Source organism: Parambassis ranga, chromosome 17, assembly GCF_900634625.1.
Source record: "Parambassis ranga chromosome 17, fParRan2.1, whole genome shotgun sequence".
NCBI classification, from domain to species: Eukaryota; Metazoa; Chordata; class Actinopteri; family Ambassidae; genus Parambassis; species Parambassis ranga.
This window is the reverse complement of record NC_041037.1, coordinates 16,336,073-16,558,316: the sequence shown is the minus strand read 5'-3', so window position 1 is coordinate 16,558,316 and position 222,244 is coordinate 16,336,073. Positions and strand designations below refer to the sequence as shown.

The 222,244-nt window shown below is 42.4% G+C and overlaps 16 protein-coding genes and 6 non-coding genes across 51 annotated transcripts; 10 read left to right on the top strand and 12 right to left on the bottom strand.

Moving 5' to 3' along the window:
- Positions 1 to 2,082: 2,082 nt before the first annotated feature.
- Positions 2,083 to 14,020, bottom strand: LOC114449631 (polypyrimidine tract-binding protein 2-like). Of its 3 annotated transcripts, XM_028427442.1 has the most exons (17): positions 13,910 to 14,020; positions 12,864 to 12,885; positions 12,645 to 12,696; positions 12,398 to 12,561; positions 12,137 to 12,208; positions 11,980 to 12,051; positions 11,734 to 11,892; positions 11,463 to 11,573; positions 11,211 to 11,379; positions 9,487 to 9,564; positions 8,370 to 8,482; positions 6,583 to 6,616; positions 5,003 to 5,095; positions 4,775 to 4,891; positions 3,299 to 3,398; positions 3,149 to 3,226; positions 2,083 to 3,036 (listed from the first exon to the last, which is right to left on the bottom strand). In XM_028427442.1, the coding sequence occupies exons 1-17, from the start codon at positions 13,915 to 13,917 to the stop codon at positions 2,907 to 2,909; spliced, it is 1,572 nt and encodes a 523-aa protein (XP_028283243.1). In that variant the 5' UTR covers positions 13,918 to 14,020; the 3' UTR covers positions 2,083 to 2,906. The 3 variants fall into 3 exon arrangements, with proteins under 3 accessions (XP_028283243.1, XP_028283242.1, XP_028283244.1); XM_028427441.1 differs by having other exon boundaries at positions 11,734 to 12,051; XM_028427443.1 differs by lacking the exons at positions 2,083 to 3,036; positions 3,149 to 3,226; positions 3,299 to 3,398; ... (1 more) ...; positions 5,003 to 5,095; positions 6,583 to 6,616 and adding an exon at positions 6,623 to 7,847 and having other exon boundaries at positions 11,734 to 12,051.
- Positions 14,021 to 16,845: 2,825 nt separating this feature from the next.
- dpydb (dihydropyrimidine dehydrogenase b) lies at positions 16,846 to 25,933 on the bottom strand. The gene is made up of 25 exons (XM_028428313.1): positions 25,600 to 25,933; positions 23,618 to 23,728; positions 23,450 to 23,532; positions 23,081 to 23,168; positions 22,837 to 22,998; positions 22,554 to 22,750; positions 22,393 to 22,474; positions 22,228 to 22,315; positions 22,036 to 22,143; positions 21,080 to 21,249; positions 20,798 to 21,008; positions 20,458 to 20,642; positions 20,169 to 20,384; positions 19,917 to 20,081; positions 19,743 to 19,811; positions 19,582 to 19,665; positions 19,321 to 19,441; positions 19,089 to 19,208; positions 18,699 to 18,841; positions 18,459 to 18,513; positions 18,258 to 18,379; positions 17,987 to 18,136; positions 17,808 to 17,870; positions 17,463 to 17,540; positions 16,846 to 17,377 (listed from the first exon to the last, which is right to left on the bottom strand). Exons 1-25 carry the CDS (start codon positions 25,627 to 25,629, stop codon positions 17,213 to 17,215), a joined length of 3,066 nt encoding a protein of 1,021 aa, XP_028284114.1. The 5' UTR covers positions 25,630 to 25,933; the 3' UTR covers positions 16,846 to 17,212.
- Positions 25,934 to 26,503: 570 nt separating this feature from the next.
- odr4 (odr-4 GPCR localization factor homolog) lies at positions 26,504 to 31,958 on the bottom strand. The gene is made up of 14 exons (XM_028427719.1): positions 31,878 to 31,958; positions 31,447 to 31,550; positions 31,241 to 31,357; positions 30,938 to 31,030; positions 29,190 to 29,296; positions 29,072 to 29,108; positions 28,581 to 28,724; positions 28,416 to 28,511; positions 28,036 to 28,083; positions 27,793 to 27,912; positions 27,602 to 27,713; positions 27,039 to 27,239; positions 26,831 to 26,887; positions 26,504 to 26,608 (listed from the first exon to the last, which is right to left on the bottom strand). Exons 2-14 carry the CDS (start codon positions 31,543 to 31,545, stop codon positions 26,538 to 26,540), a joined length of 1,302 nt encoding a protein of 433 aa, XP_028283520.1. The 5' UTR covers positions 31,546 to 31,550; positions 31,878 to 31,958; the 3' UTR covers positions 26,504 to 26,537.
- Positions 31,959 to 32,362: 404 nt separating this feature from the next.
- Positions 32,363 to 47,849, top strand: LOC114449426 (nucleoprotein TPR-like). 5 transcript variants are annotated; one of them, XM_028427097.1, is made up of 55 exons: positions 32,363 to 32,625; positions 32,945 to 33,049; positions 33,211 to 33,275; positions 33,417 to 33,507; positions 33,610 to 33,713; positions 33,821 to 33,985; positions 34,101 to 34,193; positions 34,643 to 34,723; positions 34,844 to 34,931; positions 35,127 to 35,264; positions 35,362 to 35,456; positions 35,612 to 35,809; positions 35,884 to 35,991; positions 36,072 to 36,295; positions 36,397 to 36,560; positions 36,645 to 36,769; positions 36,856 to 37,004; positions 37,128 to 37,290; positions 37,620 to 37,754; positions 37,876 to 38,016; positions 38,116 to 38,317; positions 38,434 to 38,630; positions 38,714 to 38,854; positions 38,940 to 39,056; positions 39,146 to 39,349; positions 39,464 to 39,645; positions 39,772 to 39,919; positions 40,017 to 40,154; positions 40,581 to 40,712; positions 40,818 to 40,948; positions 41,044 to 41,254; positions 41,338 to 41,487; positions 41,633 to 41,725; positions 41,813 to 41,917; positions 42,051 to 42,263; positions 42,607 to 42,645; positions 42,765 to 42,950; positions 43,039 to 43,150; positions 43,345 to 43,538; positions 43,632 to 43,902; positions 43,986 to 44,177; positions 44,297 to 44,412; positions 44,881 to 44,955; positions 45,045 to 45,105; positions 45,187 to 45,260; positions 45,341 to 45,536; positions 45,617 to 45,819; positions 45,919 to 45,999; positions 46,109 to 46,200; positions 46,335 to 46,447; positions 46,531 to 46,629; positions 46,713 to 46,854; positions 46,968 to 47,065; positions 47,355 to 47,462; positions 47,658 to 47,849. In XM_028427097.1, exons 1-55 carry the CDS (start codon positions 32,475 to 32,477, stop codon positions 47,711 to 47,713), a joined length of 7,455 nt encoding a protein of 2,484 aa, XP_028282898.1. In that variant the 5' UTR covers positions 32,363 to 32,474; the 3' UTR covers positions 47,714 to 47,849. The 5 variants fall into 5 exon arrangements, with proteins under 5 accessions (XP_028282898.1, XP_028282895.1, XP_028282897.1 ...); XM_028427094.1 differs by having other exon boundaries at positions 44,300 to 44,412; positions 45,045 to 45,260; XM_028427096.1 differs by having other exon boundaries at positions 45,045 to 45,260; positions 45,919 to 45,990; positions 46,112 to 46,200.
- Positions 47,850 to 48,053: 204 nt separating this feature from the next.
- Positions 48,054 to 51,879, bottom strand: prg4a (proteoglycan 4a). Its single transcript, XM_028427534.1, has 13 exons — positions 51,822 to 51,879; positions 51,603 to 51,719; positions 50,953 to 51,066; positions 50,797 to 50,856; positions 50,642 to 50,704; positions 50,250 to 50,480; positions 50,063 to 50,164; positions 49,918 to 50,001; positions 49,425 to 49,564; positions 49,099 to 49,258; positions 48,920 to 49,018; positions 48,655 to 48,783; positions 48,054 to 48,274 (listed from the first exon to the last, which is right to left on the bottom strand). The coding sequence occupies exons 1-13, from the start codon at positions 51,877 to 51,879 to the stop codon at positions 48,054 to 48,056; spliced, it is 1,578 nt and encodes a 525-aa protein (XP_028283335.1).
- A 2,951-nt stretch (positions 51,880 to 54,830) lies between these two features.
- dusp12 (dual specificity phosphatase 12) lies at positions 54,831 to 58,487 on the top strand. 2 transcript variants are annotated; one of them, XM_028427794.1, is made up of 8 exons: positions 54,831 to 54,982; positions 55,471 to 55,735; positions 55,812 to 55,925; positions 56,003 to 56,121; positions 56,198 to 56,288; positions 56,568 to 56,659; positions 56,874 to 56,953; positions 58,210 to 58,487. In XM_028427794.1, the coding sequence occupies exons 2-8, from the start codon at positions 55,473 to 55,475 to the stop codon at positions 58,351 to 58,353; spliced, it is 903 nt and encodes a 300-aa protein (XP_028283595.1). In that variant the 5' UTR covers positions 54,831 to 54,982; positions 55,471 to 55,472; the 3' UTR covers positions 58,354 to 58,487. The 2 variants fall into 2 exon arrangements, with proteins under 2 accessions (XP_028283595.1, XP_028283596.1); XM_028427795.1 differs by having other exon boundaries at positions 55,468 to 55,735.
- A 9,433-nt stretch (positions 58,488 to 67,920) lies between these two features.
- Positions 67,921 to 73,240, bottom strand: olfml2bb (olfactomedin-like 2Bb). 2 transcript variants are annotated; one of them, XM_028427581.1, is made up of 9 exons: positions 72,683 to 73,240; positions 71,800 to 72,066; positions 71,589 to 71,696; positions 71,343 to 71,486; positions 71,045 to 71,249; positions 70,583 to 70,960; positions 70,251 to 70,427; positions 69,627 to 69,823; positions 67,921 to 69,212 (listed from the first exon to the last, which is right to left on the bottom strand). In XM_028427581.1, the coding sequence occupies exons 1-9, from the start codon at positions 72,956 to 72,958 to the stop codon at positions 68,823 to 68,825; spliced, it is 2,142 nt and encodes a 713-aa protein (XP_028283382.1). In that variant the 5' UTR covers positions 72,959 to 73,240; the 3' UTR covers positions 67,921 to 68,822. The 2 variants fall into 2 exon arrangements, with proteins under 2 accessions (XP_028283382.1, XP_028283384.1); XM_028427583.1 differs by having other exon boundaries at positions 71,045 to 71,246.
- A 2,538-nt stretch (positions 73,241 to 75,778) lies between these two features.
- On the top strand, positions 75,779 to 85,957 carry LOC114450328 (protein Niban-like). 3 transcript variants are annotated; one of them, XM_028428359.1, is made up of 15 exons: positions 75,779 to 75,967; positions 77,568 to 77,698; positions 77,805 to 77,942; positions 78,022 to 78,139; positions 78,244 to 78,405; positions 81,872 to 81,987; positions 82,080 to 82,184; positions 82,673 to 82,835; positions 82,928 to 83,109; positions 83,185 to 83,331; positions 83,431 to 83,541; positions 83,690 to 83,797; positions 83,872 to 83,983; positions 84,423 to 84,816; positions 84,925 to 85,957. In XM_028428359.1, exons 1-15 carry the CDS (start codon positions 75,913 to 75,915, stop codon positions 85,802 to 85,804), a joined length of 2,922 nt encoding a protein of 973 aa, XP_028284160.1. In that variant the 5' UTR covers positions 75,779 to 75,912; the 3' UTR covers positions 85,805 to 85,957. The 3 variants fall into 3 exon arrangements, with proteins under 3 accessions (XP_028284160.1, XP_028284159.1, XP_028284158.1); XM_028428358.1 differs by having other exon boundaries at positions 84,853 to 85,957; XM_028428357.1 differs by having other exon boundaries at positions 84,423 to 85,956.
- A 3,009-nt stretch (positions 85,958 to 88,966) lies between these two features.
- LOC114449543 (kinesin-associated protein 3-like) lies at positions 88,967 to 95,554 on the bottom strand. Its single transcript, XM_028427290.1, has 20 exons — positions 95,351 to 95,554; positions 94,261 to 94,392; positions 93,947 to 94,104; positions 93,677 to 93,738; positions 93,324 to 93,465; positions 92,972 to 93,071; positions 92,768 to 92,892; positions 92,189 to 92,287; positions 91,882 to 92,060; positions 91,569 to 91,731; positions 91,028 to 91,128; positions 90,839 to 90,947; positions 90,639 to 90,751; positions 90,361 to 90,526; positions 90,140 to 90,265; positions 89,950 to 90,048; positions 89,768 to 89,853; positions 89,516 to 89,672; positions 89,336 to 89,420; positions 88,967 to 89,227 (listed from the first exon to the last, which is right to left on the bottom strand). The coding sequence occupies exons 1-20, from the start codon at positions 95,377 to 95,379 to the stop codon at positions 89,134 to 89,136; spliced, it is 2,325 nt and encodes a 774-aa protein (XP_028283091.1). The 5' UTR covers positions 95,380 to 95,554; the 3' UTR covers positions 88,967 to 89,133.
- A 3,610-nt stretch (positions 95,555 to 99,164) lies between these two features.
- pdca (phosducin a) lies at positions 99,165 to 101,784 on the bottom strand. The gene is made up of 6 exons (XM_028428078.1): positions 101,669 to 101,784; positions 100,286 to 100,346; positions 99,974 to 100,110; positions 99,684 to 99,903; positions 99,473 to 99,585; positions 99,165 to 99,355 (listed from the first exon to the last, which is right to left on the bottom strand). The coding sequence occupies exons 2-6, from the start codon at positions 100,332 to 100,334 to the stop codon at positions 99,167 to 99,169; spliced, it is 708 nt and encodes a 235-aa protein (XP_028283879.1). The 5' UTR covers positions 100,335 to 100,346; positions 101,669 to 101,784; the 3' UTR covers positions 99,165 to 99,166.
- Positions 101,785 to 102,693: 909 nt separating this feature from the next.
- trnag-gcc (transfer RNA glycine (anticodon GCC)) lies at positions 102,694 to 102,764 on the bottom strand. The gene has a single exon. It is a non-coding gene; the product is annotated as a tRNA-Gly (tRNA).
- A 144-nt stretch (positions 102,765 to 102,908) lies between these two features.
- Positions 102,909 to 102,980, bottom strand: trnad-guc (transfer RNA aspartic acid (anticodon GUC)). Its single transcript has one exon. It is a non-coding gene; the product is annotated as a tRNA-Asp (tRNA).
- A 10,485-nt stretch (positions 102,981 to 113,465) lies between these two features.
- On the bottom strand, positions 113,466 to 113,539 carry trnan-guu (transfer RNA asparagine (anticodon GUU)). Its single transcript has one exon. It is a non-coding gene; the product is annotated as a tRNA-Asn (tRNA).
- A 392-nt stretch (positions 113,540 to 113,931) lies between these two features.
- trnak-cuu (transfer RNA lysine (anticodon CUU)) lies at positions 113,932 to 114,004 on the top strand. The gene has a single exon. It is a non-coding gene; the product is annotated as a tRNA-Lys (tRNA).
- Positions 114,005 to 117,350: 3,346 nt separating this feature from the next.
- trnav-aac (transfer RNA valine (anticodon AAC)) lies at positions 117,351 to 117,423 on the bottom strand. The gene has a single exon. It is a non-coding gene; the product is annotated as a tRNA-Val (tRNA).
- Positions 117,424 to 117,624: 201 nt separating this feature from the next.
- Positions 117,625 to 117,696, top strand: trnag-ucc (transfer RNA glycine (anticodon UCC)). The gene has a single exon. It is a non-coding gene; the product is annotated as a tRNA-Gly (tRNA).
- Positions 117,697 to 119,760: 2,064 nt separating this feature from the next.
- Positions 119,761 to 122,829, top strand: rab36 (RAB36, member RAS oncogene family). Of its 2 annotated transcripts, XM_028427847.1 has the most exons (11): positions 119,761 to 119,846; positions 120,389 to 120,472; positions 121,016 to 121,107; positions 121,217 to 121,291; positions 121,478 to 121,579; positions 121,668 to 121,732; positions 121,825 to 121,876; positions 122,220 to 122,301; positions 122,372 to 122,462; positions 122,554 to 122,667; positions 122,749 to 122,829. In XM_028427847.1, the coding sequence occupies exons 2-11, from the start codon at positions 120,395 to 120,397 to the stop codon at positions 122,808 to 122,810; spliced, it is 813 nt and encodes a 270-aa protein (XP_028283648.1). In that variant the 5' UTR covers positions 119,761 to 119,846; positions 120,389 to 120,394; the 3' UTR covers positions 122,811 to 122,829. The 2 variants fall into 2 exon arrangements, with proteins under 2 accessions (XP_028283648.1, XP_028283646.1); XM_028427845.1 differs by lacking the exon at positions 119,761 to 119,846 and having other exon boundaries at positions 120,353 to 120,472.
- Positions 122,830 to 123,533: 704 nt separating this feature from the next.
- On the top strand, positions 123,534 to 142,876 carry depdc5 (DEP domain containing 5, GATOR1 subcomplex subunit). 12 transcript variants are annotated; one of them, XM_028428456.1, is made up of 43 exons: positions 123,534 to 123,798; positions 124,068 to 124,135; positions 124,241 to 124,328; positions 124,427 to 124,473; positions 125,757 to 125,842; positions 125,923 to 126,006; positions 126,085 to 126,134; positions 126,266 to 126,335; positions 126,933 to 127,011; positions 127,089 to 127,150; positions 127,231 to 127,300; positions 127,384 to 127,456; positions 127,526 to 127,629; positions 127,718 to 127,792; positions 128,408 to 128,542; positions 128,613 to 128,674; positions 128,759 to 128,832; positions 128,933 to 129,002; positions 129,085 to 129,121; positions 129,201 to 129,321; positions 129,398 to 129,621; positions 129,709 to 129,909; positions 130,313 to 130,448; positions 130,540 to 130,628; positions 130,780 to 130,839; positions 131,741 to 131,897; positions 131,989 to 132,149; positions 132,738 to 132,858; positions 133,116 to 133,283; positions 133,394 to 133,616; positions 133,728 to 133,864; positions 133,944 to 134,040; positions 134,294 to 134,356; positions 136,982 to 137,100; positions 137,194 to 137,274; positions 137,386 to 137,518; positions 137,727 to 137,826; positions 137,910 to 138,149; positions 140,311 to 140,480; positions 140,826 to 140,997; positions 141,082 to 141,142; positions 142,249 to 142,331; positions 142,414 to 142,876. In XM_028428456.1, exons 2-43 carry the CDS (start codon positions 124,078 to 124,080, stop codon positions 142,710 to 142,712), a joined length of 4,740 nt encoding a protein of 1,579 aa, XP_028284257.1. In that variant the 5' UTR covers positions 123,534 to 123,798; positions 124,068 to 124,077; the 3' UTR covers positions 142,713 to 142,876. The 12 variants fall into 12 exon arrangements, 10 of the variants coding, with proteins under 10 accessions (XP_028284257.1, XP_028284255.1, XP_028284256.1 ...); XM_028428454.1 differs by having other exon boundaries at positions 131,714 to 131,897; XM_028428455.1 differs by having other exon boundaries at positions 130,540 to 130,631.
- A 528-nt stretch (positions 142,877 to 143,404) lies between these two features.
- On the bottom strand, positions 143,405 to 150,983 carry LOC114450407 (major facilitator superfamily domain-containing protein 12-like). Its single transcript, XM_028428463.1, has 12 exons — positions 150,815 to 150,983; positions 150,192 to 150,656; positions 149,493 to 149,612; positions 148,342 to 148,552; positions 148,133 to 148,262; positions 147,132 to 147,356; positions 146,928 to 147,020; positions 146,688 to 146,780; positions 146,329 to 146,499; positions 146,149 to 146,243; positions 144,835 to 144,965; positions 143,405 to 144,732 (listed from the first exon to the last, which is right to left on the bottom strand). The coding sequence occupies exons 2-12, from the start codon at positions 150,337 to 150,339 to the stop codon at positions 144,689 to 144,691; spliced, it is 1,461 nt and encodes a 486-aa protein (XP_028284264.1). The 5' UTR covers positions 150,340 to 150,656; positions 150,815 to 150,983; the 3' UTR covers positions 143,405 to 144,688.
- A 10,674-nt stretch (positions 150,984 to 161,657) lies between these two features.
- Positions 161,658 to 174,547, top strand: LOC114449387 (casein kinase I-like). 5 transcript variants are annotated; one of them, XM_028427008.1, is made up of 13 exons: positions 161,668 to 161,801; positions 162,706 to 162,737; positions 165,914 to 166,943; positions 167,130 to 167,199; positions 167,357 to 167,505; positions 167,588 to 167,822; positions 168,498 to 168,583; positions 168,675 to 168,759; positions 168,898 to 169,046; positions 169,282 to 169,362; positions 171,381 to 171,482; positions 172,689 to 172,795; positions 173,478 to 174,547. In XM_028427008.1, the coding sequence occupies exons 3-13, from the start codon at positions 166,662 to 166,664 to the stop codon at positions 173,530 to 173,532; spliced, it is 1,401 nt and encodes a 466-aa protein (XP_028282809.1). In that variant the 5' UTR covers positions 161,668 to 161,801; positions 162,706 to 162,737; positions 165,914 to 166,661; the 3' UTR covers positions 173,533 to 174,547. The 5 variants fall into 5 exon arrangements, with proteins under 5 accessions (XP_028282810.1, XP_028282808.1, XP_028282812.1 ...); XM_028427009.1 differs by lacking the exon at positions 162,706 to 162,737 and having other exon boundaries at positions 161,658 to 161,801; positions 168,901 to 169,046; XM_028427007.1 differs by lacking the exon at positions 162,706 to 162,737 and having other exon boundaries at positions 161,658 to 161,801.
- Positions 174,548 to 176,210: 1,663 nt separating this feature from the next.
- On the top strand, positions 176,211 to 180,249 carry mrpl37 (mitochondrial ribosomal protein L37). Its single transcript, XM_028427681.1, has 8 exons — positions 176,211 to 176,703; positions 176,808 to 176,991; positions 177,193 to 177,308; positions 178,378 to 178,566; positions 178,672 to 178,826; positions 178,914 to 179,045; positions 179,389 to 179,463; positions 179,762 to 180,249. The coding sequence occupies exons 1-8, from the start codon at positions 176,322 to 176,324 to the stop codon at positions 179,837 to 179,839; spliced, it is 1,311 nt and encodes a 436-aa protein (XP_028283482.1). The 5' UTR covers positions 176,211 to 176,321; the 3' UTR covers positions 179,840 to 180,249.
- A 511-nt stretch (positions 180,250 to 180,760) lies between these two features.
- Positions 180,761 to 187,956, top strand: LOC114450284 (acyl-coenzyme A thioesterase 11-like). 4 transcript variants are annotated; one of them, XM_028428302.1, is made up of 17 exons: positions 180,761 to 180,816; positions 182,940 to 183,142; positions 183,223 to 183,292; positions 183,365 to 183,425; positions 183,497 to 183,601; positions 183,707 to 183,842; positions 183,985 to 184,076; positions 184,215 to 184,276; positions 184,370 to 184,489; positions 184,584 to 184,722; positions 185,373 to 185,428; positions 185,577 to 185,643; positions 185,957 to 186,040; positions 186,130 to 186,263; positions 186,756 to 186,923; positions 187,111 to 187,237; positions 187,313 to 187,956. In XM_028428302.1, exons 2-17 carry the CDS (start codon positions 182,962 to 182,964, stop codon positions 187,520 to 187,522), a joined length of 1,812 nt encoding a protein of 603 aa, XP_028284103.1. In that variant the 5' UTR covers positions 180,761 to 180,816; positions 182,940 to 182,961; the 3' UTR covers positions 187,523 to 187,956. The 4 variants fall into 4 exon arrangements, with proteins under 4 accessions (XP_028284103.1, XP_028284102.1, XP_028284105.1 ...); XM_028428301.1 differs by having other exon boundaries at positions 183,223 to 183,425; XM_028428304.1 differs by lacking the exon at positions 180,761 to 180,816 and having other exon boundaries at positions 183,013 to 183,147.
- Positions 187,957 to 222,244: the final 34,288 nt, after the last annotated feature.

Genomic DNA, 222,244 nt, shown 5'->3' with positions numbered 1-222,244 from the left:
CTTGTCTTGGAGGAGAGCTGGGCGGATTGTGTTGAAAGCAGAGCTGAAGTCCACAAACAGGATCCTAGCATAGGTTCCCGGGGAGTCCAGATGCTGCAGGATGTAGTGAAGGGCCAGGTTGACAGCATCGTCCACAGATCTGTTAGCTCTGTAGGCGAACTGCAGGGGGGCTGTGATGGTCTTGAGGTGGGACAGTACCAGGCGCTCAAAGGACTTCATGACTACAGACGTCAGTGCCACAGGTCTGTAGTCATTAAGACCAGTGATCCTTGGCTTTTTGGGCACTGGAACAATGGTGGAGGATTTGAAGCAGGCTGGCACATGGCATGACTCCAGAGAGGTGTTAAAGATGTCTGTGAACACTGGAGTCAGCTCGTCTGCGCAGTGTCTTAGGGAGGAGGGGGACACACCATCAGGTCCAGGAGCCTTGCGGGGGTTCAGTCTCCTGAACAGCCTGTTAACATCCTCCTCCAGGATTGAGAGGGCAGCTGAGGGGGGCAAGGAGGACTCTTATGGGGTATCTTTGATGTGGATGTCCGTGTTGATGGGGTGTGGAGAGGTGTGTGGAGAGGTGTCAGGGCTGGCTGATAGTCCATCAAAGCGGCAGTAGAACTCATTCAGACTGTTGGCTAATTGAAGGTCGTCAGCTGAGTGGGGGGCTTTGGGCTTGTAGTTGGTGATCTGCCTCAGTCCTTTCCACACAGAGGCAGAGTCGTTAGCAGAGAACTGCTGCTGGATTCTCTCAGAGTACAGTGATTTAGCACTTCTCACCTCCTTGCTAAACCTGTACTTGGCCTGTTTGTAGTAGTCTCTGTCCCCACTTCTGAAAGCAGCCTCCTTCTCTAGCCTCAGCTGTCTGAGTTTAGCTGTGAACCAGGGTTTGTCATTGTTATAACTCACCCTGGTGCGTGTTGGCACAATACTGTCCTCACAGTACTGTATATATGACGTCACAGTGTCTGTATACTCATCAAGACTATCAGTGGCAGCCCTGAACACCTCCCAGTCCGTTGTCTCCAAACAGGAGTGAAGCTCCTCCACAGCCTGGCTGGTCCAGCTGGTCCACTTTTTAGATAAGCCCCACTTGTGGACTTCGGGCCCTCATACCACCCTCATGGAGTCTGTTTCTGACAGTCTGAGCAGAAACATGCATACTAGTGTCCTGCTGCAGGTCATGTTTCAGGGCTCTGGCAGTGCTCCTCCTGTTCCTCCTTGCACAAAGGAGGAGGTAGCGGTCCTGCTGCTGGGTTGTTGCCCTCCTACAGCCCCCTCCACGTCTCCTGGTGTACTGGCCTGTCTCCTGGTGTCTCCTCCATGCTCTGGTCACTGTGCTGACAGACACAGCAAACCTTCTTGCCACAGCTCTCATTGATCCATCCTGGATGAGCTGCACTACCTGAGCAGCTTGTGTGGTTGCAGACACCGCCTCATGCTACCTCTAGGGCTGAGAGCACTGACAAAATGCAAAAGTGATCAAACATCAGGCAGAGAGGATGAGAGCAGAGAAATGGTCTGTGGTCAGCACCTGCAGAACCTCTCCTTTATAGGGCTGTCTTGATAACTGCCTCATTTCCACCTGTTGTCTGTTCCATTTGCACAACAGCAGCTGAAACTGATTCACAGTCAGTATTGATCCTAACTGGACAGGCTGATGTCACAGAAGAGTGACTGACTTGGAGTTACATTGTGTTCTTTAAGTGTTCCTTGTGTAGGTGCAGTGTACCTGCACCTACACATATACAAGAATGAGATATTGGAAAATACTAATGATTTTTCTGATACTATATCCTATAATGTAGACATAATTCGTACCAGTCACAAAATATGGAGTTATCTGGAGATTAATGGATGATGAAAAGAATTCATCAAAATCTGGTCAACTGAGCTGATAACTGATAAATCTGAGCTCTGTAGAATGAAGCCGTCTGAGCAGAGTTGTAAGAAGAACAGAGGGAGGAGTGAAGAGAAGGAAGTGAGAGCAGAGAGACAGGACTGAACAGAGTAGGAGAAGTTTATTACAGGTAAGATACAGATGAGAGCAGAGGCCTGAAAACATACACAAACACACAATTTAACTGGGGCTTGTTGGTAGAAAAGAAGTGTTTAATTTGTGCTAATCCCATATCACAAAAGAAACTCAACTCAAGTAGAAAATTTACAACAACCCTCTAACAGGATTCACTGTCCAAAAATAAACTTTGCAGCTGCGAGTAAGAAGGAGAGAAATGAAGGGAAAATAAAAGCCCGCGTTGTCCCAGTCAGAGTGACTGAGAAGCCTTTTTTTAAAAGTCATTAACAAAATAATCTGTTTTTACAGGTTTACAACACAAAGATCAGCCAACACCACCAATAAAACAATCCACAGTAAAATCAGATCAGACTAAAGGCACATGTACTCTGGTCCCACCCCCAAAAAATTCAGAGATTTTGAACCCGTCAGACAGCATGAAGTGTGTGTGTGTGTGTGTGTGTGTGTGTGCTGCTTGGATGGGGTTTACACAAAAGATTACAGATGAAACTTCAATTCTGGATCCTACATAGTATTATAAAGGTTACATTCCAAGTTGTGCCTCATATGAAGTCTCATATGACAGTCTCCTGACAGGTCAACACAAGAACTACACGGCTGCTACTTAAAGAGCATCTGAACACCAGAGCCAGCAGTCACATCACAGCGCGGAGAGTAAAGAAACAAAAGCACAGCTCGGCTGGTGTTGAGCTGCTCTTTAAGGTGGTGCAGGGGTTAGAGCAGCACTGCCTTTAGTCTGAGACTGAGGTACATACTGCTTCTACTGGTCAAAAAAGTACTGTGTGGAATCTGGTATTTAACTATTCACAGGAAACATGGAAAAGGGTGACAAAATGGTGGCGACATCTTCACTCTCATACATTTGAATGGTTGTGTGTTAGATGGTGGACTTTGAAAAGGAAACTTTGAGATGGTGATTCCCTCCCATGTCGTAGTTGTGCAGATTGATCAAGGCCTGGATGGCTTCCTCTACTGACGACATCTGGATCAAAGCCATCTTACGGTCCCTGATGAAGAGAGAGCAGACACAGCTTTTTCCTTTCTGTCTGGGTAACGGAGCACAACAATCCACACACTTCTTTATATACAAAGTACAGAAGCTTTGACATGTGCGCTTACTGGAAGAACTTGAAGGCTTTGACGGTTCCTCCGCTGTTGGAGAACAGGAGGCGCAGGTCATCTTCTCCAACTCCATCCCTGAACAAGCACAGATACATTGAAGACACAAAAACAATGCAGGAAGACTGACAGGTTTAACAGTTGTAGTACCGGATGTTGGAGAGGTGAAGTGTTGCTGATGGGGGAAAAATGTTCTGGAAGTTTTTAGATCCTGGTTTCTTGAAGCGATGAAGTGGTGAGCCAGAAAAATCTGTCAAAAATAATAAGCACTGTTTATTGTAAGCTGCAACACCCAATACACAGTGTACTGTAGAACCAGATTAGTGTATCATCGAACAACTTATGTGCCATACATCATTGACACTCTGTAGTCTTACTAGTCATTTAGATATTTTGGTTCAGACAAAGACACACAAATCTACATCCTGTTGACTGACCTGTAAATTTTAACAACCAAATGATACAAACACAAATGGCTGAGGTCTGATCAGACAGCTCTTATAAAGTGAACTGTGCAAACTAATGACATTCCAAAACACTCAACTGAGCTGACTGGTTTGCCAGTATAGTTGAAATAACTTGACATATCATTTGTATGTGACCCAAATCCGATTTTTTTTGCCCATATGTGACCTGTATCTGATATTGTCTTGACAGTCTGAACAGCTCAATTCCGATTTTTTTTTACATCCGACCCAGGCCACTTTCATATGTGGTCCTAAATCAGATATGTATCCGATTTTTTGCAATGCGACCTCAGTCTGAACGGCTACGCGGCATATATACGACTTTTGCGTCAGTGAAAGGCGACAGACGTCACAATTCTGCGACACAGGAGCGGGCAGACAAGCGCTGTTGTTAGCAACAAGCGCCTGTTGCCAGGAAGTAGAGCCCGACTCCAACGCGCTTGCCTACAGGTACAGGTTACGGGAGATGTCGACTCTCTTGCCGTGAAAGTGACACAGAAAGGCGCTCGCAGACGTATTCAAAGGTTCTCGTCGTTCTAAAATTATGAATGAAGTCAGTGTCGCTAAAAGCAGTCACATCATTATCCCACCACTGCGCACCCACACACATCTCTGTACAGATGTTGCAGCTGCTGCTCTCTTCCTTCTCAGCGTTCTTCTTAATATTATATGGCTGTAATTATGTTGGCTACGATCGGACATTAACATAAACAAAGCCACACAAGCACACATTGTGTGACGTCGTGTCCTCTTCTGTGCACCAAAAAATCCGATTTAGGCATTAAGACCTGCAGTCTGAATGTAGCCATACTTGCTATCATGGTTTGGTAAGATGCTTTTAGGCTGTGCTTTGTTCAGGTCATTTAAAAGCAGGCAGGATCACCTGTTCTGCAACTGCTGTTCTCACTCGTTCAACAACGTATCAAGAGGAACATCAACCGAGTTTGTATTAACGATTAACAGGAAATGTGTGTAATAAAAGGTTTAAAGAGCTCCAGTGTCCACTGTACTTGTCAAACGTATTCACAAAAGAGCTTGAATGAAAGAGTGTCCCCTTTAACATCATTTCAAACATAATAATATGTTATTGTTATAGTCATTGAAATAGGGTTATCATACCAAATCTATATACACATCCAGGGTTCTGACATGCCCTCACCTTTAGTTAGTAGTTGGTCATCCAGTCCCTCTCTGGGCAGAGCCACAGTCTGATGTTTGGACAGCGTCACTCTCATCACTTTGCCAAACACCTTCTGACCATTCAGGTGGCTCATTGCTACAAGCAAGACAAACACAAAACACAGAGAAGTGAGAAGCACAAAAGCCAGAGAACTACACACATACAGTTTTCTAATAACACCATTTATTGATCAGCGCTCTAACTGACCGAGCTGAGCCTGGTTGCCATCAGACAGCTGGATCAGAGCACTGTCTTTTTTGTTGTAGAGGATCTTCACCCTCTGGACATCACCGTAGACTCCTGTAGGTGGAGAAAGAAAGGAAGAAAGAAAGAGAGAGAGGGAGAGAAGGAGAGAGAGAGAGAGAGAGAGAGAGAGAGAGAGAGAGAGCGAGCAGGGTGGAGAGGGAGGATAGAACAGACAGAGCAGGAGAGATGGAGCCAACGAAGATAAAAAAAAGGAGAGGTGTGAAGGATGGAAGGAAAAAAGTTAGTGCTGGAAAGACAAATGTAAAGAAAAGATGGAATCTTCCCATTTGACTTCCACTAGAAACTCAATCAAATGCTTTTGTGTAACTGAGTAGTTTTGTGTGGCCAGTGGAAACCTGGACAGACAGCCAGCTTGGTTAGGAGCTTTAAAATATGGACAGAAAAACAACACTTTTTTTCCCAAACCAGCTGTGCACTGACCTAACGCACACAGTGCTACATGTACAGTAACACATGTAGGGCAGAAACACTTTTGTTTGTAGGCCGTCTACGGAGATAATTTGAAAGATCTGCAGAGATCCTATACAAAGACAGAGTTGCTGGACTAGTTGACAGTCTGTGATATGCGTAGTTTAGGTGACAGGCTATCCCAACTGCAACGTTGTAAAAAGAGAGAAGGAATACTAAGATTGCACTTGATTAAATCAAAATCTAAAGACAAAGGCAACGAAGAATGGAAGAAGAGCTGCAATGAGTCTTAGTGAGTACACTAGACTGTCATGATCAACTTGGCCACTAAAGGGATGAGAACATAACCACTAAAAACAACCTGGAGTTTCTCAAAACATTTAGCTATTTAATCTGTTTCATTCTTTCCAATTAACCTCCTGTTGTTTTCTGTGGTTCTACTGAAGTAAAAATCAATCTGGATGCTGTGCCGATTATTGTTTAATATCATGTTGATTGTTCTCTGCAACATACAGTCCTGCACCTCCCTGTAAAAAGGCGCCATGGCTACATGTGATGAGACCTCAAACGTGTCTCTGTGCTATGTAACAGCTTTAGAAATATAGTTACCATCAAACAGGACAGTGAATAAGACATGGCTTCCTACATGTCATGAGGATTGTATCAGTGACTTTTAACAGTCTTATTATCATTGGTTCATGTTTAATTGAATGGTTTTAAGACGTATATTACCGGTGGTCACATGACAACCCTCAGAAAGTTCAGCAGCTTTATAGAGTGCATTCTGAACACACTATAAGCAGTGGTCAAATAATCTAATAAACTTCAACTTCATTAAGATTGAATTTTATCAACCCATGAATGATTTAGTGCTTTTGTTCTCATCAATTAAAACACAAGGTGATCAAAGAGACAACCTCTCAGACTCACTGTCATTTTAATATAGAGACAGAGGTAGACTTTAACTCTGAAGTGTACAATAGGACAGAGGAAGAATCAGAAATACAGAAAGATATAGAAGAAAAGAGTGCCCACGACATCACTGAAGAAAGTGAACAAAACTGGATTAACAGAGAGAGATATACAGATAGAATAGTAGAGGTTGAACATACCGAAGAGGGTAAAGAGACTTTGAGGCGTGACCATCTTTAGAGAGAGAGACCGCAGAGCAGAGGACAGGAAGAGGAGGAGCAGAGGAGGAGGAAGAGGAGAGACGAAGGTAGAGATCAGACCGCCCAGCGTAGGACGAGGGGGGAGGTGGTGGTGTTTCCATGATGATGAGGGGAAGGCATAAGTAGAGGGGGGGGTTGGAGGGTGAGGAAGAGGCGTCGAAACGGCAAAGCCAAGTTCAGTGAAGAGGGGAACATGAGGCAAAATAAGGGGGATCGGGAAGGGTAGATGTACATGAGAAGGGGCGGGGTTTTCAGAGAGGTGTTGAAAGAATGTATGGCCATAAGATGGAGAAAAAAAAGAGCATGTGAATGGAGGGTTAGAGGAGGGAAGAAAGGAGGCAGGGGGAGGGAGAAAGGAGGAGAGGAGGACAAAAACCAAAGCAGAGGTCAGTAAACAGAGCATCAGTGGAACATCAACGGAGTCTGAATGATTGCTGGCTCCATGCTAGAAACACAAACACACACACACACACAATCATTCCAAATTTGTTAACACACACATACCCCCTGCTGGTTGTACTTAACAGTGAGAAAAAGAAAGGATGGGAGTAAGGCAAAAAATATAAAATGTGAATGAAAGAGCGAGCAGGAGATATCCAACCAAAACGGGCCGTACCATGGAGCGGATGGCTGGAGGTATCGGATAGCAAACGAACTACAGGTACAGAGGAGCTTTGATTATCTTAAAGCAACAGGAGGTACTAATAGTTTCAAGAGTTTTGTGGTATGACTATCTATCAGGAATTTCACATTCACCTCGTAGGCAGGTCAACCCACATGTTAACCTAAGTTGGGTAGTAATTGCATCTGTGCTGTGCTTCAAATGTTTTGTCTCAGGAAGTCAGTGGTAAAAAGGTTAATCTGCCACCATCCTGACAGGGAACAAGCATGGAACAGGTGAAAATCGTCCTTTAAATCAGCATTCACAACATAGATCACCACACTACGCTCAACCGCTACCTGACCATTGGAGGGAACTGAACTTACTCCCAAGCACACGTAGGAGCCACAGAGCACCTGTGTGCTGCTTTGCAGCCGCCAGGGTTCAGTAAAGACTTTATGGGAGGGACGAAGTATGAAAACAACCTCTCCATTATAGTGTCCCTCTCATTAGAGAGAGGGACAAAGAGAGAGAGAGACAGAGGGAGACAGAAGATCTGATAGAGATGGAACATACAGAAAAGATAACAGACACAGTAGATATACTGTAGATACAGATGACAGAGTAGGTGCACATTAGGAAACAGAGATTATAAATATATGTTCATTGACAGACATATGTCAGACAGACACTGTATAAAAGACATTAAGGCTTGAGATTTGTTACAGTTCTTTGAAGAACCTATAGTGGCATGCACAGTTTAATTCACAAGTTCAGATTTTGTTACGTGAATACCAAAAGTTTTAGTATTTTATATGACTGAAAGTGTGTGATGTTTGTCTTGTGTTAAAACTGCACATGTGCAGATTTACTTGTAAATAACATTACAATGTATGATATATAATGGCATTAAGACTCCCGGGACTCAAACTTTAGGTTAAGTACTAAATAGGACTCTCCCGAGTAGACTATGCATGAAGAATCACACAGTAATTTGGGGTTAACACACAAACGCACACAAGCACACAGGAAGCCAACCCACAATCGACTCAAAAGGTCCATTCAGCAGTGTGTAATATTTGAAATGAGTCAGTCTAGACTTAAATGAAGCTAAGGATTTGTGTACCTCTTCATTTAGGTTGGATGCCAACAGAACCCCTGACACTCCAGACCCAGACAGAGCAACACGACCTGCAGCAGCTGCTGCTGCTGCTGCGGCACTCAGAGGACTGATGGCTCCTGTCAGAAAAGAAAGGAAACAGGTAAAACTCACACATGCATTACAACAACAGAAAATTACTACACTATACTTTCAATAAAAACAGGCCCTAGTCAATCATGTCATAGATTTCAAATAACAGAAATATTGTCAGCAAAATGCAATATGCCGCAATAATGCATGCATAAAAATGAGAATGAAAAAATGATGATGGTGTGCTTGATGGCATCATCCCAGGTTCATCCTCATTTTACAAAGCAAAACATTTCTAGGCAAGTATAAATGTTTTTGAGTAATGTTTTTGTAGTGTTCTAATCAACACAGCTTCAGTAGTGGAAATTTCCTACACCTGATCATCTTACACACAATAATTGTGGCCAATACAAAGCCACCGAGTCATGCATAAATACCTGAACTAACAACACAATGATTTTCACCAACCATCTCTTCCCATTCAGCTCACATGGACAGTTTCGTCAACACAGATTGCATGCTTTACTTTTGCCTAATATAAACCCCTTCAGAGCTTAAATTGCAAAAAAAAAAAAAAAACATTTTCAGTGAATGACATCATGATGCACTCACACCATGCTGGCTGGTATCTTTGATTAGGTGTTATTCAACTCAACAAACTACAGAATCCTATGAAGCTGATCTCGTGTCCATGACTTCAGTGGGATTACAAATGTCAGCACTCTCAACATACTTTTAGTTCAACTACACTCACAGTAAACTGATTTATGCCAAGATCTTAGTGGTAAGCACCAGCTGTTGGAGCAAGGTTGAGCTTAAGAACCACAGTTTCAAGTATGTGAAATATGTAATACTTGAAACAACACAGCACTACAGATTAACAAAAGATTAAAAATACCCCTTACTATAAAAGGTATTTGCTTTATTTAACTGCAGTTTAAGCTAACCCCTTTTTCCAGCCCAGTCACAGTTAAGACATGACAAAAGACAGAACAGCAGCATAACTGAAGGATGGAAAAACATAAATAAGAATAAAAAAAAGAATAGGTACCTCCACCCTGTGACAGGGAGAGAGAAGATGAGTAACCTCCTCCACTAGAGTAGGAAGCTAGCGCTCCAGATGGGGTACCTACAAGACAATGACAACTAGATTTACACCACAAAATACTAACCTAGCACCAACCAAGTACTACCATCACAAAAACCCAACCAGCACGCACCATATGTGAAACTGTCATTAAACATTTAACCTAAACTAAGTGTATAAATCTGTTTTTAACCCATGTAACTAAGAGAAAATCAATTAAGCTAATAACAGAAAGTTTAACCGAGCTATATACCATGTGTTTTTTTCATTTATACTAATACTCTAATAATCCATCTTTCAAAATAAAGTTTCTGTGCATGTAATATTGTTCAGTTTTTAGTAAAAACAAGGGGCTTACATCAACATTAATGATGTCCCAAACCACAGACAGGCTTGTATTACAACTTTAAGCACAAAGAACCAAAAAAGCTATTCAAATGTACTTTACAGGTTAACTTTTGATAAAACAGCATCCAAACACTTAATTAGCCTGATCCTAAAACATCTTCATTTCCTATCATGTTATCATGTCGTTGTGACATGATTTAATTTAGCCAAGTCAGCCAAAACTGTCTCTTTTGTTTATTATAATTACATCAACATTTTGCAAAAATGCAAAAAGAGGACTTTGTCCTCGTAGTACTGCACATACAAAGATGCATATAACTTTGAGGTTTATATCCCAATCGTTACACTGGCAACATTAAAGCATTTTATGATAAAGCAACATTAAACATTTAAATAGATTACACTTCGCAGTAAAGTTTGGCAGAGTTTTGACTGTGTTCCTTTGCAGTACATTAGCAACATGTCAACAAACAGGAATAGGGATGTCACAAGAACTGGTGTGATATCGAAACCAACATTGTGAACACCTTGGAGGACTGGTTTAAATGTGATTTCACAGGTAATGAAGAAAATATACTGAACAATGTGTCACAGAGGCAGCAAGTGCAGGTGCTGAAACAGTTCGGCATGTTTAGTGTTTCAGTTGGGCAGTTGTGTGATAAAACAACCAAAGCCAGTATTGTATCGGCATTTCCCTTACCGTTATTAGGGGGTGGCCCACCTCCTCAATGGCACACCAAAAAATACCTGATGTTATTTATCGTATTTGCACAGCAAAAGATTTTCCTATAAACAGCTTGATTAATGTGGTCTAATGAGTGTGAGATTCTACTATGTAACACCCACCGTCCTTCTCATTAGTTAGCAGCACACGCACACTAAGAAATGTATATTTTGTCCTTTTCCTCAATAAGAGTGTTTGCTTATAAAACATACTACAGTTCCATTCTAATCACACGTTCACTTTCATTTTACTAAATACATCTCAGAAAACAAGTATAATGGTTGGATATTTTACTTGGATATGATCCTGCCACATACATAGCACATGACGAGAATGACACTGGACAATAAAGAAGAAACAAACAGCCTAGCAGTCCCTCCATCAATCTTTACTAGACTGTCACAGAAGCAGCTGTGGCACTCTATAAACAGCTACTGTAACAAGAAGACTCTCATGACACCACCACCTTAAGCAGGAGGTGTCTTGACACAATGGCTACAGAGGCTGCTGTGTACTCTGAGTTAAACCATGATTAGGTCAGGAAAACGTTATGGAAACTCTAGAGGGACATATGAAGGGATGTTGTGCAGACAGGTGAGGATGGATGTGTATTTACCCAATAAAGAATGATCCTTGTTGGTCGACTCTCCGTCTCCTGTGGGAAGGTCAGGCCTGGTATAATCTCGGCTCTTGTCGTTGTTGTATTTGACATTGAGGTTGACCAGTTTACTGAAGTCTATCCGCAAAGTACAGCAGGAATTATAGATGTTCTGTCCATCCAAAGACTGGAGTAGAAGGAAGGATCGAATGTTAAAATAACATATTAATAATATACTGATTTGTTTCTCGTATGTGTGTGAGATCATACCAGTTTAGCTTGTTGTGCATTGACTGGGTCACTGAACTGCAGAAGAGCCTGAAACTGGTTGTTTTTGGTGAAGGTTATAATCTTCATTACTGTCCCAAACTTACTGAAGATCTGGAAGAAAATCATTTCAGATTACAAGACAGAAACAGAGTCAAACTTCATTTGAGAAACAGTTTTCTTAACTAAAATGACAACAAATTATCTGTCGTTTTAAAAAAAGGTAAAACTTTATTTTAGGCTGTGTATTCAAAGATAAATACTCAGCTGTTACCTGTTGTAAAACGTCCAGTGTCACTGGATAAAACATGTTGTCAATAATAATTCGCAAGACAGGGCTGGGTGGTGGAGCGAGGTCCAAAACTCCTGGATCAGAGGATGGAGAGCTTCCATCTTGAACGGCTGACACCGCCTGCAGCACAGCCTGGGCTCTCTGACAGGGAAAGAAAGAAACCATGAAAAACAACCTCACTGATACTGAGGGATAGAGTTTGGTACACAAGTACGGCCGTTTGTATACCTGGTTCAGAGCTGAGTCTGTTTTCAGTTCCTTATGGTTGGAGTACTGGATGAAGACGGGAGTGTTTCTGACCTAAATAGGATAAGGTCCTCATTACACAAGTCAGTCACTTTGAATTACAGCAGAAAGCACAAAGAGACTCTAATGTATGTCAGACCTGTGGTGTCACAGCTGTGTAGTAGTTCACCATTGTGATGGCTGCTTCCTCTGTACCCAATTCAAGAAATGCCTAAAAGAATACAGGATGTTTAACTTTTCAAAATGATCAAAAAGACTATACGATTCATGCAAAGACCACTCAGTCGCCAATCTTTAAATGTTCTACTGATGTAAACTGAAACTATACACGCAAATGTCAATAAAAAACCTCTGACAGAGGCTCGGCATGAGGCTAATAGTACAAGATTTGGTGGTTTACCTGGTTTTTCCCCTTTAGCATCAAGATATTTGTGACCTTTCCAAAGGGCAGGCCCAGTGCAATGACTTCAGTCTCTGACACTTCACTGGGAAGTTTTCTGATGTGGAGGACTCTGGAGGGAGGGGACTCATCCAGGCGCTGTTTCTTACTGTCACTGCCGTTTGCTGGACACAGACATACACATAAAAATAATAAATATAAATCAAGTATAAATCATGTGGGGTGGTTTGTGTCTGACTGAACTCACCAGTCATTGAGGTGGGGCTGCTACCGTACATGTTGAGCTCATCTGAGCCTCTCTGGAAGAGAAACAATAAGAGTTACAAATTTCATTTTGCATGCCAAATTTATAATAAATTTTATTTAGTAATAAAATGGCTAGCAAGATCAATCTATATATTATAGTTGGGTAATAACATACAGAGGTAATGCACACGTTTCAGTAAAAAAAAGAAATTAAGTTTACCTTCACACCAACCGCAACATCACTGCCAAGAGAGAGAATTACACATAAAAGACATTAAAGAAAAGGAAAGGAGAAAATATCAGAGTTAAAAGCTTCAACTACAAGGTTACCGTGTATCTGTATTTTTTATTCAATTTTAATTGTTATTTTCTAGATCGCATTGATGCACAACACTGACTTCTGACACTCTTTAATGGTCAAGAATCTGATCACTTCTACTAGAGCCGCCTTACTGTCACTCATCATCCCAAATAACAGAAAAACACATACAGGCTTGTGCCCACAGCCTTTCATCAACCAAAACAGTACAAAATCAACATGTCACGCCTGAGTTACACGCTGTTGTTGATCAGTGTTTTATTCTGTGATGGAACATGTTATCATCTCTCTTATGGGGACTGCGCTGACACATTTATCTGATTCATGTTTGAGCCACCTGCTCTCACAATAACGACAGTAACGTCATAGGCCGGTAGCAACCGCGTGTAGCATACATTAGCTTCAGACAAAGGACCCTTACTTTAGTATGGATTAAGCTAGCTGTGCCAATTGACAGGTGTACGGTCCATATCTGCTACCGTGGTTTACCCGGGAGCTAGCTAATAGCCTCTCACACAAATAACACCTGTCAGCAATGGTAAACATTTCACTGTAACACTACATGTAATAATGAGGGTTGCAACCATTGACATTCATTTTTCGCACGTCACATTAACACTATGGTGAACTGTGACTAGCTGACTAGCTTGCTAACCATGCCGTTACGGATATTAAGAGAGCCAGTTGATATGCGAAATATAGTCTTAGCCAGTGTTCCGCCATGAATGTGTTAGTGCATATCAGCACGGCTACATTAAGGAAACTCATTTCTTGTTTGGTATTTGGTCCTGCTGCCTTGCTAACGTCATTAGTCGCTAAGGTTTGCAGCGGAGCTACCATTATTAAATGTTAAAGTGTGCCGGCTAACTGACTCATTCCGACTGTATTTCATGCACCGTAGTGAAAAATGCACTTAGAAGCCTTAGCTGTAATATAAAGACAGTTACCCGTCCATTGCAGCTCTTTGTCCTCTTCAGTCTGTTGATATTTCAGCACACTACGATGCGGACAGTGTGAGCAAAATGGGCGTTCTTCTTCTTCTTGAGCTCATGTTACTGGGTAGCTAACAGTGACGTCTGGCGCTCTCCCGCCACCTTCTGCCGGGTTAAGTTTCATAAATGTCACATTATTGTAATATAAAAGTGTTTTAAGTTGCACCTGCATGGTTTTATTTGTGCATGTGTGACGTAGGTGGGCCGTGTAGCGTGAGATGAGGATGTACAATGAAAGTCAGAGGCAGGAATTGCCGCGGCCACAGTTTTTTAATTTTATTTCAATAGTTTATATTTACAAAGTGCAAAGCACAACAGTACTGGGCTTTATTCTCTCAAATGTGAGGATTATAAACGCATTTATTCCAGTATAATATAAGTGGGTAAAGGTTTAATGATAATGTATAAAATATATATTTAAATAAGTAAAAAAAAATAAAAAATCTGTAATCATATATGTAAATATAAAGTAATATAAATAATATACACATATAATATAGACCTATGTATGTATTGACATGTATCTGTGTAGAGCTGTATATTTTAACATATGCTGCTGATTGTTTTATGAGAGGTTCTATAGCCGTCTCCCATGGACCCTGAAGTTATACAAACAGGTGTAGTCGGGATTGCCCCAGTTGTCTTCAATCTGCAACTTCACAAAACTGAAGAAACGTCCTGTTGTATTAGCCTGAGGAGAGACAAATGAGGAAAGGTTAGGGGCAATCAGCAGGGATAAGGGAAGCAGATAAAGCAGAGTATGCTGACAGAATACATTTTTAATGTATTGTTATAATAATTCAGTTTAGTCTACTCTTGAACCATATAATTGGTACTTAAGCCAAGAAGGCTTCAGTAAAGATGTGAAATGTGTTGTCTTGTAGACAACAGTTGTCATGATTACAGTGTGTGTCTGTCTGTAATACTCACAGAAAGTTTAAATGTCTGAATCGAATCCCCATTTGGATTATACAGAAAGGTTTTCAGATGGACTGCTTCACCGTCTGCTATCTCCAGTCCCTGACAGTGGCAGAAAGAGGAGCTGTAGAACACCACATGACTTTATGTATGTGTAATAAAATGGATGGCTGTGCGACTTACATAGACAGAAAATATTCTTGGAGCACTTGTAGGGAAGCCGTTGGGATTCTGCATGGCCAAAATGTGACCCAGCGTCACGTGGGTGATTCTGATGGTGTGGGATAGGCCAATGAATAATTGTCCCTGTGTACCCTTAAAAGCCCAGCAGTGACCAGGAGTCAGAGGTGAGAAGTGTGCTTGGATGACAATCCGCGGGGACGTAGGTTGATACCATAAAGGTATACCCAAAAATGTCACCGTATGGGATGGTGATGTAAGACTTTCAGAGGTCAGATGATGAAGGATGCAGGCACCTACACGCAAACATATACACATTCTTTCAAAACAAGCACAGTAGTGGGCAAAAGCTGAAGACGATGATGATAATGAAGCGTTACCCTGTGATTCCAGGGCGAAGTTCTGCATGGTGTCTGCCACAGGAAGGAGCTTGTTCTTCAGGTGGAGCAGCTCCTCCTGCAGCTCCTTTAGCTGCTGCCGCAGTATTTTCGCATCACCACCCTGACCCACTGTGTACACCCATCCTCCTGAAACAGACACATACATAGGAGCATTAATTGTTTACAACACCAAACAAACCACAGCTGTGACAGTTTATCAAATCTGAGATTACCAGAAAACATCAGAATGAAGAGGAGGAGGAGGAGGAGGAGGAAGGGGGGCAGGGGGAGGAGGCCCTTGGCTTTTGTCTGGCTGGAGAGTCTGAGGGAGAGGGTGTGTCCAGAGCTGCTGGCAGAAGGCTTGTCAGGGATGGATGCATTAACCGTGTCACTAATGGTGCTAGCACCAGAGCTGGAAAGGCTTCTCCTCCTCTTGAACACCCTGAAAAGATGAACATTACAAAGTGAATGCTAATGAATGCTAAATTCCGACCAATCACACAATTGTTCTCGCACACCACCGAGAGAAAGAGTTCTGCCCGGGCCATGTGTCCGGCGGAGCGCCGGCAGCGAGGAGCGAGTTCTCTGTTCTCCTGGAGTATGGATCCAGCTTAATGGGTATTTGGGAAAATACTGGACAGTGTACACAGCACATAAACTCTCGCCTCACCTGTGTGGCTTCTCTTTGTATGACACCTGAGGTACATTGTCCTCATAGTACCCCGTTGAAAGCAAACGATTGCTTCTCCGCTCCATGTGTTACTCCTGAAGTACTCCAATATCAACAACACAGATGTGAGATGATATCATCAAATGAATGCCTTAAAATAATCTTTCAGCAGTGACAGATTTATAGGCTAGCAGAATAATGCTGTAATAATGTGTGTCTGACAGAAGGACGCACAAAAATCAAACATTTCGTTGCCATGGTGAAGTTACGCGTTTATTTTTTTAAAAGGCAAGTACATGTACATGAAGTACATGGAAGTACATGTAAGATGAAGCGATTTTCTTCTTCCCCCATTATATCTGAAACCTATTTTATTTCTGCACCATGATAAGGGTACACCTAACAATGAGCAAAAACACATTTGATTATATAAAGCAGTATTGTCCGTATTGATTATTTTCTATATTTTTTTACAATCATATGTCAGTATGATTAAGCCTCACAGCTGGAAGTGGTAGATCAATGTGGTGAAATTAACAGAAGTAGTATGAAGCTGTTTTATTCCTTTATATATATATATATATATATATATATATATATATACACACACACACACACACACAGCTATATGGGAACCATAGTGACGTGTATAGAACCAGCAGAAACCTGTCCAGCAGTTTAAACTGCTGTTATACTGAACCAGGTGTCGGTCTTTACTCCAGATATTACAACAAATTGACACATTTTGCATAATAATTTGCTTTACTTATAATTCAATACATTTTACTGTTGATACATATATGACATTATTGTATTTGTATATTGATTTATTAATGGGTCCCATGGGGATATGTGCGGCTCCTGTTTGTGTGAGATCCAGTGTACATGTTTTACTGTGTGCTGCATTAGAAAAGCTGTATTTAAATGTAAAATAAATGTTAATATTGTTTACACATGGTTACATAACATGATTCAGAATGAAATTAATGAGAAATTTATATCATTATTTGCAGTTGTTTGTGTCTTTGTCATTTGAGTGTTAACATACGATTATATTTCCATACATTTAATCTGGGACTCTAGATAGAAAGTTTTGGTTCGTCTTCTCCTTCAGCAGACTGGACTGATGGGTATACCCCTCTTGGGGTGATAGGGCGTCTTCCTGTCCACCATCTTGATGCAGTCTATGATTGGACAGACGCTGAGGCACAGAGTGCAGCCAGTGCAGCTGTCAGTTACGAAGGGGAGGTGGGTCTCTGGGTCGAATGTTATAGCCTGGGAAGATGGCATGGGCATCACATTACAGGACTGAACAGATATATAAAGAGTAGTACTAAAGGACCAAATATGACAAACATACCTGGTATCCAGAGTCATTGCAGGTCATGTAGCATTTACCACAGTTAATGCACATCTCTTCATCTATCAGAGCCTGGACCTGAGAACACAGAAAGAGTAATGCTTATAATGCACTTTAAGGTAAGATGATGACACTAATCACACCTTCCTCACAGGATGCTGATTTGTTCACGAGCACTTAAATTAAAGCCAGTAAGATGGATCTGTTTGAGTCTGTCATCTATAAAACTCACAAGAATCCAGCTGCCTCACAAGTTCTGAAGACAGCTTGGGTCAAGGTAGTGTACAGCATGTTTACTTATTGATCTCTCTTCAGATGTAGGATGAATGAGGATAAGGGAGGTACCTGTTCCATGTTGCTGAGCTCTTGATATGCTCCAATGTGGCGCAATGCTCTGGCTATCACATCCTACATGAACATGAACACACATTTAGTTGGTTAGTTCAAAATGTAATATTCCTAATATTATAAATAAATAAATATTTTGAGGTATTGAGCAAGTGTGTGTGTGTGTGTGGGTATGCCTTGACTGCAGGAACAGGTTTTTTAGGTGTGGTGGCCCGACTGATGTTGACTTCAGGAACGCCGGTTTGACCAGCGTCTCTGAGCGTTTTCTTGTACTGTGCAATGGCTTCTGTCTTCTGCTGGAGGTACGGACCAAAGCTGGGAAGGCTCTACACACACAGACACGGGGTATTCACACATACCACACAACAAATATGAGAAACATTACCATCATCGTGCCCTCTGCTGACAGCAGTAGTAGTCACACTTTTCTTTACATATTAGGTATACCTTTCCAACCAGGTCTTCTAGTCTGGGAACTGGTTTTCCTTTTTGGTGTTTCTCTGTTGGGGGAGACTGTCCATCCCAGTCATTCAGCTCCAGGCTCTTCAGGTACAACAAGGTCTTCAGACCTAAACATATACACAACGTCACTATGACCCTATGATGACAGTGTTTAAACATCTCAAAGCAGAACAAAATGTTACATACCCACACAGTAATCCTCAATCACTGTGAAGTCCTGGTTCTGGACTGCACTACACACCTGTGTTGAGGGAAAGAGACAGGTCAGCAAAAATGAAAACACAAAATGAATGATCAAAGATATAAAGTAAATATAAGTACAATACAATAACAATTTAGAGCCATACTAACCATTAAGAGATTCAGACTTTCAATCATTTGTTAAATTATTTATTGAACAATAGCCAATAGTTACTCTGCTCTCACCTGTAGCACTGAGGCCCCAGCATGGAGAAACTGCAGTCCGGTCTCAGCTGAATCAATGCCCCCAGTGGCCAAAATAGGGAAACCAGGGAGTGCTCTGGCTATAGCTGACACGGCTCTGAGACTGATGGGTCTGATGGCATTACCTGCAGAATTCATTAATAAGTACATCTACTCAAAAACTGGTTTAATCCCATGTCTTTTCATCAGTTCCTTCACTTTTGCATTTGTAATATCGTAAAAAATCTATTTTTGTCACAGCCCCTGTAATAAGAAGACTATGTTGCTTCTTATTTATTTTAACTTAAGTAAACCGTTTAAATATTTACATCTAATTTGCACTATATCACAATGCATTGTATTGCAACTATGTGCTGGAGTGTGTATACATACCAGACACTCCTCCATACGTGGTGCGTTTTCCCAATCCAACACTGGGCCAGGGAGAACCATCAGCCTTTAGTCCCATCATACCTGAGACAGTGTTGGTGGCTGTAACTCCATCCGCTCCACCTATAACACAACATAATCTGTTAGTCCTCCATTACATTAAACATTTTCATCATTATTATTGCTAAGTGTAAAATCATAAAGTGGTGAGGACTATGTGGGGAAGTGTGGTCACCTTCATGGGCCGCCTTGGCAATGTCAACAATATTGGTAACATTTGGAGTCAGTTTGGCAAAGAAGGGAATGGAAGTCGCTGCACGCACCCAGCGGCAGATGTTACGCACCAACACAGGGTCCTGGTGACATAATACATGCCCAACAAATATACATTAGTGTTTATTTTTTAAAATGTGGCATTCAGCGGGGATGTCACATGGCATTTGTCAAAATAATTAAAATATAAGGCCTTTATAAACATAAAAGTGTGTGTGTATACCTGTCCACAGGCCAGTCCCATCCCCCTTTCTCCCATACCATGAGGACAGGACAAGTTCAGCTCCAGTGCATCTGCTCCAGACTCCTAAAACAGGACATTTACGATCACTGTACCATGATTACACTGTGCACTTTTCTGGCATGTTGTTGTTTTCTTCTCACCTCGGCCATCTTGGCTAGCTCGGTCCAGTCCTCCTTGTTATAACTGCACATTATACTGGAGATCACAACCTGACAGAAAGACAGGGTAACAAGTCAGATAAGAGCACTCGGCGATTAGCAATCATTACACAAACACGTTGTAGGTGTGAATATGATGGCAAATTTGAAGTGTACATTGTTTGGGAAATCCTTCTTCAGCTCAGCAACTGACTGACACCAGTAGGCTGCTGTCTTCTCACTGATCAGCTCAATGTTGAGGAATGAGCCCTGACCAGGTCCATACACATGGCCGGAGGTGGTACCACGCACGATACGAGGAGACACGTTGGTCACAAGGTCCTGGAAAAGAGCTCATGTTTAATGGATTTCTTAGCCTATGTAACAGTAAAATACCCTTTTGTGTGACTTTGGGTCCCTATCACACACCTTATCCAGTCCAAAGGTCTTGGTCAAAGCAAAGCCCCATCCTTGTTCAAACGCTCTTCTGATCATTGCAGTGCTTGTGGTGGGAGGAGCAGAGGCCAGGCCGAATGGGTTTGGAAACTTTATTCCACAAACGTCTACACTGATGTCCACCTGATCTACAGCAGTGTAGAACAGCGGCAGCTTCGGACTCAGGTCCACTGTCTGTCCATACAGGGACTACAAGAGACACAGGTGACATTTTATGGATTAACAGTAGTTGTTTAGAGTGAAGAAATCCTGGCAGATTTACCTGTATGTATCTGTGAATGTGCCACGAGGCTTGTTTTCCATCATTCACTGACTCCACTGAGGTGTTTGCCAAACCTGCGATGTCTCCTCCTGCAAACACCCAGGGCTCACTGGTCTGCATGGTGTCTGTGTTCACCTCTGGAGTACCCCAGCGGGTCAGCTTCACAGGAGCCATTGCTTCAGTCACTACACGCACACAAATACAGACACACAAGACATTTGGTCAAAAAAAACCTGAAAAACCTCAAATGATTTATGTGACAATGAAAATACAAGCATTCGTAATAACAAGCATAACAATGAAAAACCCTACAAAGGAGGAACGTTTTTTCCAATCATACCTTGTGGTTCGTTCAGCATAGATCCAAAAGCACTGATGATGTAATCTGCCTTTAACCTGACAATTTGGTCCTCATCTTCCAGCCATTCACCTACTTCAGTCTGCTCAGTGCGACAGAACTGTAACCCAGCAACCCGCCCGTTCTTCATGATGACCTCACGAGGAGACAGGAAGGGCAGAAACTCGCACTGCTCCTCCTTAGCTAGCTCCATCTAACAGAAAAAACACATTTGTGTATTTGTTTTTTATTCATCTATCAGTCTGTGTATCTGTTTGTCCGTACCTCCTCAGGAACAGCCCTGATGTTGGTGAATCCCTTCCTGAAGCAGACATACACTCTCTTGGCTCCACAGCGGATGGCTGAGGTAGCACAATCAAAGGCAGTGTCGCCAGCCCCCAGAACTATCACCACGCCCCTGAGCTCTGGCAGAGAAGAGCGACACTGACACATACCTAGACAGAGAGACAGAGTATTTTCATACAGGAGAGACCTCAAACTTTAGCGTGTGCAGGTAGCATGATGGATGAGTCTGTGGTGTAAGGAAGAAGGCCTTCCAGAGAGTGACCACTGAACTCCTTCTTAATCTTTCAGAAGCACTCTTGAGGGACCAGGTAACCAGGGTGCCTGTAGGACCACGGCACTAATCATCATCGTGTTATTGGGGGGGCTGGAATGTTACCCAGGTGGAGGAGCACTCTTTTTGTCAGCTTCCCATCCTGGATGTCTGAACTCACTGGTTGGCTTTATGGTGGTCAAAGACTCTGAGCGTGTTTCCTCTAGTTTGATGTTCTTTGGTCTCTTGTTGGTCGCACCCAAGTTTCATCCATAGCACAAATTGTTGGAGAAGTTGCTCAGCATCCACCTTGTAATGCAAGAATCTGCTGAATCTGCTTCTCATCAGAGAGGTTCAGGATCCAGCAAGTGAGTTTGTTGTGGTTAACTGCATGCTCTTCGTGTCAGTGGTCTCCTGTGTGGCTAAAACAAATGGCCTCTAGTCTCTCTGTTGTGTTGACACCATGTCCTCATAGAGTTTCTACATAATAATCCAAAAAATGTATAATACTAATGAACATTTTTGTTTTATATGAAAGTATAAATGTGTAAGTATTAAATGATAAATAATGGAAAGATGGATATTACAGCATGTTTCTTTTTTGAGAGAAGTGCCTTGGGACTTAATGTTCTAAGATGATCAGAGCTGCATTTCCCTCTTTATGTTTCATTTCTCCTTACAGTACCTTTCTTGCTTGCAGAGGCCACCATAGGCAGGAAGTCTTTAGAAGTAAAGAAGCCTTGGTCCATCGTTAAATCCTGGAAGATTTTAGCTCTGTTGGCCTGAGGGAGACCTGGACTCACACACAGACACAGCGAGGAAAACATGAATGAAGGGATTCTAAGGTTTACTGTACAAGCTAACTTGTAACACTCACCAATCCCAATGAAGACCGCCTTAAATCCCTCCTCCTTCAGGGACATCAGAGTCATTCCGTTAGCTCCTAAAGCCTTCTCACAAACCACCTGTACGCAAGTGTTAGAGAACTGTAAGCATGTATTACACTGATTATCAACACAAGATCATACGCCACAGTATTTACCTTGACTCCCAGGTCCTTCATCAGGTCTATTTCAAACTGAACCACCTCATATGGAAGCCGGAACTGAGGGATTTCAGATGTGCTGTGTGGACAGTTTTGAAGTTGCTTATTTTTCAAGACCATATTTTACAGTCTTTGATGTGATGGTAATGACGTGATACCTCAGCCCTCCGGTGTACTTCTGTTTCTCAAAGATGGTGATATTATCATATCCGAGACGAGCCAGGAAAGAAGCACAGCTGATTGACGCAGGGCCACAGCCAATCAGAGCAACAGGAGAGTGGTAAGACTCTGGCATCTCATTGGCTGGTGGAAGTTCAGGATCCCTGATTTGAGGGATGCCCATTTTACTAAACACCTGATAGAAAACACACAAAAAAATACACTTTATATATATGACACTTCCCACTCATACTGGAGACAGTAAAATAGTCAAATGCTAACCTCAGTTGCAAACTGCTGTAACCCTCCAATGTTAATGGGCCCTTCTTCAGAGGCATACAGGTTGCAGCCACCGACGCACAGCTCAGATGTGGGACAAACCATTCCACAGGTCAAACCCAGAGGGTTGTCTGATAGAATGGCCCGTGCTGCTCCATAGTAATTCTGTTAAATGTATGAAATACACTTTCATTCATTCCCCTGTTTGCCTTCACTTTATCATCCAGCATCATACATGAGACAGTACCTTGTTGGAGATACTTGTGATGAATGCCTTGATGTCCAGGTTAGTTGGGCAGCTCTTCTGACAGGGGGCATCAGCACATTTTAGACACCTAAACACAGATTGTACTTTGGTTTTTACAGCATATAAGTTAGATTTGTAGCAACAGTACCTAACAATCCAAGAAAAGTATTAGCATGTTTAGCACACTGCTAAAATCATATAAATAAGGCTAATTCTACATTAAACAGTATGTTGGTCTGATTAAAAAGCTGGTCTTTGACCTGCTAAATGACAACGTATGTGTTGATTAGTTATACAAAGTCACAAAAATCTATAAGAAAAAAGCTATAAGAATACAAAAATCCTTATAGTCAAGTAATTTAGTCCCACCTGAGTGCTTCACGTAAGGCTCCTCGCTCACTCAGAGTGGTGTGCTTGATGTCATCAAAGTTGTTCTCTAATTTCACACAAGACTGACGGACAGAATGGAGAAAGGGCAGAAAATAAGGCGTATGGTGTCAATAAATGAAATAAACTTGAGCCTTGTGTGTGACTTACATCACAGCCCCTGTCAGGGTTTCTCTTCCAGTGTTTCTTTTCTTTCTTCTTGCTTGCTGTGGACATGATCTGAGTGTGAGTCTTCACCCTGGGATTCAGAGCCAGGATGCTCTGAAAGGAAAAAAGTGGGTAAAGTGTTGTTGTGTCCTTCAGCACACATCCTCACGCATAAAAACAAGCCAATCGCTGTCAGTAATACAAAACTACACACATGATATATACGACTCTTTGGGATGTATAACCTATTTCCACAGGTTTGTGTTTTATGTCAGAGTCTATTACTTTGTCATCTTGTTTTCATTTTCACTGTACACTCTTTTAGCAGTTCTCTTCTCATACATGCACACATACAATCATACTGCAAACCCTGCTCACTACTGTGCATGGTCTTTTACATATTCTACTTCAATCAGCAACAACATTTGTTTCATTGTTTTTATACTAAAGCAACAATAGTAACTGAGTAATTATAGCCCCAGGTATAATGAACAGGTTATACGTGAATATTGGATAGATAATTATCTAATAGACAAGGCCTTAATTGTTCAGTAGCTTTATTAGGTGTTACTTAGGGAAATAAAAACGTTATAAGAACGTGAAAAGAAGAAGACGACTGTTTTTTTTTGACATTCCAAAAACCTAATCCTGACCCTTTGGAATCCACACCTGTGTAACCTGCTGTGTGTGGAGATGAACTTGTCTGTCCCTACAGCAAACACAGAGATCTGCTGTAAACCTGTAAACTATGGAACCTTCTTGGAAGTCTGTCTGTTTGCACAAAATGATAAGATAGCGATGAACTGTAAGGTTAATGTACTTAGGTTATGCAAACTGTTGCATTAATATATAACAGCAGAAATAAGAGAAGTGGAAATGTTCCATATTCTCTCCATATGTATTTCTATTTTCATATAAATCATACTAGAAAAGATCTGGTTATAGATATAAAAGGAGCCGACCAGATTCAGTCTGTTTAATGTGAGACACATGCTCTGCTGGCCCTGTGGGACCAATCAGGTCTCTATTGCATCATCTTCTACACATGCATGTGCAGCTTCACTCTGTGCACACGTCATTCCTTATCTGCAACTTGTACCACAAAGCACATGGCATGTTACGTAAACAGGTAATGGCTTTCCATCATGGCTGCTGGCACAGAGGCTGAACAGCCAGCTGTTTAGGAAAGCACATTTTAGCTACTGTCTCTGGATGTTTCATGTTTTAGTGACACTGTGCAGTCATTTATAGAGTGAGGATGGACTGTTTCACATTCAGGACCAATCTTTCACATAGTCCACATGCATATTATCCTGGACATTGAAAAAAAAGCTGTTGAAGAGACGGCCCTGAAACATCTGAACTATCAGTCTATGGGCAGTTACTCTTTGGTGTGTTTCACAGTAAAATGATTGATGGCCGTTTCTGGTAGTGTTCTAGAGGAGCAAGTTACTCAACATTCTGTTTTGCAGGATTGGGGAAAAGCAATGCAATTTTATCAGCATTTTTAAACAGTGGTATTTGTGTTGACTCCAAACTGCAGCATAACGCCAGAGTTTCCATTCTTAATTCCAAAAATATTAATGCTTACATTATATATAATTGTAAAATACACATGATAAATGGTGCCACTGCTGAAAATGGATACAAGGATTATTGTATTATTGTTTTGTACTCTAGTCACCTAGAGCAGGGTTGGGAATTTGTTTTGCAAGGGCCACATAGACTTCCATAAGTCTTTACCGTATATTTCAGCATAGTCGCGCAGCATTTTTTTTAAAAGTCCCTAAATCCACATCTGTAAAAATTGTGTTCTTCACTGTGACTTTATCCAACTATGGTATTTCCAAGCTTTAATGATTCGGACCTTCTCAGAGGAGATGCTGTGCTGTGTCTAATTCTTGGCATATTTTATTAGTTAAAGGTTCATTTTTCAATAGAGTACAGCACTATAGACAGGGAGCATGTAAACATACTGTATTTACCTCAATGTCGGGAAGGTCTTTACTCAACATGATGCTTCTGTCCAGTCTCAGAAATAAAACACCTCAAACTCTCTGCAGCAATCTTACGGAGGTCCTGTCTGCCTTCCTTGGAGTAGAGGTCCGAAGCACTGTCCGGGACTGCTCTGCTCCAAATGGAACTGACTGCAAGCCAAACCTTCTTATCAGGCTCCTTTCACAACAGATTGATGCTGTAGAGTCCTCTCAGCCTGCAGATAAGCTGGACCGGAGAAGCTGTTATCACTGTCAAAGTTCAGCTGGGCGGTTAGCAGGTTCTCCGCTGCTTTGCCCTTGAAAAAGAAAACACCGACCAAATAGTTCCAAACTCCACCTCTGGGAGGGGGGTGGAGTTTGGCGTTTATTTTTCTTTTGTAGAAATCCTTGGCCAGCGAAGCTAAGTAGGTTTAACCAGTACTTCCTCAAGTTCACTAGCTTGTGATCTGCAGCAGGATGCATGTTTTGCTGTAATGTATGTGTGGCTGTGTGTTTCAGGCTTTAGTTTTTATCACGGTGTGATTCTTCACAGCCACAAGTACAACTTGATGAGCTTTTCCAAGGCGACCAGCTGCACAACATTGAACTCACAACAAAACCCTTCCTCCTTCACTCGCCATAATGTAGACTGCTGTGGTGAGAAGAGGATCACATGACCCCTGCCTCATGTGATCCTCATATCCTGAGAACAACAGTGCAGCAGGGCCAGAGACCAGACCAGGTTAGGTTTCTGTGCACGCTCCTACAAACATGTTCTCCCTCTTAACACACATTTTAGGATTTTTCACATAAATTACGTCCACGACTACATAAGCTACAACAGGGATATAGCAACCTAAATTAGTTACTTTTTTTTCATTTATTTATTTGAATATCAGAATCAGGGCAGAAATGTTCAAAATAAAAAAAACTTTATTTTCTGTGTCTCAAATGTCATTGAGATAGAGCAGAGAAGCAGCAGCTCCAAGCAGAGCAACAGCAGTAGCCATAGCAACACCTAAACAAGAAAGAAGAGTAGAATCAGACAGTGCTCGCACAGTCACACACATATAGCCTATTAAAGGACAGTAGTTGATCTGCAACAACCAAAGTGATAAATATCTGTTACATCCAAGTACATTAGTTTATTTTGATCTGCTAATAATACTATAACGACTTTATATATCCTTGGAAATGCGTCCATGTGTTTATCTTAACTGTAAGTAAACAATGTTTTTACCCATGTAATTTTTGTTTCTTCTGGGCTCCTGTACTTCAACAGTGTCCACAGGTGACTCTGAAAACACACATTTTCATTAAGTGTATATACCACTGTAACACAAACCTGACCACCGAGAATACAAAACGCTGTAGCATACCATTGCCACAGGGATATATTCCTCTAAAGATAAATCTAATTTAAAACCCTGTGCACACACGTTGCCCACCTGCTGTCACATCACTCTTTATCATTTCAGGAGTCATCTCCTGCCTGGTGTCCAAGTCTCCATCGGCTGCCTCGATGTCCAGCATCTCTTTCAGCCTGTCGGTCACCTCACACAGACCCTCATCAATAAACTGGTAGTCACACACACACACCGGCCCGCTCACTTTCACTGGACAAAAGACACGACGAGGGAGGCAGAGTTCTGACAGAGAGACAGAGAAGCAGAGATGATAGCTGTAACACCAAGTTTGACCCATTCGGGCACCCATACAGTAACAGCTCATCTACGGAGACACACGTCTAGAACAGCTTATTTAACTTTAGTTCAGCTGACATGTCCGTTGCTGTTTACTCATGCTTGCTAGTATTAATTTATCCAAATCCATCTACACTTAGTGCAGTTGGATCTAATATGAGTAATTCAACTTCTGTCTAACAGCATGCAAATCCTACTTCTTTACTGGGATTGGTTGACTTTAAACCCTCTCACAACCCTGACCTTAAGCTTGCCTATCCTGAGGCTAATGATTGGTAGAGGGAGCTTTGTTCAGCTTGTGTGTTTACCTGTCTGCTGTTTGCCTCGGCTGTTCTTGCTCTCCTCCTCTGATGTCAGCAGCTCTTCCAGCAGCATCTGAACCCGTGTGGCCAACGTAGAAATCACGTCCCTCTTCAGCAGCTGCACACAGTTAAAGTTATATTGAGAAATGGATGGACATTTCGCTCTTTAATTTGGGTTTTCTGCGTTAAAGCATTACCTTCTCTGCCAGTTTGGCCCTGGGTTTGTTGCTGTGTATGTAAGCTCTGCTGTGAATTGCTCCTCTCACTGACACACTGCCTCCACACTCCCGAACCCCATCTGGTAACTTGTGGCCCTCCTAACAAACAGGAAGTCAAGCTTCTGTTTAATAGGCATGCACCTCTTACCTCTTACAGCTTGATAGTATTATTGAAGCTTTTCTAAAATATGTTGCTTATACAAGACTGTGTGAGTCTCTTACCGGTGTGATGAGCAGCTGAGCTGTGTACATCTGTCTCATATTCCTTCTCTGTAGAAACACAAAGGATATATACTCCATTATGCTCCTGTCAAACACACATCACATGAAGAGTACAAAATCCCGCCTTTCAATTTTCGTCTTCAAGAAAACTCTACAAGCCCAGACGCCTTGCTTCAATCTTCTCTACGTATTATAATGACCTGGATGACTGAGAATCTTCATCAACACACATTACTTTATGTTTACATGCAGCTGTGGTGCTCCATACATTGTTTGAATGCCCTGCTCAAGAGCATCTGGACAGTATCTTCAGTCACTCAGCTTAAGTAAAGATGCTGAGGTACCTAATGTAAGAGAACATGAAAAGAAGTGGGTACAACCTGTCCAACTGTAAGATCGGAGTCCTCTGGCAGCTTTTTCCCATCTATTAGACAAACTCCACTCTCAATTTGGTGCACCCACGTTTTCAGTCCCCCCTGAAACAAAGTCTGTTGTAAGAAAAGTTCTATGGAAATGCTTACAAAAGATTCTGTGCATGTGTTTACCTTAAGACATTCCTCCATGTTATGTGTGCTGGTTCTGTTTTCTGGCAGTGGTACCAACATGTCTACAGTTAGACTACATGACACTGTGGCCCAGGAGGAACACACACCTGACTGGTACCTCCAGTCTGCAGGCTTGGCCATGCTCTGGGTCAGCCAAACACAAAGACACTGACATGAATGCTGCAACATCTCTACATGTAAACATTGTGTTGTGTAACATGTTGAGTTAGAATCTTAATAAAAGTGCAAACAAATTAAATGGAAATCACACGTTTTTAACCATAAAACAAAGTTTCTAAGAAATCTTAAAGGTCTTTGAAAGCTTCCAAAACAATGAAAGGACATTTGAAACACTTCTGTGAAGGGGCTGAGTATTTATTAACTCAATAACACACCAGCTTTCCTTCGCTCCAGGTAGAGTGTTGACATAAAGACACATTATAGAGACAATATGCATTTGGATAACTTTGAGATCACTGCGGCAAACTAACCTTGGGGTCTTTGATATCAAAGGTTCTGCAAACGGTTCTGATGTAGAGGGTTAAAGAATAACCACACGCAGCTTTTGGTAGCTACCAGGGACAAGGCCAAGGCTGTGGAAAAGGATACTTTCTGGTTTTAGGGTTGATGTGCAGTGTGACACAGTCTGTGACGTCATCATCCACAGGGCTCCACAGCTGGTCTGAGGAGATCAGGTTCTCCACTGCAAACACCAGCTGGGATCAGAGAGAGCACACTGCTGTGTAAACATCCTTCCAGAGACTTGTTGCCAGATTAAGACTTTTTTGTTGATATCTATAAACATAAAGTGATTGTTGGACTAACTTTGCTAGATGTATAGGTAATGGTAGAGGTACACGGCATTGTTGCAACAAGACAAATCATGTGTGATGGTTGTGTTTTTGTCAACTGACTGTATTTTCTGCCCCCTGGTGGCCAAAAACCTCTCACACTGCTCGTCTAATTTTAGGTTCTTTCCTCTTCATCTTACACTTAAACAGCTTTATGCTCCACACCATGTAACAGAGCTAAGGCTGATTGCCCTCGCCACTTACACTTACTTAAATCAGATGGAAACTTGACTCATAGTCACTTGCTTTGACATAGCCACCACTGTTTGTGGACTTCAGCTCTGCTTTCAACACAATCAGCCCAGCTCTCCTCCAAGACAAGCTGTCCCTGCTGCATGTTCCAGACTCCATCTGCCGGTGGATCACTGACTTCCTGACAGACAGGAGACAGCATGTGAGGCTGGGGACGAATGTCTCGGACACAAGGACCATCAGCACTGGTACCCCCCAAGGCTGTGTACTTTCCCCTCTGCTCTTCTCCCTGTACAACAACTGCTGCACCTCCAGCCACCAGTCTGTCAAGCTGATTAAGATTGCTGACGACACCACCCTCATTGGACTCATCTCAGACGGGGATGAGTCTGCCTACAGGAGGGAGGTGGACCGTCTGGTGTCCTGGTGTGCTGACAACAACCTGGAGCTGAATGCCCAGAAGACAGTGGAGATGACAGTAGACTTTCGGAAAGTGCCAGCTCCATCACCCCCCCCTCACCCTGACAGACACCCCCATCTCCACAGTGGACTCCTTCCGCTTCCTGGGTACCACCATCACCCAGGACCTCAAGTGGGAGCTCACTATCAGCTCCCTCATCAAAAAGGCCCAGCAGAGGATGTACTTCCTGCGGCAGCTGAGGAAACTCAAGGTGCCAGCCAGGATGATGGTTCAGTTCTACACGGCCATCATTGAGTCCATCCTCACCTCCTCCATCACAGTGTAGTATGCTGGGGCCACTGCCAGGGACAAGCACAGACTGCAGCGTGTTGTGCGCTCTGCTGAGAAGGTGATCGGCTGCAGCCTGCCATCTATCCAAGACCTGTACGTCGCCAGGACTCTGAGGCGTGCAGGTCGGATCACAGCTGACCCTACTCACCCTGGACACGGACTCTTTGAGCCACTCCCCTCAGGTCCATTCGGACCAGAACCTCACGCCACAAGAACAGCTTCTTCCCCTCTGCTGTTGGACTGCTGTTGTAATTAATGCACTGCTCTGCACTGTCACTTCACAAGGACACTTTAGTATAGTCACTGCACAATGATGACTATTTGCACTGTTTACACCATCTTGCACTACTAAGAACGAGGCAGAAATAGTGCCGCTATATCACTGAAAAAAACAGAGCAGTAGCCTCTAAAACCAACACACACACCATCCTGATTTAAGCACTTCCTCGACTTACATATAAAGTTGAATATAAATGTGGATAGTTGATTGGCTTTGTCATTTATAACCACTGACATGATGCTTTAAAGTGTGTAAAAATGCAGTGTGTTTATATGACTCTTACCTGTCGGAGTGTAGTTAACGAGTCTTTTGCATCTGCATCGGTGACGATGAAGACTCCTAGTACAGACAGGCCTCCAGGCAGCATCCTGGACACCTGGAAACCAGAGGCCAATTTTCAGAGAGGCCACACCTTATTGTCACTGTTATTTATATGAGGACACAAATTTCAGATAACAATGTTACTTGATGATACTATTTTTTATTAATTACTAATAATTTTTCTTTGTGTATCAACAGGGTAAGTACTAGTAATACCACTTTATTGAGTGTCTGATGGTCCAGAACCTCTGCCATCTTTGCCTACCTGCCGTGCATGCTCAGTGACCCACTCCTTGTCCGGACCTTTTCCAGCTGCTGCTGTAGACTCCTCATTTTGGGGTGTCCGAGTTGCCAGGACAACAAAATCCCTTTGGGCTGAGCACTGCAAAGTCAATAATATCATGTAGTGTCTTCTTGACTCCACAAACATATGGTTATTGCAATTCTGAGCTACATTAGAGTAAAGCTTACCTGTCCAATAAGCAGTCCTGTGATTGGACCTGCTTGTTGTTCACATAATTTAGACAGATACCCCTCTACAGCATCTTCCACTACATACCCACGACCCATACTGCCTAAAAGAAAAATAGTTAAAAACAATGTCAGTGTACTGTAATGACACTGTACAGGAAAGGGAGTACAGGTCAGCATTAACTACAATTATGTAGTTGCTAACTTAATTTAAAAAAACAACCAACTCAATGACAGTGGTAAATACCGTAGTACAAGTAAGAGCTCCTGGCTCCTCTAACTTTAGCTAACGCTTTAGCATTCACTAGCTACATTTACACACAATGAAAAGGTAAACGTTCAAATTTAAAACAGCCTACAGCTCTACGTCTACGAACCGTAAGGAAAATAGTTGAAAAGAGACATAGACATATTATTAAATAACCACCAACCTGCTTTAAGTTCTGACAGCTGGCAGCAGCTCGTCAGCACAGCAAAAAACACAGGGTACCGCGATGCATTGTGTGGTGACGTATTTCCGGCGCATGTTTCTGACGTATAGGAGATTATCGCTGATTTCTCTTCAAAATAAATGTTTATCGAATACTAAAATGAGTAGTCCATGGCTTAATTTCAGACACATAGGTTATTTTTTAAAATTAGACTTTAGGTATTAGATTAAATTTGATGCTGATCTGATTGCAGGGCATACCCTGGTTGATACTAACTAACTAAAGTATTGTTTTAATTGTGACTGCAACAAAATAATCTATATATCGCAACAAAATAATCTATATTAACAAAAACAACTACTTTAAATCCAAGTCAAGTGATGTCATCATATCTGCATTTCTCTTGGATGGTGTACTACAATCCTTACAGTGGTTACTTTATTTTGAAAGTCTGTGGATCCACATCCTACTTTTTTCTGAATGCGGCTTCTGGACATTTTCCTGGTTCACGGGTTTGCGGACCGCATACATATTCAAGATTATTTTATGAGCGTTAGCTATCCAGTCATTGTTATACTCCTGGAGGGATAAGTGGAGATGGCAGCTGTCCTGCTTCAGGCTCTGGAGCGGACAGAGTTGAACAAACTGCCGAAAGGCGTCCAAAACAAGCTCGAGAAGTTTGTAACGGAGCTTCAGAATGCTAACGAGGCGCTCAGGACGCAGCATGAGCGGTTCAAAGCAGACAGTGGTGAGTAGCTACAGTACTTGTTTACTGTTTAGCATTAAATCTGGGATACAAGAATCGTGCCAAATTCTCATCTGTATAATTCGGTAGGAAACATTACTCTGTGTGCGATTAGCCGGGCTCACAAATACTCGCTAACCTAGCTCTCACGCTAAAGCTAACTTTGGCGGATGAAAGATGTGCGACTTTTACACTTTGCTTTTCATTCAGTGACTCACTGTTGTGTGTTGAGAAGACATTAAGCAAAGCATCACCTTTGATGTAGGTTGCACATTTTATATTGTGTATTCATGCTTTCTGGTCCGATGCTGTACACCTACAGAGCAGCAATACTTTGACATTGAGAAGAGACTGGTGGAGAGCCAGGAACAGATCCTGTCTGCCACCAGAGGCCTGCAGACAAGCAAGGAGGAAAACAAAAAGCTCAGTGAGTGTTCACACACATACAGAACTTTTTTAACAGGTGTCTGCCTGGAGTCAGGTTTACTGTAGAGCAAAGTTGATCACTTCATCTATCATCAGCCCGAAATATATAGTGTTTTATATCATGCATTATTTTTGAATGCTAATCAATACTTCTCTCTGCAGATGAAGAGCTGAGCACTCTGAAAGGAATAGATGTGGAGACGGCTGATGTTAAACCAGCGCAACAGGTACAGATACCAACCCGAGTGCTCACAGAATTCATCTTTGCTTAAATTATTACGAAATAATTTCATTTCTAGATTTTCTACAGATCACAGCTTATTATTTCAATTCAAAATGGTATCGTCATTGAATGTATGTGTCCACAGCAAACCAAGTCCAAGTATGAGATCGAAGCTGAGAAGAGAGAGCTGGGCAGGCTGTTGGAGAAGAGAACACAGGAGTTGGAGAACCTTACTGGTAAGAACTGAAGTTATAAGAAACGGTCAACATCCACATGTTTAACAGCTTGTCCTAATACTTTCTCTGGTTTACGTTGTTTTGTGTTTTGTGTGTCTGCAGAGGACGTGAAGCGTCTGAATGAGAAGCTGACAGATGCCAACAAAGTCAAGATGGAGCTGCAGTTAAAACTGGATGATATCCAGTCATCTGCAGCCTCAGTACAGGTACCACCATATATTATAGAAACATTACAACTCAGTGGAATGATGATGGAAGAAGTGCCTTAAGATTCAGTATTAGAAATTAGTTTTATCTTCTTTTGTATTTGTAGCACCGGGAAAAGCGTATGGAGCAGGAGAAAGAACTGCTGGAGAAGAAAGTGGAGTGGCTATCTGCAGAACTGAAGACCAAAACAGAAGAGCTGTTGAACACAAACCGAGAGAAAGGCAAAGAAATACTGGAGCTGCAGGGCAGTCTGAAGAGCAGCCAGGAGCAGGTAACACCAACATGTGGACTTTAAAACTTTTGCCTTCCATCTTCTTTATGCATTTCTTGGGAAATGCTGTGCTGTTTCATCCTCTGTGTTTTGTTATAACATTTCTTTCCAACAGGTGACCAGGCTGGAAAGTCAGCTGACTTCTCTGAAAGAAACGAGTGAAAGCCAAAATAGAAGAGCCGAGGATCTCAACAACAAACTGAAACAGGTAATTCAGTGTTCGTTCTGTACCTAATAATGATTGAGTTGACATTTAGATAACAGGGTTTTTAGTTATTTTGCTGTTCTTTACATTACAGAGCAAAGCTACATAAAATAATACACATGCAATTAGGTAGTAAACACAGTGCGATCAAAGAAATGTATGTTCTTTTTAATTATATAGTATACAATTAAATGTGTTATATTCCAAGTCAAAACTTTAGAAACCTTTAAGTAAGGGCACATCAAGACTTGTTTTCAGTTTTTTACCCAGCAGAATATGAATTTTGAATTTTGTCTTACAGTGGAAATTAATGTTTAGGAAAAATCTTGGCTTCCAGGATGTTGATGGCTGTAGTTTTTTGTCTAAGGGTTCAATAACCAGAAAATGCATCAAGGAAAGAACAATGAACAAACAGTTGTTACTTGCTGTAAGTAGTGTTATTGTGTCTCCAGGCCAGAGATGAGCAGAGTGCCATGGAGGAGAAATACCGCAATGAGCTCAACGCTCACGTCAAGTTGTCTTCTCTCTACAAGGTGAGAGTTATTGCAGAGAATGTTTCTTTTAACAATTTAAATGGATACCAGGGTGTTATCCATTTAAAGCTTTATCTTTACAGTGTAGCCAGTATGTAAAATCTTTTTTTCTCTCTGTAGGGAGCAGCAACAGACATGGAGGCCAAGAACCAGGAACTGAGCAGAGCAGTGGAAGAACTCACCAAGTTTGTTAAAGACACCGGAGAAGGTATGGTTCTAGTTTTTAATTGCAATTTTAAGATTCATTACTGTGTCTGGCTTAAAGCAAATTTGTATACACTAACAGAAAAGCCAGGTTGTTATGAGGTGAATGCCACTGTCTTCTCTTTTCTGCCTGTTACATGTTGCTTTCCCTATGCTGAGCCTGATGGCCTGTTTGTGATTGATGTCTCTGTCTCTGTAGCCAATAAAGTTTTGGACAAGAAGGTGTCTGAGGGTGAACAGTTCAAGACGCGGCTTGAGGCGGAGCTTAAAGAGAAAATTAAGAAAATGGAGAAGGAGCTGGAAAATGCTACAATGAAGGCTTCAGGCAAACACTGCTGTAAGAACACACGTACATTTTTGAGATACTTATGTCATCCCATACAGAGTCCTACACTTATGTCCCCTTCCACAATCACGTGTGCTTTCTGCTCCAGGTGCACCTTCTCTGACTGAGGATCAGCTGAACTCCATGTGTCCATCTGCGGCAGCCATTGCTGCAATTGTTAAGCCTGGCATGAAGTTCTTTGACGTGAGTTTGATTTAGCTGCAGATCCTCTGACGTCATTTTATCTTAAGTGCAGAATGTTACTTTCTGCAAGCTGCACATTAAGTTCAGTCAGAAGTGTACCTGCACACATGCTGTTTGTATCGAAAGTAAAAATCCCTCCTTGTCTCTCTGTTTAGCTGTATAATGCGTATGCAGAGTGTCAGACACAGCTTCAGCTGGAGAAGCAGGAGACCAGGAGAGTGAGCAGGGTGCTGGATGAGATCGTCCAGGAGGTCGAGTCCAAAGCACCGGTCCTAAAGCGCCAAAGAGAAGAGTATGAGAGCATGCAGAGATCCATGGCCTCACTGTGCAACAAGCTGGAACAGGCTCGGACAGTATGTCATTTGTTTTAGAAATACATTTAAATACACCCGTTTTGTCATTTAAAACGTACACACTGCACACACAGGAAATCTACAGTTTGCAGAAAGAGAAGGAGGAGGCTAAACAGTGCTGTGAAGGTCTGGAGAGAGACAAACTCAAAACAGAAAGAATGCTGGACGATACATCTACACAGGTATACCCATATATCCGTTTTACAAAATGATCCAAATAATTATGCGGCTGCTCTTATAATTCATTATCCCCCTCGTCCAGTTGTGCGCTCTTCTGGTGGAGCTGGAAGAAGCCAGAGGAAATCGAGTTAGCAAAGACGACAGCAGTTCTGCTGACATTTCCAGCACCTCTGAGGTGACCAGCCCTCGCCAGCTGTCCTTCCGCAGTGTGGAGGATCTCCAGAGGCAGAACCAAAGCCTGCTGGGAAGGCTGAGGGACTTGGAGGAGGAGAAGGACAAACAGCAGAACCAAGTAACATCAGCACGGTAAAAAAAAAAAAAAAAAAAAACGTGACACAGTCGGAGGATTGCATTATTCAGCACTGAAGCTTTGTGTATTCACATATATTTGTGTACGTTCCCTGCAGTATATCAGAGTTGGAGTCCAGTGTGGATAAACTTCAGAAGGAGGTTGAGCAGCTGAAAGAGCAGAGGAACCAGCAGAAACAGCTGGCAGACTCCAGCGCCAGGCAAAGAGACATGTACAAGGCCCTGCTGACACAGAGCACCGGCTTCAGCCTGCCTCCTCAAGGTCACAGCAGAACACTAACCTAAGGCCTTTGTGAAGACCTTTGTTGAACACGATAATTGAACTTAATTTCATGTGTGCTTGCAGGTCAGGACTCTCCCTCCCCCCCTGCACATGTCCGTCCTTCAGTTCCAGCTACTCGCTCTACTCCGCAGAGAGCTGCTGCTGCTGAATCTGCACAGACTGCTCAGGCCAAAGCTGCTTTAAAACAGGTAAGCACGAGTGCACGCATTTCTCCTTCTCTTAATATGCCACAGCTCCTCTAATCTCCTGTGGATGGTTTTGTTTGCATTTGCAGCTCAATGATGCCTTCACTCTGTATAAAAAAGAGAAGGCAGAGAACGACAGGATCTTGAATGAAACAAATGACCGGCTGCAGAGACAGCTGACAGAACTCCGCTCCAGCCAAGCCAAGCTGACCTCTCAACTGGAGTTCAGCAACAAGAGGTGTGTTTAAAATCGCTGTTAAGTAAATAAAAACTACACACATAGGTGGAAGTTGTTTTCAGACATTACTTTGCATCATGTAACATTTGATGATATGTTGTAATATGTTCCTATGCTCATCAGGTATGAGATAATCCAGGAGAATGTGTCAGCGTACCGCAGAGAAATCTCTGCCCTGCAGGAGAGGAACCAAAAACTGGCTGCAACATCCCAACAACATGAGCACGTCATCCTCACCATGAGCCAGGACCTGAGGCAGGCTAATGAAAAACTGGCACTAGAAGAGGTGTGATAAAGAGCAGTGATGGCTGTTTATTGTTAATGTGCTGTAAACGCAGAGGATGATTCACAGTTACATGATTTTTAGTTTCTTTCTTGTTTCACGTTAGGACCATTTTCTTCATCTGCACCACTAAGTTACACATAAAGTGTTAGTGATCATCTTATGACTCTTACCAAACCAACATTTCTTACCATTCTCTTGTAACAGGATGAAACTATCGTCTCTCTTGGAGACAGTGCTAGAAAGTGTAAATTTGACCTAATTATGAACTCTGTGTCTTTTATGTCTGTTACCGTACTATATCCTAATATTTATTTTGTCCTTATCTGTAGGTGCGTGTGGAGAACCTTACTAAAGAGAGGGACATGTTAAGACAAGCAGAGAGCCGCCTTGGTCGAGAAAGGGAAGCCATGCTGGCTGAGCAACGCAACCAGAACCTGCTGCTCACCAACTTGAAGGCTATACAGGTACACCAGCAGGGTTTTGGTGGAAATGATGCTTGCTTTGCCATAAAATAACCAGCCTGTACATAAAAATTGAATTCCAAATACACGATTTGTCTCATGTTTTAATCATATTTGTCGACAGTTGACAATGGAGCGTACAGAGACAGAGACTCGTCAGCGATTAAACAACAAAATAGAACAGCTGGAGTCAGAACTGGCTTCAATGAAGACCAGGCTGGAACAAGAAGTTGCACAGAGGCATGCCCTTGGACGTAATATGGACGTACGTGGTAGAAATAGTAAGAGATAGCTGCATTGGACAAATGATGGTGTCAGTAACATTCCACTTTCTCTATTCTTGTTACCTCTTCCTCCTCTGCAGGCTCAGTTGTTAGAAGCTAAAAAGCAGCTAGAGACCCAAAACACACTGCAGCAGAAGACCCGGGAGCTTCTGCGAAGCTCTGAACAGCAGGTGGCTGCACTGAAATCTCAGCTGGCTTCAGCTACCTCCACCGATGGTACAACCTCCAGTAACACGACCACCCCGACTACCAGAGCTGCAGGCCTCCGAGCGCCACTGAGAGGTGAAGACGCAATTATTACATATTTATGTACAGACATTGAATCCATATGTGAATATCTAAACTAGCAGGTTGTGTGTCAGTTTGACAACAAGTGTTTAACCACTTCTGTCCCACAGTACGTTCTCCAGTACCAGCAGCCTCTCAGCAGTCTGTCCAATCAGAGCAGGAGCTCTCAGAGGTGAAAAGCCTCCTGCGTAGTGCAGAGGAACAAAACGGTGAACTAACAGAGCAGCTAAAGAATGCTAATGCTACTGTGGAACAGTACAGAGCTGTGGTACTGACTCTGGAAGACAGTCTGAAGAAAGAGAAAGAGGTATGACTTCAACTCTGTTCTCTCTTTTTTTGTTTTTTAAACACCTGCCTGCACACGTGTACTGATGATTCTGCATTGTTTAGTTGCGCTCCCCTCTGGAGGTCCGGCTGAAAGACTCGGAGGAGGTTCAGAGGCAGCTGGAGAAGAGGATTTTAGACCTGGAAAAAATGAAGCAGCAGGAGCAAGAGGAGAGAAGAAAGGCTGTGGATGCAGTGGAGAAACAAGTATTATTTCTAATGAAATCCTAAAATAGAATCAAATAATCAGCTGCACGCCTGTTGTAATGTCCCGTTCTTATCTTTTGCTCAGGTGACCGAGCTGCAGCGCAGTCTCAAGGCCAGCCAGGCAGAGCAGCAGCAGGCACTGGAGAGAGCTACTGCTGCTGTCACTCTAGAGCAGAAGGCCATACAGGACAACCTGCTGCAGGTTCACACACACACACACACACATGTGCACCAGTGTTTTTAGTCTGGAATCAGAACATCACTTGACATACTCCCACTCTCTCCTATCAGACCAAGCTAGCAGGAGAGGCACAGGCTAAGTATGAGCGCGAGCTAATGCTTCATGCTGCAGATGTGGAGGCTCTGCAGGAGCTGAAGAAAAGGTCCCAACAAGAAGCGGCACGGAAGCGGGAGTTAGAAGAGGAACTGAAAAAGATGACCTCTCTCCTGCAGGAGAAGACTGCCGTCTGGAACACAGTGGAGAAACAGCTGAAGGTAGGATGAGACCGAAGAGCTGAAAAGGAGAAAACTGGACCTCCCTGGGTTGTAAAGCTTTTTGCTTCTGAAGACTGCCTTTACTCACTCATCTTTATCTTGACTCTGTTGTAGGAGGACCTGTCCAATCAGAGCCGTCGCTCTGAGGAGCTTGGAAAGCAGAACAATCTCCTGCACCAGCAGATGGATGAAATGGCTGCCAAGAGTCGGCAGCTGCAGCAGCACCAACAGCAGCAGCTTGACCTGTCATTTAGCGAGGAAGGGAAGACCACTGAACAGATATTAGAAATACTCAGGTAAAAACAGTTTAGAGATAATGCCTATTAACCCTTGTGATTATTAAAATAGACAACACAGAATCCCTCTTGTAACAGCTATCAAAGGTGCCAGTATAGAGTTTAAATGGTGTGTTTGTGGCGTAGGTTTGTGCGCATGGAAAAGGAGATTGCTGTGGCTCGCTGTGATGCGTCTGATGGGGAAGCTCTTCGTTACAAACAGCGAGTGAAACACCAAGACAGAGAACTAAAAGAACTACAGGAAGCTCTGAACACAGAGAGGGAGAAGATGCAGGTATATGATGGGAGAAATGTCTCACACTCACAAAATGACTTTTCCCGCAAGAATATATTATTTATTGTAATTGGGCTGTCTGCACGCTCTTCTCCAGGCTACAGCAAAGAGTCTGGCCCAGCAGGAGGAACGGCTGAAGAAGATGGAGAGTATCAGTGCTCTCCAAGAAACCAACAGGATGTTGAAAATGGACAAAGATAAACTGGAGCAGGAGCTGCATCAAGCTCAAGCTAAAGTGAGTTCCTCCCCTCCTGCAATAAATTACATGATACTGAATATATTGTTTGTTTTATGTTAAAGCATATTTTACACAACTAGTCTGACAGATAGAATTTTTACAGTTGGTGCATGATCCCAAAAATACGCTACAAGGAGCTACATAGACCCAATAATATGCCAACTGCCTCTTTTGTGGAGAACTGATCCCACAAGGCTGTTAAGATGTTTGGCAAGGGCTTTAGGTAACAATTAGGTAATACAATTATTTTTAAAAGTTCTTAGCCTACTGTGCACATTCTTGGAAATACAGTAATGAATATGATGACAGCAAAAAAACTGGTGAAATGTGTGCCCTCATTAAAATCCAACTCAAGTTTATCATTTATCATTTATCATTTTCCTGCATCTTCCCCTTTAACTCATTGCATTCTGCCTCTGTCAGGTCAAAAAGCTCCAGACAGACATCGGCCCGCTGCATCACTCTATGTCTGTCCTGTCAGAGAAAAACGGCACCCTGCAGGCTGATAAAAGGCTGATGGAGGAAGACCTCAAACACTGGAAGGCCAAAGCACAGGTACCAGCACTGCGTTGAAGACTACAATCTGCTGTTTCTGCTTGTGTGTTTCTATGTTGTTAAAGTTTGTGGAATGTTGCTTAACTTGATGTTGTGTCACTGCAGCAACTAGTTAGCCAACAGAAAGATGGCAATGTTGAGGAGAGACAGAAACTCGTCGCTGAAAGAGAGGCTCAGCAGAGACGCATCACACAGCTGGCTGAAGAGACGGCCAAGCTGAAGACTGAGTTGGCCAGGTAGAACACACATGAATTAAAACTAACTGAGCTAATTCCATTTTATTCAATAAAGGATTAAAGCATCCTAACAGATTTCCCATTCTGTAAATCAGATCAAGTGCCAGCAGTAATTCAGCTCAGTCTCAGCTGCACAGCCTCAGAGAGTCTGTGGCACAGCTGACAACTGAAAGAGACTCTCTGAAAAAAGACCTGGAAACAAAAAACAACGACATTCTGGAAAAGAACAAGACCATCAATCAGGTGAAGAAGATCGGACGCCGCTACAAGACCCAGTATGAGGAGCTCAAAGTGCAGCATGACAAGGTGCGACTGTGGTTTAAGGAGAAGTTTGGACCTGTTGAATATAAGTTTAAAAACTGCATTGAGTACATGTCTGTGTGTTCCAGTTGGTCAGTGAAACGGCTGCCAAAGCAGGAAGTGAGGCTGCTCCAAGCCAGGAGGTGCAGCAGGAGCTCAACAAAGCCCAGGAGGAGCTCAGCAAGACCCGGGAGGAGCTGAATACACTGAAAGAGGAAGTGCAGAAAAAACAGGAGGAGGTGAGCTAAAAGATACCTTAACTCAACACAGAGTGCAGAAACATGCAGCCCACTTTGTTGCAGCTTCATTCCATTTACCAAGGGTGAAAATTAATAGTTAAAATTTACAGCAACGTTTTGACATTTTGAATCACTTTGGCACCAGGCCCAGAAGTCTCAGCAAGAGCTAGACGCAACTCAGAAGGAGCACCAGCAGACCAAGGAGAAGACCCAGGAGGTCCAAAACCAGCTGTCACAGGTAAACACAATACAGTTAATTGAAGCTGCTGGGAAGACTGTTCAGGGGGAAGGAGAAAAGCTCAGTGTCACCTCTTTGCCTCTACAGGTCCAGTCCCAGTTGTCTCAGACCCAGACACAACTGCAGCAAAGTCAGACCCAGCTGACCCAGTGTCAGAAAGAACTTCAACAAGCCAAGACCCACACCCAGCAGGTAAGATGTCCCACCACTATATATAACACATTTTGTTTCATTTGTAGGTGTGTTCTTAATGGTTAATAAATAACAAAAGTACCTAGCAAATAACAGACCAGGCATAACCACTAACCTTCTTTCTAATATAAAGGTACAGAACCAGTTAAAATCAGCTCAGTCTCAAGTTCAGGCTCGTCAGAGCCAGATCCAGCAGCTCCAGAGAGAGCTCCAGCAGGCTAAAGAGGCCCTCCAGCAGAACCTCACCAATCAGAAAGAGCTACAGCAGAGCCAACAGACCAGCCAGCAGAGCCACAACCAGGAAGTCACCAATCTCCAGACTGCTCTGAGCCAGGCAGAGAACAAGGTGAGGAGCATTCTGTTTGTTTTTGTTGTGTTTCTAACACATACGCTCTCTATTCTGGTATGTAGTTATTATTAATATGTTGTTTTGTATCTAAACAAATTCATTTCTAGTGAAAGTGCAGTTGGCTGTCTTAAATAGGTTTCAAAAATATTTTGCTGATTTCTTATTTTCATACACATTAAGTTACACAGAGTCTTTTCTGGAGTATTAACAGTTTAATTTTGTCTAGATTAAAAAAACTCAAGTGCTAAACACACTGCAGTGTGCACCCTGTGTCTTATGCTTACGTCGCTTGCTTACAGTGAAGTAAGTTGTGTCTGTGTCTTACTGACCTCCCTAACAGGTGACTGAGCTTCAAGGCCAGATGGACAGCCTGCAGAAGGTCAGTAACAAGCTCTGTATATATGTGGCCACAATATAAGTGTAACATGTATGTATTGTGTATGCACAATTATAAAACAATAGGACAAAAATTAATTTGTTTAATTTACTTCTTGGCAGAGTGTTGCTGACCGTGAAGCAGACGTTAAACGTCTCCAGGAGCAGCTAACTGAAGCTAGGCAGGCGAATGAGACCATCCAGGTCAACCAGAGCCAGAGTTCTCAGTCTATCCAGTCCAGCGATGCTAATGCTGCTGGGGAAGTGACGCAGTCATTACAGGATGAGCTGACAAAACTCAGACAGGAGGTATCATGCTCTAAACTGTGCCCTGATCAAAGTGGTGTGTATCTGCATGGAACACATGTATTTATGCTGTTATGTTTTCTTTCTTCAGCTGTCTGAGAGTAAGAGTAGAGAAGATCAGCTGAAACAGCAGATCGCTGACAAGGAGGAAAAGACGAAGAAGGTCTTTCTGGGAGTAAAAACCAAAATCAGCCAGCTAAACAGTAAGCATGTGTAAACACTGTGAAGCGAAGACATGCTGTCAGTAATAGAACATTCCCAAAAGGAATTACATCTAGTAGCTTATATGCCCAATACATGTTCCCGTCACTTGCTCATAGGCTTGTGCTTGGCTAAGCAAAAAGTAAAGATAGAATCTGTCATGACATCAGGTAAAAATGTTATCTTTGACTTTTAGGTGCGAAAGAGCAGCTCAATCAGGAGAATGAAGAACTCAAACAGAGTAAGGAGGAACTGGAGGTGAGAATGAATGCCCTCAAGTCCCAGTATGAAGGTCGGTTTCTTCGGCTGGACAGAGAGCTGAGAGAACTGAGAGAGACACACACACACTCTGATCCCAGAGACGAACCGCAGGACCAGAGTGGGGCTAAGGTACATGTATTTTTAGAAAATAGCATATGATTCAATTCTGTAAACTCCATGTTATGTTCTCTAACCCCTGTTATTGTTGCCCGATTGCAACAGGGGGTCGATCAGGCCAGAACTGCAGAACAGAGACAAATCTCTTTGAAGAGTCCTGCTCAAGACAGGGGGAGCTCCAGCCTGACTGAGCCTCCCACTGCCAACATCCGGCCAACTCCAAGCACTCCATCTCCCAGCAACAAGCCGAGCCCCTCCACGGGTAGCAAGGCCACGCCCCGCGCAAGCATCCGGCCTATGGTTACCCCGGCAACTGTCCCCATCCCAACACCTATGGCCACTGTGATGCCAACTACACAGACTGAAAACCAAGAGGGTAAGAGCCCTCGGTGTCCTGTTAATGATTCAGTGGGTGAATGACACTTTTGATCTGACAGTGGAATGTGTGTCTTCCTGCAGTGCTGATGAGCACGGGAGCTTCTGTACACTCTACCAGCTCCAGTCTGGTGACCACACCTACCTCCGTAACGCCAACCAGCACCCAGGCCACAGCTTTTGTCCAGCCCACTCAGCAGCAGGTGGCCAGTCAAGATGCAGGGTCCAGCATGGAGGCAGAGCGACCATCCACATCCACGTCCCTGATTTCAACAGGTAAAAAAATCTCACTGGAAAGAATCAAATGGCCGTCACCTCTAGCAGGGGGCCTTGTTTCACTCCACTGTTAACATTCTGACCACCCAAATGGTTACTGTATCTTGATTTGACTAAAGCAGGTTCCAAGCGAATCCGAGAGGATGAAGTTGAGGATGAGGAAAGCAGACCAGAAAGTTCACACACACCTCCAACCACAAAAAAACTACGACTAAAGCCAACAATAGCACTGCAGGTAAACACAAAATGCATAGATACAGGACTGAACTTACCCTGTTTGCATCATTTGTACAGCTGTCTTCAGAGACTTTGCTGGGAAAAAAGGACATGAAATGTAATTGAGTGAATTTGCACACTCCAGAAATTCTATGCAATCTGACATGTAGTCCAAAACTGTGTAACTGTGATTAATCAGCTTGGGCTGCTTTTATTGTCATAGCGTGTTGGGCAATAGAACTTTTCCACACAAAGATGCAGCACAGACCTCTACGTATTTTACCTTCCCTTGTTCACAAACTTCTAATGAAGCCAGTATAATGCTGCCTTACTGGCAAAAGACATGATTATGTGGTGTAAACCATGTTTACCGTGCCACAGCACAGTGAAACACAACAGTGAACCAGCCAGGGTCATAAAGGTGCAACAGAGGGAGTCTGGTGTGATTGTGTGTGGGATTCCCACTGTGTAACTTGGTGTGTTTTAGATGGAAGGTGATTCAGAGATGGAAGGAGAGCTGAGGGATGAGGGAGAACAACAGGATTCACCAGATGACAGTCAGGTTGGTTATCATGAATCTGACAAAAAATAAAAAGCTTTACCATTTTGGCATGCAGCCGTTCTTCATCATTTGGTGCGTTTCTGTTGTAGGAGCTCCCAGAAGAAGGTTTTCCAGTCTTAGCAGAAGAAGATGAAGACATCGAGGATGAAGGTGTGTCCCAGTCTGTCCCCTCGGATCAGATGTCCTCTCAGGGTTTAGCTGTAGTTCGTGATGTGATTGTCATCGACACAGACAGCGAGAGCCGCGAGAGCAAAGAAGAGGAGAAGCAGGAGGCTGAAGAGGAGGAGGAGGAGGAAGAAGAAGAGGTGCTGCTGCAGATTGATTTAGAATGTGCTGTGATCTAATACCAGGTGTTGATGGCTTTCGCTGTATGCTTCTCTGTAAGGATGAAGAGGAGGACAATGAAGGTGAAGATGATGATGCTGACAGTGGGATCAGAGGTGGCGAAGAGAGCAATGAGGGCAGCAGAGAGGCTGAAGAGGAAGGAGAAGAGAATGAGCCATCAGAAGGGACCAGTGCTGAGGAGAATGTCTGTGGAGCGTCATCGGGCTCTCAGCGCCCCTCTGAGCCAACCCAGAGGGGTGAGCACTGCCCCAGTTCTGCCAAGAGTTCAGTCATCCTCCACCTGACACATGCTAATGTGTTCACTTATCTCTTTCAGGTGAAAGCAGCAGTGGTGCGACACTAGAGTCCGATCCCCCCAGAGACCCTGTATACTTCCCCCCAACTTCCTCCTCTGGACCCTCCCCCTCTTCCTCCTCCCTCACACCCCGCCTGCCCCACACACGGAGGCCCCCACACGCCCTCCCACCACGCCTCTACATCCAACCTCCAGCTCCAGAGCTGGGACCCCCACACACACAGGTAAGAACAGAAAAGTCACATCACCCTCCTAAAACTGGTACAAAAAGAGGGACAAAAAACCATTTAATGACATCTGACTGATGGGTTCTTGTTAATCAGAGACAGTCCTCCCAGCTGCGCAGACCATCATCAGGACGGGGACCTCAGCTCACCCCTGGAATAGGCAGCATGGTAAGAGATGTATGTACGGAGATTCCTTTTTTTCTTATTTTTGTATCGCTTTGTTCAACCTTGTTAGGGTTTTCATGTATGTGCCATGACATGCTGTATTTGTGTGTTGTGTGTGTAGCAGCCTTTCTTTGATGATGATGACAGAATGGTTCCCAGTACTCCCACTCTGGTTGTTCCACATCGCACGGATGGCTTTGCAGAGGCTATACAGTAAGATCCAAACAGAGTGTGTGTGATGGTTCAATCAAACCGAAGAAGAAACGCTACTGATATGACTGGCAGAGATAATATAGACTGCATGTCAGTCATAAGAGTAACTCTCTCTCCATCTTTAACCTCCTCAGCTCTCCTCAGGTAGCAGGCCTGTCCACCAGATTCAGGTTTGGCCCTCCAGAAGACTTGCTGCCTCAGGCATCAGCCTCACACTCTGATCTGGGACAGCTGGCCTCTCAAGGAGGTACTAAACAGAGTAGCACTTATTTTAACTTGCATAACCTTTTTAGGTTTGATTCTTTAGTTCTAAAACCTTCTTGTGTGTAGGTCTGGGTATGTATGAGTCTCCCCTCTTCCTGGCTGCTCATGATGAAGATGGAGGAGGAAGGAGTGTCCCCACCACACCTTTACAAGTGGCTGCACCAGGTAAGATAAACACACACACACACAAACACACACACACACAGGGCACTATTTGTACATCCTCCCTGACTCTCTGTCTCTTTCAGTGACAGTCTTCACAGAGTCACTGCCCTCAGAAAGCAGTGACAATATGGCTTCCCAGTCAGTTCCCATGGTAACTGCCTCCACTGGGATGGCTGCTGCTGCAGATGATGGAGATGAGGTCTTCATGGAGCATGAAGGAGATGGGTAAGCTACTAAGTTAGGCCTGCATAAAAGTCTTTTTGTTTCACACTACATTCAGCGGGGCTCCAGACTGTTTTTGTTACTTATTGTTTTTGATTCAATTATTGTGTTTCCAGCCCTGGTATTGAGTCTTCTCTGGAGAGTCAGGCAGACATGGAGTCGGCAGGTCAGCAAAGTGATGATGCTTCACTGCCGTCTACCAGCCAAGATCCTGGTACATATTTTAATGTTATTACCAGAGTTCTCATTTAAAGCATGTATAAATGTTTCTTATGTGCATGCTGACCATTCTTTTTTTGTCATCTAAACTTTTCTATAAACAGTGCTTATTAAATGACAATTTAAGTAACAAGCTCTGTATATATGTGTAATCACGGTAATTACTTGGATTATTGTTGCAGTTCAACACCCAAGATGCACTGTGTTTGTTTCTGCTACAACAACCCCTGAGTAAAGTGTTTCTCTGTAGTTTGATGCAGATTTCTCTCTGGTTTTATCCACAGACACCAGCAGTGCTACACCGCGCCGCACACAACCTCTGATGAGCAGCCTGTTGGGCAGAGGAAGCAGAGGGGGGAGGGGGGAGGGCAGGACGTTACTCAGCCGCAGAGGTGAGCAACAAACAGTGTTACCAAATGACCTGCTACTTTTCTGTACACTGACAAAAGATTCAAAAGGGTCATGATAAAGCAGTTTATTGGAGTGCAGTAAGCAGAGCAGCATTAGATATTAAAATGACAACAAGAACAGTGACAAACTGACGTCATGCTATTAATACAAATCTTGTTTTTCTTCATATATTGCAGGAGCTTTCTCCCGAGGAGGAAGGGGTGGGTCCATGGGCAGGGGGGGCATCGCCTAATGGAGTCATCTTATCCAAAAACACATTCTGAATTCAGTTTTTCAACAAATCTCCAATCCAGTTAAGTTAATAATCACAAGACAGATATGACAGCTTTGTGTGTGTCAGTTCACACTGTGTGAGACATTTGTTTTGTCCTTTTTGTTCCAGCTCTTTTGTAATTTTCTTAGTGTTGCTGTCATCTTAAGACATTTGTTTTAATAATAAAGTGAAATACTGACTAGCAGCAATGTCATGTGTAGTTTCATTGCATTCCTCCTCCATAGTTTGACACAGCCTGCTTGTTGATCAATAGTAGCAGATAGCAGCGGAACAGCTTCCTATCCCTTCAGGGATGTTTCTATGGGCAGTTGAGCCAAACTCTGATGGAGTTGGCAGGGTGCGGGGGTTTAGCACTCAGAGCAGCCATGTTAGCAGCGTTGGTTGCTGCAGTGTTGGAAGCTGCAGTGTTGGAAGCTGCAGCAGCAGGGCTGAGGATGGGAAGGGGAGCCAGAGCTGCAGATGGGTCTGGTTTGGCCAGCTCTGGCAGATCACCTGTAATCTGAACACTGAAGAAGAGAGCTGTGGGGATAACACAAAAACATGGTACATCATTAACAGTTAAATGACCGACAGGGCTGAAGCCTTGGTAACTATTCTTCATTCTTCCTTCAACTCCATCGCTGCAGAACGCTGCAGAACTATGTTCAATAGCTAGTGGCTAACTGTATATCTGGCTTATGTCTGCCGTTTGGAGCTGATAAACTAAACCTTCCCTCCTGGCTTTTCAGATTTTAAAGGAGCTGTTAACTAACTTGTTGCTTGCTGTTTGGTGCTGGGGTAGCTTAGTGTGTAGGTTTATTACATTTTATTTGGGAAGTCAGGTTAATGGTGTTGTGACTGAACCAAAACGATAAGGCTGGGGCCATACAATCAAAACAAGGAAACAATCAGGTACTTACGTCCTGAGAAGACATAGTGATTGTATCTGTCACTCCCCTGAGGACTGGGCATGGACAGAGCAGAGGTGATCGGGGTGGGAAATCCCTTCAGAGACACCTTTATGTTTATCTCTCCGCTTAGAAGAACCTCTGGAAGTGAGAAAGAAAAACAGGCATTTAATCCAGCTAGCTTTTAAATACATGTAATGACTAGGTTAGACTAGGTTAGAGCAGTGTCTCCTCAGTGTTAGCCAATATGTTTTAAAGGAACCGCTTGGTCACTAACCAGCCTGTCGAGCAAAGCGTCTGTTCAAAGGGCTCCCTGGCTTCTTGCCACAGGGAGGAGTGCTGCCTGATGGGAAGGTGAACTTCTGCAAGACGTCTCCTAGAAGATACACAAGCTTTCATCAGTCCATACACTCACATACGCTGTATGTAAGTCGTGTGTCTGTCCGTCCTCCTCACCACTCTTGAAGAAGTATACAGTCTCTGGTTTGCTCCTGGTAGCAGCCACTGCCAGTGCAGCAGTGATGCTTCCAGTCAGACCGGGGAACTCCGAGGCCAGAGGTTTGGGAAAGCCCGGCTCCATCGCCAGGTTCTCATCGAGACGCCAGTACTGGTCTCCCTGGAAATGGAAAGGATGACTTCTCATAACTGCTGACCTCCATCCATTTTATTTCAGGTCATTATTATTTATTTTGAATCTTTTATCCATGTCAGAAAATCAATACAGATTCTAATAACAGCTTCAGCAGACTGGATGACAGTGAATGTCTGAGTAGTATTTGTACCTTGATGATGTAGGTGTGTCCGTGGCAGTTGCTGCGTGTGAAAACGGTATCGATGGGAGAAGGGACACCCAGAGTGTCTGTGATACTCTGTGGTTGACCCACTGAACGGGTGACCGGGTCGACTGACCAGAACAGCTCACCTGCAGCACAAACACAGCTTGTTCACGACACAAAAGCGGCACACCATCACACCGGCTAATCACGCACGGCCTGAAAAATGTAGAATGAAAGACTCCACTCTGTGAGGATGCTTAATGAATATCAGAATAGGATGTGGTGCCTAATGGGGATAAACTGATCCAATGTTAATATTGTCCTACTATTGACATTGAAAGGCTAGATTTGGATAAAGGGCTGATTTATTCACTTCAGTTCTCTCTTTGCCACACATGCACATTCACCAACATGTTTGATCTGCATCTAAAACAGTGTGGATCAGCATCAGCCAACATGCATATCTCAGGGATTGGGACCCAAGTTGCTAATGTCCGACCTTTAAAGATGAGGATGGTCCCATTGGGAAGAGCTGTCAGTCCATTGATTGGAGAATCACTGCACAGGTCGGCGTCAAAGTTACCTGCACACACATTAAAATGATTAAAAATGATCAAACATGTCCACAGGGCCATGTGTCCTACCTGTCCCCGGTCCTCCTGGCCCTCCTTCCGCCAGAGAGAGCCCTAAGGCCTGTGCTACATCCTGCAGGGTGCTGGGTCTGGAATCCGCTGCACCAGTCTGACCTGCAAACAAAAAAAAACACACAAACTCAGTTACACTGTTATGGTTTAAAGTTACAGTCGGACTTAAATCATTTGCACAATCAACCTTGATTTGGCTTCGATGGATGGACTCCACCGGGGGACACCACCAGCTGGACATTTACTTGACTGCCAGTGCCTCCAGCAGTGGAGGGGCTCACGGGAGCACCACCACCACCAGGAGAAGGTGCAATATTGCTGGGCAGATAGGAGGAGCCCGGTGCAGAGGACCAAGGAGCCCCACTGTGAGAGGGAGGCACAGGCATGGGCAGCAGACCTACAGGGATGTTATTCATGCCTGCAGGTGGAAGGAGGATGGAGCAATCATACTTCATTCATGTCCAATTCAACATGTGTAAGTAAAACCAACACCTTATTATCTGACAAGAAACAATCCAAAACATAGCTGAATGCCGCTTCTTGTCTATGTGTCATGGATACATTTAAAGTTGTGTTTACCTCTGTACCACTCCTCACTCTCACTGTTGGACCTCTTCTTGCTCTTCCCTGATTTCCGGTTTTCTGAAGGAGGAGGAGAAAAAAATGCACCAACAAATCAAAGTTATTGATCTGTTTACAGACTTATCAGTACAGAGGTTTGACAAACTGCTTACTTGAAGCTGTGGCCCTCAGAGACTGGAAGGTACGCTGATGTGAGACGAACACACTGGCATCTGTGGACAGAGAAGCAGAATGACTGAACAGCTCACCCTCCAGAGATGATTTGTTTTCACAGTTTAAATGTGTTGTGTTGTTGTGCCGGTCCTCACCGCAATGCCGCTGGTAGTCATGACAACAGGTGTTGTAGGTGACGCACATTGGATCACACTCACACAGCTGACCTCGCCTGAAAGTCTGACCACAGCGACCCTGACAGGACTGAGCTGAAAACCACAGGACATGTTCAACAGCTGGCCCGACACAGCCATATGCAAAATTATGAGCAAAGATGCACCTGATACAAGCTTAATGTATGTTGCTTTAGCTCTGCTCTGCATTGCTAAACATTTATAGAGAGGTTAAGACTGAAATAACCAGCTAAAAAAACTACAAGTGAGCAAAACACTCGCGCAATGTGCTTAGCGCATGTAAAATGTTGAGAAAGCAACACAATTAGCAAATAAATATAATAAAAACATCTACCAAAAGATGCAAAAGAAAGCTTTAAAACACCATTTGAAACTGAAATGACCATAACAGATCTCAGAATTAAGAAAAGATGTCGTTTAAACAAACAGAAGTGGGTTCAAAATAACAACAACGTGAAAAAGATATGAACACTAAAACAAGAAGTTAAACAGGCTAAAAAATAAATCCTTCAAGGAAGCTTCTAAAATATTTTGGTCCACTTACATTTCATTTAAAAATAAATAAAGCTGCCGTGTCCTGTTGGTAAGTCCCCAGCCTCTTTTTGTCTTACCTATGGTGCATGTGGCCTCAAAGTCCTGGCAGCACTCATTGTGTTGCAGGCAGCTGAAGTCGCAGGTGCACTGCTGACCTCTGGTGAAGACTTCACCACAGCGGCCCACACAGCTGCCTGAAGACAACACGGGCACAGACGCTGTTAACCCAGCTGCAGCTGCTTCTTCTCCACAGGCCATATTATATCCATTACTTCACATTATATGTCAATGCGTACCTGGTCCAGCAGCAGCGGAGGTGACCACAAAGCCGAGCAAGAGTAGACCCAGGGACATTTTCATCATCATCATCATCATCATCTGATACGGAATCTGATCTGAACAGCAACAAGGAGTCAGAGTGTGAGAGAAAGCGAGTCAGTAGTTACCTCCTCAGTGTGTTACCTCTCCTCGTCTTCTCTCACACACTCCGTCTGCTGGTCTTTTATAAGAGACAGGACACGTTTAATTAGTTCTACACACACTCACACTACACCCACAGGCTAATTAAAAACTGCCAAGACGTATTTAAACTTCCTACACTGTCAGTAAACTGACTCCTACTCATAGTAACAGCTTTCAAGTCTTTAAGTTTTGGAAAGTAACCAACTACGAATTACTCCAGTTACTTTGAAAGTATTTCCAGCTCAACGTCGTCAAGCATGAGTGGAACCTGTGCCATCTTAAAGGCATTCTGACCAAATGAGTGGATAAACTGATGGATATGACAGGTTCAGGTTCAGTCCTCTGTGGACTTTTTACATGTGAGGTCTGTGGTTCTGTCTGATACCACTCCTACCTGTTGCCTGGGTCACGTTGTTCCTGCCAACTTTAGGAATGAGGTGTTGGAGCCAAATCTGATGTCATGTGGTTTTGACCATTTCTGTGGTGGGGTTTCAATTGTTCAGCTCAGTCTGCAGGTCATAAACAGTGTCTACATGTGGGTGAAGATAAACAGAGCCAAAGAGAGGAAATGAATGCAAAGGGTCAACGTGGAGACATTTGATGTGGACGGGCGCCTTTGACAGAAAAACACAGAACTGTTGACATGTTTGCAGATGTATGAAAACAGAAAAAGTGAAATATGACATGGTCCTAAGTATCAGAGCCTTTGCTGTGACTCATATATTGAACTCAGGTGCGTCCATAAATATATAAAATAAAATAAGGAAAAAGTGGCTTCACCACAACTCCGTGGCTGTTCTTGAATGGCCCAGACCTGACTTAAACCCAACTCAGCATCTCTGGGGAGACCTAAAAATGGCTTTCCACCACCGTTTACCATCCAGCCTGACAGAACTGGAGAGAATCTGCAAGGAGGGATGGCAGAGGATCCCCAAATCCAGGTGTGAAAAACTTCCTTCCCAAAAAGACTCATGGCTGAGATCAAAAGGGTGCTTCTACTAAATACTGAGCAAAGGCTCTGAATACTTAGGACCATGTGATATTTCACTTTTTCTTTTTTAATACATCTGCAAAAATGTGTTTTTCTGTCAATATGGGGTGCTGTGTGAACATTAATGAGGAAACAAATGAACTTAAATGATTTTAGCAAATGGCTGCAATATAACAAAGAGTGAAACATTTAAGAGGGTCTGAATACTTTCTGTACCCACTGTAGTTAAAGTTGTGATAGGGTCAATGTTAGAAACAGTAAGTGAACAACAGTTTCTATGTTAAAGACATGTGAGGAGCTGCAAGGAGAAGGTCACTGCTGCCTGTCTGCAGTTTGACATAGACCATGTGGACAAACCAGGGGGCTGCTGGGAAAATATATCAGACCAGAACAGAATTATTTGGCTTAAACAAGAAGTCTGATATTGGAAGAAAGAATGACACTGCTGTCCAGTGTGTAAACCTATTCTATCTGTTAAACATGGGGGTGGTAGTATCATGGTTTGGGCCTGTTTTGCTGCATCCGAGCAAGGACGGCTGACCTGCAGTGATGAAACAACGAATTCCAAATTCTACCAGTGAATGAAAATGTTGTGGAAGTTCCTGAAACAAGCAGTTCATGTGAGCAAACTCACAGACACGTCGGACTGTAGCTCGGATCAGTACAAGGAGTCATAGATAACACAAAGGATCACAAACTTTTGCGACTCACTCATACGTTACGTCATACGTACGTAACATTTGTCGTTTTCTTGAACAAATAAATGACAAAGTGAAACGTTTCTGTTTCATTAGCTTGGTTAGAATCTCTTCTATCACTGTCAGGACTTGAGTGAAAGTCATCTGATGTTTTGCGTCATATTTATGTAGAAATATAGAAACTTCCAAACGGTTCCCAAACTTTCAAACAGCACCGTACATGTTAATCATATAAAATTCTTCAAAAACAGAAGAAAAACAGCTGAACAAAATGCCGCAGGCCATGTGGTGGAAGGATAATACAATCACTGAGTCACTGCAACCGACCAAACACATCATCAACACACCCACTGTCTTCCCTTTCACCTGCGGGCCCTCATTTGCTGTGTGTGTGTGTGTGTGTGTGCGTCACTTTTCTTTTTTATTAGGAATTATTTCTAACAGTCAATTATATGTGATGGGCAGCGCTGTAATGAGCCCTCAGGGATGGATGTGGTCACTACAGCGTATTGGATTGGTCAGATTAAAGCACACTTGTAAAACTTTATTAGCACCCCACATTGGGACCATGTGCAGACTGTGGGCCGCTCGGAGCACCACACACGCTCTGTAGCTGTTGGGTAACAGTAGTCCAGACAGACATCATGAAACATGTATTTAAAGAGCGTCTGGCAGCCCAAGCGTCCCTGTTTCTCTGTGATGGGAAGCTGCAGAGCTTTGTTCAGTTTTACTGTCACTGGTGATGCCTCTGTGATGGAGATGCTCTCATGACCTCATCCTCCTGGTATCCTGCACTGTTCCTTCTCATTATTCCTGCTTTATAGCTGCAGCCAATTTTCACAGTGAAGTTTATTTTCCAAGGTGGTGTTCTCTTTTTGTTTACCTAGTTCTGTTCATTACGAATGGAATCTCTGTGTCATATTACATTTTCTGATGATTTTATTTACATTTTGGTACATTTAAGTTCATTTTCAGTAGGTTTACTTAGCCTAACGTGGCATGCACACATGATACATCTATATAAATGCTGACTTTTGTATGTACTTAAACCTACTTAAATGATAATTAATAATTCATTTGTTGTCTAAATAATTTTTTCCGACGATGAGGCCGGAACTAAATAATGCTCGTGTGTGTTTCCATCGGATAGACGGACCAAACACCACAATGCTCCCCCGTTTACTTTCTATTGAAAGTTTTCTTCCGTGTTATTGCTCTTCGTTACGCTGAATGCTACATGCTAACATTAATCTACAAAAACCACGCAGTTTAATTGAAAAGGCAGAAAAAGTCTGAGCTCATTTAGGTGAGTTAGGAACGAACTGTTTCCGCTGTGTCTGGCTGTCAGCATGCATGCACCGCGCTGTTCGTGTGACCATTGAACGCAACACACACTCGTACAAATGATGTTTATCTTAGATAATAGTGTTAGTCAAACGTCTTACTCGTAGCTAGGCAGTAGACTGTTGTTTTTTAGCATATGTAGCTAAACACATTAATAGTGGAGCTTTAAAAACATCTTTTTAACCTTAAAACAGCCCTCTCCTTTCTGTTTTCCTGTGCCTCGTTGTCAGATGGATTCAGCTGTCAGATCTGACTGTGTTTACATCAGGTCATATGTTTGATTCCTATCCAAGATGTTGTGTTTACATGGAATCTGGTTTTTCATATCTCTGTATGCACGTGTCCACGTGTCTGATCCTCTGAGAAGAACGAAGAAGAAGAACTTGGTTTATGATTATCCAACTACACCTGAAGGGGTCATCATTGTAACTCTGTGCATCTCTTTAGCAGCCATGCTCCTGGTGGACCCCGGCCTGTACATCGGCACTGCGGCTGACCTCAATGATGTCCAGGCTTTGACCGATGCTGCCATCACTCACATCCTGTCTGTGGACTCTGTGGACCCCAGCCCACTGCTTCCTGCTGATGGAGGCTTTTGTAGGAAGTGGATCAACATTTTAGATGAAGCGACATCTGACCTTCTGAGTCACATGGACGACTGCTTCCTGTTCATTAAGGAGGCTGTAGATGGAGGCCGGGCTGCACTCGTTCACTGGTAAGAGTCAGAGGTCACCACTGTTCCGATAGAAGTTTCTCTAATCGATTTCTCATTTTGTGTGTGTGTGTGTCAGCCAGGCTGGTCGGAGCCGCAGTGCCACCATTGTGACTGCTTATCTAATGAAGAGACACCACCTGGGCTTCTCTGAGGCTTACAACAGACTGAAGGGGGTCAAGCAGGATGTTCAGTGAGTTTTTCTCTGCAGGGCTTTTTGGTCCAGTTACATAAAAGATAACTAAATATCATGTGGCTCATGTGTTCCAGGGTCAACAGTGGTTTTGAGGAGCAGCTGTGTTTGTATGAGGCCATGCAGTGTCTAGTGGACACCTCCTGTCCTCTCTATAAACAATACAGACTGACCAAGATCACAGAGAAATACCCTGGTAAAGGAACAGACACTTTTGTTTTTGTTGTTATTTTTCTTACTGCTTATATTCCTTGGTGTGTGTGTGTGTGCAGAGTTGCAGCACGTTCCCAGAGAGGTGTTTGCTGTTGACCCCGCCCACTCGTCCAGCTCCTCTGAAGCATCCTATCGATGTAGGAAGTGCAGGTGGAGTTATACAGCGGCTGGAGCATCACCGTGTTACTTCTTAGCTCCTTAGGCTTTTGTTTGTATAGCTAATCATAAACATCTAAACAATCAACATGACTGATGCCACAAAATGTTTTACTTTGTCACTATTACTACAGTGCCAGTGTGCATGAAATTCACCTCAGTTTGCCGTTCTGTCATATACCATTACAGGAGTGGTAATGTAATGAAATGACTACCGACTCCATCTCTGAATATTTTGCACTGTACCTTTAACCTCCTCCCTCTCCTCTGCAGGCGAACTCTGTTCCGCAGCTCCAGTCTCCTCAGTCATCCAGTAGGAGAAGGAGCTTCAGCCTTCAGTCACAAGAAGTCCAGTAACCTCACTGGTAAGACCATCAACACGCACTATATGATTTAAGGATTGTTTTCAGCCGTATCTCATGTCATCTGTCATGGATTTGTACATAAAACAACTTAGACGTCCATGTTAGCTTCCTGTCTGACATTATCTTTTGTTTCTTACTGGTCTCTGTACTAACTGGAACACTAACACATTTAACCTTAAGGGTACACATTGTCATATAATGATGTGTTGTTTAGGAGAAGTCCAGTGTACGTCCTACTTCATTGAGCCAGTGCAGTGGATGGAACAAGCCTTACTTGGAGTGATGGACGGACAGGTAATGCACACTAATGCCAGACCACATACAGTGGGTACGGAAAGTATTCACTCTTTGTTATATTGCAGCCGTTTGCTGAAATGGCTTAATGGTTAATGTTTTCCTCATTATTGTACACACAGCACCCCATATTAACAGAAAAACACAGAGTTGTTGACATTTTTGCAGATTTATTAAAAAGGAAAAACTGAAATATCACATGGTCCTAAGTATTCAGAGCCTTTGCTCAGTATTTAGTAGAAGCACCCTTTTGATCTCAGCCATGAGTCTTTTTGGGAAGGAAGTTTATCACACCTGGATTTGGGGACCCTCTGCCATCCCTCCTTGCAAATTCTCTCCAGTTCTGTCAGGTTGGATGGTAAACGGTGGTGGACAGCCATTTTTAGGTCTCTCCAGAGATGCTGAGTTGGGTTTAAGTCAGGTCTGGGCCATTCAAGAACAGTCACAGAGTTGTGATGAAGCCACTCCTTTGTTATTTTAGCTGTGTGCCACTCCGCCTGCATCTCTGGAGATCAGCCACAGTGATCTTCAGGTTCTTCTTCACGTCTCTCATCAAGGTTCTTCTCCCCCGATAGCTCAGTTTGGTTGGACGGCCAGCTCTAGGAAGGGTTCTGGTCGTCCCAAACGTCTTCCATTTAAGGATTATGGAGGCCACTGTGCTCTTAGAAACCTTAAGTGCAGCAGAATCTGTTTGTAACCTTGGTCAGATCTGTGCCACAACTCTGTCTCTGAGCTCTTCAGGCAGTTCCTCTGACCTCATGATCCTCATTGTAAGGTCTTATACAGACATGTGTGTGTCTTTCCTCATCAAGTCCAATCAGTATCATCAAACACAGCTGGACTCAGATGAAGGTGTAGAACCATCTGAAGGATGATCAGAAGAAATGGACGCACCTGAGTTCAATATATGAGTCACAGCAAAGGCTCTGATACTTAGGACCATGTCATATTTCACTTTTCCTTTTTTCATACATCTGCAAACATGTCAACAAGTCTGTGTTTTTCTGTGCTGTGTGTACATGAGGGAAAAATGAACTTAAATGATTTTAGCAAATGGCTGCAATATAACAAAGAGTGAAACATTTAAGGGGGTCTGAATACTTTCTGTACCCACTGTATGTGTTACAATAACAAGATGTGAAGGTATTTTGAATCACTGTTAAAATAGGCAGGTTTTACAAAAATATGCTTGTTATGACGCTTGTCTGTACCCATGCTACTTTCTTCCCCTCTGTCTCCTGTGTGTGTGTGTGTAGCTGCTTTGTCCAAAATGTGGCTCAAAGCTGGGCTCGTTCAGCTGGTGTGGGGATCAGTGTTCATGCGGCCGCTGGGTCACTCCTGCCTTCCAGCTGCACCACAACAGGGTGGACGAGATCCGACAACTGAATATACACAAATAACACACACACACACACAAGTGATTACTATTTATGCAGGGAAAACGGCTTACTGCAACAACAGAAATGTCTCAAACACCTAACAGTTTAATATAATACACACATATCACTGTAAATAAAAGCACCTGTAAATATCAGTCTGATCTGATTCATGTAGCGTTTCTGTTTCAGTCATCAGTAATTGTGGAGCTTTTTCCACACGATACATCATTTTCATTTTAACCATTCATGTCTAAATTCTCTCATTCACATCCAAGAGAAATGTTTGGTTCCTCCCGCCTGACGCTGCAGTTAGATTTATGGATCCAGCGGCGAGAGCTCTGCGGTGAAGGTGGAGGGCTCTGTTTGTCCTGGAGGACACGTTCTTTCAGGCAGATGTGGAAAACACACAGACTACATCATTCATATGACATAAGACTTTCTTACATCGCAGCCCAAATAAACTCAGTGGAATGTGTCAGTCAGAATGATCAATAGGAAAAGAGCTTTTCCTGTCTAATTCCATAAATGTAGCATGTATCCTGTTAGTGCACTGGAATCCATTTTTATTGCTATGATTGAAAATTGCTTTATGGATAAAAATCTATTATAAATCCATTATAGAAGAAACCCATACAACAATACATGCAACATTATGGATGCTACATTTAGTGTTAAGTGTCAGCTTTTATGTAATTAGTCAGCCCAGTTACTCGTGGCCTAATCGAGATCCAAATCAAGCTGTTTTGATATGATTACTTTTATTTTATTATTCTAAGACTACATGATGCTTCAGTGCTGCTTGAGCCAGGCATTGTGTAGTAATAATATATGACAGCCACAAGATGGCAGAGAATCTCCAATGAAAACATCCTGTGTTTATGTAAACTTCAGTACAATGCAAGTTAACCCTTTAACTTCACAGTCCTTCATCCAGGTTTTAGCTGCTTTGATATTTGATGTGGCTGCTTCTGCAGGTGCAGGCTTGTTTAGTGTTCCTTACATCTGGATTTTATTAATTAATTAATCCCAGTCCGGAGAGTGCGGCTGAATGTTCCAGATGAACAAAAAATGATGAATCATGTCAACATGGAGCAGAACCTCAGAGGAATGTGTTGGAACATCTTGTGGCACCAATGACATTTATCTGTATTCTGTAGATGTCTGCGTGTCAAGCACAGAATCACTGCTCATGTTCTGCAGCGCTGGAAGCGACTGAGCATGCAGCGGTGTGATAATGTCACTACAGTCTGTGGACTGTGTGATATAAAGTAAGGCTGTTCCACCAGTGCTGGAATGGAAATCAGCTGTGCTGTCCAACAGACGCCTGGAAAACTGCAGCATTCATCCTGGAAATGTGGTCCGGAGGAGGAGGAGGAGGAGTGGAACGGTGACCGCCAACAAAAAGAGGGGGTTATGTAAAAGGAGTTTAAATAAGGTGAAGTGAAAATGTGTGAAAATGACAAGAGAAGAAAGGAATAAGGGATGTGGTGAGTGTTTTCCATGCTCTCATAGGTGCTGAAATTAGAGATCAATCACAGTCGACGGCACCTCCAGCTTCATGCACAGTGTGTGTGTGTGTGTGTGTGTGTGTGTGTGTGTGAGAGAGAGAGAGACTATAGGAATTCAGAACACTGCTCACCCTCACATCAACAGCTCTCACCACTTGAGCTGGTAAAGCACCAGAATCAACCTCTGTTACTCATGGCTTTAATCATGCAAAACTATAAACCTAAATATAATTGAAACTGAGAGTAACATTTCAGTTAACCCCTTGTACAACTGTCATACAAAGGAAGTGTATCAATAGAGACCAAAGCTGTGTTTGTACCAGGCTGTAAACATGGTTATTTCTGCTGTGAAGTTGGACATTTTAACACGTCTACAGGGACTGACTTGTTTTTTGGAGCCACCCTCAAGTGGCCACTAGAGTGGAGACAGACTTTGGCTCTTCTGTGTTGTCTTCCTCCCTCGGCCCCAGTAGTCGGTTCAGTTTATGCTGAAGGCATGTGCTAAAGTTTTTTTCCAGTCTTCACATGTTTCTTTGCTTTATATGAATCAGCTATAAAGGCAAGGTGTATTTCTATAGCACCATTCATACACAAGCAGAATATTGACATTAACAACATAGAAATTAAAATCCCAACAGACTAAATGAGAAATGTGCAGGTCAGACTGAATAATGAATAAATAAGATAAATAATAGGAATCTGAGATTTAAAGTAATATAACTGGGACCTAGTGTGGCTGGATGACTACATGGTGATAGCTGACCTTTTTCCCTCTGCATCCTCACATCCAGAACCCCTTTGTGCTTCCTGAATAGTAACATAAAATATTATGTAATTTTATTTGGTTTAGTTTTACCAAGAGTGTTATTAGGTTGCCAGACATTTTTGGCATAGTGGCCAAACCACGGTGCTGCATTTAAGAAATAGTAGAGCGGTGTGGTTACAGTATTTTGTCCTATCCATGTATGCAGGACACACAGTGAGACAATCTTCCATTAGTTGAAGTGTTGTAGGATTATCTGGAAGAGCTAATCGGTGCTCAGTCCTCCAATCAATGCACTGTGTTGCAAATGATCCGAGCGGCCTGAATGTTTACTCAGTTTACTCTGAAATTGGTCATCTCTCCTACACCTTGGACTAAAACAGACAATCCAATAAAGAAGCTGAAGACTTCTATTTAAAACACTATAGTGGCGCCTAGTTTACATTGGAGTGTATGATGTATTCACTGTTTGCCAAGATGGCGACCACTGAGGGTGATAAGTGTCCATTATTTCACCGTCATGACCATACAGGTACTCCGAGTGCGCTGCATACTGTCCTATGTACCAGTCTGATATGCACACATATTAATACAAATATACAATAAAATTGTGATAGTTCAGTTCTCCATAATATCTTCATGATGTGGATGAAGATTCTCAGTCATCCAGGTCATAATGCGTAGAGAAGATAGAAGCAAGGCGTCTGGACTTGTGGAGTTTTCTTGAAGACGTCTTCAGTCTTCTCTATACCTTCATGATGTACACACAGAGCGCACACAGGTCGCCATAGCTCCAGTATTTGTACACTGATCACACCTTAACAGATGAGTCACTTGGTAATAAAAACATAATCAGACTTTTGTAGGATTTAGAAAAAACTTCTGCAAACATGACATTATGTACCAACGTATGTGTTTTATGACTAATTATAGACCCCACTTAAATGATAATGAATCATTATATAGTGGTCTGTGGGGACTTTGACTGTTTGCACTTTGCTCCTCTGTAACTTGTCTGTTGACGGGGTGTCTTTGACTTTATGGTCTGTAAAAGCTGAGGATACGTTTTGAAAAACCTTTAAGTGCTTTAAACAGGGCTCACAGTATTTTATTAATTGAAACGGTTGTTTGCAGTCTCTGATCTGGTGAGCAGAGATGTGTCGGAACGCCAGCGCTCTGGGTCTAATGCTCCAGCAGCAGTGTCTGCTAATAAAGCTGACATTGAATTATTGCTCTAATAAAAGCTGCCACAGTGATGCAGACCCCAGATGTTGTTGGAAACATCGAAAATGTTCAGTGATTTCTTTTTGTGTGTGTGTCATATGTGCCTGAGTCTTTCCTTTATTGGCCGAGTGTTCTGATAGATGTAGTGACAGCTCTCAGAGCATCTTTCTTCTTCAGTCAGCAGACTCAGGTCTGTAAACTCCCCTCTTTGTGAAGGAGTTCACATTTTATTGTTGGCATTAAAGAGGAAATCCGAGCTTTATTAATTTTTACCACAGAGTGTGTGTGATGTTTCTGGGCTCTCTAGTAGTATTTTTAGATTCTCTCAAGGAATCGGTGTTTGTGTCCATGCAGTCAGTGCAGTGTAGAGTTTGATGCATTTAATATGAGGCAACTGTAGACCAGGACTCCCATCAGTCAAGGGTCCTCACTGCAATGACTCACACCCTTACACCTCAGGAAAGAAAAACCTCCTGTAACCTGCTGGAGTAATAAATCATCAGGTTTTAGATGCTATCTGTACTTATTTTCTTGCCATTAGCTCCTCGGTTATGTAAGTGGAATGACTGTGAGCCTCTGGGGGCTGGATCCAGAAGTGAGCCAACCCCCATATGTTCTGTTCTTCTGTGTTAAAATGTCTGACTTGTTGTATGGGGACTTTTAGCATAAAGAAGGGTGTCGCTGCTCTCAGTGACAGGAGCCAGCTCACAGTGGCAGCTTCCTGTTTCCAAACCTGCTCATTCCCCTAAGCTCCATTCACACTCCACACGTGGACGACGTGGCAGCGGTCCACAGCCATGCAGTCTCACCTGTGTCCAATCAACCTGCCCTGTGTATATTTAGACCCTGTGGCTGCTCACCACTCTCTGCCACATTGTCTTTGTACCTTTGTTGAATCAATCCAGTGTCTGGACTCCTGCCTGTTTTATTATTTGCTTGTCTATTTTCTGTGTTTGCCTTGCACCCTTTTGGACTTTTGAAGTGGTTTTTGGTTTTGCTCTTTGCCTGCTCTTTCCGCCTGTTGTGGTTGCCTTACTGTCAGACTGCCCGTATATGGACTCCCACTTTTCAAATAAACCTCTGGATTGTGGATTTTATTACAGTGACACCTGATCCTTGCAACTAAGTCATTTTCTGTTCTCTGGTCAGTACAATCTGGCTATTGACTCAGCAGGACTTTTGACCCCCTTTGACCCCCTTTGAGATGCATTACTGAACTAAGGCTAATGGTTCCACCAGCACAAGCAATCCAAAAGGGTGCAAGCGAAGTCCAAACAATGGAAACAAGCAAAGTAAAACAAAACAGGCAGGACATTAAAATCAACTGTTGGCTAAATAAACTAATGAAAATCTAGACAATCTGGCAGAGAGTACTGAGCAGTCTATATATACACATGTGGGTCCCAAGAATGGACTTTCAACTGATGTGAAGTTTCAAATACTGGGTTAGGTTTAGATAAACACTGGTTCAGTTTCATCAGACTCTCTCAAAACAATTTATAGGTGGATCATTTTTGTTGCAGCTTGAAATTGGAAAAAAAATCGACCATAGTTTACAGTAGAGCATTTACTGTCAGTGTGTGTTTGGTTGTTGCTGGATTATCTTGACGGTGTGTAGGTGCTCCCACTCTTCAGATTGAAACATTTAACTTGTCAAAAGTTCCACTTCTTTAAAGAGGATAACGCTGCCATCAAAGCGATCAAAAGTGTGAACACATGTTCAAAAACCTGTGCCTGGACGAGATGAATAAACCGCAGATGTGTTGTGATGCACAGGATCAGACTCAATCACTCACTGATTACCGTCACACTGAGATGACTTCCATTAACCTGTTTCCTGTAACGTGACCCAGTGAAGGCGAGCAGGAGGAAAGCGAAGGGAGTGACACCATGGAGGATGTGAGTCACGCTCAAACCTCCGACCCTGTGACTCTGTGTGGTTTGTGTGTGTCTGGGCTCATGGGAACACTGGGCAGGATTTGTACTTAGGGAGCTCTCAGGAGGAATCTGCAGCTCTGATTGGACTTACAGGAAAGGCCATTTTTTTTTTCTTCAACCGTGGCCTCAGGCATTATTCGTTGGAATGTATCTGGCAGTGAAATGTGGGAGTCTGTCAGAAGGGCAATATTTGCAGATTCATGCAAGAACTCCTTTTCAGCGTTGGAGCTCCTTCTGTCTCCATTGACCCAGACAGACAGCAAACACATTTATGTTCCCTTGTGTGTGATTTATGTGTGATTTAACATCCTAGCTACTTCACAATTCTTGAATTTGTTTCTCTATAAGCTGCTTATTATCCTGAGTTGTCTCTGTGACCAGACCACAGCCACACAACAACTCCACAGCTCCTCTCAAAACCTTTCTCTGTCTGTCTGAGACGCACAGAGTAACAAAGCAGATGTTTGACTCTGATGTCTGGGAGACACATTAGCTCTCTCCCCTCTCGTCCTCCTCCTCTCATTCATCTCTCATCCTCACATCTCCGTTTCCCCTCTGTTACTGCTCGCTCTGTTCACATCATTTACTTTTCCTCCGCTTTCTAGGACAAACATCAGAGCAAAGTCATTTCAAATTTAGCAAATAACAGGGTCAACAAAAAAAAACACTTTAAAAGAGAAAGAGCTGTGTCAGACAGCCTCATATTAACTTCAGGTGAACTTTAGAATGTTTTTTTGCACAGAGGGGGGACTGTGGACTTTGGCCCCATCACTTCCACTGGAAGTATATTATAATGAGAGTTACCATTCATTCCCAAAGGCAAGTTCAGGACCCACATGTGAGTTACAGGGGATTATATTTTGGTCATTAACACCTCGTCTTGACGAGGAGAACACAGACTAAATCATATTTATCAGATAGACTTCAGTTTGTTCATGGTTATGATGTTTCCTCCATTTATAAAAGGGTTAAATATGGAGTTCAACAGTATATCAACCGATTTTGCAAGCACGATGTAAATTTTCATCACTATGCAGACGACAACACTTTACGTGTTAAAAATTTCCCTCACTGCCACTTCAATCATGAGAGACTCAGCGAACTGAATGAGAAATATTTATTAAGTACAAAGTTTGAATGTACATTGGCGTCCTAGACCCCGTTGTGAAGACCACATCCGAAAAGGGGGGTAAACACAAGAGGAGAGGCCGCTGGATCAGAAGATCCCCCCCGGGGTCTAGACCTGGTGGTGGTGGAGAGCTGGAGGGCAGGAGATTGGAGGCCTGAACTGGCATGGATCTGGTGGTGCTTGGGGTGGAGGAGGGTTGCCGGGTTCGATCAGCAGACAGCTGGAGAGGAGATGGAGACTTTTAAATTTCGTGCTAAGCTGTGATTGGTCAGGAGAGGGACGGAAAGCGACAGCTATTTGGTGAGGGAGGTGCTTTCTATTAAGCACCCGGCCAAGAGAGCGGAAGAGAGGGGGAGCAGAGGAGTGAGGGATAGAGGGAGAGAGATTAGGAAGTGGATAGAGATAAATGGTGAATGATGGGAAACAGAGTCTTCCTGACTGAACTTACACTAAGAGCTACATTTTTGGTTCCCATGGTGACACATTTGACATGCATTATATAAATACATTTCAAAGACCTATATAATATCTATAAGCCCAGAGGAAAAGCATCAGTTAGTCTGAAAAGGGTTGGGTGGTGTTAAAACCTTTGACCTTTGCAGTGGGTCATAAAGAAGTTGGCCACATCCGTCCTGGCTAGGACCATGTGTCATCATGGTGGTAGGTGGTTATGGACTGGATGTACCATGGTTTATGTATGCAGGGTAGTAATAATTTGTCTTCAGTAGAAAAGTTTGAAAACTGCACTAAATAAAAACCTATTACAATAAACAGTGTTTTTTTGGCTAATACCAGGCATCCATATTTGCTAGGCAGTTATTTTCATTGTTATTAATCACCAGGTCAGATATATACAGTAGGTCAGAAACCTGTACTTGTACATACAATGTATTTAATATATTCTTATGTGTTTTTGTGGTTTTCATGTTTGATTGATGTTTGATCTACATTAAAGATCCCATCCAGCCTGCCCATATGAAACTGTCACAGTACAGTCAGGTGCACTCCCACACTGAAAAACACAGATGTCATGAAAAACATGAAAACATAAATGCTTCTTGTTCCATGATACCTCGACTATTATATCACCTTTGTCTGCCTCAGCACACTCATATGCTCCAAACATCTGCAGCCAATTCAAACATGCAAACATCTGACATCACACGGCTGCACTTCGCCGTTTCCTCCTCTATCAACACAGGTCCTGCTTGTCCACCTGTTGATCTGGCTCTCTGTGTGATGGTTTTGGATCCAGGCTTTTCTTGTTCTGCTTCTAAAAATGACATTAATATTAATATGAGAAAAGATTGGAACTTTTCTGCTATTCGTCAGCGATTCTTTTGTCAGACTAAGTGCATACGCAGGGAAAAGTTGATCAGAGCCTGTTAGTCCTGGCACAGACCCACAGCGAGCTCTGCTAGTTTTTACTGTGTCTGTATTGTTTAATCACTTAAATATGTTCCAGCGTTTAGAAAGCAGGCTCCAATTTTTCTGTAAAATTTGTTCACATAAAAACACAAACAACACACCAACACAAGGCCTTTTATCAGCACACATCAGCACATAGTCACACTCTGAAATACACATGTAATGAATCAGCAGCAACGTTTCCCAAGTCATCTATAAATATTTTTTCATGCTCTGCTGGCCTCTTTGGTGTCCAAAGAAGCCACCAGAGAGGTTTAAGGTCTCATTTCTCTGACCTTAAACTCTTACTTTCTTCTTCTTTTCCTTTGTCCCTCTTAACCAAGTCCTATTTTCAGCCAGGTTTTCACATAGTTAAATATAAATGACCTGGAGTAAAGTTAAGATCTTGATTTCCACGATAACCTCTTTCTGTTTTGGTCTCCAACCTTCTTTTCTTTCTTTGTTCAGAGTTTTTCGCTCAGTTGCAATCAGGAATGTGTATTTAGATACCGCTGCTATCTTTAAACCCAACATTATGTAGGCAAGTGTGTGTGTTTGTGTCCATCCTGTAAACCAGACGTTCTTTTCTATGAACTCTGCCCGATAGCACCCTTAGGACATTCTAGTGTGTGTGTGTGTGTGTGTATGTGTGTGCGTGTGTGTGTGTGGTCCTCTTGCTTCCTGACGTTTAGGGCAAGCAGTTCAAAGACTGACAGTTTCAGGACAGAACACACACACACACACGAAAGCATTCACTGCAATCTGAGTCTTTTTGGTTAGCAGTGGATGTGAATGGACGTCTTTCTTCTGTACCCTGCTAGGCGGTCACTTAACACACACACACACACCACCACCACCACCAGCAGCATATAAACATACTTATGTGTTAGTGTCATCACCAGAGGGTTCCGTAGGTTTTAGAAAACACTTGTGTGTTTGTTTCAAATGTCCATGAAATTGTTGTCATGTATGAAACAGATGATACTTCCCTGTGAAAAGCTGGTGTGTGTGTGATTCTCTGGAGATTCCATTAGCAACCAGGAGCTGCAGGATGAGTGCAAAGGGTTCATAGAGTAGTCTGACGCACACATGAACTCCTCCACTTGCCCACTTAAAAAATGCATTGTTGTTATAAATCACTTGACGGTTTGACTTTGTGCAAAACACCTGAACAAAGCCGGACTGAGCCAGACTGAGATCACGCTCAGCGGCTCTTTGTCTTATCAAACAGCCGTCCATCACCCTGTCGGAGTCCCTGCGAGGCTCTCTAACATGAAGAAGGTCTGGTCTGTGTTCCTGAACATTCCTCCTCAGACCATCACCAACATCTGGCCTGGGGCTTATTTTCCACCCTGGGATCCGTCCAGTGGCTCCGCTGCTTCCAGGAAAACTAAATCAGACCCCACAAATAATGTCCACAACATGCTGGACAGCCGTACACATGAGGGGAGAGCCTAAAAAAGGATTGTCAACAACATTTTATTATAAATTAACAACACACAAAAGGCCAGCTTGTAGGTAAGCAGTCAAAATCAACATTGTCTTGGGGTTTTCAAAGCAGTATGGATGTGCTACTTTCAAAGCTTAGGACACACAGAACAGACTGGAAAGGCTGCTGCTGTTTTTTTTTTTTAGTTTTTTAGCTTTATCTTTTTTTAATAAAATTAGAATAAATGTATTATATTGCTGTCTTTAGTTTTCTGACCATGACAACAACTTAAATAAAGCTGCTGATTTTAATAGGTGCATGTGGTCAGAAACGTTGCATTTAAATGTTGCAGTTGTATAATGTTATGGACTTTACAAGGGATATGTGCAGGTCTTCATTCCAGCATGAGTATTATTTTTGTGGCAAGGGTTTGTAATAGAAAATCATATATTTGTTGTTTTAAAGCTGGGATAGTAAGCCTGATGTATGTTTATTTTATTGTTATATACCAAACCGCATATGTCGTTGTAGTTTATAAAACTGCTTTGCGCCACATGACTGGTAGCACCGACAAAGAAAGCTCTCACAATAACCTCGGAGAGTTCACATGACTTCATAATACATCGTTCCATGCTTTTGGTTTAGTGTCATAAAGTGTAACCTCAGTGCAGTCAAATGTATTTTATGCAAAATCTGGATGAGTGGGGTTAATAAGGCCATTTAAAGGCTCCTTATGATCCACTTCTGTGTGGTCCTCACTGATTCCTCCATCACAGGATAAACATCATGAGCAACATGTATACAGTTTCTCATAAATGCTAGGAAATGTTCCATTTACTGAAACAGAGCCACAGGTGTGTACACACTGTATTTTCATTCTTATGGCTCATGTGGTTTGGACCTTTAAAATACAGTATGTACATGTTTCTTCTTTTTTTCTGATTTTCTCCTAAGTGCTTCTTCTGCTGGTTATTATGACTTTAGTGTTTGTATGTATGTGTGTGTTATAAAGCAGACATACACACAACACAACACACCGTGTCCAACTGATCCACAGTCATTAAAAACAAAAGTGTGGCGTCCTTGATGATGCTAATAAGCAAAGATGACATCATACGTCATCTGATGTCCATCATCCCATGCATACAGTTTCTTGTCCAGGGGGCAATAGGACAGCTGAGATGTGTGTCCATGCATGTTTGTAAATGCCAGCCTCGGCACGGTGTGTGTGAGTGTGTGCGTGTCAAAGGCGTATGTCACGTTGGCGTGGTGGCGCTCTATACTGTCTACCGCATAAAGCACGCCGCAAACCAGGAAGCTGTTGCCGTAGTGACTGCGCCGGAGACCTGTGCGGAAGCTTCGTATCGGCTGAAGGTCTCGAGGGTGAAGGTGGATGAGCAGGATGACTTCCTGGTGGAAGCCCTCTGTGTCCAGAGCCGGGTAGAGCACCCACAGGCCAGACTCATCTACAGCAAACTCCACCTGGGGCATGAAAATAATGAAAGATTCAAGATGAATCAACAGATAGTTATACAGTGACCCTGTTAATGGACCAGATTAAACATGAGAGCTAGGTCACCTGACTTCCCTTTTCCTCTTTACGCTAAGCTACGCTAATTCCCTCCATACTGCTACTCCCTCCTCCCACATACATACATGACAGTGCTGTTGATCCTCTCATCTCAGTCTTAGAAGCAAAATACATTTTCCAGAATATTCCTTTGAAGATTGTTCCCCTCCTTTCTATCCCCCTTCAGAGGTCTGCTGTGATTTGTAGTGTCTTTTTTTTCCCCTTGCTGACCCGTGATGACTGTTTAAAGACTTCCAAGTGTACATGCCATGTGTAAATCACCATGCGGTCTTTCCCCTCCAGTTAAATGAAAACAAAAGTCTCACCTCAGTCTGCGTCCTGTGAGCCTGCTCCTCCAGTATGGCATCGAGCAGTGTGGTCCACGCAGCTACGTATCTGTGCCTCAGGTCATATCTGATGATGTCACTGCTGTAGGCACGATTATAGTAGAAAGCTCCATTATACACAACGTGGCCTGTTCCACTGAAATGGTACGGCAGCTTGTATGAATTACTCGCCTGACCTGAGCAGGAAAACACACACACACACACACACTTCAGGAAGAAGTCTATGTATCACTGCACATGGAGGTGTGATGATGCTTCTGTCTCATGCACAGCTCAAAAATATGATGCATGCTGAAACCACTTGATAACTATTTTTGAAGAAACCAAACACCTACACAGTCATTTTGTCTTCAAATTAAATGTCACCATCTCCTATAGCTAAAAGCAGGTTGTGATGAAAACAATATCGCCCACATTCTCTGAATATATACTATTTATATAGCGCCAGACTTGAGTCCAAATGAAAACAGTGGCCAAGACTTATGTTTTTAAATACAGAGAAGAAACGTTGAATGTGATGTGTGCTAAGGAGGACGCAGAGATGACTGAACTACATCACATGAATGAATTATTCATCATATGTATATCATTAGGATCATATACCTGATTTGAAGGTGTCCGTGTCTCTGAACTCCAGGAGACTGTTGCCCGAGTGACCAACAGTGAGATAGATGACGCTTCCATGGCCGCGAGCATCTTTCATCCACGCTCCATCAGTGAGGCCATATGAGTTCTGCTGAACAGGCTCGGATATGCTTGCTACTGTGTCCTTACACACTCCTGTATGAAAACACACACAAAAGGTTACACTGAACCAAGATGTGCCCTAAAACAGATAAATGACCTAACTATGTCTACAAAGATTAGTCTACAGGACTACAGGAATCCAATACAGCTGAAACTGCGGCCATATTGTTTTGTCTCTCCCGCTGTACCTGGCTTTTTGGTGGTCTTGGGTTGATCAGCGGGGCTCTCTGTCCAGCTCAGTCGACTTTTGGGTGCTGGCTGAGACACTGGCGGGACCAAAATGGGTTTGCTAATGTTGGTATCTGAGGTTGAGGTGGTAAGCTGGGTCTGGACAGGTGTGGAGGGCTGAGCGGTAGTTGTAGCGGTTGTTGTTGGAGTTGTTTGTTTGATGGTAGTGGGAGCTGGTTTGGTCTGGTGGCTGGTTGTTGGGGCAACTGTGGGTGAATGGCTGGGTGATGGGTCCTTGTTGTCTGCTTGTGAAGTAAAAGTTGCTGAAGGTCCAGGACTCTTAGTGAGCAAGGTCCTGGAATTTGGCAGCTGGACAGAAGCATTTGTGGTCAGAGCAGCTGTAAGGGAAGGAAGAGGAGAAGGGAATGGATAGTTTCGCTTTTTGTGCATAATAATTAGTACATTAGACTTATTATTCATACCTTTCCCTCTTCCTTCCTCCCTGAAGCTCTCATCCTCACTCTTGTAAAAGGTCACGCCCCTGACGACCACGGTGTTCTTGTCTTTGATTGGCTGCCTCGGCTCTGTCTTCTCTTTTGGTGGCGCTTTAGTTTCTGTCTCATTCCTGAATGGCTGCTGCTGTTCCACACCATCCTGCTGTTGGTTTTTGTTCAGAGGAAAATTCTTCTGCAACAAAATAAAGAATGTGTACCTTACAGTTGAAATAACAGTGAGACATAAGAGTGTGTTTAGGTGTCTGATAGGTAGTCAGAGCTGTACCTGTTTGTATGCAGCTGCTCCACTTTTAGGTCCTGAACGATCCAAATCATTGACCTTCTTTTTTTTCTGCTGAGCCTTCTTCTCTTTTTCTTTCCCTTTATCCTTCACATCTCTCACTCTCTCAGTAAAGTTTCGAGTGAACGCCTAGAGTGCACAAATATGACACATTAATCCATAATATTTAGCCTGGAGCACTCTTCCTTGTGGAATAAAGGACACTTCCAGAGACCGTCTGTGTGTGCGCACCTTCTCCATGTTGTCCACCCTGGTCAGCAGCTTGGTGGTGACAGAATGGAGCTTTAACAAGTCCAGTCCATACAGAGAGCCTTCCAACAAGTCTATGATAGTCGCCAGCTAAACCAGCCAACAATGAGTACGGAGATAAAAAAAGACAAGGTCAGAGAGAGAAGAAAACCAAAGACCTCTAGTGAAGTAGCAAACAGGAAAACTGAATTACCTTGATGTCATCCTTGCTTGCCTCTTGTAGCTTTTTAAACCTGTACTCTCCCTCACAGGGGTTGACAGCTGAAGGAGGAGCCATGCACACACACTTCTTGCAGTCGGTCCCTTTGGTAACCGTCTCTACAGTGTAAAAATCCTGGGACGCTGATGTAGGGTCAAGGATACGGCTGCAGTCTGAGCGTTTGATAGGTCGAACGATACACTGGCACACGCAGTCGGACCCTGATGACACTGTTTTTACTTTGTCGTAGTCACCCAGCAACTGAAAGAGAGCGACAAAAGCAGTTTGCAACACTTTTTTTCCACAAAAACCCAAAAGAGAGATGCAGAGTAATGTGATGATGTGCAGCTGCAGCAGCGGTGAGCCGTCCTGGAAAAAGATAGCTGCATGCATAATGGTCTTTGGTTTGGAGCGCATGTTGTTTGAAGACTATTATGTAACTATATAACCACACACACACACACACATATGTACGTATGTGTATGTACAGCTCTGGGTCTGATTTACCCGTTCATTTAAGTGACAATTTGGGGTTTGGATTGTGCTTAAAGGAAAAATCAAGTATAGACCTACATTAGGAAGTAAAAACTGCTGTGTCGAATACAATCTGTAAATCCTATTCCATGTGGGAAATTAGAAATGTAAGGTTTACAGTTAAAAAGCTTTACTGCAAGGGTCATAAAACCACAGGTACTCTGAATTGATTAAGTGAATGGAAAGTTGTGCTGAATTAAATTAAAGTAACTGCTGACACCAGATGATTCTTGCATTATAATCATGACTCAGCTTGTCTCATACAATCATTTTACACAGATGATAACCATTTTGCACATTTATTTCCTGCTGTTAATATGATGCTGCATTCACGGACACCGACCTGGCTGATGATGTTCTCCTGGTTGTCCAGCTCATCCCGCAGAGGCTCCGCGGTGGGGCGCTGAACAGGACCGTCGCTCCCTGAGACCCGGCGCTCGCCTCCTCCGGGCGGACTCGCTTCTGCTTTAGCCGCGGCGGCGGTGGGAGCGTTTTTATCCGTCTCATGACTCAGCTCTTCGGCTCCGGCCAGCAGCATCCCGCCCTCCTCCTGTGCACTCAGTCCGTGGACAGCACAGCACAAACAGACCAGCAGACCCACAGACAGCCTGCGCCACATCTCTCCGCAGACAATGAACTGCACGCTGTGAGGAAAACAACTGTCGGATAATTAGCAGGTAGCTGCGACTAACTGTCCATTTAACTTCCCTCAAAGTGACTGCAAGCTCTGAAGAAACCGAGGTCAGCGGGTCTGCAAACGATCAGCTTAGATCAGACTGATAAAAACTTTTAAAATAATTGAGGAGCCGGTCGTTAAAACTGAAATAGCCTAAGACAACATACACAAAAAAATTCCATAAAAATAAATATTTAACTTTTTCCTTGTGACGTTTGGTCGGTAAACCGGGTGACACCGACAGACCTCTACGACGTCCCGGTCCAAACAGGACTGAGAGAGAGAGAGAGAGAGAGAGAGAGAGAGAGAGCAGGATGAAGAGCGCAGGTGCTGTCAGCCAATCACAGCACAGCTCTGAGCGGGACTCATCACCCAGTAGAACCAGGAGAGGTACGGCACAGGCCAAATAAATACATACATAAAAAATAACATATATACATAAAGAACAGAGGTCACCACTACAAGAGTATTATGACCCGCTTGAAGAAAAAAAATCTAATTTTACAAGAACAAAGTCATTGTTAAGATTGTTAAAGTAACAGATACCAAAATAAAGTTAGAAATGTATCGCTATTTAACGATTTTGATGAGACTAAACGTGCTTACATTTTTTTCTGTAAAATGATGACTTTTTATAACATTACATTAATTTCTCGTAAAGCTGCGACTTTATCATCATATAGATGATAAGTTCATCTTTCCTTCGCCTCACAGTGGGTACAATTCTTCTCTTACAGTTTACATTTTTTTCCCTAAAACTCTGTTGTACAGAACTTTACAATATAAAAAGTAAAAGTCTTAATTTGTATTAAGACTACCTTTATTAGTCCCACAATGGGGAAATTGCATAAAAAAATGCATCTAAACGATGCATCTTGTATGTTAGCAAACTGTATTTGTATTGTACTCCACTCCACTGAGAATAGGAGGCCATGTAGAAGTGCTGACATGTTCTTCCACATTCACTTCTGTTGCAATCAATAGACTCAGGACTTACTGCTTGGTTACTACCCGTTTCTTGTGGATTGAGGACTACCTGACAGGCCGACAGGTGAGACTGCAGAGCTGTGTGTCTCACACCCTGACCACCCTGACCAGCAACACTGGGTCCCCTCAGGGAACTGTGCTGTCTCCCTTTCTATTCACCACCTACACAGCTGACTTCCAGTACCGCTCTGAGACGTGTCACCTTCAGAAGTACTCGGATGACACAGCCATAGTTGGTTGTGTGGAGAATGGAGGGGAGGATGAGTACAGGGGCTTTGTGGAGTGTTTTGTCAGGTGGTGTGGAGAGAATCACCTGCAGCTGAACATGGCCAAGACAAAGGAGATGGTGGTGGACTACCGCAGGGAAAAGCCCCCGCCCTTCCCCAGTCTGTATCAGTGGAAAATATGTGGACATAATCCCATTTTACAAGTTCCTGGGGGTCCAACTGGACAATAAACTGGAGTGGTCACAAACACTGAGGCTGTGTACAAGGAGGGCATGAGTAGACTGTACGTCCTGAGGAGACTCAGGTCCTTCAATGTCTGCAGCAGGATGCTCCACATGTTGTACCAGTCTGTCATGGCGAGCACCATCTTCTTTGCTGTGGTGTGCTGGGGTTCAGGCATTAAAGCAAAGGACGCCAACAGACTGGACAAACTCATCAAAAAGGTGGGGTCTGTTGTTGGCTTCAAGCTTGCCAACCTGGAGGAGGTGGAGAGTCCTTACTAAACTGCTGTCAATCATGGACAATCCCTCTAACCCTCTCCACAACACTGTGGACAGACTGAGAAGCAGCAACAGACTCCTGCTGCCCCGCTGCTCTAAGGAACGGTACAGGAAGTCCTTCCTGCCGCCGCCATCTATCTATCTATCTATCTATCTATCTATCTATCTATCTATCTATCTATCTATCTATCTATCTATCTATCTATCTATCTATCTATCTACAAAAGGGGCGGGGCTATGAAAAGGCCCATGTGACACAGACACAGGAAGTGGCTGCTCAGTGAACTGTCGCAGTCTTTGGTTTGTATGATTGCACTTTGCAGTCACAGAAATGGCTCAGGCTCTCTGAGGAGTAAAACCCAGCCTCCAGCACAGCCTTCGCCCTGTCATCTTCCCCTTTTCTCTCCCGAGGCTCTGAGTTGAGAGGTTTGTCTTATCAGTGAACTGAAGCTGGGAGATCTTAATCTTGGTCTCAGCCGCCACATGTTCCCTTCGCAGAGACAGCCTGCTGTCATTTGCAGCCTGTTGCAGTGCTCAGGGAAGTTTCCGAATGATGGTGGTGCAGTGAGGCGTATGTTTGCTGACCTATTGGATTTTGTACATTCTTTACTAAAATAAAATGACTGAGAATAAATACTTATTGGATGTTTTGTGTGACATTGATTGACATGTGTTTTACATGTCTGCTGTCAAAAACCTTCTTCATGCCATGCGTCCAAATAATACTTTCAAGGGAGAACCAAATTAATTTAACCTTAGAACTCTTTGGACCACCAGGACTAATCCATGATAAGCAAAACATCATGAGACATCATAATTATCAATCACAGTGCACAGTGCTATTAATCCCAGTGTTCCAAATAAGAGAATTTAGAATCAGGGAACAAATGCAGCCTCGTTACAGTGTTTACCAGCAGGTGGCTCTATGAAGAAGGCTATGACCCTTGTATGATGTTACAGTTGGTGAGAGGACCGCTGTGACAGGTCACACCTCACGTTGTAACAGTCCCGCCCAACTCCTCAGAGAGCAGAGGAAATGAGCTGAGCAAAAAAAACCTCTTGACACATCGGAGCGGCTTGATATGCATTACATACACAGCAGGCTTGACGTGATACTACTGATATACAATCAGACTCAATCCAACTTTTGTCAACACAAATAGGAAGAACCTAACCATACAGGATGGGAGCATCTTCATCTGGGTTGTTGGACGAGGCCAAAGTCAGCCACATTAAAGGTAAATAAGACTTTTTTTTTTGGTGTAATCTTTGGTGGTTCGGGTGTCAGGTATTTGGCTCAGATTAGAATTTCACTTTCATATGAGAAACAGAAAGGAAGGAAGAGCCAAGTGACAGCTGTGCACGTTATTGTAATTAGTGCATATGTTTTAAGACCAGTTGCAACATTATTTCTGTCAGTGTGAAAGTTGATAACAGCTGTTTAACAGGAACAGGATCAAAATGTGAAAAGCCACATGTGCGTGTTTTTGTCGTTATTATACTGCTTTCAGCAAAGAGCTAGACAGGAAATGTGGGGAGGGGGTGTGACATGCAGTAAGACCCCCCACCCACCCTCATCCTAACCACAGGGATCATCATCAACGTAAAATGGAAAATTACAATGTGAAGTATTTTAAATGTGACTTTTGGTCATTTAACTTGATCCAATATGATCTATCTGCTTCTTCCTCTGTGTGTACATTCCTATACATGTTATCAGCGCAGTCACATCCTGTCACTAATCTGCGCTGCATAACAGAATGTAATTACAGCCATTTCCAACTATTATATTATTATGGTTTGTCTGATCTGTGGCCTTCTCTTTATCTCTGTGTGTGTCAGTGTGTTAGATGAAAGTCAGCCTACAGACCCCCATCACCCACCTCCTGTCCTGCATACTATATATCAAATGTGACTTTTAGTCATTTAACCCACTGATACATCCTCAGAGTCTATAAGATAACTGTTGTTATTATTTATTAACTAAAAATTACTCCTTAATGTTCAAGCCTTGTCGATAAGCACCTAACAATGTGGAACATGTCCTTCATTTGCTCGCGTGGCCTTATCTTTCCAGCATTTAAATTCCCCTAAATGGAAGCAGATTCTCCAGCAAACTGTTGTCTTTTACTTCCCAGACTTCCTCTCCCGTAGTGTTCTTTGCACAGATAAGTACTCCGCAGTGAGTATTTATGTAGGTCTGGGTAGGTCTATGAAATAGACCCAGACTATTATTATGAAACTTCCATAATAAAACTTAAACAGGGAGACATTACATAACCATTTTAACCATTTCAATTCATTTCAAATTCCAAGTTTGGTTACATAAATAGATTTCTCTGTGGAATTCTTTAGAGACCACATATGACACCTGATTATGACTAGCTAATAACACAAGTTATTTTTATATCCAACTACACATGTTAAATTCTGACTTTATGTTTAATTATATAATTTATAGAATAGTGTAATAGACCAAAATTTCTGTGTGCACACACAAGAGACCAACTCACCATGGTGTGTGACACATGTAAGTGACCAAGTTATGGAAGTACAGAAGCAACTGATCAACCAAGATATGTAAGATATACATAGTACAAGCAAGTGAGCTAAACCCGCTGGCTTATTACACAATAAACAAACTCACAGAAAAGTATATATGTCTTTGGGGCCAATGAACAATCACTGTATGTGAAGTTGCAGTTTGTGACATAACTTTTGGGGAGGTGTGTGTCAGGCTCCAGTGTAGGCTAAGATGTACATTCTGTGCATAATGTGAGTATTTAAAGAGCCTGTTCATATATGTGTGATAATGTGCTTGTGTTTATTTGTATTCAGGACTTGTGGACAATACACTCCAGAGCTTCAGTGTGTTTTACCGTCAGCAGTACTCCGTAGCATACTTTGGACACTTACACCAGGAGGTGGAGCCTAAGAAGGAAGGGAGGGGCCTACTACTCACACACAGGGTAGGAGTTGAATCAAACATTTGTTGAATTAATCCATGTGGTGGTTTGCTCTTAGTGTTTATATTGATGCTGGTCATGTACCTGGTGTGTGTGTGTGTGTGAACAGCCTCAGTATGCTCCGGAGGAGGTGCTGTACCAAAGGAGCCTTAAGTTTTCCTGTTGGGAGGAGCAGGGAAAGAAATCCAAAGACAGATACGTCGTCCTAAGAAGAGACTACAAAGTGGAAATACATGACAGCATGGAGGTGACACACACTTACACACAACATACATAACATTCACAGTCTAAATCATCTGACTTGTTGCCTGTTTTCCCACCTGTAGACCTTTGGTCGTGGATGTTCAGCTAAGTTGGTCCTCCAGCCAGCAGGTGCTAGTGTGTTCACCACAGAAGAAGAGTTCAGAGCACACCTAGAGAAAACCTGTGCTGGAATACTCAATGGTATTTAACAAATCTAGCAGAGGTTTAGGGTTATGGGAGGCAAAGTAAGTCTTCACTTACAGTACTGCAACATTGTCCTAATGTCTGTCTATACATGTGTCCAGGAGTGAAGGAGGAGTCCTCTTCGGTGGTGTCGTCTCCAGACGTATTCGCCGTGTATCTGCACCTGCCTTACACAGGGCACACCTGCTTCCTGTTTCAACAAGAGGAGGAACGAGATCACTTCCTGTCTGGCCTCAAGACCTGCATCAGACACTGCAACCTTGGTAAACATTGCAGCCCACAGTCACACGCTACCATAACATATTTGAACAGCACTACAAGACCACAGTGACGGAACCAAAATAGAAACCCAGAGAGCCACTCTTCTGTGAAAAGTGTGATTGCACCATGGCCATCTTTTCTAACATGGTCATATCCTCCCTTAAGTACAAAATTCCACCAGTTGGTTGAACCACTGTCTTGCATGTATTGCCTGTCTCAGCTTTTCAAATGTGAGCTTTGATCACTCCATTGTGGGTTTGTTGGTGTGATTTCAGACAGATGGTCTCACATTATCTTCAAGTAGACATCTGCTATTGTCACAAATTCTATAATAAGATAAGATAAGATAAGATAAGATAAGATAAGATAAGATAAGATAAGATAAAACTTTATTAATCCCAAAGGAAATTCTTGTGCCAGAGGTATCAAGTTACATCAAATGCAGTTAAATACAGAGTATAAGTGTCACTAATAACAGCTGTTAGCATAAACAAGGTCAGCGGTGCCATAATAAATGTCACATGATTCAGAATTCAGAAACATTTAAGGACAATTATGACACATAAAGACCCCCTCCAATTTTGTCTAGTTTCCTTAGTATGCCTGTGTTTGGTTGTTCTTATTTAAGTGTAGGGGTGTGCTGATTCCTGTTGGACGGAGGTGTGTGGTGTGTTCAGTCTACATATCCATTCTGTTTTATATAGTTAAGAGAACATTTTAACTACTACTGCTTGGAACTCATGTTGAAAGGGCAGTGGTGAAAGTAAGGAGACACGTAAAGCACCGGTTAGGGATTAAAATGAAAAGGGTTTGGGCCCAGACATGTCAAAACAAAACAGTTTAGCAGCATTTCTCATTGTTTTCAAGAATCAAGAATCAAGAATCTTTATTATCATTATTCAGAGCACAATGACATTTTGTCAGAAAAGACAAAAAACAGAAGTCAAGTCCAGCAGGATGTTATAAAGTGCAGTGCAGTGCACAAGGTGTGAATGTGTGTCTGCAGGGACTATAGGGGGGAGGTGTGTGTGTGTGTGTCTTCACACATTGTTCAACTTTTAATGCAGATATATATATCATTCTATATATCTGTATATCTATAATTAGGACCACATCCAGAAGTGACCCACGTCTGATTCAAAAAATTTGATTTGTGTGTTCATACAAACCTGATATAAAGCACCTCAGCTGTGTAATCGGAAAACAACCCGAAAGTCCTAAAATGTAGCTCTAAACGTGGCAGAAGTTCTGTGTTCTTAAACATTCCAGTGAATGTAGACAACCTGCTCTTTCCCTGAGGAGGAACAATCTACTCTTTATCTCTTCCAGATGACTTTATGTCTTAAAATCTGGACACCTACAACCTTTTACAGTGTCAGTCACAACACGGACCTTATGCAATTTAAATAGGCACAGGTCAACCTGATCACTCTCACCCAATCTGGAACACTCATTTATAATTATATGGATCTAAAGGAGCAGGGCCGGCCCAAGCCTTTATGGGGCCCTAACCAAAATTTCATACCACCACCTCAGCATCAGATGCTTCATCATCCTATAGGCTGCGCTGTGTGTAATACACACTATGTGTAAAATCATCTTGTTTGTATTAATCGATGTTATTTTTTAAAATATAAAATGTATATTTATCATGGACTTTTAGTGCTCTTGGGGGCCCTAAGCGGCCGCATATTTCGCATATGCCTTGGGCCGGCCCTGTAAAGGAGAGATGAATGCAGGCAGACTTTTCCATCTGAGTCATTTATCCAAGTGAATTCACATGCCTGTCCACTATAAAAATATAAACATTAAAACCACAGGCGCACAGTTAACATGGCTCTGTTGTCAAACTCTACATACTATAAAAATACATATATAATATCTGAACACATATATGTGCTGGAACTACTTGTTACTAAATCTCCCACAGGCAGCTTTCCACTGTGTTAAAGGAGATACAAAACCTTCTATGTTAAATTATTAAATGATAAAGTCATGATGCACCACACAGCATGCAGACGACCTGTTAAAAATGTGTGTTAACTGCTGCAATGCTACGTGAGTCATCGCACTCTGTGTTTGTGTAATGTCAGATAATTGCTGCTGCTGCTGCTGCTGCTGATATTTGGCTCGTCTTCAGTTTGTCACTCATGTTGTGGCAGTCGCCAGGGCAACAGATAAAAATATTAATGCTATTGGTTTCCTGTGCGGTTAGCTAGGATACAAACCAAAAACAAAACCCCTTACTTTAATGTCATGTTTGCACACAGATATCCTCAGCAGTGACAGGAAACGACACATAGCCGACCATCACTGACTTTTCTAAGCTACAGCTACAGCACAGCGCTCTGTTAATACCAAAGTAATATATATCCATTTATATATCCATCTCTAATAACATCTCCAATATTGTTGTTTATACAAAATGGCACATGGCATGTGAAAAAAGTTGCTCATTGTGACAAACCCTTAAAGGATGTCTCAGCTTTGTTAGTGGTAAACCATTGTTTTGTGCAAGGCATCCAGACACATGGTGTCGTGCACACTGGCTGCGTAAAAGTGTCAACAAATTAGTCATCGCAGCTTTATAATGTGATCTTAAAGGATCCAATCAACAGCAACCTTTGTTACCAGGTTGTTTCTATATATATACATATATCGGTGACATAACCAATAACCAATAAAAATGGTATATAGTGCATAATATATTGGAGCGTTGTTGACCATACGTTATTTTCACACATTTGAAATCTGGTTCTTTTTCCTAGTTAAGGTGGCAGGTGCTGTAACTACACTATCCAGGTCCTTTGTGCTAATTACAATACCTGTAACTGTGGCAGCACATTACAAGTACCATACTTTGTGATCATGTGAAGTCTCTGTATACATAGACTTTAGATTTGTTTAGAGCTCTTTAGTGCTGTCTGCTAACCCGGAAGCTAGAGTGATGCTATAGGAGAGCTGTTAGAGTGAACCAGAGCAGCAAAGCTGTGACTAGACGGCTGAAAATGAGCTTTTAAAGACACTACAAAGACCTGAGAGGAGCTGCAGAATGTTTGTGACATGTGGAAATGACTTCATGCAGTTGGTTTTTAGCAGAGCTTGTGTCATTCACACGGCCGATAAAGGGAAGTACTCAGTCAGCGTTAGTGGAGTTTTCTGTTCCTCAAAACAAAAAACCAACAACAATCATTTTAGTAAGAAACGAACGACCCACAGCCTTTTAGGGAAACTGTGCCACAAAAGACATAATGAGAAAAGAAAATGTGATGTGTAACTTTACACCAAATAAACTGCTAAACCAACAGGGGACATCAAAACAGTAATTGTATTCTATACAGAAAAATAAACAGTCACTAGGATGACCAGTGTGTAGAGGAGGTCACAAATGTTCTCTGTTCAAATGTCTTCTAATGACCATGAGGTACTGGGACAAGAAAACACTAACTATCTCCACACTGCCTGCAGACCCCTGGTGTGATTCATCCCATGAGAGGCAGGGGTACGCCCGAGCCCTCCGACTCTACCGCCAAGAAAAAGGATGCTATGAATCCTGGGAAATGCTGCTGGGCTCCGAGGAACAAGTCAGCGCACACACACACACACACACACACACACACACACACTTCAGATTGTCTGTGTTTATGCTTCATAAATTGTGTGTTCGCTTGTGCAGGTGCTGGCCTCCCAGGTGATGGTGGAAGTGTTACCATGGTTACAGAGTCAGCTTCAGTCCAGAGTGAAGGGCAAGAAGACAGAAAGAATACGACAGTGGCTGGCAGTGAGTTTTTATGCAATAACAAGTCAGTCATTGCCACACCGAGTCCTCCTGATATCTGTCATGTTGTGGGCTCACTGCATTCATAGTATTGCTTAAGTCAACTCTAAAATGAAACGCATGCATCAGTCCACAAAAAAACAGTGACACTGACTAATGCTCACACATACACCAAAGATGTAGACATATGATCTGCTGATGTTGTTCCCATACCAATATGTGCACATCATTTTCCATCTTCTTTCATGATAATCAATGCAAACAGCAACTCTGCTACCAGTCCCCGACAATTTAGTGATTAGCTGATGAACATAAAGTGTTCATAGGCTCCCATACTATCACTTATCAGACTCTACATACTCATATCAAAACGGAAACAGAGATTTTTTTCCCAAGCAGACTTTGTTCTGTCAAACCTTTAACTCTGTGTTGAACTACTGATGATAGTTTTTATACCTCATGGTGCATTTTGTGCGTTTATGTGTGTACAGACAGTGCAGGCAACCTACTTGTTGGTGTTAGAACAGCTGACTGCAGGCCTGGAGGCTCTGAGGGAGGAGTGTCGTCAGACGGCATCGGCCAATCAGGCGATCATCAGAGCCAACCTGGACCAGATAATGTCCTCTCACTGCTTCCTGGAGGAGAAAGTCCGAGGTACAACATGAAGTCAGATTGTTTAACAAAAGTTCTCCAGTAAGATGTGATGACATTAAATACATGGATATTTTTTTCACTGTGTGTCTCAGCGTGTATATGTGAGGAAGCATGCAAAGTGTGCAGTGAGTGTGTGGCTCCATACTTGTCCTCCATCCTTGACGCACTTACAGAAAACATAAGTGCAGGGATTCTTGGGATGCAGGAGACACTGCACACACAGATGGACTCCACCTTTTCACACACAAACGGGGGGACAGAGGAGACGAAGAAGGTGAGGGAGAGCCCCTAGTGTCTTAGTGTTTTATAAATGTTAGCTTAAATGATCTTACCTGTGTGTGTCCTCCAGGCGTTGTCCGGCTTGTGCTCCATCAGTCTGGATCAGTGCTACAAGCAGGTGGAGAAGCTGACGGAGAAACTTGAGGACTTGAAGGAGCGGTTTGGGTTAAGCAGCGCTCAGAGACTTGTCCACTCTGCACATCTGGATATGGAGCAGGTATGAAGTGCCACCTTCAGGACAAGCAGAGGTTTTAAAGACACAAAAAGACAGGATCACAGATGCACGTGGTGCGTGGTGTTGTTGTGTATGTTGCAGCTGCTGGACAGTGCTGTCTACACCTTAGAGCAGTTCCTCCAGTCATCCACCCGACTGCAGCCTTCTCAGACTCCTGTCAAGATGGAGAGAGCGAAAGAGAGAGTGCTAAAGGTGCGTCATCATTCAGATCACTATGAAATCAGAGGGAATAGTATGACAGCAATGTCTGGGGGCGTGAAGGGGAAAGTTAACTGGACTTTGGATGAAAACCCAAACTGCTTGTGTGTGTGTGTGTGTGTGTGTGTGTGTGTGTGAGCAGCAGCTGGACCATGACAGCAGAGTGGTCCAGAGAAGGCTCTACCAGGAAGCTCTGCTGGAGATCACTCTGCCCTGTCTCACCAGGAGGATGGACAGCAGCAGGAAAACTGTGGGTCCAACTTTCAGTCTCTCTGTGTCCACTGTCTTTCTGCAGAGCACTGACGTGTTGTTTTCTGCATCCAGGAGCTGCAGCAGTTGGAGCAATACATTTTCTCTGACTACAGCAGTTTCATCCTGGTTCATAACGTCTATGAGGACGTTCTGAGAAACATCCTGAGCAAGGAGATAGAGACAGGTGAGCACGAAGCTGTACAAGAATAAAAACACATTATTTATTAATTCTCGGATTAACACCTTTGCTCCGACAGGTTTAGAAATCTCCTCCAGTATATCAACTATGCCTCAGTGTCTGAAGTTACCCTTGATTTGATCAAATGCTCCTTCAAATGCATTGCACTCAATTTTAAAGAACCCCTTTTGGTGTGAGTTAAATTGTACAGTCCTTTGTATCACATCAGATTGTACTTTAAAGCAAGTGTATTTTAACCAGCGTATTTCCTATAATGTGGTTATAGTGACTGTAGTGCCATGCCGATTCTCCACATCCCTAAAGGTTTCCTGAATGTTCTGTCAATGCTAAATTATTGGATAAATTAAAGGTGATACTGCAATACAATACACCGCCAAAGGTCCAGTCATGGATTGTACCTTTGCATCTTCTTCCTCTCTCACAGTGGTCCAGGAAGCTGCCAGTAAGAAGAGCAACAACCTCCTATTGGACACCTCAGATCTAGCTATCAGCCAATACAGCCTGCTGGGACAGACACCTCCTCGCTCTGCGCAGGGCAGCCCAGCCATTCAGCCTCGACACTCCTCCTCAGCAGAGCCCAGTGATAGTCAACCAAATGCTCCCGTGGTAAAGGATGGAGGTCAGGTTGCTGAGGTTTGCCCTCAGAGCGGACCTGACCATGATGCCGATACTACATCTGAGGCCGGTACCACTGAAAGTTCTGAGCAGGCAGCAGCGCTTCTGTCTCCTGTCATTGTGGTGACACAGCAGTTTGATGAACATGGAGGCACAGAGGAAACCAGTGAAGAAGTCCAGACAGGAACTGATGCACCATCAACATCTGAAGAGTCTACAGGAAGTGATGCACCATCAACATCTGAAGAGTCTACAGGAACTGATGCACCATCAACATCTGAAGAGTCTACAGGAACTGATGCGCCATCAACATCTGAAGAGTCTACAGGTGTTGACGCACCATCAACACCTGAAGACTCTTCCAGATGTGATGCCTCTGTTACACATGAAGCTGATACACCTGACCCCCTTGCTGAAACAAAATCCGTCGTACCAGACTCTCCAGACCCGATCTCGTCACAGTCCACAGAAGTCCAACCTGCCTGTACTCAAAGTGATCAATACACCGCACCTGAAAATCAGGCTGTGCCTGAGCCCTCAGACTCAGATCAGATATCAGAGGAGGCCTCCTCCATTCAGCCTCCCTCACCATCACACACGCCTGGTGCCGACAGCCCAGTGAAAATGAGTCTTGGATCTCTGAGCGAGGCAATTGGATGCAGCCCCACTGTGCCCACAGTGGCACAGCAGACCACTGACAGAGCTGTCTACTTGACTGGACAGATCAAGGACAACTGGGAGGTGGAGAGGGTCAAAGAGGCAGCAAGGAGACAGGAAACGGAGGCAAACGAAGATGGAGGAGAGAAGACAGAGGGTGAAAAGACAGCAGAGGAGACAGAAGACAGACAGATAGAAGGTGTCACTCATTCAGAGGCAGGGGATGAAGTCTGCCCATCCCCTGTGTCACCAGCAGAGAATGCCCTCACCTCTGAACAGCAAGAGGTGGCAAACAATGAAGTGTCAGGTGGTGAGATTAGAAGAGAAGAGGAAGAAGCAGCAGAAAAAGATCACCCAGAAGAAGAAACAGCAAAGGATGAGATTCCCCAAAGCTCTCAGCCAATGGAATCGCAGCCGGAGAGTGATGAAGAGCTCCCATTGGACAGCGTGTCTATCATCAGAGAACTTGTGAGCGAAGTCATTGAGGTGGAGACAACAGTCCCCTCCTGTCCCAATGGCAGCAGTACACCATGATATAAATGTTCCCAGCTAGAGTCTCAATTTCAGTCTTTAATGGTACAAAGAACAGAGAGTTGACAGGAGACCAGACACAAAGTTGTACTTAACGTTCTCATCTTTTTATTTCAGAGGATAAAAGTTTAGCTTTTTTCTATTCATTGTTACAATCAAGTCTTCCGCTGTTCACAGATGCTGTTTTGTTGTTTATTAAATAAATATTTTGAACTAATATGTTTTAAGACGCTTAAATTTACGTTTGGTATCATTTCAAAGAGAACACTGAGCTTTCGTTTAAGATCTTTTGTGAATACTTTTGACAAGTACAGCGGACGCTGGTGGAGCTCATCAAACTATTCAAATTATACAAAATACAAACACTGCAATATTGGCATGACTGTAAGGTTTCATAAAGTGTATAATTTACCCATATTATCTCATTCTGAGAGGCTAATTTTCAGCCTTTTATCAGGCGGACACTTATTGTTTGTCCTCCTGCTAATTATGTACATTATGTGCCACCTACTGGATTGTTAGAAGTACTTTCAATTAAGCAACTTTTTATCAAGAGTATGGGTCCCTTCCTTATGAAAACTTGTATTTGCTCAAATGCAATAATAGTGCATTATCAGTGCTGAGAGCGCCATCACATTTTCTGCCTGCAGAGGTAAAATAAATAAATAACACACTAGCTGCTTAGAATTAGTCATGCTACATAACAGTGGACACAGCATAGATAACTTTATAGAGCAGCAAAAAGATCGAACAAAGCACCACAGGACAAAATAACACCACAGGAGGGCATCCGCTGAGTTCAGTCCATCCTGGACAGACTGAACCCTGGGACACAACTTCATGGTAGATGTGTCAGTTGCAGCAATCAGTCACTAAGATGAGGTGTTAAAAAGTCTTATTGCTTGATCTGTATGACAATGAAGCCGTCTGAGCCTTTTGGAAAAGGCGCTCCGTTGTGTCCAGTACTGGGAGGTGAGGGTGGTCGGGGTTATCCATGATGGATAACAGTTTGTTCAGTGTCCCCCTCTCCACTACTGCTTCAAACGTTTCCTGTCTGCAGCCAATGACAGAGCCAGCCTTCCTGATCAGTTTGTTCAGTCTGTTGGCGTCACTGGCTGCAATGCTGTCCCCCCCCTTGCTGCACACGTTGAGGGACCTCAGCTTCCTCAGGAAGTAGAGCTGCTGCAGGCCTTCTTGTACACAGCTGTGCTGTTGGTCCTCCAGCTCAGTCTGCTATCGATGGTCACTCCCAGGTACTTGTACTCCTCTACAACCTCTACACCCTTACCCAGGATGCAAAGGGGCTGCGATGCTGTTCCCTTCCTCCTGAAGTCAATCACCATCTCTCTGGTCTTGTCTACATTAAGCAGCAGGTGATTCCCTCCAGCCCGCTCCACAAATCTGACAGAAGTATCTTTTCAAAAAGTATAAGCAACCTTTGCCACCTTGAGTGGTACCGACACCTCGCCTGGCCCATGGACTATATGGCCAGACAAGATGTGGTGTGATGTGTAGAGTCTCCAACAAGCATAAAAATGTACATACAATTAAAATAGAAGTGGAACTGTTCCAATATTAAGAGTCATATGCCATATTATAAGATGTGTAATTCTTTATTAAAGAACCTGAGGATGAAAGTGAGAGACATGGAGAGCAACGGTACTTGCTCATGTTTACAGTGTCTTGTTACGTAAACAATAAAATAAGCAATTATAAAAACAATAATATAGATATATCAATAATAAGTTATGGAAGTAAATAAAAATGTGCGCTAAGTTTTTTAGCAATACGTGCAAATATGCCTAAAAGTAAGACAGTAACTGATGACATGTGACCCTTTTTTCATTTATACTACAGTTGTTGGCACAAGGAGTATATATGCTGCTCTTATTCACATTCAGACAGGGAGCATTAAGTGCTATTCTCACTGGCATCCAGTCAGTCTTGGTGTAATTGATTTCTGAGTAGGAGTACTAAAGCTCTGGTGTAACAGCTGTATGAATACACAGTGTTCTGTGACTATAAACCTTCACTGACAAAGCCTGCAGCATGAAATAACAGCGGTGAAGTTTCAAAACATATGTGTCTGATGACATTCATAATGTCAGTGTAATGTGTTTCAATTTGAACATAAGAAAACAGCCCTGTCTGGCCTTCTGCCTGCCACGTGTGCCTCTCCCCTCCTGCCAGTGACTCATAACACTGCTGTTCCATCTGATGTGATGGCCTGACAGGGCCCAGGAAACGTAATACTGCTCTAGTTTGACGCCAGGAGTTCAACTGCCTGAATTTACAGTAACAAAACAAAGTTATGTACATGGTAGTGCATGTTAATAAAATAATTAGGACATGAAGCTGGAGGTGCCAAAATGATGGATATGAAACCCTTGTAAATGGGGTGGAGTATTTTTAACAGTGGTGACAAAAACGTATTATTTTCATATGTGAGAAACATGCAGAACTTATTAACAGTCTGTTCATATTATTTACATGATTTGCTGACTGTAAGAAGACTGGCAGGAAAGACATCTCATCCATCTGAAATAATGTGAATAGATGAGATGGCTAAATGAGAGATGCCGATGACCACTGTTGTTGCTTACAACTCAGCCATGATGACTGAATTCAACATGCAGCATGGGGAATCTAAGGTTACGTTCAGACTGCAGGCTAAAGTGACCCAAATCGGATTTTTTTGCACGAATGTGACCTGTATCTGATATTGTCATGACAGTCTGAACAGCTCAATTCCAATTTTTTTTTTCATCTGACCCAGGCCACTTTCATATGTGGTCCTAAATCAGATATGTATCCGTTTTTTTGCAATGCGACCTCAGTCTGAATGTGGCATATATCCGACTTTTGCGTCAGTGAAAGGCGACAGACGTCACAATCCGGCGACAGAGGAGGTTCTCGTCATTCTGAAATTATGAATGTTATGAATGAAGTCAGTGTCGCTAAAAGCAATCACGTCACTATCCCTCCACTCCACACCCACACACATCTCTGTACAGACGCTGCAGCTACTGCTCTCCTCCTTCTCAGCGTTCTTATTATTATTATTATATGGTTGTAATAATGTTGGCTACGATCGGACATTAACATAAACAAAGCCACACAAGCACACATTGTGTGACGTTGTGTCCTCTTCTGCGCATGCGGGTCACTTCAGGGCGGCAGTCCGTTCACACAGGAGAGTGGTAGCAGTTTTTTGTACACACCAAAAAAAATCGGATTTCACCAAAAATCCGAATTGAGCATTAAGACCTGCAGTCTGAATGTAGCCTAAGATAACAGGATGTGTTGAAGCGAGCAAAACAGGTGTGTGTGCGCTACTGGTAGAAGGGTTGTTCATCAGGTCTGAAGCCATAAGCAGTAGCTGGTCGTCCAGGCGATGAGCTGGTCTGGTCAAAGAGGTCAGGATCTCTGGTAAATAGAGCCAGACTGTGAGTTGTGTTGTTTATTGTGTGGGAACTGAAAGTGATTTAACAAACATAGCAATGTCAAAACGTTTTCCTGTGTATGTTTACTCACCCTATAAGGTGCGAGTCTCCATTCTGTGGTTGCAAGTCACTAAAGAAATCTGGGCTGACTGAGCTGTCTGCAGGAGTTATTCCATCTAAAGTCATACACAAACAAGAATAAACCTCACTGGCTCGTTGCCATTTGCTGCATATGTTATTCTGCCTGCTGGGTCTGGAGTTTTATTTGTACCTGCGCTGTAGAATAGATCAGTCCGGTCATTGTCGTTATCATAGAGATAAGGTTCAGCCTCATCAGCTTGACGACTCTCGACCATCTCTAACCACTGGTTGTTATGGTAGCGGAACTTCTCTGATTGAATCTTCCTCCCCCACTCCTCATCATACTCCTGAAGGACACAAAGACATTTAAGATGTGAATATATGTTACTGTTCCTTAAAGAAAAAAACATGACATTGATCAGCAACACTGTGCTTCACTTACAGCAATTATATCAAGGGTGTTGTCACACACTTTTCTAATCTCTGCATTCTTGTCGTGCATCAGATCTATTAGGTATGCTGGAGCCTCTAAGCAAGGTTAAAGAAAAACAGTTTGTCTGCAGCTTTTAAGACATAATACATGTGTTAATGTGAAGCAGGCAGGTTGAAATGTGGGAAGGATACGGGTGTCTTTTATGATGACGTCTCGTGTAGCCTGGTGGAACACCATCTGATAGAAGACGTACACAATCTGACACACAAACTCATCGTCCTCCTGCTGGGCTACGAACAGAAACAAGAGAGTCAACCGGATTTCTAAACAATAATTCAAAGAGTGTGTGACTATGACACTGAAATATATAACGTGTGTTACCATTTAGTAGCTCAATAAGGGCGGGGATAATGCCCGACTTGGCCAACATGGCCGCACAGGCATCATCCATGGAAACTGTTCCGATCATTATCACTACCTCCAGGATGAGGTCATCCTGTGCTGAGCCTGAAACACACGCAGGAGATAGAAGACAGTGGTGAGAATGTTGTTAAATGTTGAAGGTAGCAGAGTGACAGATTAGTTCCAAATCTAATCAATACCTGGTTTGAGTCTGTCTTTGAGGTAAGGCACCAGGTTGTACTCCTTCAGCACCAACTCCCAATCCAGGTCAGGGATGGTGAGGTTGGCCAGCGTGCCCAGACACTCCAGCACCCACTCCTCCTTTCCATTGGCACGAATCTCTGCAGCCAGGTCACCAACATAGTCCTGACAGAGAAGAGTCACATACTGAGACATGAAAAACCTACACAGACATTTTCCACTAACGAGTTAGGTTTTTAGATGCAGTCGTTTTTTCCACTGACTACATGTAACTTACTAAAAAGAGTGGTTTGGTAGGTCCATCATGCTGAGAGATGTTTCTGATCATCTTCATAAGAAGGCAGTCTTTCATTTTCAGAGCTTTCTTCATGAGCATCTTCAGTCCATTTCCTACAGATGGAAGTGTTTTCCCAGTCAACACACATCACACAGACACAACACTGCAGATCCAAAATGGAAGGCCTGCTTGTGTATTACCTTCACACATTAGTTGTGCATTCCTCTTGTTTGCAGCTAGGTTGATGCAGATGGAGATGAGTTCACCCTCCATTTCCTCCTCACTGTGCTTATACAGCAAGTGCATCAGCTACACACACACGCACACATTATTTTACCTCAGGCTCTGACATGTTTAAACATAAATGAACGAAGTGAATGTTTTTATACCTGCGGTATGCAATCGGTGTAAGAAAACATGCCTTTGAAGCGGTCGTCGATGCTGATGTGGTAGAGGATGCGCATGACTATCTGGCCATTGTTCTCGTCACCTGCATATCAACAAACCTTCCTGTCAGCCAAGATATTTACGTACACATTGATTACTGGCTTATTATGCAACATTACCTCGCTGATAAAACAGCACTGTGCTACATTGAGAGACCGTTTTAAGCTAAGTGCTAACGTCAACACATCAAAGTGATCACAATGAAAATATGTCAGTGTATTTAGCATGTTAGCTATTCACTTCCTAGTGGTAGGTGAGGTTACAGCATCAGAGAAGTCAAGAATATCTGTTCAAAACATGTGTGTGTGAGACATTTTGCAGGACTTGTAAAATATTTGACCTGTTGGTTGGTGGAAAAACGACAAACTGTTTTGACACCAGTGTTATAAACTATCCATCCTCCCTAAAATAGCGCTATTTGTTAAAAGCACCTCTACTGTGAATGGAGCAGTGTCTGCCTCTATGTCTGTGTCTATTTGTTACCCAACAACGCAGTCAGCTTAGGTAGGAGCCCGACTTCCACCATCTTGCCCCTGAGTCCTGAGTCAAAGGAGAGGTTGAGCAGCAGGCGCAGCGTCAGGTTTAACAAGTCTTCATGTTCGCAGGGAATCAGACGAGCCAATCGCTCCACGGTGTCCACCTCAGCCTGTCAGACACAAGCCACGTGAAATCAATGACAACCATAGGGAAGGGACAATACAAATACTGAGGCCAACACAAAACAGATGCCTGTCAAAATGTAATACACAAAAAATATTGTGGTCCAGCAGGATGAATTCACGTCTCTTCCACTGACCATGTCATTCTTGTTCTCAAGGAAGATGGACAGTTTTTTAAGGAATGAAACCACCAAGACCAGCAGCTCCTCGTCGTCCCGTTCAAGAACTTTGACAAGCAGGCCAACGATGTTTTTATTCCTCATCTTCAGCTCAGTTCTTGTGTCCTCAGCGAGGTTTAGCAGGAGGTAAATAGATACTGAGAGACAGAAGAAACATGGGTAAGACATAAACAACCTGTTTCAGGTTACGCATTACTCAAATAATTCTTTCATTCTAAAGGGGGACATACACCCTGCATTCCCATCACAACAAAAAGTGACCTACCTCTGAGCAGCTGCTCCTGCTTAGCCAGAAGACCCTGGTATTTCCTCAGGGCTTTGTCCTGGTCTCTTCTTAGAGACCCATTTTCTGGGGCTGACTCACGTGCACAAAAGACCATTAAGGAACACATACTGCACATTTCATGCACGCACCATTCTGTATCTGTATCGCAGTTAAGTGAGGGGCTGCATCCTTTGAAAGACGCCTTTGTAGTCCCCATGACTCATCTTTGTCTCATTACAAATGGGTCGTTCTTTTTGAAAGGTGCCTCAGGTCGATCCCTCATGGACCAACATATCCCAGAATGCACTGTGCCCTGCAACTTCTTTTTACTATAGAATAGAGCAGCCTTCACAACGTCAACTTCGCTGGCCGAAGAGTAAACTTTTGAACGTTGCAGCCCATCATGATAAACAGGAAGTCTTTTATACGATAGATTGCCCCACTCAACAGCTGCACCTGTGATCTATGTAGCACAGAGCTGCTTAGAATGTAGCCACTCAAACGGGACACAACTTGTTAAGCTAAGCTAAACCAAACCGGAGCATGGTAGGCAAACGGCTCAGCTGTAATAAAGGATATATTCCTTGCTCTTCTTGCGTAGCTCTTCACGCCACACATCATATCTCTTCAGCTCATATTCCACAACACTCATGCACAATGCACCGATTTTATAATGGCTCACCACTATGTGAAACTGGGAGAAACTGAAAAGAGAAAGCCAATATTCATTAGGATGAAGCACAACGGTGAGAAATGTGAAAGGAATGTGTTCATGTATGTTACCTGGAGAAGCAGAAGAAGATGTAAATGATGATGGTAGCCAGTTCTACACTGTGTTTCCAGTCCTCCCTCAGCACCCTGGCCAGAGCAGCTAGAACTACCTCTGCACAGACACACAGGGACTTTTCATGTGAGCTGACACAGCTACAATCACAGCAAATTGTGAAGCACTGCAAACGACAAATAAGTGTCTCAGGGGACATAAATTAATAATGCGTGACAACAACATAAATGATTTTCCCAGCAGGATGAAAATCCAAATAAATAGAATCAACAGTGCAGATTTGAGGCTTTTGCCGAAGCATGAGCTACTTTCTGACTTCCGTTAGTATTATGGGGTGGAATGAAAGCACACCGTTCTGTAGCAGCTCCTCCAGGTTATCAGGGTTGCGAGCGAGCTGCAGAATGAGAGAAGAGCCTCTGATTTTCTCTGGGATGCCTTCATAGAGCAGCTCAACATACTCATCCACTTTGGTTATAAAGGCTTCCTCATTTATCTACACACACAAAAAAAACATAGAATCAGAGACTTAACACGCTATTCCAGTGGGATTAAGTAGTATGGTACTTAAAGCTCTTCAGATTAATTCTATTACCTGAAGGTCAGTTAGACTATAAATAACTAGTCCTGGTTAAAGTTTATAAAGATCAAGTGGTGCACATGTGTAAAACAATATTCAGATAAAAGTAAATAGGATGAGTTGCTACCTCCATTCCTTCAAATGGTGTCAGCTCTCTCGGCTTCACAATTCTTTTCTCTTTCTTTTCCACTGGTGGCAAATAAACAGACACATTTCCATTCAAACCTTAATCTCCGAGTACATTAACTCAGTTATATTTGATGCAGTGGTTTCAACAATGTAGTGTATCTGTACAAGCAGAGTCAAAACAGTTCATGTATGAACACTGATCTGCCATCCACACCTGTACATGGTTTTGTGAGTCACAGAAGGACAATACATCATCTTTGTGGCTCACCTTTGCCCTCTACAGGAGAAGACTTCCTGTTCTGTAGGTAGTAGAGGAGCTGCTCCACCTGAGGCAAACGGGAAGCAGGGATGAGTTTGCTCTCCTCCACCACTTTCTTGGCCAAAGCTCCTAAATCTGTACTAGGGGAGAGACTTTTCACACGGATACTAAAGAGAGAGAAAAATGGGAAAGAATACAAGTAATCCAATCTAGACAGCACTTCATTATCATTCAAGAACAGATGAAAGAAAACGTGTAACAACAGGCAGAATCTAAGGGGGGAAAATGACATGTGTGGGAAGAAAATCAAACGGTTCACTCACATTTTCTGTCCCTCCTTACGTTCACCAAGCATGCGACATTCACTGTCTACTAGTACAGATGCCTCTATCTCATAGTGGACCACAAGGGCCCTTTCTGTGGGATGGACATCCAAACTTACTGCAGTCACTTTCCTTTGGGCAAAAATGTGAGCACACAAAAATCAATGACTTTGAATAAGCTTGGAATGCAATTACACTCATTTTCAATGTCCCCAACGATAACATTACTACACATTTACCCATCCACCATAATAATAACACTTATACGTCCAAAGGAAGACACGCCCAGTGCTGACTGAGATGGCTGATGGAGCAATGCCTCATACATGAGTCCATGCGGGGTTGGATATACACAATTAGCTCCACTCACAGTGTAGACTATCAAATAATAAACACATTCAATGCAACTGCTGTTTAGCTGTCTGTCAACAACAGTAGCCTACAAGCAAGATCAGCTGTAACCCAGTATTTCCAGCCCCTTTAATTACGAAACCCAATACGAAAGTCCAATTAACAATATGTTACTTAAAAGACAGTGTTCTCCGGAGAAAATATCATTTAAAGGAAACACTACGTTACTCTCCAGTGCCACTTCAAACGGTTTTGGTGGATTCGGTGTCGTTTAAATTCAAGTTTATTCCTGTTTATAATTATAAGTACCATACTTTGAGTTAGCTAGTTAGCTAAGCTAGCAACGGGGCGGTGTGTGTGCAAAAGCACCGGCTGGATAATATATGATGTTTGTTTGTTGTGCATCATTAGTGCATTACATATGTGCCGAATACATTAATACATCACAGCAGTCAACGAAATCTCCTAAATCATCTTAAATTCTTTTATCTTTGATTTCTGACGAGCAGCACCACGTAAAATTGCCTAAACCTGGATTAGTATTTGTGTGAGCTCCTCTACATGTAACTGCATATTTCAGGGCTAGCTCACTAGCAAACATGTTCTACCTGCCCCGTAGCTTCTGTTCAGGCGCTCGGTAAAGTAGCAGAATAAATGCAGAGCTGTTAGCAAGCTAACGAAAATGTCAAAAAAACGGCAAAATGTGGAACTCGGTTAACATTACAGTCATCTCTCTCACCGTTGGAGGTAGCGGCCGTCCTCTTGCATCTTCCTCAAATTTAGAGTTTGATTTTAAATCCGCTTGGTAGCTTGATCACATTTGATGAACCCCGAAATCACGGCCGGAGTAAATCCGTGTGCTAACTGATAGCACCCCTGTCAACACAGCGAGAGGACAGACATAAAACATGGACGCCGTGTGTAGAGTTTCCCCTCAGCGAGGACTTTCAGGCAGGATAACTTGTGTCCTGTGTAACGATACTGTCTCAGTCAAAAAGAGTTCAGATGGTATAATCAATATCATAACTAAAGCTTGCCATGACACCTAAACATACGGAAGAGGATTAGGGCCACTGAGAAAATACAAAATTTTCATGACAGAAAATTTTTTCTCAGAATTCTGACTTTTTTCCCTCATAATTTTGAGATTAAAGTCAGAACTACTGGCACCTGTAAACTTGGTGAGAGAAGAAGGATGGCCACAATGTCCAATTTAACAGAAAGCTTGTGGGGTTCCAGGTGAAGCAGCTACACTCAACAAAAATATAAACGCAACACTTTTGTTTTTGCTCCCATGTTTCATGAGATGGACTTGAAGATCTAAACTTCATTCCACATACACAATATTACCATTCCTCTCAAACATTGTTCACAAATCTGTCTAAATGTGTGATAGTGAGCACTTCTGCTTTGCTGAGATAATCCATCCCACCTCACAGGTGTGCCACATCAAGATGCTGATCTGACATCATGATTAGTGCACAGGTGTACCTCAAACTGCCCACAATAAAAGGCCACCCTGAAATGTGCATTTTGTTTCTGCTTTATTGGCGGTCTGGGGACTCAGAACCAGTCAGTATCTGGTGTGACCACCATTTGCCTCATGCAGTGCAACACATCTTCTTCGCATAGAGTTTATCAGATTGTCTATTGTGGCCTGTGGAATGTTGGTCCACTCCTCTTCAATGGCTGTGCGAAGTTGCTGGATATTAGTGGGAACTGGTGCACGCTGTCGTATACGCCGGTCAAGCACATCCCAAACATGTTCAATGGGTGACATGTCCGGTGAGTATGCCACCTGTGAGGTGGGATGGATTATCTCAGCAAAGCAGAAGTGCTCACTATCACACATTTAGACAGATTTGTGAACAATGTTTGAGAGGAATGGTAATATTGTGTATCTGGAATGAAGTTTAGATCTTCAAGTCCATCTCATGAAACATGGGAGCAAAAACAAAAGTGTTGCGTTTATATTTTTGTTGAGTGTATATATTGTGATCGTGTATTATTGAGTTGTTCGTCTATTTGTTAGGTCGGGTTGTCATGGTGATGGGAATTCTGAGAAAAAAAAAGTCAGATTTCTAAGATTAAAGTCAGAATACTGAGATTAAAGTCAAAACTTCTGAGAAAAAAAGTCGGAATACATTTTTTTCTGTCATGACCCTTTTTTTACTTTTTCAGTGGCCCTAATCCTCTTCCTATAAAAGTGAACACCATTTGAATTCTATAGGCGGGCTGATAGATGTCTGAAAGACTAAACTCGGGAACAACAGCCACCCTTTGGATACTACTGCTTTCCATGATCATATTCAAGACTTTTTATAAAACACTGCACTAATGCAGTATTTAGTGGGCATCAGGCATTTTATAGGATGAAAAGTGACATTTGTAACTCTTATGCGCTGCTCAAAAATAAAGGGGACGCTAAAAATAACACATCCTAGCTCTCAATGAATGAAATATTCTAGTTGAAAATCTTTACTCAATTCATTACATAGTGGAATACATTGAGAACAAAATAAAAAATGAACAATATAAATCAGAATTACTAACCCATGGAGATCTGGATTTGGAACCATGCTCAAAATAAAAGTGGAAAATCACATTACAGGCTGATCCAACATGAGTGGAAGTTCCTCAAGACAAGTCAGAACGAGGCTCAGTAGTGTGTGTGTGGCCTCGACGTGTCTGTATGACCTCACTACAATGCCTGGGCATGTTCCTGATCAGGCAGCAGATGTTGTCCTGAGGGATCTCATCCCAGACCTGGATTAAAGCATCAGTCCACTCCTGGACAGTCTGTGGTGCAACGTGGTGTTGGTGGATGGAACGAGACATGATGTCCCAGATGTGCTGGATTGTAGCAGAAACATGCATATAGTGTCCTGCTGCAGGTCATGTTGCAGTGCTGCTCCTGCTCCTCCTTGCACAAAGGAGGAGGTAGCGGTCCTGCTGCTGGGTTGTTGCCCTCCTACGGCCCCCTCCACGTCTCCTGGTGTACTGGCCTGTCTCCTGGTATCTCCTGCAGAACCTCTCCTTTATAGGGCTGTCTTGATAACAGCCTCATTTCCACCTGTTGTCTGTTCCATATGCACAACAGCAGCTGAAACTGATTCACAGTCAGTGTTGATCCTAACTGGACAGGCTGATTTCACAGAAGAGTGACTGACCTGGAGTTACATTGAGTTCCCTTTATTTTTTGAGCAGCGTACTCGGGAGGTGTGAGCAACCATTTTATTTAAATAAGTAATGTGCAAACACAGATAAACTTATGGAAATAGAAAACCTTTGTACAACACAATCAAAATATATTATAGAAATATGTACTCTCTGTAGAAAACAAAGATTTGACAACCAGTATTGTCAACAATGAAGTTTGGCTACAGTGCAGGACCATCAGTGAGAGCTGGACAACTTGGAGGACCTTCCTTTGTTACCGAATCAGGTGCTGGAGCAGTAGAGGAAGAAGCGAAGTCTCTCAGGCGTTTGACTGCGGGCTGGGCGGTCCTCATGAGTTTCCTCACACAACTCCCCATGACCTATGTTGAATAAGACCATAATGATCAGCCTAATATTTAACAATGTAAATTATCCAAATTAGACATAATGCACATACCTTCATATCTAGAGATTGTGGCATCTTTGGGAGGAGACAGACGGATGAAAAACAAAGGTTATACTATAGAATAACAACTATATGGCAACAGTTGACTATTAGTTGAGGGTAACTAACAAGTTTATTTTATTAGACATCATCAACTCTAACAGTGAGTTGTAACAGCACCACTTAGCTTAAAAGTAGCTAAAGTATCATTAGCATAGCAGCTATGAACTGTTGCTGCATGAGCTAACGAGCTACATTCGTTATATTTATGTTTACTCATCTAGCAGACGCTTTTATGCAGAGTGACTTAGAACTAGATAAACATTCGAGCTGCGGTCTGAAAGGAGTGTACGCGAAGTGCTGCGCCTCTAAAAGTGCTGTGATACGATGTGAAACGACGTGGACAAACTGTGGTGGAATAAGGTGAGGCCGAGCGATGTTAGAAACTCTTACCACTCGGTTGTCGGCTGTCCTCTGCTTCTTCCTTTTGGCCTCTTTTCTTAAAGGGCTCCATACAAAATAGTTGTAGTTAAATGATGGGGCCAACTGACCGTCCATCCGTCTTGGGGCCCCCCCTTATGCTCGGGGCCCTAGGCGATTGCCTAGTTTGCCTACCATGTCGCGACTGCCCATGATAATACTCCACATACATTTCATGGTGTTGCAATAAACACATCAACAGCATGTACAATAGAACACAGGCAGAGACTGTACTTTGATAAAGATATATTTTATTGGACAATGATTTTATGAGTGTCAAGCAGTCGTTCAGTACAGGCTTCCTTACAATGTTTACCCCTAAATGCTTCTAAATATAATCAGTATCCATGTTTTCTGGTGGATGTTAACTACTGTGTGTATGTATCAGTACATAAAAATGTAAATGCTTTTTTTTTACTCATATGCATGTCCAGGTAGAAACACTGTCCACTCCTGCTACTCTTTCTCCTTCTACTCCACATCCCCTCCTTCATCCTCCTCATCAGCACATGCTGCGAACTCCTTCTCAGGTAAGAGGCTATATTCATTGAGGAATGCTTCCACATCCGTTGCAAAGAATTCCTCGTTGAAGTGTTTGGTAATAGCCAGGAAATTACCCAATAACTCACCAGCTTTGTATACCAGCAGGGCAGGAAGAACCTGGAAAAAGAGAGTGACGAGAAACAATCTGTGGCCAATTTTGTAACCTTAGATAACTACATGCTACTTGGGTTACCTGCTTAGGATATTAGAAGTGGTTTAGCCTCTGGGACTAACCTCAGGAGAGAAGCGCTCAGAAGCACCTGTTGCCACAGCATCAATACGACAAAATTTAACGCTGGTGTACTCCAAAGCCAGACAATCCAGACATGAGTTCAACTCCTCACAGCCTGACAAAGAGCAGAGAACAGATACTATTGTGATTCCAGCCAAGGGATTAAATCTAATATATAGTCTGGGTTAATAAAGTAAGGGAAAAAAAACGAACCCTTGACACCATGCTGGTAGATGTGCACTACCACCACGGTCAACCGGTGTTCCTTCTCTATCACTTCAAGGAAGGCTTCTCCACTGTCAAGCTCGTGGACGAACTCGAATTTGGGACCAAAGCTCAGGCGCTCATGCATTTCCTGCATGCACTGTTTTCTGTAGCGTTTCAGGCAACGTTCATCCTCCTCCTGGATCAGTTCATACTCCTGAACACTCATCTAGGATTGAGGAAAAATATGTTACTTATATTATATATACGTTATTTTACTGTGTGTCATTTCCATTCACCTTTCTGTTGACTCTCTCCTTGTCATCCTCTCGAGGACAAGACATTTGCCTGAGCAGCTCTTTCTTGTTTTGAGGGACAGTTTGATCCATACTGTCCAACTTGAACTTTCGCCAGTCATTAATTACACCTTTCGGACCTGGAGACACAAAAAGGAGTGAATGGGGACATATAATATTACAAACAATAATAAAGTTAGAGTTCAAATGTACCCCAGTCTATTCTAACAGTTACAATATTGACCAGTTTTAGCTGTAACTGTACTTCTACTAAGCTCTAATAGTTTTTGCTTCTGCCTGTAATATGTCACAGACCTGTGTGATTTGCAGGCAGTTCCTCTTCTTCCTGCATTGATGCAGACATCTTACTTTCAGCCTGCAAAGCAGAGGGCACACATTTACCAGGTCCATTTGTAAAGCAGTGTAGGTGATGCTCATTTCCACTCTACTCCCAACTCTTAATCTGACTAACTTTTGATAAATGCTGCGAATATTCTAACCTTTATTGTGGCTAGCAGATTTGGTCTTTTCTTATGTCTCCATGTATACAATTTTCTGTATTTACAGGGACCCTGTAATACTCAAACCTTTTTACACCAACAGCAGAGCTTTTGTTTTTCTCTCCACATTAAAGTATTATCTGTGTAACATACACAAGCGTGCAGTGGAACACAGTTTTGTCACAAACACTTACAGTGAACCAGGCTGATGTTTACTTATCAGATTATGCTGAGATTACCGTGTGACATGCACAGAGAGCATCCTCTTATTTCTGTGCATATGAGATAATAGTTAATCCTGTCATTCTGTTTACCTTTTTGCACCCCATCAAGTAAAAGAATTAAAATTAAATTTAGGATCGTTTTTTAAGGACAGAATGTTAATTTATCATTTCACTGCTAACTGATTAAAAACTGAATAGCCTGTTAAGTGTAGTTGCTCTTATGTCAAACTACTACTTTTGCTTTAAATATTGTAAATACTAATGCATTTGTTAAATTACGAAGAACTTACCAGAAAATACTATTATACTATTTATGTACAGAAGGTGCCCCAGTACCTTAAATATTAAGGAACCAACTAATGAGGAAGCGACATCTCCCCCGGGCAAACAAGTAAAGACTGTAATGCTGATACAGCTGAGTTGTCAATGACAACATAGTCCTAATCAAAGCTACGTCAGACATAAACCCGGTAAAGCCCATTAGTCTGCTAATACCTTCAAGCTACTGAAGTAATACATTTTCTGTATGGCAGGGTGTGATCAACTAAAAGCAATATTTCAATCTTAAGTGCAATGCTTAAACCTTAGCATGTTACAGTAACCTGATGATGAAACTGATGTATACAAACAAATTTAATATACAGGACTAAATAGGCTTTGTGCTGCTGGCTGGTCGTTTGCTGCTAAAAAGTTACGATCACCCATATATACGATGTATGTGCAAAACCAAAAACCTTTTGTACAGCTTACTAAGGACTATACAAATGCTTTAGTATTAATGACAAAATGCACATTTTCAAGCTAATTGACAATAGTGCAAAAACTAGTGTATATTGTAATGCAAATTTATTTCACACTAATGCAGACTGCTAAACTCAGAAACAGTTGTAGAAACTAAACATATTGCTTCAAAAATGAGTGGAAATCACTGCAAACACATGCATGCTCATCAAACAATATTTATAAATGCTTACCTTTTTGTCTTTGGAGAGAGCTGGTGGTAGATTTAAGCCCAGCAAGTCATCTGGTTAACCTATTTATCTTGATTCAGGTCTTTTTATTCACTGAGCAGCGTGCCCAAATAGGGAACTAAGCAGAGTGAGGTGAGAACACATTTACAAGGAGGTGGGGATAGAGATGAGGAAATAAGATTTATCTACACTGTCATCTTCATCATCACTGCCAATGTAACGTGATATCTAATATGATTAGGTGTAATACCAGGCTCAGATTTATGGACTGATCACAGCAAAGCGGACATTAGGATTAGGTGATGGGACGAGTTTACTGCTATCTGCGATTGGATGAGCCCATCACTAATTGATTATTCTTTGGGTAAATTAATGCATATGTTCACTGCTTAATAGGTAATGACATGTACTACATGTCTCAGTGTAATCATTGGTTTGAAATGACTGAGATCTGGTGATTACTGATCACCAGATGGAGGCATTGTCAGGAGGGGGAAGGGGGACGGCGCAGGTTTCAAACAGCCTGCGGTAGAGTGAGCGAGGACCAGGACCGCAGTATCAAATCTGTTATAAACAGATAAACTTCCTCCTGTAGCTATCTTTAGCGTCTCTGATCTTCAGCTTCAGGTCTCTCTGATTGGGACTCAGCCACTCCCTGTTGCCGTCTCTGAAAGCCCACTTCTTCTCATTGAGGATAGCTTTTATGTCTTTTGTTACCCACGGCTTATTGTTTGGCTCACAGAGTACCTCCCAGTCCATTGCCTCAAAGCAGCCCTGCAGTGCCAAACAACTATCCTCTAGCCATCTTCTTCCTGTTCTCTTGTTCGTAATCCTATGGATTAATTTTTCTCTACTTCCCTCACTCAACTGTATATATATTTATTTATTCACAGAAGCAGGTGCTGAATAATTTGATTTTAGGAATAAGCATGAGGACATGAGAAAAAAAATGCAGCTGGCAACACTGCTGGCTAATATTTTTGTTCCATCACACACAATGTCAATGAATTGGAATAAAAAGGAAGTCTTGCATTGGCCGGGAATCGAACCCGGGCCTCCCGCGTGGCAGGCGAGAATTCTACCACTGAACCACCAATGCTTACATGAAAATGCTGCATTCGGTAGGGTTTCCATTTTCTTTGCTTTATGTTTAAAGTTGTTTTAAAAAATTATGAAACACTAAAAGGTCACATACTACTGCATACACTACTACTCACATACTGTGGGTAGTGAAAAAGGAAACCTCCCCGTCGGGGAATTGAACCCCGGTCTCCCGCGTGACAGGCGGGGATACTCACCACTATACTAACGAGGACTGGCTAGGGAAGGGCGAGGGTTGTAGCCTTATCTGCCGAAAACATGGGAGTGCTATAGAGACATGCCTCATCAGAAACAGAATCGTGTTTATTGCCATTCAGCTCAGAGTCTATCCTACTGTATTCTCGACCACATATCAGAAGTAGTGGCAAAGAACTGTATGTCCCGCAGCTGCTGCTCTACAGTCTCCCTACACTCCTCATACAGCCGGGGAAGCGCTGTTTGGTAAAAGTGCTTTCAGCCAGGTAGCTCATATCGGGGGTCCAAAACTTTTATAAGATTCTTAAATCCCTCATTTTCGACCACACTAATGGGAAGCATGTCTTTCGTGATGCGATTGGAATATAAATAGAACAAAATAAATAAAACTCTCAAAATATAAAACACTAAATAGCTTATTGAAAATGTCAAATCAAAATGTAAACGTAGCTACCTGAGGTTATCTATTAAGGTGCATTTAGAACATTATCAATGTAAAAACCAGAACAAAAAAAAAAACCAGCAGCTTTAGAACATATTTTTCAGACATAATCTTAGAACTTTTGATCTCTCCCTATCTAAAAATGAGACACAGTATGACAGATTAGTCACAGATTTTTAGCTAGAAAAACCAACTTGTCAACTTTATCTGGCTTGAGAGAAGCCCTTTGGCATGTTACTATGTTGCCACTGGTGCTGAACACACGCTCTGAATGAGAACTTGTTGCTGGAATGCAGAGATACTTTCGAGCTAGTTGGCTAACCCTTGGAAAGTTTCCCTCATGGAGTCTCCACCATTCAAGAGGATCCATCTCACTGTCTGCATCTGTACTGCCTCTTTCTTGTCACTGTCAATGTATTGGGTTTTGAACCTCGGATCAACAAGTGAAGCCATGTCCAGTAGGACATCAGTGGCTGGATCCTGGTATTTTTCAGTGAGGTAGTTAAGGACAGTTGTCTTAATTGCTTTGGTTAGCTCACTGTCATCCTCATTCATTTTGAGAAGGTCGGTTTTCAGGAGGTACAGGACAAGCTTGATATAAGACACACTCACATAGTCTTCCCCTGAAAGTGCATCAGTGAAATCTCTCAGTGGACCAAGGGCTTTCTTTAAGGATTCCATTACATCAAGATCTTGCCATGTTAGTACCAAATGCCTTGTCTTTTTGTCTGACTTCAGGACCTGAGAAATGGCCTTTTTTTGGTCCAACAGTCTCTCAATCATTGCAAGTTTGGACCCCCATCGTGTTGGTGACTCTGTGATGAGCTTTTGTTGTGGTAGTTTTATTTCTGTTTGAGCTTGACACAAATCCCTCTTCTTCCTCCAGCTGAAGGAGAATGCACTCACCACTTTCTTGCAGACAGATATTGTGCGATCCACGCGAGGGTCTTTGCCACTTTTTTCTGTAAGAGGAAGAGCAGGATATATTAACCAGATTTAATAATTAAATTTGAGTAAATAAAATCAACACAATGTACATTTTAACCCTCATGCATTGTTCGCAAACACTACCCTAATGTGTTGTTCGGGGACAAAAACGTCCCCTAACTTTAACGGTTTTAAAAATATATTAGATAAATATTTTTTTGAAATTTTTTTGCATAGACCTTTTAATTAACTTCAGTTCTAATCAACAGTAGTGAAAAAATCATTTTCCCCCAGGATTTTAACCCTTTAATCACCAATTTTATGAGGGGTGGTGCTGAAAATTGAAAAAAAAAAACACAAAATGGCTCATTTTTAATAGAAAAGGTGAATGTGGACTGGATTCTTTTGAACCTTTATTACAGTCTTGGTCATGTCAAACATCAGTAAAAAAATTGACTTGATTGCATTATTAGTTTTTGCACAGCACTGGATTTTCTTTTTTTCTCCCTAATGTGTTGTTCGGGGACAAAAACGTCCCCTAACTTTAACGGTTTTAAAAATATATTAGATAAATATATTTTTGAATTTTTTTTTCATAGACCTTTTCATTAACTTCAGTTCTAATCAACAGTAGTGAAAAAATCATTTTCCCCCAGGATTTTAACCCTTTAATCACCAATTTTATAAGGGGTGGTGCTGAAGATTGAAAAAAAAACACACAAAATGGCTCATTTTTAATAGAAAAGGTGAATGTGGACTGGATTCTTTTGAACCTTTATTACAGTCTTGGTCATGTCAAACATCAGTAAAAAAATTGACTTGATTGCATTATTAGTTTTTGCACAGCACTGGATTTTCTTTTTTTCTCCCTAATGTGTTGTTCGGGGACAAAAACGTCCCCTAACTTTAACGGTTTTAAAAATATATTAGATAAATATTTTTTTGAAATTTTTTTGCATAGACCTTTTAATTAACTTCAGTTCTAATCAACAGTAGTGAAAAAATCATTTTCCCCCAGGATTTTAACCCTTTAATCACCAATTTTATGAGGGGTGGTGCTGAAAATTGAAAAAAAAAAACACACAAAATGGCTCATTTTTAATAGAAAAGGTGAATGTGGACTGGATTCTTTTGAACCTTTATTACAGTCTTGGTCATGTCAAACATCAGTAAAAAAATTGACTTTATTGCATTATTAGTTTTTGCACAGCACTGGATTTTCTTTTTTTCTCCCATTTTGTCCCATAGACTTACATTATAAACACACTTTTTTTGACTGCACAGCCATGGCACTACATAATCATGCATTCTTGATTGTTGGTGGTTTACCCTGTTGGTAGGAGGTAAAATTTGTGATTTTTACAGTTAACAACTTAATTACCATATTAACCCTTTACCTGCAGGCCTGTGCTCATGTACTGTAGTTTCTGGCTTGTATATGGAGTTATAGGGAGTATTTTAGCACATAATTGTGTGTCTACACACTGTGTGTGTATGTTAGAGAGGAAGAGAGCCATTTGCACACTGATCTTGTTGTCTGTGAGTACACACAACCACAGAGTCTTCATAGTAAACAAAAACAAAGAAAGTGTTGCTATGCACGTGTGGCCCTTTGATGTCTACAGGTGCAGACTAAACAAAACAAAAAGGCAAGTGGTCTTACATGTGACCTTGTGGTCATTTGATGGTGAGAAGAGCAGAAAGCAACATGAAGAGAGGATTCACTTGTGCACAATCTCTGGAAATGATTGTGCAGCCTGGCTCTATGAAGGGCCAGGCTGTGAAGCTGTGAAGGCTGCACAAGTAGATCCGTCACTTGTTCACAAGCGAATCCTTCATTCGTTCACAAGTGAATCCTTCACTCATGCACAGGTGAATCCTCTCTTCATGCTGCTTGCTGCTCTTGTCACCATTAAATGACCAGGAGGATGCATGCAAGTCCACTAGTGTTTTTGTTTTGTTTAGTCTGAACCTCTCAGCATCAAAGGGCCCGGCACTTACTTTTAGGGCTGCAACAAATTTACTTTACTTTACTTTACTAAACTACTTTTAATACTAATTTTAGTAGGGGACTAAACTGTAGATTAGATTTGGTTAGTCAATGATTATTTATTATGTTATCAAGTTATCTATCTATGGTGTCTATTTAGTAACATGCACATGTACGTATGGTCGTGTGGAGCGCAACACACCATGGAAAAGGGGCACTTAGACCTCACTTAGACTAATTCAGTGATCTCAACTGAGACACTAACCTAAAAGTAAAGTCACTCTACTGGAGGACGTGTTTTCCGAAAGCTAAAAAAAAAAAAAAAAACAGCTATTTTACCCATCCACAACTTCAGACGCCAGAACTCCTGGATGTTTTCATTTTACATGCTTATGCATTGCCGTTGTACGTCTGAATTAGGTACACTTCACTTACTTAGTAACTTTATTTTCCTGACTTTCCTTCCCTGACAGTGTGCAAATGGCTCTCTTCCTCTCTAACATACACACACAGTGTGTAGACACACAATTATGTGCTAAAATACTCCCTATAACTCCATATACTTAAGCCAGAAACTACAGTACATGAGCACAGGCCTGCAGGTAAAGGGTTAATATGGTAATTAAGTTGTTAACTGTAAAAATCACAAATGTTACCTCCTACCAACAGGGTAAACCACCAACAATCAAGAATGCATGATTATTTAGTGCCATGGCTGTGCAGTCAAAAAAAGTGTGTTTATAATGTAAGTCTATGGGACAAAATGGGAGAAAAAAAGAAAATCCAGTGCTGTGCAAAAACTAATAATGCAATAAAGTCAATTTTTTTACTGATGTTTGACATGACCAAGACTATAATAAAGGTTAAAAAGAATCCAGTCCACATTCACCTTTTCTATTAAAAATGAGCCATTTTGTGTGTTTTTTTTTCAATTTTCAGCACCACCCCTTATAAAATTGGTGATTAAATGGTTAAAATCCTGGGGGAAAATGATTTTTTCACTACTGTTGATTAGAACTGAAGTTAATTAAAAGGTCTATGCAAAAAAATTTCAAAAAAATATTTATCTAATATATTTTTAAAACCGTTAAAGTTAGGGGACGTTTTTGTCCCCGAACAACACATTAGGGGGTAAAATTTGCCCACAGTGTACCGTTGACCTATGAAAAATTTTAAAATCATATTAACAAAATTTATGTAAAATTAAGCTTATTGAGGAAAAATGATTCAATTTGTCCACATATTGACAAAGTTATGGCCAAAATAAACAGAAAAATTTCTCTCAGAGGACAAAAATGTCCCGAACAACGCATGAGGGTTAATCAGTAATTGTGTATTATTGAGAGACTTTATTAAGTCAATTATTATTATTATTTATTATAATTTTCTATATATAGAAAATTATTTTCTATATATAGAAAATTATATATTAAAATGTAATTTATTATAATAAAATGATTTATTTATGTTCACTCACCAATGGCTAGATGCAGTCTATGCCCAAAGCAGGGCAGACGAGTCCAGTTGTTAAGTTCCAAGGCCTTCACCATGTTAGTCCCGCTGTCTGTGGTCATGCAGGTCATGTGATCCTCTTTGAGTCCCCAGCATTGAAGCGCTTCCCTCAGACCTTGCGCTATGAGTTCACCTGTGTGATCTTGTGGGAAGTATGTAGTTTGGAGCGTGGCACAGCAGAGCTTCCAGTTGTCAATATAATGGATTGTCAATGTAAAATAAGGCTCTGAAGTGCGGCTGGACCACAGGTCACTTGTTGTGGCAAAATACTGGACGTTTTGCACTTTGCGTTCAATTTTCAGAATACAGATGTGGAATGGCAATGCTGGAAAAAAAATTTGTGGCTGGGCAGCTCGTACCGCGGATCAATTACTTTGAGCAGTCTTTTAAAACCGTAGTTCTCGACTGTTTTGATAGGAGTCATATCTTTTGCTAGGTAAAAAGTAACTGCATCAGTCACCTCTTTCCACCGTTTGCTACTCCTTTCATATGCAGTACTTTTATCAAAGGCTTGTGTTATAGTTGGCTGTTTCTGTGTAGTGTCTTTTTTTTCGCTGTTACCACTGGCTGCTGTGTGGTTGGCCTCGCTATTTGCCTCTTGGCAAATAGTTTGGGATGCTGCCTCTTCAGGTGGTTAAATAGGTTTGTTGTGTTGCCATCCGAAGTATGAACCTTCTCTGTGCAAACTATGCAAAATACAGTTGTTTGCGCTTTGTCGTTTGGAGAAAACCCAAACCAATCCCATACGACTGAGGTGGAGTTCTTTTTTGGGACCAACTCCAATCTTTCACTTTCGCTGTCCGCCATGCCTACACCTTCAATAAAACCTGGAGGCTAGTAACAGCACTGCTTGTACTTCGCTATGATTGGCTAGTCATGTTCACGTGAGGCGGAGCGAGGAAAAAAACAAGCATAGAGCTGCAATTAATAGAACGTGCTCTATGGACGATAAAACGATCTGTCCGTTCTGGTAGATCGCCGATACGTTCAAATCCTTCACGATCATTTATCGTCAAATCGCACAGCCCTAGACTCAATCAACCAAGGCCAAAAACTGAAAAAAAAACGTATTATGCCATTTATTAGTACCATTGCATATTATATGCACTAGACTAACTTTTTGCACTGGTTGCACCAGTGCGCCTAACCTTTTTTTCTTGGGTGCACCGGCACAAAAGTTAGGTGCACCGCATCACACATCACACAGCCATTTGTTTTTTAATCACTGTCCATATATTTTATGGATCAGGCTTTAACTTGACACCTGTCTTAACACAGAAGTTCTTATCATCTTCTCTCATCATCTGCAGCTACATCTACTCTTTACCTGACAGCCTTGCAGGGCTCGTTTAAAAATGTGGGCCCTGAGCCTATAATCTATCAAAGTTTAACCCTTTGAATGGAATTATGGAAATGAGGGGAAAGTGACTCTTGTGATCATTTGTATGCAATCACTAATCACTATGCAATAACTCTTTTTATGCGACTGAGAACAAAGCATCTGTTAGATAACAGGAGGTATAAGAAACAAGCTGTTTAGAAAAGACCTTTAGAAAAGACCTGTCTACGTATGTGATTGCTTCTTTCATCTTTATAACGTGGATCAATACCGTCATGATGAAGTGCAGAGAATCTGAGCAGATCTCATTGAAACGCATGCTGACGGACTACGAGTGTACTTTTGAATGTTTTCACTCGTTCATGTTTTCACGCAGTCTCAACCTATTTGCTTAGAAGACGCTTTACTGCTGCGTTTAAAAGAATAACATCTGCTGCAGATGCATCAGAGGAGCAGATCCACCGAAAATTCGGTGCATCCCCAATAAACACACACTCGCGCACTGATACAACCTGCCTTTGTTTACTTTTCAGGTGTTCCCAGAAGTGCCACCTTGGCGACAAAGAAAGAATTTAATCATGTTTTCTCATTTTTGGAGAGCAAATGTTTTCGCCAGAATAATTAAAGGCCTGCCCCAAATAGCCGCCTGTCCCAAATATAAGCTGGGAATTTTGCAATTTGGGCAAATAAAGGCCTGGGCTATAATTAGAAGTTTTACGATATATGTGACTAATGAATTTTTGCTCACGTTTTTGTGAAGGCTTTGGGAGTATGTAGCATACGTATGTACATACAGACCCTTTCCAAAAAATTAGAATATCAAGGAAAAGTTCATTAATTTCCATAATACCATCCAAAAAGTTAAACATCCATAGATTAAGATTAAGATTAAGAAACCTTTATTAGTCCCACAATGGGGAAATTGAATTTTTGCAACGGCATACAGACAGCAAGGGATAAGTTAAGAAAAAGATATATACATTACAAAATAGACTACCAACAAAAAGATATATACATTATAAAATAGACTCAATCAAAAAACAGTTTACATATTAACAGTTGTTGCACAGGTGAGTGGAGGTAGAAGTGGTTTATAAACTGTGGATAGTGCATCAGAAACTAAATAAATAACAGTAAATAAAAGCGCACTGTGGTGTGTAAGTATTGCTCCTATCAGAAGTGTTTTATACAGTCTGACAGCAGCAGGAAGGAAAGACCTTCTGTATCTCTCCTTCACATACCGAGGGTGGAGCAGTCTGCCACTGAAGCTGCTCTGCAGTGCTGACAGGGTGGTCTCCTCAGCAGGTAGAGCCTGCTCTGGCCCTTCCTTTACAGTGCGTCTGTGTTGTGAGTCCAGTCCAGTTTGTTGTTGAGGTGAACACCCAGGTAATTTGTAAGAGTCCACCTGCTCAATGTCCATTCCCTGGATGTTCACCGGTGAGGGGGGGGCTGAGTGTCGTCTGCGAAAGTCCACCACCATCTCCTTGGTTTTCCCTGCATTGATCAGGAGGTGGTTTCGCTGACACCAGTCCACAAAGTTCTGCATCAGTCCTCTGTACTCGTCGTCGTCATCACTGATGAGACCAACAATCGCAGTGTCAACAGAGAACTTCTGCAGCACACAGCCGTCAGTGTTGTGTCTGAAGTCCGACGTGTAGAGGGTGAAAAGGAAGGGGGCCAGGACAGTCCCCTGAGGGGTACCCGTGCTACAGGTAAGCAGGTCAGACACACAGTTCTGGGCTCTCACAAACTGTGGTCGGTTTGTGAGGTAGTCCCTGATCCACTCTGACAGCAGGTGGTCCACCCCTGTCTGCTCCAGTTTGTCCTTCAGGATCGCCAGCTGGATGGTGTTGAAAGCACTGGAAAAATCAAAGAAGGTGATTCTCACAGTGCTGCCGGGCTTCTCCAGGTGAGAAAGAGCTCCATAACTCCACGCAGTTGGTCTGCACAGGACATAAGGAGCCTGGAGCTAATGGCATCTGGTCCAGCTGCCTTCCTTGTCTTTGTCTTCCTGAGTTCTGTTCTCACCTGGGCTGCTGTGAAGGACAGGGGTGGGGGTGGGGGATGAGTGTCTCTGTGTGGGTGTGAAATGGTTTTATGTTGTGATGAGCTAAGAGTGTGGGGGGCTGTGGGAGACGAACAAAGGCCAGGAGTCAGAGAGTAGAGGTGCGACTGCAAGGGGGGAGGAGTGGGTGCTACATCAAACCTATTGAAGTGTAGGTTTAGGTCATTGACCCACTTCTGGTGACATACTGAGTGAATGTGGGCAGAACAGATGAGGGAGAGGGCCTGTGGGTGCTGTGTGCTGTGTGAGAGCAGGGTGTCACAAAGCTGTGTTCGCGTTAGCAGAGGGAGGGACGTACACCACCGTTACAATCACATGTGAGAACTCACACCGTGGTAGGTAGAAAGGTCTCATGCTAACTGCTAACAGTTCGATGTCCCTGTTGCACAGTTGTTCTTTAATAGTGCAGTGTCCCGGTTTGCACCACCTCACGTTCACATACACAGCCAGCCCCCCTCCTTTTCCCTTACCGCTGTCCGCCGTTCTGTCTGCCCGCAGCAGATGAAAGTTTTCCAGCAGAAGAGTAGAATCCGGGATGTTCTGTGTGAGCCAGGTCTCGGAGAACAGAAGGACGCTGCTCTCCATGTACTCACGCGATAGTGAGTTAGTGCCGCTAGCTCATCCATCTTATTGGGAAGAGATCTCACATTTCCCATAGTGACGATGGGGAGAGCCGGTCTGAAGCATCTCTTCTTATCCCGACATTTCTTCCCGGCACTGCAACCACGGCGGGACTTCCGAACCAGTTCCGGGGGTATTTGGTGTCTGTCCCTGGGGAACACTACAGCGCTACGCAGCGTAATCAGCTGTTCCCTACTGTAAACAACGTGAGCCGCTTCATGCATTGTTGCTCTGGAAGTTGTTGAAAAGGCAGAAAAACAGCGAGAATCCTGATAAAAAACTGCAGGGACACAGTACTATACTCTACAAGTGTGTAGAGAGAAGTTTTGTACAAAAATAAAAGTGAAGAATAGCGAAAAGTAGGAAAAAAAGAGACAGTAAGCAGGAGCCATTGCAAGCAGCAGCCGGTCTCCACCAGTGCCGGAAGTGTGACTCAGGGCCCACATTTGAATGATTTCAAGTATTGATTTGTTTAGTTTTACAAAATTTGGGCTCCCAGCTCATAAAGCCCACAAAAAACAGGAATTACTGTGAAGAAATCAGCCCAAACTTTGCTGGCCATGAATGTTTTAAACGGAGTGTCACACACTAATCATCTACTAAACTCAAAACACCTGCACAGGTTTCCCCAGGTGTTATTAAATTGCTTCAGGTCGGGTCACTATGGGGAAGACTGCAAACTTGACAACTGACCCTTCATAGAATAGGTAAGCTACAAAAGTTCATAGCTATCCAGGAGATCGGCTACAACTGTCGGGTTCATAGGAAGCATCTCAACTGGGCCAAGGAGAAGAAGGACTGGACTGTTGACCAGTGGTCCAAGGTCGCTTTTCCCCCAATGTAGGTAAAGTGTGACTTTCAATTCGGGAACCAAGGTCTAAGGGTTTGGAGGAAGTGGGGTGAGCAGAACCAGAGCTGCTTGAGGTCAAGTGTGAAATATCCACAGTAAGTGATCATTTGGGGTGCAATGTCCGGTGCAGGTGCTGGTAAACTTTTTCTTAAATCCAGGGTCACAGCAAAAGTCTACCGGAATGTTTTGGAGGACTTCATGATTCCTTGCAGATATCACAGTGCTTGACTGGCCAGCCAACTCGCCAGACCTAAACCCCATTGAGAATCTCTGGGGTGTTCTTAATAGGTAAATGAGGGGCACCAGACCCAAAAACAAAGAGCTGACAGCAAGCATTAAGGACATTTCATAACGGCCACACAATGCCACAAGCTGATTGCCTGAATGCCACGGCGCATCGAGGCAGTGATTAAGGCAAAGGGATTCCCAACCAAGTATTGACATATCGCTTAGACAGTACCATATATTGAATGATTGAGATCCACGTTTTTTTTTTTTTTTGCAAAAACTGAGAAGTAAATGATGATTTCTTCACAGTATTCTAATTTTCTAAATTCCTGTTTTTGTGAGTTTTATGAGCTGGGAACCCAAATTATGTGGGCCCTGAGCCTATAATCTATCAAAGTTTAACCCAAAGTCTAACCCTTTTCTAAACAAGCTGTTTAGAAAAGATTTTTAGAAAAGGCGTGTCTACGTATGTGATTGCTCCTTTCAGAGTGAAGGATTAATAAATTAATACCTAGGGAAAAAAAGCTATCCGTCCCTGGGTGGGCTCGAACCACCAACCTTTCGGTTAACAGCCGAACGCGCTAACCGATTGCGCCACAGAGACAGCTGCTTAGTGTCTTAGTCAAGCATGAACATGTGTACACCCGTAGACCTGTGAGCCACTAACCGCACAATGCACTGCTATTTTTTCCTTCCTTCCTAAACAATACAAAACAATGCACTGCTATTTTTTCCTTCCTTCCTAAACAATACAAAACAGAGATAGCGGTGGTAGCGGAGATAGCTGTATTCATCTCTGTGTGGACCTGTGACCTAAAACCTGACAATATTTCAGAGCTCAGCCTAAATGTCTTAAAGTAGGCTTTCAGAGGAGCACGTGACCTTTTTGGGGGAGCTTGGCTCCCCGTTGCTCCCCCATTATTCGAACGCTGGCAAGGTCTTAAATCGTGCTTGAGCAACTGGCTAAACATCGAGATATTTTCTCAGGCACATATGGCCCGGCTAGCTCAGTCGGTAGAGCATGAGACTCTTAATCTCAGGGTCGTGGGTTCGAGCCCCACGTTGGGCGACAATGTTTTGTGTAATTAACCAGCCTGGCTTATTTAGGGCCCTATAAAATCTGTTTTATTTTTCCCAAATTCTGTTTTTTCCATTTTAATTTTTGGGAATTCCGTTTTTTCAGTTTTAATTTTGGTCGCGTGGTCGCGTGGATGTGTAGAACCTGCTTTGGAAACGGGGGAGCGCACAGCGCGTCCTCGCTGTCTGATGTGTTTAGTCAGATCCTGCAGTAGAGTGCCTCAAAAAATCATAGACAGGCTATTCTGTTCAGATTTACTATATATGTGACTATTGGATTTATTTTTCTGCTGGACACTTTTTTTTTTTTTCTGTGTTGTTGTTGTTTTTTTTATTACAATTACATTTTTTGGTGCCGAAACCTGGGATTGCTGCAGTAATGGCAGACGAAGAAAGAAATAACGGACAACGGATGTTGAGGGACAACGTCTTGAAAAGTTAAAGACAAAGCGTTGGACAATACCGAGTTCTACTATGAGACTGTTGAATAATATGGATAGTGAATTACTAAAGGAAGATCCGGATGTTGGCCGTGTGAGAGAGATGCTCGCTGTATTAGCGGCAAAGGAGGACAGTTTGTGCGAACTTGATCGTGTGATGGAAGAACACACTTCGCTGGCGGACGTTGTGAGTATTGGCAACCTCCAGCCGTACCGGCTAAGTGACGTCAGCGCACAGTCTGCCGGCTCTCAGCAGAGCAACCAGACAGTGAGACTGCCAAAGCTTATTATTGAGAAGTTTAACGGAGATGTAAGTTTATGGCAGGAATTTTGGAGCCAATATGAGACTGCTATTCACTGCAATGATGCCCTTTGTAAGAGAGAGAAGTTTACTTACCTGGCCAGGAAAATAATCTCTCCTTAAATGCTCAATAATCACAAGATGATTATTGACCCAAGGAAGAGGAGAGGCCAGCACGCCCCACTCTTCATCAACAAGGCCCAGGTAGAGAGGGTGAAAACCTTCAAACTCCTCAGTACCCACATCAGTGAGGATCTCACCTGGGCTCACAACACGCGGCAGATCATCAGAGACTCTTCTTTCTCAGGAAGTAGGGGTGGGCGATATGGCAAAAAATTCAAATATCACGATTCTTTAATGATAAAATCACGATCACGATTTTATCACAATATGTTTTTACATTGACACTAATTTGCATGTTTCTGTGTAAATGACTTCAGGTAGCCTGCTCTGTCACTTCTCAAAAACTATCAGTAGATCTAAAAGTAAACTCTGACAATGTGCACTCAGTATTAGTTTTCAATAAACATGAAAATTTAAATAACAATTACAGAACAAAATAAAGTTTTATTTCAAATGGGTTAAAAAGACTAATGTAGTTCTGTAGAGTATTATTCAACAGTCATTTAAACAGACTGAAGTGTGCCTCCTAAGGTTAAACAATAAATACAGTATTGAGACTTAAGTAACTCCTTAAGTTCAATGTCATTTTGAACAAATGATCAAACTTTAATGGGAATCATATCTAAGGAAAAACGGAGCTGCTGGACATCAGGACAGGACATCTACAATGCCCGGGTCACAAAGAGGGCCCACAAGATCATCAAAGACCACACTCACCCACAGCACTCACTGTTCACACTCCTGCCGTCAGGCAGACGCTTCAGGAGTGTGAAAGCAAGGACAACAAGACTAAAAAACAGTTTCTATCCACAGGCCATCAGGCTGCTGAACACTGACTGAACATTTATCTTGTAACATCATTGCCACAATGCAAAAATTGCACATATTTGTTTTTGCATGTACAATCTGTCCCTCTGAAAATTTTTTACTTCCTAGATGCCATTTCCTGCATTCTTGTGGATTTGGCGGACAGGTCGTTAAACACCTATTTTACCTACAGTAGTAAACCCTTAAGCTGGATCCATACTCCGCGAGACAAAGACATTTTTCCCCCGTGCAGACGTTACGCCCACAAAATGACGTCATTTTTTGTCTCTGACCGCCCGCTGATCCGCACTTTTGTGCACAGGGTCCGGGCCGAACTTTGTCTTTCAAGGCTGTGCGGCAACCATGCTGTGATTGGTCGGAATTTTCAGACAGCCATTCACACATACCAGATGGTGACTGTTACCATTCTATATACTCCTACATACCCGGGCATAACAGGCTCGTTAACAATGTCTGTATATCTTTGCTATTGTTACTTTTAATGTCGCATCTTCACAGCTCATCACCGGACAGTTTGAAGTATCGCAGGCACATTGGAACACAGTAGATGTGCAAATGTGGTCATAAAGGCACAAACACTGAATCTTTGCTATTGTTACATTTAATGTCGCATTTTCACAACTCATCGCCGGACATCTCACGCTGTTGCAGGCACCCTCTCTGTATAATGCCCTCTTGCCATGGCACAAGTCCTTGTGGTGTGTTAAACAACTCAGTAAAGTCTTTCCTAGTTTAGTGGGCGGGCCGTATGAGGTGTTCAGCACACACGCGTCTCGCGGAGTATGGTACCTCAGTGCGGAAAAGACCTTTTTTTTGTATCTCTTACCACCCGTGGAGTGCGTTCTCCACTCTTTGTCTCGCGGAGTATGGAACAGCCTTAAGTTTACGCGTCTTTAGGTGTGTTTTAAGCTGGGAGCACACAAACATGAACAAAGGACTTTCTTCTCACTCTCGGCGGTCTCGGAGACACATGGCCCCACAGTAGACTCCACAGTAGTGTGCAAGAACGATTGTATGATTGGTCGGAATTTAGTGGGCGTGATGAATGTGGTGAAGCACAAGAGCTTCTTCAGGTGCAGAACACACAGACAGAAGGAGGAAGTACAATGACGATGGACAGTTTAGATGAGCAGCTGGCAAACAGCTTCTGGAAGGAGAAAAACTGTGCACAGAGGAGAGTGTCTGTCCAAAAGGTGGCAATAAAATAAAATTAATCCCAGTATTGATCACAGCGTTAGTGGCCACATCCCAGGCCGTTCTCACTGCAACAGATCCTGGCCAAAAGGTCACCAAGAAGGAAGGCTAAAATGCAAACGGTGCCTCCAGGTGGACAACAGGAGGAGTGACACACACTGCAAGTGTCAGGCCTGTTATGTGCCCCTCTGTGTTGTGGTGGACAGGAACTGTTTTTTGAAGTGGCACAAATAATTTGTGGTGGATTTTATTGTGACACCTGAGTGTGTTGTAAATACTTGTAAATAGCTGTACAAAAACGCCTGAGGCATTTACTGCATTCAAGGTAAATGGTTGTAAGTAACTTTGCTACATCTGTTGATACTTTTTGAAATTTTCAAAATTTACATTTGCATTCTAACTTATAACCATGGTTTGTATCTTATCTTAACACGGTATGTCAAAAAGAAAACTGTTTCCGCCCGGTTTCGAACCGGGGACCTTTCGCGTGTTAGGCGAACGTGATAACCACTACACTACGGAAACCTTGAACACAATAGCCAACATGACTCAAAACAAACCTCAGCTGGTCAGTCATCTGTTAGTCAGGGATGTCTATCAGCAAGCACAAGACATGAGCGTTAATATGATCTCAAAAATATGCTACTTTAAGCGCTAAAATATTCAATTTGGTGCACTTAAACAGACACAGCAATTTTTCCCATATTCTGCACACCTCACACTCATGCGTTGGTGGTATAGTGGTTAGCATAGCTGCCTTCCAAGCAGTTGACCCGGGTTCGATTCCCGGCCAACGCAACGCTTTTCTTTTTTTTTGTTACACAGTTTTTGCCTCAAAACTACATAAACACATGACTTCACATGTGTTGTTGTTTTAATGATGACTATAGGACAGCAGAACAACACATACTTCTACTTGCATTAGTAGAATTACCACCGCTGTGAGCAGAATCTCATTAATATGAGGGCTCAGGTCTTTCGCAGCGTCACAGTACCCCTGACCACTGAGGCTATCGCGAGGCATAACCTAAAACGTAATCGACGTTCCGACTTAAATTGTAACGCTAAAATAAGTCGTTGGTCACAGCTGAACAAAATATAATACCAAATATTAGAGGACATACTGATAAAACGGTATTTTTTTTTATCTTTGACTACAGCGTGTCCTTTCTTCACAGTCCATGCTGCTCTTAAGCGAAACGTAATGAACGTGACAACATGGGCCAATCACAGAAGACTTCAACGCCAAGCATGTCGAAACCCACAAAACAAACTAGAAATCATAACAAACTGGAAACCATGCTTGTTCAACCACTGTTTGAGAAAAGTAAATGACATTAACCTCTTCTTCAATGCCATGAGCAGATACAAATTACTCAATGTGCTTAAGGATATTGTGGTACTGGGTTTGTTTGTTTGTTTAAATTAGTACAGCTATATAATTAACTACTTAGTAAAGCTTCCTAATCATTATTCCAACGACTGTGATAAAAACATCGTCTGTAAGGCTATCATGTTAGCCGAAGGTGGCTAGGCTTCCTCGCATGACAAGGTCATTGTCGCTAGCTAGCTTCCATAAAGTAAAGTAGGATTTTGCCAGTTCTTTCCAAATTCTGCTGACGTCTCAAAACAAACTTGCAAAAAGAATTCTAAGAGCAGCTTACCTTAAAGTACGCCGGCTACGGAGACCTTCGGGGGAGTTTATCCGTGTTTGACATGCTGACCTTCCGCTACACGCTCAAGCTAACTCCAGTGCGCAGCTCCCAGCAGCACCTTCTTCAGCACGTGACCTGAGGTGCGTTTAAGTGCGGCGCTGTTGCTCATTTTTATTCAGCATTTATACAGCATTATAATCGATGTTTAAGTAAACGAAATAGTATTTATTGTTCAATGTTTGCCAGAAAGCTGGATGAAATTATTAAATCTGTCTTCTGTTATTTTGTAGGCTTCCATTTTGTCACTGCGGCTGAACACACAGATCAGAAAAAAGTAATGGCTAAATATTTCTAAGAAATTCCTGCTTTGGTTTTGTTATCATTTGTTGGCATATTATAATAGATAAACAGTAAATAAAGTCATTATAACACAGTAGTATAGTATTTTGGCAGTGGGTGTTGCTATGGTAACGCTGGTTGATAAGTTAAAGGTTATTCTGTTGAAGACTGCAGGTTTAAAATGACACAGTGTGAGCTCAACAGATCTGTTGCCTGCTCATCATTACACAGCCGGGCCTCCAACCGAACTCCTGCTGCAGGATCTAGTTCACCTTTGAGGAGCAATACTCAATATAAACCACAGGGAGGCGCTGTGTGCTCTGTACAACACTGGCATAAATTTCTTAATCTATCCGTTTATGGTGGATTTAAGTCTTTTTTTTATTTTACATTGGTAGTTTTATGTCGTAAAATAAAAGGACTGCAGTTCAGACATGTAAAAGGAGAAAGGTGGTTTTACACGAGCTGTGTAATTTGGTTGTTTTCATTTAGTTTGTAAAATGTTAATTTGAACTGGGGTAAAAAAATAAATAATCCACCTTTTATCACTCGTCTACATAACGATCGTTGACTGTGGCAAATGCATTGTTTTTCTTCTTGTGCACTTGTTATACCCTATTCATTAGTAAGGTAAATAAAATCAATCACTTGCATGCCAAGTTGACACATTTACAGAAATAAATATTCATCCCTTGTTTTAAGAATAAAACGTTTTATTCATGTTTTTGCTGAGTCGGTGAAAATGAACTAAACTAGTTTTGTTTGTTTTTATGGGACCCTGCAACCGGGCCCCTTTACTAAACCACGTGCACGTCCAGTTGTCACGTGACAAAAGCGCAACAGGATGGTTGTCTTGGAAACGAGCTTCTCTCCACACAGCGCGACGGCTTGCAACTGCAGCCAGGGACCCATCCGGACAAATCAACTAAATTAACCGACGACAATTCACCCGCGGTGAGTACACGTCATTTTACATGACGTCATTTACAGTGTTAGCGTGAGTCGCAGCGCAGCGTTACAGACACAGCAGACTAGGAATAGAAAAGGGTGTCAAATAAGATGCAGTGGGGTTGGTTAGTTGCCTGTTGGTGTCGCTGCAGTGTGATGCGACTTCCGGTAGTGACCTTCAAGATAAGAGCGCGTCACTAGATGTCGCCGTTAGCTGGGTTAGCTTTGAGGGCGGGAGCGGGAGAGGGGGGCAACAAAATGCGTCATAAATAGTGATAACGACCCTACCGATATTAGGAGAACGTACACGGGTTAAATCAATCTTTGTTATTGTGCTCTTATTTTTGAGGCAAACCGTCTCTTCCGGTTTTGTGGTTGTAATTTTACAGCGCTTCAACCGAGTCAGCATCAAAATCATGTCACAGCTAGCAGAGCGATGAACAGCCTGGACGATGATACTGATAAACACAAGCACCTCTATGAATCTGACCCAATGACACACAGAGCATGCTCTGATCTACATGCTGCCCCCCCCCCCCCCCCTGCAGGTCACCATGCAGGATAACAGGAATGGGATGATGTCGTTCCCACCGCCCATCAGCAGAGACAGAGTGATCTGGGAATTCCCAAAGGTACAAACATTTTGTTTACATCACTCATCACTTTACATAATATTGTGACAATGTTGTGTGCTCCAGCTCTTAGACGCAGGTCCAGGAAAATCTCAGTGTTTTACTGAGAGATCGCTGAAGTCCAAAAACAGGAGGAGCAGCAGTTTGCAGTCTGGTGGAGGTTGTGTTTATGGGAAACGTGTGACTTCTACCTAACTTTCTCAGATAGTTAAATCAGAGTCAGATCACAGCACTCATGGTAATTATGGGCTGTTTACCCACAAGGAAAAGCCGTAGTATCACAGTTTACCAGCTCAGTAACAGTGTAACCTCATTACAGTGTAAACTTTGCATGACTTTATGTAATGCATCAAATCATGACAATGCTATATGCTATATACATGTATGGTGCACTGACAGGGAACATTAGCAACTCTATTGCTAGCTGTCACACTTCCCAAATAACTGTAATGATGGCACTACAGTGGTGCTTAGTGAAAGATTAACATGTATACCATGTATAATGTAAGATTTAGATTCAGACCAGTGTCCTGTTGTTTACAGTGCTACACGCCTGAGGCCTCTCTGCAGATGAAGAAAGACTGGGACTCTCAGGCGAAAGAAGCTTGTAAAGACAGAGCTGCCAGACATCAGCCGTGAGTCTGCTGCTTTTGTGTCATCCTTAACGTCACTGTATGCCACAGGCTACTTTTTGATTCCCACTTTAGTCAGTAACAGCAACACAATTGATTGTTTTCTTTGAAGGTGGGACCGACAGAAGATGTCCAAAGTGGTGGTTGTTGGAGACCTCAATGTGGGGAAGACCTGTCTCATTAACAGGTACTTGATTAAGCCTAAATATCACATTATCAGCATCTTTTTCCCCTCTTAGATGCTTTCTCTTAGCCCGTATGATACACAGCACGTGGTTCACAATCATGACAGAGCTGCATAAAGAAAGCATTTTATGTAAAACACAAAGGAGCTGACTGATGCATTAACCAGACAAAACCTTTTGCTTCTCAGATTCTGTAAAGATGTATTTGAAAGAGATTACAAAGCCACCATAGGAGTGGACTTTGAGATTGAGAGGTTTGAAATATCCGGAGTACCGTTCTCTCTTCAGATGTGAGTAACAGCAACAATCCCACATGTCTGTGCATGTAGCTGTAGAATCCACTGTCACTTATTAACTTATTAACTTAACTTATTGCAGCTGGGATACTGCTGGACAGGAAAAATTCAAGTGCATAGCTTCAGCATACTATAGAGGCGCTCAGAGTAAGACCTTACCCAACTCACCGCTGAACATCTGAGGCTTTTTATACTGTATAAAGTCATAATGCAGAATATTTCTTCTTCATCTTTTTCAGTCGTTGTCACCGTTTTTGACATGGCTGACATTAAGTCTTTAGATCATACACGGTAGGTCTGATTATTACATGGTTACCAACACTTTCATCAGTGTTCATTTATGATAAATGAATCATTATCTACATCTGTGTGTAGATATTGATTGCACTATAGGATACTGGGGTATCAATGTATATATTTTTGTAGTCATTATTATTTATACATATTATTTAAGGTGTTTGTGTTTTCTTTTTGTAGGGGTGGGTTAGGGATGGGATGGGGGTGGGGTTATTGCAGGTAGAGTGCTGAGGGTAACTCCCAGTAGAAAGCCAGGGAAGCAGACAGGACAGACAGAAGCCTGGAGGCTACAACAAGTGTGTGTGTGTTACACTGAAAGATGGTGTTGCTCTCCCAGGCAATGGCTGGATGAGGCAATGAGGGAAAATGAGCCTGGCTCCTGTTTCATCTTCCTGGTTGGCACTAAGACTGATTTGTTGGTGAGTACAGTTCATATTTTTCATGGACATATGCATTCCACACTTTTCTTCCAACTGTCTTGTTCTTAAGCCCTGCGAAGAAAGACAGCGGACAGAAAGAGACGCCATCAGGATTGCAACAGAAATGCATGCAGAGTTTTGGGCTGTTTCAGCTAAAACAGGTAAACCTACGAACCCGCATGTTATTGCCAACTTAGACAACATATCCAAGAGGAGCCACTGTTAGAATCTGCCTGTTTTTTGTGTCTCCAGGGGAAAATGTGCAGGGGTTTTTCTTCAGGGTCGCAGCGTTGGCCTTTGAGAAGTGCATGCTGAGGGACATGGAGAATGGAGTCCCTGCTAGAATTGGATATGGAGACAGCATCAGTAAGTAAACGACTCAAAACCATACAAAGGAAAGTTTTGAGTGTGTAAAAGTATACTTACATATACTGCTTGCTTTGTCAGGATCGGATTGTGCCAACCTGGAGGAGGCTGCGAACCAAAACATGAAGAAAAACTGCTGCTGATAAAAAGAAGCAGAACCACACGAAGGCGCTGCTGCGGCTGTAGAAGGAAAAAGTGACTGTGTTTCACTGGAGTGAAAATGTGCCTTAACACTGCCATGATTTCTGATATTTGCAAATGGTTTGACTAGTTTTTATTGGATTGAATGACTTTGTATTGCTAGTAGAAATCCTATGATTATTGTGTCTCATTATGTACGTGTTGTTGTATTGAACAAGTATATCTTATCATTTAAAAGACTTCAACTAGTCTTTCGAATTAGGGTAATATGAAATTCTTCTTCTCTGATCTGAAATTCTTATTTCTTAAATTATGTTTTTTAATAGTGACTGTCATAGTGTTTGTCTCTTCTCACAGTATTGTTGTGTTCAGAAGGAAACCAAATGTTAATGGTAATTTACTGTCAAAGAAGTTTATGAACTATAACATATAAAATAAATAATTTTTAACCAATTCAGCTGCAGATAATGTTGACATACCGCATATTTACCGCATATAGTAATAAAACAATGCCTGGTATTATCAGAACATGATTTCCATGGAGTGCTTGTTTCAGGGAACTATTAACATATAACTTATGAGTGTATAGGTACATTTGCTGAACTATGAGTTTTAATCTTCCAAGAGAAATGGAGAGGAAAGAAAATACGCGGAGTGAGCCCTCCTGTTTTTGTTAGGGTACTCTCTGAGCGGCAGCGGACCAATCACGTCAGACGTTTCCCTGTGTTGGAGGAAGTACAGCTAATGTGTAACAGTTAGCTAGCAAACAGTCGTATATGTCGCTCGGAACCAGTGGTTCCGACGCATTTTAATCACATGGACATAGTTCCAGTGCAAGTAGTTCATGTATCGCACGGGGTTACTGTCAGCCAGCGTTGTTGGCGACCTAGCTGTAGCCTGGAACCTGTCCACAATTAGCCACATGCTAGGCTAGCAAAAAACAACATCCCAGCGTAGTTTGGGCTACTCGGAGTTGGAGAGGTTGTAAAGGTACTAATATAGAAATTGTGTGTCAGTATAACTTCTTAATATTCCTCACACACAGTTTAATTCTGTGAGTAAAGAGACGTTTACGTTAATTACTTGCTGCTTCTTAAATAATGTACTTTATCAGTGTGTCCAAAAAAGTTTGCACCTGTGATTTTGTGATTAGATAACCGTAAATAAACTAAAGATGTCGCAACTTAAAACGTGGTAATTGAGCTCATGCGCTTTCAGCTTTGAGAGGTCAGATTCGAAGTAATGGTTTTATTCCCCAGCTGGTCCATCATGAAGACGAATAAGTCATACAAACTTGTTCTACACAAGAAAGGATTTGGCGGAAGCGGTAGGATAACTTCCGAGTCAGCAGCACTTGTTCTCATTTTCTGATGCTCTTGTGAAGAATACATTTCTAATATATTGTATTTTTGTTATCTTTTCGTTTTAACAGATGATGAGTTGGTTGTCAACCCAAAAGTTTTCCCTCAAGTTAGTCTTCGGGATATTATTGAGATTGCACATCCAACGGATGAATACAGGTGAGTCTGCACAGGGTTTTATTTATATTATTTAACAGATGAGTCCCCTGTTGCTGCTCATCCCATAATATGACAATCTCTCTTTTTTAAATCCCCAGTCCTCTCCTGCTGCAGGTAAAGAGTCTAAAGGAGGACCTGCAGAAAGGTAAATGATCTAGTGCTGCAGCATGTATGGCAGGAATTTAGGTTAGTGAGCACAGGGATTTCAGGCAGGTTGCTGCAACATTACACAACAGAGGACTATTATACAGGGAACTCCAGGATAATTAAAAAGAGTAAGGTTTGACCTCGAGTGCATCCTGGTTTAGTCAGTATCACTTAGACCAGGCCAGGTTAAAGAGGTGTGTAAGTTATTCTGTTAACTAGTTAGTCATAGTTTTCTGTTCAACAGACCCATGAGATTTATGCAGTGCTGCCTATCTTACAAACTTGATATAACCTACCATTGCCTATGAGGAAAGATGGCCACTGTATTCGACCAATGGAAGGCAGAACAAAGCCAAATAATTAACACTGCTCCTCACCGAAACTCATTATAAGACCTACTTTTGAGAATTAAAAAAAATTACCTTAACATTTAATCATATTGAGTTAGTAATAAAAGGAAATGATGTAACAGGTTATGGTAATCTGAGGTTTTGTTTCTGTGACTTGTTTTTATGCACTTCACAATCATTAGTATACTCACAGAACAAACAAGAGCTGGCAAGAAAATTAAATACAAGATCACTGAAATCTAATATATTATATTGTGTAATAGGAACCTGGTATATTTGTGCTCTTATAAATTGGTTAAATGTGAGGTCTGTGTGTTATATAGTTTAGTTCTGTTTTTACTGATTTTAGAAATTAAAAGTTATGTTTAACCTATGATAATGCCTAATTTTACATAGTTTACACTAAATTGGCAGACATAAGCAGACCAGAGAACCTGGTACTAGGACTGATTAAGCATAACTGTTATCCTGGCCTGAAGCAGGCTGAGTAAGACAGGCAGAATTAATCTCTGTTTATGTAGGCATCAGTAACCTTGACATGTTCCAGTTAAGTGAAGTCCTGGCTATGTTACTCTAATAGAGACCGAGATACTGATGTATACTGTAAATTCCGAGCCAAAGCAATTGGTCACTTTTTTGACACAATTGTTGATAAAACAATTCTTAAAAATTTAGCTTTGCCTTTTTTTGTGCAAATTTAGTTTACACTTTAGGAATGGAAAATGTTTTCCATGTTTTTAACTATAAATTAAATGAATAGAAGAATTTTAGTTGCAGCCCCAGAAATCACTGAATTTATTCAACAATAAAAGCAGCAATGCAACACACAACACCTTCTGATGTTTCTCAGCTCTGCGATAGAAGAGCAGATACTTTATGGTTGTTGGTTTCACTTTATTTATGCATATGATGATATCTTGTTCTTACACAGAGACGATCAGTGTGGACCAGACTGTGGCACAAGCCTTCAAGCTTCGTGCTTACCAGGATGTTATTGTTAACATTGTTGACCCAAAGGTATGTCCATGATTAGAGCACGATGCTCCAGCTCCTCCTGTCACTGGAACAGAATCTCTGTATTTTTTTCTTCCTTACAGGAGGTGACGCTGGACCTGGTGGAACTGACATTCAAGGACCAGTACATCGGCAGAGGAGACATGTGGAGGCTGAAGAAGAGCCTGGTGAGCTGTGATGTTTAGGCCTCAGTGTAATCAGAACGATGTGATCAGAGCACATAACGCAAGTGTTTTTTATTTCAGGTCAGCACGTGTGCTTATGTGACCCAGAAGGTGGAATTTGCAGGAATCAGGTATGATATTATTATAAGCCAACAGGCAGTATGTGTAAAGGTTAACAGCAAAGGGGCCAGTTATGCATGGAAGCCAGCCTTCTTGTACAGTTACGATTAGTGAAGTGACACTCCGCACTTCTCTTCTACAGAGCTCAGGCCAGTGAGCTGTGGGTAAAGGGGGAGAAAGTGACCTGTGGGTACATCAGTGAAGCTACCAGGGTAAGTGGTGGAAGGCTTTCTTTACCAGTAAGATAGCCACTGACACTTCATTCTTCTTATTATGACTTGGTTAGACACATAAAAAACAATAACTGCCTAATTTCTCCATCCACCTTTAAAAACATTTTACACAGAAATGTGAACATAATTTAAAATGCCCTTGATGTACTATTCCCACATTTGACTCCTGGCCAGCAGAACATCTCCTTGGACAAAGCTCATGATGGCATGTCTGTAGATACCCGCTCTGCTATGTCTTGTGTCTGAGGACATAGTCGTAGTCAGAACTGATCCATACTGACACATATTAAAGAACATAATGCAGATGAAAAAGTGGGATTATTCATCTCTTGATTGTGTTTTTTAACCAATAACTGAGTTAAATGGTGCCTCACATGTTTCCAGATCCTAAGCTGTGATCATTTCATTGCACAGACAGATGTCAGTCAACATAATGTAAAGAGAGAAAAGCTCTTTCCAGTTATAAAAGCTTAAGACGCCGTTGGAGATGCTCTGATGCCTGCTTATGCTTGCAGTAGCATTTATTTACATTGAAATAATCATTTCTCTAAAATATCATGCGATCTTGTATTATAGGTGGTGTTCAGGTCCACATCTGCTATGGTGTACATATTCATCCAGATGAGCTGTGAGATGTGGGACTTTGACATCTATGGTCAGTGGATGCTCAGCTGGTTCTTGATGTAAAGCCTCTGTGGAAATGAATGTTTCATTTGAATGCTGTGCTCTCAGGTGATCTCTACTTTGAGAAGGCTGTGAATGGTTTCCTGTCTGACCTTTTTACTAAGTGGAAGGTTTGTTTTGCTTCTTTTATACGTCTTTGTTGGAGCTATTTTTGAAAATGATATATAAGCAATGTTTGCTGTTCATACAGGAGAAGAACTGCAGTCATGAGGTGACAGTGGTGCTTTTCTCACGTACATTCTACAGTGCTAAGACCTTAGGTAAGTCCATATCATCGGTGCATTAGGAAGAAGAAGAAGATAGTAATCAACAGCACTGAGAGAACAGAATCTTTTTTCCTCAGAGGAATTCCCAGAGATTCTGAGATCGTCCATCAGACAGGATCATGAGGGCAGATTTTACGAAGACTTCTACAGGTAAGCACATCGACATGATCAGCGTTCAGTAAAATCACAGATTTTACAGCTTGTGACTCTTGCAATCAGAGTGGTGGCTCAGAATGAGAGACGGGACGAGTGGACGTCACTGCTAGTCACTATTAAGAAGCTGTTCATCCAGTATCCCGTGCTCGTGCGACTAAAAGAAGCAGGTAGTAAAAGAGGAAGGCACTTTTCTGACTGACAGACCATTTTTTTAGCTTCTAGCTAAAATCTTGTGGTTACTTTCTGTCACACCAGATGGTTTTCCTGTGGGTTACAACTCCACTGCTGCTCAGGGAAATTACCTGGAGGCTATTAACCTCTCTTTCAATGGTAAGTAGTGTAAAGGAGAGGAAATGTACTCATGAGTGTTGTTGATTTACATTTTCATAACAGTAACTGCTTGTATTAGAACATTGAGCAGACATCCAGTGGAATCCACTAATCTTTTCACACTAATCTGTGTTTGTCCTTGGGAGGTTTGTAGTCCGGGTGAAGTGTTTTATTTAATTTGGTGATGATTAGGTGACAGAACTGCTCAGATTCTGAGATCACATTCAGACTCTGGACAGTAAAAAGTGCATGTGACAGAAATACAGGAAGTGCCTGCTAAATGAGCTGTCTTGTTTCTGAACTTTCGTTTATATTATTAGAACGCCTTCTATATGTCTGGGTTATTTGACCTCAGGACCTAATGTCATGACAAATTATAAGGCAAAGAAGTGTTTTTAATTCACTTTGAGGAAACTCCTCAAGTAACAGGATTAGAAATCAAAATTAAAACTAAGGACAACACAATTAGATTAGCAAGGAACAAAACAGTGCTTTGTACAGTATATGAGCAAAAAGAATTGGATGATGATAAAGAGGGGTCAAAGATCAGTTACAGTGTCCTTCTATAAAAGAATGTTAATCTAATCCTAATCTAATAGTCACCATTTCTCCCAGTGTTTGACAAGCACTACATCAATCGTAACTTCGACCGCACTGGCCAGATGTCCGTGGTCATCACACCTGGCGTTGGAGTGTTTGAAGTCGACCGTCTGCTCATGATTCTCACCAAACAGCGCATGATTGATAACGGTAGGTATGAAGACAGCCTTGTTGTTAACAGAGATTATGGGACATTCATGACGTACCTGTTCCCTTCTAGGTATTGGTGTGGACTTGGTGTGCATGGGGGAGCAGCCGTTGCACGCAGTGCCGTTATTCAAGGTGACACATCTAGAGTATATGACTTTCTGTATGTGCACCAGGCCTCATGTAGTTTCTAATGGTGTATGTCATGTCCTCTTTCAGCTGCACAACAGGACGACACCTGGAGACTCTCGTGTAGGAGATGACTATAACCTGCCTCACTGGATCAACCACAGGCAAGAGAAATAGATCATTATAGATCATCCAATGTCACAGCTGTAGATGTAATGGTGGCAGCGGTTAAACTATATATCGCATTTTCTTCCACGCTCACAGCTTCTACACCTCCAAAAGTCAGAATTCTTGTAGCTCCTTCACCCCTCGAATCAAACTGGCTGGCCGTAAGGTACGGTCACATCACATGCATGTTAGAGCTTTACTAAATATTACCTATGTTAACAACTCATTAAAGTGTCCTTTATTTATAGCTTCATGCAGAAAAATTCAGAAGCAGCAAAGAACACAGTAAGTTTTGGCCAAGTCTTTAACTGTTTATATTACTTTTAAGCATAAAATAGGTAGTGACCCCCATGACCTCTTCCAGCTCTTTGTGTACCAAAGGATTCAGACAACAGCCTTCCTATCCAGGTGGACTATGACGCCTATGATGCCCAGGTTTTCAGACTTCCGGGACCTTCTCGAATTCAGAGGAGCACTAACTTCAGGTATTTCACAGCATGCACGGAACGAAACCAAAGAGAAGATGAATCTTCTACATGTCCTATTCTGCGTGTGATTCAGAATGGGTCGAGACAAAGAGACGACTGGGAGGAAGAGCTGGGGCTCAGTGGACGTCAGCGCAGGTATTGGGGCGTCTCCACCAGTTCGCACAGGAGGACCAGATGAACAGCGGAGCCTGGCCTCCGATGACAGTCTGGGTCCCGTGTCCAACATGCTGCTGATCCCCCGGATGCCTCCTGCTCAGTATGAAGTCAGCAGTTCTTTGGGATACACCAGCACCAGAGGTAAGTGCTGCGTGACGCGAAGGACAGAGCCTCCATGGCACGTGGCGTCTTCTCTTTCAACACTCCTCTTGTTTTTGTGTTGATCAGAGTTGTTAGAAAAGATGATCGACTCTCAGCGGGACTCCAGTGCCCCTGGCAGGTTCACAGTGGGAAGTGCGGAGTCTACACTGATTATCCGACCAGGAGGTTACACCCCTCAGAGAGCACTCATAAACCCCTTCACCCCATCAAGGATGCCTATGAAGCTCACCTCCAACCGCCGCCGCTGGATGCACACCTTCCCTGTCGGTGAGTGTTGTTAAACCCAACACTCTGAGCTGGTTTAGGTGTAGCCAGAATCACAATTTCTACATGTCAAATCAGCTAAAACTAAACAGTTTGCTCTTATAAGACTCTGAAAAAACCTCTTGGATGCCCCGACTGACTTGCAACCATTAGTCATGTGACAAAAATTCAGCAAGATTTAAGCCACTCTGTCTTTTTACACTTTTTTCTTGCGCAGAATTAATTGAAAACCGGAGTCTGGAAATGCAAACAGTTAAATATCTATAGCTTGTGGAGTTTCCATGTTTTCACTATTGGTAACTTATCATTATGATTGTGTTTGTTTTTGTATGAAAATGGGAAAAGCTTTTATGGTAGGAATTAGGTGGTATTTTCAATGAGCATTCTGTGTGTTGTCGTTCTTCAGGTCCTTCTGGGGAGCCAATCCAGATCCATCATCAGACCAGACAGAACATGGCAGAACTGCAGGGCAGCCAGCAGAGAGATCCGGCTCACACCTCTGCGGAGCTGCTGGAGCTGGCCTATCACGAGGCCACTGGAAGGTTAGAGCAAATGCTTCCTTCATACGCCGTGTCACACTGGAGCACAGCAAGACAGCAAGATGAATGCTTCTTGTTTTTGTCTTCATTGAAGACGCACAACCTCCAGGCAGGCAGGAGAGAACGGTCTTTACGTTGGTGGAGGGATGGAGGAGTTCACAGGAAGTCCGGGCAGCAACAACAGTGGTAGTAATAAATTTATGGGCTCCCTGGAAATCTGGTATTTATTTAGAAAATAACTAGCAGGTCTCGCTACAGTGAAAATAATCATATAACCATCAAGTTGTAACTGCTATGTTCTGCTCTTTCTCTTGTAATTGTGCACTTTTTACAGGAACTCTCACCAAAACTGGCTCCTCCTTTCAAGACTTTTCCCCCAGCGGCACCGATCCAAGTGAGTCCGTCTTACCCTTTTAGAAACCAAAACACTTTAAGTCTCACAAATTGTCATAGTTATACTCCAGGCTCAAAACTAATGATGGCAATAAACCTTCAGAGGTGTTTGTTTTCACCTGTGAGGGCTTATTCAGCTTTGGCAGAGAAGGGATTCCAGTGGTCGTCTGTATCCAGGGGTCACAGATAAAACAGCGCTTTCAGGTCATGTGGTTTGGGGTTACCCTCTCCTCGTCCCTCTGTACCCTCACTTTCTCTGTCAAACTTTGCTCTGTCTTTATCTGAGCTTTTTCCTGTTATTCTTATAAAAGCTCTATGTGTAGGTGTAAAATCCTCTCCTCACAAAAAGTTTCCTGCATCACAACCTGTTTGCGAGGCTTCTCTGTATGTCTCACGTCTGCATGGCATTCCACAATATCTCTGAAAATCTGTGCTTCTATCAAACTGATCTTTCACACGTAATTTCAGACTGAGATGTTAATCGGTGCATATGTTGGCATGATGTAATTTCTCTGCTTAAATCCACTCAGCTCACACCTTTGCTGAACTCAAGGACACACATTTCACTTTCTTGTGAGCACTGCCAATCACAGAGTGACTGTCACAGGGGCACAATCTGCATGTCTGATCACTGCTTCACAGCTACAGGCTCCTCAGGAATCACCAGCAAGGGTGACCAGTCCAGTCAAAGTAACACTTCTCTTGTTTTTTTTTTTCTTCCCCTCTTTTCTTCTTCACTCTTTCTTTTCCATCTTCATCTCCTCCCTTCCTTTCATCTCTCCCCACCCCAACACACATGTATCTCTCCACTCTGGGTACATGCGTTTGTCTTTGCCGTGGGGATTTTTTTGTTTTGTGTTTGCGTGCGTGTGAAGCCCTGCTGCTGTCTGCACCCCCGACAGTGCCCAGCTTCTGTTGCACAGTTGGAGTAGACTGGAAGTCTCTGACCACACCGGCTTGTCTCCCCCTCACCACTGACTACTTCCCTGACCGTCAGACGCTGCAGAACGACTACACTGAAGGCTGCTATGACCTGCTGCCACATAGTGACCTGGACAGGTGGGCTAGATTAGGAAAAAAAAGCACAACCAAGATCAAACGCTACAGTATTTTGCATTTTGGCTGTTCACTTTTTTGTCTGTTCCTTTAGGAGAGAAGATGAAGCTCCAGTGATGAGTGCCTCTCAGGTGTTTGAAGAATTTATTTGTCAGAGGTTGATGCAGGGCTACCAGATCATCGTCCAGCCTAATAACAGGAAACCACAGCCCGCCGTGGCCACGCCTCTTGGTAGTAGTCCTCTTTACTCCAGAGGTAAAGGAATATACGTTTCATTTACAATAAGACAGACAAATAACAAGTCAATTCGCATCATTAGAGTGTTGGTAGTATGTAAAAACATAAAGTCTAAGATTTATCTTGCCATTGAAAGTGGCAAAATGTAACCTGCTGCTAATGAAACAAACAGGTTTGCTTAATTCCTTTTATTCAGTGAAGCTCTTAACTTCTTAAATAATGTGGCTGACCTGAGGTATGGGACAATTGAAGGTTTTGGGCGCTGCTGCTTGTAATAGCGTTTCTCTTATTGTTACAGTAGCATAAGGTTACATGTTAGGTACAGGACAGCCCTTTTTGCTAGATATTTTAGAACAACAGCTCTGCAGGTCAAGGTATACCTGAGGCTACAGATGATAAAGAATTCATTTAAAAAGACTACTAGAGCATTAAAATGACAACTGATCTGAAAAGTGTTCTGCCTGGTCAAATACTTGCACTTACAGCCCCAGGGACTCAGGAGAGATGAAGAACTTCATAGATTCAGTCTCTTATAGCTATTAAAGCAGCAGCTCACCTCAGCACCTTTGTGAAATATATGTGCCCTGTTTCTCCTTCTGGTTTCAGGGCTGGTGTCTCTGCGTCGAGCAGAGGAGGAGGAGACAGTTTACTGGCTCAGCATGGGCCGGACCTTCCACAAAGTCTGCCTCAAAGACAAGATAATCACTGTGACTCGCTACTTGCCAAAGTGAGTGCATCCCAGCATCCAATATACACAAACACAAAGCGTGCAGTTACCAAAGACACATATGCGTCAAATAAGACCCATAAGAGCCTCCAGTTTGCCGAAGTTTACACTGAAACTACAGGCAATACAAAAAATAATTGTCAGTTAACATAGCTGAAAGAAGCGGAGAGCAGCAATAATTGGCTAAAAGCTGAAATAGTTATGAAAACATAATCAGACTGACATAATTTGCCTTCTCATGTGTGTCTATTTTTCAGGTACCCGTATGAGTCTGCTCAGATTCAGTACAGCTACAGCCTGTGTCCTCCACACTCTGAAGCCCAGTTTGTGTCCTGCTGGGTGGAGTTTGGACACGAGAGACTAGAAGAATACAAGTGGAACTACCTGGACCAGTACATCTGCTCTGCTGGCTCTGAGGACTTCAGGTACACATGCAGTCACAATCACAGAGAGACTCAGATGTGATTGTTACTGTGTGTAAATTGAAATAATGCTAGAAGACATTCATTCTTGTTGCCACGTTCTTCCTTTCCAGCTTGATTGACTCTCTGAAATTTTGGAGGACCCGCTTCCTCCTGCTGCCAGCTGGAGGGGCTCGGCGGGTGGCTGACGGAGAGGGGCACTGGGACGTGTATGGGGAGGGAGCGGGTGCTGGAATGTGCAGCAGCGGGGACTGGGTCCTGCTGGATGGCTTCATTCGCTTCCTGGAAGGCCTCAACCGCATTCGGCGCCGCCATCGCTCTGACAGGATTATCAGGGTGAGCTCGAACTAGTTTACACATTTTTGTACATGAAGCACTTATTGTGTATCATCAGCGTCTCTTCAGGAAGAACAGTAACGGACACTGTCTCCTCTCTCTCTCATGCAGCAGAAGGGCACACCAATGAAAGGACTGCAGGTTACCAGTCCGCTCCCTCCGTACCCCACTGAGCCTGTGGCGCCACCTCAAGGAAAGAAAGGCACATCAGCTTTATCAGCCCTACTTGAGATGGAGCAGAACCAGAAGTGAGTCTCCTCTTAGCACTGCACCCCACATGGACCTGTGGATCTCAGTCTTGACTGCATTATTTCTGCTTCCTGTCAGGACACTGGAGGAGCAGCAGCAGGCTAAACCCTCAGCAGCTGTCAGTGACCCTTCAAATGTTGCCACAGCTCCCTCATACGTAGACAGTCCACGTAAGGTAAGTGTTTTTTCTGTTCGTGTGTCAGAATAAGTTGATTTGCTTCAGCCATTCAGCCTTTGCTGACGCGTGTACTTTTCAAACTGCAGCCAGATCTTTTGAACAAATGGTTCTTCATTGCTGGTGCTTTGGTGTGGAGCCTCTGCTTTTGTTTCTCCCCTTTGATATCTGTTGCTATCTTTGAATCTGTTCTGTTCCTGCTGCGGGGCTTTGGTGTTTGATCCTGGGCTATGTTCTTCCTGTATGCTGACAGGACGCTGCCTTTATTTTGGATTTAATACGTAGCCCTCGCTCCTCCTACATCTATCACTCTCAGGTCAGTAAGCTGAAGCTGTGTGTTTTGGTGTGTGTGTTTGTCTTACTGTGCTTCACTGCATGAGCATGCTATGCAACACACTGTGTGGGATTCACATGACTCTTGACTTGCAGGGCCCCTTTGGATCCAGTCACTTATACTGAGTGTGTAGTCAGTGTCACTCATACTAACATACTGTCGTCCTGTTCCCTGCATGACAGTAGCACTGGGTTGGTAAAACAGGGACTCTCACTTCTTACCTGTGGTATCTATACATGCGGATGAGAGGCTGAACCTTAAGTTTTTAGATCAGCAACCATGTTGAACATGTACTGTATCAGTTGTTGGCCAATAATGACTGAGACTGAGTCAGGCTCACCACTATATAAATCACATTGCACAAGTGTTTTAAATTTCTGTTATTCGACCATCTGTCCACAGGGGGCGATCTTAAGACAGAAGGAGTGGAATCCTATGATAATGTAGTCTAAAACCATCGAGTATACAAACAATAATTTTGTCAAATTTCATCATGCTTTCAACAGGGATTTAAGGGATTAAAAATATATGTACAGTGGGTACAGAAAGTATTCAGACCACCTGTTATATTGCATCCATTTGCTAAAATCATTTGAGTAATTTTTTTCCTCATTAATGTTCACACAGCACCACATATTGACAGAAAAACACAGAATTGTTGACATTTTTGCAGATTTTTAAAAAAAAAAGAAAAAGTGAAATATCACTCTGCCATAAAGCCCAGCTCTAGGAAGATTTCTGGTCCTCCCAAACGTCTGGCCACTGTACTCTTAGGAATCTTAAGTGCAGCAGAATGTTTCTGTAACCTTGGCCACAATTGTGTCTCTGAGCTCTTCAGTCAGTTCCTCTGACCTCATGATCCTCATTGTAAGGTCTTATACAGACAGGTGTGTGTCTTTCCTGATCAAGTCCAATCAGTATCATCAAACACAGCTGGACTCAGATGAAGGTGTAGAACCATGTGAAGGATGATCAGAAGAAATGGACGCACCTGAGTTCAATATATGAGTCACAGCAAAGGCTCTGATACTTAGGACCATGTCATATTTCACTTTTTCTGTTTTAAAGGTAGGGTAGGAGATTTCATTCTGATACACTTTTTGTTAAATTAGTGTAACTTCTCTTTACAATCCGATAGCAACCGATTAGTTCGGCAGTTTCGCTTTAAAACGAAGAATATGAATCATCTGTGGAAGCTATAAAACGCTAAAAACATCAGCCAATCCTACGAGGCGCACCTGCACATGTAGTTGGCTGGTTGTCACTCTCTTCCTGCTCTGCGCGCACCAGAGAGGTACGTGCATGATGGCCGAAGTCACAGACTGGTTGGGAGGCGTGGCTTCAGGGTGAGCTCTGAGAGAAAGGGGCGTGTGTTTACTTTCAAAATCTGGCTGACTCTCACTGAGTTTTCAAAATCTCCTACCCTACCTTTAATACATCTGCAAAAATGTCAATAATTCTGTTTTTCTGTCAATATAGGTGCTGTGTGTACATTCATGAGGAAAAAAATGAACTTAACTGATTTCAACAAATGGCTGCAATATAACTTATGTGTGAAAAATTTAAGGGGGTCTGAATACTTTCTGTACCCACTGTATCCACTCAAATGTAGAAAAATACTCTTTTATAACTGTTTAGTGACGGCACGTTTTTCCTGCTTCTAACGCCAGCTTCAGGGACAGAATGATTACTTGCATCCTAATACATCCCACCCTCTGACAGGTGTCATGGTAACCAGATAATCAGTGTGATGTACATCACCTGTCAGTGGTCACAGTGTTCAGTCAGGTCAGTCCTCATCTGAACTGACCAATCAGCATCAATTAGCAGAATGCCAGGGCGACATCATCAAAACCACCTTAAAATCACCTGGAAGAAAGAAGAAAGGATGTTTATCCTTCTTCATTTTATATTTTCTATATATAATCAGGACTGTACTAGCCAATAAATGTTATAAAATTTAGCTTTTGTTGTCCAGTAGCAGATGTAAGAAGTTATTTTTAGCTACATTCATTAGAGAGGACTAGTCGTAGGTACAATGCCATAAATAGGAAGTGGGCTCTTCTAAAAAAACACCCTCTTTTTGTGCTAATGCTGCGTTCAAGACACAGTTGGAAGTTCATAATTCAATCAAATGTAGGTTTGCTGTGCTGACTGAGGAAAAATCACATAAAAATGTGATGATTTGTTTTTACTGTCTTAAACAACCAAACACTGTAGTGGAGCAGGGTTTTTCCCCCACATACTGTGATTCTTTATTTCACCTTTGAGAAATAAAGGATCATACCTCCACAGGGGCAACATCTAAGGCATGTCGCATTTTTTTTTAAAATTGTCTACGCCTAATTGTCTTTTTAAATTTTCCACTTAGACCAGAAGGATGAATTGGAACGAAGTGACCTGAGATCATGGCTTTAACTCAAGAAATCACACAACAATTTAGAGTATTTAAAGTAATTGTTTATATACACAAACCCCCACTGTACTGGCATTGCCGCAAGAATCTCAAATTCTGGCAGCTAAACCTTCTGCATGGCTGATTGCACTAGATGTGAAAAAGAAAGCGTTCTTGTTGTGTATTGACTGAAACAGCTCACTTCTGTGTAGCTGCCTGCTGAAAGCAGTGAGGCTGCAGATAAAGGAGTCCAGCCTGGAGTTTCAGCCGGAGCAGCAGCAGCAGCAGCACAGCCTGCAGGAGAGGCAGCAGTCAGCGTCACAGACACCAGGTGAAACAGTCAGAAGCTTCAGACCAGCCTCAGTGTCTCCTCAGTGAGAATAAATGATGAATAGTTCAGCACTGATCAGTGATGTGTTCACAGTGGGCAGTCCGCAGCAGGAGCCCTCTCTCTGTCCTCCTCTTCAACTCTCTTAGAGATCCTGGAGGCCATCAAACATCCCACGTAAGATGCGTCTTGTGCTGTGTCTGTTTTCATTTAACCTTCCATGTTAGCTTCAGTATTTTCTGTTAAATTCCCGATACATTTCTTTGATATTGTCTTTTGGTACTACAGCACAGGTGTACAGTTGCTTCCAGAGCAGAAGGGGCTGCCTCTCAACTGCTTTATCAGTGCGGAGGTTGTCCATTGGCTGGTCAACAATGTGGAGGGCGTGGCCACACAGGGGATGGCCATTGATATCATGCAGGTACAGATAAGAAGAAGACTTTGTGAATGAACAAGAGAGGGCGGCATAGTGTCAGATCATTTTCCTGAATATATAAATGAGCAATTATAATATTGTTGCTTATTATCTTTGTCTGTTTTCAGGATTTGTGTAAAAATCTGTTTATTTTGGGAGCTTTTGATGGTCAGGTGTGTATAGTTCACTGTTGTGTGTATGTTTGTTTGTGTAGAAAATGCTTGATGAAGGATTGGTGGCCCACGCTTCAGGAGACGCCATGCGCACCTTCATCTACGGCTTCTACTTCTACAGGATAGTAGGAGAGAAGGATGGTAAAATAACACAGAGCAGAGCAGTTGGTGTTTATGTCTGTACGTAATTATATGCCAATTACAAAGCATGTTCTTTTTCTCAGGCCTGAACTCACAGCTCTCCACCACGGCAGCGGGAGGCTGGTCAACTGCAGCCCTGGAGGACTTCGCCCTGTTCCAGAGGAAGTGGTTTGAGGTGGCCTTCGTGCTGGAGGAACGACGACCCTGTGACCTCCCGGCTTTCCTCCTGCCCTGGCTGCCCAGCCGGCCAGCTTCCTACGCAAGTAGGCACAGCTCCTTCAGCCGCAGCTTTGGAGGACGCAGCCAGGCCGCCGCACTGCTAGGTACACCCAGCCCGATCCTCTCAGCCCGGCCCACACCGCAGGGGAGCCAGCTCCTCCTCCCTCATCCAGCCTGATGCAGATCACACTCAGGTCTACCTCAGGGGACTGTCTGGGCCCAGTGTTTACATGTCACACAGTGCAGAGGAGGCATCTGCTTTAGGGATCTTTATTTCTATATTAGTTTACCTTCATCGACATCCACTCATCACAGCAATCATCATCCTGAGGCCCATTGTTTTCAGTTTCTGGTGTGATAAATTAAATTACGAAACCTTTATTAGTCCCACAATGGGGAAATTGCTTAAGGCATACACCAGTGAGTACACTGCAGGCTATGCGGGTGAAGTTCCTTGCCCAAGGACACACAACAGTGACTAGGGAGGAGTTGGGATCGAACCACCAACCTTCCGGTTACTGGACAACCCTGCTATACCACTGCTGCCCCGTAATATGTGTGGTCTTGATGGATTGGAGGTTGTGTCTGTTCTTCTAATTAAATAATTAAGCACAAATTGCTATTTTAAATAATTGGCACCAATAAATGCATTCACATCATAGAAACTGAAAATAATGAGCCTCGCAGACATAAGACATAACTCAGCTTCCCAGTAATACATCTTTTCCTCACTTTATTATCTGTGTGACACAGACACAGGGCTCAGCTCTCCTCGCAGTGGCCTGTAGATCTGCATTAAACAACTGGTGGTGTGTTCTCCTGCATGCACAGTGTCTGTAGTCCTTCATCAGTCTAATGGGGGGGGGGGGCACATCCCTGATTGATGTGATCAAAGATTCCACCCTTGTCAGTGCATGCTGTGTGATTAGTATGCAGCTGATCTAGCAGTAGTAGTGCTAGTTGTGTGGTGTATCAGTGCATGCTGTGGTGTAAGTGGCTGTGGTTCAGTAGTGCTGTGGTTGTGCGATGTCCTCACCTGACGCTCTCCTCCTGATGCTTCAATGCAGCTCGCTCACTGTTGCCGCTTCAGCTCTGTTTTAGCTTCATGCAGCCATTTGAAGTTTCATTTAAAATGCTTGCTGCAGTAACTTTGCAAACTTCACGCTAATGCTGCACACACAATGACAAACATGGCCTTGTCGTGGAAATAAAGGTACACATACATATCCAGTCATCCATGTGATGTCAAAGAAAAACTGCTGCATAATATGACACACTGACAGCTGCCATGGTAACCAGATAATCAGTGTTATTCACATCACCTGTCAGTGGTCAGAATGTTGTTGCTGATCTGTGTCGACAGACTTCAGCTAGCTACATTGCTACATGATGATGACATTGTTTATTATTTTCCCGCAATGTATTTAAGATTAAGATTTACTTTATTAATCCCCGTGGGGAATTTGAGTTGTAGTAGCAGCATTTTAAAAGGATAAATACAATAAACAGCAAAAACTCTGCTGTGTGTCATGACAGCAGAGAAAGAATATGTACATACACACACATAAAGCAGATCAAAGGGGGAAGATAGAAGCATAAAAACACAGTTAATGTAACTGAGGAGTTTGAAATGCACCTGTGATGATGCTTTAGTCCCAGTTAGTGAGCACAGCTCTGACAGTCACAGAGCTATAGAGTCTGATGGCGGACGGCAGGAAGGACTTCCTGTACCGTTCCTTAGAGCAGCGGGGCAGCAGCAGTCTGCTGCTGAAGCTGCTTTTTTTATTTCATGAACTAGTTAGCAACTTAATATAAAGACATCATTTGTCTCACAGCACCATCTGCTGTTATTCTGCCACATGAGCTGCACATATGCTGAGAGTATTGTAAACAAGTTAAAGCAGTCCAACCAAGGCAAGCAAATATTTAAAAGCTAAAAAAAGATATACTATATCATATTGACAAGTCAGGCATACTATATAGTTAGCATGCAAGGATCCCTGTGAGATTTGTGAGATCATAGTTTTGTCCCTTTTATCATAATGAAGCTCACAGTTCTCACATCAGGTTCTTAGAAATATATCAGCATACCAGTCTCAGCCTCAGTCTGCTCCCTCCATCCAGCTCTCTCCGCCTCTCTGCACCTCTCTGCCCTCACTCTTCTGACCGCCTACCCATCATGCCATCTACTTCTTCTTCTGTTGCTCCCTTGGCTTCCTGTCTGTCTGCCTGTCCACCTCCCTCTGTCCTCTGTCTGTCCTCCAGCTGCTACAGTCCCAGAACAGAAGACGGTCACGCTGGATGTGGACGTCAACAATCGCAGCGATCGAACTGAATGGTGCAGCTGTTATTACCATGGCAACTTCTCCCTTAACTCTGCCTTTGAGATCAAGCTGCACTGGATGGCTGTCACAGCAGCAGTGCTCTTTGAAATGGTAACTAATGTCCAACCCCAACACATTTGATAGAACAGATAACTCAGAATGTTTTTTTTCTGCTTGTGTGGGATTTTAGAGGTTAAATGAGGAAAACAAACACTGACGTAGAATGTTGATGTTGAAACTTTTTCATAAGCAACATTTTCAGACACTTGAAAACAACAACAGAAAAAGCAGAACCTACTGAGGAAGTGGAAAAAGATTTGTACAAAGTCTCTGAAAATTGTGGAAGTGGCCATATTACCTGGAAAGAGGAAGCAGACATGAGCAAATTTATTCCAAGTAATGTTATTGGCAGATCAATAGAGAGATAAACTCTTCACTGACCTGCTTATCTATCAGGTTCAAGGGTGGCACAGGAAAGCAGCCTCCTGCGGCTTCCTGTTGGTGCCTGTGCTGGAGGTCCCCTTCGCTCAGACGTCTTACCTGTACGGAGACCCGCTGAGAGCGCAGCTCTTCATCCCCCTGAACATCCAATGTCTGCTAAAGAACAGCAGCGACAACCTGTTTGAAGGTGTGTGTGTGTCTGTGTGTGTGTGTGTGTGTGTAGCACAAACATTCAGTCACAACATCCTCCTGTTTGTATGTCATCCAACAGGTTTTGAACCAGAGACCTACTGGGACAGGATGCAGCTTTTTCAGGAAGCCATACTGTACAGGTTGTTGTTTGGTTTTATTTGCACCTTGAAACCACAGAAGAATTTCATAACATGGAGCTGTGTCACTCAGGCAAATTCAAGCCTCACTTCTGCTGCGAAAAGGCCTTACTGACTTGTTACAGCAGCAATTTTTAGCATTACAACAGCGTTAGTAAGGTGTCATGGATGAGGCGAGGCAGTGAGCTAAAGGTATGAAATGGACCTTACCTCCTGTCTGCATAATGGCTGATGTGTCTGAAACAACACTGAAAGTAAATGTATCCAGGTGGTGTTAGTATATTTTTTATGAGCTAATTGCTAGCAGCTAAATTCAGCATCACAACAATGAGTTACAACTGTGAACATTAATTGACAAAATTTGTGGAAGGGTGTAGCTGGTTCCCGTTTTATGATGTGGTGTTTGTGACAAATATTGTGGTCTGGTGATTATGGGGAAAGAGAATCTCAGAATTTGAGATCACGTTCACTTCTTCAAGTCTATTTATTTATGTATTCGGACATATCATAACAAACGAGAGATCAGCAGTCCCAAATGTAACAACAATACATTACAGCCAATGTATTGATCGTATGAATAGGAGTGAGAGGAAGTAAAATACTTCTCCCATTGAACTCAATATTCAGGACCCTCTGCTAAAGGGGCGGGGTTAACAGGACCATGTGACAGGAAGTGACTGCTCAGTCTTGTTTCTGAACTGCCTTTGGTATAATCTGGCTATTTTTTAATATGTATAACCTAGTTGCACAACTGCTGAGCTCGGCGCTAACCTGACAGCTGCCATTTAAAAACATTTGGATTATTGAATTTCGATTCCTAGATTTTATGTAAATCACGTACCTGTACTGGTGTTTTTGGCCCTGCAGTGTCAGTAGAAAATGTAAATAAATTGTACACATAATATTTATGTTATATGATAATACCATTAGCCTTCTAATAGCATGCTGTATAGATTAGCCTTCTCTTTTCAAAGGGACTACAGGTGTAGCTGGAAACATTCAGTCATCTAATCTTATTTGTCTGTTCTGTATAAACTTTCACACTCCACAGTCAACAATAATTCGAAGGATTACAGTGAAGGATGTGTCTTTGTTGCCCTGTCTACCAGGTTCGGCTTTGTGCACGACAAGTTTTCTGCCTCAACTTTTAACTTCCCCTCTGAGAACAAGCCTCAGTACATCCACGTCACAGGTTAGTCTCATCACAGCATGAACACCAGCAGCATGTCCTCTCTCTCTCTCTGAAAGTTGACCAGCTTCTTCGTCTGCGTCAGGCACCGTGTTCCTGCAGCTGCCATACTCTAAGAGGAAGTACTCCAGCGGGCAACAGCGTCGCCGCAGAAATTCCACCACCTCCAACAGCCAGGGCCCATTCGGGGGTGAGGAGAGGGTGGGCTACTACTGGGCCTACAACACCATGCTGACCAAAGCCTGGAGGACTGGAGTGCTGGGAGATGAGAAGCTGGCAGACCGCTTGCTCAAAGACTTCACCGACTTCTGCTCCAACAAAGACAACAGACTGTTGAACCTCTGGGACAGCTGCCAGGAGAAAATGAACGCCAGCGCCCCCTGACAGCAGGGGCTGCTTTTTAAGTTTTATTTATGTTGGACAGTATTCAAACTCTTAACACTGGGCTATGAAGAATGTTACATACTGATAATATTCAAGATAATTATTTGCATTCATTGTTGGTGCTGATCATCAACAGGCAGTAAATCAGACTGTAATATTTCTAATCTGGGTGTGTGTTTACTCTTAATTTATTCCCTATTTTTGCCACACATTCACTTACTTGACTAGCTCACAAGTACCTTATTGTTGACACCACTGAGTGGCTCAAAGCAAACACAGGAATCTGCCATTTTGTCACCTGCCTTGCAGATGCATGCTAGCTGACCATAGCACTGACGTATTCACCTTCACACACCAGTGTGACTTCATATATAGCATTCAGTGTGTTCAAGAGGTCACAGTAAACAAGTTCTCCAGCTGTTTTTAAGCTGTTTTGTGTCTCATTTCTTAGAATTAGTATGATCTATTGATTTTTACCTTCTTTTTATTTAATTATAAGTGTTGAAGTGATAGGTGTGGCCTGAATCTGGTGCAGGGACATGTTTTAATGCATGTGGACTGCAAGAAAAGTGAGATGTTGCTGCTGAGTGTTATACTTGAAGCCTGGTCTGTGGATGATGTGGTGAAAAGAAAGTGGAAGGACAAATGTAATGCATCATCATAAATCTGAATCAGAACACATGACCACTTTCTACCTTACTGAGTCCACTTGATGTGTGTTTCCCTTTAATAAACAGGATCACAGAGACACAAGTAAAAACAAAGTGATCAATGAGATGAGAGATCCCACAGAGCTTTGGTCAAACACACAGTCTTATGTTAACTAGACTCTCACAGCTGGCAAGTTTCTTTTGATTTTAAAAATAGTTTGTTTTTTTTTGTATTTCATTTTAAATATAGAATGATTTCAAAAACATAATTCAAACAAAAAAAATCTCTATAAGCTGATGTTCCATGAGGGGTTCCCAGCACCAAAGGTTCCACTGGCTGAGAACAGAAAGCTGAAAGCCTTCAAAGAAAATGCAGTCGGTGCATTGTAGCGAGGCCTTCATCATCCTCCTCCTCCTCCTCCTCAGAAGCAATCAGCATCTTCAGTCAGCCCTCACTGACCGTACATGTAGTGGTTTATCTGACAGTCTCAGAAATGAGGGAAAGGCTTCAAATGTTCTACAATGTGCTCTTCATCAGTTCCCTTTGCCTTCCCGAGCAGCACGGTCACGTGACCCATCACGTGTACCTCTGTGGTCAGTCCTCCCTGTCCTCTGTGTTGTCGAACAGTGTAGACCACATTCTGTGTAATGAGGTCAGTGCAAGTCCCACTTTCATTACATGTTCATTTAGTCGACTTTAGGACTGTAATGATGATTTTTTTTCAGAAACAAGCTGGAAATACAATTTAATGACGACTGGGCAGAGTCCTTGTTTTAGCTGCTTTAGCTGTAACCTATCAAAATTCTTGCTGGATTTCATGTGATGGTATCTTGGTTTTTATGGCCATAGGATGCTGATTGGTCCGAACCAGCAGTGCCTCAGCGGCAAGCGTGTAACTTAAAGCCTGGCAAAGTGGACGTGTGCACATTTGTAACCCCACTAATCTCACGGTAAGGGTAGTTTAAAGTTGCTGAACTATGGAGCACATGGTTCTAGCATGCTATCACTGGTAGCATCATTCAAACCACTTGTCTTGGTCAGTTTGTCTTTGCCAATTGACCTACTATTTTGTTAATAATAAAATATAAAGTATAGTTGATTAATAGTATTCTGTGTGCTGTTGATGCTCCAATCAATTTAACCTGATTTTTATCATTACCAAATTTATGAATAAGAATATTTATAATGTCCTGCTTTAAAGTTTCAGTATAAATAAAAACTCCCTTCTCTGGTCCAAAATGAATTCCTGATACTTTTCCCTGAAAAACAAAATAAAAAGTTCTTCTCTCTGAGTTATCAAGTAGTCATAGCCCACAACTGGGGGTTTAGTTGACACTGGCTGCATCATCAGAGACGGATACCAAACCACCTGGAACAACACACACACACACAGAAAAGAACATAGGTGTTTTAAGTTACAAAGAGGATATACACAACCGTGCAGACAACTCAGTGTATGAGTGTGACTCACGTGGTCTGATCTTGATTGGCCAGATGAGGATGGAGCAGAGGGCGAATGTTGCGATGATGGCCATGCCTCCCGTCACAATGACCATGATATAATGATAGAACCACACACAGGCCGGGCAGCACAACACAGTTCTGACACACACACACACACACACAGAGACAGAATTTTAGTGACAGTACACACAATTTTTGTTATGTTCTGAAACAGCTGAAGTGACATTCCATCTTTTCTTTTGGTCAGTAAATCCACTATTTAGAACAGAGCATACACCTTCTTCATGTCTGGCCCTCCCTGAGCACAAGGAGACACACCCACTGGATGTCGTTGGTCTATAAGACCCTCCTTGGTTTGGCTCCACCTTATCTGTGTGCTCTTCTCCAGCGAACTACCAGCCACTATGCCCTACGTTCCAGTGGCATTTACCACCTGCAGGCTCCTCATGTGTGGACTGAGCTAGGAAAGCGGGCATTTAGCTACTCTGCCCCTTCAGCCTGGAATACCCTCCAGACTGATTTAAAAATTTCTGACCTTATCTCATTTAAAACTTTTAATTCTTTATTACACATTAGGCAAAAAGCATCCATTCATCAGTGCCTGTGTTTTTAAGATGTCTTTCTATTGCTGCACTTATTTATATATTATTTTCTGCTTTAATAACTGTCTTCATCTTGTTTACCAACTTAAATTGTTGTTCTAATGTTCTTGACGTGTGCTGCTGACCACTGACCAAGGGCCAGGTCACCCTTGTAAATGAGATCTGGATCTCAATGGGTTTTTTACCTGGTTAAATAAAGGTTAAATAAATTAAATAAATAAAATAATGTGCAGATTTGTCGCACAGCTGTGACACTAATCACTAAATGCTGGCCTGTACCTGAAGATGCTTACAAAACTGTACTGCAACACTTAAACACAGTAAAAGGTGTGTCGAACCCACAGGTGCAGCTCCTACACTCTGCACACACTTGCAGGTCTGCAAATAGGAAGTTGTTGCAAGTGTCAAAGCAGAAATCTGAGGAGACAGATCTGCTTTTATGTCTCAGACGTCTGTCATCATCACTTCCTGAGTTGTACAATGTTTCTCATGTAATAAGGGTAGGGATGTCCCTCTGATGTTGTGACATTTTCCTTCTTTAAAAATACTGTGGTTTATTGTGGCTAGCCACACACACACACACACATCCGGTGCTTTCACTGTAATGAGCTCGGAGCTGAAAAGGAAAATCAGCAACTAAAGGGGGACAGACTTTGGTGGTCTGGGTCTTACAGCAGACAGAGAGATGTGTTGACTTTGTTTCCTGTGTGTGTACTTACTGGCAGGGATGCAGCGCCTGAATGATCATCACAGCCAGCCCATTAGCCACTTTATCAGTGAAGCTCATGGCGCCATACACAAAGGCTCCACTTTGCTGCAGAGAGAGTAACAGAGATGAAGATGAAGCAAAATTATACCTCCCTCCCTCACTCTCACACATATACACACACACGTCTCACCGTCTGATCGGCAATGAGCTCTGCAGTCATGGAAAGCGAAATGACCAGGATGGTGGCTGAGCCGGCCCCGAGCAGCACGGCCGCCCCGTATACCTGCTGACCCATCCTGATGTCCACCAGCACCCAGTAGGAGAAAGCCATGATCAGCAGCAGCCCCACGAAGTATGTGAGCTGGAACCAATCAGAGGACAGGACTTTTGTTTACCACTTCCTCATTTACCCAGTGCAGATACAACAATAAATCACATCCTGTTGAGAGCTGTCAAGTATTAATACTGCACAACCAGTCAGACAAGGTTTAGGCTGTTTGAGTTTGTGCACTCATTATATTCATCTGTGGAGACATGGGTTCTACATACACATTTTCCAATGAGTTTACTGAGAGGCTTCATGATGAAGGAGGACAGGAAGCCACTCAGGTACATCACTAGTGGGATTGTTGCGATGAATTTCTGTTAGAGGAAAAAAAATAAAACAGAATGAACTCATCATCAAAATATGACTGACAGTAGAGCAAAACAGATATCACACCTGTGTGTGTGTGTGTGTGTGTGTGTGTGTGTGTGTGAGTGTGTGTGTGTAAAATGATGTTGTGTTACCTTTGGCAGCTGCAGAGTGTTGATGAGATACATTGAAATGTATGTCTGAGACAGATTGACGATCAACCTGGTCGACATGTAGAGTAAGGCCACCTACCGGGAAAGAGTGACAGCAAACTTTGTTTCACAAAACATGGCAACCATCAAGCTGTTGAAGGACAGTGTTCTGACAGCAGCTGATTTGACCTGGTCGAGCATTCCTACCTGGTAGAAAGAAGGCTGTCGAAGCCAGCATCTCCACTGCAGGAAAGCTGAAGAGCTCGCAGAGCGAGGCAGCAGGCTCCTCCGCTCACCCTCCTCTTCCTCCTCTTCAGCGGTCCATTCTCTCCTCCCATTCTCTACTGCGCCAGGCCTCTTCCTCTCTGTTGTTCCCACGTGGAAGGTGATGGTGAAGAGAGCACCAATTCCCAACACAATTAACGCCAGATTCTATGAGACACAAACACACACAGTATGAAACGATTACTAAAACTGTGAATTGACATTAATATTCATCCATGTATAGTGTGGTATTGCCACACAGATGCACATCTGAATCAGTCTAGTACTTACAATTCATTCTCAGTTCTTTATCTAACTTTGCTCGGGGCTGCACTGTGGGAAATCGCCTTGGGCGTGACCAACTATGGAAGCACCAATGACATCCTGTCTGTCTGTGACCCTCCTACTCATTCTCGCTTTCTTCCATGTGAGAAACTACATTGCTCCATGCCTCCTCAGCTACTTTGCTCCCAGGCTATTGGCTAGCTGCTCAACAGTTCAAAGGAGTCCCGTCAAGGAGTCTAGTACTTACAATTCATTCTCAGTTTCCAAGGGGGCATTAAAAACTAGCACACAGTTACCAAAGTGACCCTGGGTACAACTTTCATCCAATCAGAGCAATTAAAAGTTTTGCTGCTGTTGTTGCTGTGTAAAAGCTGAAATATTATATTTATAATTATAATAAAAAAGGTGCATTGTGGTATTTTGGAGAATGAGCATGTGCAGCACTGACATCTAATAATAGTGCTCTTTGACATCAAACTGTGTATGAGAGGGTTAACAGATGAGTCTGGTTTTTGTTACCAGCTGCTTTCACTTTGGAAAAACAGAAAGTAAGAATTCCCTCACATTCACTGTTGACTGGAACACATCAGATGCTGGATTCCCCCCACCCACACCCTGGTATGATAATTGGTACTCGTCCAACTTTCACATGGCCTCACCCTGAAGACTGGAATGTCTGCTGGTCCCAGGGCATCGTCGACCGGGTCGTCGTCGTCCCCACCCTGGACATGGAACAGCAGGTAGGCCACAGCATACACTGTGATGTTGGCGATCACTGTGAAGGCATACCTGCCCACACACAGGGAGAAACAAAGAGTGTATGCTGACCTGTGCATCGCCATGCTGTATGAGCTGTATGTACACGTACCTGTATGCAGTGAGCTCTACTTTAGCATGCTCACAGGAGACCAGCTCTGGAATGAGAGAAAGGTGGGAGATCTGCGTCGCGGCCCAGCCGAACTGAAAAATGATGATGAACGGGACGAAGTAGGTCAAGCTGACCCACTGAGGGGTGAGCACATTGCAGCCCAGACACTGGTTAAAGATGAAGGCGAAGGACAGCACCACACTCAGTGACCCTGGATGACACAGAGAAACAAACAAACTACATGATATGACCACACAACTAAGCAAAACAACGACAACGATGGCAGAAGTTGAAACATACTGCATATTCTATCACACTTGTCTCCCTTCTATAAGATCCACTATGGAGGCTGGATCATGATGTGTTCCCCTCTGACTCTTGTAAAACATGATGTGACCTTACAAGGATCACATGCTAGGTGTTGAGTGTGAGAGCATAGTCCAAGCAGCAGTTTCATAAAATGTTATATGAACACTAATTATGAGACCATGCATGCAACAGCTGACAAAAAACAACCAGAATGTCCAGAGGGTGTACAAATCTGCATATCTGATGATATACTTATTCCACTATAACCTGATGGGAAAGGTGCTTCAAGTGAAGATACAGACTCTGACCCAGTAATAACCACATTGTGGTCAACAGTATTTAATGTATTCAACATATCAGACTGATCATAAAGGAGTTAATGTTAATGATACTGCTAATATATAAAGACGTAACTTCTACCAATGAAGTTGTTTTGATATGGCTGTGATATCATGATCGAATGAGGAAATGAATCAGTATCAAGTTTCCCTCAGCTCCAAAGATGTGAAGCACTGCAGTGATGTCCATTCATATAAAGGACCTCCTCAGTATGGTGTTTACTTGTGACCTAAATTATACACACCCAAAGTTCGAAGTAGGCTGGATAAAGGTTACCAAGGAAAAAATGTGGAACATCTCCAGACACACACACACACACAGGGTGATTTTCAAAACGAATAGTGTCATCAAAAGCTCCTCACCTTTAACCTGAAACCATTTCACTTAACCATGTGAGAAACCGGCTCTATGTAAATGTTGTAATTTCTCTGAATTTACATTTCACAGCAAATGGGTAAATCATCTGTCACTCTTATAGGCCAATAAAGCTTCAGTCGACTTACCAACCAAATGCCAGGTCTTCCTCTTGCCGTAGTTTCCACAGCCCGGGGTTCGGTCAGACTCATAGCCGATGAGCGGTGTACAGATGCCATCTGCTATCTGCCCGACTAGCAGCAACACACCTGCAGCACAAGGGAGGGCACTGTAATAATCAATGTGAAAGAACGGACAGAGCTGCAAGACAAAAGCATGCACACAGCATGCCGGGTTGTATACTATGAAGGGGGTCACATGTTCATCCTGGAACTAACTAACTAACTAATATCAGCCAGGCAAAGAGGTAATCATACCTAATACCTAAAACAACTTAGATAATAAGATTTGACATTAAACAAATTGGATATTTTATCAGCGGTGGATAAGAGCATTTATAGCCCGGGAGGCTTTTTGTAAAGCACGTGTGCTGCTAAAAAGATTGCAGAGTTACAAAAATCCTTCATGCCAGGCTCCGACAGCAGTGGTTCAGACTAGTCACTGTCCTTTAAGGGAGTATTGCCTGTTTTTAGTATGTTTTAGATGTGATGTCAGATCATGTGGACAACAGAAAGAAGCCAGTGTTCACCTGTGATGCCTGATTCTAGTAACGAGAAAGTAGAACAGGGTGTAATGAGAAATGATTCTTAGCTCTTGCACAATATTTGGAAGCAAGGACTGATAGGATGGGACAGACAGACAGATGGATACATAGAGAGCAGACTAACCTGCATTTGTGTTTTCGAATCCCAGCACTGAGTGGTAGAACACCAGCAGGTAGGTGAACCACATAGAGGCACACAGATCATTCAGAAAGTGACCCACGGCATAGCAGAGCTTCCTGAGAGCAGGCAGAGACCTCTCTGTGTCCGACATTATGGCTCCTGGAAAGAGTTTACATGAAGGAATTTACCCGAGTCTTCATCAGCGATGAGCCCGAGCTAAAAACCACCGAAGCGAATCCGCTGAACAAACTTCTTCGGAACACAACGGAGCAAGTTTCGGTTCCCGTTTTTACATGTGATTGTATTTATTTATACGCCGTGCTGTCATATTTTGTCCGTTGAGTAAGATGTGTGTGTGTCGCTCTTACTGCCTCTGGAACACACTGACAGGCAGCCTCGTCATATTGCTGTTGTTTCCTCTTGAAATCAGGTGACAATGCAAAGCTGAGGCAGGTCCAGGAGGAGCATCTGAGGAGCAATGGAAACCGAAACAGCCACATGAGCGGAGTAAAGGGGGCCTTTCACACCCACACACCGGCTGCTCCCTCCTTACATAGCATTCAACACGCACGCATGGCTAGTACGGTTATGGAAAGTAGCAAAATGAACAATAACATTACACATACCTCCACATTAGACATAGTCCACTCGACTGCCCATTATTTGTACATTTGTGCAACTATATCCGTGTTTAATATTAAACACAACACGCTGCACGAAACCATCCTTAACCTTTAGCTAACCGGCTTCAAACAAAACGCACATCTGGCAATATAAAGCAGACGTAAACAACTAGGCAGACCGGCAACGATGACGTAGAGAAAAAAAAACAAGGAAACGGACCAATAGGAGAGACGTATGGCCCCATTCAGCCAATAGTGAGATCCTATTGGGTTGGAGTTCCTCACGTGACGGCAGAATAGGCTAAAGATTTGAAGACACTTCCGCCTTTAGGTAATAAACACGTGAAAATGTTATGTAGCCTTTAGAATTTAATTTGGCCCGTTCAATAGCATAACATGACGTTAATCTGACGATTGTCTGCTTTGTAAAACATGTGGTGAAATAATACTTAGATAGCGCCAAACTTTTTTTTAACTTTAAAAAAAGATAAATTATGACATCAGATTGGAATACGTTGTTAAAATGCCAAAGATCATAGATGCAGCCCGTTATGTCATGTCAGCTTCTCTGGACATATATCCATTAATCCTTCATCTTTAATCCCACCATGTTTGCCTTGCAGTCTTCCAAGTATGTTTTCAGGGAGTTCTGGTTCCTTTCAACAACTGTGGATCGGCCAATCACATGTTAATAAGTCAGATACTGTATTGACTGTATCTGACTGTAGTTATTCGTCCGTGACACTGCATCTAAGTCTCCAACAAGACAGGATTGGTGATCACTGAAGTTTATTGTTTATTGTTTATTATTAGATCCCCATTAGCTGTGGTTTACACCCAGCTACTCTTCCTGGGGTCCATTGTTAAAAACATACGTTCATAAAAATGTTTGACAGTACAAATATACATTACAATAATATCATCAATAAAGTTTATACAAAAAATTTTAAAACTATTACTCAAAATAGGTTCCAGTAGTTTACAAAAAGAGACCGTTTTATATATAAGTTGCTGCTAAAAACCTTTTCAGGTGCATTTTAAAAACAGACTTCTTTCTAATTTTGTGGCGAGTTAGTGGCAAAGAGTTCCATTCTTTCATTGCTTTCATAGGTAAAAGTGCATTTGAGGAAGTTCGTTTTAGCCCTTGGAATTAAAAAGCTTCCTTCAGCTGCATGTCTAGTGGCATATCCATGACCATCTAAATTTGTCTTGAATTGGAGAAATAAAAACATTGGAGTTTGATTTTTTTAAGATTTTCCATATTGACAGTGATGCTAATGCCCCATCGTGAACTTTTAGCCAGCCAAGATTCCAATGCATGGTGTTTATATTGGTCCTATAAGAACAATTCAATTCCACACGGGCAGCCTTATTCTGCATTATCTGGAGTTTATTTAAATCTTTTCTTATAGCATTTGACCATATTGTCTGACAATAGTCATAAATAGTTGTATCGTCTGCATAAATTGTTAATTTAATGTTTTAGTCCTAATAGTAGATCATGTTATGGGTAAGATTTACCTCTTATGTACTTCAGAAAATGAGGGAAAAATTCTGATCTGAAATGAAAAAAATGTTTTTAACTGAACCGTTTTCTGAGTCTCACTGGGGTGTAACAGTATCTTTTAAGCATTTTTGTTTGATACATTTACCTTGCTTTCCTGATATATTTATGAATATGTGAATCAGTCACATGTTATCTTTACTTTATCTGTCTTCATCTTCGCAAAGACAATTTTCTAAAATTAATATGATCAATTCTATTAATATCTATCCCCCATTTTCTTTGTGCATCTTATTACCTCGATGCTTTTTCAACCTTTATTTACAACAGACAAACAAACCCAGTGGTATTTATTGACAACAGTGCCCCTGGTGTTTGACAATGGTATTGCATGCATATTAATTGAAACCACTCTTAAAATCAATAAGCTACAAATAACACAAAAAACGATAAAACTGACAGTTCTGATTTATCTAGAGAAGGAGGAAGAAATGAAGAAATAGTATTAGTTTGTAGGTTTCCAAAATGGAATCATGGAGATGAAAATAAAGTGAAAATAAAGAATGCACAGAAGTAAAAATCAGGTTTTGTTTTAAAGGTGGATGGTTATGTGCATTTAAACAAAAATATATATCATGGATATGTCAAAGATCAGATAAAAAAGATATATAAAAGGGTAGTAAATTTTAAAACTGCTGTTACACAAAAACTAATAATGCATCAATATTTTGGCTAATCTTTGACATATCCATGACAGATTAAAATATAATGCCACAGCCACATAAACTTTTGTTTTGTGGAAAATAACTCATTTTCTGTGTTTTCTTCATTAAAAAATTACTGTGACATCAAGTAATCAAACTGGCATTTAAGAGTTACCATGTTTGGTAGTTTTGAACAGGGCTGAATTGTTTAACATATGTATGCAGAAAAAAGTAAGAAAAAATATTAATCTGTTAAGTTTTTATAGCAGTTTTTTGGAAGTGGACATTTTTGTCCACGAATGCCACAAAAGGGTAGTAAATTAAAGTGACGCCTGAGGGTTAAATGGATCATATGTAAATCATGATGTGTTCACCTCTGACTCTTGAAAAACATGATGTGATCTTAAATGGATCACATGTGAATCACATGTTATAAGACTACACAGTTTTATAGAGAAAAATAAATGACTGAACGAACAGCAATATGGCTTTAGAAGTAATAGATCTACGTCTTTAGCAGTGATGGATGTTGTGGAAAATATATCAACAGCAATAGATAATAAGCAATATGCTATTGGGGTTTTTATAGATTTGAGCAAAGCTTTTGATACGATTGATCACTCATTACTGTTGCAGAAATGTGAATACTATGGAATAAGAGGGGTGGCAAAAAGTTGGTTAAACAGTTACTTGAATAACAGATTTCAGTATGTGGAAATTAATGGTAGAGTATTGCAACAGAGAAGGATATCTTATGGAGTACCTCAAGGATCAGTCCTGGGGCCAAAGCTGTTTATACTTTATATAACTGATATTTGTAAGGTGTCCAATATCTTAAAATTTGTTATGTTTGCAGATGACACTAATTTATTTTGTTCAGGTTGTGATTTGAAACAATTGCTACTTAAAGTTCAACAGGAATTAAGCTGTTTAAAAAAGTGGTTTGATTTTAACAAATTATCTTTAAATGAAAAGAAAACAAAATTGATGGTTTTTGGTGCAGGTCAAGCAAAACAAGAAATTAAGTTGTTTTTAAGTGGTTCTGAAATAGAAAGGGTTTATGAGAATAAGTTCTTAGGAGTTACAATAGACCACACACTATGTTGGAAACCACATATAGAATATATCAAAAGTAAGCTTTCTAAAGCTATAGGCATAAGCCATAGAATTAAGAATGAATTAAACAAGAAATGTCTGTTTATATTGCACTCATCACTTGTGTTACCATACATGTCATATTGTGCAGAAATTTGGGGAAATATTGGTAAAACCCGGCCCCGGATAAGCGGTGGAAGATGGATGGATGGATGGATGGTAAAACAAAGCCTCATACTGTGAACATACTAATAAGCTTTGGAATCATGGAATCCAATGCTTTAAAATTGATGGACATTGTATATTTAAAAACCTTGGAAATACCATTTTGTGCCAAGAACAAAAATCTTCCTTCTAGCCTACAAGAGTTATTTAAATTCAGAGATGGGCATTATAATTTAAGAGGTTTATTTATGTTTGAGAGATGTAAAGTAAAACCTAATGTGAAGCATAGATGTATTTCTGTTTTAGGCATAAAACTGTGGAATAAGCTTGATGATCATTTTAAAAAGTAGTTATTTTTTTAAAGTTCAGAAAATGCTTCAGCCTATTCCCTTTTTTGGTTTTGAGGCGAATTGTGTAATTGTATTGTATTCATTCATTCATTCACATGCTAGGTGTTGAGTATGAGAGCACAGTCTAAGCAGCAGTTTCATAAAATGTTACATGAACACTAATTATGAGACCATGTACGTAACAGCTGACAAAAAACAACCAGAATGTCAAGAATGTGTACAAATCTGTTTATCTGATGTTTAAATATACTTATTCAACTATAACCTGATAGAAAAGGTGCTTCAACTAAGGATAAAGTCACAGTCTGACCCAGTAATTATTTCGCTAAATGCCAAAGATCATAGATGCAACCTGTTATGTCATGTGAGCTTCTCTGGACATACAGTCTTATGCAAAGGTTTAGGCACCCCTAAGGCTCAGTTTGTCACTTGCTGAGGATTTTTACATATGTTGCACCTTATGGAAACAGAAACATTTGAGTGGTGAAATAATTTTTATTGGCAACAGAAACATTTTTATGTGCATTTAAACAAAAATAGGCATGTGCATAAATTTGGGCACCCTTTCAATCATATCCATTTCAAGACCTGTAGGGATTTATACTTGGCAGGTTCAAGCACAAAAATGGTTTGTTTGGCTCCTTAGATCTTCAGTTGCAAAGACAGCTGGAATCAATTACATAAAAAGACTATTTAACATAGATAACTGCTGCTGTGCTTGTCCTAGGTTCTTTCTTAGATTGGAAACATGGGGGCCTCTGAACAGCTCTCCACTGACCTAAAACTAAGATAATCATTATCATGAATTAGAAGAAGGGTACCAGAAATGATCTGGAAGGTCTGGACTGTCTGTCTCCACTCTCAGAAATGTAGTGCAGGAATGGAAGTCCACAGGAGCAGTCACTGTGAAGGATAATATGTGGTAGGCTGAAACAAATACAGGAGAGGCACAGGTGAAGGATGGTTAGAATGATCACAGAGCAGCCCCAGACCACCTCCATAGAACTACAAGAACATCTGGCTGCTGATGGTGTCGTTGTTCATCGTTCCACAATCCAGTGTACTTTACACCAGGAAAAGCTCACTGGAAAGGTGATGCACAAAAAGACTTCCCTGAGTGTTCATCACAAGACGAGTCGCATGAGGTATGCAAAAGCACATCTGGACAAGAAATAAGTATTTTGAAAAGAATACTGTGGTCAGATGAGACTAAGAGAGTTATTTGGTCACAACCAGAAGAGGCATGCATGGTGTAGAAAACACATTGAACTCCATGAGAGGAACTTATGGCCTACCATGACATTTGGTGGAGGGTCCATCATGTTATGGGTCTGTGTGACTAGTACAGGTACTGGAGTCCTGGTTAAAGTTGAGGGCCACATGAATTCCTCTCAGTATCAGCAGATTCTTGACAAGAATGTTCAAGAGTCAGTCTCAAAGTTGAAGCCACACCAGGGTTGGATGTTTATTAAAGTAAATCTTAATAAAAACACACACACAAAACCACATGTACATTTGAATTAGAACTGCATGTAATGACCACACAACTAAGCAAAACAACAACAACAATGTCTAAATGGATCACATGTGAATCATGACGTGTTCACCTCTGACTTGAAAAACATGATGTGATCTTAACCCTGGGTGTCATTGTGGACTTTTTTGTCCACTTGGGTAGTTTTTGCCTCTTTACCTGGCCACCATTTTATCTGTGTTGGTGCATGTGGCACAATTTTTTGTAACATAGACTCTCTCTAGACACATTTTAGAATTTAAATTTTAATTTTTTAAATACATCACCAGAACATGGTGAAACAAATTTACTACCCTTTTGTGTCATTCTGGGACAAAAACGTCCACTTCCAAAAAACTGCTATAAAAACAGATTAATATTTTTTTCTGCTTTTTTCTGCATAAATATGTTAAACAACTTCAGCCCTGCTCAAAACTACCAAACATTCGAGCTCCTGTAGCTGGTCAGTACAGTGTGGAGAATGACACAAAAGGGTAGTAAATTAAAATGATGCCTGAGGGTTAAATGGAACACATGTAAATCATGACGTGTTCACCTCTGACTCTCGAAAAACATGATGTGATCTTAAATGGATCACATGTGAATCACATGTTATAAGACTACACAGTTTTATAGAGAAAAATAAATGACTGAACGAACAGCAATATGGCTTTAGAAGTAATAGATCTACGTCTTTAGCAGTGATGGATTTTGTGGAAAATATATCAACAGCAATAGATAATAAGCAATATGCTATTGGGGTTTTTATAGATTTGAGCAAAGCTTTTGATACGATTGATCACTCATTACTGTTGCAGAAATTGTGGCAAAAAGTTGGTTAAACAGTTACTTGAATAACAGATTTCAGTATGTGGAAATTAATGGTACAGTATCGCAACAGAGAAGGATATCTTATGGAGTAACTCAAGGCTCAGTCCTGGGGCCAAAGCTGTTTATACTTTATATACGGTAACTGATATTTTTAAGGTGTCCAATATCTTAAAATTTGTTATGTTTGCAGATGACACTAATTTATTTTGTTCAGGTTGTGATTTGATTTTAAAAAATTATCTTTAAATGAAAAGAAAACAAAATTGATGGTTTTTGGTGCAGGTCAAGCAAAACAAGAAATTAAGTTGTTTTTAAGTGGATCCGAAATAGAAAGGGTTTATGAGAATACGTTCTTAGGAGTTACAATAGACCACACACTATGTTGGAAACCACATATAGAATATATCAAAAGTAAGCTTTCTAAAGCTATAGGCATAAGCTATAGAATTAAGAACGAATTAAACAAGAAATGTCTGTTTATATTGCACTCATCACTTGTGTTACCATACATGTCATATTGTGCAGAAATTTGGGGAAATATTGGTAAAACAAAGCCTCATACTGTGAACATACTAATAAGCTTTGGAATCATGGAATCCAATGCTTTAAAATTGATGGACATTGTATATTTAAAAACCTTGGAAATACCATTTTGTGCCAAGAACAAAAATCTTCCTTCTAGCCTACAAGAGTTATTTAAATTCAGAGATGGGCATCATAATTTAAGAGGTTTATTTATGTTTGAGAGATGTAAAGTAAGACCTAATGTGAAGCATAGATGTATTTCTGTTTTAGGCATAAAACTGTGGAATAATAATTTTAAAAAGTAGTTATTTTTTAAAGTTCAGAAAATGCTTCAGCCTATTCCCTTTTTTGGTTTTGAGGCGAATTGTGTAATTGTATTGTATTCATTCATTCATTCATTCATTCACATGCTAGGTGTTGAGTGTGAGAGCACAGTCTAAGCAGCAGTTTCATAAAATGTTACATGAACACTAATTATGAGACCATGTACGTAACAGCTGACAAAAAACAACCAGAATGTCAAGAATGTGTACAAATCTGTTTATCTGATGTTTAAATATACTTATTCAACTATAACCTGATAGAAAAGGTGCTTCAACTAAGGATAAAGTCACAGTCTGACCCAGTAATCATATTGCTAAATGCCAAAGATCATAGAAACGTCTTATGTGCGTTTAAACAAAAAAAGGCATGTGCATAAATTTGGGCACCTTTTCAATCATATCCATTTCAAGACCTGTAGGGATTTGCAGTTTCATCAGGACAATGATCCTAAGCACTGCTAAGAAATTCATGCAGAAGCACAAGTACCATGTTCTTCGGCCATCCCAGTCCGCAGACCTTAACATCACTGAAAGTGTATGGATTGATTTGAAGCAGGCTGTCGACGCACAGAAGCCAAGAAACCTGACTGACCTGGAGCTGTGTTGTGTGGAGGAAGGAGCCAAAACACCACCTGCCAGACTTCAGGGACTATCTTTTAAGCATTTTTGTTTGATACATTTACCTTGCTTTCCTGATATATTTATGAATATGTGAATCAGTCACATGTTATATTTACTTTATCTGTCTTTATCTTCGCAAAGACAATTTTCTAAAATTAATATGATCAATTCTATTAATATCTATCCCCCATTTTCCTTGTACATCTTATTACCTTGACGCTTTTTCAACCTTTATTTACAACAGACAAACAAACCCAGTGGTATTTATTGACAACAGCGCCCCTCGTGTTTGACAATAGTATTGCATGGTAGCACTCTAACCACAACTATGGTCTTAATTCAAACAGCTTTTAAAATCAATAACTTGCAAGCTACAAATAACACAAAAGAAACAATAAAGCAGACAGTTCTTATTTCTCTAGAGAAGGAGGAAGAAATGAAGAAATAGTATTAGTTTGTAGGAGCCAAAATGGAATCATGGAGATGCTTCAGTGAAAATAAAGAATGCACAGATGTAAAAATCATGTTTTGTTTTAAAGGTTGATGGTAGAAATAATCATGTTATATAATGGTTTGGACACAGAAAGGCTCATTTCCTCTTCTCATCCTCTCTTGTATTTCACAGCTATAGAGGCCAAACTGAGGAGGAAGATGGCAGTTTTTCCTAGAAGCATCCAGTACCACATCTGCCCCTGCAGACCTACATGGGCACAGATGGATGAAGATTTAGTTACACAAAATCCCTCAGCTGCAACAAGAACGAGACTCCTGACCCACTGCCTTTGTACACATAGACAGAAGTTTCTCCACGTTGCTTCATGAGTTCTCAGGTCAGTGCAGTTCTGCCCCCAAGTGGCAAAATGTCTTTAGAAAAACTAATATGAAATAAATCTGACCACAGAATAAGAACTAAAGAACAGTGATCGAATGTAGTACTTGAAGCGGCACCTGGTGTGTTGCTGAGCTGCTGGGTGCTGTCACATGTTGTGGTTATTATTGGTGTCGTGATGTTCGCTGGTTTTCTTGTCAGGTGATCTAGAGAGAAGACAGTTTGGTCAATAATTAATAATAATAGTAACATTACCTTACAGAGGAGGACTGAACGACACAAGCTATGATAACAATTACACTATAAAGATGAAAAATCATAATAATTAAAATGTAATCAGAAGTCATTTTCTCTAGAAATATGTGTGTTAAATTGGGACTTTGGCCAAAATGACATGGCAAATGTTTTGTACTAAAAGACATGGCGTAGTGTCTAAGCCCAAAGACCACAAACTGACCTAAGAAGTTAAAAAATGTGTCAGGCATAGAAAAATTAAAATAGGGAAGTTTTAAAAAGAGCATAAACTTTTAATAGAAAAGCATTTTATAGTGTCAGCTGAATTGTAATCATTTTGGCTTACCTACTATTTGAATGGACACTGGGGGGCTGATGGCGATGGGTGGTTGGGTCATACAGGTGTAATTTCCAGCGTCTGCCTTTGCAGCAGACTGGACGTTCAGGACCACGGTCAGGTTGGGCAAGATGGACGTAATATTAACAAGGGACTCTCTGTCCTGATAAAAGATAAAAGCAGTTACTGCTGGGGCTGAAAGTTTTAATTCAAAGCTCATAAACTCGCCCAGCTAGTCAGACAGATATGAATTTAGTTTAAACCCTAAAAAAATGTCCTACTACCTTCTGGTTGTCCTTCTTCCACAGCTGGGCCACATGTTTGGTTGTTAAACATGTAAAGTCACAGCTCAGGGTGAAGCCGTCTCCAGCCGTAAGCACCTGGTTATCTGAAACACTCACTTGAGGCCCATTGCAAAAACCTGCAGACAGAAAACAGTCTGATAAGATGAGATATGAATAAATATAATCCTTTATTAGTCCCCCACAGGGGAAATCACAGTGTTACAGCAGCCACAGCACACTGAAGAAGAAAAAATAGCAAAAAATATATATAAATAAAATAAATATAATAATAAGTGACTTCGTTACTGAATTGTTGCTGCACATTGTGATCCGTATGGTGAAAACATGTACATACGTTATAAGTGGTTGCACTGTGTAACAAGATCCAAGTGATCACACAGGTGGTAGTATGGCTTTAGCTGAGAAATGAAATAAAATAAAGTCTCCTATTTCATTTGCCAAAATATTATATTTATGGGTAAATGTTGGTAGTGCTCTTAATTGTATACACTAGCCTATACAATGATTTATGATCAAATGTATACATATATTTATATAAATACTACTGCCTATGCTTTCAACTGACATGTAAGAAAATTATATTTGTATACAGATTTTTTTTTACCTTGATAGCAAAATCACTTTTTACCCCAAAGTGGGCTGACAACCAGCAATGTGTGTGCAGCAACAAATGATAATGATAAATAGATTATTATTATTATTATGGTTTGATTAGCCAAAGCTGTTTTATGCATTGCTAATTTAAAGATGACAAAAAAACCTTCACCTTCAGCTTGAGTCCAGTACAGCAAACTTATCACCACAACCGACATGTCTGATCCGTCTCTCGCCCTCGTCACCTGTCTGTCACTGTCAGCATCTGGACGTCTCCAGTGTTTTTTATATGCTGTATTTCACTCTGACATGTACTCAGATGCTGACTGAAGTAGCAGACAGGATGTACATCTCTGCATTTTTGGGCTGATCAGGGTTGAGATAACCAGAAAAGAAAGGTTTCTGCTGATTACACTGACCATAACAACGTCACTGTTATCATCATACGCTTAAAAAAAATATCACCTCTACATGTACTGCAGTGAAAGCACGCAAGTTTGATCACGCCAGTGCAACAACAGGAAACCATGTGGTGTTATCAATCTAACCAAACAAGACACGTGCAGGATCTGAACATTGGAGTTTAACTGAAATGTATATGGATGTAAAAATATATGAAATAAAGGCCTTCATTAAAGGTTTTGTCAAAAAGTAGAAAAATAAATGTATGTAACATGACACCACACACTAGCTGGACCTTATGACGCACTCACAGAATAGACACATACACTTTTAGCCATTTTAATAAGTGCTAAACAAAGTAAAATCAACTTTTCCTCCAGAAATCAAAGTGTGCATGGTCCATTCTCACGTAGCGTCCACACAAGACAGACACGCAGATTTTCTGTGGCTATTCTACAAAGCAGTCTACGCCCGCTGCTTCCGTTCGCTGCGCCGCACTTGTTCGCATGGGCGCAAATTGCGTCGAGTTTACTGGCGAGGCTGTTCAGCTGGTTAGCCAAACATCCACAGAAAGAGATGAGCAGGAAAACGAGACGAAGAAAACGACAACAATTTATTTCAAGATAGAATAATAGCGACACAAAGAAATTTGATTTAGGTAGGTAAAAATAGTTTTAAACAGCACAAATGTGTACGTAAAATTAGCCGGCTGTGTTTTCTCAGTGACTGTTTGTATGGGCAGAAATTCAATGTAAGCCAACACTGGCTACTTAGCTGCCTGGCTAACATGTTAGCTAACGTTAGCTTCTACCACTAGCTACAGAAGCTAGTAAACGGTGCGTGTATGTTGATTTAATTCTCTTGCTGAAGTTTTCACCGATGTCGTATAATATTGTGAACGTATTTCCTGACATTGGTTTTCTTTACTTGATGCTGTGTTTTATCTGTTAAGCTACTTCAAAGTTGTTTCAATGAAGCTAACACTGTAAAGCTATGCTAAGGCCAAACACACAAACTACTGTGGCCTAAACCTAACTTCCTGCGCTGCCTAGCTCGGTTGCTAGTTGGGCATGCAACCAGAGTGTAAAATTAAATTAAAAAAAATATTTTAACAGCTAACGTCGTGTGACAACAGTAAGCTTATAGTTATGAGATTGAACACCCGCTGCTGTTGAAATCTGCTGCACATGAGCTAACGTTAGCTTGATTAGCAGAGTCGAGGCTTTGGTCATCTTCTAATGAGCTTTTTGTCTGAAATGTAAAACCCTGACATTCTGCGAAGTATTTCTAACAAATCCACTGTAAGCATCGTGTTTAGTAATGAATGTGAGGTGGTATAATAAGTTGGATTGGTGGAGTGTAGGTGGTAAAACCGGGCCATGTTGATACATTTAGATCAGCTTTAAGTTTTTATATAAACCTATACTGACACATTAATTTACCATAGTTGGCAGGCACTGAAAAGACAGCAGTGGTTATTGAGTGATTCAGTATTCTAAATACAAACACCATTTAAAAGAGTGTTCAACATTTATGTTAACAGCTGTCATGCATTTTTTCAGATTTTTGCAGTGTTAAGGACACCAGATGCAAGGTAAAAATCAGATAAAAACCAAGAACCTATTGTTTATCAGTTGTCTCACTAAGTGTACACAGGAGGTTTTTATAAGTATGTGTTGCCGTTAGCTGGCAGAGGAGGATGTTCTGAGTAGTAGGAGTAGTTATCAAAGAAGAAATGTGCTTTGAAATGGCAAACTTCTAAAATATATGTGGCAGAAGTCAAGTAAAGTCACAAGACTTTCTGATCTCCTCAGGTTTTATGTGAACCCTTCCAGTATTAGCAATGTGAAAGTGGTCCCTGTATGTTATAGATTGTTTTGATTTCCAGTGGCTAGAACATGTAAATCGACACGTCTAAGAAGTGAATTCATGTTGTTGTGGGAAAACGGAATCTGTCGTCCTGGTTGCTAAGTAATCGGGGTCAGGTTTGTAGCCTGCAGCAGGCTGTGTAGTGAATAGCATTGCTTGTGAGGTTTTTGTGCAGGTTAGTGGGCGTAATAAACCACTAAACTTTCACTGTTTGATGTTGTCAGACAAGAGTGGGCAGTGACGCCAAAACACTGCAGACAGTAATTCCGTTTCAAACACATAAATTCATGTATTGACTTCAGTGTGCAGCAGAGGCTATCTTTTAAAAAATCTTGTGTTTTTTATATGTAACACATGTTCTCTGATTTCTAGCATGGTTTAGCAGAAAGTTATAGAAGAGACTTTGGTTTGTTAAGTGATAAAAATATCATGCACAAGCATAATCGTGAAATTGAAACTGTGTAGTGACCAGCTTTGCAGCCAGTAAAGGCCAAAGACAGCTGGCTAAAAACTGTATTTGAGTAAACTCTCCTGTGTGTGTGGGAGTGAATATGCCCCTTGGTTCGTGCAGGCCCAACCTCTCTCATAAACAGCCTATAGAGCAGCATTGATTTTTTTTTTGCTGCGAGTTGCTCAATCTGATAGAGGCCTCTGTGGGAGGGAAAAAACAGTCTTTGACCTGCTACAGGGGGGTGAAAGTAAAGCTCTAACGTCAGCCAGTGCAGACTGTTTTTAATTTTGTTCTGAAATCTGATTGTAGCAAATCTTACAAGTCTGCAAAGTTTCAGTGACCCTAAATGCCTCATCTGATAAACCTGCCTGAGCTCAGTTCCCACATAAACATAATCTCCATATTCTCGTGTAAAGAAAAGCTGACTCAGCTGCCTAGTTAAAGTTGTTATCCCAGCTAGTTAGCTAGCTACCATGAAAGATACATAACTGAAAAAAGTACTCCAGTTATGTAATGTGATCGAACCTTACCTTGTGGGTGTAGAGTGGTGATGGCTGATAAATTGTCAAATAAATTGACTATCACAGCAATAAATATATCACAAGAAAACTACCGAAATATTCAGCAGCATTCACACAAATCACAAAAAAATCTGAAAATTTGCATTTCCTAACCTGCACTTTTTACTTAATTCTCATTAGCTAGCTTAACAACTGCAATGTATTGAGATATATTTTTCCAGTGTTTTCCCTACCATTATATTAGCATTACCGTTATATAACAGCAAAATAGAGATATAGGCAAGCATTTTGATCTGTATTATCCAGCCCTAGCTGCAGTCAGCGAAGGCTAACTTTACAGTACATGACATTTACATCTTTAAATGATCATACAGTTTATCTCTCTTAGGCACAGCTTCTGTCCATCAAGGTTTAGGCCATGCTCACACAGCTTTCATTCAGTTCTGAGTTTTAAGACACTAACTGGTTTCTGTACTCTTTCCTCATGTTTACAAAGTAGTTTGTTTGTTTGTTCTTCTTCTAGCCACCTTTTATAACATGTTTATTACCATTTAAAACCAAACACACACTCACACACACGTATGTGTTAATTTTAGTGTGTAAAGAAGAAAAGAACCGTTCTTTGTATTCCTGAATACATGGGCTAAAATGAGCTTTATTTAAAGGCATTCTCAACTAATTGGATCATGTTATATTTGAAGCTAGAAGACAAGGAATAAAAAATACACTTTCTGTCCTGTTTCTTGTGAATGAACAAGCACATAATTCAGCTTTCACACCATCTCAATAGAAGTAACTGCTGTCCAGCATTTATTAGCTCCATCGCCAACAGAATTCTCAGTATTGATTGCTAGAATTAGCCTTTAGATGATTTGATTCTGTGCCTCGTGTTGAGCGGGCTGCCCTAAATAGGGCACCAGTTCAGTTCAAGGTCAGTTTTGTGGATAGTGAGCCTGATACTGAGTGTGACACACTGAAATAACAGTTGCAGCTTATAAATATGAACCTTCTTTTAGGATCTTCTCAATTAAAACCAGAAGGCTCTGGTTCAACATGTAAATAATTGATACACTCTAAAACATTAAGTGGAAGAATGTGACTCCTGAAACTGATGCATTAGTCTGAGAACACGTCTGTTGCATTGGCTGACCATATAACAGTATAGGTTCAATATAGTTACTTCTCTTAATGATATCAGAGAAGATGCACTGACACTATCAGAGACATTTCCTCTCCCTCCTTCAGAGGGAAGAGGGAGGTATTGAGAAGAGGCACACGGATGTGGGAGGAGGAGAGGTGAAAACAGACTGGATGCAAAAGGATATAAGGTGGAGTGAGAGGAAAAATGAGAGGAGTGAAACAAAGAACTGGAGTAGCCAGGATGAGTGTTATTATTAGAAGAGGATCTCAGAAACACTAGAGAGCATGTCCTGTCCTCCTGGAGGAAAATGTGGCCTGGTTTTATGTTGCTGCTTCTTGGTTACTGTTATGAAATTTAAACATAAAATATATTAGCATCAGCCCGGTGTGAGCGTTAACTGCAGATAAGCCGACATTGACCAACGCTCACTTGTGTGACTCACTGGCATGCTGTGTATAATTAATTATAGGTAGGACATTTTAAAAACTGAAAAAGATAGCTTCACATCATGGCTGTTCTGTCCAATTGCACAAATAAGATTGTGTGAAAACCAAAGATTTTGCCCACCAGGAAGCCATGATTGACTCACTTGTGACCAAGATGCAGGGATTATTTGGCCTATGTGTAGCCTGGCTTGTAGATAAATGTTATAAAAATACAAATAGTTTGATATCTATAGCATGTAAAGCCCCCATATTTGTACAGTGACGGAAACACCTGTTGGCAATTTACATTTTGTCAAATCAGGTTTTTAAATATCTAATTTTTTATTCTGTTTCTTTCCTCAGGTGGAGCGAGACACATCAGCATTAGAACCCAGGGGCCAAAGCTTTACCTGCTGTTTTATGGGGCCAAGCAGCTACTCGTCAGATTAGAAGGATGAGTACAGAAGTCCAGCGATCTTAGTAAAAACAATGTAAAAGCTGTCTAGCTTCAGCCCATGGCAGCAAATCAAACAAACACAACTGTTAGCCACAAGTGTCAGATGTGAAAAAAGGAGAAACTCTTAACTCCTTTGTCTGTTGTCATGGTGGATTCTTAAGTCTAAGCCTGAACCTAGCTCAGCAGCTTCACATGTTAGCATATGACTAGCTACATATGTTGACAGATCAGGGCACTGTCCTCCCCTCCATCACCATCTCTGGCCCCTACAAGGGGGTGTAAAGTTTTACCAGTGGTGCCCCCTCACCCCATCATCTTTCATTTCTTTCATTGCATTCAGTCATCAACCCACCCACCTAAAAGACGCGACTGTGTGCTCCACCCATTCCATCTTTAATTCTCATCAGCACCTTTGACTTTGTGTTGTAGCCAGATTCATCTTGACTGAATGGTTCTGCCTTCATGAGATCCTCTTCTTTCCTCGGATTCATCTCACATCCGCAGATCAGTCCCTTCACTTTGTAAAGTCGGAGCGTGGCCCAGTGCAGAGTCCCCCATCCTCTGACAGGCAGGCCGACAGGCAGTTTGTTTTGGTGGTTGTGTTGGTTGCATGGAATCGGCTTAACCGTGGAGAGGCCAGGCTACCACAAACTGATGGACTTTGACAAGCGAGGTGTAGGGGGAGGAGGGGGTGGAGGAGGAGGAGGAGGTGGTGGGGGTGGAGGTGGGGGAAAGGGGGAGACAGAGGAGGGGAAAAGAATGTCTGGGAAGACAGGGAGCCGACCAGGGCACGGCGGCCGGGGAGCCGGCTCCAACTCTGGGGTGCTGATGGTCGGGCCGAACTTCCGGGTTGGAAAAAAGATCGGCTGTGGGAACTTTGGAGAACTGCGACTTGGAAAGAACCTGTACACCAATGAATATGTGGCTATTAAACTGGTAAAAAGATCTGCTTTTTATTTTGATGATATTGCTGTTTGGAAGCACAGATTATTTGTTGTATTTATTGAGATAATTATTAATTATATTTTAGGATGCAACTTCTCTCTCTCTGTGTTTTGACTTAATGTGATGGATTCACTGTCTGTGACAAAGAGTTCTCGTAATATAATCTTTCTGTTGCAGGAACCGATCAAGTCGCGGGCTCCACAGCTCCACCTAGAATATCGCTTCTACAAACAGCTGGGGAGTTCAGGTGAGAAGCACCCTCACTTGTGGGGTGGCCTCTGAATGTGAATTGGAGTACAGGGCTTCTAGTCACAGGGATTGGGCTTGTAACTATCTTTACTTGCTTGTAACGGTTAATTGACATGTGCACAAGGATAACTTGTACATAACTTCTCTTCTTTCAGAGGGCGTGCCCCAGGTGTTTTACTTTGGACCATGTGGTAAATACAATGCCATGGTTCTGGAGCTGCTGGGACCCAGCTTAGAAGATCTGTTTGACCTCTGCGACAGAACATTCTCCTTAAAGACTGTCCTAATGATAGCCATACAGCTGGTACGTCTTGACATAAATTCAGGTCTTTAATGTTGCACTTCCTTGTGTTTGCTTACATACGTCGCCCTGTCGTCTCCCTTAGATAACTCGCATGGAGTTTGTCCACACCAGAAGCTTGATCTACAGAGACGTGAAGCCTGAAAACTTCCTAGTGGGCCGACCAGGTTCCAAAAGGCAGCACACCATTCACATCATAGACTTTGGCCTGGCGAAGGAATACATAGACCCAGAGACCAAGAAACACATCCCATACAGAGAACACAAGAGTCTGACTGGAACTGCTAGATACATGAGCATCAACACACATCTGGGAAAAGGTAGGCTGCTTTATACGCCACAGGGATACAGTATAAATTGTATTTTGGGATGTATCTACTGCATGACTCTTTCATAGATATGAACCATTTCCCCAAATTACGTTTAAGTGCAAAAGTAAACAGAAATCATTTTAGCTCTTTGGCTTTTGAGAGTTTGCATATAAACATCCTAATAAATATTAACTGTGTCCATACAGCATTTCTGACAAACTACCACAGAAATGGCTAGAAAGACAGCTGAGTAAAGTTTCAGTTGAGTAAAGGGATCAGTGTGTATCCTCCCCTGACCATGCATGCCCCAAAGTTTTCTTGTAAAACGGGTGTCATCCAAAAAAAAGCTGACTCCTGCAGACAGTGATCACCTCCTGTCGGTGCCAGGCAGTTCTGCACCACTCTCTACTTTGTGTTCCTCTTCCTCCTGAATATGCTCAATACCTCTATATGTTTAATTCACCCCAAGGACGTCCACAATGAGAATGTAAGATGCTCTGAAGTCCACTAACACATTTTCTGTGACTAAGTGGACCTTTGCTCTGAAATGAACCAGTATTAAAAATCCATTGTGAATATGAGTTGCCTGTTTCTTGTAACAATGATGTTGATGTTTTCTGGGATTTGGGATGATGCTTGCTTGCCATTTTGAAGCCTTTGTTCCTGTTCTCTGTGTTATTTCAGAACAAAGTAGGCGGGACGACCTGGAAGCCCTAGGCCACATGTTTATGTACTTCCTGCGAGGAAGCCTGCCCTGGCAGGGACTGAAGGTGCGCTGCCCTCTCCTTTCATGTACTGACCTTTGTCTTCCATCACTTATATTTGTTGCCACCTATGAATACATTCTTCTGTCTTTCTTAGGCTGACACCCTGAAAGAACGTTATCAGAAGATAGGAGACACAAAGAGAGACACGCCAATAGAGGTTCTCTGTGATAGTTTCCCAGGTTCGTATGCAATAAGAAGCAGCATTTTTGTGTGTATAGAGCATATGTTGATCAGTGTTTTTGTGTGTGTGTCTGTGTATGAATCTGTGTGGCCTCATGCCTTTGTGTGTGTGAATTGCATCTGTGTGTATGTAACAGAAGAGATGGCCACCTACCTGCGGTATGTGCGTCGATTGGACTTCTTCGAGAAGCCTGACTATGACTATCTGAGGAAACTCTTCACGGACCTCTTTGACAGAAATGGATACATCTTTGATTACCAGTATGACTGGACTGGAAAGCCACTGGTTAGTGCAGTGTGTGTGTGTGTGTGTGTGTGTGTGTAAACAGGAACTAAACGTCAGGTTTAGACTTGCTGTTGTGTGAAATAGGGTCCAGCCACCTGTTGCTGTATTGCAATGACTACATTTTAATCAGAATGTTCATGAAAACCCTTTGACAGCACCTGAGTTGATAAGTCCAGATAAGGAAATGTGTAATAACTACCTGTGTTTGTCCTTTCTTCCTGTGCTGTTTGCTTAGCCCACGCCCATTGGTCCAGTGGCCAGTGAGACTCCACTTCAGACGAGCAACAGAGAGAAAGCACCACAGACCAAAAACCAGGTAGACCCACTCATCCTGGACAAATATGCAACATGACGTGCACATGATTTTCTTTGTTAACAACCTTTCTCACCATGCAACACACACACAGCAGTCACCTCTGGCCACAAAGCACTGCCTCTCGCACGGCGCAGCTCCGTCAGCTCCTGTCCCTTTCCTGTTTGCTTCACCTGAGAACTGAAACGTGTTTTATTGCAGTCAGAACTGAAGATAACAGCAGTTATTCACTCAGGATAGGGTGTAAAAGTTTACAGAATAAAAAATTCCTAACTACTGTTCTATTCCAACAAAATAGCTGGGCCACAAACTTCATTGTTTTTACTTTTTCACACTAGACCTGCTAACCTGTATGGAAGCTGGGGTGTACCATCCAATGGCCTGTTTACACTGTGCGATTTTTCGCAGTCTTACGAGACCATTGCATGACACACTGTACGACATCAGGTATGGGGCGTGTAGATTGTATAATGACTATTTACTGCCGATCGCAGGTTACAACATGCGTCAATATGCACTGTCATCAGCGTACGTCATCCATCAGTCCATCATCCATCCATTAGTAGACGTAGGTTGTAGCAGCTGTCACATTGTGAGATAGTCATCCTAAATTTCTGACACCACTAGAAATTTATCTGAAGTTATCTTTGGTCGCAAGATGCTGGCAACAGTCGTCACTGAACCCATCTCTCACAGTGTGACGTAAAACCTCAGATTTAGAGAGCCACGATCAAAGATATCTCCACGTGTACATAAGGCTTCTCACAAATCCATTTGATTATGATTTGGGTCATCAAGATCATTTCCCACAGCACACCTGTTGATCTCTAACAGCACACCAATGTGTTGCCGCACAGGAGAGAAATCCTTTTAAATAGATTAAATGGTAATACTTAAATACATATTATATTCATCGCACTCTCACAAAGGGTTGTGCTGTTGTGCGAATTTATTTAGAGAAAAATACTTTCAGCATGACAACATGAGCACAATGTTAGATTCTGCTCTACATGTTTTTAAAACACATTGTTCTGATGGTTCTGTATAGTTTTGCCTCTACAGAAGTAAAGCAGACCTCATCAGTTAAACCTACACACCTTTCCTTGTTGTCATGCAATTTCCCAGAAGATCCCACGACTATCCATCTTACCAAGCCTCAGGCTGTGTACTTTAAGCTACAGTGGTTTGGACCAAATAGTGTTTTGTGAGGAAATACTGGTAACTTCATGAGGGAACTGATCTGATTGGTTGAAGGTGACCCTTAAGAGGGACATAGCTCATCCAGTGACTTTACATGTATCTTGGGTATTTGTTGCTCCAGATGTTTGTATTTGTGCAGGATGAGAAATTAGTTTGTACTATGTTCTTGGGTTCTGTCCGATAACATGAGTTTCAAAGGTTTTAGCAAATTGTTATTCAGAAAACAATGAGACTTTTTGGAAGGTGGGTCTTAAAGAGCCCACACCGAAGAGGTCAGACCTCCTTATATACCACAGCCCACTCTGAGTGGTGGGATAGTAGTAGACAGTGGTCATACCGCCCACCCTTACATCTACATGCACAAATGCAAGCAGACCAGCAGTATGGTGGGCCTGTTGGAAAGCATATTGAGATAGGTGAGGTTGGTGAAACTCATAGAAGACCACGTCCTTCCCCTTTTGCGTAGGGCACATGCACACTCTCCTGTGCACTCTAACTGTACTTTACACTTGAGTGCTCACCCTCCTGTTGCTCGTCCACCGAATACTGACTCTAAACTCACTATTTCTTTTCTGTTTCCTTTGTCACTCTTTCTTCATTCTTTTCTCCTCCTCTTCCTCCTCACTGAACCCCTCACCCCAACGCCCCTCTGCTCCATGTGCTTGTCTTCTCCCACTACTTTTTCTTCTTCTTCTTCTCACTCTGCTCCACCTCACCTTTTCACCTTTCCTCCTCTCCACTACTTCCGCCGCCGTCTCCTTTACCTCCTCACTCCTCCCCTCCTCCTGTTTCTCCTGCGATTGGCTTCCCGTCTCCTCTAGTCTCCAGAGGGGAAAGGAAGTGAGTCCCAGCCCACTCCAGTCACCAATCGAGAGCTGCTGGGCTCCCATCTCACTGCCGATAGACTGGGCGGGTCTGTCCAGGTACTGAGAGGAAGGGTTAGCTGTGCGAGCTTCCTGTCTGTCTGCCTACCTGTCTATCTGTCAGCCTGCATGCCCTCCTCTGTTTCTGCATCTGGGCTGACCTCAAGTCTGTTTCCACACAGCCTCAATTATCCCCTCACTCAGGAACTCACTCATCTAATGATAGATGGTCACCTGGCTTCTCTATGGACAGAGCAGAAATCATAGATGGTCACATAATGGAGGCAAAACCAGTACACACTTAAGCGAGGCTTAAGTGCTGTGAACTGCTTTCTACCATCTTTGAGATGTATCTGTTAAGTTTATACCCACACTAGATCTCATTATACACAACATAAACCATAACATTTAACCACTGTTAGATGCAGGCAGGAGTAAACATCAAGCTACACATTAGTAAAGTGGCTTACTTTGAATGAGCTTCTGTTGGAGCACTGAGGGGCCTCATTAGGAGTGAACCTGCAGCAAAGCGGAGGTAAAACATTTAAATCAGATCTGAAGTCCACACCAAAACACTGTCAGCCATTAAAGCTGAGGTACTGCTATTTGCATGGCAACAAGATGAATGTCAGCAGTGTCCATAGCTCTGGAAGTGTGAATCTTCCCTGGGTGTCCACACTCGGCTGGGGTTGGGTACTGGTTTAGTAGTAACTCATGTTAAAACCAAACTTCAGAAAGGGAAGAGCACATCTGGGGGAGAGAGTGTGTGCGAGAAAGAGAGAGCGACATGACATAACCACCACTGGGTTACTCACTAAACCTCACTTGCTGATTCAGCAGGACACAGTGAAAATACTGTATAATCATTACTTACACCATAACATGTGACCTCTTTCACATGTTATAATAAAAAAGGCAAACAATTAAGTCACAGATCAAATTTGAGTACCCCACTTTTATGTGTAGTACTGAAATCTATGTGTGGAAAACACTTGTATATAGTGTATATAGCTATTGAAAATGCAGTAGTTTAACATTTGTTTTCTAGAAATGTGAGTGGTACCCAACCCCACTGTCATGTCCTTTGTAGAAATGAACAGCTGGACAGAAGTTTTTTCTTTACAGAGAAAGAAAAGAACCTTTTTAAACCACTTAGTGCGGTTCCAGATTAATATAGCTTAACAAAGGTGTAAAAGTCTTTTGTTCCACTAAATGTTCGATGTTCCTCTGTATTCATCTGGCTTCTCCTCTACCGCTTTCCTTCAGGTGATGAGTTCAACCAATGGGGAGCTGAACACAGACGACCCCACTGCAGGACACTCCAACGCACCAATCACAGCCAATGCAGAGATCGAAGTGGCTGATGATACCAAGTAAGAACACACACATCAAAAAAGGGTATTAGAGCAGCTGCAGCCCTCCTTGTAACCATCTTAAAACCAGACTGCCTGTTACTCAGTACTCACTGGATAATGACAGTGAAGGGGATCTCTTACATACCACATGCTAAAACAGCACATTTTAATATGGTTTATAGGCATATACATGCTACAGAGTGCAGCAAGGATCGTGTGTTTTATTATACAGCTTATTAATATTGAACACCACTTTCTATCTTATTTTCAAGAATTTCCTTCGGGATTAATAAAGTTTTATCTTATCTTACTTTTATGATTTTTGAAGCCACAGGCATCGTTTCAGGCATTTTAACTAAAAACCCATTGACTTCAGGATGAGGTAACAAGTCCTAAAATGCTGATATTTATGAGCCACTGTGAGCCGTGTAGAAAACCTAAATCATGGTGTTCCATATAGAGGCTCCATTTTTACAGCCCATCATTTTCAAACCTGTAGGAAAACTAATTAATTAGTCCTATAACCATTTACCTAATAATACAAGAGACTAGTTTTTCAGGGCTTGAAGATAGAAGCAGGCGTCATAAGCATGCTTAATGTAACACAAACTATTTTTATCAGCTGATTATTTTGCAATCACATCTGTAGATACTTTTTGTCTCCCACCAATATCAAAATAAAAAATCTTGTGTGTTGCAGGTGCTGCTGTTTCTTCAAGAGGAGGAAGAGGAAAGCTCTCCAGAGACACAAATGAGATGAGAGATGAGAGAGAACCCCCGCTCTCTTCTTCACCGCCTTCTCCCTTTCTCTCTCTTTCTCTCTCTAGCCCTGTTCATATAACTCTTTCTCGTCGCCCTCCTCACCTCTGCTGATGGAGAGCCTGTAGTCTACGTTTGGTCGGCTGGGCCACCAGGCAGCAGAATGCATAAGCTCAGCTCTGGTTTCTGCTGCTGCTGCGGACTGAACGGACAGACACCGACGTGTGTTTGCTGTTGAAACGTGGACCCCTCATGCATTGATGCTCACAGTTTGAACTGACACCAGATCAACACAGATCACTGTGGGGGAACATGACCACGAATGGACAGACAAGCTGACTGGCGGACCGACCGGCTATCAGCTGCTTTGCTGGTAGACTGGCTAGTTCTCTTTTTTGTTTTTTTTGTTTTGTTTTTTTCTTCCTTACTGACTGGTTCAGAGGAGAGAGATGTGTATTTCTGAGGAGATACAGAAGAGAGGTCTACAAAGCTTTTGGGATGCAATGAGACTGTCGGACCACATGTGCACGCAAAACACACATGTACAAACACGCTGCACACTTTTCGAGCTCATCGTACAGAGACTTCATGGACAGAGATGCAGCTCTCGCACATAGTCTTTAAAGTTTTTATTCTCTAGGGTCAACGGAAAGTACACAGCGAGTGACCCGGTCTATTTCCTGCAGTGGACTGGGCTAAGTGTATTTCTCATTCACCCTCAGGGGACAACCTCACAACCACCAGAATCAAAAGTTTAAAAAGATGTTTATGTAAAATCTATGCTTTTTCCGTTTTAATTTGTAACTAAAAAGGACTGTTCCATTTGAACCTGTGTTTTTCTGTCTTTTGAGTTCTTCGAAAAAATTTGTGTTTTGTAGCTTCTAGTGTGTTCCTGAAAATGTAATTTTTTAAAATAACTTTTTAATTTTTCCATTTTGTTTTTTTTTCCTCTTTCTCTCCAGGTTGGAGGATGGAAAGTCAGATAACTCCATTAAAAAACAACCAAACAAATAGAAGTGGATTCTTATTTAACAGGGCTACTGCATATTTTAAACGCTGACTTCCTTGAGAAAGTTTAAAGACAACCCTTTTTTGGGCTCTCATTTATGCTGTAGATTAATTTTCAAATATATTATTGCTATCATTCTACATTACATAACCCTTAATGACAAAGTAAAAACATGTTTTAAGAAATAATTGTGAATGTTTTCTAATTTCCAGAGCACTCAGCATCTTCAGTCCTGAGTCAGACTCCCCAGTGATGCACTGTTTCATCTTTTAGCACCACAATGACTTCAGACTTTTAACTGCAGGTTTTGATTAACATATATGTAAGGGTCCTAAAATACTCTCTTTTTATTATGGGTTAATCAATGTAGGTTATGCCCATTTACACAATGTGTACTATAAGTGAGGGAGACTGCATGTTTTATGAAAAAAACACAACAACAACGTATTGGAGTCATTTAATGTGCACAAATGTGGATGCAATCAAGTACAAATATGGATATCAATTTTTTTGATAATTACATTAAATAGATAGTGCCTCTGATATGGTTATCATAAAAAATAGTCAGAAATCATTCACCTCTATATATTCTCACTAAAATGAAGCTACGGACAGTTCTCCCATTTTTGTCACTTAGGCCAACTCTACTCAGGCTTACACTGTGTGTACTGAAAGTATTCAGACCCCTTAAAGTTTCCACTGTTACATTGCAGCCATTTGCTAAAATCATTTAAGTTTATTTGTTTCCTCATTAATGTTCACACAGCACCTCATATTAACAGAAAAACAAAGAGTTGTTGACATTTTTGCAGATTTATTAAAAAGGAAAAACTGAAATATCACATGGTCCTAAGTATTCAGACCTTTGCTCAGTATTTAGTAGAAGCACCCTTTTGATCTCAGCCATGAGTCTTTTTGGGAAGGAAGTTTATCACACCTGGATTTGGGGATCCTCTGCCATCCCTCCTTGTAGATTCTCTCCAGTTCTGTCAGGCTGGATGGTAAACGGTGGTGGGCAGCCATTTTTAGGTCTCTCCAGAGATGCTAAGTTGGGTTTAAGTCAGGGTTCTGGCTGGGCCATTCAAGAACAGCCACAGAGTTGTTGTGAACCACTCCTTTGTTATTTTAGCTGTGTGCTTAGGGTCATTGTCTTGTTGGAAGGAAACCTTCGGCCGAGTCTGAGGTCCTGAGCACTCTGGAGAGGGTTTTCATCCAGGATATCCTTATAATTCTGTAACTTACTGATATAGATAAGGCTCCTGTCCTGAATTCACTCAGCTGTCTGATGATCCCACTGATATCAGCAACTGATTGTGCATTAACAATGTCAAAACAATAACATAGCATCTCAGGGGGCACGTGGCCTTGTCCAGAGTGTGTTTTTGATTGATATTGCAAATGTTTGGGTCATTATTAGAGTCCAAAATGGTAGTTCCTCTTTTACCTGTTGGCAGTGTTGGGTTCTTGGATTTACTTAATTGCACTTAAAAAAAATCACAAGAGAAGTGAACAGAAATTAAACAGACCGTTACAATGATTCACTTTTACATAATTTAGAAAGTTGCTGCAGCCTCCTACGACACACAAATGACAAAATAAAGACGCGACAGCAGGGGGCGGTAATTCTCTAGCTGGTTACAATTTGACAATACCTCTGACAGGAAACGACGAAGAAGAAGCCAACATGGCGGCGCCCTACAGCGGCAGTAAGTGACAGGCGATGAGTTAGGTCAGGATAACAGCTTTTTCCATTCAAAGTAATTAAAAGGCAGAGACATGTTTCCCAGCCCGGCTCAGTGTCTTAAAACGGCGGCTCCGCTCCTTCCTCAAATCGGTTTCCCGAAAGATTTGAGACGGTTGTCCGCACATGGAGGGGCCAGCCGCCTGCAGGCCCGGAGACACTTCGGTGTCAGCAGCTGTCTGACAGCCAAGGCACCCCCTCGCAAACCGAGAGACAAGGTGGAGATCCCCGGTCTTGAGATGGTCACATACGCAGAGAGGATGCACTACATCCCTGGGCTGGCTAAACCCACATTCCCACGGTGGGAGAGGGACTATAAAGACCCGAGATTTTACACTTCTCCCCCTCGACCCCAGATGGCGCTGCACAAGGAGAAACCGTGCTATGTGTACCACCAGAGGACCAGCCCGCTGGAAGGTAACACTCCACCAACTTGTTTATTATGACTGAACATATGTACATTATTGCAAACCACGTCACCGGACCAGCACAGACTCACCCTCTCTCTGTCCCTCTGCCAGGTGTGCGTCAGGCTGCGTGGTTGACTAAAACCAAGCTGATCACCGGTTTTCCCTCGCAGCTCCTCTCTCTGGTTGAGAAGCCTGAAAATCAGATACCAGATCAGGATGAACGCGTGCAGAATGCCATCAAACACGCCCGCTTCTGGGACACAACAGAGTTACGACCGAACAAAGAGAAGTACTGGTAGGAGCCCCTGAGATCCAGCTTTGTTCCATTTAGATAAAAACAGTGATGACTACAGCCTGACCCATATTCCACAGCTACTGTACTTTGTTGCTGCAGATATTGCATGACAACAGCACTCCATCACACTGATGCAGAAATATGGCTGATTTGCTTGGGAGCACTCATCTGTTTCTGTGTGTGTGTGTGTTTGACCTTCAGCAACACTCTGCTCCTCAACCTGCTCCACCTGTGTGCAACTCTACAGCCCACTCATCCAGCCCTTGGAAGGAGGATGCTAGCAGAGAACTACATATTGGGAGCTACATGGAAAAGAGGTATCGTGTCACGCGGTGTGCTCTGCTGCACGGCCGGACTAGAAGCACCATTCCTAGAAGTCTAGTGTAGATGAATAATAATAATAATACATGCATAATAAATGATCCACTGAAAGCAAAAGAGCTGCTGATCAGAAAGAATGGCTCAACACAGTATGCCTAGCATGTGCAATACAGTTAACCTGTTACCATTGGCTCAGTTGGCAAGTGAGCTAAATGACACATTTACAACAGAACCAGTTAGGTTCTAACACACACATATAAATTACAGCTGCCTGACGGCTTGGCTGTCCAAAGAGGCGCCTGACTGTAAATAACAACATAATACTTGTAGTGACTGTTTGTCAAAAATATTTGAAACTTTAAAGAAACAAAACCGATCAACTTAATTGAACTAAAGTAAAACAATCACTTATATGCACCATTGGTATTTGGTTTACGCAGGCAGAAAAACTCAATGTAGATTCTTAAATCACTTTGGTGGCAGGTTTATTTAGTCCATGCTCAGGCAAACAAATAGACAAACTTTGTCCCTGCTGTCTCCTGCACTGGTAAAAAAAAAAAAAAAAAATTAGTCCACCCAGGTGCCTTCTGGTCTACTAGTGTCTACCTGCTTACCTATATAACCTTGGCGCCCCCTAGTGACGCTAAATTGCCACAATAAATTAAGTAAAGTAAATAATCAATAACAAATTTACCATTAAATAAACATGCTAAATAATACCCAAAAATAAACCAAAAAAATAAACAAATTATTCAAATAGACAGTAACCCAACATAAAATAAACAAATTGCTACAATACTTTTAAAACATATTTGACAGAGACTTAAATATGTTAATATGTTAATTCTTTTACATGAAAGGCTTAAAATGATCTGTATATACATGCACATGTGCATACTGTATCAGTATTGTTTCTATTGTATAAACAATAAAACACAATACTGTTCAACAGTATCACCAACATTTCAATATTGTGCATCCATGGTAAAAAATGTCATCGTGTGCACTGATTAACTGTATTTGTCTGCATGTTCTAACGGACTTCTATTTTCTTCATGGTACCAGGTGAGGACCTGTTCCAGATTAGGGGTCCGAACGGTTTACTACACAGCAGCATGGACCCTGTCCCAGAGGTGTTTGGGGAGAAGGAGGTGTCTGAAACAGCAGATAATGTCCTGGAAACCTTCCATCCTGTCTCCCCCACCATTGATCTACAGAAAGTTGATGTGTACAAAGAGAACGTGAACTGCACCGGTGAGCAGACGCCATCTTAACCGACCAGAGGCTGGTGTGTCCGGTGTGTGCTTGTATCTGGTCTTCAGGTCTGACTAAAATGGCTCCTGTGTTGCAATCACTCAGGTTTCAAGGGAAGCTACCCCTACCCTCACGCCCACACACTTTACTTCCTGGAGTCGGCTGATCCCCGATGTAACCTCCGCCCAGAACAGTTCAGAGCCAAAATGATCATGTTTACCTTTGGAAACGCTCTGGCCCGTGCACACAAACTTTACGGGGTAAGAAAATACAAAAAAAAACATGTATTCATTTGCATTGCTTAAATCCTAATTCATTCATTCTCTCTTCTGCTGTGTGTGTGTCAGACACAGCCGCGGCAGGTGCTAGATCGTCCCATCACCGTACAGGCAGTGGGGACCAATGGAAGAATTTTCCAGTTTCTGGTTTTCCAGCTCAACACCACAGATCTGTCGGGAGATGACGGCATCAAGAACCTGGTGAGCTGCTCTGTAGCAACCCAAAAACACTCCAAACATTAGTGCTTACATAGTTAGGTATAGTTATATATAGTTTATGAACAAATGGAAGCATTAAACCAGCTGGACACAGCACTGCCTTGTTGCTGCTTTCCCCACTGTGGCCATTAGTGGTATTGCAGCTGCATGTAAAGCACCCACCAGGTCAGCATCTGCAAAACAGAACCTTCATAGTTCTTCATGTTTCAAATCAGCCTTGATTAATGAGTTTCATTTGTGCTGTCATTCTTATGGGTGACCAAACAGACGCCGATTTCTCTAATTCACCCATAAAGCTCTGGTCACTTCCTGTTTCCTCTTGCAGATGTGGCTGGATGAAGATGTTGAGATGTACGATTTCGCTAAAGTCCGACCATACATCAAGAAAAAGCAAGTGAAGGTAACAGCTGTCATCATTCTCTTTTGGTTTGTGGCTGCCAGCACTTGTGTGTAATCACTTGTGAAATGTTGAGTCCTACAGATTACCAAACACAAAGACACAGTGCAGCAACTACACACTCGGAGTACCCACGCTAAGATCATATGTGTGGTTCCTGTCCGTTTTCACCCAGAAATAAGACGTAGACAATGTTTTAAACCTGATATATTTTGCCTTGTTAGTACTGGATGTGCATCGGCTGTGCAATCAAGGTGTAGGGCATACATGATTCTGACTGGCTGCTGTGTGTTCCTTGCAGGTACCAGCTGGACTAGCAGGATACAAACCTGAAACATTCAAAAAGTTCCTGGCCCTGTACCTGCACGGAGCTGTGTAGGACTGTGTTACGTTCATGGACTCAGTTCACATGTGTTGAACGGACACACTGTTGTCAGCGAGTGTTTTGAAGAGAACTGGAATCAACTGAAGCGCCTCATCTTCACACAACAGCTCCGTCATTGCATTAGAGGGCACTCAATAAAAACTGTCATCCTGAATAACTCACTTCATTTAAAGACCTGATCTCCTTATTAGCTCCTTCCTCTCGTTTGGTAGTTTGTGTGTAAATTTGTAGCCTGGAGGTAAAGTCGGACTCACCCTGACCGAAGCTGGGCGCTCACAGCAGTACTGGGTTTAGTTTCAGGTGCAGAGCTGTGAATATGTGCAGTATGTAAAATGCAAAATGCTTGGAAGTGAATTTTCTGCTACAGCAAACATCTGCTGTAAATAAAGTCCTGTAAATCTGAAGACATTAGCTGCCTTAATAAGTCTGATTGTTTGCATAATTGCATGTAAACCAAGGTGATCTGTGTATTGGGTCCACTGCGTGGGTGCTGGCTGAACTAGCATTGATTGATATTGATATTTATCTCCCATAATATGAACAAAATAGTAATAAGAGAAATCCCTGCTATGCAAGATGATAACAATAACACACAGAGAGGATATGGTCCACACCACACAGACACACTGTGACAGTGTGAGCAGGTCTACGCCTAAATTTTGACGTCGATGTGTCAAGTCGTCCTCAGTCACGGGGCTGATACCGGAAGTCATGTACGTTGCCATACAAAATAAAGCTCATACCATCAGACCTGTTTTTTATATACATTTGTTAGAATATGTTATCTATTATTATTATTATTATTATTATTATTATTATTATTATTGGTTTGCTGAAATATATCAGGTAGGACAATTACACTTTGAGCACGTGACTTTTATTTTAAAAGGCACTTCCGGTGTAGTAGTTAGCTTTATCATTTTTGTGTTTACAACCCGTGCTTGACGCTGTGAAGGCTGCTGTGCTGTCAGGTTTGTACATCTCAAGCTAAACAAAAATAATTTCATCTGTCTGCTGCCGTTTTATTAGCAGGTGTTACGCAGATAGCGGGCGCAGTGTTAGCAACTACTTTAAACGGGTATTTTAGCTAGCTAGCTAGCCTCCACTTTGGTTTTAAAGTTAAGCCAAAAACCAGTGGCTAGAGTACAACAACTTTTGTGAGAATTGCACAACGCGTACTCAAACCTGTCAGGTTGGTTTGCTGCAGATGTGCACACACTAATTTGTTAGTGACAAACTTAGCCAGTTTTTTTAATGAACAAAACATTCAACAGAAAATGAATCATTGCTCAGGAAGCTGCAGTTAACCGTGTCGCCATCGAGCTGTGTGAGTGCAGGAGTCATGTGTACAGTTCACTGATAGATGAGTCATGGAGCACACTGTTTAACTTCACACAGAAAAGTCACATTTCACACAGTACACGGATTGCTGAGGATGCTCCATACAGATGCTGTGCGTCTGTTTACATGGTGTCAGATACGCACTCAAATTATACCATGACATCTGAAACTGTTTGATTGCCATGCATTCAGTCATCATATGTTCTGTGCAGCTTTTATTGAGTAGACACACAGATCAGTTTAAACATGTAAGAGCACGTCTGAGGTCTGCCCTCCTCACATTACCTGAAAGACGGCGTCTGATCTCTTCACTGCTTTTGTATCAGGTAACAGACCTGGCAAAGATTTATTTTTTGAATAGCTGTCTTAGTCTGAGTCCTGAAATGTTCAACAGTGCACACTGAAGATGGCGGTAACTGCTGCTAAAGTGAAGCTAAAGTGGTATGGGCACTTTTGAAGCAGCAGCTTCATGTTAACACATGTTAAACCTTTAGAAACAGAAACATTACAGTAGTGAGTGAGACATTTGTTTTGGCCCAACAGAAACATTTTTATGTGCATTTAAACAGAAACAGGCATGTGCATAGATGTGGGCACCCCAAAGAAATAATTCCATTAATATTTAGTTTTGCTGCAGTAACAGCCTGTAGACGCCTCTTTTAGCCACAGACAGTCCCTGAAGTCTGGCAGGTGGTGTTTTGGCCCATTGCTCCACACAACACAGCTCCAGGTCAGTCAGGTTTCTTGGCTTCTGTGCGTCGACAGCCTGCTTTAAATCAATCCATACACTTTCAGTGATGTTAAGGTCTGGGGACCGGGATGGCCGTTCAAGAACATGGTACTTGTGCTTCTGCATGAATTCCTTGGTGGATTTTGAACAGTGCTTAGGATCATTGTCCTGCTGAAAAAATCAACCCCGGCGTAGCTTCAACTTTGAGACTGACTCTTGAACATTTTGTCACAAATCTGCTGATACTGAGAGGAATTCATGTGGCCATAGAGGTTCCAGACCGTCCAGATCATTTCTTGTACCCTTCTCCTTTCATAATGATGAATTATCTTAGTTTTAGGTCAGTGGAGAGCTGTTTAGAGGCCCCATGTTTCCACTCTCTAAGAAAGAAGCTAGGACAAGTACAGCAGCAGTTATCTATGTGAAACAGCTTTTTCATGATTGATTCCAGCTGTCTTTGTAACTAAAGATCTAACAAGCTAATCAAAGCAGTTTTGTGCTGCAGCCTGTCATCTATAAATCCCTACAGGTCTTAAAAGGGCGTCCAAATGTATGCACATACAAATGTTTCTGTTTCCATAAGGTTTAACATATGTTAAATGAAGTTGCTTCAAAAGCTCAGCAAGTGAAAAACTGATGCAGTGATTTTCTAAGGGGTGCCCAAACTTTTGCATACCACTGTATGTTTTTAATCTCACAACCTTTTTTTTAACCCTATTATGCCTGAGGACTTACCTACTGTGTTTGAAAACATAGACAGCATCACAACAGATTTACAACTCAAGAAAAATGATGAGATTATTTTTTTTTCTCACAAATCATAATGCTGTAATCATGTTTGGTATATTGTAATATCAGTGACTTTGTAAAGTGGATTAAGTTTATAGAGCCATTGCATTGACATTAGGAAGGTTTAATGGAAGGTTAGCCTTACTTTCATAGAACAGGATTAAGAAGAGGTGATATTCACTACCATGACAAAGGGAGTCAGTAGACTCTAACGAACTATGTCAATGTGTACAGGCAGTATCAAAGAGCTTTGAAGATGAGTTCCAGACTGTCAGGTGATCTTGAGGAAGATGAAGAGGAAGAGGAAGAAGAGGAGAGCATCAACCCATCAGAGGTGAAAATGAGTCAGATAGTGATGCCCTGTCACAGCAACCACCAGCAGGAGCTGAGTGTGGGACAGCTGCTTAAGTGGATGGACTCAACCGCCTGTCTCTCTGGTGAGGTGTGTGTGTGTGAGATGTGTGTGATTCAAGGCACACGAGGAGAGGAAATGACTTAAATTGTTTTCTATGGGCAGCTGAGAGGCATGCAGGGAGTCCCTGTGTAACCGCTTCAATGGATGACATTCACTTTGAACACACCATCAGGTATGAGGACTTGTGTCTGTGCATGTGCGTGTGTGTAGTAGAGCTGAAGTGTAAGTCATTTTACCTGTTCAGTGTGGGTCAGGTGGTGAACATCAGGGCTAAGGTCAACAGAGCCTTTAACACCAGTATGGAGGTCAGTGAAGCACAACACCAGATGCATAGACAGTACTCTACTTATACTGACCACAGATTATGTGACATCAGGTGGGCATCCAGGTGAGCTGTGAGGACCTGTTCTCTGACCGCCACTGGAGGGTTTGTCACGCCTATGCCACCTTTGTTACCCAGCGTACAAACACAGGAAAAAAGGTAAGGGTGTGTTGTATATTATGGGATACAAAAACAAATCATAGTTTATTTATGTCAATATCTGGTCTTTAAAGGTTCTGTATTTCCCTACACGTGACCTCACAGGTGACATTGAAGCCCATCGTTCCTCACACTCAGAGAGAGCAGGAGGAATACAGCGTGGCGGCAGAGAGGAGGAGGGTCAGGATGGTGCATGATGACATCATCAAAGATTTGCTCTCCAGCGGGTCCATCCAGCAGGGTAGGTTTGATGCATACTAGCATGTTTTTAGAAGCTTAAGGTGCAGATTTGAAGAGTCCTTTAGATTTGTGACCATAAAATTCAAGTTGTGTTATGTGTGTGTGTCTCTATGTGTGTGTGTGTTTGTGTGCGTGTGTGTCAGCTGACAGCTCAGCAGTGTGCAGCGCAGTGCCAGCAGAGAAGACAAAGGTGGAAAGTGTTGAACTGGTGCTACCTCCACATGCAAACCATCAGGTTATTTAAGGATGTATCTGTCTGCATCTTTCTGTGTGTGTCTGTGGGAACTATTGCTTTTTTTTGGTCATGTGATCACTCATCAATGATGTGTCATAACAACTCTGATTGGGAAGGTAACAGTTTTGTAAATACCAGGTGAATACGTTTGGAGGACAGATCATGGCCTGGATGGTTAATGTTGCTACAATAGCTGCCAGGTAACATTAAACAAAGGTTTAGTTTTTTGTTTGCCATGTTTCCTTTAATCTGATCGGCCTCTATATGTTTGTATGCTCTTTCTCCCTCTGCAGCCGTCTGTGTCAGGCTCACCCGACTCTTCGGACCATCGACATGTTTACTTTCAGAGGGCCCTCTCAGGTTGGTGACAGGCTGCTGCTGAGGGCCATAGTCAACAACGCCTTCAAAAACAGGTATCCAGGAACACTCATAAAGACACAAGATCAGATCAGATGAATGTTCAGCAGAGTGGGAACGGTAATAACAGATGTGATGTGTCCCCTCCAGCATCGAGGTGGGGGTGCGTGCAGAGGCCTACCAGGAGGAGGGGCCTAACCGACACATAAACTCTGCCTTCATGACCTTTGAGGTGCTTGATCACAACAGGAAGCCTTGCACGTTACCACGGATACGGCCTGAACCCCTGGTGAGTTAGCTGGTAGTAGACCACTAACCATATCCGTACAACCCCAAATCACTATTTATTATTACAGTGAACCATTCATTTGGATAATTTAGCATCACACGCATATGTAATATACAATTCAGTGAATAAAGATGTCAGTGTAAACAGCTAGCTAGTGCTCCCACAAGATCTGTTTATGATTAAATATGTATCATGGAGGTGTGAAGGCTTGGCTGATCAAAGATCAGAGCTTTGAAGTAAAATGTCACTATCAGTTATAAACCCTTTGAAAAGCAGCCTGTTCTGTTAAGCAGCTCTTATCAGACTTCCTCACTCATGTTTGAGTCACACTTAGAGTACCGTAGATAAGGTACAAGGTGAAAGGTGCTTCATTAGTTACTACACACTCAGCATAGTGTGTAGAGTCAAGCCAGGCCACCGTTTAGAGACAGGAGTGGTTTACTGTTTTAAGATAAGATGTTGCTAATGAAACATCACCTCGGGCCTGTAACAGACTGAAGGTGTTGAGTTTGAAATATCTGGGTACACTCCAGGTTGGAAGGGCCTGAGGTGTTAGGGGATACGGTGAGTTTGTCTCATACTGGAAAATAAAACTGCTAGTTCACAAACATTCAAGCACCACTTTCTGTGTCTCTGCCGTTCGTTCACAGGAAGGTGAGAGGAGGTTCCAAGAGGCAATAGCCAGGAAAAAGATCAGACTGGACAGGTAAGACTTCTGTAAACAGCACAAACTCAGCTTGCACATCCCCCCCTGTGTGTGTCAGGGGGTGTCATAGTTTAAATGATATTCATCAGTTTCTGCAGATCATTGTGATGATGAACTGAAACGACTACACAAATATTTCTGTTTTCAGGAAGTACATCATTTCTCGTAAGCAGGCTGAGGTCCCTCTGTCTGTACCCTGGGATCCCACAAACCAGGTGCGGAATGTAATATTGTTTGAAATACTGTTTCACTTCACCCAGCATCTGTGACAGTATTGGCTTTGCTGTTTCTTACCTCATAGACTCAAGGCCAGGCTGCAGTCTGTGTGTTTGTGGCTGAACCAAGTGGACCAATCAGTGTCCTTTGAGGAAGCACTGTCAGTTATAGGCATATTTTATGTACAATTACAACCTATTGTGTTGACAGAAAAAAATATTTCTTTTAGATTTGAAAAGAATAGGCATGCAGAAAAGGTGCATGTGGAAGTTAGATTGTACTTTTATGCTTTGCATCAATGTGTGTCTTCAGGTGTATCTGAGCTACAACAATGTGTCTGCTCTGAAGATGCTGGCTGCTAGAAACAACTGGCGCCTCAGCTCTGAGAAAGACGAGGTTAGCTGCTGATTTCTCCTTGTTTTTGTTTTGCGTCTTGAGTCTTTGTCCTCTTCCACACGAGGGGCTGAATGTTTCTGTGTCCCCAGGTGCGTCTCTACACACTGGAGCAGAAGTCCATGTTGAGTTTCAGAGTGGAAGCAGAGGTGGACGTTCCTGCTCATAGAGCTTTCTGCCTGGTCGCTGAGCTCAGCAACAGGCCGTGCTGGGACACACATTATAAGTAATGCTTACACACACAAACATATATTGTAAAAAAAAAAAAAGTCACATGGCTATATAACCAATTCTGCTCTGACTTGACTTGGACATGTTGTAGGTGACATTTTGAGAGCTGTCCCTGCTCATCGCCTGCTACTAATAATCTTGAGCAGTGAGGATGAACTGTTTCTAGCATAAAGTTCACAGTGCACTGAGGCCAAATAGCCATATTTGTTTAGTAGATTCTGGACTCTGGTTTCTGGCACATGCCAGAATTTCAGGTAATAAAGTAGGATGAAAAGTCATGTGTACATAGTTGGCACTCATGCTTGTCACATCTAGTTGCTGTGATCGCAAGCTAGTCAGCCAGCTAGCTTCATTTCATCAGAATACTGTGTATATACACTGTAAGGAGTAGTTGCAGGTATATATTGATATTTACTCCCCCAAAATGGTCTCAATCATCCAACACTCATCAGGCCCTACTCAGCAGTGAATGTTCTTCCTGACCCAGGAAGTGTGAGCTGATTCACAGAGTGGATGACGATGACTTCCTTTATCGTGTGGTGACTCCATCTGTGCCTCACGGTGCAAGAGGAACTCCTACTTCAGCTAATCCAGGACAAGGGATTCTCCAGGATTTCATCTTGCTGGCTTCCAAAAGGAAACCGTGTGGCAGCGGGTCAGTACAATCAAAGATACTTTATACACTGCAGCATAACGCTGGTGGATATGAAATGGTACATGCTTTCTGTCTTCTAAGTGGTCAGAACACTTCTTAGAGTGAATGTATCTAAGTACACACACATAAACAAAGTAGTTAATCTCCCTATCTTCCTGGGCATAATGACATAAATAATATCCCCCAGAGATCCCTATGTCATCGCCCTGCGTTCAGTGTCCTTGCCCACTCACCCTCCCACTGAAGGATACAACCGAGGAGAGGTCCTGTGTGCTGGATTTACCATATTGGACATCAAAGACAACATGTCACTGGTGAGACAAAGTTGATCTGTCTTTTTACATACCACATGAACCCACCTGACTGTTATTTCATGTTCCTGGATTCAGATCAGTTACTATAACCAGGCGTCTCCAGAGGTCCTCCCCTACATCTCCACAGACATCGCCGGCCTTTCCTCGTCCTTCTACCACACCTTCTGCTCCTGTAGCCAGTACCTGACCAGAAACAGACTCTCCACCTCTGAGGAGCTTGTTGATCAACACCAGACCACAAAAACTGACAGTCTGTCAGAGGCCCTCCGCAACACCCAGCTGTAGACGCTGAGTGGTACTGACCAGGCCAGTATGCATCAGAATATTTAGGGCCCGAGCACCGAGTGGTGCGAAGGCCCTATTGTAATAACATGCTGTTTTTTCTACAATATGGTACAGATGACTTGTGTGATGTCAAGTGTGCACAGTCAACAAACGGTGACATAGACAACTAATAAACATTTAAAAATATCTGATGTTAAAGTAAAACAGCCGGATTGTCACAAAGGTCAGTTTACTTATTTGTATGTTATTCAATAGAAAATAATGCTTATGCATTATGAGTGAGTGTGAGGCTAACTGGGTGTGTGGGGTTCATTTGAACAAACACTAAGAGCTGGGCGTTTGTTAGCAGAAAATAACAAATATGTCTTTTGATAAAAACATCAGTGGTTTAATAAATGATTTCATAGGACTTTAATAAAATGTTTGACAAAATATCTTTGCTCTGTCTCTGCATTTTGGGCTCTCCCATCAATATGGTTTATTGATCAGTAAAAGCCACGCAAAACAAGCGCATGTGTTTGTGGCTTAGTGGTCAGATATTTGTCTGTTTGTGTTAGCTCTTCCTCTGCTCTGATCCGTCGGTCCTTTGAAAAGTTCAAAAGCACTGCTCTCTGTTTCAACTTTCACCATCAAGTTACATCTGTCCATCACTTCACTGAGAGTGGAGAAGCTTGTGTAGGTGCGGCAGTGATGCTGTGTTCAGATGGAGAGCCGCCCTCTGAGACGAGCCTGTCACCGCTGCAGGTAGGACAGGAGACACAAAAGGTAGGTGAAAAACTAAAGGTAAGCTTTCATTAGCCGAAAACAGTCCAATAACACAAACCAAACCTATGCACCAGTCATCCAAAAGGAGCTCTGGGAACTGGAACACACACAGGAGCACTGGGAACAGCAGGAACACAGGGAGAACACAGTGGTAACAGATGAACTGACAAAAACAAAGGGGAGCACAAGACCTAAATACACAAGAGTAACAAGACACGGGGGAACACAATCAGGGCTGGGCAGGTAACGCAGGAGGAAGTCAAAACACACAGAGACACCAGGAAACACAGCATTCATCCAGGATTTTATATGGATAGTTTTCCACTCAACATTATCATTAAACATAGACGTGTAACAGATGCTACTCAAAGTAAATCCAACAGTGGAGACATTCAGAGCCACAAAGTCACATTAATATCAACAGTGTGTGGTTCACTCTCTCTTTACGCTACAGGTGAGGTTCTGATTTCAGCATAAAAATGATGACGCGCTATTAATAGTTACATATTACTTACATAACCGGTCATGCAGCAGTGGCTCAGTGGTGAGCAGGGTTGTCCAATAACCGGAAGGTCGGCGGTTCGACCCCAGCTCCTCCCTAGTCATTGTTGTGTGTCCTTGGGCAAGGCACTTTACCTGCATTGCCTCCAGTGCACTCACTGGTGTATGAATGTGTATGAATGAATCGGCGGTGGTCGGAGAGGCCGTAGGCGCACCTTGGCAGCCACGTCTCTGTCAGTCTCCCCCTGGGGAGCTGTGGCTACCACTGGTAGCTTACCACTGCCACTGTGTGTGCGCAGAAAAGCGCAATATAAGACCAATGCATTATTATTATTATGCAAGATACAAAGTGTTACCAACCAATGTCGCCATGGATCTGTTTTTTTTATTGTAGACAGCAGGAGAGTGTGTTCTGCTCACAGAAGCCCATGAGTAAATGTATGCAGGTATCTAACTTCTGTACAAAGCAAACTTTGAATGCTGAGTTTCTGACATGTGGACTGCATCAAACTTATAAAGGCAAACAATAGTCAGTATAGACAAAAGACAACCTTTAATTGCTGCACATGCTATTGTGCTATTGTGGACTGCGTCCTCCAAGATGTCTTTCAGGAAGATCTGCTTCACTGACAGAATTCCTGACATCTATGCAAAATGCATTTCTGCTGTGTATTTTTGGCAGTCTATAAACTGCCATTAACAAAGACAACATGACTGTGGGGTCACTTTCTTACTTCTCCTAGTCCATCGCAGGTCAACATGCACAGATAAATAACTAATCACACTCAGACTCACAACTACATGCAATTTAGAGTAACAAATGAACCTAACAAGCATCTTTAGAATGTGGGAGGAAGTCGGAGTACTTGGAGAAAACCCACACAGGCAAAGGGAGACCATGCAAACCCCACACAGAAAGGCCACAGCCAGAATCCAATCCGGAACCTTCACCGTCCTTCTTTCAGAGCCACTGATGATTTAATCAATTTTTTGTAGTACATAAAAGTGCCAGCAGAGGGCAGATCAGACCAAGCTGTCACCATGGATCATGATGCTTCAGTAAAACTAGTAAAAATGATAAAACAGAGTCTCTATTAAACACATATAGCTTTGTACACTCTTATTGGTGCATTTTGCCTTCATTTGATGGCAAAGGGACCAGAATCAAACCCAGGACACAGTACTTGGTTATGTGCTAGCAGGACATCCCATTGGACATTCTTTACAGCACATATACTATATTTGTCACACACACCTACAGGTCAGTATGGAAAAGTTCTTGTTTTTTCTTTATCTGTCTCACTAAAGTGCAAATTCCACCATACAGAGTGTATGTAGCATCATTTAAATAGTTAATGTGTATGTTTTTTGTTGATGTGATGTCTCAAATACCACAGTGTTAACCATATGAGCAGTAATAGTAGCAGAATGAGTAACATCTTCAGCACTAGTTCACCACGACCATCAGTGTGAACTTTGCTACACTTTGGTTTAAGCCTGAGTTAAATGTGCACTTTGCACGGATTGGTAGGAGGAGGAATAACATTCAAATATGTATACAAATATGCATTTGAGAGAATGTTAAAGTTTTCATTTATGTATTTGTTTTAGGATAGGACAGGGGGGCAGGGGTGGTTGATGGCCTAGGTTAACACCTAGGATGGGTTAAACAGTGGATGAAAGGAATGAGGACGGAGTAATGGAGTAAGAATGGTAGGTGGGTGAATGAGTCAAAGATGGCCTTTGCCAGCAGACCTGTGTGGTTTGGCAGCAGTTTGTTGATTTCTATGGCCAGGTACGTCATGGAGGGGCCTCCCATAATTACCAAGGGTCTGATGATCTTGGCTACACTGACCCAGATCTCAGGTACATGTAATTTTGGAGCAGAAAAACACCCAGCTGTTTTTGTGTGTCTGGGCTGGTAGAACTGGGAGTTGGATCCTCATCCTGAGAAACTGCAGTGTGATGGTCTGTCTTTGCAGCATCTCCCCTCTGAAGAACTAGGAAGTCAGATTGGTCTAAGCATTTCACAGGTGCATCTGGCTGCTGGACTGAATGGTCTTTTACTGCAAAGGGTTTGTAGGTCTTTGCAGCACAACAGTTCCTGTCTCTCAAAACCACTGTACTCCTTAGTAGGCTGGACACCCTGGAAGATGTCCTTCCATCCTTCATAAAGCCATCCATCCTCTTAAAATAGGAGTCCATGACGTTCTTCGGTGTGACCATCTCAAGCTCCTTGCCAATAACCGTGAAGAGTTCACAGAGGCATTCCAGTGACTCTTCGGCCCTGTTGTCCAACAGTCGCTTGATACAGCTGTGTATGACCGTCGAGCTGAAAACATTAGCTCTGAAGAGCTCACAGATGAACCTGATGTTGTTGATAGAGCGACAGGAAGCTTTGACCTCTTCCAGCTCTGCCCTGAGTCGTTCCAGCTCTCCCTTCTGTGCCTTAGCAGCCTTGAGCCATGCCTGTCTCTCCATGAAAATCCTGCTGTTTCCATGGTTCTCTTCAAACTCTGCTCTGCAACGTTGGATCATTAGATTTTTGAAGCTGACAGGACCTGAAGAGCTGGCCTCCATGATGCAACCGCACATAGTGGAACAGAGTGCAGTTGAATCTGGAGAAGACATGGCCTTCTCAAAGATCAGGCTGGTAACTGTCTTCAACCTGTGCTCTGTATTTAGCTGCAGGTGCTTCACTTCTGACATCCAACCCTGTAATGTGTCAGGGCACACCCTGTTCAGCATGGTTTTAACATAGCTGATAACTCCATCTGACTCCACAGGGTCTATCTGTGGTGCTACAGGGTCGATGATCTCTTCCGTCTTAGCAAGCTGCATCTTGTCTGCAGCAGCCTGCCTTGCAGGTTGTTCACGGTGAGCTGGATATGTCTTCTTTCGTTTGTCTGGGCTGGTAGAACTGGGAGATGGATCCTCATCCTGAGAAACTGCAGTGTGATGGTCTGTCTTTGCAGCATCTCCCCTCTGAAGAACTAGGAAGTCAGATTGGTCTAAGCATTTCACAGGTGCATCTGGCTGCTGGACTGAATGGTCTTTTACTGCAAAGGGTTTGTAGGTCTTTGCAGCACAACAGTTCCTGTCTCTCAAAACCACTGTACTCCTTAGTAGGCTGGACATAATGGAAGATGTCCTTCCATCCTTCATAAAGCCATCCATCCTCTTAAAATAGGAGTCCATGACGTTCTTCGGTGTGACCATCTCAAGCTCCTTGCCAATAACCGTGAAGAGTTCACAGAGGCATTCCAGCGACTCTTCGGCCCTGTTGTCCAACAGTCGCTTGATACAGCTGTGTATGACCGTCGAGCTGAAAACATTAGCTCTGAAGAGCTCACAGATGAACCTGATGTTGTTGATAGAGCGACAGGAAGCTTTGACCTCTTCCAGCTCTGCCCTGAGTCGTTCCAGCTCTCCCTTCTGTGCCTTAGCAGCCTTGAGCCGTGCCTGTCTCTCCATGAAAATCCTGCTGTTTCCATGGTTCTCTTCAAACTCTGCTCTGCAACGTTGGATCATCAGATTTTTGAAGCTGACAGGACCTGAAGAGCTGGCCTCCATGATGCAACCGCACATAGTGGCACAGAGTGCAGTTGAATCTGGAGAAGACATGGCCTTCTCAAAGATCAGGCTGGTAACTGTCTTCAACCTGTGCTCTGTATTTAGCTGCAGGTGCTTCACTTCTGACATCCAACCCTGTAATGTGTCAGGGCACACCCTGTTCAGCATGGTTTTAACATAGCTGATAACTCCATCTGACTCCACAGGGTCTATCTGTGGTGCTACAGGGTCGATGATCTCTTCCGTCTTAGCAAGCTGCATCTTGTCTGCAGCAGCCTGCCTTGCAGGTTGTTCATGGTGAGCCGGATATGTCCTCTTTCGTGTGTCTGGGCTGGTAGAACTGGGAGTTGGATCCTCATCCTGAGAAACTGCAGTGTGATGGTCTGTCTTTGCAGCATCTCCCCTCTGAAGAACTAGGAAGTCAGATTGGTCTAAGCATTTCACAGGTGCATCTGGCTGCTGGACTGAATGGTCTTTTACTGCAAAGGGTTTGTAGGTCTTTGCAGCACAACAGTTCCTGTCTCTCAAAACCACTGTACTCCTTAGTAGGCTGGACACCCTGGAAGATGTCCTTCCATCCTTCATAAAGCCATCCATCCTCTTAAAATAGGAGTCCATGACGTTCTTCGGTGTGACCATCTCAAGCTCCTTGCCAATAACCGTGAAGAGTTCACAGAGGCATTCCAGCGACTCTTCGGCCCTGTTGTCCAACAGACATATATCACCACAGCTAGTTAGTTATCCTCAGCTAATCGTCAACTGTTGCCATATAGCTGTAAGTTATTCTACACTGGCTGACATAAGTCTTGTCCCAAATTTGCATTCTCTTGTGGTTTGGTGTGTGGAAACCATGATTTTCCCTCCACCAAACTTGACTGGCGATTGGGATGCAGTTCAATTGATCTTCTGCCACTTTTCCACTGTCCATCCTCTATGCAAGCTGTGGGCCGTGGCAAATACAACATGCCTTTTTTGTTGTCTCATCTGTCATGCCGGTTTTCTAGCACTAACTTCCTTTGAAGACCACTGTGTGAAAGAATTCGACTAACTGTTCTTGTGCATGCATGATTTTCTGGTGTCCAGGCCTTATTTAGCTCTCCTGCAGTTAAAAAAAAATGGGACAAGACAGTCAGCCAGTGTATAGTATTACCTTTGTTTTAGGTGCTGTGCTTAAATACGTGTCTGTGTCTCCTCACAAAGATGCCACAACCTCAGCAGTCAAACACCTGAGAGCCTTCTTCCTCTACTGCTCCAGCACCTGATTCGGTAACAAAGGAAGGTCCTCCAAGTTGTCCAGTAGGTTATTTGATGACAATGCTGGTTATCTCTGATCGTTTTGTACAGAGGGTACATATTTCTGTAATATATTTTGATTGTGTTAAGTTAATATTTTCAGTGAATATAGCAGTTTGATCTTTAGATATTCATGCACCTTGTTGGCTAAAACATTTTGGTTTGGTAGGCTGCATGATTTAAGTAATCACTGATCAGACATCAGTAGTAATCAGCAAGATTTAAATTAAATTGTAGATGTGTGTATGTGACTTTCACCGGCTGCACCCAGACAAACCCGGAGGTCCGCCAGGAGGCGTCCGTTGAGGGGGGGCACTGTGGTGAGCCGTATCATCACCATCTGTTGGTCATTCGTTTTTATGTTTTCACTGCTTCCTCTCTTCCTTTCTTTTCTTTTTCAGGTGACTGGTGAGGTGGCAGTGCCGGCTGGTCGGAGCACCGGGTTGATTAGGCACACCTGTCGCCACTCCCCCTCATCACCTGCTGCCTTCTTAAGGACCTGCCTCACCTCTACTGGTCGTCAGTTCTTCAGCTTACCTCACAGTACCACACGTTGCTTTTGAACTTACCTCTTTTGATTCCTGCCATGCCTGCAGCAGGCCAGACAGAGCAGCAGCCCTCCTAGTAGGCCAGATGGGGAGAGAGAGAGAGAGGCAAACAGACTGGGTCCTCTTAACCCGTCTCCAGCTCGTCAGCACAGATGAGCTGCATAAGCTCAGGATCAGCTCCACCCAGCAAACTCCTGCACGCACAAGGGGAGAGAGACAGCAGCAACACTCCCTGAGAGGCCAACACAGGGCCGTCACAAGGACACACAGAGGAGGACAAAATACTGTTTGCTGAAAATCCTGACCATGGAAAGACTGTTGATGTTTACAAACTCCCCTTTTGCACATTGCTGTGACAATGTGCCACACACACACACACAAGAAAAAATTCTTGATTAAACCTGAACAAAGGAGGATTTATTGCAGGTTTTTATTCATTTGAGCATGATGAGCCTATAAAGTGACACTTTCCTAATATTGGCTGCACCGGTTGGCAAAGTTAACTCTCCCTCATCATGACAGGCAAACACAGCTGAAAGTGATGCACACATACACTACACACTGTAGCTAAAGCTAAAACACTTTGTGTATATGAATAACTATAAAGAAACAAATTCTTCATGAATTTTGAAAATGTACATAAAGCAGAAGGATTCAGATGTCACTCCTGCTCTTAACTGTGAGTTTTTGTGTGTAATGTACAATAATTCTACCACTTTTATTGGTAGTATAATGTATATATCTTTTTCTTAACGTATCCCTTGCTGTCTGTATGCCGTTGCAAAAATGCAATTTCCCCATTGTGGGACTAATAAAGGTTTCTTATTCTTAATTCTGTGTAATGATGTCATAGGACTTGTTGCCTTGCAACTGTTTTGGAGTTTTAAAAAGTCACAGCAGCACAGCAACCAGAGAATGTTGTTATGTTATGTTTTGAATATTGTTCATTTCCACAGCGAGTACAGAGAGAGAGAAGCTGTGTTTTTTGAGCTCCTGCAAAAAGAAGAAAAACCAACAGATAGACAACAACTGAACAACAGAGTTTGGTAAATACTAACATAGTTTAAACTCATTTAGACTAATGCAGTGATCTGACCTCTGTAACAACTGAATAATGCACTTTGATGGTACACACAGATATTCTTCCTAAGCATCGGTGGTTTTTAATATAATGTAACGTCTGTATCAGCAAAGGAACTTGTACTACAGCTGTTAAATCAATGCAAGAGTACAGAAAGGGTTAATATTTGAGAATTGTGGATAATCACTGACAAGGTGGAAGACAGTTGAGATTTTTAAATTGCATTATTTAATAAATAGTACTTATATCTTGTACTAAGAACAACAATGTAGAAAATATTTAGAGATACAACTAAATGCAAATGCAAATCTGAAAGTACAAATAAAGATTTATATTTAGATTCAAATGTGCTCTGTTTGAAGTGTTGAATGTGCATTAAAATATGGGATTATTATTGTCGATACAGCATTTTGATTTGTAGCAGATTAAGCGGAGAGCAGACCCTCTACAGAAGCACCATCACTGAGCACATCTGCCAAGTACCAGAGGTGGGGGACTCGAGTCACATGACTTGACTTGAGTCAGACTCCAGTCAAATTTGAGGACTTGAGACCTGTTAGTGTCTAACACTGATAAAAACTCCACTTGACTTTGACTTGGTTTCCATGACTTAGACTTGAAACATGAATTTTCTGCATTTTTTAAATAACAATGACATCATCAAAGGTATATCATATACCTTTGATGACGCCGTTACTGGAGTAACGCGCAGATTTTTGTATGACTTGACTTGAAACTTGCAGGTTATGACTTGAGACTTGCACATGAGTGACTTACTCCCACCTCTGGCAAGTACTAACAGACACTTTAAACTCATTTAGACCAATTTGGTGATGTGACCTCTGTAACAGCTAAATACTCTTAAAACTGATGAACCTGAATATTCTTCCTAAATGTTTGATTGAGTATAATGTACAATTCTTAAACCATATTGGAGTATTATTAATGCAGCATTTTAATTTGTAATGATACTATTGCTGAATTATAATACATTTCACTGTGTTTATTGATCCATATATGTTCCCTGCACAGTTTAAAATGGACCTCTGGCCATTAGTTGACAGCATAATGCAGGAGATGGAGTGGCAGGAGGCTGTTTCCACTCCTGAAGCAGTGATTCAGGATCTGTTTCAGGATGGTGCAGTCGACCCCCCTCCTCCTCCTGTACCTGCTGCACCGGACGCCCGCCTGCAGCTGGACAACGGACCCAGCCAGGGACAGGTAAGACACAAAGTGGAGGTGAGGGACAGAGACAAAAACACCTGACCCACACACAAATCTGAATTTGTGTTATGTCTGCTCAATCTTCCCTGTCTCTCTGCAGTACCATCATGAGTCCCCTGCCCCCTCCTGCAGCAGCTCCACAGCAGCAGCTTCACCCGGAAACAAAGTAAGACCCTCGATAAACACACTAATACATGTTGTTTGGTTGTTGAAAACAGCAGCATCAGACAAGAGGAAGGGCTGAGTATAAAACAAAGTACACAAGTTAGGAAGCAGACACAGCTGGACCTCATGAGGACGGAGTATAAACCACAAGAAACCTTCAACCTTGAAGCAACACAGTAATCAGAACTGTCACTAACACTGTGGACCATGTCTCCACCTGTCCCTGCTTCAGATGCAGTAACCACACACAGTCTAATCACAGACCCACAGAGGCTGATCATGTGTAACAGTGAATCAGATTTAGAGTTGAATACACACTCTCTGAGCCTCAGCAGGATCCTTATGACACATTAGCAGACAGAGGACACCAACTTGTCTAATCACCTCCACATTTGTGTCCTCAGTTTCAACATCCAGTGGTGAAGCTGCCAGACAACATCGTCCTGGTTTCTGTTATTGAACCGTAAGTAAATCACACAAACAAAGTATGATTAAACATGGCTGCTGCTGTCTAACATGGACATCTGTGTCTCTGTCTAAAGGAGCGGACAGTTGTCCTACAGGCTCGTTGCTATGGAGCCTGCTCCTCCTCCTCCTCCTCCTCCTGCTGCTGGTCCTCCCCTCCCGACCACATCAAGGTAAGTTGGCTGATGCTGCTTTTGGACAATACGTGACTAATCATGATGAAATCATCAATGATCAGGTGTTCAGGTCTGAGTGATCATTATTATAATCTCTGTCTGTGTATTGGGCTTCAGTTCATCTGAACAGCTTCCCAGAGATGAATTTGAATTGTATTTATTCTCATAATGTAGCCTACTTGTGTCCTCTCATGTGCACACAGTGGTATCTTGTATCCTTACTTTTGTTTTTCCTGTTTTGTTCCTGTAGAAAGAGAAAACACGATGAGCAGCCGTCGTCACAGCCGCACATAAAGAAACCCAGGAACGCCTTCATGCTCTTCCTCACAGAGCAGAGGCCCAAGGTCGCTGCTGAGAAGGGCATGAAGGGCAGTGCGGCTGTGAATGCAGCTGTGGGTCAGAAGGTAAGAAACACTCTGGATCAAGAGTTTGGTTGAACTGCTGTCATCCACTCAGACTGCATTTTGGAAGCTATTAGCCAGCACTGATCTGACACTACGAGCCACAGAATGCTGACTGCAGTTCATTTAATGGCTACAGGCATATTAATCAATCTTCTCAATATTTTCTGATTTTATGACACACACACAGCAAAAACACACATCCCCGTGACTCTGTACTACTGGCCTGCAGTTGTGTTTTAGTACATGTGCTGACAGTGAGTTGCCGTCTGTCCACAGTGGAACACACTGTCAAAGGAGGAGCAGGCCAAATATTATGAGGAGGCAGAGGCAGAACGGCGGCTCCACGCCCAGCTGTACCCAGGATGGTCCAGCGCGGACAACTATGTAAGCACACTCTGCTCACATACAACTACGACACAACTCTTCCACAGACAGTGAAAACAGACTGTAATGTGTGTCATGTGCTTGATTTTAGGGCAAAAAGAGGAAAAGGGTCAGAAGGAGGAGCACTGCAGCCACAAGCAGAGGTAAAAATGCTGATGCTGTTTGACACAGAGGTTTGATGCAGGTGGACACAGAGGACTGATCATGTTTGTGTTTGTGTTTCTACAGACTAAGAAGACAGACTGAGAAGAACGAGTCTCTGAATTTATTTCTGTAAATAGTTTTATTATACTTCTTTATTATTTTTTTAATAAAGCTTGCTCATAAATAAAAAAAAAATCCTCTTTATTTGCTGATAAATCAGACTTAATAATAATAATAATAATAATATGAATAAGATCGGTGCTTTGCAGTGTGAAGCAGAGGAAGGACTAACTCTTGAGTTTTCACGTCTTTTCATTGTGTTTTAGCTGCACTGATCAGTTAACAATAACTGTGACTTTATGCTTTGTGTCGTGGCTTTGATTGCAACACAAGAGTTGCCGTCTGAGCATCAACTAACCTTTATACAACCCGTCTGTTCCTCCAGCGGTTGCTGGTGTGGTGCTTTATTTTGGTGCTCAACAACCATAATCACCGACACAAACCTCATGTTCAAGAGTGCTCTACGTAGAAATGTAACAGCAGACTTTGATCCTTATCATTCTGATTGTAATCAATCATTTCTGTATTGTAGTGACAGGCCTGGCTAGTTGAGCGAGACTATAATGAGGGAAAAGTGTATGTGCGAGAAGTAGAAGAGCTCTGCAATCAAACTAATTAGCAGCTATGTTGGCTACTCACCAGCTAAGATATCACCGATTAAACTCAAGCAAAGGCTGCAACAGATGCGTGGTTTCCATTGCTCAGAGTATGCTGAATGGCAAAAGGGGGAGGGGCTAATGTGATGTCACGGTGACGTCAAGGTTCCAACAGATGCGTGATTTGACAAAGGCGGGAGGGGCTAATATGACGTCACGTTGACATCAAAGGAAACATAATATGATGTCAGAACACAGTTTGTAACTGTCTTAGCTCAGTATCTGTGAATATTGTTCATTTCCACAGCGAGTACAGAGAGAGAGAAGCTGTGTTTTTTGAGCTCCTGCAAAAAGAAGAAAAACCAACAGATAGACAACAACTGAACAACAGAGTTTGGTAAATACTAACATAGTTTAGACTAATGCAGTGATCTGACCTCTGTAACAACTGAATAATGCACTTTGATGGTACACACAGATATTCTTCCTAAGTGTCGGTGGTTTTTAATATAATGTAACGTCTGTATCAGCAAAGGAACTTGTACTACAGCTGTTAAATCAATGCAAGAGTACAGAAAGGGTTAATATTTGAGAATTGTGGATAATCACTGACAAGGTGGAAGACAGTTGAGATTTTTAAATTGCATTATTTAATAAATAGTACTTATATCTTGTACTAAGAAGAACAATGTAGAAAATATTTAGAGATACAACTAAATGCAAATGCAAATCTGAAAGTACAAATAAAGATTTATATTTAGATTCAAATGTGCTCTGTTTGAAGTGTTGAATGTGCATTAAAATATGGGATTATTATTGTCGATACAGCATTTTGATTTGTAGCAGATTAAGCGGAGAGCAGACCCTCTACAGAAGCACCATCACTGAGCACATCTGCTAAGTACCAGAGGTGGGGGACTCGAGTCACATGACTTGACTTGAGTCAGACTCCAGTCAAATTTGAGGACTTGAGACCTGTTAGTGTCTAACACTGATAAAAACTCCACTTGACTTTGACTTGGTTTCCATGACTTAGACTTGAAACATGAATTTTCTGCATTTTTTAAATAACAATGACATCATCAAAGGTATATCATATACCTTTGATATACCTTTGATGACGCCGTTACTGGAGTAACACGCAGATTTTTGTATGACTTGACTTGAAACTTGCAGGTTATGACTTGAGACTTGCACATGAGTGACTTACTCCCACCTCTGGCAAGTACTAACAGACACTTTAAACTCATTTAGACCAATTTGGTGATGTGACCTCTGTAACAGCTAAATACTCTTAAAACTGATGAACCTGAATATTCTTCCTAAATGTTTGATTGAGTATAATGTACAATTCTTAAACCATATTGGAGTATTATTAATGCAGCATTTTAATTTGTAATGATACTATTGCTGAATTATAATACATTTCACTGTGTTTATTGATCCATATATGTTCCCTGCACAGTTTAAAATGGACCTCTGGCCATTAGTTGACAGCATAATGCAGGAGATGGAGTGGCAGGAGGCTGTTTCCACTCCTGAAGCAGTGATTCAGGATCTGTTTCAGGAGGGTGCAGTCGACACCCCTCCTCCTCCTGTACCTGCTGCACCGGACGCCCGCCTGCAGCTGGACAACGGACCCAGCCAGGGACAGGTAAGACACAAAGTGGAGGTGAGGGACAGAGACAAAAACACCTGACCCACACACAAATCTGAATTTGTGTTATGTCTGCTCAATCTTCCCTGTCTCTCTGCAGTACCATCATGAGTCCCCTGCCCCCTCCTGCAGCAGCTCCACAGCAGCAGCTTCACCCGGAAACAAAGTAAGACCCTCGATAAACACACTAATACATGTTGTTTGGTTGTTGGAAACAGCAGCATCAGACAAGAGGAAGGGCTGAGTATAAAACAAAGTACACAAGTTAGGAAGCAGACACAGCTGGACCTCATGAGGATGGAGTATAAACCACAAGAAACCTTCAACCTTGAAGTAACACAGTAATCAGAACTGTCACTAACACTGTGGACCATGTCTCCACCTGTCCCTGCTTCAGATGCAGTAACCACACACAGTCTAATCACAGACCCACAGAGGCTGATCATGTGTAACAGTGAATCAGATTTAGAGTTGAATACACACTCTCTGAGCCTCAGCAGGATCCTTATGACACATTAGCAGACAGAGGACACCAACTTGTCTAATCACCTCCACATTTGTGTCCTCAGTTTCAACATCCAGTGGTGAAGCTGCCAGACAACATCGTCCTGGTTTCTGTTATTGAACCGTAAGTAAATCACACAAACAAAGTATGATTAAACATGGCTGCTGCTGTCTAACATGGACATCTGTGTCTCTGTCTAAAGGAGCGGACAGTTGTCCTACAGGCTCGTTGCTATGGAGCCTGCTCCTCCTCCTCCTCCTCCTCCTCCTCCTCCTTTTGCTGCTCCTCCCCTCCCGACCACATCAAGGTAAGTTGGCTGATGCTGCTTTTGGACAATACGTGACTAATCATGATGAAATCATCAATGATCAGGTGTTCAGGTCTGAGTGATCATTATTATAATCTCTGTCTGTGTATTGGGCTTCAATTCATCTGAACAGCTTCCCAGAGATGAATTTGAATTGTATTTATTCTCATAATGTAGCCTACTTGTGTCCTCTCATGTGCACACAGTGGTATCTTGTATCCTTACTTTTGTTTTTCCTGTTTTGTTCCTGTAGAAAGAGAAAACACGATGAGCAGCCGTCGTCACAGCCGCACATAAAGAAACCCAGGAACGCCTTCATGCTCTTCCTCACAGAGCAGAGGCCCAAGGTCGCTGCTGAGAAGGGCATGAAGGGCAGTGCGGCTGTGAATGCAGCTGTGGGTCAGAAGGTAAGAAACACTCTGGATCAAGAGTTTGGTTGAACTGCTGTCATCCACTCAGACTGCATTTTGGAAGCTATTAGCCAGCACTGATCTGACACTACGAGCCACAGAATGCAGTTCATTTAGTGGCTACAGGCATATTAATCAATCTTCTCAATATTTTCTGATTTTATAACACACACACAGCAAAAACACACATCCCCGTGACTCTGTACTACTGGCCTGCAGTTGTGTTTTAGTACATGTGCTGACAGTGAGTTGTCGTCTGTCCACAGTGGAACACACTGTCAAAGGAGGAGCAGGCCAAATATTATGAGGAGGCAGAGGCAGAACGGCGGCTCCACGCCCAGCTGTACCCAGGCTGGTCCAGCGCGGACAACTATGTAAGCACACTCTGCTCACATACAACTACGACACAACTCTTCCACAGACAGTGAAAACAGACTGTAATGTGTGTCATGTGCTTGATTTTAGGGCAAAAAGAGGAAAAGGGTCAGAAGGAGGAGCACTGCAGCCACAAGCAGAGGTAAAAATGCTGATGCTGTTTGACACAGAGGTTTGATGCAGATGGACACAGAGGACTGATCATGTTTGTGTTTGTGTTTCTACAGACTAAGAAGACAGACTGAGAAGAACGAGTCTCTGAATTTATTTCTGTAAATAGTTTTATTATACTTCTTTATTATTTTTTTAATAAAGCTTGCTCATAAATTAAAAAAAAATCCTCTTTATTTGCTGATAAATCAGACTTAATAATAATAATAATATGAATAAGATCGGTGCTTTGCAGTGTGAAGCAGAGGAAGGACTAACTCTTGAGTTTTCACGTCTTTTCATTGTGTTTTAGCTGCACTGATCAGTTAACAATAACTGTGACTTTATGCTTTGTGTCGTGGCTTTGATCGCAACACAAGAGTTGCCGTCTGAGCATCAACTAACCTTTATACAACCCGTCTGTTCCTCCAGCGGTTGCTGGTGTGGTGCTTTATTTTGGTGCTCAACAACCATAATCACCGACACAAACCTCATGTTCAAGAGTGCTCTACGTAGATCTCCTTATCATTCTGATTGTAATCAATCATTTCTGTATTGTAGTGACAGGCCTGGCTAGTTGAGCGAGACTATAATGAGGGAAAAGTGTATGTGCGAGAAGTAGAAGAGCTCTGCAATCAAACTAATTAGCAGCTATGTTGGCTACTCACCAGCTAAGATATCACCGATTAAACTCAAGCAAAGGCTGAAACAGATGCGTGGTTTCCATTGCTCAGAGTATGCTAAATGGCAAAAGGGGGAGGGGCTAATGTGATGTCACGGTGACGTCAAGGTTCCAACCAAGCGGCAACCTTCGGGGCTCAAAGTGGAAGCCCATGCGGAAGTGTCAAAACTTGTAATTCACGCTGCAACAGCTGGGGGTTGGCTCCAAAAGCGAGTAATTTCCCATAGACTCCCATGTTAAAATGGCCGATTTCACAGCAGAAAAGAACATGTTTACGGCCTGGTACAAAAAATCGCTGTGGTCTCAGATGATAGGTTCTCTTCTAGTGTCAATTGTAGGGGGGGTGAATTTTTTTACAACTCACTCGTTTCAATTGTATTCGGACTTAAAATTACGCATAATTATGGGCGTTGCCGCTTGAGTGACAGACAGTTGACGTATCACAGCGTGAGTTTCCTGCTTCCACGATCGCCCGCCCCCCTAAACCCCGCTCGTGCCCCCCCTCTTTGTCCATATTCGGAGTTTTAGTTGACGTGACGCTGCCAACATGGCGGCGGTCATCACGTCCCCGAACCTCCCACTGAGACTCAAAACGGCTCTTCAGAAACAAACGGGTGACGTCACGGAGGCTCTGTCCATAGTTTTTACTGTCAATGGTTCCAACAGATGCGTGATTTGACAAAGGCGGGAGGGGCTAATATGACGTCACGTTGACATCAAAGGAAACATAATATGATGTCAGAACACAGTTTGTAACTGTCTTAGCTCAGTATCTGCCAACAGTGACAGAAAATGAATGCACAAAACACAGACAAAGTGACTTTCACGAAATTTATGCGCAAGGAGAGAGAGAAGCAGAAGGAGCCCAAGGAGAGAGAGAAGCAGAAGAAGAAGCCATGGAAGAAATCGATTCTGATGTTTTTGTGCGATTTGGATTGGGGTTATTTTTGTTTTGTTGGGGTTTTTTTATTATTAGTATTTTATTTTTTTATTTTACTTGTTATTTCACTTTAGTAATGCCAGAAGGGAAATTGCTTAAGGCTGCTGCCAAGCAGTGTCATACAACGACACTGTCTCTGTCTCTCCCCACAGGCACCTGTCAAGCTTTGGAGGCATTTCGTTTGAACATGCTGTCAGACAGAACTTTCCTTCGAACATGTAAGGATCAGATGTCTGACATGTCCCCATGTCCACAACACTTACATTTGGACAGGCCAGCCAGTCAAGCTGACTCAACCCTCCTCATAGGAAAGAATGGGAAATTGGTCAAATGCATGACAAAACCCAGCCAGATTTGGAAGCCTCACGGTGTGGCATGCCTTTACACAGAACATTTATTTTAACTGGGAACAACTCATAAGCTGTTAGACTTTACTAGATCTACTAGCACATGTCATGTTATCCACCAGCTCTCCAACTGAATTTCAGCTAATTATCGTCAAATATATCGAGTTTCAGGCAGATTTGTGTCCGTTTTGATGAACAAACGCACGGTTTAAGGCCAATTTACAACCAAACTTAATGGACAAAAATACCCTCAGTCCGTTTTCTCTAGTATTGTTGATGGATATGTGATAAAATAACTCACCAGTACGAACTTACCATGATTCTGTTGTGGATCGTCATGTTTATTCTGTTCCCTCATCATTCGTTATTATGATTATCTGTTATTAGTGTGAATGATCCAAAGCAGTGAGAGCTCTTACTGTTAAGATCATTAAACAACACAGAAGTTTTGGGGCCATGACAACAAACCGGACAGACAGCAGTGCTGCAGGCAGAGAGACAGAGGACTGTAGTCTGATGCTGGACTGAGAGTTTGATGCTGCACGCTGTGTTTTTATGATGTCCATCCATGATGGTTTTATGAGTAAAGTAAAAAGTGGGGAGTGATAATTTTTCATCCAGACATCCAAACATTCAGCAGCTTCTCTCTTCACTTGATGCCCACAGTCTGGACCATCACAGTTATTAAAATGACACCAAAGTGTGTACACATTACAACCTTTTATGTTGCTTACTGAAATCTGAAAGATAAGAGATAAGATAAGATAAAACTTTATTAATCCCGAAGGAAAATCTTGTGCCAGAGGTATCAAGTTACATTAAATGCAGTTAAGTACAGAGTATAAGAGTATAAGTGTCATTATAATCCAAATCAGAGTATGAGCACAATATATGATACATGGATACAAATATGGAGATATAAGGTGCTAAGTCAACATAAATATTGACCAGTGGAGGGAATGACATCTAACTCTTCTCCCTACAGAAAGGGAAGGAATTATACAGTCTGATGGCCACTGGCAGGAAGTCTACCGCTGAATGTGCTTCTGTAGGACAGCACAATCATTACTATCAAAGAATTATATTTATGTATAAAAGTCCTGTTTTAGTACAGTGAAATATTTTTGTTTTGTCTGAATAAGCAAGGACATATGTTTGATCCAGTACAATTGTAGTGCTCTAGTTTACATGCCCTATGTTTAATTTAAAAAAAATATAGACAATGGGGAATTTCTTTTTTATATCATTTATCATCATATTATCCATTTTGCAACCTGTCATGTTTGTTTTCTCTCCTTCATCCTCTCTGTCCTGTCTCCCTCTTCTTCTCCTCCTCTACTCGGCCGACTGGCAGCAGGAAGGGTCTTCCTTATGAGTCTGGTCCTGCTTTCTTCCTGTTAAAAAGGAGTTTTTCCTGACACTGTGGCTCTTAAGGGGGTTCAGGCTCCGGGTCTCCTCTTTTTTTCACATATCTGTGTAGCTGTTTTCTTTAGCTGTTCTATATATGTGTTAGTATGTGGAGCTACACTGAAGGACCTGAGAATAAAAATCAAGGAGGCCAAGGAGAAGTACAGGAGGAAGGTGGACTGGAAACTTCAGCAAAACAACACGAGAGAGCATGAGGACCATCACTGGTTACAGGTCGAGCAGCAGTGGTGGAGTTAATGGCAGTGTGGAAAGGGCCAATGAGCTGAATCCGTTTTTTAACAGATTTGATACAGTGACCCCAGTTTACCCTGCTAACGGCAGCTGAGCGACAACGACCAGCCACTTCACCCGCCCTCTCTTCCCCCACAGCTCATCTAGATGACCCTGCTCGCACCTTGTCCTCAGACCCCTGGGCTGACAGTCATCCCCCGGGAATTACTGGTTCCCCACCTCCACCGATCACCTTCACCACAGAGCAGGTGAGAAGACAGCTGCAGAGACTCCACACAGGCAAAGCTGCAGGCCCTGATGGCTTGAGCCCCAGGGACCTGAAAGCCTGTGCCCCCCAGCTTAGTGGAGTACTTCATCATGTCTTCAACCTCAGCCTGAGTCTTCAGAGAGTCCCCGTCATGTGGAAGACATCATGCCTCGTCCCTGTTCCAAAGACGCCATGTCCCAGCAACTTGAAGGACTACAGGCTCTGACATCACACATTATGAAGACTCTGGAAAGACTCATCCTGGAACAGCTCCTGCCCATGGTCCAACCACTTCTTGATGGAGGACGCTGTCATCTTCCTGCTGAACAGAGTCTTGACCCACCTGGATAAGCCGACACGAGAATCATGTTTTTTGATTTTTCAAGTGCTTTTGACACCATCAGGCCGACCTCTTTGGCTGAGAAGCTGACAGCGATGCAGGTGGATGCCCTACTGGTGTTCTGGATGGTGGACTATCTGACTGGCAGACCACAGTATGTACGCCTACAGAGCTGTATGTCAGACAGACTGATCAGCAACACTGGGCTCCACAGGGGACCGTCCTCTCTCCCTTCCTCTTCACTCTCTACACCACAGACTTCAACTACTGCACAGAGACCTGCCACCATATTTATTATATATTTCAATTTATCTTTGATTTCTATTGTCTGTCACAAAAAAGAATTTCCCGGGGGATAAATAAAATAATTCTGATTCTCATTCTGATTCTGATACAATGTTGTCATGCTCCATTTTGAGTGGCTTGAATATCCAAATCTATTTTAATGTTACAAATAAAATGAATTCATAAAGCACTGTCAAATCACTTTGAAGTAACAGGTCATGATTGCTCCTGAATGGTGCATAAGGCGTATGTGTGTATAGGCCTATTAAGATGCACAGGTCGGAAAAATGTTCATCTTTGTTTGGCACACCGAAAAATCAAATGCAACAGCTCAGCCATGGATTACTAATACAGTCATGTTATGAAAGAGGATGGAAGGCTTTAGGGATGTATTGGAGCGCCTGATAAAGTTGCAGTTGTTGTCATAGTAGTGGTGGACATTATTTAAAAGTCAACTAAAAACACAAATGCAATGACAGGATCAGTAGTTTTTAAATGTAAACATGTATACATGTCTCCATGGTGATGTGAAGTGTTTTGATGACAAGAGTTCCATTCACAGTGTGTCTTTGAACTTTTGTTATACTGAGAGGAGACGGGCAACAAACACTGACAGAAGTCTGCAATAGGGATGTCCCGATCCGATCACATGATCGGAAATCGGGCCCGATTACGTGATTTCAGACTCGATCGGAATCGGACATTACCTCCCGATCAGGACTCGGATATATACTTTTTAGGGCTGTCAAAGTTAACGCCTTCTGTGCAGGGTGGCTCTGTGTCCTGTAGTGCAGGGGTATGACAGCTGCTTTTGGTGCGACAGGTCCTGGTTCGAGACCTCGATGTGCTGCGTGTGTGAAATCTCCCAGTGTGGTGGCACACACACACACAGGCCTGTCGCGATAAACAATAAATCAATTAATTGCACGATAACTTTAAATGGGCTCGATAAGTTTTTCGGCCGCGATAAATTACATTTGCACGCTTGTTTGTTTTCCTCTCTCTCTCTCCCCCTCTCGCTGCCAAAGAGGCTGGATGACAAAAGGCGTCACTTGGTGCGTCGTAGCGTATAAAGTGTGCAAAGTCCGGCCGTCAGATTTAATATGGCCCGCGGCTTCTGTCTTAAAATGTGTCAAATCAACAGGTAGTTCTTATTTTTTTTAACTCATTGTGTGACGTTTACAGGATGTTCTGAGCAGACCACGGTCAGCTCGCTGTCTGCGTCGCCACGGTGCGTCACAGCGCTGCAGGGCTTGGATGCTGGTTACAGCAACACAGAGAGCTCTGAAGCTGCACAACACTGGTTCAACACTTCCACACAATTCACCACAAGACTAAACATGCTTATGAATAACGTGCCATCAAAGAGAGTCCGCGTTGTACGAGTGAAGTTCTCTGCCTTCTCACCGGCGGCACTCGCGGCAGCGCCACCCAGTCTAGTTCTCTTGCCCAGTCCTCTTGTGCCATCTCTGCTATTTTATGTGTTTCTGTCTACATGGTGGCGTTTTTAAAATTCGCTGATGCGCATACACACACGCAAATGCGTGCGCACACAAACACATGTGCGCACAGGTGAGCCCACTCCCAGCAGCAGGTAGAGTGCGTGTTGTTTGGCTCTGTTGCTCATGACGTGCTAGTTGGTTTGACTTAACTCCATTGACTATGCTCAGATAAGCTATGGTAATAGGCCTACCACTACTCATAATAATAATATTAATATCATTAATAATAACAATAATAATAATAGTGTTGATAATTGGGGGCCTTTCCAATGTTAAATGTTCTTTAGAAATTACATTTTATTGATCTTTGAAAGGGTGTACTTGCATTATATGTCATTATCATTATGTTAGTTGAACATTGATTTGACAATATTATCGCTTATCGCAATAATTTCTCTTGGCAATTATCGCCCAGCAAAATCTGTTATCGTGACAGGCCTACACACACACACACACACACACACACACGGGTTTTGCCGCAATGAGTGCCTTTATAGAAAGTATCGGATCGGGACTCGGTATCGGCAGATACTCAAAATCAAATGACTCAGACTCGGACTCGAGGGCAAAAAAACCTGATCGGGACATCCCTAGTCTGCAAAGTCAACATGAACGTGTACACAGATCTCCTTGAGCAGGGGCAGCTCTGTGATGCTGTCATCAGAGTGGAGGAGGTGGACTTTCCCATCCACAGAGTCATCTTGGCCAAGTACACTTACTTCAGGTAACTGATTATTTCAATTTTAAATGAATGTGTTAGTAACCTTTACATAGGGAGACAAAAACAAGGATTTGTTGTAGTTTATGATGTGAGTGTTGGAGATTATTCACTGCAGTCTTGTTTTTATAGCTTACAGTGTTTCAGTGTGTTTGCTGATTGTTGTGATGACTAGTCAACTGCTGGCGAAAATGTTGTCAGCCTGACCTCATAAAGAAAGCAGCAGCAGTCCTTAATGTTTGAACATGACAAAAACAAACAGTGAACAAGTGTGTGTTAATCTGCTGGCATGTTTGACATGTTGACATTAAAGCATCTAATAGTGATTTCTCCCTCTATAGGCTCAAACGTATCTTATCTTAAACTTAAACTTGATGTATAGTTTAGAAGTCATAGGTGAATTAGATAATGTTACAGCAATCAGATTTAGACCTTTAACTAGACTTGAATGAAGTTACCCATAAATCCACCAGTGACTTAGTGACTAATTTTAGTATGTTTTAAAAACTGAAATGCATCTAAGTGGTGTATAATGTTGTGGAACTTTTTCTGTGTCTTTCAGAGCTCTCTTCACACACTCGTCTGAAGCTGACAAGAAAGTCTACAGTATCCCTGAACTATCCTCAGACATGATGGAGCTCATCATTGAGTTTGCATACACCGGCTCTGTTAACGTGACAGAGTCCAATGCACGGAGGCTTTTCATGGCAGCTGATTCCCTTGATATAGTGGAGCTGGTGCAAATATGCTGCAACTTTTTTGAAAAGCTGCTCTGCCCACACAACTGCATCAGCATCTGGCAGTTCACAAAAAACTACCATGCCCCTGAACTGCACCTCAAGGCTTTCCACTATGTCCTCAGTCACTTTGAGGAAGTGGCTTTCAGCGAAGAGTTCCTGCAGCTCTCGGCCCAGGATGTCAGTGACATCATCAGTCAAGACAACCTAAATGTGAGACAGGAGGCAGCTGTGTTTGAGGCCATCATTCGGTGGATCACACATGAGCCTCAGGAACGAGAAAGATACGCAGCTTTTCTCTTGTCAGAGGTACTTTATATTATACATTACATTATACATTATAAATATAAATCCAAACCTCAGCCCAATAGAGGGTTATCAGTTATTAGATGTGCTCCATGTCATGATGATGATGGCCAGTACAGCCATCCTTTACCCTTTTATAGGCCAGAAGGTGCAATATCATCTATTCTAATGAGTTATAAATAGAAAGCAACACAGACTACCTGGGTGACGCATTGTGCTCATGTGCATGCTGGTCTTCTGGGTGACTCTGAAAATGGAGGAGAATTTATGCAGATCATTATATTTTCCAAAACCTTACCAATGACAACCTACCTATGAAAGAGCAAGAAATGAAAATATAAAAAAACGAAACAAAAGTTACTAAAGTTGTTAAAGCTGGGCGCTGGCACAAGCAATTATAATCATTTATTATTATCAGTACAAGTACATAAACTAATAAGGAACATATACATGTAATGCTGACTATTTGCATAAGCTTTGTGTGCCGGTTGCAACTCAGACAATCAATAAGCTGATAATGATACTATGACAGATGAAGGGAGGACAGTAATGAGAGGAATGAAAAAAATATATTAAAGATAAGACTTCAAAGAGGTGGAGGAAGTACTGAAGCTTGGTACTTAAGTAAAAGTACAAATACCCAGCAAAGTATATACTCAAGTAGAAGAGCTACATCAACAATCCTACTTAAGTAAAAGTCTTAAAGACTTTTAAATGTACTTAAAGTATTAAAAGTAAAAGTACTCACACACTGAATATATATTACTGATTTCCACTGCAAAGGATCTGAACAGGTTCAAATCAAAGAAATCAAATCAATCAAATTAAATTAAAATGGACCATGTGTAGTTAATTTACATGTTCAGTCCAGAAGCAGCTATGGACAGGTCTCTGTGTCATGAGGCAGGCTGTGGGCATCAAGTGAACAGAGAGGCTACTAATAAAAATAAGGCATTCAGCATGTTTACTGTGTCAGTGTTCCTGCTGTAGATTCATGTTATGATTCATGTTAATCAGACATTAATGGATGGACCTGTGTTAGCAGACAGCAGCTAACTAGTTAGCTAACTGAGCCAGAGCACTGGCATCATGACTGAGGCTCATTATAGAAACACAGCTGGCAGCGTGACACCACCTCCATGCAGAGTCTGACCTCACATCAGTCCAGCACTGTGTTCATCACATGTAACAAGGAACTGCAGACACTGTAGAAACAGCTGCCACATGTAATGGAGTGACAATTTCTTATGTTTGTATTCAGATCTACATATGTGGTGGATCTGATTGGATTCAGCACCTGCAAACAGCAGAGTGCTACAACCCAGAGACCAACCAGTGGACCCTGATCTCTCCCATGAGCAGCCGGCGCAGCGGAGTAGGAGTCATTGCATATGACAACCATGTTTATGCAGTATGTGCATGAAAGAAATTTGTGACAGTTTTCATCATCGGTTAAAAGCAGCTAGTTTTTTATGTGACAATTGAATTGATAAGTGATGCAGCTTCTTCTCATCCTTGACTCCAAAGGTTGGTGGCTACAATGGAACAGCTGAGCTGCAGACCGCTGAGGTCTACAACCCTCACACTAACACCTGGCGCAACGTGTCCTCCATGATGACCCCACGCCGCGACTTTGGCATTGAAGTAGTTGAGGACCGGCTCTTTGTTGTCGGGGGCTTCGATGGCTTTACCACCACCTCTAATGTTGAGAACTATGACAGTGAGACCAATGAGTGGTCTCAGGTCTGCGACATGGATGTCGGCCGCAGCACTCTGAGCTGCTGTGTGCTTTCTGGTCTTCCCAACATGGCCGACTACACCATCCCTCTGATTTACTGTAAATCTTGTATAAAAATGAATGAATGAATAAATGCATAAAGTGATGTAACAATACTGTCACAGTTCCTGGCTGTAAATGTATTTCAATCATGAGAGACTCAGCGAACTGAATGAGAAAGAATTTATTAATACAATAATTGTGAATGTGCATTGGCGTCCTAGACCCCGTCGTGAGGACCACGTCCGAAAGGGGGGAAAGCTCGAGCGGAGAGGCCGCTGATCCGAAGACCCCCCCGGGTCTAGACCTGGTGGTGGTGTAGAAGCAGGAGAGCAGGAGAGGGGAGACCTTGAACTGCGAGGATGGGGAGGTGCTTGGGGTGGAGGAGGGTTGCCGGATTCGATCGGGAGACAGCTGGAGAAGAGACAGAGACTTTTAAATCTCTTGCTACGTTATGATTGGGCAGGAGAGGGACAGATCGACAGCTGATTGGTGAGGGAGGTGCCATCTATTAAACACCTGACTATGTGGGAGGTCACTAGACAGAGTGCAGTGCAGTGAAGGAGAGTGCTAGGATGGTGAAGAGGGAAGGGGATAGAGATAAGAGGTGAATGATGTGGAATAGAGTCTTCATGACTGAACTTACGCTGAGAGCTACATATGTGGCCGGGCTATATAAAATATAATACTCAAAAGACAACAGTAGTGGCTATCTCTGTAAAGCACAATAAACACTACTGAATATGCATCCAAAACAATACATCAACACATAACACATTTCACAAGACATCTACAACGTATAGATACAATTTTGTCACACATACACCAGTATTTTTGCAAACTTGAACTCACTGCTTAATGGCGGACAACCTATCCAGACAAAAGCTAACAACCAAGGGCACGCTGGACAGCGCAGTCTCCCCTCTGCACAAACAAAAAAATAGTCGGCAACTGAAACAAAACTTAACTCCATAATACATGCATGTATGTTTTAGGCTCGCAGTTATGCTGTACACATCTGGATTACTAGACCTGTCCCGTCCACCATACAGTATGGTACTGTTTGGGACAATGAGCTCTCTCTCACTTAGTGTCAATTACCTTTGAATTAAAACATGAAGCACTTTCTCCTTGGTAAAAGGAGTGTACCATTAAAACACTACTATTTATGTGGGGACGGCACAAAGCAAAGGCACGACCCGGTTTCAGATGAAAAACTTTAACATCTGAGAAAGAGGCTGAGAATTCAGACTGGTTCTAGAAGCACCTCTGTTCAGACAGACCCAGTCACTGTGTGAGGAAGCCTAACTCCCATAATTCCATCTGTCAGGCTCAAGGCTCAGAGCTAGTGTTGAACCAGGTTTGGTTCTGACCAATCAGAGTCCAGTCAGGAAGGGCTGTCAGTTCTGTCTGCGTCTGTTGCTTCATGAAGACTTTTCTGCTTTGATCACAGTTTGTTTACCAGTGACCTTATGCTCATATTGTCCTCACAGAGACACAGTCCTCTGCACACATGCTCGCTGCTACATGCTAGCTGTCAGAGAGCCTCAGTGATTTGTTGTTTCCTTCCTTTGATCTGATTGGTTGAAGTTGGCTCCTGATGGTGACTGACAGATGGTTCAGGTTCTTCAGACGACCTCCATGATGGCTCTATGGAAGAAAATGTCTGACCAGCAGTTTCATCATCAGTTTCAGCAGCTTTACTTTCGCCTCTGGTTATGTTGCAACAACAGCTAGCGAACGATAAGGACACCTGGTATGTAACCCTTTGTTGTCTGCTAGATTTATGCGTGAGTATTACACTTGCAATAACTTGACCACAAAGGGGGTCCACTCAAAAGTGGAATACTTGTTTTGTGCTTAAACATAATGTGATGTCACATCCCTTCTGGGAAAACCAAAGCACACTGTCAACTGAGGTGAGGACGAATTTCCCATTTTTCACATATGAAAGTAAAAAATACCAACTACATATTTTTTGTAATTGTCTGCTTAAAGACACAAATATCAATCGTTTAACATTTGAACCTGTTAGAAGAGAGAACAAAGTGTTTGGCCAGACTTTAGTTGCTGGTTAATAGTTGTTCAATTTGTGATTGTTTTTTAAAAGAACAAAGAAAAAACTCACAGGAGAAGAAATGATCAGGAATTACACAAGAAACGACAAGAAATGGCAGCACACCACCTGACGTGATGCTTAGGTCATTGAGGGAGGTGAATATTTATTGGTTCATTGATTATTCAAACGTTTTCTAGCTAAATTTAATGTGGAATATGAATTAAACTGAAGTGTTCTTGTTTTGTTTATGCCAAAAATGTGTGACGTATGGCGTGACAGCTTACCTGCTAATGGGGCAGCATGTCACATGTGTGCACCCCCAATTTAGATGCTGATAAGTCTGCACAGAAAAGAGATCAAAATGAAATGAATACAAAGTTTGTGCCCAAGACTTTGTTCTTTCATTTGGTAAGCATTTTTTAACAATCTGATGAACTAATTTTAAGATATATAACAGAGTGTTAAAAGTGTGGCAACAAGCCCCAGTCTCCCCTACTGTAGATGTCGACCCACTGAGCATGTGTGGACTTTGAGGTGGCAGTGCTGGAACGTCTGTGTGGAGTCTGACACGCTGGCAGTTAATGTCTGGCTTCAGTCTTCTTCTTTGTTTCTGGTCGGCCATCCATGTTTGTTTTTGTGTTATCAGTGTTTCATCAGATTATTATTTGTTTGATTATTTGTTTGTCAGAATTATTATTATTTGTTTGATCGGCTGAGACGTCTAACAGTCATGTGACAGACCTGTTTGTGTGTTGTACAGTAGTCCCCACCTTCACACTCATATTTTCTAAGACACACATTTTACCTGCAGGTCATGTCCTGCTGGTGCAGTGAGCGATGAGACGCAGTGACTACATGGGATGTGTTTAATGTTCTTTTGATTGAGCCATCAATATAATGATTTGATTACTTTTTTCACTTTATAAATGAACTGATTGTTGGTCACAGGTGAGGCTGCTGTAGTGGGTCAGGTTATACAAATTAGAACTGTTAAAGGCAGTGTTAAAGCAATATGTACGAAATAAATGAAATGAAATTAGAGGGACGGGGGGGGGGGGGGGGGGGGCATTTTCAGTATTTTGCCTTTAAACCTTGCAGAATGCAGCGATGACTGAAACATCGTGAATATGTGACTTTGATTCAGTCTAAGTATTGCAGAATGTTTTTTCTGTGACAGCCTGTGTAATGTGCTGCTCTGACTCCAGAGGGCACGGTGGGGTTTTTCCAGAGACGACGGTACCACACCTTTGTACAATATTCAGTATTTATACTATAAACCTGTTACTACAAACCTGCTGCAGACCTCCTTTTGTCAGGGTGTGTGTGTGTGTTATTTTGGTTGTGTTAACAGACAGTTCTCCTGTGATGAGCTCAGATCAGTCTCAGTAATCTGGCTGCCTTTTGCTGAACCTCTCCTCTAAATCTGGAGGTTTTTCTGTTCCAGTCCTTCCTCAAACACAGGAAGTGTTTTCAGCTGTTGTTCATATCAAGGTGAGATCGCATCATCGCAGCCTTAAACTCACTTGTTCCTGCCTGCATGATAACCATGGAGCTCCATCCAGTGCCATGGCGTGCACTGCCTGTACCTGTTACTTCCTCTTCTCTCCTCATTTGAGTTGTGACTTAACGTGACAACCGGAGCCTTCATCGGGAGGACTGCAGCTAGCTGAGTGATGGAGCGGAGGTTAGCAGGGCTGGTAGCAGCCTGAAACAGGAGGCAGTGTTATTATCATCGTCCTCAGTCAGTACAGCAACAGCATGCGGACTTTCAGCTTTCATAAAGGGACATAATGTGTAGGGCTGTAATCTCCTGGTCAACTGGTCGATTTATTAGTCGATACATTCTGGCTCGACCAAAATTCTTATTGGTCGACTTTTTGTAGCGTTAATTTTATCAGAGGGAATGTACCAAGTGCTAATGGGGGTGTTTTCAGTGCACCCATTTCACAGGTAACAGTCAGTCTTTGAACACCCCCCTTGTTTTCACTACTTTGGTTTAGAGACTAGAGACAGAGAGTACTGGCCTTGTGGTTTGCTGAATATTTATTTCATTTTGACCGTGTCATTTAAGTCAGTCCTCCTCTATCATGTCAGAGACATCTGCAGTGTGCCAGTGTTACGGGTCCCAGGGATGGGAGACCACAGTAACAAACATAAGACCTGTATTTAGCAGGTAAAGAGGGGAAATGAGGATGCCCTTGTCACTTCTTAACTCACAAACTCTAATTGGGATAAACTTTTAGAATACTACAATACATTAATTCGCACTTTCACCCTTATGTCTGACCTTTGACCTTTTCAATAACCGTATATTGAGTAAGCAAAGTGTGGACACTGAGGAAGGGGTGTGTTTTGGAATGGTGACAAGTAAGACTATGTTCCAAAATTGAAAAAAAGGCCACATAGGCTGTGTGTATGTCAGTCTTTGTTTGATGTGTGTCCATAGATATTGCAGTTTTAAAGAATCCAACAGGCAGCATTGACTTCATACATCTGTTAAATTCAGTTTTTTTGTTTTCCTTTTATACAATGTCCATTTCAGAAGTCATCACATCAACAAAAAATAGATCAAATCCACATGGTCAAAAACTTCCAACAGCCTTCCAACCCATCTAATTATTATTGTGCACCTTCCCTAAATAAATTCGGCTCAACCCAAAGACAGGCAGGGCAGCCACCCACATTGAAATTTTAACATAATGACAATTTGTATTTAACCTGTGAAATATACTCATTCAAATTTTAAAACCAAATTAGGGAGAAATACACAAAATAAATTATTCTTATTATAGCATCTAAACACCCGGCCCCTAATTATGGGGCTGTAAGACACATAATTACCTAACCTAAATGATTTAACAATTTTACCAATAACTATTGGTTCATGCCATCAAATACAGATATAGTACCACATACGAACATTAATATTCAGTCCAAAGTGCTTGCTTATGGGGCAGCGTTCCACCTACATCACAGGCACTGGCATCACAGACCAGGCAGAGCCTGCCAACAGGCCTTTCCAGAACACTGGATTTTGTCTTTACAAATACACTCACCAGTCTATGGCACCAGGCCCTTTGCATCCAGCTTAGCTTGCACCACTCTTCCCAAAAGCCAAGAACTGCGTGGGGCCTTTTCATCTAGGATCAGTGTAATGTCACCAGGCTTGAGGTTTTGCTTGACTTGGGTCAATTTCTTGCAAACTAGTTACTAGCAGATGATTTGGGGTTAGTGCTTCAAGGTCATTTGGGTCGTCTGAAGATGCAGTGATAGGCCTATCATTGATTAGGAGGAGAGTTTGTAGACACTCACCATCTAGTGTCTGTTCGTGAAGCACTGACCTTAAGACCCTTTCAACCAGCCTCACTTGCCTCTGCCACACTCCACCATAAATAATTGCATTCATAAAATCTATTAAACCACATAATGAAATTCTAAATAGGCTGGTACTAAAAAGCTATGAATGTAACGTAATTAAGTGAAAGCCAAGGTAAAAAGGTAGGTCTTAAGTTTGCTTTAAAAAATGTCCATAGCTGCTGCCCTCAGGGCCTCAGGCAAGCTGTTCCACAGACACGCCAGGGCGCCTCGTAGGATTGCTGATGTTTTTAGTGTTTTATAGCTTCCACAGATGATTAATATTCTTCGTTTTAAAGCGAAACTGCCGAACTAATCGGTTGCTATCGGATTGTAAAGAGAAGTTACACTAATTTAACAAAAAGTGCATCAGAACAAAATCTCCTACCCTACCTTTAAAACTTCCGTTTTGTCCTGATTGAGCTGCAAAAAGTTCTCAACCATCCATCCCTTGATATCTAAAATACAGTTTATAAGTGCCTCAATGGGCCTGGGGTCATCAGGAAACAGTAACACAGAGCTGTGTGTCATCAGCATATCTATGGAAATGTATCCTATGTCTCCTAATGACATCACCAACAGGTAACATATAAAGATTAAAGAGGGTGGGGCCTAAAACTCAGCCCAGGCCAGTCTAAAACAAATCAGAAGTAAACTGAAGGCCTTGTAAAATTCAGCCGTTAGTCCATCCCATCCTGGACTTTTTCTGTTGTTTAGTGACTTTATTGCAGTTATGATATGTTGCGCTGTCAGGCCAGAGTCACTGAGGGACCTGTCTGCTTCATCTAGTTTTTTGTTTAGTTGATGTTCTTTTCCATCTCTGTTTGCTTTATTCTTTCAGTTTAGAATCATTGACTGTAGAAGTTTTGTTATTTCTAATACCCCTCCCAGGTCTGTCACTAGCCCTCCCTCACTGCTCATTAATGATTTTTATACATGCTTTCTGTTGTTTTTGTTTTTCTGATCCCTAAATGTAACTTGTTGATTTTTCTCCCTCCACTAGATATTTTGCTGTGCTCCTCACTGCTGCTGCTTTCCAGCTGAACCTGGAGGAGGGAGTGGTCACTCCACCTGTTAGATGTGTATCTGATGGTGTCCACCTCAGCGACCCCTCCACGAGACGCCAGGACCAGGTCTATTTGAGACTGTTTCAGCCTCCCTCTGAGCAGCTGTCTCCTGGAGTTGTTGCTCATCACCGTATTTACCACCCTCCATAAATCTATAACATTGTGCTCAGCCATTAATTGTAATAATTCTAGGGATGTCCCGATCCGATCACGTGATCGGAAATCGGAAATCGGGCCAGATTACGTGATTTCAGACTCGATCGGTATCGGACGTTATCTCCCGATCATGACTCGGATATATATATGTATATATATTCTCATTATTTACCACATCTATCGTTATGCGGTGGCACAGAGTGAGGCCTCTTCACTCCACACAGAAACAACAACGCGTGCGGCATGACGTCACTGTGTTGCAGAGACGCTATAGGTGAAATGCCAGTAGAACACGGAAGCGCGAAGCAGAACGCGCGAGTATGTCGGCGGTCTGGCATTATTATAAAGTTGATGACAACAACATTGCAATAGCAAACTGCGACATATGCAAGCTTGGAATTGCAAGAGGTGTAAAGGAAAGGTCCACATTCAACACAACTAACCTGATACGGCACCTTAAAAACAAACACCCGACACAATACAGGGAGTTTACCCAGACAACCCAGCCGAAGAAGAGTCAGCTCACACTGCAGGAGAGTTTGAAGAGGAGAGAAAAAATGCCCAGTGACAGCGCGAAGGCGAAGGACATAACAGACAAGATAGCGCAGATGATTGCAATGAGTGACCTGCTATTCACCTTTGTAGAAAACCCTGGATTTCGTATGCTTATGGAGCACATGGAACCTCGATTTGAAATGCCGTCTCGCCACTATTTCGTCGAGAAAGCTCTACCAGCCATTTATATGAAGATTTTTGACAAACTACTTGTCCTGTTATCAGATGTACCCCATGTTTCACTGACCACAGACATCTGGAGTTCGTCCATAGCTCCCATGTCTCTACTAAGCCTTACCACACAATGGATTGACTCGAGTTTTGTTTTACGCCGTGCAGCCCTACATGTCCAGGAATTTCGCGGATCCCACACTGCAGAGAGCATCCAGCAATCGTTGGAAAGGATGCTAAACAACTGGGGAATAGACAAGCAACGGGTGCATGTTATTTTGCGTGACAACGCTGCTAATATGAAGAAAGCTATGAGGGATATGGGGGTGCCGAGTGTTGGCTGTCGCCCATTCCTGCCAACTCTGTGTGCATGAGGGCCTGCTGTCTCAGCGCAGCGTGACAGACACCCTGGCCAACGCAAGGAAGATTGTAGGACATTTTAAGCACTCTCCGTTGGCCTACTCTCGACTAGAAGACATACAGATGGAGCTACATACGGATATCAAGCGCCTACAGCAATATGTTCAGGTGAGATTCCTCTTGTAACATTCTTTAATGTATTTCTATTTTATTATTATTTCCCATACACTTGATGTAGTAAGCCACTAAATCATTACATGCTTTGCACCTAATATGCACAAAAATAAATCATGTTCTCTTATGTGCAGACACGATGGAACAGCAGCCTCTACATGCTGCAGAGCCTACTGCAACAAAAACGTGCTCTTAGTGTCTTTGCAGCTGAGCGCACTTTACCAGCAACACTGACAGCTCAACAGTGGGAGCTGATGAATAAGACCGCTGATGTGCTGTCCCCCTTTGAAGAGTTGACCAGGGATGTGAGCAGGGAGACTGCAACTGCAGCTGATGTGATCCCTGCCATAACAGGTAATTTGTATTTTTATTTATTATTTTATACTGTAACATTTATTGATGTTGTTTGAAACACAGGAAAACCCCATGCATTCATTAAGTCATGCACTCATTAGTCCTCAGACGTGTTCTGTCTCGGGAGGATGGTGATGACCAGGGAATAAAAACAATGAAGAGGACTCTGCTGGAGGCAGTGGAGAAACGCTTTGCTGATGTTGAAACTGAGCCACTCTTCTACATCGCTACTCTACTAGATCCCAGATACAAAGATGGGCAAGTATTGTAATATTAAAATGCATCTTTTGTACATCATGTTTATATAAAGTCAAGTCATCACCAGACACCAGTATTTTAGAAAGACATTTTTGTAATGTTTATTAATTAAGTACACGTGTAGGCAGTTGCCTAACTGAAGAGCTGTGCTATGTGGTCTCTTCTCTTATTGTTTTGAATTGTTTTCTTTTCTCTTTTTCTAGCTTTTTTACAAAGTCAGCCAACCTGTTGCTTGCAAAGGAACACCTTATCCAGGAGGTGGCAAATGCAGAGGGGTTGAGGGCTACCAGTGCAGTGCCAGAGGAAAATGAGGCTGCAGCAGAGCCAGTGAGCAAGGCACCACATCATGAAGCATGTACCAGCCTGGACATCGCTTTTGAGGAAATCTTACAAGAGAGGCAGTCACAGGGACGGTCTGTGAGTACCACATCAGCAGAAACTCTAGTGCAGACCTACCTTTCAGAAAAAAACACCCCTAAGAAAAGTGACCCACTTCAGTACTGGAAAGAACATGCTAATCAGTTTCCCTCTATGGCTGCTCTTGCAACCAAATATCTCAGTGCCCCCTGTAGCTCTGTGGACAGTGAGAGACTTTTTAGTGCCGTTGCAAACATCCTTGATGAGAACAGAAACAGGCTTAAACCTGACAAGGTTGAGATGTTAGTTTTCATTAAGAAAAACATACATTTACTTCTGTAAAACTCACTGTGATGACAGTAAAAGTGTAGTTCCTAAAAGCACATACTGGCTTTGCAAACACTGTGGCACTTTTATTTTTTATTTGTTTACATGCCTGCCAGGTATTTTAAGTTGAGGTGCTGTTTGTTTTTATAGTTACTGTTGTATGTATGTTGTTTAGCATACTTGGTAGTTCAAGCTACCTCACACAAGTGCTCTGTTTGTTAACAGAGTTGTTGAATGTTAAAATAAGGTGAATTAAAAAATAAGACAAACAACCTGGATCTGTTTCTTCGCTCTTCTTTATGTATTATAAAAGTATCGGATCGGGACTCGGTATCGGCAGATACTCAAAATCAAATGACTCGGACTCGGACTCAAGGGCAAAAAAACCTGATCGGGACATCCCTAAATAATTCCTTTCATTTTTTAGGTTGTCATTGTTTACTTTATCATTTGTTGCCATTGTTCTGTTGAAGTCATCTATTTTTATACAATGTTCTGTCATCCATGTATTTGATTTCTCTTTTATTAGGGCCTCAGCACCAAATGGTGCAAGAGCCCTATTGAAATGCAAGCGTTTATTATTCCACGCACGGTATCGCGATTTTGACCCCCTGAACGTGCTCAAAAACTCACCAAATTTGGCACAAAATTGTCCCCCATCGAAAATCGCAACTTGACACTGTCGCCATTGGCGGGCGTAGCTGCATGACTCTGCAAGTGTGAAAATATTCACCGCAAGTGCTACAGACCTGAAACTCGGTACACTGATGTATCGCCTCGTGACAAGAAAAAAAGCCTCTTGGACAAATATTCCACGATGTACAGGAAGTCGGCCATTTTGAAAAAAACACTCCTTGTTCCAATTTGCACAACCCGCACTTTTGCGAACTCCTCCTAGGGGAATTGCTTGATATGGCTAAAAATTGGTGCACTCGCCCCTTAAGGGGTTAGGGACCAAAAGTTATCAAAAACGCAGCAATTCATCATATGCTCTGGCTGTGGTGCCATCACGAAGTTGACGCTTCGCCAACGCACAGGAAATTGATGTGTTTGTGGCTGTATCTCCCACATACTTCATCCAATGTGGATGAAAAAAATCAGGCATGCTGAGCCTCTCATTCTGAACAGATTGATATGCTAATGACCACAAACTCTCATAGCGCCACCTACTGGCGGTATGAATTGTGTTCAGGCTGATTTCCATGTT

Coding starts and splice junctions, on each gene's coding strand:
- LOC114449631 (XM_028427441.1), bottom strand. Junction 11,380..11,462: donor ATGCACAACAAGCTAAACTG/GTATGATCTCAC, acceptor CTTCTACTCCAG/TCTTTGGATGGACAGAACAT. Junction 5,096..6,582: donor AAGTCTCTTTACCCTCTTCG/GTATGTTCAACC, acceptor CTCCACCTACAG/GAGTCTACGGTGATGTCCAG.
- dpydb (XM_028428313.1), bottom strand. CDS start 25,629: ATGTTGAGTAAAGACCTTCCCGACATTGAG. Junction 18,514..18,698: donor CTGGGGCCTCAGTGCTACAG/GTGAGAGCAGAG, acceptor CCCTCAACACAG/GTGTGTAGTGCAGTCCAGAA. Junction 17,541..17,807: donor AGCTCAGCAACATGGAACAG/GTACCTCCCTTA, acceptor CTGTGTTCTCAG/GTCCAGGCTCTGATAGATGA.
- odr4 (XM_028427719.1), bottom strand. CDS start 31,545: ATGGGTCGTGGGTATGTAGTGGAAGATGCTGTAGAGGGGTATCTGTCT. Junction 31,358..31,446: donor CAGGACTGCTTATTGGACAG/GTAAGCTTTACT, acceptor TTGACTTTGCAG/TGCTCAGCCCAAAGGGATTT. Junction 26,609..26,830: donor AAGAAACAAAAATTACATGG/GTAAAAACATTG, acceptor TTTCTTGTTTAG/GTGTTGCTATGGCTACTGCT.
- LOC114449426 (XM_028427093.1), top strand. CDS start 32,475: ATGGCAGCTGTCCTGCTTCAGGCTCTGGAGCGGACAGAGTTGAACAAA. Junction 37,291..37,619: donor AAAAACTGGCACTAGAAGAG/GTGTGATAAAGA, acceptor CCTTATCTGTAG/GTGCGTGTGGAGAACCTTAC. Junction 45,820..45,918: donor TGGGACCCCCACACACACAG/GTAAGAACAGAA, acceptor CTTGTTAATCAG/AGACAGTCCTCCCAGCTGCG.
- prg4a (XM_028427534.1), bottom strand. CDS start 51,879: ATGTCCCTGGGTCTACTCTTGCTCGGCTTTGTGGTCACCTCCGCTGCT. Junction 51,067..51,602: donor TGAGGCCACATGCACCATAG/GTAAGACAAAAA, acceptor TGTGGTTTTCAG/CTCAGTCCTGTCAGGGTCGC. Junction 49,565..49,917: donor GACCATCCTCATCTTTAAAG/GTCGGACATTAG, acceptor TTTGTGCTGCAG/GTGAGCTGTTCTGGTCAGTC.
- dusp12 (XM_028427794.1), top strand. CDS start 55,473: ATGCTCCTGGTGGACCCCGGCCTGTACATCGGCACTGCGGCTGACCTC. Junction 56,289..56,567: donor TATCGATGTAGGAAGTGCAG/GTGGAGTTATAC, acceptor TCTCCTCTGCAG/GCGAACTCTGTTCCGCAGCT. Junction 56,954..58,209: donor TTGGAGTGATGGACGGACAG/GTAATGCACACT, acceptor GTGTGTGTGTAG/CTGCTTTGTCCAAAATGTGG.
- olfml2bb (XM_028427581.1), bottom strand. CDS start 72,958: ATGTGGCGCAGGCTGTCTGTGGGTCTGCTGGTCTGTTTGTGCTGTGCT. Junction 71,487..71,588: donor GGGTGGACAACATGGAGAAG/GTGCGCACACAC, acceptor TGTGCACTCTAG/GCGTTCACTCGAAACTTTAC. Junction 70,961..71,044: donor GGAGGAAGGAAGAGGGAAAG/GTATGAATAATA, acceptor CTTCCCTTACAG/CTGCTCTGACCACAAATGCT.
- LOC114450328 (XM_028428357.1), top strand. CDS start 75,913: ATGGGAGCATCTTCATCTGGGTTGTTGGACGAGGCCAAAGTCAGCCAC. Junction 82,185..82,672: donor GAATACGACAGTGGCTGGCA/GTGAGTTTTTAT, acceptor ATGTGTGTACAG/ACAGTGCAGGCAACCTACTT. Junction 83,110..83,184: donor GGACAGAGGAGACGAAGAAG/GTGAGGGAGAGC, acceptor TGTGTCCTCCAG/GCGTTGTCCGGCTTGTGCTC.
- LOC114449543 (XM_028427290.1), bottom strand. CDS start 95,379: ATGCAAGAGGACGGCCGCTACCTCCAACG. Junction 92,061..92,188: donor GCAGGAGCAGCTGCTCAGAG/GTAGGTCACTTT, acceptor TCTGTCTCTCAG/TATCTATTTACCTCCTGCTA. Junction 91,732..91,881: donor TTGAGAACAAGAATGACATG/GTCAGTGGAAGA, acceptor TGTGTCTGACAG/GCTGAGGTGGACACCGTGGA.
- pdca (XM_028428078.1), bottom strand. CDS start 100,334: ATGTCTGCATCAATGCAGGAAGAAGAGGAACTGCCTGCAAATCACACA. Junction 99,586..99,683: donor CTACCAGCATGGTGTCAAGG/GTTCGTTTTTTT, acceptor GCTCTTTGTCAG/GCTGTGAGGAGTTGAACTCA. Junction 99,356..99,472: donor CTGAGCGCTTCTCTCCTGAG/GTTAGTCCCAGA, acceptor CTCTTTTTCCAG/GTTCTTCCTGCCCTGCTGGT.
- rab36 (XM_028427845.1), top strand. CDS start 120,362: ATGCTGCCCCCCCCCCCCCCCCTGCAGGTCACCATGCAGGATAACAGG. Junction 121,292..121,477: donor AAGACCTGTCTCATTAACAG/GTACTTGATTAA, acceptor TTTGCTTCTCAG/ATTCTGTAAAGATGTATTTG. Junction 122,463..122,553: donor GGCTGTTTCAGCTAAAACAG/GTAAACCTACGA, acceptor TTGTGTCTCCAG/GGGAAAATGTGCAGGGGTTT.
- depdc5 (XM_028428452.1), top strand. CDS start 124,078: ATGAAGACGAATAAGTCATACAAACTTGTTCTACACAAGAAAGGATTT. Junction 124,329..124,426: donor CATCCAACGGATGAATACAG/GTGAGTCTGCAC, acceptor TTAAATCCCCAG/TCCTCTCCTGCTGCAGGTAA. Junction 129,322..129,397: donor CAGAGGAGCACTAACTTCAG/GTATTTCACAGC, acceptor CGTGTGATTCAG/AATGGGTCGAGACAAAGAGA.
- LOC114450407 (XM_028428463.1), bottom strand. CDS start 150,339: ATGTCGGACACAGAGAGGTCTCTGCCTGCTCTCAGGAAGCTCTGCTAT. Junction 148,263..148,341: donor GTAGAGCTCACTGCATACAG/GTACGTGTACAT, acceptor GTGTGTGGGCAG/GTATGCCTTCACAGTGATCG. Junction 146,781..146,927: donor ACACTCTGCAGCTGCCAAAG/GTAACACAACAT, acceptor TTCCTCTAACAG/AAATTCATCGCAACAATCCC.
- LOC114449387 (XM_028427007.1), top strand. CDS start 166,662: ATGGACTTTGACAAGCGAGGTGTAGGGGGAGGAGGGGGTGGAGGAGGA. Junction 166,944..167,129: donor AATATGTGGCTATTAAACTG/GTAAAAAGATCT, acceptor TTTCTGTTGCAG/GAACCGATCAAGTCGCGGGC. Junction 168,760..168,897: donor TCTCTGTGATAGTTTCCCAG/GTTCGTATGCAA, acceptor TGTATGTAACAG/AAGAGATGGCCACCTACCTG.
- mrpl37 (XM_028427681.1), top strand. CDS start 176,322: ATGTTTCCCAGCCCGGCTCAGTGTCTTAAAACGGCGGCTCCGCTCCTT. Junction 178,827..178,913: donor GTGCACACAAACTTTACGGG/GTAAGAAAATAC, acceptor TGTGTGTGTCAG/ACACAGCCGCGGCAGGTGCT. Junction 179,464..179,761: donor TCAAGAAAAAGCAAGTGAAG/GTAACAGCTGTC, acceptor TGTTCCTTGCAG/GTACCAGCTGGACTAGCAGG.
- LOC114450284 (XM_028428301.1), top strand. CDS start 182,962: ATGAGTTCCAGACTGTCAGGTGATCTTGAGGAAGATGAAGAGGAAGAG. Junction 184,277..184,369: donor GTTGCTACAATAGCTGCCAG/GTAACATTAAAC, acceptor CTCCCTCTGCAG/CCGTCTGTGTCAGGCTCACC. Junction 184,723..185,372: donor GGATACGGCCTGAACCCCTG/GTGAGTTAGCTG, acceptor GTTCGTTCACAG/GAAGGTGAGAGGAGGTTCCA.